This window comes from Mustela nigripes, chromosome 16 (assembly GCF_022355385.1).
Source record: "Mustela nigripes isolate SB6536 chromosome 16, MUSNIG.SB6536, whole genome shotgun sequence".
NCBI lineage: Eukaryota > Metazoa > Chordata > Mammalia > Carnivora > Mustelidae > Mustela > Mustela nigripes.
This window is the reverse complement of record NC_081572.1, coordinates 16,829,373-17,075,403: the sequence shown is the minus strand read 5'-3', so window position 1 is coordinate 17,075,403 and position 246,031 is coordinate 16,829,373. Positions and strand designations below refer to the sequence as shown.

Below are 246,031 nucleotides of genomic sequence, written 5' to 3'. Positions count from 1 at the left end.
TTCAGGGAGGAGGGCAGGGGGGAGCCACCTCAGCCACCCGGGCTGGTCTTGGAGCGAATTTAACCCTTTCTCCCATCGACTGCAATCCACCCTTGAGTTTCGGGGTGCCTGTTAGAGAGAGTGTTTCCGCTGGCGACACGTGGCGCGGGGGCGGCCTCCCCCTCCCGGGTAGGGACCATTTCTGTGTTCTACTGGCAGCACTGGGCCGGTGGGAGGAAGGAAATTAAGCTTGTGTTGAAGGAAGGACACCTGGCAGGGGAGGGGCAAGGGCTCAGGAATCCCCTCCTCTGGGGAGCTTTCAAGTGGGGGGAAATCCCCACGCCAGCTTCCATTCTCCCGGTCCCCCGTGCAGGCCACGAGTGGGTTCTCACACCTCCCTGCTGGGCCTCCCTCCTCCCTAACTTCCCCAGGCTGTGCCTCCAGCAAAAGTTCATGATTCTCTCCTCCCACCCGTTTCCCCGGCTTCTCTTCCCTTCCCTGCTTCAAGCTCCTGACCTGAGACTTGGGTGCTCCCAGGCTGCCTGGAGGAGGCATTGGATACGAGTGGCCCTTCAGAGAATGACCAGTCTTGCCTAGGCTGCCCAGGGCTCCTGGCTGGGCATGTCTCCGCCAACCCTCAGCCCACCCACAGCCCCCCCCCCCATCTTTTGCCGCCCAGGCATGGTACTTATGGTCCCTGAGGGCCCAGAAATGACCCCAAGAGGCCATCTAGCCCAGCTCCTGCCTCCCGGCCAGGCTGAATCCACCATCTCTTGGTGGCAAGGGAAGGGAGCCCTGCTCGGATCTCGGAATGACAGGTATGGGCTCCGGAGCCTCCGAAACTGCCAGGCAGAAGGTGAGATCCGGCAGGCTCCTCTGATCAGAAAACTACAAGAGAGTCCTTGCTGGGCAGGACAGAAAGGGAGTAAGACCTAGCAGGCCATGTGGGGTGTATGGAGGGCTTTCTACTCCTAGAACTGGGACCCAGGGCTCACAGTCAGTGATTATGGCAAACCCACCATGACCCTCTTTCCAGGTCAATCAGAAACAAGGCACCCCAGAATTAGCCCATCACACGGGCATCTCTAAAGGATCCCCATCTCTCTCTCTAGCCTCCGTCCCACTAGCCGGAGGTTCTGGGGCAGGTTGGGGCTTATTTTCCATCTTGGTCATCCTGCCCCTCTCAGCCTCCCTCCTTCCCCCTGCCCCTTCTCTCTCCTCCAGCTCCCCCTGCTAATCTCCCGCCCTCTTCTCTCAGTATCGCTGTCTCTCAGTTTCTCTCTCTCTTTCTCCTTTCTTCACTCTGTTTCTCCCTGTTCCCCCCTTCCCTCCTCTCTTTCATCTCTCCCCCCCACCCCACCCCACCCTACCCTTCCAGCCGAGCACCCGGCTAGGAACGCGGCAGGAGCCATGACAAGCCCAGGCGGCGCTCCCGACCCTTGGTGCCCCAGGGCCAGTTCCCCGAGCTCCCCGCGCCCGCAGCAGCCATGTGGGGAGAGGGCTCTCAGGATGGGCAGGGGCAGCAGGTTCGAGCTGTGGGCACCGGTGGCGCAGATCAAAGGCCCGGAATGTCTGGCCTCTGGCCTGGACTTCCTTGGGCGGTGCCCCCCACCTGGTGGAGAGATAGCCCACCACTCCAGGCCTCTGAGGGTCTTGGGGGCAGCTCCTTTGCTGCCCCTTCTGCCCCCATCCCCTGAGCAGTGGCCCTTGTCCCCCATCACTGGCCTTGCTTTCTTCACCCCAGGCCCAGGGCTGCTCCAAGGTCCCGAATGCCTCTGGGGCTGTGGGTGGCCCTAGAGAGGGGCTTGGGAAGCAGGTCGCCCAGGTGACAGAGGGCAAGTCCCCCAAGAGTGGCCTCTCTCTCAGCACCACTCAGGACTGAGACCTAATTCTTGGACGCTGGAGAGGGAGAGGACAGAAAGACCCCAGGAGCCTGTTATGGGACTTTTTTTCTATGGTGGGGGCTGGGGGCGTTGGATACATTTGACTTCCACACAGGCAAAGGACCGGTTATCACCGAACCCCAGGTGGAAGATCAGGCAGAGACTTGGGGGGAGGGTTCCCCGGGCAGGCAGAAATGTCTTCGGAGGACCCCCAGCTGCTCCCTGCTGGGGCTACTGCATTTCACTGGCCCCAAACGGTTCATCCCTGAGATCCAAATGGGACTGCGGGCGCTGCTTCTGACCGAGCTGGAGGCCGGGCCTGAACCCCTCGAGGAGGAGAAAGTGACCTGGCTCCGCGAGCAGGAAATGCAACTGGCCGCTGGTGTCAGTTGCAGGAAATGCAAAGGCAGCAGGAGGTCCCGATACCGATCTGATCCCTGACAAAAGACTCAAATGACACTCAGCTCCGTCCCCCGGCGCCGCCCGCAGCCAGACCTTCGAGCCTCCGCGGACCCTTCCGCGCGCCTCTCGGACACCCGGGAAGCGACCTCCCGCGGCCGGGGTCGGGTGGCCGGCAGGCTCGCCGGCCCCGAAGGCTGAAGGCTGGGAGGGGTTGTATTTCCCAACCCTCTCCGAGACCCTCGGATCCTGTCTTGCCCGAGCGAGGCTTCTGGAAACATCCGTGTGCTTTCTACTCTCGATTTCTCACGTGCCCAAGTCCAAAGGGGTCACGGTCCCCCGAGAGAAAAGGAGCCACCCATCAATGCCCACGCCAACCCGGCACCACGTGAACGCCCCCGTCAAAGCCCCAGCTTCTTCAACCTGGCTGGCGGGGGGCGGCGGGGGGTGGGGCGCCGCGGCGGTCCCGGGCCATCAGAGGGTCCAAAGTGCTGTCCCCCCCAACCCCAAGTTCCCACTGTGTCCGGGGCGCGGCTTTGCCCAAGTTTGCTGGGCGATGCCCTTCCCCGAGCCCGACTTGTGGGCCGGGCGGGAGGGGCGCGTGATTGACAGGCTGAACTACAGACTCATCTCTTACCTTAGGCCGCGGGCGCTGATTGGCTGCTCGCTGACATCCTCAAACCCGGCTGCTCCGCGCTGGGCTCGGGAGGGGGGCGGCTGCGGGTGGAGGTGCGCTTCTGACAAGCCCGAAAGTCATTTCCAATCTCAAGTGGACTTTGTTCCAACTATTGGGGGCGTCGCTCCCCCTCTTCATGGTCGCGGGCAAACTTCCTCCTCGGCGCCGCTTCTAATGGAGCCCCACCTGCTCGGGCTGCTCCTCGGCCTCCTGCTCTGTGGCACCAGGGTCCTCGCCGGCTACCCAATTTGGTGGTAAGACTCGCCTCTTGTCTGCCCGCGGCCCGATTTCTCCGCCGAGTCCCGGGGAGGTGGGGGGCGCCGGTCGGGGTGGGCTGCGGCTCCTTTCTCCTTGCCTCCCTCCAGCCCCCCACTCGCCCACCCCTCCTGGATTTTCTGCTGGTGTCGCCTTCAGAATCCAACTCCTGGCTTTTCTGATAATCACCATTTTCCCTGCTACTCGCTGCAGAGGCTGGAGGACTTTTCCCGGCTCCGATGGTCTCTGATTCCTAAATCCTCACCCTCCACCCGTCCTCATCTGGGGGCCCCCCGAAGACCCTCCATTTGCTTGCAGTTGGGTTTCTGGAAATCCAGCGTTGTCCCTGGGGCCCAGCCACTCCTCTTCTCCATTTTGGGGTCTTCATGGGCAAAATCATCCTGTTCCTTCATTGCCACCCCCATCTCCGCCGGCGCCTCCATCAAGAAATTTCCCCCACAATAACCCCCTTTTGCCTTCATATTTCAGACCCCGATGGCTTCAGGGAACCCTGGGGCAGGGGAGCAGGCCGGGGGGGTGGATTTCATCAGATTCTCCCCACTCTGCTCCAGATTAATCTTGAGCCTCAGAAGTGAATATGGTATTTGCTGATCCGAGATGCCATTGAATTCGGATTTTATTCATTTCTTGTTTGTCCATCCTGGCAAAAGGGGGGGGCTCTTTGAAAATGTAGTTGTCTGGGAGGGGGTGGGTTTGTTCTTTGACCAAAAACCCAATTCTCCATGTCAAATTCGTTCCTTTTGGAAAACCGAGGACCGAGGAGAAAGGGAGAGAGGCAAAGCAGAATTCTATCCCCGAGAAATGCGGATACAAAAGACATTTTTAGTAAATAAGGCTGGGAAATCAGGCGCGGTGTTTTGGGGGGGTGCGTCTATGGAGGGGGAGGCTGACCGAGGAATAAACAGCCCTTTGGGAGCCCCAGTTCCAGGGAGTCCCCTTGTTTTCCAAGCAGCCCCACCGCCCCCCAGCAGGTCCCAGAGGCCAGAGGGGAAAGAGACACTGAAACCAGTTCTCTAAATTATACCCCGCCTGTCCTCAGTCTCCAGCCCCCTGCATTCCGGAAAACTTTAATTAAAGAATCTTACCCTCCTGGACGGAGAGCCTCGGCCCGGGGGGTGGGGGGGTGGGAGGGTGGGAGGTGAAGAGGAAGAATTTGGGATCCGTGAGTAAGAAGAGGGCCTGTGGCCCCTGAGGTTTAAGTCAGAGGGGAAGGCCACCAGGGTGCGGTGCCCCCCTGCGCATCCCCCTCTCTCCGACCTGCCACCCCCTCTCCAGCCCCAGCTAGGGGGAGCAGAACCAGCATGATTCCGGGGCCACACCCTGAGTCTGCCTCCAATTGCTGGGGTGGGGGGCCCAGGATGGGGGCAGGAGCAGGGCATGACCAAGGGTCTGTGTGTAGAGGGTTCTGAGAGTTGCTCCCAGGACACACACCCGAGGGAAAGTCTTTCTTCTGTCCAGCCCTTCCTTCCCGCGGCTTTGGGCTGGCCTGGGGCCTCCTGTACATAAAGAAGTCTGAGGGGTGGCGGGGGCAGCCAGGGATTCCAGGTCGGGGGCTCTGCCTGTTGGGGGAAGACTGCTGCCTAAACCCATCCCGCCTTTGCAACCCTTTCTGACCCTCTTTGCATCCCTGGGCCAAGGCCATGCTGTTCTTTGCCTTCATGGGGACTGGTGGGGGGAGGGTATGGGAGAGAAGGCTTGGAGCCCCAGGGGCTGCAGGGGTGAGGCAGGAGTAGGGGTGAGGAAGAGGCCGGTTCCCCTACCCTATTTACTGGAGGAGGGCACTTCCTGGGGCAGTGCCTGTGAGGAAGGGTTGTGGGGAGGGGGCAGTCTGGTGTGCAGTCGTGTGTTGGGGAACACCTAGATAGCAAGATGTTGGAAAAACCTGGAAAGCCAGAACATCTTCCCTAACATAATGCTGGACACATGGCTTGTTTGGGGGCTGGTGTTGGGGGGGGGGTGCAGGGGGAGGCCAGGATGCTGCTTTGTCTGAGCAGAGGAGAGGGATGTGTGTGTGTGTGTGTGTGTGTGTGTGTGTGTGTGTGTGTGTGTATTCTAGGGCTATGATCATAAGAGGTGTCAACCAAATACGAGTGTGTCTCTGTGTGGAGGAGTCCATGCCCACACCTGGACCACCATGGATGTGAACTCAAGTGAGAGGGGGATCCGTGGCCGTGAAAGAGTGTGCTGCACCTCTATACACAAGTGGCTGATTCTAGAATGTGTGGGTGTGTGTGAGTGAGAGAGAGAGAGAGAGAGAGGAAGCCTAGAAGTGTCTATGCCCACATAAAGGTCAGCCCTTGTGTCTGCTTGTGACACTAGGCATGACTGTGTTCATGACTGGGCATGTGAGCGCTGTGTGTGTGTGTGTGTGCATACGCGTGTGTACGTGCATGTGCGCGCATGCCTTCACGACAGTGTCAGGGGAAAGCCCCACAGCTGTCTTTGTGCATGGGTATCAGTGCTCCTGGCCATGACCTGATTGTGCTTGGAAGGAGGAGTGGGAGGCTGTGTCTGGGTCTGCCTGGGACCCTGTCCTCAAGTCCCCGTGGCTGGCAGGGCCCTGGCCTCATGGATATGTTTGCAGACCCATGAGTTACGGGTGTGAGTGACCTCCTGAGCTTGGGTGCTTGGTGGGCAGCTGTGGTCCTGGAGGGGCAGTCCAGCAGGAGACAAAGGTCTAACCAAGAAGCTGTGAGGGGCCCTGCTGACCAAGGATCCCGGACTGGGCAGTGTCTATGCAGGGTACAGAGCCCTTCTTGGCATGAGCTTATCCTGTCTGTCTGAGGACGGTGGTCACAGCCCTCCCCTCTTTGGCTGTTTGTCTTTGGGCTTGGAACTGGCATGGAGGGGAAGTCACCTTCTTAGAGCTGGGACCGGGCCTGGGACAGGGAAGGCAGAGTGGACAGGCCTCAGATTCCTGTTCTCGCTCTGCCTCCAGGGCAGTCCGTCAGATTCCAGATCTTTCAGCGTCTGAGCCCAGCAGAGGCTGCCCTCTTAAGCCCACCCAGCTCATACATTCCCCAGGAGGGGTTTACAGGAGAAACGGTTTAGCTGGGATGTCTGTCCCTGCCACCCCTCAAGAAAGGCCCCTGGAACCCCCAGGGGCCTGTGCTGCTCGCGCCCCAGCCCCAAGAGAAGGCATACCAGAAAGCAGAGCCATCAGGATGTCAGAGAGAGGCTCGTGGAAGGAAGAGATGTGCTCCAGGCCTTCCCAGCCAGGTAGGGGTAGAGCAGGGACAGGAAGCGGTGACAGCAGCACTGATTTCTGTAATTCTTCTTGTCAGTCCCAGTTAGTGCCTGCTGGAGGAACTTGTCTTTCTTCTCCTTCTTGGGGGAAAAATGAACTCCCTTATTAGGGCCCATCCTAGGGCCTGCTACATTCCAGAGACAGAGGCCCTGATGGAAGGGGCCTCCGCTGGGGGTCGGGAGCCCACCCTGCCTCTGAGTGACCCACCCGCCTGGGGCGCTGTTTCCTCTCCTGCTCCAGCTTCACCAGCCCGTCCTGCCCCGCAGCTTGGGTGAAGGTGTTCTGCAGAAGTCAAGGGCAGTGAGCTGGGAAATAAGACACCTGAGTTCTCTTTCCACCATCCTGAGACCCATTCCTCCACTCCGACGGCTGTCCCAAGCCCTGCCTCAGTTTCCCTATCTGTCAGATGTCGTGCTGTTTCCCCCACCCGCTCCCACCTCCACCCGCCTTTCAGAGGCTTGTGAACATGTTCAGTCAAACCCCGTGGGGGTCAGTGGGCTGGGCCCAAGGAGGCACCTGGAGACTGCGGGGGAGGAAGGCCCCAGGCCAGGTGTTAACACTTGTAACAGGCAGGAATTACAGCTGGCTGGGGCTGGGGCTGGGGCTGGCGAGGAGCTGAGCTGGCTGGAGGCTGTTGATCCCACAGACAGACAGACAGACAGATGGGCAGATTGGATGGCCAGGCTTGAACCGGGTGGTCTCCCTTCCAGGGCAGGCCTTTCCCTGGGGGGATCTGGGGGGGTGGTGGTAGAAATTAATCCAGGTCTCTTGGAAGTGAGTTAACAACCCTCCTGCTCACCCCACCCCCACTGTGGGCGGGGCTTGCTGTCCAAGGGGAGGAAAATTGGTGGGGCATCTGTTTGTATTCTTAAGATGGGACCACATTTGGTTTAAAACAAAAACAAAAACAGGTCAAATGTTATAATAATACCAGGATCCTGGAGGTGAATTATGTTCTTGGAAGAACCTGCTTTAGCATAGGGGAAAAGGCAGAGAGGACCAGGCAGCAGTCAGGGAAAGTTCTCCCAGAATCTCTCAGAGCATTTTTTCAACAGCTCTGGGGCCAAGAGGTGAGCGATGGGTGGAGTCTGGGCTGGTGGAGTCTGAGCGTCACCCCCATCCCAGGGATCTTGAGGGTCCCGGGTCTGCGACAGCTGCCTGGTGAGAAGACCTTTTAGGGGTGGGGATGGGTCGAAGAGTCAGGAGCTGGACTGTGGTGCCAAGTTCTTTGGTGGACATGCTCCCTCTCTGCAGCTTTCCCAGTGACAAACCCAGCCAGTCACCACACTCTGGCCTCTCGGTGCATGCTCAGTAACTTATGAAGGTGGAGAAACTGAGGCACACATGGTTGGCGGGGCCCTAGATGGAAATCTCCAAAGAGTAGACTCAGCCAAGCCAGCGTCTCTAATCCGCCTCTCTACAGGATGGAATGTTAAAAAGACCTGAGTGGTACTTGGACAGATGAAGGATTAAGAAGACCGTGTGGGCCCCTGAGAAGGTGGTCTGGACACAAGATAGGGGAAGGGAGCTCTGAACTTAGGGTTTTCTCTAGACTTGGAATAGGTCAGGGCAGGAGAGGTGAGTTTTCTCAGAGGAGGATGGAGCTAACAGACTCTTCCACCGGGAGAGGGGAAAAAGGAAGACCTTCCTGGCCTGAGAATGTGGTGAGCCCAGGAGTGGAGGAGGACCTGGTCTTCTAGACTTTTCTACCCACCCTGCTGGGAGGCTTAGAATCCTTCTAAAGCCCACAGGGAGGGAAAGAAGTTCTCTACCTCTGTCCCTCCAAGGTTAGGGTCAAGGATGTTCCATGTGTACATTATGTTCTCATGAGTGCCAGGAAGTGGTTAGAGCAGAGTGGGGAGATGGGTCTGAGATCGGGGTTCACTGCTGGGTGACCTAGGATGAATTTCTTTTCTTCTCTCTGCTTCAAGTCCCTGCCTTCCTCTGGGTCTCCCTTTCCTTGACTCCCCTGAGGGATCCCTTCTGCGTCTTGGAGTTCCCCAGAGCTATGACAGGGACTGATATACAGTGCTGTGAAGGGGAGGCCCCAGTGTCCCTCTCCCCACTGCCTTCCCCATGCCCAACTCTCCCCCCACCCACCAACCCAACCCATTCAGCCATTCAGAGCCTGCCTCCGGCAGCCTAGCTCCTGATTTCTGCAGCCCAACCCGCGCTCAGTCCCAGAGCTGGCTGCACCCGTTACCACACTGCCCCCAAATCCAGCAGCCGGGCTCACACTCACATCTGGCTCTTTCACGTTCTACCTGGGTGGCCTAGGGCAAGTTAACCTCTCTGAGCCTCAGTTTCCACGTTTCTAAAATGAGGATAGTGATTGCTTCTGCCTCATAGGGTTGTAGAGAAGGTTCAATGAGCGAACGCATATAAAGCTCTTAGAACAATGCCTGGCTTACAGAAAGTACTAGGTGAATATTAGTCACTCACACCTCCCTTTTGCAAGCTATTTTGACCCCTTTAAGTCCTTGATCCAAACTTGCCTCTTCCAAGAAGCCCTCCTGGATTGGCCCCACCTGGCCCTGCTTTCTTATCTTCAGAATTCAGCTTGCCTCATTATCTTTGGCACTGGGGACCATGAGCCTGTAGCTTTCTTTTTCTTTTTTTTTATTCATTTATTTATTTATTTAGTACTTGCTATACCCAACACAGGGCTTGAACTCACAACCCTGAGATCAAGAGTCCAACGCATATTCTTCCTACCGAGCCAGCCAGGTGCCCTGACTGTAGCTTTATTTTATTTTATTTTAAGATTTTATTTATTTATTTGACAGAGATCACAAGCAGGCAGAGAGGCAGACGGGTTGGGGGTGGGAAGCAGGTTCCCTGCTGAGCAGAGAGCCCAATGCAGGGCTCGATCCCAGGACCCTGAGATCATGACCCAGGCCAAAGGCAGAGGCTTAACCCCCTGAGCCACGTAGGTGCCCCTGTAGCTTTATTCTTAACTTAATGGAGTTAGGCCAGGAGAACCTACCCTCAGCTCTTTGCTTGCCCAGGAAGGGTGGGGACTAAGGTACCGGAGCCTCCCCTTACCTTCCTCCCACTCCACAGTTTGCGGGGCTCTTGTGGCCACTGCCATTTCCAGCTGGGACCCGGAGCCTCCTGGGGCCGGGCCTGGGAGGGGTAGAGAAGCAGACGCAGAGGGGGAGTGGCCCCGGGGCCGCCGGGACCAGCCCGAGCACAGAAGTTGCTCCTCCAGGAGCCGAGAGATGATTCAGAAGGTGATTTATAGACGGAAGGCAGAAAGCTTGGCTCCTGGCAGAGGCCTGCTGGTTAATTACATTCTTGGAGGGGGAGGTATGAGTGGTGCGGCAGGAGGGATCGACTTTTACCCCTCTCCCCCTCCAGGCCTGTCCCCATGGCTGCCCACGCTCCAAGCAGGGTCCCTCTTTCTCCTGCTGCCAAAGAAGGAATTCCCTCTTCTCAATGAGAGACTAGGCCAGGGGAGCAGGAAGAGCTTCTGGGGCTGGAGGAGGTGGAGAAAAAGGGAAGAGATCAGAGTTCCATCTCCTGGAAGGACTCAGGGGAGTCTGGCGTACAGAGGGAGCGCGGGCACAGGCCGGTCTGGGAAAGAGGATCCGTTCCTTTCTTCCCTGCTTCTGGGCAGGTGAATCAATAACCCACCTGTGGGAAAAGGGTTTCTAGAATCTTCCTGAAGGTGCCAACTCCACACTTTCCCTCCAGTGCCCTATCCTACTGCTGCTTCGGGGTCCTTCCTTCAAGTATGTTCCTTTTATGTTCGGTTCCTCGGTGGACCACGGGCGGGCTGGGGACTAGGGACCAGGTACTGGGCTGGGAGGTTGAAACCTGGTTCTTCAGTGCCAGACAACCTGTGTCCTGTGGGCACAAGGGCTGTCTTAGATCCAGAGGGTTCTCCAGGGACAGGGGTAGGCTTGTATCGGAACTTTCCTAGCCTCACATTAAACTGTCTCCGAGTGTCCCACAGTTCACCTGCTAAAGCTACAAAGTCCCTTCGGCACCGTTGATAAGCAACCCCCGCTCGGTTCGGTTACTCGCTGTGAAGACATCTGGATCCCCAATGGGAACACTGCCCCATGGGACACCCTGACATCTCCCGTCTGCTGCTCGGTTCCCATGTAGTCTCATCACGGCTTTGAAACCCAAAACCCCGCCACTAGTTCTGGAGGCTAGAAAGGTGGGGGGGGGCGCGTAGAGGGGGAGGGCAGCCTCGGCCAACAGAGTGTATTTAGCTGCAGCTTGGCGTGCACAGCCGGGAGGGGTTGGCAGGGGTCAGGTTGGGGGCACTAGACAGCTCTCTGGTTCCCCCCGAGGCGGGCCTTCTCAAAATGGCCTCATTATGTGTGTGGAGTGAATTCCAGAAATGTCAGGCACACCCATACATCCACGGGAAGGATGGAGACGCAGAGGTGTGCTGGGAGACGAGAGGGGGCAGTGTGGGGTATCGGGAGGTTTCTGGCCGGTGAGTTAGGGGTCCCGAGTCCTGGCTCTGCCCCTAGTTGGGGTGTGACTTGAGACAAGTCCCTTCACTGTTCTGGACCGCAAGAAAAGGGGAGTCGGGCAAGCAGCTGGCCCTGGACTTCCATCTCCGAGATTTCAATCCCGGATTCTGGTCACCCAGGGATTTGGACCGGCTGTCTGGTAGAGGAGGGCAGGTCACGGAGAGCTGCCCTTGGGGCAGGGTGGGAAGTGCTGAGCACAAATCTTTGTCCTCAAACAGCTGTGCGGTCAGGGATGAGTCTCCCCACTTCCCAGGCCTCGGTTTTGTCATCTGCACCAGGGATGGTGGTAATAAGGCCGTCCTAGGCCCTGCCCACCCGCAGGGCTGTCTGGAGCTTCGGAAGCAGTCGTCCTGATAAGGCCCGTTGAGAAGTGTCGCGCTCTTTCCAGAGAAGTTGGCGTCATTGCTGGTCCTACCAGAAAAGACGAGTGAGAGCTGGCCCCTGGTCAGACAGTGCTGAACATGGACCCCGCAGGACCCGCTGGGCCCCTTAGCTGAAGGAGTTGGTATTTTCACCAGAGGAGGAAGGAATGGGATGTTGGGGCGTCATGCGGCTCCATGGGGAGCACCCAAGGGAGGGGCAGAGGCTGAGACCAAGTGGCCACAGGACATGTGCACGTCCTCGGCACACAACATGCGGCCTGGGAGCCCTCCCGAACTAATGTAGAGACCAGGGGCCTGACCAGCACTCATCCAGGCACAGAGCAGGATTTCTAAGGAGGGACACACAAGGGTGGCGTTGTGGTGGGAGGTGAGTTGGAGTGAGGGTCTAGAGATGGAAGGAGCTTTTCTGAGGCCTGCGGTCATTGCCTATACAAGGACTTGCAAACTGGCAGACCATTTACTCAAGCTAGGCTGGAAAACCAGGGAGGACTCTGTGTGTGTGTGTGTGTGTGTGTGTGTGTGTGTGTGTATGCGCGCATGCACACTCCCATGTGTTGGGGGCAGTAAGGAGAATGGGAGCACCAGGACCAAGCACCCAGTCTGCTGGGAGGGCCCTTGTGTGTAACCCGCCCCTGGGCACAGGGTCCCATTTATCGGCCAGAGCCAGCCGGACAGCGAGAAAAACCAGTCTCTCCTTGCAGGGACACTGGGAATGCAAATACGGATGGTGGCAGTGCCCAGCCAAGCTTCCTGCCTCCTGTCCAGCTCCTCCCCACTTATCTTCCTCACTGGGATTTCTGAGGGCCTCTCCCCTGCTCTGAAACCTCCCGTGACTCCCCACGTCTTGACTGGCACTGATGCTCCCTAGGATTTGGCCTTTACCCACCTGTTTAGTAGTACTTTCTTAAACCCCCAAGGACCTCCCAGTTCCTCTGTGCCTGTTCATGGAAGACCTCACCACCTTCCCCACACTCAACTGTTGAAATTCCACTTTGCCTTGAACCCAGATCCAAACTCTCTTCCTCTGGGAAGCCCACCTTGATTTCCAAACTCATGCCTCACTTCCTCTCCCCCTCAGGCAGACATGCCATACGTTCCCACTGCTTTCTGCCAAAGACTTCGGGAGTCTTCTTTTCCTCCTAGACTATAGATGCCCCCCAAGGGAGAACCAGAGTTTTAGTTCCTGTAACTCCTCTCTGCACCGCTCCCTCCCACCCCACCCCACCCCAGTGCCCAGCATAGAGCAGGGGCCAGTAAACAAACACACACCTCTGTGCTGTATGTAACACGCTTTGTAAAGGCACAGGGACAAAAGATGTTTCTAAGAGTGCCAGTTGCATGTGTGCATTGATGTGGGGTCGTGGGCAGACGGAATGGGCAGAATGGATACAACCTCCCTGCCCACCCCCCCAGCGTAACCTAAAGCTCCCAGCACATTGCTTCTGCTGACTTTGAAAGGAGGGGGACCTGGTTCCCTGGCCCAGCGGTCAGCCTGCCCTGCTTGGCTCGGGTCTGCTGGGCTCAGACCACAAGGCTGACAGCCCTGAACCGTGGAGGGCTCTCAGGAGGATGCGAGCCCAAGCCTGAGCAGGCTGCTGTCTGAGCCCTGTGCCTAGAGTCTTGGTTCCCCTGGGATTGGATTTTCCACCCCAGCTCCGTTTGCAAACCTTTCCCGTCTGTATTCTACCTGCTCACCAGCTCACGCTATACTTGGGAGCCTCAGTCCTGCAGACAAAGCCTCGGGGCACACAGCCGGTACTCGGAATCCCCATCCTGTTGGGCCCAAAGCTTTTTCTTCCTACCACCACTCAGGCTCAAAAGTCGACTTCTTATTTGGGGCAAGAATTTACTTATTCACGTGCTACCTTATTCCCCAAAGGATGGCTTTGAGGCAAGATTACATGTGACCTTCAACTCGCAAGTCCCTGGTGAACTTCCTACGCGTCCTCACGCTGGGCTCGTTGGAGCCTGGCAGTGGAGACCACGTGGCCATTTTGCTGCCTCCTTGGACAGGTGCAGGGTGCTTGGGCAAATCAGTGTGTTCTCACCCGTGAAACAGGAAGGAGGTGTGCTAAGTGGCCTCTCGCATTACTTCCAGTTCTAAGTTTGATCCTTCTATTGAGTTCCTGCTGCTCCTTCATACCTGATCTCTACCGTCCACATACCAGAAAGCAACCAGACAGGATCTTTCTCACCCACACCAATTCTTGAGTTAGTGCATCTGAGACAGCTGATTTTTTTTTTTTTCCCGGTTCTTTACAATTCCATATTCAGCTTTATTCCTCCCAGAGGACGATTATCTTTCCTCTTCAGATGAAGTATGTTTCCCTTTGTGTCCTGGTTGTTAGAAAACCCAGAGTCAAACTTGAAGTTCTATCCCGGCACCTCTATTGACCTTGACTCAATATATTTTGTCTTCTCCTTCGCCTTGATCCTGATTTTCATTTTCATGTTATTATTTAATCCCAGGTGTTTTGTATTACAAGCTCCTTGAGAGCAGGCACTGACTTACTTACTGCTATGTTCTCGGTGGCAAGTACAGAGTCGATACTCGCTACATATTTGTTGTCCTTGGAATAAATGTTGGTGGTCAAATCCTTTCTGGAAAGAGACAAGGCACACATCGTTCTTGCTCTATCAGGCACACAAGGCACACATAAATCTTGCTCTATCAGGGAGTTGGGTTGTAAGAATTCCGATCAGTTTCTCTTTATCATCAGCTCCCCCTCCATCCCAAGTCTACTAAAGCCTTGTCTTTGGGTAAGCCACCATCTTTTCTTTTGTCCATGATCGGCTTCATTCGAAACTTGACGTTGGTACACAATCTTTCTCTTGGAAAGCTCTCCTGTTTCCTGCCAACGACTGTGCTTTACTCTTTCCCTGGCTCCCTTCATAGCTGGTTCCTCCCACCTTCCCTTGAGCTGGAAGCCAGCTGGGTCTCTTTGCTGCTATTCTGCAGCATGCCCAGAGAGCGCCTATCCTGTCTCTGCCCCTGGGAGGCTCCCAGTCCCCAGCACTGGAAGGGAGAGCAGCTGGAGGCCAGACCCAAGGTCCTGTGGGGGTGGGATAAGCACCAGGGTCCTTCAGGGCCAGCAAGGACTTTCCCATTTGCAACACCCTGGAAGGGGGGGCACTGGCTTCGCCTGGAAGGCGCCAATCCCCCATCCATCAATAGAACTCCAAGGAGGGACAGAGAAGGGCAGCCAGCAAGGGAGGCTGGCCGGGCCCCACCCATGTGCCAGCAAGGTGTCCTCAGCTCTGAGTACATCCCCGCCTCCTCTGTTTCTGCCCTGCAGCAGCACCTCTGGGGATCACCCCACTCAGCCCCTTGACTTTAGCAAAGAGAACGCCTAACCCCAGGCTGGGTGGCCCTCCGTCTTGACTAAAGCTTCTGCAGGGACATTCGGCAGTCGACCTGAGCTGTCTGGAATGGGGGAGTCTGGCACGTCGGCAATGTCCTTATAGCGGAAGCAGCCCATGAGACCAGCACCTTCATGCCTGTTTTGTCTCTGAGACAATCGAGGCTGCGGGAGCCTAAGGAACCAGAAAGCGAGTGGGGGAGACAGGTCACAACCGGCCAATACTCCGTCGTGTGCGGTGTGTGCTGGGGAGACAGCAGCACTTTAACTCCTGCCCCCCCAACAACCTCGGGACGAAGCTACTCCCGTGATGCCCATTCTACAGGTGTGGAAACTGAGGCCCCGAGAGAGCCACTCCCTTGCTCCGAGCCCCACAACTGACCAGCCCAGGAGTGGCCACCATGGCACAAAGTGCCCACAGCCAGGCCTGTCAGGCCTTCCAGTGACACCAGTCACCGGAGCACACTCTCCAGTCGGGAAGTTCCTCCTTAGGTCTGACTGTAGTCTTTCCTGACTCGGTCAAGGAAAACCCAGGAACTGGGGCGTGCCACTTCCCACAGGGCCTGGGGTCTGGGGTTCCAGGGGTCGTACCCACCCAGAGCCCACATCCCCCAACCCCCAGCTTATGCTCTGGTTCCTCAAGCCCCTGGAGTGTCTTGCCCAAATGGCCATGAGCCTGCCTCTGGGCTCTGTCTGTGCGGACCTCTGTCTGGGTTTTCTCCCATCAGGGCGGCCACTCTGCTGGTGTGGGTGCCCCTGAGCCCAAGCGGTAATGAGGGGAGGCCCTTTGCAGGGGCTATGGAAGGAGCCTGGCAATGCTGTTGGGGTGTCCAGTGTGGGAAGAAACAGGGATGGGCAGACGGCAGGCTGGATGGAGGCTGGCTCTCCCCGTGTCACTGTTTTGTTTTGTTTTTTAATTTTTTACTTATTTAAGTAATCGCTACACCCAGCGTGGAGCTCAAACTCACAACCTTGAGATCAAGAGTTGTATGCTGTTCTGCTGAGCCAGCAGGCATCCCCCCCCCCCCACCTCGATATTACCTTTCTAGCATAACGCTCTGTGGTGAACAAAGATGAGAGAATGACTTTTTAGCTTATTACCGAAGCACACGTATAAGGAAGTAGGTCCGGTCAAAGTGTCTGGCTCCCTGAGTGGGATGAGACAAACCATGTCTAATAGTTTCTTAACCTGATGTCTTTACGCATCGGGCCGCGGGAGGTAGGCCTCTGTCTGTCCTCTCACCCAGGCCACGTGAACACCCCAGCCAGGCCCCGGGGCACTTGGGCAGGAAACAGGGCTCCCCCCAGGCTAGGCCGGCACCGGATCTGGAAGAAGGCTTGCTTTCCCCAACTTTGCTGCGTCTTCCGTTTCTCCCTTAGCAGGTTACCTGCCTTCCGCGCGGGCCTCACTTCCAGCTCCTTCCGGGGCGGGGTCACCTCGCACCTCCACATCCTTGCCTGCTAAGCTGGACCGTTGTCTTCCCCACCCTCAGACTCAAGGGCTTCCTTTCTGTGTGGCGGGATTCCTCGTTTTTCAGCGGCCCCATCAGAAGAGCACGCAGTGGGGCGGCCCTGCTGTTCCCTGCTCCCTGGTAGGGCCCGGGGTGCCCTCCGTGGGCTGGCCCTGCCCCAGCTCCCCGCTGGAGCTCATGGCCCACTCCCACCTCCTCCCCAGGACCTACTTGTCCCTGCTTGGGGAAGAGCGTGGGCTTGGGGAACAGCAATCCTGGGCCTAGACGGTTCTGCCGTTGTACCTGGATGGCCAAAAACTCTCCGAGGCTCCGTTTGCTCTGTAAGACAAGGGCCCCTCTAAGGAGTTAAGGACATAATGTGTGTGTGACTTCGAAGACGCTGTGGTGTCCACACGTGTGGCTGTCCTTCATCCTGTTTTATTGTCTGTGTTCTTCTTCCACTACCTCCTATCTCCAGGCCTCTGTGCCTTCCCTTTGCCCTCCCTTGGGATGACCTGTACAAACTTGCGTGTGGTCTTCAAGGTCCAGTTCGAGCATTTTCTCTGTGTAGCCTTCCCTGGGCACTGGCTCCAGGTCAGCCCCTTCCGGTGGGAGCGCTTTCGGGGACGAGACCGGGAGTCCCCTGTGGGCAGGACCAGCCCCCTGGTCAGCTTTGTACCCACATCACCAAGCATAGTGCGAGGGCACACAGAAGGTCCTCTAAGACGATGGTGGGATGAAGGGACACTGCTGAGAGTCACCTGCCGGTCGCAGGCTCTGTCTTCTATCTGCGGACGTATGCTCGTGGCCTCTGTGAGGTCCTCCCGGGAAGAGCTTCTGGCACTTGTCCCGTATCTTCTCAGATCCTTCGTTAGCGCTTCCTGTGCGTCTGTCCAGCCTTCCCAACTAGAGAGTCAATCCTTGGAGAGCAAGACTCCACTTATATGTCCTTATCTCTCCAGTGAGCCTTACCCATGGCCCTGAGTAACACAGGAGCGCAGCTGGTAATTGCACGGATGGTTTGGCTGATGAACCAGGGAACCTCCCATCCAGGCTCAGCTGGGTCCCATTCTCTGGGATGGTGTTTTCCCTCACTGTGGGATGCCACAGAGGGCCCTGCTCTGAGCTCCTAAGTCTCTGTGCTGACAGGCAGCCTTGTGTTCCAGAAAGAGGGGTCAAATCTGCTGTGGTGTGACTCTCAGATGTGGTTCTTAAGAGCTAGGGACTTGGGGTAGTTTCTTAAAAAAAAAAAAAAACAAAAAACACAACTCTGAATCTCAGTTTATTCATCTGTAAAATGGGGATAAAAATTCTGATCTCAGGACAGTTTTTTTTTTTCTTTAGAGATTTTGTTTATTTATTTGAGAGAGAGAGTTCACACAGGAGGAGGGCCATGGGGGAAGGGAGTAAGAGATGCTCCCCTGAGTTGGGAGCCCAGAGTGGGGCTGGAGGTCCTGGGGGACCCCGGTTATCGTGACCTGAGCGGAAGCTTAACCAACTGAGCCATCCACGCGTTAACCAACTGAGCCACCCACGCGTTCCTTGAGGATGAAATGAAACAATACACAAAAACTGAATTCAAGGTGAATACAGAATAAATCAAGGATGTCCTGAAGGTCATTCCAATGTAGCAAGGCTTTGTACAAATATCTCAGGCCAGGATTTGTACAACAAAAAGATCTGAATTCCTTCCAAAACTGAAAAGGCCACACTCAGGGAAAACCATCTGCTTTATGGTGTTTGATCCCAACTAATTAACCTGTTTGAAGAAAGAAGTGGGGGTGATGGGCATGTGGTAGAAGTCTGTGACTCAGTGGACCCAACGCAATGTGGGCTCTGGCCTGACCTGGTGTCCGGTTCAGCCAAAAGAGTCACAAAAGCCTCCAGCTCCTGGGAAGGGAAGGATAAATCAAACGTGGAAGCTGTCTGTTTTTAGTGTGGTTCCAAGGACTAGTCTGTGTGGGTTTAATAGGGCCCCAGTTAATGGCTTAGATGCTCGCCTTTTCAATGTCTCTCTCTCTGTGTCACGTAATCTAAATAAAATAATAGTTTTCCCAGTAAAGAAGGCCTAGACGATATATATTTCCTTCTGCTTATTCTTTAACCATTGTAAAAATGGTGTTGTGCTGAATGCTGTCTTTGCTCCATCTACCTTCTATTTCTATATTTCAAACTATGTGGCTGGATGTTACTGGAGCTCTTCTATTTCCACAGCTGTGTAATGGCCCATGGTGTGAATGCACACTTGCCGACTCCAGACCCTGCCAATGGATGAGTGTTTCGGGGTGCACACAGGGCATAGGAGCTCATGGGGCTTTCTGTAGCAGGACGTGCGAATGTCCCCCTTTGCTAGATGACACCAAGCTTTTCGAAGTTAGGCTGTGCCCATTCTACTCTTGTCTTGACGTTTTCACTGATGCTTGGAATCAACGGACTTCATCGTTGTTGCTCTGGCAGCTGCAAAATGGGATCTGTGTTTTTCACTGGCAGAGATGGGGCCCGTTTAAGGTTCATGGGCAAAGAGGAGGCGGTGTGGGGACCCAGGTGTTCATGTCAACACGTAAGACATGCATTTGGAAGGACATATGGCCCATGCCTGGTGTGTCTGGTGGAAATCCCTGACTTTGGCTTCTCGTCCTTCATGCTCCTCATATTTTCTGCCTAAGGCCCGGGGGCATCACTGGCATTTGGTGACGGGGGCAAAGTGGCTGATGGAGCCTTCTCTTCTCTGCCTCACCTCTGCATCTGCACCACATCTCCTCCTTTCTGCTCCTCAAAAGCACCCTCCTGGGCTATGAAAGCCCTGCCCACCTTCCAGAAACAATGCCACTCCTGCCAGGGAGTCCCACCCCAGCAGCGCCCACCAGCCCAAGGGGACTGCCTGAGTGACAGCAGGAACATCTCCCAGGTGCCACTTCAGGAAAGACCCGAAGGTGACCCTTTCCCCTAAGTTTTGATCCAAATGCTAGGGTTCCTTCCTTCTGAAAGAAAAGCCATGAGCTCCTCAACACACTTCAAAAACCAGGTGGGGTAGCCCTGTCCTGCTCGAATCCTTGTCCTCACACGCTTGGCCTTGCCCGGTCTTCTCTCCCCCACCCCGATAGGACAACACCCCACTTCCTCAGGCCTTTACTATAAAGATAAAGGGGTCTTAGGATCCCTTTCCCGACTGGAAAACTCTTTCCCATCACTCTTGCCCCTGACCATAAGATTCCCAGGACTTTTCAAAATCCAGCTCAAAGCTGTCACCTTCCTGGGCATCTTCCCAGCCTACCTGCCACCTTGTTCCCAGCTCCCCTGCGCACAGAGCGGGACTTGGTCTGTGCATGGATGCATTTCTTCCGCCACTCCCAAATAACCCTGCTGAGTAGGGATTCTGGGGGTCATCAAGTTGGAGAAGTGCCCCCTGCTACTTCCAGCCTCTTGGTGGTTATGGTACTCATTAGCATACCTTTTCTCCCCCAGTAACCACCATTACCGATTTGGGAAATGTGTTCTAGAAGATTCTCCTGCTCCTTTCACAGATCAGTGTGTCCTTTGAATCTTATTCTCAGCAGTCAGGCTGGGATTCCTTGGACTTCTTATTTTTAATTTTATTTCATTTTTAAGTTTTCTATTTATTTATTTTAGTTATCTCTACACCCAACGTGGGGCTCGAACTCCCAACCCCAAGATGAAGTGTCCCATGTTCTTCCGACTGAGCCGGCCAGGCTCCCTGTCCTCTGACTTTTTAAAAATCATCTTTTGCGAAATAGTCCAGCCCTGAGTATCTGTTCCAGAGGGGATTGAATTGAATGAATGTATGCTTTCATGAACGAATGAATGAGTAAGGAATCAGTCATTCGGTTGGTCACCCAGCTAGATCCCCTCTCCTGGGGAGCAGTTGAAACCAGCCTGGCCATCGTACGCTAGGGGCACGTCAGACCTTCTCCACAATGGAATGAATCACTGTCCCACATTAGGTGCCAGTGATTTTCTTCTTAGGCGTCTGTCTCGCAGGGACCGCATCCCACTCGCCTCTCCGTATTCCCGTAAGTGGGTACACAGTCTCTGGTTGCTGAATGGCATCTCTCCTGATTCTTTCCAGAGGGATCTAGAACACTATGGCCTTTCATTCTCCCTATCTAAGTGGCGGTGATGATCACAGTACCTTCCTTACAAGCTTGCTGGGGGACTAAATGAGTTGATAATATGTGGGAAGCGCATGAGACATGCCTGGCACAGAGAATGGGTTGGCCGCTGCTGGCACTCGTAACCACAGCGACCACCACCGTCCCTTGTGCCAGGGACGGTCACGACAGCTTTTCCTACATTGTCTCAACGACTCCTTCCCTCCAGTTTCCTTGAAGGAAGGGGTAGTGACTGTTTTCTAATCAGGAAGTGGAGTCCTCCCAAATGGACCCAGAGACTGGGCAGCTCCTTTCCCTCCTTTGCAGTGACCCCACGGAGCACCTGACCAACTTGTTTATGCTCTGTCCTTCCCCCAAAGATCATGGCACTGCACGGGGGGATTCTAAGCACACTGTGTACGTAAGACAGAGCTTAAGTGGGTGGGAATGAGTTCTTGGAGAGGCCTGGGGGTTGCCATCGCCTTCGTGGTAGACCCAGGAACACAAAACTCTTGAGGAAGGACTTTGAGAATGCACAGGAGGAGAATTGCCTGTGAATCAGCAAGAATCCAGACCTGGCAGAGAGATCTTGGAAGTCAGCTTGGTATCGTCACCCATGGCTCTGGGCCCGAGGTCCTGTGTGTGCCCAGGAAATGTTTGCAGGGGGAACATCTGTGGTCACTTTTATCTGGGCAGCTTATCCAGGTGAAAGACAGATGTTCTAAGAGGGCAACAGGCGGGGTGCCTGGGTGGCTCCATGGGTTAAAACCTCTGCCTTCGGCTCGGGTCATGATCTCAGGGTCCTGGAATCAAACCCCACATTGGGCTCTCTGCTAGGCGGGGAGCCTGCTCTAAAAAAAAAAAAAAAAAAAAAAAAAAGGTAACAGGCTGAGGGAACCATCCCGGACTTCTGAGGTGAACTTGCTGGAATCCCTTTCCCCGTGAGCCAGCTGGCCCTCTCAGACCCTGTAGGCTGGCTCCATTCTTCTCCACTTAAGAGGAGGACCCCAGGAGTCATGGGGTTGGCATAGTAGCCAGGGCTTTATTCTAGCACCGTCGCTGGTCTGGTCATACAGCAGAAGTGAGGTGTGGGGGTCTCAGGGGAAGGGCTCATCCGGTGACGTGACTGTAGGAGGTTTGAGAGGCACATGCCACAGACTGTTTGGCTTGGAGCAGAGAATGTTGGGGGCTGCATTCCAGGCAGGGGAGCAGTTACTCTGTCAGCACCTGAGGAAAGGCCGTGGGGCCCAAAATGGCGGCTTGGAGGGACAGGAGCTGAGGTAAACAGATGAGATTTCCCATCAAATATCCTGAGGCAAAGGCGCCCATGAATGGGAGCAGCTGGCAAGGCTCACAGAGAGACTGAGGAAAGTGGACCTGTGAACTTTCCAGTCTGGAAAGATGAGGGAATTCCCAGGTATCTCTGGACTGATAAGTCTATCAAAACCTTGACTAGTGTGAGAATTGGGTAAGGTGTTAAATTTGGATTTTTTCTCTTCTCTATGGTGGTACAGTGTGTTCTGTGAACAGAGGAGAACCAGAATTCTGTGAAGACGTGGAAGAGCCCCTTAGCATGGTTGGCTGAGTCCTTTGGCTCCTCAGCCACAAGGGATCCCAACAGAACTCCCAAACTATGGCTACAGAGCCAAAGGTTGTGAACACTGGGTCCTCTTGCCTCTGGGTTGTCATTTTGTGCCAGATGCCCTCCCCTCCCCCCACAACCTTCCTTCCAGCTCTGACAGGCTTCTTTTAATGGGGAAGAGCCCTGGTCCCCACTTCACTGTCTATAGGATCTAAACTCATCAGCTGGGACTTCAGGTCCTGCCTTCTTCCCTCTTTGCTTCTTGGGTTTTGGGTGTTTTGAGTCACACCAATGTCTCAGAAGCGCCTTTTCTCTTCCTTCTCTCTCAGGGCATAAAAATCCACCTCAGAGCACAGCCTTCTGAAGTCCTGTAGATTATCTGTCCCCCCCATAACCCCCCCATGTCCTCTCCTTCACTTGGTGCCCCCATCTCCTCCAGAACGATTTGTAAGCTGGCTGGTCTCCTGTTCACGTCTTCTGTTCTGGCGCATGTGACCTACTCACTAGATCGTATTACCCTCCTCCAGTTTAGGGGCCATGATGGTGTCCCGTGCCCAGCTGAGTGCAGAGCACACAGTGGGTCCCGAATAAATGCATTCTGCTCAAATGAACTGGTTGTCCCCAGACAGTGGGGTCTAGAGAAGAGCAGCAGAATAGTGATAGCAGAGACTTTGGTCACCACCCCCCCCTTCACTTACTGGTCCCCTGTTGGGGCTCAGCTTCCTTATTTGTCACGTGGAGACAGTGTGTTTCTCTCGGGACTCTTGAGAGAATTAACCAAGATGCCGTGTGGGGGAAGAGGCTTTGCAAACTGGAAGGTGCTGGAACATGTGTCATCTACCTGAGGCCTGTTGGATGCCTCCTGGGGGAGGTCCCGAATTCACACATCCCGTCTCACACACACATCCCTCTAGCCCCCAGACAGAGGTCTCCTTCTCACAGCGGGGGGATGCTTTGAGTGTGAGCCTAGCCCTTTCTGGGATACAGACAGACAGACCTCGAGTATGGGAGGGCCATGCCAACATTCAAAAGAGAAAAGATCAATGGACAGGGGCCCCCTGTAAATCCCAAGAGAGCCCGAGTGGCAGGATCACCTTGAATTTTCCTTCTCCCCCATTTTCAGCTCCCTACAGACTCTGTCCCAAGAAAAGTCTCCCCCACTGCCTTATTAGGCATCTTGGTGGCACTGTTTCCTTGTGGTACAACCCCAGACAAGCGTGGTCAGCCTCTCTGATCCCATGTTGTCACTTGTCGAAGAGGGATCATTATAACCTCAGAAGGTTCTTCGGCAAATATAAAGACATATTCTACATGGCGTGTTTTCCGTGGCTCCTGGCGCTAGCCGGGTTCCATAAATGTTAGCTGTCGTTATTCAGCACAACCTCCACTCTGAGTGGGTTCCCTCACTACCTCACTTACAGAATTCAGCAAATTCTTTCTTCATGACCTCATTAGGCACTCTCTACCCCAGCAAACGCCCTCCGCGTTCTCTTTCCACCATTGGGTTTACACCGGGATAAGGCATTTCCCTTTACTGCATTTCTGAGTGTCCCCATCAGTTCAGTTTCCCTTGAGTGGTCCCCACGAACCAAGTGTCCCCATGAGCTCAGTTTCCTGGCACTTCTCGGGCTCCTCCTCCTGTCTGTGGTGATTTAGGTCTTCTCAGGCTGAGGTGATCCCCGTGGGAAGCTTGACTGGACCAAATACGCTTTGACATTTTCCCCTCAGGCTGAAGGCGCATTATACACACACACATCCTATTCGTAGAGACATTTCTTTTCTCTTTCTTTCTTTCTTTCTTTTTTTTACTTTACGTGTTTGCTATTTGTGTGTGTATGTGTGTGATTTTATTTTTTCTGCCTTACGTGTGTTTCTTGCTGGAAGAAAGTTCTACTTTTGTCACGGATATGACTAGAGCACTGGACTGAGAATACCGAAATTTCCTGTGGCACCGGCACTTCTGTGGGGATGGGTCTGGTGCTGTGGGATGGCAGGACAGGACATAGGTCGTGAGCAGAGGTGACGCAGCAGGAAGTGAGGACAGACCCAGAGAAGGCGATTGAGACCTCTACCCATGAACTTGAGGAGACAAAGCATTTCCAGTGAGTGATGAGTGCGGAACTCAAAGTCCGCATATATATATATATATATATATATATGGCTGTGGGCATTGAAGCAAGGAAAGCCTGGACCCCTGCTGGGAGAAGGCTTTGGGACCTTGAACCCCAAGAGTGTCTGTTGGTGTCCTGCACCTGAGCAAAGAACATTTGGCTGCCTCACACCATTCACACAACGGCAAAGCTAAGAAAACCAAGTTGAGAATCAGGAAGAAGGGGAAATGAGAGCCGGAAAAACCAGAGGACTGGGGGACAGAAAGCTTGGAAGATCAAGCGTTAGGCTGTAGGGGGAAGAGATTTCTCTTGAAATAGACTTCTTGTCTTGTCTTTTTGCGTCCGTCCGTTAGCCTGTGTTTTGTAAGGCAGATAAAATCTGAGCATGGTGCTGGCTGGCCAGTAGTTTAGATGTGTGTGTGTGTGTGCGTGTGTGTGTGTGTGTGAATGGAGGGGCACGCCCACACACTTTTGACTGATGTGCTGCTGCTGGGTCAAAAATGGTTTGTCTCCCTTGCTGTGAAGAAGAGATTTGTTGCAAGCCCGGGAAGGGGAGACCGAGGGAGGGCTCCTTTCACCAGAGGAAAGTGGACAACACCAGCGGCTGGAAAGCATGGCTTAATTGTGGGAGCAACAGAGGTGGGGCCCCTGTGGGTGACGATCAGGGATTGGGGGGGCACCCTCTCCCACCACCATCCTGGGCGGGTTCTGAGCCTCGTCTGTGACCTCGGACAGTCTCCACCCTGCCTCTTCCCCTTAGCATGGAATAACACAGAGAAATGGGGGCACCCGGACCTGCTCAATCTGTTTCTCTGGGGGTGGGGCCCAGGCACCAGCAGCTGTCAGTTCCCCCTGGGGCTGTCTGACTCGCAGCCAGGGCTGAGAAGCAGTGATCCGCCCCTCCGAGTGCTGGAACACTTAACAAGGTCCTGCAGAGGTCTGCGGTGGGCCTGGAATACAGCTCTTAACAGGTGCTGAGTAGATGTTTGCAAAACCCGGGCTGGCACCTGTGGCAATGAGCCCCTGGAGCAGACAGCGCAGAGGGAGTGAAGGGAAGGGCCCTGCGGAGGAGCTGGCGGGGGCACTCAGGACCCGTGAATTTAGTGGATTTAGCACAGGGGAAGATGTTAAGGCTCTGCTCAGGCTGCTCTGCCTGCAGATGGGGGACTGGGACGAGAGGGAGGGGCAGCCGTGGCTTTGAACTTGCGTGGAGCCTCCCTAAACAGTGTGGGGAAGTGCCGGTACCATGCAGAGCTGTTTCACTGAGCCCTCCATGGCTGTGGGGGTTCCCTAGGAGGACCTGGTGCGCTCCTGGGAATGCGCTCCTGGGAATGCGCATCCTTGAACTCCAGGGAGCAAGAGGTGCTCCCCACCCCAGAGCCCGGTGGCTGTGAGGACCTCCCCCGCACTGCCCTTGTCCCAGGCTCTGTGCACCTGGGGAGCTCAGCCGGCCTGGTCCAGAGTTTCAGGCTCGAGCCCTGTGAGGCTGTGACCAGAAGTCCCTAGTTGGTGGGAGTTTTTATAGTTATCGTTCTTTTGAAGTGTTATGATGAAAATTGTGAATCTGAAAAACAGAATAAATAGTACAAGGAGCCCACATATGCGCACCTATTAGCTCAACAGTTTCACATTTTGCCCTAGTTGCCCTCCCCCTGCCCCTCACAAACTACCTCCGCCCCCAGTTTGGCCCGGTTTGCTTGGGCTGCACCCTTTCAAAGTAAAGAGAGTCATCATGACTCTTTTTCACCCTTGTATTTCAAAGTAGAAGGTTAACCCCTCTAACCATATATCATTTCCCCACTTAACAAAATTAATCATGATTCCTAATGATTCAGATTTCCCCAGTTATCCTCACAATGCCTTCCCAGATAGGATTTTCAAGCTAGGCTCCAATTATTTGATTGTTACATTTCCTACGTTTATTTTAACCTTAGGCATCCCCCCTTCTCCCCCCCCCCCCCCCCCCCCTTTTTTAAAGTGACAGGAGCTTCTGGGAAGTTCAGTCCTGTAGCTCTGTGTACTGCCCCACATTCTTAATTTGTCTGGTTGCTTCCCCTTCGTGTCATTTGGTTGGTTCGTCTATCCTTGGTGCTTCCTGACAGCTGACAGTTACTTCTCAAAGCCTGAGGACACTGAGGTTAAACATCTTTGGCCAGAGAACTTCCTGCGGGAGGCTAGGAGCCTCACGCTGCATCATTTCATGCTGCCATCTTGTCGCACTCTGGGGGAGGTTTTTAACGATCTAGTTTTCTGGACTCCTCCCCAGAAAGTCTGATTCAGCAGGGCTGGCCGTGGATCCCAGGTGTCTGTAGTTTTCAAAACCACCCCCAGAGATCTAAGTGCCATAGAGCCTCGGCCCATATCCCTGACTAGTAGCCACCAGCTGGTAAATGCTCTTCCCCCGTCCTCCGAAAGCGGGTGTAAGGGAGGGTAAGTGGGTGATCGAGGTACGTGAGGTCCTTGGGACCTGGCCTTCCCCAGTGTGTGAGCCGTGCTGTCTTGGGGGGAGGCAGGGTGGGCTGGAGTCCTCCCCAGCAGGGGAGGAATGTGGGGTTTCCAGGGGCAGCTCCTAGGCTTAGCTGGGAGTTGCAAGACGAGGGGTGCCCCTCCTCCCATTCTGTTCCCAGCGCCCAGCACAGGGCTTGGCCCAGCATATGTGTTTGTTGAGTGAAGATACACACCAAGCCCGTGGCTTGCAGAGGAGCCCAGGGGAGCTGCTGTAAAAAGGAATTCCCAGCCAAGTGGTTCTCCCTTCCGTGGTCTCTCCTGGGCTTCTTCTTAGGAGTCAAACAAAGGATTTCTAGGTGGAAGAGTCAGCAGCTGCTTAATAAGGCCCAGAGAGCCAGGAAGGCCATCCCTTGCCCTCAGCTGGGCCTGCCAGTGGCCTGTGGGACCCGAGAAGGCGAGGAGACTGTCTGTGCTAGTCAGGTAGGGGGCTCCGTGTGCCTGGGGGGAGCCAGACACTCTGACCACCATACAAAACTGAGCAAAGTAATTCATCCTCTGAAAAAACTCCATTTTAGCAGAAAAACAGAGTCAACGGACAATTCAGTGGGATGTGTTTAAGGCTCCCCTTGGGCATGTATAAGAACTGGGGACTATCCAGAGGGAGCAGTTCAAACTGGACCATTAAAAGGGGAATTTAAAATCAAACCTTGATGGATGAATAGGAGTTCCAAGCGAACAAGAGGGCTAGGCAGGCTCTGTCTTGTCTTTTACTGGAACTGGCCTGAAGGGTAAAGGAGTGTGCGAACCCAGAAAAATCCTGGCCTGGGGAACCAGCAGACGCGGCTTCTCCAAACAAGCAACCTAACTGTATAGGGCCTTTCCCCACCTGGAAAATGGGAGACTGACCTCTGCCTTATGCAACTTGGGGGCTGGAGGATCAGAGAAGGACAGAAGTGTCCCCAGTTGAAAGGCGCTAACGATGCACATGCTTTAGGAAAAGTTTAAATCAGAATTCTGGTTGGTGGAAGGGGAGGCGGAAGAAACAAGTGGCCAAGATCTGGGAGTCACAGGTGTCCAAGTTGAACTCGTCTGCAAGGCCCAGCTCAAAGGTGGCCCCTTTGAAGACGGACTCCTGGCTGTCAGCCTCTCTCCCTTAGCGTTCCCATCCCCTGTGGTTTCCATGCTCACGCTGTGCCATTCCCGTGGTCACCTGCAGGGATGTCTGTCCTGCTCCAGGGTGGGGGCCTCTGAGGAGGGTGGAGGTTACATCTTACGCACGCCAGGCACGTGATGCATGCGTACTGAATCAGGTCCCTCCCACCCCAGGACTTCGAGAAGGAACAGCACGGCGTAAGGGAGACAGAGATCTGGCTGGGGTCACAGGGCCTGGGCTCTGACCCCTACACAGCCTCCAACCAGTGGAGGAACCTTAGACAAATCACCCTGCCTCTCTGGGCCTCAGTTTCCCCTGAGGGAGGGGACTAATGAATTAGCCCAAGATCCCACTCATCTTTGACATTCTATGGCCCAGTAGCGTGATTGAATAATGGACACGGGCGGCTGTTTACAGAATGCTTCTGAAGCCTTCCTCGGGCATCTTGTGCCCCTCCCCGCCCCCTTCCAACTAGCCAGAGACCAGTAGGGGAAACTCCTTGGGCAGAAACTTTTATTCAGCAGGACTTTATCAAGCATCTGTCTTGTACCAGGGAGCACTTCCAGAGACAACCTGGTCCCACCACGGTTTCTAGAACGCTTTGCATCTCTCCGGTGGGAGACAGGACCCACTGAGGGAACGTTCAGAGGGTCGCCCAAAACCGGTAGGCAGGAGTGTTGTGACCCTAGGTTAGTCATTTGATGTCTTTGGGCCTCCGTCGCCTCATCTGTGGAGAGCGCGGCAACCCCTTGCGTGTCTGAGAGGAGAGGCTGGGCTGCAGCTCCCAGCTGTGGAGGCACAGGACCCCACTGAACAAGGGTGAGGTCATTTGGGCTCAGCCGTGGGCCCTAAATTGCTCAGCAAAGCCTGTGGACCTGGAAGCGGGGGACCAGTCTCCCCTCTGCAGTCCCCTGTGAGCATTCGTCTACCTGTGGCCTTGGCGCCTCTCGGGAGACCCTTGGGGAGTCTGAGGGGTGAGGCCCTGGGCCTAGACCCCCTTTCACTTCTCTCCGGACACCCACCTGGGCTCAGGCATTTCCATGTCCCACAGTGAGTCTTCCTGGGCCAACACCCGCACTGAAGGAGGGGACCCTCAGCTCACTGTCCTTTCGGGGTGCTGAGGGAGGACACAGCCCCCAGGAGACCCAGGCTGGAGCTGCCGGCGGGTCAGAGCCACAGCAGCTCCTTCCCTCCCTTGTCCTCACCTTCTCCCCTGCCAACCCCCAACTTCTGTCAGGCTCTTCCCCCTTCATGTTCCCACTTCTCACTCTCCTTTCCTCCTCCCCAGGGCTCACCATCCTGCTCTGAGCCCTGCCTCCCAATTTAGCTGACGGGGACGATCTCTCTCTCCTGCCCGCCTCCCCTTCTCCACTCCGATCAACTCCACTTTCCTATGAAATTGAGGAGGGGAGAAAAAAATAAATAAATAAATAAATAAACCTCTCAGGCTCACAACACAACAAAAAACAGGTTTCAACATTTTACAGGTTTCAACATTTTTCAGGCCGTCTTGTCACATCTTATCAGATCAGCCGGGAGCCGCAGGCCAGGGGCTCTGGGAGCTGCTTTGGAGAACAGAAGCTGTAACATTCCAGCCGAGGCCGCCCGCCTTTTCCTCCCTCCCTCTCCTCCCCAGAGAAACACCCCACAGGGCTCTGGGACAGGATGGCAGATGGAGCTCAGGGCCAGCACCTCCACCTCCTCCCTCTGACTGGGACTCAGTCTTTGATCCCTTGGCTTGGAGCGTCCACCACCCACCCCTTCTCCTCCTCCCACACTTGCCCAGAGCCGTGGCCCCTCTGGGCTCTCAGGTTGTCTCAGTGTGTGTGCTCGGAAGGCCCCACTTGGCCCTGCAAGGGGACCTCGAGAAGGCGGCAGGCAGTGGTTCAAGTCACTTGCTGAATATAGACATGACCACTTGGCCAGTAGGGCCAGCGAGTTGTGTTGGAGAGTTTAGGGAGAGAGAGGAAGGTAGAAAGACCCTTCTTGGGCTCTCACGGTGAATCTGAAGTGCTGCCCAATGGGGGAGGAAATGGTTCTTTACTTTGGCTTTATGTTTGGGGGATGTGTGGGTTTCCTGTTCGTGGTGGTATAGACAGTTGGCCTGGAACACCCCCTTTCCCTCACGCCCATACCCAGTCTCCCATCTTCCTGTTCCCGCCATGCTCATGGCGACGTTGGGCACACACTACAGGGTGATAGGTCTAGAAAAGGCTGACCGATGTCCAAAAGCCCAGATTTCAGCTGAGCCAACCCGAGGAAAAGGCCTAGGAGCCGTGTCCCCGGGTGAGAGGAAAGCGCTACCCTTGTGGGTCCCAGGTAGCAGGAGAAGGGTCGGACTGGGAGGTGCCACCCATGGGCCCAGAGAGGGACCCTGTAAGGGTTGATGGCTTAGTGCATGTTCAGAGCTTTCACCCAGGGAGGCGGGTGGGGACAAGAGTAGAAGAGGGAAAGACCAGAGCAAAGGAAGGGTGTGGTGACTCACTCTGTCCAAGTATGTTGGCCGCGCCTCCGTGGGGACCTCAGCAGAAATACCGGGAAACAGAAGCCAGACGTGGGCGCTTGGTGCCAGTGTTGGCTTGAGTGAAGCCCAACCGACCTGCCTCCCGCACGGTTTTGGGAGAGCCCTCTCCATTCCCTGGCCTGAAGTGTGAGGTCCATCTGATAGGATGTCCCCACCCCCTGCTGATGCCCTCCCTTCCCAGGAGTGCCCCACATTCCTGGGGCTCCTCCCTTGGCACATGGCATCCTGTGCCCACACCATGAGGCTTCCTGGCTGTCTCTCCCTCTACCATGTGCCCACCAGGGAGGGACAAGGCCTCCAGTGTCATTCAACTCTCAGCTCCAACAGATTCCCAAATCTGAACTTCTAAGCTCTATCTTTTCCCAGCACCATCTGAACTCAGGTGCCTGGAGGTCTCCTCGGCCCCACAAACTATCTTTGTCTTTGTTCCCAAACCTGCTTCATCTCTTAAGGTCCCTTTCTCTGTTGACATCATATCCATCTTCCTGGTCACCCTGGCTTAGAACTTTGGTCATGCTCTCCTCCTTCCTCTCGTGTCCCTGTGACCATCCTTACTTCCTCTCTGCACCTAAGGCCTCTGTCCCAAGACCCTCAGCCTCAGGCCCCTCGAGACCAGATGGGTGGTGCTGCGCCCCAGCTGCATAGGGGATGCACCCCAGACCCACGAACGTGCCCCCCAGGGGTTGTAAGGTGCAGCCAAGCCTGACACCCTCCTTAGCATCAGCTGTCACACTAGCCTCCCTTTCCCAGCTGTGGGTCACTAGTGCCCACTCCCCCCGGGCCCATTTTGCAGTTAGATATTGTCTAATAGATTGATATCTCCAAAGTCTAGTTCCGGAGCCTCCAATGGCTGCTCAGGTTGCCAGGATGAAGCTTGGCAGTGAGGGCCCCTTTCCCCTCCTTGCTCCTGATACAGCTTCTGGGCTCCAGCCGGGTAGGAACAGCTGCGGTTCCCTCTCTCACCTCATGCCTGTGGCTTCCCTGCCACCCCAGCGCCTCCCGAGGAGCCCCAGCCATGCCTTCGTGATCACCACTGGCTGAGACCCTCTCGCCTCCGCCTTCCTGGATGTCTCGGCCCTGACGGCACGCTCTCTGGCGTGGGGGTGACTTGGGTTGTGAGTTACGAGGGCCTCGGGATGCTCCGTCACTTGTTCACGGCACTCCCGGCACCGTGACTTCGTAGGTGCTGGAAGAATGCTGTGAGTCTGTAACTGACAGATGCGTCCTGATCTGGACTGTTTGTGGGTGTGGCTTAAGGCCTCTCGAGGTCCCCGGCCCCTGGCACTCTGCCGGATTCTTCATCACTTAAATGCGTGTTGAGTGACTCGGCGGGGGATGACTCTGTTTACCTGCTTTCCCCAGTATGGACACCTCCATCCACTCCTCATGCTTATTGCCCTCCCGGGGCCCTAGGCTGGCTGGCTGGCTGGGACTAAGTTGAGATGCGGAGCCCGCAGGCGGCCTGGGCCTCCCTGGGCTCAGAAGCTCTTAGAGTTGTTTCTTTATTGATTCCTTTCTGGTCTCAGGGTCCCAACTCAGTGCACGGACCCTTTCTACCCTCCTCATGCTCTTCCCTTCCAATACATAAGCGAGGGTGCTCCCTGACGAAGGGCGTCTGTTGGGGTGTCTCTAGGCCTGCTCTGTGGATGGAGGGAGCACAGGAGCCCCTTTGGACTGAAAAGCGACTCCCGAGCCTTGGCCTGCACTGACCTGGGGGCGGGGTTGAATCCGTGCTCAGCACCGGGGGCGGGGGGGGGGGGGCCCACACGAGATCCCGAAGGATGAGCAGCTGGGCCAGGAGAGCTGTAACTTGTGCACCTTGACTTGGGTCTGTCTTGCCCTGTCGCAAGCTCCTGGCCAGGGCACCAGGGTGACCCAGAGCGTCCTGACCGGGGTGGCCCTAGTCGGGAGCAGGAATGGCCTTGCTATTCTGGGCTATAACTGTGTCATTCCAGGAGTTAGATGTGTCGGGGCGCCAGGCCCTTCCCCTGGCCTCCCCCAGTCCGTATGTGCCCCTGAACTTGTTAGGCTCCTCCGCCAGCCCTGAAGGGCCTCTTGACCTCAATGGAAAGGGAGTAACCTTGTGTTGCCAAACCAACACTGGGTTCTTGGACGTCCTGTCCATTTTCAAGCCTTTCCTTCTCCTTTTGGAAGTTTTTGTCTTGTCCCAGGCTGGGGGGGCGGGGTGGGGGGTTGTGGAAGACCCACTGGACCCAGGAACAGGGAGGGCACCTGCCTAGTACTGCCCAGGAGCCAGCAGGTGGAGTACCAAGCCCTGGATTACTGTAGGACTTCCAGAAACATGGGGCCACTCTGGAGGAGAGAGAGGCACAGAAGACCGCAGAGGAAGTGGTTTCTGTCTCCTTCCTCCCTCTCAGCACCCATGACAGGAGCCCTGTCTGGGGCGGGCAGAGACACGGAGCCATGCCCTGGAGAAAGGTGAGGACCTTCCTGACTCCAAGAAAGGCACAACTCGGGGAGGCTTGGCCATGGAGCTCGCCCAAGACCGGAAGGAGGAGAAGGGGAGACTTTCCTTGGGCTGTGTCCCCACCCATCTTCTATACGTGACTGTGACTTGGGACCCTCTCCGGGCCTCAGTCTTCCCAACTAGAGAAGGAAGGGTTTAGACTAGACCCATGCTTCTCAGGTTTCATCCTGCAGAGGGGCGGGGGTGAGGGCAGACCCTACACTCAGTCAGCACCTACTTCTCTCCCACTCCCCAGGCCCTGGTAACCGCTACTCTGCTTTCTGTGGTGAGGAAATCGCCTCTTCCAGGGTACCTCGCCTCAGTGGGATCCTACAATATCTGCCCTTTTCTGACTGGCCTTTGTCACTCGGCATCACGTTGTCAGGGTTCATCCGTGTGGTAGCAGGTGTCTAAACTTCATTCCTCTTTGGGGCTGGGTAACATTCCATGGAATGGATAGGTCATCTTCTGTTGTGTCCCCCTGTTGGTTCTCTCGAATGGCGCAGCCCTGACACTGATGGACATGACCGCTTTCACTTCTCTCGGGCACTCGAGAATTCCTGGATCCTGCGCTAATTCTATGTGTATCTTTATAAGAGGAACAGGTCCTTCTTCTTATTGGTTTTGTGTATTGGTCGGGGAGGGGTTAGGGAAGGTTGTGTATGATTCCATCTGGGAAAAAAATAGCTACCAAATACAAACCACCCCAAACCAGATGCCTCCCCCCCGCCCCGCATCTCTAAAATCCTACTATGCTGGGGGAATGGCAGGATCCCGGGGCCGACAGTGCCAGCGTCCCTGGCCAGGCCACCCGGTGCAGGACACGCGTTAGTGTCTGGCCATGTGATAGATGTGGAAGTTGAGTCAGCATCTAGGCTGACCTGCATCCGTGGTTAGAAGTTTTATCTGTGCCCTGGCTAGCAGCGCGGGCCCTCATTGGTCCTCGGGAGACAGATAAAGGGATGTTGTCGCGGTGGGGAGGTAAGGACCCAGGTGGCTACGGGAGTTCTGCAAGGCCGTTGTGTGTTGGAGTCTGGCCTCCCGGGAGAGGGAATCTCACTCTGAGCGGTCAACACCGAGGAGTCCACGAGCAGACTGCTCTCCCCCTGCCCGGCTGTCCCTGTCTGTCCTCAGCCCAGCTGGGCGGTGGGTGGCTGGGGTGGAGGGTGAGCTGTCCTCGGGGGAGGGTGGCAGAGCCCTGGGGCAGGGCCGGGCCAGGAGCTGGCTATGAATAGCCCCTGGCCAGCTGGGCAGGCCTGGCGGTGCCCTCTGCTCTCCCCCTCACCAGCTGCCGGTGCCAGGCGGGGTCCCTGCCTCCCTGGGGAGCCTCGCTGTTGCCCGAGGTCCTCACCGTAGGGACTTCCTCAGCGGAACCGAGGAGTCTTGTCCTGTGTGGAGGCGAGAGCTCCGGATGCCAGCATTCCTGGGGAGTGAGGCGAAGGAGCTGTGAGACAGGGGACATCGGGCTGGCCTTCTGGGAAAGGAGTGGTTCCTTCCTTCCTACCTGTCACGTGCCTGGCCTTTTCGTAGACCAAGTGTGCCTGTGCGCGCGCGTGTGTTTGAGTGTGCGCACACGTGTGGGGGGTGTCAAAGTGTTGGGGAAACCGGAGGAGATGCCCCCTCGGTCCCCAAGGAGCTCCCACTCTCACAGCCAGATCGAACTGGAAACAAATGAATCCAGCACTTGGCGATAGGAGGTGTGAATAGGGTGCAGGAAAGAAACAGAGACAGGAGACCTCAGTTCTGTCTGGGAGCCCATGAGAGTCTTTAGAAAAGAGGTGACCCAGGAGTCCTATCTTCTTTTTTTAAGATTTTTTTTTTTTTAATTTGTTTGAGAGAGAGAGAGAATGAGCCGAGGGAGAGGGTGGGGCAGAGGGAGAAAGAGGGAGAAGCAGGGTCCCCATTGGGCAGGGAGCCTGATGCGGGGCTTGATCCCAGGACCCTGAGATCATGACCCGAGTCAAAGGCAAATGTTTAACCATCTGAGCCATCCAGGTGCCCTCTAGGAGTCCTGTTCTGAGGATGGATAAGATGTTTGCCAAGGGGGCGCCTGGGTGGCTCAATGGGTTAAAGATGTTTGCCAGGGGCTGGCCGGGGACAGGCACTCGGCGGGGAGAGGGCTCACTGCGCACAGAGGCGGGGAGGGGTGAGAGGCGGTGGGTGGGCAGAGCAGCCGGAGCTGGCACTAGGGGAGGAAGAACGAAGAACGAGGCCCACTGTGTGACTTCCCCCGGGGGAGCACACATGTCATAATGGGGACAAGGCGCTGTGCGTGACATTGATGCATCTGTGGTGATGGAGTTTCAGACCTGAAACTGCTCCTGCGGGGAGCAGGCTCAGGGTCAGGGGTGCCAGGCCATGTGTGGCGGAGGGCAGCTATCTTGCAGAAATCAGTCCCACGGCCGAGGCCTCCTCAGTCCCTTCCCCAGGGGGCCTTGCTCCTGACCAGCAGGATGTTCAGAGCCGAGCTGAAACCCTCGAATGGAGCATTCTGGGAATATCCCCATGCCCTGGTCCTTTGGGTTACCTCTAACACTGAGCCAGGTCACAAATATCCATGTCCAACCACCCCAGTTAGGACTGAGCTGCCGAGGAAAGGGCCAGCTTGGTATCCTTCCCAATAACAGATGGGAAGGGGCTCTAGAAATTCTGGTGTGTTCTGTCACGTCAGGAATGGGAGGACAGGAAGCAGGAGGTTACTGACGGGACAAGGGGACAAAGTGCTGGGGACAGCCTCTAAACACGGCTTCCTCTGTGCTCGACGCTTTTTCTCATTCCTTCCTCTTATTATGTCTCTTATAGGTGAGACATAATAGTTTCAGGTGAAACTGAGGCAGGGGAAGGTTGAGTGAATTGTTTGAGATCAGTAGTAAGGGAACAGCAGAGCCGGGTCTGTGCTGGGCAGCCCAGCCTCTAGGCTACACACTGCGTTGGCCCCCGGGCAGCAGGGTAGAGCCCGGATTTGGTGGGAGGGGAAAGAACTCATCATCTCTGGGGCGCCTGGGTGGCTCAGTTGGTGAAGCATCTGCCTTTGGCTCAGGCCATGATCCCAGGGTCCTGGGATCGAGCCTCGTGTTGTACTCCCTGCTCAGCGGGGAATCTGCTTCTCCTTATGCTCCCGTTCCTGTTCTCTCTCTCAAATACATACATAAATAAATGTTTAAAAGCAAAACAAACAAACAAACAAAAAAACAAGAGATCATCTCTCATGCCCAGAGTTGTTTTCAGAGGGTATCATACTCAGAGTCCGACAAACCCAGGGTTGAATCCTGGCTCAGCCACTGCCCTGTGTAAGGTGCCTCGCTTCTCTGTGCCTTGGTTTGCTCCTCTGAAATGGAGGCGGCAATGCCCCCAGTGGGAGCTGTTGTGAAAATCTGTTGAGATAGTAGATGCGACGTGTGAAGGAGACGGTTGCTGTTATGATTGCTGGCGTTGCATGTGACCTTGGAGGGCAAGAGGGAATCTGCCTGTGTTGGAGGAGAGGCCATAGTCATCCAGTAGGACCAGTAGGAAGGACTTGGTGTCCTTCAGAGGAGGGGCAGGGAACGAGGTATCTCCCTGTTGGGAGAAGTTTGGGGAGTAACTGTGGCCTTTGTGGCCAGCCAGTGCCCAGGGCTCGGGCTTCTGCTGGGCTGGGGAGGCCCACCTTGGACCCTGTGGGAGGGGACTGGTGAAAGCAGGAGCCAGAGCCCCTTGGAGGGCTGGGATGAGAAGCAGCCTCGCCAGGTGGAAATAAAGAGCCAGCAAGGACATCCCCACTCCTCAGTCTCCCTTCTCTGCGGTGGCCAGCCACAGGCAAGCTACCTCTCTCTGTGGGCCTTTCGCTTTTTCACCTGTATAAATGGGCTTCGTGCTGTCATAGGGCTCCTATTGTAGGTTCTCATTCTAGTCCAGGACTCAGCTTAGCTTGAGGGGGCCAGGCCTGCCAAGGGGCTAGGAGAGAGCTAGGAAGGAGGAGAGTCTTGGAGGATGCGCATCTCTGGGCAAAAGGAGGCTGGAGCCTCGGGGCACTCGGAGCCTTGGCTGGTGGGCAGACCAATAATGGGGGATGACATGGGACAGGGACCCTGGTGCCAGAAGTGACTGTGGGACAGACTGGTCCAGATCAGAGTGTGTTATGGGGGCCGGAGGTCAAGCTGATGGCAAGCGTGGCCACCATAGGGGCGGTCCACACCTCCAGACCCGGACATGGACTGAGTTCGCTATGGTGGGGACACTGGGGAGACTGGCTCTGGCCAAAGGGACGGACACTGAGGCTGGGAAGTGGGTGCCAGGTCTTCCCATGCTGCTCTGGGACAGGGAGGGGCCAGACCAGGAGACGGGGAGGGGGCTGAGAATCACCACCCCATTCAGGACCAAACACAGGTGCGGTGACAGGGGTGGCAGAATCCCTTATCGGGTCTCAGCTCCCCTCTCTAACTGTCCTCCTCTGGGGCATCAGGTGCTAAATGTCAGAGGAGGGAGTGGGGAGAGCCCGGACTTCTTCCCAAGGGAGCCTTGCCCCCACGCCGCCCGCTCTGCACTGTGTTGACTCTCCACCCTGAACCCTGGGCGGATTCCTGCGGGGGTGACCTCAGAGCTGCTGGGACAGCTGGGGGGTGGGGCTCGAGGCCCGTGTTAAGAGCACGTGGGGAAGGGGTGCCCAGGTGTCTCAGGCGGCTGAGCGTCTGCCTTCAGCTCAGGTCATGATCTCAGGGTCTTGGGATCGAGCCCCACGTCAGGCTCCCTGCTCAGTGGGGAGTCTGCTTCTTTCTCTCCTCCCCACCTGTGCTCTCTGTCCCCCTCTCTCAAATAAATAATTAAAGTCTTAAAAAAAAAAGAAAAGAAAAGAAAAAGGAGTACATGAGGAGACAGCCTGAATGGGGAGGGAGGTTCAATTCTGACACTGTGCAGTCCTGCAGACTGGGGCAGGGTACTTAGCTTCCTGGCCTCAGTCTCCTCATCTAGGAAATGGGATAATAATGATGATAATGAGGTTCGGGGAGGATTACCTAAGACGATAGACATTAGTGCTTAGAACAGGCCCATCGTGTAATCAGTGATGGCTATTTGAACCTCACCGTTCTTGTGATAAGCTGTTTATGAGCGTAAACAGAGTTGGGACAGGAGAGAATGGTCCCTGGGCCCCCTCGGGGGCTGTGTGCCGTGTGCTCATGGGGGCTCTGGGCTGACCCACTCATGCTTCGTGAGGCAAGAGATCCATGGGTGAGTCAGAGGGAATGGGGTCCAATGAGCCACTTCTTAGCCCCTCTGTAGTCTGGGTTGGTTCCTCAGAACGCGAGGCCACGCCGCCCAAAAGCAGGGCTGCCGTAACACCCCCTTCCACATCCTACAGTTGTTCTAAGGATCGAGGGAAGCAAACCCAAGGAAAAGGCTCAGCCCAGCGAGCATGCTGTGTTCGGCCACAGGCCTGGCATTGGAAAGCTTGAGCAACTAGCTTCCTCCCTAAACCCCAGCATCCTGGTCTTCCTGGTCTGGGGTGGGGGGTAGTGATGTTCTCCGCCTTGGAGAAGTGATCGGGAATCTACAGGCAAAGCCACGTAAGAGCTGATAAACAGCAGGCGTTGAGTTCAAGCCCTGTGTCTAGTCCAGGAAGCTTGTGCAGATGTGTCTGTGTTTTCCTGATCTGCATTTGGGGTCTTCTGATCCCTCTTCCCAAGGCTTCTGTCATCTCTTTGTGTGGGGGACTTGACTGAGGTCACTGCCGGACTGGAGCCTGGTTATGGGTGTGAAGGGGGAGGAGGTGGGGCTCATGCAACCCTTCTTCCAGCTCGCACTGTCCCTGATCACAGGGCTGATGGCAACTGACCTTCAAGTCCACTGAGACCCTCGGATCATTTTCTCAGTTTCTCCTGCAAAATGTCATTCCTGCTGTTCCAGGGCTGAGGGAGAGAGTGGGAAGAGCAGCACCTTGGTTTTCTAGTATTTTAAACTCTTATTCCGGCTCCCCACAAGACCTTCCCTTCTGCTAAAAAAGCTGAGAGGTGGTTCATCAGCCTTTGGCTCAGGTCATGATCCCAGAGTCCTGGGATCCAGTCCCATGTCAGGCTCCCTGCTCAGCGGGGAGCCTGCTTCTCCCTCTGTCTGCCACGCCCCCCCCCCCACCTGTGCTTGCTCTCTCTCTCTTTGACAAATAAATAAATAAAAATAAAACCTTTAAAAAAAATTAAAGTCCTGATGTCCAAGCAGTCTGTTAAAAAAAAATAATGCTGAGAGGTTTACAGGATATTGATTGAGAAATGAGGGTTAGGAGAGTAAGGTGACTTGGCCGGCAGAGTGTGATCTGGGATCTTCTCCCTCCTGACACTGAGCTCCACTTGTCTGGAAACAAAGCCAAGCTCCAGTCTCTGGTAAGAGGTAAGATGGTACTCTAGAAACTTCTAGGAAGCTGCCAAGATGGTCATGGAGGCCCCAGGGGACAGAGGTCAGAGGACTTACTAGAAGCTACTGATTCCCTAGGGAGGCACTGGGGGCTTTTGGCTGGGCAGGCAGCATCCGGAGGAGGCGGCTAAGAGACACTGCCATGGCAGTGTGTGTGCGTGTGCACGCACGTGTGCATGTGCAAACCTAAGGCACACACGTATATAATGAATTCCCTGCTGGGACTGGAGCCTCTCTGTTTCTTTGCTTCAGCTGGGGTCAGGCCTGCCACCTCCCTCACTTTAGGTTTGGTTTACTTCCCATGGGTCACTGGAGTCTGTGTGGCCCCAGAAACTCGGACTCTGTGGAAGATTGTCCAGGCCAACCGCGTCAAGGCCCATCAGGGCAACTGGCCCACAGCCTAGGAGGGATTTAACCTGGAGCCCCAAATCCATCTTTCCAGTCCAGAGTTCTTTTCACGATGTGCCCCTGAGAGTCCCTGCGCTCACATCAGATATGCCCCCGTCAGAGGGCTGCTGGCTGGGCTGGAGATCTGCCCCACAGGGGCAGGGAGCACACTGAGGCACCAGCTTGCTGGAGGGTCTGGGTTCGGGCTGACCCAGGGGCCCTCCATGGCTCCACCCACCCCAGAGGGCTCACGAGGAAGAAAAAGGGCCCCTGATGGGCCATGTGCCACCACCCTGTGTCTGCCCGCAGGTCCCTGGCCCTGGGCCAGCAATACACATCCCTGGGTTCGCAGCCCCTGCTCTGCGGCTCCATCCCGGGCCTGGTCCCCAAGCAGCTGCGCTTCTGCCGGAATTACATCGAGATCATGCCCAGTGTGGCCGAGGGCGTGAAACTGGGCATCCAGGAGTGCCAGCACCAGTTCCGGGGCCGCCGCTGGAACTGCACCACCATAGACGACAGCCTGGCCATCTTTGGGCCCGTCCTGGACAAAGGTACTGTCTCTGGGCTGGCTAGCAGGTGGGGGCGGGGCTGCCGGGGGTGGGGGAGGAGGACCTGGTGACCCTTCCCCCTCAGGATGCCTCAGCTCCCAGCCCAGGGTCCCCAGGGGAGGGCCACAAAGCTGGGCAGGACCAGCAGCCACCCCAGAAGCGGGTCAACTCCCTCTCTGGACTGACCCAGACTGTCCCCCTGCCTGCCACACCTTCCCGGGTGCTGCTGGGGGCTGAGCAGCTTTGAGGTGCTCCATATCCTGAGATCCTAGGGCGGCAGAGGAGGCCATGGCCTTCCTCCCCACCCCACACCTGGCTGGCACAGTGGAGTGGGGCAGGCTTTGTTGTGGACATTTGTGACATTTTCCCAACACTGTGTTAAGTGCTATGTAAATCTAGCTTTTGGGTGACCACCACCTCTAGGTCCCACCCATATAGAAAATTCTGGAACTGAGGAAACTGGTGTTTGTGGCATTGCATTGCCCCCAAGCGTTTCAGTGCAAAGATTCTGCCGGCCCCCATGCCCCTGCATGGGGGATCTGCCCACCAACTCTGGAGGGGCTCGAGGGCCCGCTGGCCTCTGGGGAACTTTCCTGCCCTCCTGCAAACCAGGAGTCTAACTGGCTGGTGCCTGAAATGAATGGCATTCACACAACTTGACCTCAAGCATGACCGGGAGAGATGGTGGAGGAGGGCGACTGCTCCCAAGAAGGGGACTTTGGGGCTGGAGAGTTCTGGGTTGAAGATGGGCAACTCTAAGGAATGGCTGCATCCCGGGATTTGATGACCCCAGCAGGCCTCCTGGGACCACTGCTCCCTTTCAGCAGAAACTTGAACCCTCCCGCCCCAGGGGCTTTGCCACCCAAACTGGTGAGCCTGGCCCTCCCTTCTCTTACAAGAACTATATTTATAGCCGGAAGGAAAAGGTATCTGAGAGCCAGGTGGATCTGATGGGGGGAGTGGGGGATGGGGGCACTGAACCCTACCTTTTAGTAGGCAGTCCCCCTTTACCTGGGCTTCAGGTATGCTGGGTCTGTCTGACCTACAGGCCATTGTCAAGGGACAGAAGACCAATTAGCGAATCAATGGATGATGATTCTGTTTACGCTTCTATTACCAAAGCTAATTATTCCTTGTTTACATAAAAGGTTTGGCCTCTAATTGGGGCCAAGTGGCGGCGGTTTGCATTTCAAACCTGATCTTGCCCGGTGTGTCAGTCTCACCGCCTTCCGGTGCCCCACCTCGGGCCAGGTAGCGCTTAATCAAACAGCCTGGCGTCTAGACGCGCTCCCCAAAAGCAAGACTCGCCTTCTGATCGCTCTTACCCTCTTGGGACATTTGGCAATGAAAATCGGGCCTTTGAGCTTATTACCCATCCACGCCTGTGTTAAATGTTTTCCATCACGTTGTAGGTTCTGGTACCTGCCTTCATCTCTGAATTGCAAGAGGGCAGTTCTGTGTTGGGCGGGGGCTGGGAGCTGGGTAGTAAGTCAGAACCTCTAGGAATTTGAAGCCGAGGAAGGTCCGGAAGAAGTCCCTCACCCGCGTCGCGCGGGCCGCCACGCGTTCATCTCTGCACCCCCGGACCCCACCCCACTCCACCCCACTCCACCCCAACCCCCACACACACGCTTTGAGAGCCGGGGGCGCGGGGATGGGGTGCGCCCTGCCCGGGGCGCGCACCGCCGGCCGAGCCCGGGACCGGCTCCCCACGGTCTGACGGGCCTGGAGGCGGGGCCGCGGCCGGCCGGGGACTCGCGCGGCACCCGTGGGGTGGAGGCCGCGGGGGTCGGCGGCCGGAAGGCGACGGGCCGCGACGGCGGGGCGCAGGGGAGTCCGGGATCGCGTTCCGCGGGCGGGGCGGCGCGGGCGGCCCGGAGGGGCTTAGGCGGCTTGAAAGGGGCCCGAGCGCCGCCCCCCACCGCGCGGCCCGGCCCCGCGCCCGCTGCGGCCGCCGCGCCATTCACACGCCCTCTGGCCATTCGGCGCGGCGCGGGGGCGGGGGGCGCCGCTTCAATGGGGATTTCGCGGGCCGGCGCCGGGGCCGGGGGCGCGGCCCGGCCGCGGGAGACGCCCGTTGCTACGCGGTGGCGGCCGGCCCGGCGGCCCGGGCCCGGCGGCCGCATTATGCGGGTAATGCGGTGTGACACCGCGCGAACAAAGGCGGATTGAGCGGCCCAGCGGGCCCCGCCGGACGGGGACCGGCACAGCGGGGCTGTCAGCGCCGCTCCCAGGCTAATCCCCGCCCCGCCCCCGCCGCCCCCGCGTCCCCGGGGCTGGGAACCGAGCGCGGCCCGGGGTCCGGGCGCCGCCGCCGCCCCGAGAGACCGCGCGCCCGGCCGGAAGCGAGACGCTGGCCCTCGGCGCCGCCGCCGCTCCCGGGCTCCTCGGGGAGGGCGGGAGCCGGAACGGGGGCGAGGAGAGCGGGGCGGCGTTGGGGAGGTATTGGGGTGAGGGGAGGGACCGGAGCCTTGGGCTTCGGCCACCCCCGGTCTCAGTCCGCCTGGGCGGCGCGGGCTCGGTGCGGCGGCGGGGCGTCCGTGGAAGCGGGTCGGGCGGCTCCTCCGCAGGTGGCCCGCGAGGCTACCCGGCTTCCCGGCTGTGTGCAGAGCGGCGATCCCCCTCAGCATCTGGCATGGGAGCTCTGGCTTCCAGCCGGCCTGCGTGGCCTCAGGCGGGTCACCGCCCAACCTGGGTTCCTCGCCTGTCCGGAGAGTTGGGCTGCAGGTCTCCCAGGCCTTGGCCCTCTAATCCTCAATGTTTGCATCTGTAGAATGGGCCTGTGTTAAGACTTTCTGCTCTTAGTTAAGAGGATTAAATAAGATCAAGAACCTGAAGGGCAGAATATGGTGCATACTGAGCGTCCAAAGGTGGTGATCAGGATCCTGAAGTTGGGGGACACCCCTGAGAAGTTCTCCTCTTCCTTCAAAGAATTCTCCCCTCATGGCAGGGAGTGGGCATGGGACTGGGTCCACTCTCCTCCTGGTCAGGAGCTCTGGTGGCAAAGGGAAGTTTTACCCGTTTTACAAAGAGGGTAACTGAAGCTCAGAAAAGGAAAGGGTCTGCCCAAGTGCATCTAGGTGGGGGATGGGGTGGACTTGGGTAGTTTAGGCAGTAGGTTCCCAGGCTTCCCTCCTGCAGGCCCCAGGCCCTCTCAGGATGGGGAGGGCTCAGGCCTGTGCTGCAGTCTCTGGAGTTGGGGCAGGTAGAGGGTAGGGGGCCTGGGGCCAGGATGAAGCAGGACCACCTCACCTCTAAAGCAACCGGCCAGAGCTACAGTTTCTGCCCCTGCTTCTGACAGGCTTGGCTCTGACCAGTACCTGGTATTGGGGCCCTGGGTTAAGCAGTTAGCTGCCCTCTGCCTCAGTTTGCTCATCTGTAAAGTGGGGATACCTCAGAGACTGGGCCAGCCAAAGGGGGTGGGAAGAGTACCTCGACTCCTCCCTCTTTCCTCGGGGCTGGCGAGCCCTTCTTCCCGGCTGGGGAGGTCGAGGCAGGACCCCGCCTGAGCCTTGCCCTCTCCGCAGCCACCCGCGAGTCGGCCTTCGTGCACGCCATCGCCTCTGCCGGTGTGGCCTTCGCCGTCACGCGCTCCTGTGCTGAGGGCACCTCCACCATCTGCGGCTGCGACTCGCACCACAAAGGGCCGCCTGGCGAGGGCTGGAAGTGGGGCGGCTGCAGCGAGGACGCCGACTTCGGGGTGCTCGTGTCCCGGGAGTTCGCAGACGCGCGCGAGAACAGGCCAGACGCGCGCTCGGCCATGAACAAGCACAACAACGAGGCGGGCCGCACGGTGAGCTGCGGCTGCCCTCGCCCGACCCTGCCTGGTACCCCTTTGCAGACCGTGTCCCTGCCTTTCCTGCCTGGCCTCGCCCCCGCCCCACCTTGCCCTTCCAGTGGCCCTCGTGCATCCCGGGCTCCCTACTCTCCTCTTTCCCCTTGGCAGAACTTTGGCCCCCACCCCACCCCCACAATCACCCGTCCTGTTCACCCTTTCTCTCTGGGCTGTTCCTCATCTGCGCCTGCCAGGGGATGTGTCAGCTCAGGAGTGAGGCAGACCCCATGGAGCAGGTCCCCGCCAGCCCATCTGGTGCACTTGGGCTGCCCAGGCAGGACCATGAAGACGGGAGGGCCTGACTTTGAATTCAGCCTCCACAGCTTCCTCTGGTTGTTTGACCTAGGGCAAGTCACTTAAGCTCCCGGCCTCAGTTTCCCCATCTATTAAATGGGGTTCACAATCCCTATCTCCTACAGCTTTGAGAAATGGCTGCGATTTCTGCCAATGCTTGGGCTATGAAGGGGGAGGGAAACAATGGTCATCATTCTTTAGGTCCGTACCTCAGCTCCAATCTGTTTTCTTCCTGACCCCCAAGTAGAAATAGAGAAGGTTCCAGGGATGGGATGGGCGGGGGCAGAGCGGGAGGGCCTAGATGTGCTCCCGGGTGAGGTTGTGCTGGGGGCCAGCAGCTACTCCTCTTCCCCAGACCATCCTGGACCACATGCACCTCAAGTGCAAGTGCCACGGGCTGTCCGGCAGCTGCGAGGTCAAGACCTGCTGGTGGGCCCAACCCGACTTCCGCGCAATCGGCGACTTCCTCAAGGACAAGTACGACAGTGCCTCGGAGATGGTGGTGGAGAAGCACCGTGAATCCCGCGGCTGGGTGGAGACCCTCCGTGCCAAGTATGCGCTGTTCAAGCCGCCCACCGAGAGGGACCTGGTCTACTACGAGAACTCCCCCAACTTCTGCGAGCCCAACCCTGAGACGGGCTCCTTTGGCACCAGGGACCGGACTTGCAATGTCACCTCCCACGGCATCGATGGCTGCGACCTGCTGTGCTGTGGCCGCGGCCACAACACGAGGACGGAGAAGCGGAAGGAGAAATGCCACTGCATCTTCCACTGGTGCTGCTACGTGAGCTGCCAGGAGTGCGTCCGCATCTACGATGTGCACACCTGCAAGTAGGGAGCCAGGTAGGGCTGCGGGCGGGGCGGCTGCAGGGCCTTGGGACAGGGACCCTTTTCTCCCAGCTCCTCTTCCTGACTAATCCACTTCTCTTTCTGAGCTGTCCCAAGACACCCAAGTTTCCACGGCCGAAGCAGGAAGCCAGGATTTCCTTGAGCATCTGTGGGGATGGTCCCTGGGCAGCTTTGGGTGGATTACGCAAAGTACGGATACCAGCTGAGCATGTGCACGCAAGACTGCATGAAATTGACTAATGTTTGTATACAAGTTACTAAATTATGAGCCAGGTCTGGTGTTTGCATGGCCACTGGCCATCATTACTGAGCATCTGGAGGCTGAGCCAGAGGAGGGATATTGGGGGGCTGGAAGCCAGGACACCTGACTTCTGGTCTCAACTCTGCCCTGTTCCAGAAAGTCCCTAAGTTCCTGTTATTTCATTTCCATGGGCCTCAGTTTTCTTACCCTAAAACGAGGGGGTTGAAATAGTTGAAATAATAGGCCAAAGATCCTCTCTCTTTCACCCCGGGGCAGAGTCATTTTGCATCCACCCTGAACTTTGAGGGCAAGTTTTTGCACAAGCATAAATCCTACTGACCTTGAGGAGGTGGGTGGGGGAAGCGGTGTATCAGCCCATATCCTGACAGATCTAAAGCTTGGGTGGAGCGGGGGTGCTCTCACCGAGTTTATGGAAGGGGATGGGGAGGAGGAGGAGGGATTCAAGTTCAGAGTGGTGGTGGTGAGTAATCAAGGGATCAAAGGCCAGTGGGTTATGTTCCCAAGCTTCCAAGAGGTGGCCTGCGTGGGAGACACGGTGCCTGGCCCTTGGAGCCATCGGTCCCCAGCATAGGTCAGGACTGATGTAAGGTGGTCCTGGAGTCTGGGAGCTGGAAGGTCCGAGGCCACTGTGCCCTCTCTCCCTTTTCTCTACCTGAGAAGGAGCCTAGTATATAAAGGCGTGAGCCCTGGTCCAACAGCCACCACCTGCCAGCTGGGGGACCCCAACAAGAGAGTTTTTATAGATCTGCCTCCTTATCTATCTTCCTCCCTGGAGGAGCCATGGGGACCGTGCTTGGTTCATTGTGAAGAACATACCTTGCTTGGTTCATTGTGAAGAATAAACCTGCCTGGGTTATCCCCCTGGAGCAGGGCAGGAGCGAGCACCCCACCGGGTCACACAGCTCCACGGAGGGCACCTCGGAGCTGGTGGCTCCGGTCCACACTGTGTGGGCCTGGGGATGGGGTTGGGCCTCTCTGCGGTGTGGAGGCCCCCACATCCTGGGGACAGCTCTGGGTGAGTCCCTCTGGGAGGCCCCTCAGTGGAGCTCGAGTTAGGACCTGGCAGGGACAGGGTCCAGAAAGGCAGCCGGAGGCATGGCTTTGTTCGTGTCTGAGTGGGCGCCGTGTGGCCGGTGGAGAGGGGACGCAGGTGGCCCAGCTCTGCCAGGTACTGGCCCCGGAAGCCCGAAGTCTAGTTTCCTCACCCGTTCCGGGGCGTCGGGAGCCTAACGGAAGTTTCATGAGGCCCCAGGGAGCTACCAGAAGTGAATGCTTGTCCGAATCTGATACTAATTGGGAGTGATAACTGCCGTCAAGAGAGCTGAGACGTGAGGGTGACATCGCCTGGGCGAGTTTCATTTCCTGCTTCTCACAGAGAAAAAAATCCACGAATATGAATGCATTCATGGGCTCAGTGTAGCGTGGCCACTGTGGCCGGAGCCCGTGTGGGGTCCCCAAGCAGGACTGGGGGGCAGCTGAAGGGGAATTAGGATGCCAGAGCACTAATGGCGGACCCATTGCTAGGATAGGGACCTTGAACTTCCCGTGTGGGTCTTGCTGGGGCTGTAGAAGCAGTAGGTGTTCTGGCGCCTCCTCTCTCAGGGCAGGGTTGGGGGAGGCCGCCAAGAGAAGCCATCTGCCAACCAGTGGAGGGAGTCTCTGGAAAACTCTCCTGCCTGCCACCCGTGTAATTAGTGCTGATCCTAGGAGGAATTAATACATCCTCAGCTCTCTTTGCTCCCATTTCTGAAGGACAGTGCTATTTTCTCCAGTCTTAGACACATGGTCTCAGATGCCTTATTTAGGCAGATCAGGGCCCCGAGCCCTTCTGCTCTGGGCACTCTGGAGCCCTTGCTCTGGGACAAGTGGAGGACTCTCCCCACATGGTGCCCTTTGAACACATTTTCAACTTGTTGAGTGATGTGGGGCAGGCTGGGGAGCCTCTCTGTGCCCCAGTTCCCTCATCTGAGAACAGAGGGGTGGTTGTGTGGACCAGAGGCTGGATAGCCCCGGGGCTGGGCCTGGTTCATGGTCCAAGGAGGCAGCAAAGATTCCCGGGACCAGGCAGAGCTGACCTCCCTGATTGACGTTCTCCAGGCATGGTGCTTGGTCTTGAACCACAGGCCCCAGACTGGCTGAGACCCGGTTACCTCTCTCCTCCCTTCATCCACAAAGACACTGCAGGCAACATGGGAGCCTTGGAGACAGGCTGACAGGGACATATGCCTTCCACACACTCAGTGGGGAGCCCCAGTCAAAACGGCTTTATGCCACGGGGAGATTCCCAGTCCTTCCCTGGTGGGGAAAACACCTTTTCCATTGCCTGTGGCTTCTGTCTAGTGTCTCATGCTAATGGCCGATTGCCTACCTTGCAAGGACCAGGCATCTTCCTTGTTATTCAGATGTTGCGAAGGGGCTCTCTCTGGACAAAGGCAGGGGGTCTGGCTGGCCCCAAGTGCTGGATCTGTCACTAACTTGCCACAAAACCTTGGGACGTGTCCGCTTAGTCTTGCTGAGGCTCCAGTTCTGCCCCAGTGTAATACTCTTCCACTGGCCCTGTCCACAGCCCGGGAATGGGAGGTTGGTTGGGAATGCCCATTCAAGTGCTTTGGGCCTCTAGTCCTTGGTGAGATGTAAATACATAAATGAGTAAGAGGTACACACTGGTGCTCCCCTGGGAAGGAATTATTCATAGTTAATTAAATAGCCGTGCTCCTGTGTAGACGGCTCATTATTAAGCCACTGGTGGGACAGAAAAGCACAGTGCCCATATCAACTCTAGCGGGGAATGGGGCCCTGGACCGGAGAGGCCTTCAGTCGCTCTACAAGGTGGACTCCTGCCTGGGGGTCTCTGTCCGAGCTCCTGGCCAGAAGGTGGGGCAGGTAGGGTTTGGGTCCCAGTCAGTGGTGGCCCAAGCCCTCCTGATCCTGTTTAAATCCCGCACTCTCCCTCAGCAGCAGGCCCCCAGAGCCGAGGAGGGGGCGCAGGAAAGCCCCTTGAGTTCCCCCTTGCCCCCGAGTACAGGAGAAACGAGCTCTCCCCTCCGCAGCCTCTAATCTCGGCACCCCAATGGGCGGTTCCTCCGAGAAAGGGATTACGGGTCTGATTCTCCCTCTTTGTTTTCCAAAGGGCACTGGGAACGGGTGAAGTGTGTGGCTGGGCAGATTCACCGAAGTCCCATGGGAAAGCAGGACCTGGAGCCGGACGCAGCCCTCAGCACCAGGCAGCCAGGAACCCGGACTGTTGCCAGACGCCCGTGCGGTAAATGACCTGGACCCGAGCTGCCCGCTGCCGGGGAGGCCTCCCTCCCCCTCTCTCTTAAGTTTCTCACCCTGCTGTGGATGGTGTGTGGTTTTTAACGAAGGGGCTTTCTTTTTAGTTCTCCAGGGTCTGATAGGAACAGACCCCAGGCTTATCTTTGCACATGTTAAAGAAAATAAAAATGGAAAAAAAAATTCTACTCCGACAGAACAGGCTGGGCTGCCGTGAGCTCTCTGCCTGGTGGTGAAGACCTCGGCTGGGGCAAGATTCTGTTTCCAGACGGCGTCTCCTGGTGCCATGCAAGATGCCTGTGCGGTGGGCGTTATGAAGTAGGACAGAGCCCAGCAGTCTCCTTTTCTCTGTCTCCTCCTGCTCAGATCTGATAGACCTCCACATTCTCACGAAAGCCATAGGGTTAGCTAGGATCCAGTGGGAGGGAGGCCCAAAGCAATTGTCGGGTTGGAGGTTGGGCTTGGGAGTCCTGAAGCACCAGGAGCGCTGGGTGGCCTGGCAGGCTGTTGGAAGAGCAGCTGTGTCTTGTTCTCAGTCTCGCTTCCTCGGCAGCGCTGTTCCGCACACGAGGCCCTTGTGAACCGCAGTCCCAGCTCCCGGTCTCCTGCTCCCCTTCCGCGCTGTCTACCAGGAATGCAGGGCAGGGCTTGGGGGCTTTTTTTTTTTTTTTTTTTTTTTTTTTGATGAACCGATGTAAATAGGTTATGTTTAGGGGGTGGTGAGCCTTCTGCAGCTCCAATGGGCTTCCTAAAGAAAGAAGCGGTATCTTTAGAAGGGGCCATTCACTCCCTCCCGGCCCTGCTCACTGGCAGATTCCCCACCCAAACAACGCCCGGGAGAGCAGCTGGGGAGTCTAGGGTGCCTGGGTAGAAATCAGACAAAGGGTCAGAGTCAGAGCAGCAGCCGATTCCTGATGTTCCAACTTGGTGACTTGTAGCTAGGGAGAATAACACGGCTCCTTAGTTCCCTCTCTGATAAAGACCTGTCTTCCGGCCTCCTTTCCCTCCTTTGGCCCGTGCGGGTAAAAGAGAAGCGCAGAGTTCTTTAACACACACCTGCCGGCCTCACCTGTGCGCAGAGAGCCCGCCAGTCCACGCAGTTCCCCAGGATCTGGAGGGGGTGTTCGAAGGCGGGCAAGCAGTCACTTGCTCCCTCCGGTAAAACCTCTCTCTCCGCTGAGCTCCCCGTGCTCCACCAGGTCCTCTCAAGAGTCCTGAACGGAGAGGCCAGCGGATCGGACAGCACGAACCCAGGCCACAGCTCTGTCTTAGGGAGAATCAGGAAGAAGAGAGGCGGCAGGGGTAGGGACGGGAAAAGAGATGTTTCTTCCTTTCTTTACTCTCTTCTCTCTTTGGTCTAACACTGACCTCAGCTGCTGGGTCAAGTGATCTTCCTGCTCCACTCAGGCAGGCTTGCCAAGACCGTCTAGAAGCCATGCCCGCACTCTGGAATCTGCGGGCAACGAGCCCGGCTACAGATACACGTCCCCATCCCCAGTCCGGAGAGTCCGAAATGCCCCTCCCCATCTCACTTTAGACTGAAAAGTTTTCAATCATGTCAACCGGATAATGCTTGCTTTATGTGAGAATTATTTCAGCAGAACGGATACAAATGTTCAGAACAGTCTTTTCATATCTATGTATTCTATATTAAAAGTGATAAAGTCATGTTTCTGGGGCGTATTCAAGTAGCTGACAAGTAATTATTTAATAATAGTACACTGAGCACATTGTAGTAGTCAGGTAATAGTATCCAACCGAAACTTCCTACCGACCTGCTGTATCCAAAGTTTTGTAAAAAGTTGTAGAAGTTGTTGATCTTTTTGATTTTATATTCAAAAAGTCTCTTTTTATAAATATTATTTATTATACAATGTATATACCTTTGAGTTAACTAAGATTATATATTATATAAATATATATATATTTGGAGAAAATCTATTTCATCATGCAGTTTTTTTCTGTTAAGTCATTAAAGAGAAGGTAAACTTGAAATGGATACATTGTACAATGTGTGGGGTTTCCAGATTAACGCTCAGGAGGTTGCGAATATCCGATTTCTGGATGTGGTGGCCTCAACTTGCACCCTGAAGTGAGTGGTCCAGAATAAAGCCATTTCCTCTGTTCTCTAAGCAGGATCATCTCAGACATCATGGATAGTGGGTCTCATCTACTATAGGACTTTCGTACAGGCTTACCTTGTTCTAAGTCAACATCTGACAAGTAATTCCTAGGTTTGGAAGTAAGCGGTTTGGGCAGTAATTCCTTTCATAGACTAGCATTTCCACTGCACAAATGAATGTCACAGACACTCAAAAGATGTGGCACAAGGCCAGCAGCCCACGGGGTTGGTTAATCCTTTCCTCACCGATGTTTTCAACTCCATTTATTGGGAAAATAGGATTTGCTCTATTGAAAATGAAACCTGACTGGAAATGCCCTCCCCTCCTGCTAGCTTGGCTATAGAAAGGGTAGGTCGGTCTGGAAGAAGAAATGGTCTGCCGTGGCCTCCGGGTGGCCTGGGACAGGTGTTACTGTTGGAGGTTGGGCAGAAAGGACCCAGCAGTGGGCACGCTGTGGGAGGGGCGTTCTCTTCTCGGACTGCTGCTTCAAAAGGACTCACCTGAAGCTCGCAAGCGATGCTCTCTCGATGATGAGGGGCAATAACTCGGTTTTATGACAATAGACCGCCCTTTGGTCTTCACACCGACCCATAAAATGTCACCTTCGGTTGATGTGGCACAGCTAAAACGCTTTCCTTTTCTTTCTCTTTCTCCTGATTTACCTTTATCAGGAGCAAATCTTACTCATCTCACTGCAGAGACAAAAACAACATAAAAATAAAGCAGCCTGCCCTGGGTGCTGGCGCTGGGCTGCCTTGTGCTCCATTCAGACCTCGAACCTTAATTAGGAACGGCGACTAGAAGTTCATGAACTTTATTGTGCCCCTGATGTGTCTGTGTTTAGTCCCTGAAAAGTTTAAACCACAAAAAATGGTTGTGCTGGCTGCATAAGTTATTGGACATGGAGCGTAGACAGAAATCTCCGTATCTCACAGCCTGGCTCACCTTGTACTTTGCTCTGGCATAAAACTAATACTTGTCTCTCCCAATATCCTGAGTACTTTTCTTTTCTTTCTTTCTTTTTTTTTACCTATAAGATTGCCAAACATTTAAATGGTCCCTGTTCATACTTACCAAGGCCATTTGCAATCCTTTCTATGATTAATCATATTCTATGATTAAAGAGAACAGTTGATTACAGTGCTTGAACATTCAATTTCTCCGTAAGTATGAATACTAATAAACATCGAAAAATAAGAGGAAGCTTTAAAAAAAAAAAAAAAGACCCAAAAGAAAGAAACAATATCGTGGGAAGATCTCTTTTCAAGCAGTAGCTTGGAAAGAATGTGAAAAAATCAGGAGAGAACGTTCGTGAGTTCAAGGCTCGGGAGTCGGGGTACAAATAAAGGCAAAGGAAAGGTGGAGGAAAGCAGGGGGAGGGATGATGGGTAGGTGATTCTAGACGGATCCAGTGGTACATCCACGCCAGCCCTGGGTATATAGATGGACATGGAAGCTGTGGCTGATCGACACACAGATGAGGAAAGTCAATGCAGCAAAATGATGATGGCTATACCGTCGCTTCTCTTAGCTTGACAGAGAACTCTTAAGGAGGCAAAGAATGACCTTACCATTAATCTGATACTCCCGAGAGAGTGTGACTAAGTTGGTTGTGTGGAGAGACTGTATGTTCCCTCATGTACATTATGGAGGGGAAATTTCAAACTTGAGTCCCCCTTGCAAATGCTGCCTTCACGGCTTGGGATTCCTGCCCATCACAGGCACCCTGTGGAGTGTCGTCCTGCCCCGGTGTCCGCACAGCACACGCCCTCCGTGGCTCGGCTCCACGGCCCGGTCCTGGCACTGCTTGCCGGTGGAGGAGAAACTCTAGATCATTTTGCAATAACTTCTGAAACTGACCTGCTTTTTTGAACTTTTATCCACACCTTCCCCGGCGTCATCTTTGAAAAGGTTTATGAATCAGGTGGCCAGGCAAGGGATGGGGAAGTCTCGCTTCTGTCTTCTGTGCTTGGCCTGGCTTGGTTGTTTTATGCTGACTCAGTGCGTCAACAGGTCTGTTGACCAGGATTGGATTATTACACACTCAAATCTACTCCGTGACTTGCTGTTGAAACTTAAACCAGAGGCTATTCACCGTAATTTTTAGGACATGGAAAGACAGCTTTAAAGCAAACCGTGTTCAGATTCTAGCCACCATTATAGTTTTTCTGCTATATATTTATTTTTAAAGATTTTATTTACTTGAGGGAGAGAGAGAACAAGCAGGGGGAGGAACAGAAGGGGAGAAACAGGCTCCCCGCCGAGCAGGGAGCCCCGATATGGGACTCCATCCCAGGACCCTGAGATCATGACCTGAGCCGAAGGCAGATGCTCAACCGACAGCCACCCAGGGTCTGCTCGGTTATATAGTTTTGAAGGTATTTCAGTGAAGATGTACAAATACGGAAAGGATGAGATAACCTCCTTTTCTGAGGTTTTAATTATATCTTCTGACAAAAACTAGCCTGTTCACAGTGCATCCATATAGGAAGAAATCTAAAGCAGCAGCTGCCGGTCTCCTTTGCTTTGTGGCTAGGCCTGTGACGTCGTACACTCTCTCACCCTCTGCCCAGGGCAGCTTTGAAGTGCACTGGGACAGCTTCAAGACCCTACCTTCCCAAGGTTATGCAGGACCCAGGGTGGCCCCGGGGTCCTCCTAGGAGGTGTGGACAACTCCTGGGGAGATGACCTCTTTGCACTGAGCCTTGCTGATTCTCTGAGCTGCCTTTCGTCCTACCCTCATCCAACTCTAAGCATCGGGCTTTTAGGCTGAGATCCGACAGCTCAGAAAAATGCAAAAAGGATTCCAAAAATGAACCATGTGAAGAAATCCCACTGAGAGTGTTTAAATCCCTCGGTTTGCACATTTCAAAGGAGGAACTCTAATTGAGAAACAATTTTTCTTTCTGGATTATTACTAACCCATTTACGGCTTTGGTCTGCTTCAGTGTTTTAATAAGGCGAAAATAAGCAAAATAAGTATGAAGGTTCTTGTTGTGCATTAACTCCTGAAAATACGTTATTGATATGTTTCTCTTTTCAACGGAGTATGCTTCCTAAATAATGAAACCCAGAGATTTTTAAATAAAAATCCTCCATCTCCTTAGGCTCGTTAAGACAAGGAGGGGCTTTCCGGAGCCCCCGCTCTTCTTCACACGTTCCTATCAGTTACGTGTCATTTTGTACAAAACATGGTCTACAGGATGTTGTCGAGGATAGGTACTCTTTATTGCATTCCTTCATTTGCATGAAACAATATATATCTTTCAATATAGTTTTGGACAAAACACAAAGACATAAAGATCATTTAACGAGAGCCATCAGTTAATACAATGTGTGTGGCTTTCCTGGGAGGAGAAGAGAGGCAAGCACAACAGATCAGGGGACCCGGGGTACTGGCCATCAGGGATCACAGAATTACACAATACAAAATCTACTTTTTAAAAAGCCACAAAATAAGCTAGGGGTGAAAACCCAAAACGAAGTAGCTAGGACACGGAAGTCAACCAAAAATATACAGATGGCAGGATCTGGAGATAATTCGCCTTCTACCATGGGCACAAATGACAGCTACACCCAAGTGCCACTGTGGCCACAAGCCGCACGGGCGGCATGAGGCACCTTCAGGTGGCTGCTGACTGCTCGTCCCTGCATTCGAAGCCGCGGTGGGGAGACAGTGGTGCGCTTCCTAAGTCTCCTCACCGATATGATGACCTGACCTGTTCCTTCGAACTCAGTTATCAGACAAACCACTGGTGCTCCTTCGCCTTGTAAGGAGCGTGTGGAAGGGTAAGGAATTGTGTTAAACGCACTGGAATGGATGTTAAAAAGTCTCAGGGTGAGGGCTAGAAAATGGTTTCTTCTGGAGAATAGTGTTTTATTTCGATGCTGGATAGCACAGAGGGTTTAAAATAAAGGAAGAATAAATTCTAAGTCATTAAGCTGAGGAAAAAGAAAAATGGTGATACTAGTAATATGCCTCTAATATATGCCTCTAATATTGTGTTTTCCCATTTAGACCTGGACACTAATTAGTGATGAGGTTTATAAGAGGACTTTATTTTAATGACTCCTTTCTGTTCAGGGGTGTAGGCTTTTTCCATACAGGTTTTTCCCAAGTCGTTAACAACAGCTACCACGTGGTCACGGCCGCCACATCTCTTGCCACGGAGCACACGAGTAACACTGAGGGAATGCCACGGCCAACACAGTGGTATTCGGACTTTCTATTAAGAAAGATCTCCTGGCTACAACTTGGGAACATCTCTGAAAATGACTGCAAACCACATCTTAGAAATCCAAAGCCCTGTTTCTTCAGGCGAAAATAACCAACCAGTCTTCTGGGAGAACTTTTAACCAAACACCCAAGTAGCTTTAGTGTTATTACAGGCGAGCTGTAAGATAATCCCTCTGAACCCATACCTCTAAGTCACTGCTCCTGGTTTACATCTAGAAAGTCTTCCTTCTAACAGGCCCGGTGCTGTCCTACGACACCATTACATTTACTGAGAGGTTTGGGGTAGCGAGGGTGGTACTGAGCTTGAAATGTGTAGCGCCCCCAAGTGCAGCGACTCCTGCACTTCAGGACCAAGGAAGAAGAAATCATCCTAGCTTGCACAGAGAGGTAAGCAGAGCGTTCTAGAGCAAATGTGTACCTTCCACAAAACGGACCGAGTAAGCACAAGGAAGGGAGTTTTATTGCACTAATCATGCAGAGTGAGCACGTGTCGAAGGCAGGGAACATTTCACTTCGTCTAGGATCTTGAGCAAGCTGAGTGAAGGTCCCAGGCCGTCTTCACTCTTCACCGTGGTCACGTCCCTTGGTCACTGTGCGTGTTCAAAGAGTCCATTTTCAAAGTCCAGGGGGCTACTGAAAAAGAAACACCCGAAACAGAAAAAGCAGATGAGGGTGTGCAGAAAAACCATTTATCACAAAATCACTAAAAGCTTCTTAATGGGTTTTCTACATTTTTTTTACTATGCATTTGCTATTAAAATAGCATTTCACAAAAGAAAACGGTGGTAGCCCCATGCATTTAAAAGCAGGTTCCAATAAATATGTACCATCGAGTTTTTTCCTGCATTGCGACAAGGAAGTTTTGCGAAGCAGGACAAGGAGAGCAAACCAACAGTACAACCAACTTCCTTGCTTGGTCTCTCAGACCTACAACACAGTGAAGAAGGCTAATAAATGGAAACAAAGTTGTCCAAGAGAGGTTGAGAATTCAAATGTTTATGTACTGGAGAGCAACGCTTAGAACAGGCACCGGGATTGAGCAGAGGGCTAAGTCTGGTGGACGGCCCTAACGTTGTGTGTACTTACGCGCCTTCTTCTCTTAAGAGGGCCAAGAATTTTCTCACACGGTATTCAGGATCCATCTAAATACATCAGCAGAAATAAAGAACACGGGTTAATGGTACCATCTAATAACTATGCACTTCATGCCAAGGAAATGCTCGGTTTCATACACCCACCAGTGCCCTGCTGAGTCACAGAAATACGTTACCTGCTCCCTGACCAATATTCTGATACACAGCGAAGCAGATTACATCATTCAGGAGTGAACGGGGTTTCCCGGCACAGAGAATCACTGTGCACGAGGCTCCAAGCGACCCAGCCGGTCATTCCCAGGCACCTCAGCAGAGTGCCCCCTTAGCTGGCGCTGTGTGAGGACGCAGCAAGTCGGAGAGGACACGTGTGAGGCCAGATGGCGGCTGCTCACATGGGGCTGAAGGGCATCCAAGTCCCAGGATTCATCCAACACATGAAAGTGAGACCAAACTTAAACCAACTGAGGTTGAGTAAATGACTAACAAGTAGCTTATTAACTTTTCATGATCGACACATTAGCTTTTCTTAGGCTTGGTCTTCCATGCAGTTTCTTCTTTGCAATTAATGAAAAAATGGTTCTGAAAGTAAAAATAATGAAGAGTGGAGTGACTCCCCTAACATGGCTGCTGGATAATCTGGGTCTCCTGTGGCAGAAAAGCATCGTGATAGCAGAGCCTGGTTGGCTCAGGCTGGGGAGCATGTGACTCTTGATCTTGCGGGTTTGAGCCCCAAGTTGGGTGTAGACATGACTTAAAAATAAAATCTTCAAAAAAGAAGAAAAAAAAACCCATCATTCTGAATCTGGGAGAAGATAGGGGAATTTTGGTTCAGGGAGCCAAGTTTAGGATATTACTGATTTTCTCTATTCATTTTCCTTTTTATTCATGTTTATACTAATTTATTTAATTATATTTTGTTCTCACTGGTCCTCCAGAGATGTGAAGTTATCTAAAAAATGATCACGAAACACATCTTTAATTCCTCAAGATGAATTTTTATTGAAAGAAACATACCTAACTTTTAAAAAATGTTCCAGGGCAGGAGTCTGTTTCCCAAGAGGGAACTCCCTGCCCTCCAGGGAGAGCTTTCAAATGTCGGTGCAGCTGTGGGGAAATGTGCAACTAGATTCCCCCCCGACCACATTTTTTTTTTTTTAAGATTTCTTCTCTTCTATCCCAGAAAAACATAGAACAGAAGTTTCAAATGTAGCAAAGTTAAGAGGTCAGACTACAAAGGACTAAGAAAAAGTGTGAACAGCTAACAAAAGAAACATTTTCCTTCTTTGGGAATAGAATTACATATGAATCAATTGTCAAGTTCTTTAAAAAAAAAAAAAAAATGGAACTGGCTGGAACTCAGCTGTAGTCAGTGCTTGCAGGTCTTTGCCCATTAAATATATTTAATATGTGTGAGCAACGACTTACTGACTTGCCTGTAGCTATGGAATTAAAAGTCAAGAGAAAGGGAGGAAAAAAGTAATCTAGATAAATGACTTTATTCCCTCAGGTGACATCCAGTCAGAGCAGATCCTCAGCACTGTGCAAGTTTTAACAGAATCGTGTATCGTGAACAGAGAGGTAACATGACTTATATTCTGCTCAACTACATGCCTCTCCACTTAGGCTTGGTCTCTCTCAGGCAGATCTGAAGAGAATTCACTCAGCTGCACGAAATCCATTTGACAAGAAGGGGTTCAAACTCAGAGGCCTATGAAGTGTCCGTCGCTGAAGATGAGGCCAGAGTGCCCCACTCACACGAGAGGCAATGAGGTGATCGCTGACCCGCGGGCATCAAAGGAAGAAGGGGTAGGGACTGGAGTGAAAAGCCCACATAGTTTCTCCTATGCAATTATTGAAAAAAAAAAATTATGCTGAAACCAAAAAAATGAAGAGTAGAGTTGACGATCTTGACAGATTTATCTTTTCCCAAGCAAAGAGCTAATACATCTGTATATGCACCTTTACCAAGGATAATCCTAAGCCAAGGGATTAGTCTGTAACTTCAATTTACCACTCGTTGTGGAAAATAAGTAAATTTCAATCCGGCTGAATGTTCCATACATTCAACTATAGGTTTCTGAAAGCCACAATTCTGTTTTAAAATAAAGGTACCAGGAAAGATTAAAAAGCATTCACTTTGCGTTCTCCATTCGTTATTGGTCCAAGAGCCTGTTTCTGGTGTAACCGTGGAAGTGAAACTTCACTTCTGCCACCCGCTGCTCACAGGGCCAAGAGGGCAGGCCTGAGCAGTGACACAAAATGCCAAGAGCGCGGCCAGTCTGTCCAGCAGTGAACTGGGATGGACCCAGGTGACCACAGTTCACGGAGTACCCGGCTGTGTGTCCGGCTCTGTTCCAGGGACCATGGATTCAAACAGTGAGTAAAAGCCAAGGTTCCTGAAGTCACGAAACTTGGCAGGAATACATTTATTATCTAGATAAGGACAGGAAGACCCAGGATGGACACGTGGAGGGGTGGAGTTCCCAAAAGGGGAAACGTAAGTTGCCAGGAGATGTAAAAAAGTTCCAGAGAAATTTCATCTGTCTTTGCCCAGGGGCTGGCCTAGGGCTCGGTCTTCTATGTGATCCTGGATGCTTTAACCCTATAGTAGCTTGTTTGAAATTTCGAGGAGCCCGGCCAGAGGGAAAGACAGACACCCTAAGTCTACTCTGTACAATTCAATTAGTTTGTCCCTTAGAACAGTTTCCCAGGCCCCATTTCGTTAAAGGCACAGTAGCTTCTAGTCTCTGATCAACGATGCCATCTTCCTTCCATCGATAATTGGCTGTGATCGTGGATAACCCACTGGCCACTGGTGGGACACTCAGTACCCTCATCTCTAAAATGGGGATAGGCAGTGATGACAGGAGAGCAATTGCCACTTTGAAGCCCTTTCTAGTTCTAAGATCTAATGATTCCCTAATTAAAATGGAAAGTAACTTTATAATCTTTTCTTCCATTTGTGAATTTTAAGAAGTTAGAAAAGTAATTGTTTGGTCTTAGAAGCAGGCCACTAATAGCAACTTGAATACAGAAATAAGAGAATTATAACAAACTAATTAAAGCCTTAGCAAAAGGAGCACCTTGGTGGCTCAGTCATTAAGCATCTGCCTTCGGCTCAGGTCATGATCCCAGGGTCCTGGGATCCAGCCCCATATTAAGCTCCACATTGGGCTCCCTATGCGGAGGGAAGCCGGCTTCTCTCTCTCCCACTCCCCCTGCTCGTGTTCCCTCTCTTGCTGTGTCTTTCTCTGTCAAACAAATAAATAAAATCTTAAAAAAGCAAAAACAAAAAGCAACACCTTAGCAAAGGAGGGGTGCCTGGCTGGCTTGGTCAGTGAAGCAGGTGACTCTTGATCTTGGGGTTATGGGTTTGAGCCCCACGTTGGGTAAGGAGATTACTTAAAATACAATCTTTAAAACAAAACAAAACAAAACCTTGGCAAAGGACATATAAAAACCTCTTGGTACGTCGCAAAGCACCTGTGTCTGCATCCTGGGGAGAACGCAGCATCTTACCTGGAGCGACATCTCGATCAACATCAGCAGCTTCTTGATGCCTATCCAGACCTTCTTCCCTTTGACTTGCTGCGAGATTGTGGTGCGTTCCTTATCTTTGAAGTTGCCCAAAAGCTATGAAAACAATAAAAAGGACAAAAGCACTTTTGTAGTGAGTGCATCAACAACATTAGTTAATGCTCACATTTATCCTTGAAAGAACAGTGCAGTAAGAACTACCTGACTGGTTCACATGGACAGGGTTTTCTCCTATTTTAAAATCCAACCTGACCTTCTTCACCCCATTAGGTACAATTAACGAACGTGAAAGCGGGTATGCTAAATCCTGTTTTCCTAGAGACCTCCATTATAATTCAGAGATATGTTTGCTGGGGGCAGGGAGAAAAAAAAAAACTTCAAACCATAGTAAGCATCAGTTAAAAATTTTAACATGTGTCAAAGCAGAGACTAAATTTAAACCTTACTCAACCTCTGCCCAAGAGCTGCTCACATAGGTAATCTGGAGATATCTATCATAGAGATGATTTCTATTTTGTTGGAGTATGCTCCAACTGCATGGGTCTTGAGAATTTTAAGAAGCCTTTACCACTGCTGAATGAATCACTACACACGACATCTTTTCCAGATCTCACCAAGTCACCTGTGTACATTGATATTAATCAAGAGTTTAATGAAGGTTATATTTTTTAATAATTTACACTCTGTCATCCTCAAAAAATTTAAGGAAACATTTCCATACTATGAACTTGTTAATAAAGCAGTCCCTTTCAACTTCTATAGTTTTGAAGTCTCTAAGGTTTTAATCACTGTGCCAATTTATGAAATGCAAGTAAATGAGTGGAAAGCTATTTGCAAATGACCAAGTTTTCCACATATTGATTACTCTACCACTCTACCCTCCCCTCCCCCCATTCTGAGTTTCTGGCCCATGTAATCTGCATGCCTCTCTCCTCGTGGGCACAGAGTAATTCATTCTTGGCAGGCTGGGTGCTGCCTACACCAAGGAATGGGAGATTCATTCATTTTCACTAACATTCATCTCTTCCTCGAAGTCCTGAAATGACTGAAGGTATATCCCAGGTGCCCTATTTCAGGTTAGCACAGAAACCAGGCACCGGGGGCAATGTCTGCCATGCCTCCTTAGCATTAGTCCCAACCCCGACTCCTTTCTAACAGACACTTTGCAATCCGTTGACTCATTTTCACCTCCAGAGCCTCCAACAGCTGTTCTCCTGTGGCAATGTTGGGCACATGGATGGTGGTGCTGAAAGCATTGAGCATCTCCATCTCCTGAAGGACATCTTTGCGGCTAGTGGTGCCGATGATAAGAAGCTTGCGGCCCTGATCACAGGGAGAAAATGTGTTAAAATGCAGGATAAGACTGGTTAGGAAACTGCAATTATTTAACTGCAGAAATGCAGGTGGTTAGGCCAAAAAAAAAAAAAAAAAAAGAAAGAAAGAAAGAAAGAAATTCAGAATTTTCCTTGTGAAAATCTAAAGGAAAGTAGCAAGCACAGGATTCAGAAAGGCAACAGCTTCTTCTTGTCATTAATGGCAATAAAATAATGGATAAGTAAGTCAGGGAGACATACAAGCCAAATAAAAAGATACTGACTTATATGCTATAATCCATTTCTGACAGCCAACATGGTATACGTATGGTGGGGACTGGAAAAAGGGAAATGAATGAACTGGAAGTCTGTATCACCCACTTAGCAAAGATTTATAATGCTTTTAAGAAGGAGCAGGATGGGGGCTCCTGGTGGGGGCATAGTCAGTTAAGCATCTGACTCTTGGTTTGGGCTCAGGTTCTGATCTCAGAGTCAAGAGAGCCCCTGCATCAGGCTCTGCACTCAGCATGGAGTCTGCTTGAGCTTTTCTCTCCGTCTGCCTGCCCTTCCCGCTCACACCCTCTCTCTCTAAAATAAAAAAAAAAATTTAAAGGAGTAGGTTAACAATAATTGTTTACATTTATGCAATACTTACCTGTAAAAGGTAGGGTGCCAAGTGCTTTACATAACGGTGTCACTTAATATTTTAAAATTTCAGTTTTTAACCCCAAAACATACAAAAAATGTTTAAAACCTATAGCAGTCCTATGCCACCATTCCTGATTCCCTCTCTCCAAAGGCAATCATTTTAAACTCTTACTTAAGCTTTTCTTCTTGTATTTACCTCCTTTTCTTTAAATAACAAGGTTATACCACTATTTTTAGATCTTTGTTTTAAGCTTTAAATTTTATTGACCACCTATTATTGAAGATGGGGATTTAATATTATTTTTTCACAACCCCCCACCCTGTGCCCCTTTTCTTGTCCTTCTCTTCCAATGTGGTTATTTCATAGTCTTTGAATTAAGCTACATTCAGTATTTATCATGATTATATAAATATGATTGACAGCTAAGCTATGTAATACACTATTACATTTCCTTTCCTAGGAAACATTTTGTATTTATTAGACTTAGTAACTGCCATTTTCACCCTCAGCTTAGTTGACCAAGTACCAATTATAAGTTCATCCCCAAACAAACACAACCATGAATATCCTTTCAATACATTCAAACATGTCAGGGAATTTTAAAGTTTGTTTGTTTAAGACATCCCCCTCCTGGAGCCCTCTATTCTCAGAGAGTCTGGATGGATTGCTGCTGCATAGCTGCCGTTCTAGAACTTTCTTCTCTTCTGTTAGATCCCCTGCATCTTGGTCTGTCTGCATTCATTCCCTTTTCCACGGTGCATCTACTTCAATAACTTCCTGAGAGAGGGTGCACAGGAGGTAAAAATACAAAGATTTTGAATGTCTGGAAATGCTTTTATTCCACCATTTATACTGTCCACTCAATACCTGAGAGTTCAGCTAGGCACAGAGAACAAGGTTAAAAATAATTTTCCCTCCAGAATTTTGAAGGCATTATTCTATTGTCTTTTCATTTTCAGTGATGCTGGCTAGAAGACTGATACTATTCTGATATTGTCTCTCTCTCTCTCTCTTTTTTTGATTTTAAAGTACCTTCTCCTTACCTTTATATTCTATAATTTTAAAATCACACACCTTGAGGTAAGTCTTTGCTCATTCTGCTGGTGCTAGATGGGTCCTTTCTAACCTGAAAAGTGATTCAGTTTTAGGAAATAATCTTAGATTATTTCTTTGATATTTCTTTTCATTCATTTTCTGTGTTTTTCTGTTTTGTTTTTGGTTTTTTTTTGGGGGGGGTTATACCCCTCTACCCCTTGCCCCCAAACCTCCTTTAGTTGCATACTGGTCTACTACGACTAAGTTTCTTTCTTTTTTTTTTTGGCTCCTGGTTTTTACCTTTCTCTTTCAAATACTTTTTGGGTTAGTATCAACATTATCTTCCAATCTTTATATTAAGTTCTTTCTATAATATTTTTTCATTTCTAAGAGCTCTTTCTTGTTTCTTGAACTTTTTTTTTTTTTTTTTTTTACTATGTCTTATTGTATTTAATGGGTGTGATACCTTATTTTAGATTTGTGTGAATATTACAGATTTTGTAATGTTTTCTTCGGTTCTCTGCTTTGTCCTGTCTCCCTGGAGTTCCTTTATTTCCTATTTGTTCACTGGAGCTTTCCCTCGAGGATCTGGTGATTGCTGGATGACTATTCAGATTTAAGAGCTAACCTAGTGACTAGAAGCTCTTAGTCTGAGGGCTTCACTACAGGATGATCAGATAAGACTTGGCTGATGATTGGGGGTCCTTCAAAGGTCAGAATGTGTACATTTTTCCCAGGAAAGAATCTTCCAGTCTTCTTCCTGAAGGCTATAAAGCCTAGTTTCCGGCATACTGGGAGTCGATGGGGAAAGGGATCTGGGTCTCCCACCATTCAATATAGAGACTCCCATTTGCTATTTGCAGAATGGCATCTCTTGAGAGAGACGTCTCATTTCATGTTCGTATAATCCTGAGAATTAAGTGCTTGTATTCTCTCTACTTTACTGATGGAGCTATTGAATCTCACAGATACAAGTAATTTGTTGAAGGTCGAATAACTAATATATGATGGATCCAGGAATGGAAACCATATCCAGAATCCAAAACTGTATACTGCTGTTCTTGATGAAGAAAAACACATTTTAAAAAACGTTTACTTGGGGGATGCCTGGGTGGCTTAGTTGGTTAGACGACTGCCTTCGGCTCAGGTCATGATCCCGGAGTCCCGGGATCGAGTCCCGCATCAGGCTCCCAGCTCCATGGAGAGTCTGCTTCGCTCTCTGACCTTCTACTCGTTCATGCTCTCTCTCACTGTCTCTCTCTCAAATAAACAAATAAAATCTTTAAAAAACATTTACTTGGAAAATAGGAAAGGAGTGCATTCTAAACTATGTCATAAAATTTATCGTACACGCTAACTTCAAAGATAAGCCTTTAATACAATCATTAAACCTATTCATGGATCTTAGAAACTCAGGATATTAAAATGAGAAACAGGGGTGCCTGAGTGGCTCAGTCAGTTAAGCATCTGCCTTCACCTCAGGTCATGATCCCAGGGTCCTGGGATCAAGTCCCACGTGAGCAGGGAGCCTGCTTCTCCTTCTCCCCACATTCGTGCTCTCTTACCACCTCTCTTCCAAATAAATGAACAAATAAAATCTTTAAAATAAAAAAAAAGAGGGGCGCTTGGGTGGCTCAGTGGGTTAAAGCCTCTGCCTTCGGCTCAGGTCATGATCCCAGAGTCCTGGGATCGAGCCCCACATCGGGCTCTCTGCTCCGCAGGGAGCCTGCTTTCCCCTCTCTCTGCCTGCCTCTCTGCCTACGTGTGATCTCTTTCTGTCAAATAAATAAATAAAATCTTTAAAAAAAAAAAAAAGAAAATCAATGAATCACATAATAAATTATTATGTGAAAATTAAAATAAACACAGGAAAAGATGTTAAGAAATTGACGATCGGATGCCAAAACAGTTTCAGTTTGGGTTTTGTAAACATTACACCACTACTATCAATAAGGCAGATCATGCATCCTCAGTCTTATCCACTGTTTTTGTCCATCTACTGTGCCAATAATGGAAAATGAACCAACAAAAACAAAGGCATATCAGAGAAGCAAAGTCAAGACCTTCTGGCACAGTTAGAGGCTGGCATACAGATGACTCTGCAAAGACCATGGGACAATATTCCTGTGAAGTATACAGACTGAAGGATAATCATTATTATCATTCAAGAACTCAACTAGCTAAAAATCAAACACATTATCAACAGACCTTTATCAAGCTCCTAGATGAATCTGGAACAGACCCTGTATATATAGAGAGAGACAGCTACAAAAGAGGTAATGAGGATGCATTATGGGCAGGTGGGGGGTATTATGCACAGGTCATCACGGTAGAGGGAGGGAACATGTGGCAGAGAAACATCTGTTCTTCTTCTGGAAGCGGGTCTTAAGGAATGAGTGGGTTGACTAGAAAGATGAAGGGGAAGGATATTCCAAGCCAGAAGGAGCGGAAATACATAAGTCTGAGGGCAGAATAATAAAAACAAAAACTGGGGAGTCGGGGTAATTACAAACACACAAAGATATACACATTTCTACTATCACAGAAGAGTAGTACTTTAACATTCCACGCTAAATTCCATCTCTAAACTTAGAACACAACCCTGAAGGCTACCAGATGCTAAGGGCCACCACACAGGCTAGTACATCCTCATTACAATGAAAGGCAACTGTCATCTAGTCCTTTTCCCGAGGTTTTTAGTGTTCTATAGCTCAACACTCAAACTCCCTCATCTTGTCTCCTCTCCAGGAGGGCCACACATTGGCCCTAGAAGAAAGGCCTTAAGGAAGAAGCTTCTTACTCACTCCAGAAAGCAGGAATTGCCATTTTCCAAGTGAAACTTTCTCTTACGTTTAACCATGACTATGCTCTTTGGAGTGTTGAAAGACTGGGAAACATACAGCAACTTATAATGGAAACACTAATTTATGTTTTGCTCTACTCCTTGTTTAACAAGACTGCAAACATTGCAGAGAGGTCACGACCCAGGCAAGTTCAGGCCTTGACTTGTAAAGCTCATCTTTACGAAAACACCGAAAATCATTACCAAATAATTAAATTGTGCTGGGTCATTTTGTCTATTAATTAGTGGTAATGCTCATGAGGAAGCTTTATCATGAAAAAACAACTCTGAGTGTGTTAATGTGGTAAATCATACCGGAGAACATTCTGGATGAAAAGCTGCCAGCAGCACGTAATAGGAAAGCTGACTTTAAAAAATAAAAGTACAGTTCAACCCAAGAGGGGAAATCCAACTCGTTAATGTGTAGCTACTAGTCTTAAGTCTACAGCATGGAAACACGCCCCTTGATGGAAAGAAAAATAATAGAATGATAACTTATTTGAAGGAGAAAAAAAGAAATTGTTCCCAGCATACTCTTTACTGAGATTTGCTAGTTGCTGATATAATAAAGAAACGAGCCTAAATAAAATGATTATCTGCCAATCGGATTATGATAAACATTGTTCCAAGGTTAAATAAGTATTAGTTAACTAATTCTCAGTGCCATAAGAAGCAACTCAGGTGAAAACATTTCCATGAAAAAGGCAGGGCTCAGTCAGGTGTTGATCCTTCAAAAAAACACTTCTTTACATGATGAAGAATGAACAAAGTACTAAGCAGTATCTAAGCCTTTTGCCACACAAAGGACTAACCAGATAATCCACACCCTTTCATAGGTCCTGCCCATTGATTGGCCCCAATAAACTGATTTGTAACAAAAGTTCATGTGGAAGAAAGCTTTTTTTTTTTTTTCTTAAATAAAAATGCCACCAATATAATACTGCAGTGGAATGGAAGGGCTGATTTTAACCTGTGAACAAAAGTAAAGTCAGTTATGCAGTAAAAGAAAGGCCATTCTTTCCATATCATTCAATTCTGGGCAAGTGTAATACACCCTCAGTAAGAAGAATTAACCGGGAACAATCGGGAACCCTGAAATGGATTAAGAAGTGAGTTTAAAAGTGCAACTCAAAACTGCTGAGTGCCGGGGCCTTAAACTTTATTTTCTGATTGTTAAGAGTCTGAGGGTTTTTTTGAAAGAGAAGATTTTCAGAGTGTTAAGAATTTATAAACCCAGTAAGTAGAAGACTAGTCAGATCATTACCAAGAATTTATTCTGTTCAGGTATTTATGGAATTATGAGATTTGGTTTGTGCCCTCAAAGTGATTACAATTTAGCTGGGAAGAGCAAATGCACATTCAGGGACCAGTACCAAGTAACACATCAGCAAACACAGATTTATAATGGCATAAGGGGACAGTTTCCTTGGAGTCGGGGCATCTAGGAAGACTGCCGCAGTACCGGGGGCTCACGGACACAGAGGAGGTCCTGGAGAAGGGAAGGGTCTCCTAATGCTACTAAATCCTATGTGGGTGGTGGAGGCAGCTGAACCAGAGAGTTCAAGGCTGAAAACGAAGGCTTTTTAGAGAGGGGAGTGGGCAGCCACTGAAAGGAAGACTCGAAATGCTTAATTAAGGAAGGAGATTTGATATAAAAAGCAACAGGAAACTAAAGAAGGTTCTTGAGGAGGCAGAAGAGTGAGGAAGAGAAAGAGGATCCTGGCAGCTCCGGGCAGGACAGTCTAGGGGCCGGTGGACAGCGACATGCCAGCTCTCCAAGTCAGCACGCCCAGGAAGGATCTGCACCTCCCTCGCACCCCCCTACCCTGTCCCCAGAGACCTCACACACACGATGATGTCCTTTTTAAGGCAAGCGCAGGGCTGGCAGACAGCAAAGGAGGAGCGACAAGTCTCCGGATGGATTGGTGGCTTGGTACAGGAGCAAAAGGACTGGCTCTGTCCCTCACAGCGGTGTGGTTTGGGGTAGATTATTTCACTTCTGAGTACCTGTCTCCACTTCGATCATAAAAATGGGATACAAATCCTACCCACCTGTCAGAGTACAGTGCTGTTGGGGGCGAGGGGGCGGAGAAGGCTGGCGAAGGGGAGTCATTCAGAGGAGGCGAGAATGAAAGGAGGTGCAAGCTTGAATGAAGGGTCTTGAAGGGAACCCGACAGAGCATCCTGTGTAGGAGGTCAGGACTCCCTAACGCGAGGTGAGGTCAGGGTTAGTTAGGTTGGGTGGGCAAGCAGTGGGGTGTCTGCAAATCTCTCTCCTCCCGGCCCAGGGTCCTGACAGCCTAACCCTAATGATGCACAGGGAGCGCCTTCTCCCAAGATTCACTTTCAGGGGAGAGCAGAGCCCCAGTCTTCAGTTGACTAGGGTTCCAGTAAGGCCCACGGGAGGTCTGAACTAAAGACCCACCATCGCCTTTCAGAGTCGGGGCGGGGCGGGGGTATAGCTCAGTGGTAGAGCATTTGACTGCAGAGTCGGGGCGGGGGGTGAGAGTGAGTGGCCTCAGCAAGAGGCTTCTGAGGGAGAGGCCAGTTCTGGGCAGGGGTGTGAAGAAGCATTCCCAGGAAGTCGTGCTTTACTCCCCTGCTTACCTAGCCTCAGTCACATAACGGGAAGAATTTCACATATGTTGACTTTGTTTGTATTATTCAACACAGAGATGTTGGAAAAACAAAACAAAACAAAACAAAACATTCTACCCACCACAGTTCTTACACAGCTTTATGGCTGCCCTTAACTGCAAGTCTGAATCTTGTTCCTAGCCTGTCGGCTCCCTGTGTGTACAGAGCCCTGTTTTATTCATCTTGGCCCTGGTGGCTGTTAGCGCAGCATCCCAGGCCACAGAAGTCACTCCTGCACTGCCTCCACCTAGAAAGCTCCTCCCTTATATGACCGACCGCGTGATTCTCCCCCTGACGTCATGGCATAGCTTGACCGTCACCCCTTCAGTGAGGCTCACACAGCCCCCACCTTGTAGAACTGCAGACCTCTCCTCTTCCGTTCCCTTCATCCTGCTCTCTTCCTCCCAGGATGGATCACCTTTTAACATGGGAAATACTTCACTCACTTACTGTCTTCACTTAGTATTGTATTTATTGCTGGTCTTCCTTCAGGAGGACAGAATTTTTGTCTGTTTGGATCTATTGATATGTCGGGGGTTAGAGTACATTTGCGTTGAATGAATGAATCGTGAAACAGTAATCTCACTGTAGACTTTGGGGGTGCAGATCACTCCTTCCTCATTACATTCCCTGTTCCCGCCCTGGGAAAAGGCACGTGATACCAAGTGTTCAACAGGAAAATAACGACTATTTCAGAGTCTATACCTTGGAGCTCCCAATGGGGAATGCGGTAACAGGTTTTCAAGAAAATAATCTAGAATGAATGGCATGTACACCTCATTTACAATGTCGGCAGATGCCAGGAAGGCTGTCATCTCTTTGTTTCAATTAATCAACTCATCAGATGCATAGTTAAGCTACGGACCAGATAGTACAGATTTCACTGATGGGGAAGAGCGGAGATTCATTAGAAGGCATTCATTCAAGCTAGTGGAACAACAAGTGTTATTAAGTATCTCCTATAACTCTTGGTTTCCCCAAAACAAGGGAGAAAAGGAACGACCATTCAAAACAACCAGTAGTCGGGACAGTAAAAGGAGAGGTTGGGGCCTCTGTGCATATTCTGCATGCATTTCTGATTTCTCATGCTCAAATGTCTGGTAACTTCTTTTTTTTTCTTTCTTTCTTTTTTTTTTTTTTTTGTGGTTAAATATTTAAGTTGAATACCAAAGGAAGGATGTTTCACATAAATCATGCTACAGCCAGGCAGACAACTACACTTAAACTCTCCATTAGGTTCTCCCCTGGAGCAAATTCTTAGTCTACGGTCTTTGTCGGTCTTTGTAACCATCCTCGTGGTGCTGTGAGCGAGGCAGAGGACAATAAGGAGGGGAATTCACAATGCAGACTGAGTATGAAATGAGAAAGTTCACCCCAAATCATTTAAAATAATTACTATAGGCAAGAGCAGATCACTTCATCATATTACATAATATTTTAGTATCAGTTTGTGAGAAAGACAGTGAATCATGACGTTTTATACCTGAGTAGCTCTTGAAGATGACTTCATATTGAAGATGACCTAGTCTCCCCTGGTTATTTTGTAGATGAGAAATCTGGGATGAGAGGTGAAGGGACCTGTCTGCGGCTTCTACATCTAGGCAGGGAGCTGAAGCTACAGTTCAGGCGTCTTAGACATTTCCATTATGCGTTGCTGCCCATTGTTCTCATCTGTGCAATTTTTAACTCCTATCAGCAATGGCTGATCTCTTAATTATGAGGCAGGGAGATACATCACCTAGGAATTATGATCTCCGAGCTCTTAGGAGAAAGTTTAAATTAAGAAAATAAATACTGTGACTATGCCACAGTATTCTTAGTGCCGAAAAGAATAGTTCTCATTAGAAACTGAACTAAGATGACCACTGATTCATTAGCAGATCCAAACTCCTTAGTCTGGCACACACAGGAAGTTTCCTTCCCTTTCTCGTCATTTAGTTTGATGTGCCCTACAATGACCTCTGTGCTCTAATCAGGTCAATTTTCTTCTTCCTTCTCATTTAATTTCTACCTCTGTGACTTTTATCCATAGCCTTCCTCTTTACTGAAATGCTTTCCAGAGTTTTCTACCGGTTCACAATGATGTCTTATGTCCAAGATATTTCAGAACTTGCCTTCTCTCCACACTCTGCCCTCACTTAACCCAACACAAGTCCATGGAATCCTGCAGGCCCCAACCTTTTCGAACACGGATCAACATGCCCCCACTTAAATGGAAGCCAGTCGGCTGAATAATTCCAGCTATCCAGAACACAGAGCCAAGAAATAAGCAAAAATCCTCTAACTTCTAGCACCAAAACAAAGTGAGATTCAAGTGATTTTACTCACTGCTACTGTCATCTTATCCATTAGGCACAGCAGGCACAGTGGCCAGGGCCCATAAAACTTGGAAGGGCCCACAAAAATATTAATTTTTTTTTTTTAAAGTAGGCTCCATTCCCAGTGTGGAGCCCAGTGTTGGACTTGAACTCACAACCATGAGATCAAGACCTGAGCCATGATTAAGAATTGGATGCTTAACCGACTGAGCCAACAAGGTACCCCTCTATTTTCTTTTAAAATCAGAAGAAAACAAAGAACTTTCAGGTCAAAGAAAATGTCTTGTTGTTATTGTTATTTTTAAAGATTTTATTTTATTTCATTTTTATTTATTTTTTTAGGTGGGGGAGAACCAGAGGGAGAGGTAGAATCTTAAGCAGGTTCTACACCCAGCACAGAGCCTGACTTGGGGCTCGATCTCATGACCCTGAGATCACTACCTGAGCTGAAATTAAGTCGTATGCTCAACTGAGCCACCCCTAAAGATTTTAAGTAAACTCTACACCTCAACATGAGGCTCAAACTTACAACCCTAAGGTCAAGAGTCACGTGCTCTACTGACTGAGCCATTCAGGCACCTCAAGAAGATGTCTGAAATACCAACAGCTGGAAAATAAAAATTCTGAATGTTTTTAATGGAGGAAAGGGCCCATGTAAGTCGTAATGTGGCCCTGCTCACGGGAAAACTCCTCCAACTCTTGTGGCCTGGTTATTCCTACTTTACAAACAACTCATGAGTCCCAACCTTTTTTAGTTCACAGTTGACCAGAGGCAGCAAATTAGAAAAGCGGAACCGTCAGAGGTAGGCAGGCTAACACAATTCAATGGGATTTTGCAAGTCACAGCTAATGGTAAAACCACTAAGAACAAGAAAAGGTACCAAAGAACTAGAACAAAACAAAACGGGGCACCCTGGACATATTTCATGACCGCCTGGATGGAGCTGTACACATCCCAACAGTTCCTGCTGTCCCCCGTGATATTTCTGACCCGTGTGATTATGATTTATAATGATGATCCTTATTCTTTAACACAGTGCAAACACCACAAATGTATGTAGCAATCTTTCCTCTTAAAAAAGGCTAAAGTGTAACAATACATATTTTAAAGAGGTTATGCTTTCATCATTTGAAAAAAATAAAGCTTTTGATTTGTTACGAATTCCTATTCTTGTCTCCAGGGAAAACGAATACGCCGTAGGAAGCCTGAGGTAAGTAACTGTACACAAAACATATCCGTACATTTCCAAGTACCAGGTAGTGTGTAAGTAATAAAAATGTGCTAATTCTGGCGTAGATGCATCTTTTACCGTCTCTCCTCTTTGCATCTGAGCTGGAATTCCTTAGCGTGGCACAACGGCCCTGATAAGTCCCGTTCTAGTCACCTTTCAAGACCAAGATCAAGAACGCTTTGTGGAACATTTGCAGATTTTCTCAGTAAGATGGGCTGTGCTTTCCTTTGTATTCCACTGGAACCGACACAGCTTATAAAACTTCATCAGATACATCAAGTTCACACACGTCTCTCCATCACTGGATTGTGACAGGGGCACTAGACTCAGTTAATTAAAAAAAAAAACCAAAAAAACCCACAAAACCTTTCCTCGGTAGACGAACTAGAAAGAAGCTTGCAGCTCTCCTTGCCCCACGCAGCAAAGCCCCAGCACCATCTAGAAGTCACTCTCAGGGCTGAGGCTGCCAGATAAAGCCCCAAACACGGCATGCGATAGACCAAAAATTATCTGGTATCTTTCTGGAATTCAGATTTAATTGAGTGCCCTTTATTCTGATCAACCAAATGCAGCGACCCCACTCCAAGCAGATACAGCCCCGCACCACTGGGGTGGATGGCTTGGTGAGCCAAGGGTGGGCTGGATGCTAAATCTCAACTGTTACTCTACTTCGCTCGCCAATTGCACAAATGACTAGGTGGGTCTAGATCATAAGCTCTTTGAGGGCAGGTATAAGAGTCTCATTCACCCTTTATTTTACAGTGTGGAAGAGATGCTTATTAAGTGCACATCCTAGGGAAAGCATATATTCTGTAAAGTCAGATTTCAAGCTTGTATGTCGAAAGAAATATTTCTGGATGGGGGTCAGAAACCTTCCCATTGGCCTTCCATGGAACTTAATACAATTGTCACCATCTATCTTCGTCAACCTTGGTCACACTGGCATTCCAGCTTCATAAGAGCCCACTGGAGGCACAACACTGAGCTGAATGCCAAGGTGGGTCTCCACGGACAACTGTGAGAGGCATGAGACATTTTCACAGTTTTCCTCTCAGGACTGCAGGGCGTCTTACAGACCAGACCTTAAATTAAATCAGCCTTACAAGAAAAAACAAGGTTCAAAAAAGAAATTATACATAGACAAGCTGAGAGACAAAGGTGCATTCATTTAACCCTGTTAGGTGAAGAGCAAATCAGCTGGAAGGATTGGAATTAAAGAATTTTGACAGTTACATGCTGCTGGTAAAAAATGAAAACAATCGTATACACATTAAGTTTTTCTTTTTTCCTGATTATAACGTAACAAATGCTTACTGTTGAAAATTTATAAACTGTAAGAAGCAATAAAGCAGAAAAAAAATTACCTATAATCCTACCATCTAGGGTACAGCAGGTGCCTTTAAGATGGGGAAATAATAGAACTTCCTTTGGTTTTTATTTTTGACCACATTCTTCAAAAAATTTCCTTTTTTGTGTATGTTCTAAAATGAACATCATCTGATAGAATAAGAGATGTAGTATTAAAAGGTTGGGAGGGAAAAAAAAAGGTTAAGAGGATAAGCTCATATGCTTTCTTTACTGGTAGGGGTATGCATTCAAAAACCTGGAGGGCCACTGACATAAAGACGACCATGAGGAACAATTTCGGCATTACACCCCCTCACCCTCGGTCCTTTTTTCTTTGAAATCACACTCGGAGGGTAACTCAGGATTAAGTGAAAGGTGACTTGAGAGTTATTCCGGCAGTTTCTGACACAGGCCCAGTTTATAGAGACAATGGATCACGAGCTGGGTGGCCAGAATTTTCTATCTGACTGTGGTCACCTGGTTATTTCTCCCCGTCCTTCCTTCCCGTTATTGTCCCTCTTATTCTGGAAACTGGCTCCCATCTTCCACTTGCTCCGAGGCTGGCTAAGGCAGGCAGGAGCTGCAAGGAACAGGATGACTGGCAGAGAAAGGTGCTATGCACTTTCTTCCCAGTTTCTAGGGCTGGTTTCTTCGGCAGCAGCCACCTGGCGCCGAGCTCCTTTAATAAGGGTTGGTTGCTTTGTTGGTTTTATATATTTTTGTGTGGGGAAAGACAGAGTCAAAGTTTTCATGGAAGTGAATAATAAAGTAATGGCCGAGTTGTGCTTTGCAGGTTACAGAGAACTGCAATAAACACTTATTAAACTCTCACATTCTTAACCTCAGTCATACTATTGTTTCTATTCTAGAAAAGTAGAAAATTGAGGCTCAGATGTGACTGGATTCAAATTCCAGTCTTTGGATTCTAACTCTCGTGCATTATTTACATTGCCAATGCCAGTTCTATGTGTAGTTAAGACCCACCATTTTTAAAACACCCATTTGTAGTAAGCACTATCATCCACGTAGCCTAAATGGTTTAATTTAAAAAAGGGGGGGGGCGCCTGGGTAGCTCAGTGGGTTACAGCCTCTGCCTTTGGCTCAGGTCATGATTCCAGGGTTCTGGGATCGAGTCCCGCATCGGGCTCTCTGCTCAGCAGGGAGCCTGCTTCCCTTCCCCTCTCTCTGCCTGCCTCTCTGCCTACTTGTGATCTCTTTCTGTCAAACAAAAAATAAAATCTTTAAAAAAAAAAAAAAAAGGAAGGTGAGGGCAGGGCCGCGCAGATTGTCTGGCACCTGCTTTTGGAAGCCCTCTTTCCATTCCCCAGTGTGAGGGGTACGGAAGGTCTCAAGATTAACATGTGGCTTCAGACCACATAGTGACTTAATAAGATCAAGACTTCATTCCATCTACTTCCCAATAGCTATCAGGAATCTTGACGGACTGTTCTGGACCTTCTGTAAGATTCCTCTTACTGGCTCTTCTTCTTTTTTATTTTTTAAACAACTTTTTTTTTTTTTTTAAGACTTTATTTATTTGACAGAGAGAGATCACAAGTAGGCAGAGAGGCAGGCAGAGAGAGGAAGAAGCAGGCTCCTTGCTGGGCAGAGAGCCCGATGCGGGGCTCGATCCTAGGACCCTGGGATCATGACCTGAGCCAAAGGCAGAGGCTTTAACCCGCTGAGCCACCCAGGTGCCCCTTACTGGCTCCTCTTACCCAACAGTTGTTATGCCACACAGTATAGAGTCCTAGGAAATCTCCAAAGATCTGTGCTCTTGTTTCAGGGACAAAAAGTCAGGAGGGAAGCTGTGAGACACTAACCTGGTCCACCCTAAGTTAGGAGAACAGGGGAGCTTTAGTCACAAGCAACAGGTGGCTGTAGGGGAAAAGCAAGTAGGTGGGCCAGTCCTTGGAGGCTGAGGATAAATGTAACAGGCAGTGTCCTCAGAGATCTGACAATGGCCAGAAGCCCTGTTCCTCCCTTGGCTCCTTACCCTGCTCAGCCCTGAACTTCCGGTCTCTATTTCATTCTTCGTTTATCACAGGGATCTCTAATCCTCAGACCAGAGTACTTAGGAAGCTTCTAAATTCCAGCACATGGGAGAGAGGGAAGCAGGGCGTACTTATGTTTTCCCAGTACTGTGAATGAAGGAGTCTGTGCCTGGGCATTCCAGGTTGCATCTCCTGCTCACTTTCTGCCAATCTGCTCTATTCAGCAGTTGCATTCTTTAGTTTTCCTATCTTACAGGCTAAAAAGATACTGTGGACCATTCAAAGGCACCTCCTTTCTTTAAACAAACAAACAAACAAACTGGAAAATCTAGTTCCAAACAACGGTCTTAATGAAATACCAGACCCTTTAAGAATGTTGGAACAGCCACAGAACAGGAGCAGAATTGGAGATGGTCAACCCTTGGCACCAAGCAATGGGAATATTCCAGTCAAGAGAACATCCATTCTCTTTTCGAAGATGCTGGGTTAAGACTCTATCAATCAATCCTTTACAGACGCCATGCTCTGTGGACAATGGCAGATTCCTACTTTTTAGTAACTCCATGCTCTGCACGAGAAAGCATCAGTACCTTCATCTACGCAGCCCACAGGGTTACAGAGGACCTCCTGATACATGATCTTTATTGGCCCTCAGTGGGGTAGGTACGGAGGGAGAATTACCTCCATTTTACAGATGAGGAAACTGACAAAGATTTTAAGGGACTGGTTCAAAGTTGACTGAGCTAAGACTCAAACTCAGGTTTTCTGGCTCCGATACAAAGAGCAAGGTCTGCAGACGGGGCTCCGCACAAGACCCACGCCACTGCAGAATTCTATGTTACTAAAATCAATACTTCTCTAACCCTGAGGTCATGTCACAGTAAGATATTTATCGCAGCAGGGCTCGGTGAAGACACTCTGGCAGGGAGAGAATATTGTGCCTCAGCTCCATTAGCAGTTTCCCAATGATTAAACTTCACATATGTAATTCTGAGTTAGCTGAAAATGGTGCCTACATGTCTTACAGTTTTTTATATCCATTAATACCTATTATAGGTGTGCTCTCCCACACCCAACAAAAACCCTATTTTGAAAACATGTTTTTTTAATGTGTGTCTCTTTTGATTTATTTACTTTATTTTTTATTATTTTTATTTTTTTTTAAGAAGATTATTTTTTTGACAGAGAGAGAGATCACAAGTAGGCAGAGAGGCAGGCAGAGGAAGAGGGGGAAGCAGGCTCCCCGCTGAGCAGAGAGCCCGATGCAGGGCTCGATCCCAGGACCCTGAGCCATCGGGTTAAGGCAGAGGCTTAACCCACTGAGCCACCCAGGCACCCCTGTTTACTTTATTTTTTAAGTAGGTTCCACACGCAACGTGGGGCTTGTGACCCTGAGATCAAGACTCACGCGCTCTACTGACCGAACCAGCCAGGTGCCCCTGAAAACATGGTTTATTCAGCAGGTATCTGTAGCATTGTTGTATAAATGAACGCATCACATTTCTTTCACTAGTTTTTATGTAACTGAAATCATTCTCTCTCTCTCTCTCTCTCTATATATATATAATATATATTCAATTTACATAGAACTTTGAGACAACCTACTATACTAAGCAAAGTATAGAGAATTTTATAAAATATAGTAGCCATCTAATGTCACTAACTTAATAAATGGAAAAACTGGACCACTGAACTGTCAACCATCGTACAACTTTTCTTCAACAAAGCAGTCCAATGCACAAGTCATCACATCAATGATTACGATTAATATGTCTGGCAAAATGACTACACCTCTTTCCTAAAGCGGTTCTACATCTTATTGAGTCATATTGTAGTCATTAGCCAGAGTTAATTTTGAACAGATAGATGGGGAGATACTCATGTTTAGGCCTGCACGATCTGGAGTCTCTTCCATCATCTGCTTATTTCACTGAAGCAACCCAAAGGCTGAAGAGTTGCTTAATAGCACCAAGACTTCCTAATAACATCTCTGAAGATTGGACTTGGATGTCCTGTCAGGAATACGTGAAGAGCAGTCTTGTCGAGAGACTGGTGAGGTTAAAACACAGTCTATGTCTATGGGACAGACAGAGCCACCTGCCCGAGTTCCCACCAGCAGCTCACTTCAGTGTTTTTCTGGTACCTGATGCCAATCCTGGCTCTAAACCCTAGGGGCCAGGGCAGTGAGGTAGCTGTTTTTTTTCCAACACCTCTGACTTTACCTAAAACTCTAACTACTAGGTCTGAATTCTACTTCAGTGACACTGCTATGAATTCAGAGTGATCTTCTCTTGTAAGAGTGTACAGTTTTCAAAGAGTTTTCCAGCTGGTATGGGGCAAAGAAGCTCTATGCGGACAAAGCCCCCAGCTCTGGTCAGCCCTGGGGAAGGCTGGATGGCAGCTGGTGGGGGCTGCGCTGAGAGTTGCCACTAGCTGGGTCCCCTCACGGATGCTACCGATTTCTATATACCATCTCATGGAGCTCAGAGAGGACCGGTTATCCATTCCGACAGACAACTGTAGGACAGACTACAGACGCAGTCTTCCGATCTGATTCCCCATCATGTCGAGGACACGGAGCGCTAAAGCAGTCAGGTTAATGGGTTTAACTAACTACATGCGTGCTTGGGGACACTGGGGAAGTCATGTCATTTTACAGCCTAGGAGTTCCTTTGCGGGTGCTTTATCCTGTCTCCCCAGAAAGAAAAAAAAACACGTGCCTTGGGTGCCGCAGGTTGCGGGAAGATTCACCTGGCCTTACGGCTGTCCTACTGCATCTTCCTTGCCGATGAGACCAAGGCTTTCATCCTCCTGATGCTGAAAAGCCCATTCCCCTTAACTTCCATAAATCTGCAAAACCTGAAAAGGGCCCCAGTGTCACTGAGTAAAAGAGGCGGCTTTCGGAATCTCACTGGAAGGAGGGGTGTCTTCAAGCCTCTCACTGCTAAGCCGGACATTTCCTAACACTGGACAAATTGTACATCCAGCCCGGGGAGGGTGAACTGCAGTGGTCTTTTACCCTCCGAGCCAATTGTTAGCTTTTCACAGGAATCAGCAGGGAAGCACATGTGAAACCTCTGTGGTGCGGGGGAGCACCCCCACCCCTTGTGTGACTCTGCATGTAGATGAAGCCGGCCGGGGGCTTTCTGAGCCGCGGCCGGGAGTTCTCAGAGCAGCCCTTTTCTCCGGCGTGGCTCCCTGCTGGGACAGCCCTTTTCAGTGTTCTACCCCCCCTCGATCTCTTCTCCTGCACAACACAGGGCAACTTGATTGAAATAAAGACCTAGGGAACATGTTTTATTTTCTCCTGTTCAATCCATTTTAGAAAAGCTTTTAATTGGTTTTAAAAAGATGCTAAACAAAATGTGATGATGTTTTTCAGTCTTCATGAACTACGGATACCACTTTTTATACTTTCAAAGGGCTAATAAATCAATCATGAAATTAACTCTCCAGCTAAATTTAAAGCAAACCCACTGAATGCCGGGTTCATTAAAAATCTATGCATTTACTTAGAAAAATTTAAAATTCAAAGAAAATTATCCTAGTAACTGAAATCTGACTTGAATTTTTAGTCCTACGCTGAAAATCCAAGACCAAGGCAATCACAAAGGGGAAAAAAAGAAGGCTTGTGAACCAGTTTTAATAAGCCAATTTACAACGAGGGAGGGGTGTGGGGGAGGGGAGGATATCTGGATACATAACAACATGGTGCCCCTGAAGGGATTCTTTTATTTGAGCATGTGCACACATGCACACATAATTTTTCTGTGTGAAAGCTGGAATTACAACGAATGCAATATTAAGGATTCTGAGGCTGATATGATTACTATATTGTATACATGTACGGTTCCTCGTTTCGAAGAAAAAGGCCTTCAACTTCTCGGTTTTCTTGGCAGTGATAAAAATAATAGTTTCCTACCACCCTACGTGGCTCTACAACACTCAGGTTCATACGCTTTTAATATTTAATTGAAGACATCTGAAAAACCTACATGGATAATGGTTTGGTGAAGTCAGTGCTTCCACATTTTAGAAAGACAACATTCCCCACACTGGATCAGACTGAAAATTCTCCCTTGCTCTCCTGAGAGAATACATACTAATTTAAAAAGCAAGGTGGTACAGGAAAAGCGTATTTTTATTTCGTCAAATGTAGGCCAACTCGAGATATTTGAAACGTGAACTTCTCTGGCCGCTGATGGACTTTCCACCAGACATTGTCCTGCAGGCCAGGTCAGAGTCACCAAATTCTGATCCATGACAGGCTAGTAATCCTTAAAAGGGGATCCCTGCCATTTCTAATCACTAAGGCAACCAGATCTTTGACTTCTTACATATTCCTATACCCTTCCTTTTCAGTCCTTGCAGAAATTCATTCCACATCCCTTTTTAAGGATCCAGTCCCTGTTCCTAAGACTTCTCCCAAGCTGGGCCATGGACCTGGGATGCTCACTCCTGGCTTCTAGCTCTCCCTACAACCCTCCTTTCCTCAATTAGGCAGCTTTCGCAATCACTTTCTTCTTTAAAGTATCTGCTTTATTGAGGTACAAATCATAGAACACACAGGTCACTGATTTAAAAGTGTACAATTCAATGGTTTTTAGTACATTCACAGAATGTGCAAGTATCACCATGATCAATTTCTGAACATGTGGCACACCCCCAAAAAGAAACCCCACACCCACTAGTCACCTCTCATTCTCCCTATCCACCTCTCCCAGTCCTAGGCAACCATGAATCTACTAGATTCTGTCTCTGCAGATTTGCCAGTTCTGGACATTTCATACAAATGGAATCAATCTGTGGTCTTTTGTGGGTCTTCTGCACCTGGCTTCTTTCACTTAGCAGGTTTTCATGGTTCATCTATGCTGTAGCATGTGATAGGACTTTATTTCTTTTTATTGTGGAACGATACTCCATTGTATGGAGTATACCATTGTTTATTTGTGAACATCTAGGCAGTGTCCACTTTTTGGCTATTACGAATAATGCTGCTTTGAATGTATCTACAAGCTCCTGTGTGGACATATATCTTCATTTTTTTCGGGTATATACCTAAATTGTTGGGTCATATTATAACTTTATCTCAAACCTTTTGAGGAGCTGCTAGACTATCTCCCAAAGGCTGCAAAATTTTTATATTCCCACCAGCAGTGTATAAGGTTCCCAATTTCTTCATATGCACAGCAACACTTATTATTATCTGATTTTTGGGTTATAGCCATCCTGGTGGGTATGAAGTGGTGTCTCACTGTGGCTTCGATTTGCATTTCCCTGATGCCTAATGATGTTTAGCATCTTTTCATGTGCTCATTGGCCATTTGAAATTTATTAATTTTTGAATGTTTTCACTTTAATCATACCTTGCCAAATGTAAATTACAACAATGCAAATAAGTAAGCCCACCAAAATAAGTGAACACTCAAAAAATGACTTTGGAAGGAAGTTATCTATATTTTTTATTGAATAAGTTATTCATGAAGTACATGTGTATAAACTTGTGCCAGACACTGTGAGATTTAAAAAATTAGGTAATGTTCCTTTCCTCAAGAATTTTACATTTTTATAAAACGGAAAGTTATTCCTAAATCTTTAATCAAAATGCTGCAAGTCTTTTTAAAATATGCTCTATTTATTTCTATCAGTATCTATTTTGGATTACAAATAATTTTCAACCAAGGTACACCTCTCTGTTTAAATGAATGTATTTAACAATGTAAAGGACAAGCAGTTTAAAAAATATCGTTGAAAAATGATTCTTCTTTCTCCCAAATAATTTTTAGCATAAATTCTTTTTAAGCTAAAGACTTAGTGAGATATAATTTTTTTAAAGATTTAATTTATTTATTTGACAGAGAGAGAGCATGAGCAGGGGGGAGCAGTAGAGGGAGAAGCAGGCTCCCTGCTGAGCAAGAAGCCCAACGTGGGACTTGATCCCAGGACCCTGGGATCATGACCTGCTTAACCAACTAAGCCACCCAGGTATCCCTGAACAAGATATAAATTTAAATACCTGGAGAAAGTCCCCCAACCTAATTATTTTTAAAGTGCTACTTCCTAAGAAAGGATTCTTTTTGTATGTGATACATATGGATATTGGGGTTATTTACTTTTTCCAGCAACTTTATCTAATCATTTATTTATTGACAAGATTTTATTTATTTATTTACATGGCAGAGAGAGAGCACAAGCACAAGCAGGAGGAGGGTAGGCAGAGGAGAGGGAGAAGCAGGCTCCCTGCTGAGCAAGAAGCCCCGATGTGGGGCTCGATCCCAGGACCCTGGGATCATGATCCGAACCTAAGGCAGACACTTAACTAAATGAGCCACCCAGGTGCCCAAATTATTTATTTATTTTTAAAGATTTTAGTTATTGGGGCACCTGGGTGGCTCAGTCATTAAGCGTCTGCCTTCAGCTCAGGTTATGATCCCAGGGTCCTGGGATCAAGCCCTGCATCGGGCTCCCTGCTCAGCAGGAAGCCTGCTTCCCCCCCCACTATCCCTGTTTGTATTCCCTTTCTCACTGTCTCTTTCTCTGTCAAGTAAATATATGTGCTGCCGAAGCGAGCACTCTCTGTCAAGTAAATAAATAAAATCTTAAAAAAAAAAAATTATTTATTTATTTGAGAGAGAAGGAGAGACACACAGAGAGAGAGTGTGTGTGTGTGAGCAGAGGGAGAGGAAGACAAGCAGATTCCCCCCTGAGTGGGAAGTCCAGCACAGGGCTCGATCCCAGAGATCCTGAGATCCCTGAGATTATGACCTAAGTCAAAAATCAAGAATCCAATGCTTAACTGACTAAGCCAACTGGCTGTCCCTTTTTTAGCAACTTTAGATTTATCTATTTACATATTTATTGAAGGAATCATAGAAAGGAAAAATAAACTCACTTCTCTAAATTCAGCCTTAGAATGAGCTAAAACTCCAATTACTGGGAATGATAGTTTATGGACAAATAATTACAAAATCCTTACAATGCATATAATACAGTAAATTTTCAAAGTTCCATCACTTTTAGTTCTAGCACACACGTGCACGCACGCGCGCACACACATACACAATTTTAACTGTTAAAAAGCACATTCACCAACTTAACATGAAATATATTCCATACAGTCTACTTAAAATCTCTAACTTCCAATACAAGATTCCCATACAAACATTAAGATGTTTTTCAAGATGGTACTTAACCCCTTTGTATCTGTCTTTGGCATTTCTCAAAGGTTACAGCATACAAAATCAGTCAAGAGAATTTGTGCCTTGTATCATAGCCAAACATGCTCCGGCAGCCTCTACATAATTAACATATTTAACCAACCCTCATAGATGATTTTTAAATGTGTTAAGTTATCAAAATCACCAGTCTCCAGTAGCCACATCAATAAAAATGCAACTACATGAATGGAGATCCTGGCTATGAACTCCTTCCTCAAAAGTGCCACAAGACCCAAGAGACATAATTCAAGCTTAACTGTAAATACTTTTTAAAAAAAAAAAGAAAAAAGAAAAATCTGCCTACAGGAAGTAATTACCCCCAAATACAATTTCTTGGGAAAAGCTATCAAATGACAAATGAAACAAATGGGAATGTATATTCAATCCGTTCTACGTGAATATCCTGATCTCTCATGGGAGATGGAGGTGGCCAGGGATGTATAAAACCCTGGGGAATTTAGAGAACAACAAAAACGGAACTAATCAAAACTAGGATTTTGAGATCTTCAGGAAGGAAACTTCTCTGTTAAGAAAATCATTTACCTTAAAACAGAAGTCCAGGCCAGATGACTTACCCCAAGGCCCTCAGCAACAGAATTTTAGGTTTATGGCCGCTTGCTTACTTAGCAGCTTGTTTGCCCCATTATATGCAATCTACTGGTAAAATTCTGTGAAAATGTTTCTTATGTTATTTTTACCTGAGGAGGTGCCTTTTTGAGTAGCACGAGAAGAGCCTGTAATACCAGATTAGAAAATCGAGGGCCAATCGGAACATAATCTGGAAGAGAAACATTATTATGTTTTAGGGATTCAATACACACATGCACATATTCCAAACATTCAAATTACCTGCATCAAGAGGAAACATCGTCCTTACTTAGGCAACTAATAATAAAAAATAGTATCTCCAATAACTGGAATGCTTAAAACATTATAATAAGAACTCTCATCTGTAAATTTTTTGAAAAAGCTTCGAAATATCCATTTTGAATTCAGGTAGACATTGTTGTCTAATACTCAGAGATAGTTTTTTTGTTTGTTTTTTTGTTTGTTTTTTGTCTTTTTAAAGGAAGAAAACAACCCAGGTGTACTTGCTAACCATTTCCAAGAAATTACTGCAGAGCCTGGTAATACAGTAAGCTCACAAGCAACAAAACATATTAGAAAACGAGTAAGGGGGAAATGGTAATTAATAATGAAAGTACGGTACTTCAGTATAACCGGTATGGTGGTAGAGTCACTAAGACTGGTCCTCAGATGGTCCAGAACAGAGAACGTTCTAAAACTTTCTGTCAAACTTCTACTAAACCTTCAAGACTCCGCATAAACGGCCCCTCGTCAACTTTCTCTGCATACTGCATATATACGCACCCTGGCCTGTGCCTAGAACTACCTTCAGGCACCAGCCCTCTGAAGTCCAAAATCATCTTTCCCTTTTTTGAACATCCAGAACACACAGCACATTCTACTTAGCAGTAATTTTCACCGATGGCGGCTACAACAGCAGCATGTCACTTATTTTTTCCAAGACCCTAATAATTCCAGCACAGCAGAAAGGGCTCAGCTTACTTGTGGAATCGATAAACAAACAAGTACAGACAGTAACGATTCATACAAGTGAAAATATACTCAGAGGGCACACATTCCTGACACAGTAGTGTTGCTATGACCACACATCTCAATTGTGTTTAGATCAAGGAATTTACACAGAGCTATGAGTTTGTGCTTAAAAGCTTTTAAAGAAATAATCCTATAAACTGGGTTGAAATGTATCAAAAATAGCATACCAAAAACCCCAGGTCACTAGATGAAACTATCACATAGCTTCTAAGACCTCAGATTCACCTTATTATACATAGGGACATCTTTGCCCTGTAACAAACATTGCCTTAAGAAACAAGAGAATAAATAACAGAGGACCTAAAGCAAGTCTGAAAATCGTGAGGAAAATGTGGTAAGAACAGTTAACTTGAAATCATTCCTACACCACTTTGGACAGCTTAAGAACAGATCACTCAGGTGTTGGGTAGTATTTTCAGAAGTTGATGAAGTCACCATGTGTGTTCAATTTCAATACAGCATCCTGAGTCACTATTATAAATGCGTTTATCCCAGATTTATCTAATTTTTGCAATGAAATGGCATTTACTGGGAGATGATACCTCGTGAGCTGCATGCAGGGACAGTCTTATTATTCATCTTTGTATCGGGTAGCAGTGCATTTCAGGACAAGAGATGGTTAATCGATATTTAAAAAAAAATTTTTTTAAATCACTGTAGAGCACTTGTAACTTTCAGAATGTCTTCAACACTGTTATCATGTTTGTCTGCGCAGTTCATCTAAGGGATAAGTAAGGAAGGGAATCTAGTTTCTGTTCTTATAAAACAGGTACACTTGATTTCACTGCAAAAATTAGATAAATCTGGAATGAATGCATCGTAACAGGGGCTTGTTCTTATAAAACAGAGACTGAGGTCCCAGGGAACTTGCCACTTCTCCCAAGTGTTATTTCATTCCATTCATAAGCCCTTCTTCCCTTAGTTCTGTCAAAGTTCTTAAGCAGAAACTCTGGGGTACAGGCAGCTCAGAGGTACTAAATAGCAAATACATCCATCAGTGGAAATTATTAATCATTTATTACATGGCAGAGAGCTCTGTGGAAAAAAGAAAATAATACGAGGTGTGGGTCCTGATGTTAGAGCAGTTGATGATGGAGTTAGAGTCACACATATTTAACATGAATTCCGTCCCTGACTCCAGATAGAACCGATAACACAATTCCTTATAAGACAAAGAAAAGTGTTTCTGTTGCTCTCTACTTTATAAATACCTGTTATTTTTCTCTTGCAATTGCTGAGACATTAGTGTAATGAAGCCAAGATAGTACAATGGTGAAAGTTAAGTACAATGGTGAAAGTTAAGACTCACCGAGCAGCCTCTCAATGTCGTCCACAACCACACAACTAAGCTGGGATTTATACGCATCATCAAAGATCTGGAAGAAAGTAAAAACCATTTATTATCTCACGGCTCTCCATGATTATGAAAGTTCCAAGAAGATAAAATTTAGTTAATTCTTGAGCAATGCCTAAACAAAGCCCAGTGTAATACCAGTATTTCAGACTCTACGATACTAGAATTTAGCAGCTAATAGAATTTGAGAGCTAAGAGTTCTTACAACCTAAAAGTGAGGAAATTGAGGACCAAAGCAGTTAAATGACTTGGTCAAGAGGATACAACTGGACCTTGGCTGAGCCAGAAGAAGGGTGATGCTGTTTTCAGCCCTGTGAGCTGGATGTGTCACACACACCTGGGCGGGGGAGGGGCAGGTGGTCATTAACCAATGGACAAATCCCATCAAGTGTATCACAGTGATCTCTCTGATGTCTGGAGTGTGACTTCAGTGTTGTGACTCAAGAGCTAGATGGAGCCACAAGGGATGGGTAGAATAAAACTGTATGTTGTTTTATTATCGGTAAGAATTGTGGCCCTGGGGCGCCTCGGTGGCTCAGTGGGTTAAAGCCTCTGCCTTTGGCTCAGGTCATGATCCCGGCGTCCTGGGATGGAGCCCCGCATCGGGCTCCCTGCTCGGCGGGGAGCCTGCTTCCCCCTGTCTCTGCCTGCCTCTCTGCCTATTTGTGATCTCTGTCAAATAAATAAAATCTTAAAAAGAAAAAAAAAAAAAAGAATTGTGGCCCAGTTATAGTTTCAGAGCACCCCATGGATATCAATGGTAAGAATTAATTTCCGCATTCCAGCCCAGTCCCTCTGGTTGATAAATAATCTCAGTGCACCAAGATGGGAACCACCCTTCCACCCATCTGGCTCGGGGTGGCATAATATTCCTTAGTGGTTATCTTTTCTTTTTTTTTAATTTTTATTTTATTTTTTCAGTCTTCCAAGATTCATTGCTTATGTACCACACCCAGCTGCGGTTATATTTGAACCATAGATAATTAAGCACTAGGCACAGAAATAAAGTAAATCAAGTTTTCACTATTAATATTTTTCACATTATTTTTTTTTAAGATTTTACTTATTTGACAGACAGAGATCACAAGTAGGCAGAGAGGCAGGCAGAGAGGGGGGAAGCAGGTTCCCCACTGAGCAGAGCCTGATGCGGGGGACTCGATCCCAGGACCCTGAGATCATGACCTGAGCAGAAGGCAGAGGCTTAACCCACTGAGCCACCCAGGCGCCCCTCATATTAAATTTAAAGACAACTTGTGTATACTTGGTCTTGAAAGTATTTGTAACAATTAAGGAAATGTACCGCATCAAGATTAATACATTAGCCTTACTAGTTCAACTTAAAATGGGCCATGGAATAATTCATTTTGATAAACTTTTATGTTGGAAGGTAAAAGATAAATAGCCTTACAAACAGTAGAGATAATCTAAGATTCACCATATTTATATTATTGGTTGTATTTTAATTTATTACTAAACAAATATTACTTTGAAACTCAATTTTTTGTTAGACAACTGAAGTACTTCACAGAGAAAATTAAACATTTTAAATGTGTAAATATAGTTTAACATATTTAAAGAAATTTAATTAAGTTGTAAAAGTCCCCCTTTAAGGAACTTCTAAATTTCACTAGACCTACAAATAGAATGAGAGATGTTGGGGTGCCCAGGTGGCCCTGTTAAGTGTCTGCCTTCGGCTCAGGTCAGGATCCCAGAGTCCTGGGGCTCCTCCCTCTCTCACTCCCCCTGCTAGTATCTCCTCTCTCGCTCTCTCTCAAATAAATAAAATCTTCAGAAAAAGAGAAAGAGATGTAATTGGACTTTATAGAAGTTTGTTTACTTCTGTGTTAAAAAACTAGGTCTCGTTACAAAATCTTAATATGTTGACTTTTCATTTTCTAAGCCTTAAATTAGCTATGTGTGGTCTTTTTTATGCTCAAAAGTCACCCTCAAAGATGCAAAATAAAAACATGGAAAAACGAATCAACTCATGTTGGCAATCCAGATAGTAAGTTCCTCCCAACACCCTATCGGCTCTGTAAGGCAGGCATTGTCTTCCTCAGTGCTACGTATTCAATGTCTGACACCGCACTGGTGTTAATACATGTTCCCGAGATGCTGGAATGCAAGAAAGCTTCTGGTGCTTTCCTTTGCACCATCACCTTTACCCTCAGTCACTACCCCATACTACGTTAAAATCCCACTTACCCTTTCATCTTCGGCTACCTGTCTCCCCCACTGGATTGTGAGGTGGATAAAAACTTGATTCATGTCATCTCAGGGACCCAGCACAGAACAGTATTTATACTTGCCCAGTGAATTCAGTGGTTGAAACAACACAAGTTCTGATTCCATCTGGCCATAAACCACTGTCTCTGTTCTGCTACGGTATAGCATTTTGTATACTGCGTACATATTAAGGATTCATTACATTCTTCCTTGTATTATACTAGAATATAAGCAGTCTGAAGGCAAGTACTATCTTAATTATCTCTGTATCCTCCTATCACTTAATAGAATACCTTACCAGAAAGTAATCAATAAATATTGACTGTAAGAATACATATGCATTTTATTTTGTTTTTTAAAGATTTTATTTATTTGAGAGCTAGAGAGAGAGTGCACAAGTAGCAGGAGGGGAAGAGGGAGAGGGAGAGGCAGACTCCCCACTGAACAGAGGGCCCACCAGCAGGGCTTGATCCCAGGACCCTGAGATCATGAATGACCTAAGCCCAAGGCAGATACTTAGCCGATGAAGCCACGCAGGCGTCCCATAAATATGCATTTTACCATCAAGCAGAAATATTGAGTGAGTAGTTGGAGACATATGACTGAAGTCAGGGTATGGAGCTCACCCTCAGGGCAGTAACTATTGAAACCAGGTAAGAGGATGAGACATTGAGGAGAAATAGCAGAGGTAAAAGAGTAACAGGCTAAGTACCAAATCTTAGAGTGTTACTCTATGAGTTCATTTGACGAACATTTTCAAATTCCTATTGTATATCAAGCATCAATGAGGGCAATGGAGAGAGTAATGAATGAGGCAGATATGATCATACTTCCATAAAGCTTGGAGTGGGGGAAGCAGGTCATAGGAAACCATAATAAAGCATGACATTACTGCACTGGAGGAAACTTGAAATGTGTTGGTAGTGTACACAACAGAGCTGTGGTAGTCCCTAGGGATACCCACGCATGTGCTGGTTCTCTCTCTCTCTCTCGCATGTGGTAGGATTATCATTCCCCACCCCCTCTCAAGACAGGGGTGACTATGGGGCTTGCTTCAGCTAATGAACTATGACTGAATATATACCATTTTCTAAAAGGAGCTTTAGAGCTACTGCATGATTCACCATATTCCCCTCATCCTGCCTTGGCTGTCACGATCTCACATGTGAGAGGGAGCTTCTGTTATGTGTTAGGGTGAGTCTGAGAAGCTATAAGGAGCAGAGCTCCTCCTCTGGGCTACGACGGACATGTAGGATGAGCAAGAAATTAACTTGTTAAACCACTGAGATTTGGGAGTTGCTCGTTACTGCAGCATAACTTAGCCTATCCTAACTGACATGGAGGATTACCTAGTCAACGACAGTATCCTAAATTTAGGAAGTGGCATTTAAGCTGAGATCTGAAGGATAAACTATCAGTAGAAAATGGGGAAGAAAATGTTCTAAGCAGAGCGAGAATATTAGGAGGCTTGGAGTGAGAAAATTCAGGAACTGACATATAGTTAAGAAGAATTAAAATGAAGAGGAGTGTGGTATGTGTGGGGAATGGTAGATGGGAGAAGAGGTGACAGAAGAACCTGGAACTGGAGGGTCTTACAAATTTCACACCAGTTGAAATTTTATTATAAAGGCAATAAAAAGCCACTAATTTTAAACAATGGATCACCATATCAGCTTTATTATTTAGAAACATTTTTGTGGCTGATATATAGAAAAGCATCAGAGGGGAGCAATCATTTTTTAATACTGTAGAACTCCAGGTGAAAGACAATGGTGGTCTGGAAGTGGGAAGGGAGTGGGTGTTCTGATAAATGGATGGATTCTAGAGATATTCAGGAGGCAGAACTGAAGAACCAAGAACTACATGAATGGGTTTGGTCATGAGGAGGAAACTGGAGTTGAGGGTTCCTTCTGGTTTGACTACTGACATAGAGGGCAGGAGAGATGCTGGTTTGGGAATGGATCATGAGTACATGGAAAGAGCGAGGAAAGAGGAGCTCTTTACCTCTCTCTATACCACTACCAACTCCCCCCGCCTCCAAAATAGGGAAGAAAAACAGGAAATTTATTTCAGCTTCTTGATACATAATGACCAAGCTTTGAGTTGGTGAATCCAAGACAGGAGAAAAGTTTAGAAACAATTTCACTGTAGTTCTTGGTTCTGTTTTTTGTTTTGTAAGACTAGACCAAGATAGCAATCAACATGGTATCGTATAAACTCTGGTGATGTCAAGGAGTCACTTTTCAGAACGCTCCCTCTTTAAATCATTTTTCGGAATTCTGCTAAAGGCTCTGATGCAAGCATATGATTCTGTGTGTCGGGCTGTACTAGTGTGGATTAGAGCCACAGGGGCCGGGACACAGAGGCCTGGCTATCCGCAGTACTCCATTTTTCCCGAGTCAACCCTCTCCCTTCTCGAGAACAGTACAGAGTTTCTACCACTCCAGGAACTCAGGACGTTACTGGGGTCAAAACTGATGCTAAACTGTCCGCTGTCTCACCAGTTTACGTCAGACACTGAGTTCACCAAGCATTACAAATCACTTCATAGCTGACTGCATGATTTACCTATAAGATTTGAGAAGAAAAGTACCTATGGCAGTCATTTAATGTAGGGTTGGTTTTTTTTTTTTTTTTTTTAACAGCTCTTAATGTACTAATTACTATCATGAGGAGAGGAGCACTCAGGGCTCCCTTAACAACCTACTAACCATGACAAAGGCTGTGCGATTCCAGTTGTAACTTGACCAGTTTCAGTTGACAGGTCAACTGAAACTCCTTTGGGTAGCGACTTGACTCTAATTTAAATACACACACCCCTTTTTCTTACACACGTAATTCTTTACCTCACCGAGTCACTAGTGTAATGTAAGGTCACCACTCTTCCTCTGGATCCTTGTTTTCAGCCCACTCCTCAGCCCCTTCTGCTCCTCACTCCCGGGGCCCGGCCCTAGTCCGATGTTCACTGAGGGGACACTCAGACTTGATGGCCAAGTACATGTGATTAGCTGCCAGGTGAATCTCTAAGTGAGAGATTTACACAGTGACCTGGGAAGTTCTACCGCACCTCTAGATAGCTAAACGCAAAAAGGAGGAGAGGTACCAGAAAGAAAGATGCAGAAAAAATACAATTGTACAAACTGCCCGCTCTGATGTGCCAAACCTGCCCCTCCTAAGAGCGCCCGGCACAGAGAGAGCCAGCTCTTGATCGAATGACGCCGAAGGACAGTTAGGCAGACTGGCTGCAGCTGGAGCTGGGGGCTGTACGTCGAAGACTCTTTAAAAATTAAATTTAAATTTTACGTCGAAGACTCTTTAAAAATTAAATTTTTAAATTTAAATTTAAATTTAAATTTTTAAATTTAATTTTTACAAAATTTATTTAAAAATTAATTTAGATCCTCTCATTTAGTAAGATAAATGTATGCCACTTAGGACTTTCTTGTTGAGGAGGTTATCCGTTGGGGATCAGGTAAGTAGTTATCATGCAAACCCAGACACCTGAAAGGGGGCCGCTGTTAATAATCATTCTGGAACAACAGGTAAAAACCAGGACTGCTCAGACAAATTGGAATGTCTGGTCACCTAAGTTCTATTGGGCTGCTTCCTGTAGGGCAGGTAAAATGATCAGTATAGATAGTCTCAGAGCCTGGGGAGAAGTCTGAAAGAGAAGGCTAAAGAAAAAGAATCCGAAGAACTAAAGGAAGAAAAAGTGGGTGAAAGAGTGGCCCCAGTGAACATGGACATAATGAGAGGTCTATTCTAGAAGATGAATAGTATCTCTACAACACACAGAATCCCACAGTCTATTTCTGCTCTCTGGTACCACGTCTCCTGTGCAAAGGTAGGTACTAGGTCACAGGAGACAAACTGAAACACGAGGAGCCTGAGCTGAAGGCGAGAACATGCCGGCTGCACTATGCACACTCTGTGCAAAGGGAGGTGCGGGGCTCCTGCCACACAGGGGCTGGGGCAGGTCTGAGTATGGCCCTCAAGGACACTGCAAGCGCTGCAGGCACCAAGCCCACTCCTGGAATCTACAGACAAGCCGGGAGCCACCTGTGTGCACGGGAGGGGCAGCAGCTGCCGGTTCTGGAGTCTACGTGAATACAAATGGGAACGCGCCAGCATTCGCTCCATGTTAATCCCAGCCTTTCAGAATCACAAACCACAGCAAAGCGTGTTCTAAGTGGATTCCATCCTCCATTTTCTATAACCTCATTAGTGCTCTGAGGTAGGTGAAGCCAAATTCTCCGGTTCTTCTGGGGCTGAAAGAGTTCATCTCAGTTCTGAAGTGGTTGGCGTGAAGTACTTAGTAGGAATCTGATGACAGTACGAATCTGATGACTTAGAAAATCCCTAATGCAGTAAATCTGTCAGCAATTAGTTGAAAGCATACCCTAATCATATTTGGTAGCATATAAAAACGTAAATGAGCAAATTCAAATCGGTGCTATCAGTAATAATCTCTAGTTTCTAAAAATAACTTGGGAGTAGACCAAGCAAACATTAGCTGTCTTCTAATGAAACTGCCTCAGGAAGTGGACCTAAACTTTTGGCAAAGTACTAAAGCTTCCTGGAATGACCTTAAAAATCCTTCATTTGTTCTTCCTGCTTTTCAGGAAAAATTCCTTCATTTTTCACATAACACAAACCCCAAAGTAGGATATTCTTAATAATATAAAAAGTCACAAAGTCTGAAAGTTCTCCTAAAGGTTGCACCATCCTCCTTTGTGTGCCAAAGAGATATAAACGCCAGAAGACAAAGTGTATTAAACAAAACAACACGCGCCCCCCCCCCCCCCCCCCCCAGTCATACGGGGACCAGTAGTCACTTCCGGAGTGTCCACTTGTCTCAGTTAATACATGCACAAACTTCGACAAATCAGCTACATGATATATTAGGATGTTAACCAAAAACATCCAAATTCTGTTGCTTAGTAACTGCTGTCAAAAGATCCAATTTCCAGCTCTGCTCTTTGTATGGACTAAACCATGAAAAGAGGAGGATTAGGCACCATGATTCTGTTCTGTACAGACTACAATTTGCAGTGGGATTTACAGGAGGATATTCAAAGAAGATTATTTCCTTCTTGCAAAGCTAGTGGAAAGGAAAATTTCTTCCATTAATTTTCAGTCCTTTAAAAACAAGACTATATTATGTTATTAATGGGTATAGTTTTATAGATCACAGATATTCCTACTTAATTTTGTTCAAACAGTTCAGACACATCGGACTGTTCTATTTCATCTCTGTACTGATTGTGTACTCAGGAAGCATCAAGATTTGGTCATTAGTTAAAATCAAACTCTACTGTTTTGTTCATGTAATGCCACTAATAGAACTAGTAAAATAGATTTTTTAAAAATGCCACTAAAGAACTAGTAAAATAGATTTTTAAAAAATACACTTGTGAATATGGATAAAGGAACTAAAATTTAAAAATAGAATGGAGCTGGGAAACAAACATAAAATGGGAGAGAAGAAGATCTGTAAACACTTCAAACATCTTAATGGAACATATGGTATCTCCACCCTGCCCACCCCACAATGTGAGGATAATGGCAGTGTTGAGGAGTTCATCCAAGGAGAAAGGATTTATTAAGCAAATTAAGAGAAGTACAAGGTAAAATTTAAATTAATTGAAAATAAACTACTTTCATGTATTTTAGCATCACCCATATGTGAACAAGAAGCAATAGCTTAATTACAATTAAATCTAAGATACTCATTAATGCAAGCTGAACGACCCTCTCTACTAACAAAAACTCTTCCCTCTTGGTTTAAGTAATAAAATGGTACATAAAGATGCTCGTTCTATGAGGCAACAAATCAGACCACCTCTCTTTAACAAAAATTAATGTGCTAAAGTTATATGAAACTATCATATTTCTGAGTATCACGAACTATTGCCACTACAAAACACTTAAAAAATCTTTTAACTCGAGCACTTAGTCATTAAAATGTAGCTGAAGAAATAATTTTAAATGCTAATCTATTGCCTCTCGAATTGGCAAGAAATATTTTAATAAATTATTAAAAGATTTTATTTTTAAGGCATCTCTACACCCAACACGGAGTTTGAACCCACAACCCTGAGACCAAGAGGTACATGCTCCACTGACTGAGCCAGCCAGGTGCCCTTGCAAAAAAAATATTTTAATAACATCAAGTGTCAGTGAGAGTCCAAGGCAATGGACACTCACATGATGGGATTGTGAGTGTAAACTGGTATAACTTTTCGAAGATGTAGACTGTAGAAATCAGCAGTATTTTTACATAAGAGTTTTGATACCAATATTTATCAAAAATCTTCAAAATGTTAATGTTTTTAACTTTAGCAAACCTAATTCTGTAGGAAATGTATATACAGTAATAATGATATGTAAAAATAACCACTACACTTTATTGAGCTCATATGATATCCCAAGGCACTGCATGATACTTTACATAGATTGTCATCTCACTTAATTCTAAATATTATCTTCATTTCATAAGAGACATAACAGAGGCTTATAGGTTAAGTGACTGCAAGACCTGGTAAGTGTGGTAGAGCTGGGAAACAAAGACAGATCTATTTGAGACTTAAGCCCAAGTTCTCAGCCCTTAAAATATGATGCTACTCTTAGAAAGAAAAACCTAGTAAGGGGGCACAACTGGGTGACTCAGTGGGTTAAAGCTTCTGCCTTCGGCTCAGGTCATGATGCCAGGGTCCTGGGATTGAGCCCTGCATCGGGCTCTCTGCTCAGCGGGGAGCCTGCTTCCTCTTCTCTCTCTCTCTACCTATTTGTGATCTCTGTCTGTCAAATGAAATAAATAAATAAATCCTTAAAAAAAGAAAGAAAAATCTATTAAGAAAATGGGGAGTAGTGATTTCCCAAGTTTGGTGGTTCTACAGAATATTATATTTAATCGTGAAAAAACCTGGAAACAAACTGAATGCAAAGGGGGAATGTTTAAACAAATATTATACAGCTATTAATATAATACTGAGATACATTTTAATGACACCAAAAAAAAAAAAAACCCATAATATATTAAGTGAAAAAAGCAGGTTTAAAACGGTATATCCGGGTGCCTGGGTGGCTCAGTGGGTTAAGCCGCTGCCTTCGGCTCAGGTCATGATCTCGGAGTCCTAGGATCGAGTCCCGCATCGGGCTCTCTGCTCAGCGGGGGGCCTGCTTCCCTCTCTCTCTCTCTCTCTCTCTGCCTGCCTCTCCATCTACTTGTGATTTCTCTCTGTCAAATAAATAAATAAAATCTTTATAAATAAATAAATAAATAAAACGGTATATCCAATGTGATCCCCAATGTATGTGTGAGTGTGTGTGTGTGTGTGTATGTGTATGTGTGTGTGAGTGTGTGTGTGTATCTGAGTACAGAAGAAAACTGAAGGACAAATATAGACTCCTTTTTTTTTTTTCCTTCTGTGTGTTCTTTTTGTGTGTGTGTGATTAGAAAAGCTGCATCTTTGGGGAAGAGCAGCATTTAAAAGGGAAAAAATGTCTTTCCAGAATTGATTAAAAAAAAAAAAGTACAAATTATTTGTGCTCTGAAAAAAAAAAAAGAAAAAATATCTTCCCATCCTAACACTAAAAATGAAGGGAAGAGAACAGCAGTGGGAGGTAGACTAGAAGTACTGAGGAATGGCATTTATATTTCATTTTCAAAAGCAGCTTGGAAGACTTAGCACCTTTAGACTGGTTTGAGCCCGCAGGCTTTGTCAACCTATCATTAGGCAACAATGTGAAAACTATTTGCAGGGAAAGATTTTGCAATATTTCTAATATATTTCTAAGACACCTATGCTTCATTCTTTTCTCTGCTCCTGTATGTACTTTAGTTTCAGGGGATAACATTTTTTTTTTCCAGAGAAAATAAAAAAGTCTAATACAAATTTATTATACCGGTGACATGGAAATAATTTTTGTAACTTTAAGGGTGCATGGATGATGCAGACAGTGAATCATGAATCAGAACAATTTTGAATAAGCTTGTATAGACACTTATTTTTCTATTCCTTAGCCTTCCACTCATCTAAAACTCTACCTTGAAAGGCTTTAACAATTTAAAGATTAAATCATAAGTTATTAAGCCATTAATTTAACCATTTAAGCCTCTAAACCCAGCACATATTACCTTCCCCCCTCAAGTCAATTTGCAAGAGATTAAAATAATAAAAATGATAATATCTCACACTTGCAAAGCAGCTTTGATCTGGAGGAGCCTAAAGTGCTTTTTTAAAACTTTATAGAAAAACTAGGACCATTCCACCCACATCTCCGAGTACATCTGAGGTAGCAGCTGGCAGCTGGGGAAAAGCAATGGAGTAATTTACCATCTGCAAAGGAGACGACTACTTCAGAACCCGTACGAGGAATGGATGGGGTTATGGAAATACGAACAGAATTAGCTGTTCAATTAAATGCTACATTCGATGGCTACAGATTCCAAGGGCTATTATTTAAAGTTTCACCATAAGAAGTTGTTTAGGTTCCCTTTAGAGGGGGAGAAAAAAAACCCCAAAAAACAAAGAAAAGCCACCCCCACCTACATTAGGGAAGTTACTGGTTCTAGTGATTCTGTCTAGATATTCCCCAGGAGAGCTACTACTGGTTTCACCTCGGACACAGAATAAACGGACTGTGATATTTAAGTTCTTTTTCTGTCTGGCAACATTTCCCTCTCTTTCACACTAACTTCAAAGACTTTCACACAGAATATTTACCTTTTTTCAAAGGTTTTATTTTCTTTTGAGCGGGAGCAAGTAAGAGAGAGAGCACAAGCAGGAGGCGGCGCAGAGGGGGAGAGAGAGGGATGAGCGGACTCCCCACTGGCCGGGGAGCCTGGGATCATGACCTGAGCCAAAGGCAGACGCTTAACCAACTGAGCCATCAGGCGCCCCACAGAATATTTACCTTGATGCTACAGTGCACAGGACACGAATCCTGGTTCAAGCTCGGGCCCCCTCCATCCATTTCAAGCATGCTACTTGAACAATCTTCTGCCATCTCACCAAACAAGAAGCTAGCCTCTCAAACTTACATTTTTTGGGAAACTACTTCTTTTAAAATATCATCTTTCCTCTGCAGTCTCTTCCCTTAAAAAAAAAAAAAAACACAACAACAAACTAAAGACACTGTACCCTCCATCTTTATAAAGTGGGGGCCCAAGAGCAAGTTTAAAGAACTCTGGAGTTGTCTTTATAGGCAGCACCTCAATCCTCAAAGTTCTTTTCTTGGATTCTGATTCTCATAGCTAAGAAAGATCAAGCATGAAAAAATCAGATTTAAGTAAAAGAAATACTTCAACTAGATAAAAAAAAAAAAAATTTCTTCACTGCCTGGGAGTATACCAAATCAGAGTATCACTGGGAACACAAGCTACCAAGGGACATGAAACGGTCACTACATTTTCATCAGTGACTTTGGTTGTTTTTAAAGAGCAGCCACTTACTATCCTAGAAGCCATACACGGCATTTGTTTGAATGTAGGAGAGATGGACCAGAGGGTCTTAGAGTCCTTTCAGCTCTAAGATTCTATTCTCTGTTGCTCTTTCACTGATGGTTCAAAGCAGCTGCATTAAGAAGGTGACACACGGCATTCAGAGAAAGGAAGAAGGATGAGGACTGCACTAACTTGCCAAGCAGACTCTGACTGTCCTAATAGACCACCATCCCTTTGTAGGGGTTTTGAGACTATCTTTCCAATGATGTACCTCTGTTCTTTCCCAAACTATGTAGTCAACCTAATTGACCCCAAACACTGTGATTCTGTACACTGATTAAAAAAAAAATCCTAGGGGCACCTGGGTGGCTCAGTGGGTTAAAGCCTCTGCCTTCGGCTCAGGTCATGATCCCAGGGTCCTGGGATCGAGCCCGGCATCAGGCTCTCAGAGAACCTTCTTCCCCCTCTCTCTCTGCCTGCCTCTCTGCCTACTTGTGATCTGTCTGTCAAATAAATAAAATCTTAAAAAAAAAAAATCCTAAATGAATTTGTTCCACTCAAATACTTTTATTTTTAAAGATTTTATTTATTTATTTGACAGAGAGAGAGAGAATGTGAACAAGGGGAGGAGCAAAGGGAGAGGTCCAAGAAGACTCTGCACTGAGAGCAGAGCCCAACGCAGGGTTCAATCCCAGGACCCTGAGATCGTGGCCTGAGCAGAAATCAAGAATGGGATGCTCAATTGACTGAGCCACCCAAGGGCCCCTCTATTCAAATACTTTTAACTTTATCTTTCTTTCAGTTGAGTCAATACAAACCTAAGAAATAAAAATTAACTGTAATATGTATTAAACAAAACAAAATTTGGGGGCGGCTGGGTGGCTCAGTTAGTTATGCGTCTGCCTTCGGCTCAGGTCATGATCTTATGATCCCAGGATCGAGCCCCAAACCAGGCTTCCTATTGTGCAGGGAGTCTGATTCTCCCTTTCTGTCTGCCCCTCCCCACACTCATGCTCTCTCAGGCTCTCTCTCTCAAATAAATAAAATCTTTTAAAAAATCCATAATTTGGAAGATAAAGAAATGTTAATAAGAATGCATTACAGACTGATGAATCACAGACCTGTACCTCTGAAACAAATAATACATTATATGTTCATTTAAAAAAAAAAAAAAAAAGGAACGTATTACAAAGTTAAATGTACCTAAAACACAGTCACTGTTTCCCCCCCAATTCTGCTGATAATCTAACTCCACTTGAGAACATAGTTGCTATGGCTTTTACATATATACATGTACAAAGATCGATACAGAGGTACATGTGTACACACCCGTATCTAAGAGATTGGAGATTAAAATGAAAGTAAAAATCTTGATACCTTCTTCATGGCCTGACACTTGGCTGTCTCAGAAAAGCCAATCATCTTATCAGGAGAACAGATCTTGATGAAGGGGAAGTTGGATTCCTCTGCAATCTTCGCGGCCAGAGCAGTCTTCCCACTATGAGGAGGGCCTGTGCAAAGATAGGAGCAAGTCAGGGGAAAAAAGCCAACCTAAGCAAAAGGGAATAAAACAAGTTTAAACGTTTATCCACAATGTACTGAGGTCTCAACTAGTAGCTCATTAACATTTCCTGACACAATTTTATAGCAGACATGTTTTCTCTTATTTATTAGCAACTAAACTTAATGAACTGATTAGCATTTCTCAAAGGTATGATGAAATACATTCCTTCCTTCTTTCTCACAGTCATAATCTTTCAAACTTCAGGCTAAATACATAAAATGCAAGGGTTTTGTTTCTTAAAAAGAAACAGAATGCGTTCAAATGCATATCCATACTCACGTTATGAGTTCCAACAAATCATAGGTCTAACAAAAAAATATGATCTTTTTATGAGATGACATTGCGGGCAGGGAAAAGCTGCCTTATAGAAGCAAATGTGCCTTAAAACGCTAAAATTTTAAAGATTTAGTCAGGCCTTCTCACAAAGGCAACCAAATCTGTAAACTTAACTGTCTCTGGACATTTCCTCTCTCCCTTCTGTGAAATGGAAGATGAGTCCCTGTTCCATCCATGAACCAACCAATTATTCCTGTCCATCTTCTCAGGAACTTGACACTCTCTACATCCTCTTCCCCATTTGTTCCATCTCTTCCTCTTCCCTACAGTCTGTCCAACAGCATTTCAGCATGCTCTAGTCTACCTAACAGTTGAATAAACAAAGCAAAAAACTCTTTCTGGACTCACACCCCTCAACATCACTCCTTCTTCTCCCTTCAAAATGGAACTACTCAAACAATTTTCTGCACTGGCCCCCTTCACTTTTCATTTTCCCTCCATCCTCAAACAAACCCTCTGGCTTCCCCTGCCATTACACGGAACCAGGCTCCCATCTGGGTCACCAATGATCTCTAGGTCACCAAATTCAACAGATATTTTACCTGTTGGCTTCTTAGGAATATTTGATACAATGGATAACTCCTCTTTTTAAAAATACTTCTCTTGACTTCTGCAAGAGCTCCTTCTCTTTCTCTCCCTCTTACCTCTTGCTCAGTCTCCTTTGTCTACTCTTCCTGCTCTACTTGGTTTTTAAATGTTGACATATCTCAGAGATCAGTTCTAGGCCCCCTCTTCTTCTCAACTTACACCCCTCCTGTAAGCCACCTTACCCAACTCCCATGGATTCAACAACAGTCTATATATACAGACAACTCATGAATGTTACTGCCAGCCAGGCCTCTCTTCTGAGCCCACATATCCAATGGGCTGTTAATATTCCCAATTGAATTATCTTATAGGAACCTCAAACTCAACATATCCAAAACTGAACTCATAGTTTTTCTTCCTGAAATCTGCTTCTTCACCAGTATTCCCAATCTTAGCAAATAGCACCATTTACCAGGTGATGTATACGAGAAACCTGGCGGTTATACTTAATAACACTTCCCCATATTCAATCTAGTTACTTAATATTTCTAAGTTTAGCTTCCCTATTTACCAAATAGGCCAAACGGAAGCATATGCCCTCAGAGGATTAAAGTGGGGTTTAAATAAGATAAGTGTAAAGTGCCAGAAGAGTGATCAGCAAATAACAGTTCAAAGAATGTTTCCTTAATTGTGATTAATAACTAATAATAATAATGAAGTCTCATTTATTTGAGAGAGAAAGAGATAAGAGAGAGCACAAGTAGGGTGAGGGGCTGGGGAGCCTGGATGGCTCAGTGGGTTAAAGCCTCCGCCTTCAGCTCAGGTCATGATCTCAGGGTCTTGGGATCGAGCCCCGCATCGGGCTCTCTGCTCAGCGGGGAGCCTGCTTCCTCCCTTCTCTCTCTCTGCCTGCCTCTCTGCCTACTTGTGATCTGTCAAATAAATAAAATCGTAAAAAAAAAAAAAAGTAGGGTGAGGGGCAGAGGGAGAAGCAGGCTCCCTGCTGAGCAGGGATTTCCCAACACGGGGCTCCATCCCCAGGACTCTGGGACATGACCAGAACCAAAGGCAGACACTTAACCGACTGAACCACCCGGGAGCCCCTACCCTATGTAACTTTAAACCACAATCAGCTTTCATTAAGTTGCGTTAATGCAACTGCTTCTAACCATTGGTTTCTCCTGTATCTTTTCTCACCCTCCAATCTATTCTCTACCATGAAGCACTCATAATGTTTTGAAAATACAAATCTTACCATGTCACTTCACTGCGTAAAGCCCTACAAATGGCTTCTATTGTCCCTCAGAGACTGAATCTTCAATATGGTCTACAAGACTGTGTACCAACTGGCTCCTGTCTACTCCTTTAGTTTCATGTCTAGCCAATGCCCCTATCTGTTTCAATCCCCTTCCTCCCCAGGCCTCTTTCACCTGCTGCTCCCTCTACCCAGAACACCTTCCCCAATTACTCTGCTGGGCCAGCTTCTCCTCATCCTTCAGGTCTTGGCTTAATGGGTTTTAGGAGGCCCTCACTCCCAGACTTTGGAAGGAGTTAGATCCCTCTGTCATGTGGACTCAACAAACCTTTCTGTTGTACTAATCATAACTGTAAACAAGTAACTAGTGAATAGAATGTCCCTGCTTTTCTGTCTACTTGGTAAAATCCTAACTAATCCTTCAAAGTTTAAATTAAACACTATCCTTCACTTTCTTTGATCATCCCTGGGCAAAGTGACTTGCATTCACACACCCATTTACACACATATACTGTAGTTAAGAATTTGTTTACATGTCTTTTCTTTGTGATCAGACCGAGTTCTGTGTCCTTGTATCTCCAGCAACCAGTTCAATGCCTAAAGCATTTTACTCAATGAATACTGATTTAATTGAATTGAGTACTATGTGCTATCATATAGTCTATTACATAACATAGCACTCAGTGGACAGTTATTTAATTGACTCAAGTACTCTGTGGTAGCATACAGTCTAGTAAGTAACAGAAATTTAGATATTATCCCACAAGAAAACTAGTTGCTATCATTCATCAGTGACATTCTACCCCAAGAAAATTTTCATTTACACACAATATTGTTACATAGACTAGATCACTATTTTTAGATCATGAATAGATTTAGAATAGAAAATATTTCATTTTTCTGGAATGTGCTAAATAACTTTCTAAAAGTGGGGTTTTAGTTTTTGGGGGGTTTTGTTTTGTTTTGTTTTGTTTTTTGCTTTTAATGCCATCTGCTCATTCTTTCTCACCTTCCAAAAGGACGCTAACCAGTGGTGTGCGGTCACTATTTTTAGTCTGCTGAACCAGCAGCTCCCCATCTTCTAGAACTCGTGTAACTGGATCACCCCATTTGATAATACCATTCATAATGTAACTTGCATAATCCTCTTGGTTTGTGCCAAATGCCTATGGAGGAAAAGGATAATTTAAAGCATTTTGGGTGTTAGTATAAAAACGAAAATACTTAAAGATGAGTAGGAATTCCTACACACTAAAAGAGCTGAGCAATATCCCATATTAATGTAAAAAGCTTAAAAAGCAAATAAAAGCAAAAACAAAGAAACCATTATTTTATAATTTCTCATTTATCCTTTTACCTAGTGGTTAGGGGAGTTACCTTGGGTGACTTAATGGAATAAAACATAGATTCTATGGTCAGATTCTATAAGAGCCCACACCCTCATAAATCTCTGAGAAAGGGTAGTTTCAATGTACTTGTTTCTGTAAGGAGTATGTTGGATGTAGCCTTCTGTTAAGAACAAAGAGAAAAAGAGGTCACGGACTTAGAAATTAGAAGCAATTGGCTCAGCAGACGGAGATACTATCCTCACACTGACTGTAGGTGTCTTGGATTCAAATGGGAAATGAATGGTAATGAGAAGATCTTGTCCACATCAGCTAGGTAGCAGGGGACATAAGTTCAATGGCACCAAAGTTAGCCTAGGTTTCTAAATAAAAGATTTACAAGGAGGTAGAAATGGGCAGCTATACTGAAAGACTAAAGTATGAGAAAACAGAAATAAAAGCAATTACTATATATAATCATCTTAAGTGTGCTCGCTACGTTTTAGAGCTTCAATCACATCCCTCTTCATTTTCAACTTCTACTTTCACATTGTAACTCCCATCAAACCAGCTACCAAGAGGAGTCAGTAATGTTAGTACTTAGTGACTTAAATGAATTTTGTTTTCATAAGGTTAACAAGTGAAGACAAGAGTAGGAAAACCCAACATAATCTAAGGGTCACATGTCTTGAGATTTTCAAATCTTAAAAAATTATCACATCCCTCAAAAAGTCAGTTTTTCATTACCCAACATATGGAATGATGTTAACATTAGAATTTATACCTCACAGAAAGTCATTCTCTGTAATACTGTCTCTTAACAATACACTGTGGTTTCATTACTCTGTTACTTTGCCACCAAATCACTCTGCAGACCACCCTCTTGTCCGTGCACACACTAGTCTTTTGATTCCTGAATACAGAGGAAAGTTATCATTCCCTGTTCTGGATATGGGAAACTGAATGGCCCTATATAAAGTTATAAAGGAGGAGCCTAGGAAGTACTGGTTGAATGGCTACTGTAGGAAATAGGTAGACAATCCAAGTACAAGTACATAGTCCAAGCCTCACAAGAGCAGCAGCAAGATACCTGAACCAGGAAACAGTGACCCCCCCCAGCCCAACCATATGTAGGAGTCTTCCCTACTTATCCTGTCATTTTATTTTCTGTTTTATCCCCCAGATCCGTGCAATAAATAAAAGTAAGTTATTAATTACTTAAGTAAGTTATCTTAGTTTTTCCCCTTCCTGGTAGCCAAAATATTTTCATTAAAAAAAATCTTGGGATAAATCAGTCAGGCTGGGCTCTAAAATTTTCGCTATTGCAAATGACAGCAGCAAAAGATTAAGTCATTTCCATTGTTCAGTAACTTTTGAAAGTAATTATTTTATATTTAAAAGACAACAATCATAAAGTAGACAGGGCTAAAACAAATTGATTTTTGTCTTTAAAGGAGATACTCGCAACAAATAATTATTGTTAAGACTACATAAGGAACTTATGCAGACCAAATAAAAGTAAAGAATAAGCAATACGGCAGAAACATGGGCAAAAGACACAAACAGCATTTCACAGAAGACATTCGTATGGCCAATAAACACACGGAAAGATGCTTAAATTCATAAGTAATCAGTGAGGTACAAATCAAGACCAAAATGAGATCTCATTTGACATCCAATTGAATGGCAAAAGTTAAGTTTGACAAGACCCAGTGCTACGAGACGGCGCTGTCCCAATCATGAGAAATAATTTCAATTAAGAACCGATTAATTACCCAGTCACCAGCATTGATGTGCAAATGGTTCTCATGTAGGACACTTCCAATATTGAGATTTCTGGTTGTTAAAAAGTATGTATGATATAACCTTACAGAATATTGTGCAAAATGGCGTTTCCTTTTCTCTTGAATAATGATTATTTTTTGGCTTGTCCATCACTCAGTGTCCATACTCACTGGTTTGATATCATTCTCCAAAGAAGCAAGGAAGTCTCCTCTTGTCACCTGCAGGCTCTCTGCTTTCTCCATGTCCACTTCCACCTTAGTACTAGCCTAATTAGAAATGGAAACAAAAATGTAAGGACTTCCAAGACGTAAGAATATTTTCGGTCTAAGAGTGTAATGCCTGAAGACTTAAAAGGTGTCTCTTCACAGGCAAAAAAAAAAAAAAAAATCTCTCTCAAATTCACAAACGTACATAACCTTTGCCTGAACAAATCCGCTTCTAGGAATTTATCCCATGAATATATCCACAAATGTATGCAAAGTTATATATATCAGGATATCTATTAGAGTGATTTATAATAACAGAAGATTAGAAGCAAATTAAATGTCTAGCAGGAGGGCACCAGTTAAGTAAATTATGACACATTTGACCAAAGAATGCTGGATAGCTTCCCTCTTCCCCCCGACAAATAAGGCAAAGGAGGAGAAAATATATACTGAGGGTCTCTAAGAACAGTGGTTCTCATCCTTGGCTGCATACCAGCATCATCTCCAGAGCCTTTAAAGATATACAGAAGCCCAGACCCACTCCCTTCAGGATTTTGATCTAACAGGTGCAACAGAGGGTCCATACATTTATATTTTCATAAAGTGCCACAGGTGATTCTGATGCTTAAGTAGGTTTGTGAACCCTTATTCTAGAAGACCAAGGTCCTACAACTTGATTTGTAGTCATACCTTGTGGTTGAGAAACCATATGCCAGCTCCAAATATTCTGCTTACTGCACCTGGAGCTAACACTTAGACATCTGGAGAAGCATCAAGGCCTTTATCAGCACTTGGAGCTGCCTGAACCTGATGAGTGACTGAGATACCAACACGCTTTTTAATGTGACTGGGCTCACTCCCAATAGCACAAGGCAAGTGAGTCTAATTTTTAAACGGCACTGCGTTTTTTAAAGAAGGTATCTTCCCCAAAAAATCTGACTGTAAAACAAAAGTATATTAAGCAATACCAACCTTTCATGGATTTCTATAAAATATGACTCATGTTCCTTTAGGAACAGATTGTTGAGACAAATGAAATGACAGACATTTTGTAAAAAATCAGCCTCATGGGATAAAAGGAACTATGTCAGGAAACTGGATCAAGATGGCAAACAGAACGTATTTATTTATCTCCCTCCCTGCCCCAAATCCCATGAAATGACAGAGTGAAAGAGAGAGGTTAAGAAGCATGGAAGATCTATCTAGAAATTTAACACTGACCCGAGAGGAGTCTCAGAAGGAGAGAAGAGAGAGGCTGATAGAGAAAAAAACAGTAAGACAGAAGGAAAAACGTTTTCTGCAGCTAAAAAAAGTTGTGTCTTTGCAGTTTAAAAGATTCAATGAGTGCTGGTCAGGATGAGTGGAAAAAAACCCCACATCTGTCTAATGAAGACTTAAATATGCTGATATGGAAAGCTAATCAAGATACATTGTCAAGTGAAAAACACAACTGTAGTATAATTCCATTTAAAAAAAAATTTTATTTATTCATTTGACACAGAGAGAGAGAGAGAGAGCACAAGCAGGCAGAGAGGCAGGCAGAGACAGAGGGGGAAGCAGGTTCCCCACCGAGCAGAGAGCCCGATGTGGGGCTCGATCCCAGGACCCTGGGATCATGACCCGAGTTGAAGGCAGAGGCTTTAACCCACTGAGCCACCCAGTTGCCCCCCATTAATTTTTTAAAGCATATAAATATATGAATGCAAATGTAAGGAAAACAGACTATACAGATATAACTCAAACGCTGGCTACCTCTGCAGACAGGAAGAGAAAGGGTATTGGAGAAAGCCTTTCTCACTTTTCCCTCATTTGGCATCCTTGAATCTTCTACAAAGAAAATGTACTCATACATGACTTCTATATTTTTAAAAAAATAACAAATAATATTTGAATAGATATAATAAAAGATCCTACTTAAATACAGAAAACAATTAGCATTTAAATTATTAATAGGGTTTTCATTGACACTTGTTAGGCATTTGACAAGTATTAACCATATTTGAGGCACTTGGGTGGCTCAGTCTGTTGAGCATCTAACTGTCGGTTTCGGCTTGGGTCATGAACTTGGGATCCCGGGATCGAGCCCCATGTCAGGCTCCACGCTTGGTGTGGGTTCTCCTTGAGAGATTCTTTCTCTCTCTGCCTCCCTTTCTGCTCCTTCCCCTACTCGTGCTCTCACAAATAAATAAAACCTTAAAAAGATATTAACCACGGGGTGCCTGGGTGGCTCAGTGGGTTAAAGCCTCTGGCTTTGGCTCAGGTCATGGTCCCGGGGTCCTGGGATTGAGCCCCGCATCGGGCTCTCTGCTTGGCGGGGAGCCTGCTTCCTCCTCTTTCTCTGCCTACTTGTGATCTCTGTCTGTCAAATAGATAAATAAAAAATCTTAAAAAAAAAAAATATTAACAGGGGCGCCTGGGTGGCTCAGTGGGTTAAAGCCTCTGCCTTTGGCTCAGGTCATGATCCCAGGGTCCTGGGATCGAGCCCCACATCGGGCTCTCTGCTCGGCATGGAGCCTGCATCCTCGCTCTCTCTCTACCTGCCTTTCTGCCTACTTATGATCTCTGTCAAATAAATAAATAAAATCTTTTAAAAAAAATATTAACCACATTTATTTGACATTTCTAAGTTAAAGAAAGGAAACAGTGTTACAGGAAACATGCACCTCTATGAAAAAAATTACAGTGCTCAGTTCATAATATATAAATCTCTACAGTGCTTTATAGTTTATTTTTATTTAAAATACTTTATTTATCTTATTTGAGCACAAGAGAGAGCAAGCACAAGCTAGGTGGGGGTTGGTGGAGAGACAGAGGGAGAGGGAGAAGCAGGCTGCCCGCTGAGCAGGGAGCCCAATGTGGGGCTCAATCCCAGGACCCTGGGATCATGACCTGGGCTAAAGGCAGATGCTTAACTGACTGAGCCACCCAAGTACTCCAGTGATTTACAGTTTATAAAGTATGTTCATATACATTATCATATACATTCATCATACTCATTATCTATTTTATCCTTATACAAGCCTCAAAGTTTTCTTAAATTAAGGGTAGGATAATTTAACTAAGGGTAGATATTAAGACTTCCTTCCAAGGTAATCTTATATAAAGGTTTTAACTCTGATTAAAACTTTCCGACACATCTTAAAAAGGATTCTACAATGTGTCAACTCTCAGGTCAAAGTGAAAAAGGAGCTCTGATAGAATCTTGTTAAAACCCCAATGAAGCCTCCAGTCTCCAGCCTCATTCCCAATGTCCCCTTCCGTATAGAGCCCTGAGTTTCTACTATAACGTTTCGTGTTTTGATTTCCTCTGCTGGTGAAAGTGAACTCAAATGATGAAACATATAGCCATATGAGGGGAAAATCTTAAACTTTTGACATTTGCCCAAAAATATGATAGATTTCAGGACTGAAGCTGTGTGAAACTTGTCTTTTTATTATTAAGAAAGGACTCACCTGATTAATTAAAAGTGAATTAAGATGGCTAGGGGAGAGTTATTTTAGAGCAAGTTTTTAAGCATGCCAGGAATTTTAGAAGTTACCCAACTGTAAATAACCAATATTATAATTATAAATTATTCCTGCCCATTCATTAAGTTTTCTAGGGACTTCTCTTAGCTAACTTTTACTATTTTATCAAAATTAGTAAAATCTAATTTTAAAATATTCTACAATTCTGAATTTTTACTCATTCAGAAAACCTTTTCTCTTTTGTCTGAATTACTGTGATTTTTTCCTGAATTTTATTTATAACGGCTAATCAATATAGAAGAGGCAACATCTTTCAGCTTATACCTGCAAAGACTAATAAACTTGTATTTCAACACTAGCAAATATCAAGTGGTCACCCTTAAATTTCATAACCTTTTAAATCTGACCTTTCAAAGTTCTTATCATTCCTCTTAATTAAGGGTAGAATGACCTTAATCAATCAAAATTCTACAGAAAACAAGAAATAATTTTATTGAAATTCTGCAAGTATAAATCAGGGCTTTGATTCAAGTAGAGTGTTGTGTGCTGTGTGTGAGTACATGTCCTCAATTTACCTCCTTACAACCCATTAGAGCACAAGAAATTTGGGTTATGAATCTTTTCTACCTGAAGCAGAAATTCCTTTCAAGAAAAACCAACCAAATGTCACATGAATTTCAGTTGCCCACAAACATGGGTTCAAGTACAAATGACATGAACATCAGGTGTTTATGACTGGATTTTCTCCATGTTTCAGAAAACTTGGGGAAAAAAAAAACCCAAACAGTTTAACAGGGAAGACTTGAGTGTACCTGACTTTATTCAAGCCTAAATCTTTTGAAAAGGATGCAAAATAAAACCGATCATGGCTTTTTATAATACAAAGACAGGAAAGTAGAACAAACAAGTAAATGCTGTGGATGTTTTAAAATTGTATAACAATTTCAGGGCATAAGCTTCAAATTAAATACTTACTCATCAATCACTACTAGTGAAGCTATGAACATCTCCAACAATGGAAGCATTACAACTGTATGTCTTTTGATCAGCTGAGGAGTCTTGTTGGGAAAAGAGTGTTTCAAGATGTTTGACAACAGAGATTTTTAAAAACATAGAAAAGAAGATAAATGTTCACATTATTTCTTCTTGGGAGCTAAGGTTAGTGTTCTTTAAATCCTTCTCTTTCCTGAAGTGCCTGAACAGCCTGAAGTGCCCTTGTATTAGATATTCTATTGATACTGAAAAAAAATCAAAAGCTCTTTGGTATAAAAGATATTGATCACAAGTCAATATACATTACCTTAAGTTTAAAAGTAACCATATGAGAAAAGTGAAGGCAAGCATATCAACTATTTGCACTACTTTTTACTTGCAAATCTTTTTTTTTTTTTTAAAGATTTTATTTATTTATTTGACAGAGATCACAAGCAGGCAGAGAGGCAGGCAAAGAGAGGGGGGGAAGCAGGCTCTCTGCTGAGCAGAGAGCCGGATGTGGGGCTTGATCTCAGGATCCCGGGACCATGACCTGAGCTGAAGGCAGAGGCTTTAACCCACTGAGCCACCCAGGCACCCCTTTACTTGCAAATCTTAAGGATATATATTCTGTACGGTCGTTACTAATATTTACAATGGAAAAAATTGTAACTGAACAGTCAACAAATTCAGAAACTCAGGCATTGGAAAGGATATATATGGTTCTCAAATTAGTCAATAATAACAAAAATGGAAATAATTAACTTTCATATGGTTTGTAAGGCACTTTCATATATAGTATTTGATTTTCACAAAAACCTGATGAGGTAAGTAGTTATTTCCCCTTGACAAAAATAAAAAAGTCAGGGGTGCTGGGTGGCTCAGTTGGCTAAGCATCTACCTTCAGCTCAGGTCATGAACCCAGGGTTCTGGGATCGAACCCGCTTGCAAGGGGCCTGCTTCTCCCCCTGATCCCCCGGCACGTGCTCTCTAAGAAATAAATTTTTAAAATCTTTAAAAAGGTTAGAAAGAAATGTAAAAGTGAAAGAAGTATAATCCGTAGCCACACCTTCTGACTATAAAACCTGTGATCTTTCCACCACTACTCAGTGCTTTGTGTGTAGATAAATCCAATATATACTTGAAGAAAGGCATGTTTCTTAGTGAGAGAATGGTTTAGAATGACATTTTGAGATAGGAATATTGTGGCAAAAATGACAAGTGACTAAGAGAAAAATCCAGTGGCCATTGGTTATGAAAGCTTTGATAATACACCAGTCACTGTGGATTACACCAAGATGCACTGAAGTGGCCTAAGATGAAAGATCAGTATGGTGGGGAACACTCCTCATATCATTTACACAATTCTTCTTGAGTCCCCATCACTTTTAAGATATTTCTTATGGCAAGAAGAAAGGATGGAAGAATGAATAGATGATGGATGGCCCCATTCTATAAAGGACCCAACACTGGATTTCCACACTATCCTGACCTCTGGCAGTCCTGAGCTAGAACAAAGTCACTTCTATTATGTAGGGAAATTGTGACTCATGGGTAGAGCTTGGTTCAGAATATATACATCAGTTTCCTAATTTTAGAAACACTTACCAAACACCTGCTATGTTCTCGGTATTTAGACCTATTTGGGGCACTGTGGGATACTCAGACACGAATAAGATATGGACTTAAAGTCTAGAACAGGGATTGGCGAACTTTTTCTGTAAAGAATGAGACAGTAAATATTTTAGGCTTGGGGGGCCATGCAATCCTTGTTGCAAATACTCAAACTCTACCACTGTAGCATGAAAGCAGCCACTGACAACGTACACTAAATGGGTGTGTTCCCCAAAAACTTTATTTATAAAAGTTGGTGGTAAGCTGGATATGGCTCATGGGTCACAGTCTTTGGGTTAGAACCAGTGACAAGGTGTTCCCAACCCAACTCCACTCCCATCAATACTCCACTCGACACAGCTGCCAGAGTGAGCTTATGTTTTAACACTATGTCGCTGCTTTTCTTAAAACTCTTCAATGGCTTAGCACTACTCACAGGAAAAAAGTCCATACTTCTTAGCACAATACAAAAGGCTCTTTGTGCTCCATTCCCTGCTTTAGTCTCCTAGACTTATTCCCCACAATGTCTCCTTCTACCTCCCCTCCCCTACCTTTTATGCTGAAGGGATACTGAATTACCCTAAAGCACCATGCTATTTTGTGCCTCTGTTCCTTTGCCTTCTACCTAAATGTCCTACCCCTCCGAGAGATGCGTTCACCCAGAAATGTGTCTGCAGAGCACACTCTCACACCACGAGCTGACCACATCTAATACCCTTTCACTTCCTTACATCTCCTGTCCTTGCTGTTACTGAGGAAACCACAGGCTGCACAGGGTAGGCGGTTTACCTCTTCCAGGTGTAGTAGCATTCACTGCCAGCCCAGAGTCTGGCATAGGGAAGGTGCTGGATAAAGCTACTGTGAACCAAAGTGAACCGCAAGTACCTTAAGTGATACATTACTATTTCAAGAAGGAAGACAAGACATCCGTCTTAAAGGACACAATCAGAAAAGGTTTGATCAAAGTGGTGGCATCTGAACTAGGTATTAAAGAGAAGTAAACAAAAAGGGTAAAGACTCCCACTAAAGCAGAGAGGTGAAAAAATAAATTAATGTCTGAAGACCAATGAGGATTTCAGTTTGGCTAAAGTATGGAGAATAACTGGGAACCTTAAGGATCAGGCTAAGAAGTCTGTACTTTGTTCTAAAAGGTTCTGTAGGGTGCTCGCTTCGGCAGCACATATACTGAAAGGTTCTGTAGGGTAGAACAGTATGAAACAGGAAAGCTAATCAAACAGAAGGTGGGTACAAACTGGAGGATACTGCCAAGATAGAAGCGACAAAATTTGACAAGCGACTTGATGTAGGACACAGGAGAGTGGCAGGAATTAAAGATATTCCTGAAGTTTTATGCCTGGGAAATTGGGATAAACAGGAAAAAAGGAACAGGAAGGAAAGCAGTAAAAAAAAAAAAAAGAGTGAATTTGGTTTTGGAGTATTAAATTTGAAACCTGATAGAACATCGATGTAGAGGTCCTTTGTGTAAATCTGAAAGTGGGAGAAAGCAGCTTTCAAGAGATGAAGACATACATTTGGGAGTCATCCATCTATCCCTGAAGAGAAGTGTTAGTAAAGACTCAAAAGCACTTTTTCAACATAGAAGTATCCTGGCCTACCATGGCATCAATAACATTATTGTACTCATTTAGAAACATGTCTATCCACCTGACTCGCAATTCCTCAAGGGGAGAGGTCATGGTTCATCATCTTTGTGTCTCCAGTTTAATACTCAGAAAACAGGTATTTCAGTGTATGGGCTGAACAGAAGCAGCCCCCACAACTCAAGCATTGCAGAAAAACCCAACTTCGTATGACGTGTTACAACTCAACACAGCACAAAGATTAAAAATCAAACTCTTCCAACTCTTCATCGTCACATATTTGTATCAGATGGCGGCAACCCAAGGCAGAAGTGTTCGTGTTACCCTGGGGCAGAGGCCACCAACCTCTACTTCCTGCCACTCCGAACTTGGGCAGCGGACAATTCCTATTCCTTTTACCATGTCTCTTCTCTGCCAAAGCCAGCACTACCACAGCCCTTGGCAGGTTTGAAAGGCAAGAGAAAAGACTGACACTGACACAGCACTGAGAGAGCTGCAGATCCCGAACGTGCTAGCGGACGTTCCTGACCTTGATGTGTCGGTTCATAGCGGTGGACTGTGCGGCCCGCACCAGCCCCTCCAGTTCAGCACCGCTGAAATTCTTGGTCTCCACAGCCAGTTCTTTAATGTCTACGTCGGCAGAGAGTAGCTGATGCCCTCTCATCCTTGCAGTGTGGATGTGAAGGATCTGTAGTCGACCTTTCTCATCTGGTAAGCCTGGTAAAATTGAAAATAAAATAGAAGTTATTATAACCCTAATGTTTTTCTTATAGGTACTTAAGCAGGTAAACATTGTGCTCCTCGCGATACACAACTTTTCTAACCAACATTAGGCCACAGCACTCTGCCTACCTATCTCCATTTTAACTTCCAGTCTTCCAGGTCGAAGGAGAGCCTCATCTATCAGGTCTGGTCTGTTGGTCATTCCTGAGCACAGATTTCAAAAAAAAAACAACAAAAGTTCAAAAGTAAGATAAAATGTCCCTTCAGTATATGTAAGAATAATTTCTCAAACAAGCTAAGATATTTTATAAAGGTCAAGTGGAAAACCAATTATTCTCAAATAAAAATATTTGTTCTTGATCTGTTCTAATGGAAATACCTGAAGACTCCGCTTTAGTATTTCACTATCCTGCCAATGGAATGTAAATGTAATGAAAACTTCAAGGTTCAGGGAGTTCAGAGGTTTAGAGAGGCTAAGTAACCTGTCAAAGTGAGGAGGGACAACGTGAACATGATTTGCCCTCTCCTTTTCGGTAGGCCAAAGGTTTTCAATCTCCATAAATATCAGAAGTTTTGTCTTGTTTTTTTAAAGTCATCTTGGGAGAACCTCTGTACAGGGAACAGTTAAAAGAAGTTATAATTGGGAGACATGATCTGAAGCTCACTCACAGACTATGAGGTACCTCTGAGGGCCCCTGGAGGCCTATAGGGCGCAGTGTGAAAACCACTGCATTATTCTGTGCTGCCTTTTTCATCTGTGAGCTATGAGCATCTACCTATGAGTCACTGACCCCCATCTTTTATTTGTCCTATTAAGGCCATACATTAAAATAGGCACTTAAGATACTTCAGTATACCTGATTCTAATTTGGAAACACGGGCAACACAGTATTAACCATCACCTACACAGACCTTAATTCAGAACCTTTGTGTCTAATGTTTTTGAAATCATTTTTTTTTTTTTTTAAAGCAAACATACCAATGACTAAGATGTTGTTCAGCTGCTCTACCCCATCAATTTTGGACAGCAACTGGTTGACGACAGTGTCGTGAACTCCTGTGCTGCCGGCCATGCTTCCTCTCTGCTTGCAGATGGCATCAATTTCATCAAAGATGATGATGTGCAAACCACTGTTTGCACCAAGCTAGTGAGGGAAGGAATTAGAGTGAAGGTCATAATTTGAATATATCACTAAACAAACTAGTCAAAGAAAGCCGTCACAGATGGCTTTTGCTCCATTTTGACTAATAAATACAGCAGTTATACTCATGGCTTCTACCCTGCTGGAGGTACTGGAAGTGCCTTCTCAGAATTCTACAAACTGAAAAGCCATTCCAGAACCTCACATTTAATAGTCATTAAACAAAAATACACATTATATACTAATGAATGTGAAAAGTCCATCAAATAACAACCTGTTCATTGACACGCATTTCTTTTCTCACTATTGGAAAGGAGAACTCATAAGTATCAGGGGCCTATCTTAAGTCAGTGACTGGCAACTCCCTCCCCATTTTCCTTGAGTTTTGGTGAGAACACTGTCCCGGCTGCAGCAGGCTTAACGTTTGTCATATTATATAACTAAGCAGTGACTCTATCTGGAAGTCAACTGGGAAGTGGGCAGATGACAGAAGGAGGTGACCATGATTCACATTTGGTTATATCACATGAAAACAAAGGACTTCTTCCTAACAGTAAAGTGAGAACAGAGACATAGTTTATAGAAAGAGCAGTCAAGGGGGTGCTATTTCTTTTGCATAGTGATTTGTTTGACTTTACTGAAGACAGAGGCATCGTTCCAAGAAAATAGTGTATATATTATAAACTTCTAATAGATGCAAATACTTTCAAATGCTGATAATTCATTAGGTTAACATGGACCCTCTAACAATTTATATTCAAGTACTTAAGTCTCTTATAGGAACCAAAAAAGGAAGTATACTCCATAAATTCTCTTTTCTTTTATTTTTTTTAAAGATTTTATTTATTTATTTGACAGAGAGATATCACAGTAGACAAAGAGGCAGGCAGAGAGAGAGGGAAGCAGGCTCCCTGCTGAGCAGAGAGCCTGATGCGGACCTTGATCCCAGGACCCCGAGATCATGACCTGAGCCGAAGGCAGCGGCTTAATCCAGGAGCCACCCAGGCGCCCTCTTTTCTTTTTTTTGTTTTTAAACAAACAAACAAAATATCAGGGATTAACAAAACAGGTGAAAATGAATATAACTTATATGGATAATATAAGTGATGAGCATAATGAAATTCAGGATTAGATATGGCTGGTATTCATTAAACCTCTGGTAAGGATAGAATCTTTTTTTTTCCCCCCCAAGAGTTGGGGCTTTTTTACTTCATTGTAAAAGCATTAGATGTTAACTGAGCAAAAGTTGTAAAACAAATGGAAGTAAGTTAAAAATAAGTTTTGTCATATCCTACCTATGATATATACTATATAATACCTAAAGATAAATGCTGTTAACATTATGTGGATTTATTTCTATATTTTAAATTTATCTTAATTAAAAAATTGGGAACTCGCTGCATCTTTATTCTCCTGAACATTAACTATTCTTTGAAAACTGTTTAAAATTGTTAGTTTTGTTTCTATTTGCAAAATACATGATCATGATAAAAATGGAGAAAAATACTAAAAAGTGTAAAGAAATCAGAATCATCCAACATCCAACCAGCTACAAGTAACTCATATTATTTATTAGGTGCTGTGTAGACTCCTGCCCAGCAGGGAGCAGGATGTGGGGCTTGATCCCAAAAGCTCAAGATCATGACCTGAGCGGAAGGCAGATGCTTACCCGATGCAGACACCTGAGAGTCTACATTATTTCATAAGATGCTTTTACTCAAGGCTGTCTGCCAATTTAGCATGAAACAAAAAGCTGCTAAAATGTATGAATTTTGCCATTCAATGTGCCTTATGTTGCCACTGGAATTATTACTTCCTTCTCAGTCTGACCTTAAAAATCGTCTGTGTGGGTGGGAAGCCAAAGACAATAGGAACACCGTAGGCCCACAGGAACATTCTGTCTTAAACATAATTCAGTACCATTCTGACCTTTTCGGAACCTTGCCAATCTTGTGACCTGTCATCAGGTGCCTTCCCCCAACCTAGTCAGTACAACCACACTGATTTTTACAGGTGCGTTACTTAAATAAAGGCAAGTTCTTGCAATAAATTAGAAGTCATGTAGGGAAGATGTTAAGATTAATGTTCACAGATTAATATAGCTGACTCATCAATAAACCTTTACCCAAGAGTTTAAATTTCCACAATGCAATCCTCTTTAATTCACTGGCCTCTAGCTCTGTTCCTACCCTCTGCAACGTCTTCCCCCACAGAAACAGAGCTGATGCTGTCGAGCCCCTGGCAACTGCCTAGGATAACGGCTGTTCTATATTTAACTAGTTTGACCTATATGCCAGTGTTCATCTCTCAGCCTGGACTGTCCAGAATCACAGAGGTGATGCTTTCCTCTATTATGTAACACACATCTACCCTCCATGGGGTCATTAGCTGAGAATACCAAGCCATTCCTGGTTGTAAGAATTGAGAAAAGCTGTAACTGAAAAGGCTGGCTTGATTAACATCTACCTAGAAATTCTTTGTCAACTCAGTTGTACCATTAACCGTGTCTTATTTAAACTGTCCGCAAGTTTAAAACCAGTACCAAAAACACCTATGTGGCCATGTGGAAACTATCACAACAGATTTTTTAAAAATGTTTCTTTAAAGAAGGGACATTTTGACACACCTGCACCTAGAGTTTAAACCTCAATATGCCATCAGGGTCCCTTAGACACAATTTCAGTTTTGTTTTCAGTTTTTCAGTTTTCAGTTTTTTGGTTGAACAATTCTAACTATTTGTAAATATTAATATTTCATGACTTTTTAAATTAGAAGTCTTCCACAGAAGAAAATGGAAAATATATTTTAAAAAATAGAATAAATAGAATAAAACTCATTCTATCTTGCAAGCACCATATGAGTCCACTGAAACTTTTCATAAATCTAAGATATATTATGCTCTTCTAACATTCTAGAAATGACATCATTATTACTCATCAGTGATTCTTAATTAACCTAAAAAGATTAAGATGATAAGGAAAATGAAAGAATGACGGAATTGCTCAGAGGGATAATGCAATAGTGAAATCACGACTGCTATGACATCACTCTTCAGTTTTCTAACTGTGTTGTCCAAAAAATTACAAACATCTTTCAAGAAGGTATAAAAGAAGTCTGGAGACACCATCCACCATCTTTGTGTTCCCTGGTCTTAGCTTTAACTGAACACAGTAGAGAATTCAGATTTCCCCGCTCTGACCATAATGGCAAAGAAAAGAAAACCAATAGAGCAAAATAATTCACACTTGTTATATCTAATCCAAAGACTAATGCGGAGTGATATAGCAGCACTTGAGACTCTAATGAAGATGGAGAAATTGATGATTATAAGTAAAATATCAGACTACGTGCCCTCAGATGATGTTATCCTGCATAAGTTTTCTCAAGCTCAAGAATGAGTGAGGGGTGCCTGGGTGGCAGTTGGTTGAGCGCTGACTGTTGATTTCAGCTCAGGTGTAATCTCAGGGGGAGAGTGAGCCTTGTGCTGGGTTCTGAGCTCAGTGGGGAGCCCACTTGAGTTTCTCTCTCCCTCTCCCTCCACCCCTACCTCACCCCTGTGCACACGCTCTCTCTCTCTCAAGTTAAAAATAAAGAATGAGTGAATAATATATTTCTAAGGACAAAAAAAGGCATTTTCATCTAGTTACTTATTTAACAAAAATCTTCATTGTGCAAGATTCTGTGACAAGAAACTAGACCATCTCATTTTTCTGTTAAGGACACATGACAGTAGGGGTGCCTGGGTGGCTCAGTGGGTTAAAGCCTCTGCCTTTGGCTCAGGTCATGATCCCAGGGTCCTGGGACCAAGCCCCACATCAGGCTCTCTGCTCAGCAGTGAGCCTAATTCCCCCCCTCTCTCTGCCTGCCTCTCTGCCTACTTGTGATCTCTGTCAAATAAATAAAATCTTAAAAAAAAAAAAAAGGACACATGACAGTATTCTTTCATCTTTTCTTTTATGTACACATCAAAATTTCCTTGATATGGTTTCTAAGTAGAAGGATGCTGAAGGCAGGTACTATAGAGAGATGATGAGAAGAAACAGGTGATATAGATATTAAAAAATGTGACCATTCTAAAGGGTGTAAACAAATCTAAAAGTGAAAATGTCTTGCAATTATGGAGTATCTGGTGGCCATCCTCTCTTCAAGAAAATAATGATTAAAAAAAAAATTCTTCAAGTATTATGTCTTGACAATGCAAGTACAAAAAGAACCAGAAATAATGACAATCTAGACTCCATTAGAGGCGTATTTAAAACTTAGAATCAGGGACATCTTGGTGGCTCAGTCAGTTAAGCATCTGCCTTCAGGTCAGATCATGATCCCAGGGTTCTGGGACAGAGTCCTTGTTGAGCAAGAGGCCTGCCTCGCTCTGCCTGCTGCACTCCCTGCTTGTGCACGCACTCTTTCTCTGTTTCTGACAAATAAAAAATAAAATCTTAAAAAAAAAGACAAAACTTAGAATCAGTATGTAGAAGTTCATGCATGATAACTGATGAACCATTAGTTACCTTCAGAAGCTCCTGACCATTTGGATGGAGATAGATATATAGATATCTACATAGATATAGAAAGCTATGTCCCTATCTTCAAGACCAAGAAAATAAGGAATAAAAATTTAGTTTGCTATATTTAAGTTCTTATTAAATATATAATAGTCTTTCACTCCCTTTTATTCTTATATTTGTAAATTATTTGTAAAATAACTTAAAATTTTAAAAAAGGAGTTCTTTCAACCCACATAGTAAATGGTGGTGACAATTTTTCTTGGTACACTGAGTGTTGATAAGATTTTTGAAACAGAAAACAGAAAATATTGTAGTATTAGGGATGAACGGTAAAACTGAATTGGTTCTGGGACTGTCTGAAGAGTTACTGAACTTGTGAATTACTGGACTTGTACCAATCCACTAGGACCCATGCCTTCGAGAACCAATGTAGCTGAGGCCAGAGACCTGAGATCATTACCTGAGCCAAAACCGAGCCAGACACTCAACTAACTGAGCCACCCGGGTGTCCCTGTTAGTTGGTTTTATTTTTTAAATTGTGGTATTTGTCTTTTTCATACTTTTTATAAAGGAGTTATTACAGACAATTTATAAAACACCAGCTCTTTGTAGATTATATACACTGCAAATATCCTCTCCAGTCTGTTACATCTCTATTCAGTGTAATTTGTCAGAGGAAATTTTCTTCATATTATATTAATGTAACCAAATTTACATTCTTTCTTTTATGGATTTGATTTCCAAATCTTAATAAAGAAATTCTTCTTGGGGTACCTGGGAGGCAATAAACAAATAAATAAATAAATAAATACCCTTCTTTCTTCTTCTTTTTTTTTTTTTAAAGAAATTCTTCTCTAGCCTCAATTCTTTTTTTTTTTTTTTAAGACAAGAGTATTTTTTTTTTTTAAGATTTTATTTATTTATTTGACAGAGAGAGATCACAAGTAGGCAGAGAGGCAGGCAGAGAGAGAGGAGGAAGCAGGCTCCCTGCTGAGCAGAGAGCCCGATGTGGGACTCGATCCCAGGACCCTGAGATCATGACCTGAGCCGAAGGCAGTGGCTTAACACACTGAGCCACCCAGGCGCCCCTCTAGCCTCAATTCTTAAAGCTTTTTGCCTAGATTTCTTCTAAAAATGTTTCCTCTGGTAAGTTTCATTTATTTTTTGCAAATCCATTTTGCAGTTCTGTATGATATGATAAGGACTGTATTTTACCTTAATTGAAACAGAAAGCTGATGATCTCATCCAGATTCATGGAATATTCCTTCCCCTTTCATTTGTACTGTCACTTTTCATATAATAAGTACTTCCCGTGTTCTATTCTGTTTCCTTGGTCTATTTATGCAAGAATATATAACTGTCTCAATTACTACAGCTTTCCAGTATAATGTGAAATAAGTTCTTCATAATTTTTGAAAATTTTCATGGCTCTTCAAGTATCCAAAAAAAAAAAAAAAAAAAAAATCAAGTTGTCAAATTCCAAAAAATTCCCATCAGACTTGATTGGAAAAGCATAAATTTATAAATTAATACGGGAAGATGTTATTTTATGATATTGTCAGATTCCCACACATAAACATCACATCATTTAGTAGCTCTTGAAAAAAAGATACTCAAAAATGTTTATAATTTTCTCCTTTAATTTTCCTGTTAAGACTTAGTTCTAGTACTCATCATTTTGACTGTTGATGTAAATGAAATTTTTTTTGAAGTTACATTTTCAATATCTTTACACTTTCTTTGAGTCATGGCTTCTAAAGAATTTGAGTTTTTGTTATTCCTCTCCCAGTTCCTCCTCACGCTTTGGAAAAGGGTGAAGTTATACACAATTTTCACATATCCATCTAACTTAAAGCTTAATGTTATTAACAGTACTATCTTCTTCCCAAATAATACAAAGATCTTAGACTTAATCCACTTCCCATATGTTTTGTTCCATACTTTAGTTCTAACCTTAAAAAATACCACCTGTATTGATGACTAATTTGTTGTCTCATGCACTGATTATTAAGTTTACCTCTTAGAAACTTTTTCATGGTGAACTATGGTATACAGACAAAGTTCACAAAATACGAATGCATGTTTCAAGAAACTGTCACAAAATGAATATCCATATAACGTAACAAGAAATAGAACAGCGCCAGCATCGTGAGCGAATGTCCTCACAACTCTTCCTCAGTATCCCTCCCCATTACTTCCTATATGCAACCCCAAACTGATTTTTTATGGAAATTACTTCTCACTCTTCTTTATAGTTTACCACCTAGGCCTGTATCATTAAATATTATATTTTAGTTGAACCTTATATAAATGGAATCATACAGAATGTATTCTTTCTTGTCTGATTTCTTTTGCTCAATATTTATTTGTGAGACTCACAACTATGTATGACCATATTCTGTTTATTTATTACTGTGTAATACTTCATGGGATATTACATGACAATTTATCCATTTACTGGATACAAAGTTCTAAGTTAACAGTTCTTCTCTCTCAACTTCTTTGAAAAAACATTCAACTGATTTCCGGTTTCCATCATTTGTGTTGGTATTTTCTGACACTTTTCATTGCTTTCATCCTTTCTCTGGTTATTTTTGTCTAACAACTTTCAGTGCACCAATCCTCTCTTCAGCAGCATCTAATCTGCTATTTATACCCATCTATTTGAGTTAATTTCAGTTGTTGAATTTCTCATTCCCAGAATTTCCATTTGATTTTTTTTTTTTTAAACAAATCACTGCCCGACCAAAATCCTCAATCTTATTTCCCTTGGAACATGGTAAGTGAAGTTACTTTAAAAGCCTGTATCTGAGAATTCCGGTATCTGGAGGCCCAATCTCTATCACCTTTTGTTTCTCTTTCTTCAAGTTGTCTATGTGTTTGTGTACCTGACTGCTTTTGATTTATAACCAGGCATCTCATTTGTAAACTAATAATCTGTGGCCTTGCATGATATTACCTTCCTCCAGGAAGGATCTACAATTTTGCTGGATGCCAAGAGGCACCAGTGATTTAGGAGCCTTCAATTTAATTTTAGAGAAATGAGATGCAATTCAAAGCTGGCCTCTGTGAGAGCATGTCTACTTCGGGTTAACCCCTGCTTCTATTGTGCAGCCTTCCAGGGTCCCAGCTCAAACTGAGACATGTTCATCAGGTGTCCTTTCTTTGTGAGCCGTTCATTTTTAACCTCTGGCCCACTGTTCCCACTGGCCTGTCAAAAGGGCTGCACAGCGGTTTAGCAGCTCCCTCCAGAAATGGCTAATATCTCCAAAGGGATGATGACCTTACACACCAGGATCTTTTTTTCTGAGCCTCCATTCTCCTCCTCCCCAGAGGTTTGTTAATATCTATCAACCCCATGCTATTATTAGTTCATGATTCATCTTTAAATCAATTTCTCAGCACGGGGGCCCCAGACCACATAAGTTCAGGGGTGGGGGTGGGGGTGGTGATGGTGGTGGTGGTGGTGAGGGGTGTGTGTGTGTGTGTGTGTGTTTTCAAATCCTAAGCATGAGGTAAGAAACCACAGTTCAGAATTCCCATGAAAGATTCTTTAGATCCCACTGAAGAACTCAGACAGATGGTTAAATGTCTTTGTTATTTCTTTGTGCTAGTGAGCAATTTCTAGTCCATTCTTTTCATTGAGGACACAACCCCTTTGAAGGTTCCAGTTCCTAGTCCACATCTGAAGTGAGTTCAAGGACTCATTTTCTGCCAGCTAGCAGGTACTAAAACCCAAACTCATAGATTACCAAAACAAAAAGCTGCAACTCTTATCTCTACCACTCTAATTTTCAGAGTTTTCTTTTCATTTCTGGAGATCTCCTTTTCTTTCTTGAGAACTAAATTATGCATTTAAAATGATTTTAGTTATATTCTACCCTGCATTTGAAGGTATTTACAGAAGGCAGGTTTTTAGGTTACCTACTCTACTGCATTGCTAGAAGCAGAAATCTGACGGCATTGTTTTTGAACTTCTGCCAATGAAATAAATATGTTAGTATTAGTGTATGAGGGTTTTCTAGAGAAATCTAATCAGTAAGATGGATCTATAGATCCATCCCTATTGGTCATCTGAAAATATACACACATAGAGAGAGAGATCTACATAGATCTAAATATAGATCTATATCGATCTACAGAAAGATGAATTATAAGGAATTGGGTAACCCAATTATGGGGCTTGACAAGTCCCATGTCTGCACTTGGCAAGCTGCAGACACAAGAGAGCCAATGGTAGGGCCTACAAGCTGGAGACTGAGCTTCCAAGGGAGGCAGTTTCAGTCTAAGTATAAAGGCAGGGAAGAACTGATGGCCCAGATAAAAGCAGTCAGGCAGTAGGAAATTCCCTTAGTCAGAGGAGGAGCAGCCCTTTGTTCTAGCCAGGCTTTCCACTGATTGAATGGGGCCCACCCATATTAGGGAGGGCAATTGTTTTACTCAGTCTACCAATGCAAATGGTAATCTCATCCAGAAATATCCTCACAAACACACCCAGAATAATGTTTAACCAAATGTGTGGTCACCCTGAGGCCCAATCAGACTGACACATAAAATTAACCATAACAATTAGTAAACCCTGCTTTGACTTTTAATTAATTTTTTTCTAAGAGCCACATCAAACTTTCCTTTGAGACCTAACAATTCATACCTGTCACTCTACAGCTGAGGAGACTCAGTGGTAAGCAAACTCGCTTTCAGCAGCTGCTCCTTACATACAGATAATTCTACTAGTCATTTTATGAATTTAGTTTCCCCCTTTGCCAAAGGATAAATGAGTTTAACTCTCTGAAAGTAATGTGGAATAAAAGTGACACCTGAAAATAAATTCATGTGCTGTTTTTGCAAAATCTTTGGCTTATATAATCATTTATCTTGGTATTATGTCCATGTGGGTATTGGCATGTGTTCACATCATGTAAATGCCCCATAATCCCTGGTTCCGTGATATAGTTCAGTACTAAATAAATTCTACCTGCATGTTTTTCAAAACATGGATCACGGTAACAAGATTTCCATCTTAGCTTTGGTTTCATTCATCATAAAAGCGATAACAAACTTTCACTAAATTATACTTTATTAACATTACCCTCCTTTGTTCCTCTTCAGCATCAGCGAAGAGTTTGCGGATGTTAGCTTCTGATTCTCCCACATACTTGTTAAGGATTTCTGGGCCGTTGACCACTTTGGGCTCCCTTGCATTTAACATCTTGCCAATCTGTCGAGCCAAGAGAGTCTTACCACAACCTGGGGGCCCGTATAACAGGATGCCTTTAACATGTTTGCAACCTAAAGAGGAAAAGAAAACAGACTTATATCAATTACCTAAAATCCAAGTAAGACATCGAAAGGAAAATCTTCTTTCTTCTTCATATGCGTGTTAGGAAAACTATAGTCATGTCATTAACATATAATATCCAAGTGCCTGAACAGAACAAGAATGAACAACTAAAGCTCTTTTTTTTTTTAAAGTAGGCTCCACACCCAACATGGAGTTTGAACGTATGACCTGGAGATCAAGGGTTGCACGCTCTACTGACTGAGCCAGCCAGGTGTCCCTAAAACTCTTTTTCAAAATAGAAAAAAATCCAGAAAAAATTCTTATACAAGTACCAGTATTTGAGTGTGAAAATTGCCAATTAAAGGTCTTTAGAAAAGTATATTTGAACTATCATTTAGAACAAATACTTTTAACTCTGAAAATGTTTTTTGACCTAAATACCTAATTAGGAAGTATTACTTATTTTTCATTATCTTTTGCTTTAAAGTCAAAGAATAAAAGAGATCTGCTTTTAGGCAAATTTAACCCAACACAAATCTATTATGATACGGTAGGCTATGGAAACCATATCTTAGTCATAGAAATTACAGGTCTACCTGTCAACACAAGCCCTTGAAGAATGGGCAAACGTGTTTTGAGTTGGCTGGTATAGAGCAATCCGAAAGATCCAGATGGATGTTACAACTTAGTGGATAAAGCTGAATGTCCTACTTCATGTGACTAATGCCAAGGGAGGCACAGGCTTTTCTCAACACCACCCAGATGAAGATGAAATTTCAAGAGAACAGTATTCAATTCTTTTCTAGGCAAGCATTGCTAAATGCCTTAAAAGGTATCCGTAACAATAGGGAAAGAGCAAGACTGGTGATTTAGACTCCCCAGGATTTCTTCATGAGCATTTACTCCATTTCTAAGATTCTGATGACCTGTGGTTTCACTTTACTAACTCTAGGAATTCTCACCTTTCCTGCAGTTTCACACTTAGGATGCAGGACTCTTTTCTTATGAGTTTTTCCCTTGTACTACAGCAAAAAAGCGTTCTGTGAAATAACGATTTATTAGATTTTGGTGTTACACTCAAAAGTACAGGTGAAAAAGAAAATTTCTGGAAATGAAATATAGTATGTTTCCATGTATGATAGTTTGTCCTCATTTGGAATGAAAGCCTTAAAAACGGTTTCTTTATAAAAAAAAATTATGACAATACATTTAATAACTCACATAAAAGAAATCACAAGGTACAACCAACTCTACTAGGTATTTTAGATTCTGAGTAGGAATACCCTTTGGGGGGCCTTTGGGTAGCTCAGTGGGTTGAGCCTCTGCCTTCAGCTCAGGTTGTGATCTCAGGGTCCTGGGATCGAGCCTCACATCCAGCTCTCTGCTCAGCAGGGAGCCTGCTTCCCTCTCTCTCACTCTGCCTGCCTCTCTGCCTACTTATGATTACTGCCAAATAAATACATAAAATCTTAAAAAAAAAAAAAAAAAAAAAGAATACCCTTTGGGTTGCCAGTATGGTCATTACTTCTGTATGTCAAAAAAAGACTCGTTTTTAAATCTTTGAAAGTAATGAGATGTGCACTTATGGTTAGATTTGTAGAGACAAGGGGAACTTAGTGGAAACCTTTGAAGGCTTAGGGTCTTAACTTTTCTCATCACCAAATAAATTCCTGGTCTGAGAACCATGGCCAATGAAATGTCTTTGGCCTCGATCCACTCTTGGAGCACAAGAAGTAGTGGGATGAGGTGTAAGGTGTGAGCTTCTCCTAGAGGCCAAGGCCAGCCTCATCAGGCACTGCAAGCATCCAAACCACTGGGGTACTTCTGATGAAGACTTCGGAACCTGGCTGCTCATCTGACCCTCCGAGCCAACTGCTACCATCATGACTTGAAACTGTTCATATAAACCATAGCAGAGGCAGCTGGTCATGGTGCTGGTAAAACAAGGCACAGGAAAGGGGAGCCAGAAAGAAGAAAACGAATAATTGCTGAGGACCGACAAAGTACCAGGCCTTATCCTCCTCCTCTAATTTCTTAACTTTCTCCAAGTTTATCCACTTCCGCATAATGCTACATCCTTCCCCATTAAGCTATACTTTCTTTCAACTTCTTGGCCTTCTTATACTTCTCTTCTACTCATCCCGCAGTCCTGAACACAATATGACTTTACTGCAGCTACATGTTGGCCACAGAGCACAGTCAGAGAAAATTACACCACTGTCCTGACTGATATTCTCACGATTTCCTTTTAACCACTTTCGGTTCCATGCTCACTGCTTCTCAATACTGCACACCACCCTTTAATGTTTTCTATTAGTCCACTTCCCATTCTCTACATTAATCATCTAGATCTTCACCGTTCTTCTCAAGTGCTACCCTATGTGTTTAATTCATAGAAAAGACCTAGATTCCAACTTCATATTAAAAAAAAAAAAAAAAAAACAGACTACCAGGTATGAATTCCCTTCAGCTCATTGATTCTCTAACCACAAATTCATCTGCAGATACATCCAGTCTTAATCTCATCATGGTTTCTCAAGCAGTTTCCTTCCTCTTCTCCAAGGCTTAAGTTGCAATTATTTGTTTATATACCTTCTCCGTAGGTCATGAACTATTCAAGGGCAGGTGCTAGCTCATCAATCCGGAATTGCAAACATGCACCATAATGTCTAACATATAATAATATGTACTCAGTAAATGGCTGAATAAGTAAATTGTTGTTGACTCCTTTCCTACAAAACTCAAAGAAATGAAGGAGAGACGACGATTTAAAAAAAAAATTTGAGGGAAGCCTGGGGTGGCTCAGTTAGTTAAGCATCTGCCTTCGGCTCAGGTCATGATCCCAGGGTCCTGGGATCGAGCCCCACATTGGGCGCCTTGCTCAGCGGGGAGCCTGCTTTTCCCTCTGCCTCTGTCTGCCACTCTCCCTGCTTGTGCTCCCTCTGACAAATAAATAAAATCCTAAAAAAAAAAAAAGATTAAAAAATTATTTGAAACTCTTCATTTATGGAAGTGTTTACTTTCATAAATGAACTAATGCCTAAAAAACATACTTATAGTGACTGGGACTTTGCAAATTTAGCAGAACTATATAATATATAACACAGATCGGCCTTAACTTATCATCATAAGTTATCATCAACTCACTGCTAGTTGAAGACAACCCTTGTGATGGCACAGGCAACTGGGAGATGTGGGTGCCGCAGCCCAGAATTGTGAGAGAATATTGTGCTGCTTATCTCTAGCCCAGGAAGACCAAAATTCAAAATTTGAAATATGGTTTCTACTGAATGCATATTGCTTTCACACCATCATAAAGTCAAAAACTCATTACGTCAAGCCATCATAGGTTGGGGACTGTCTGTACTAGAATCTTAACTCCGTAACTCTGTTTTCATATATGGAAAATGCTCAATTTAATGTGGTTTGAATTAAATGGACTTATAAATGATTCACAAAATATCACCATGAAGTCTGAAAGAGATAAAACGCATATCCATCCATGGAACTTACTGTAGCTCATACAGATCTCTGAAATGACCAAATCTATTCAATATGACCAAAATAGAGAATAGAAGCTCTAGTCTGCATTAGAACTAGAATTCTTTCAGGATCGCAAGCACATCAAAAATATACATCGACGCGGCGCCTGGGTGGCTCAGTGGGTTAAAGCCTCTGCCTTCGGCTCAGGTCATGATCCCAGGGTCCTGGGATTGAGTCCCGCATCGGGCTCTCTGCTCAGCAGGGAGCCTGCTTCCCCACGGCCCTGCCTGCCTCTCTGCCTACTTGTGATCTCTGTCTGTCAAATAAATAATAAATAAAATCTTTAAAAAATATATACATTGACAAGTGAAGATTTTCAAAATCTACTTCCACAAAGGAAGCAGTTACTTGAATAAGCAGTGGAAATGGGGCTTTGTTATTACTACTATTATTATAGCCTCTTCTGACTTATTAAATAAGCATTGGTCTCTAATTTTAAATGAGTCATAAAAACTCTTCGTAAGTAATTCCATTCAACAAAAGTGTATTAAGCTCCTGTTTGGACTAGGCATGAAACTAGGTGTTAGGGATACAAACATGAAAAAGGCAGTCCCTACCTGCAGGGCATTTCTGGTTTAGTAGGAAAGACAGAAATAAAAATAGGTTATCTACAATATAATATGACATTATCAGAGATATGTATGAAGTGTTTTTGGAACCTGGCCAAAAGAGACTGACTTCGCCAGGGTGATGGCAGAAAATGAGGGATGGACACGGGAAGAAATAATATTTAGTGCAGGCCTTGAAGGACAGCAGGAGGTTCATGACTGAGCACGGGAGAGGAAATGGTACCTAACAAGGGAAACTGGCATGATCAAACAAAAGCATAGAGGGACGGACATAGAAGCTGTCCTTTCAAAACAGCCAGTAGTAGCCTGTTGTGACTACAGCCTTGGAGGGGGTTGGGGAGTGTCTGGAGATGAGGCTGACAGGTTCCCAACTATGGAAGGCCTTGACACCATGCCCAGTAGTTTTTAATTTGTCTTGAAAAACCCCGAGGTTTTTAATCAGGGAGCGTACACAATGAGATATATGTTTAAAAACTATGGGCGCCTGGGTGGCTCAGTGGGTTAAAGCTTCTGCCTTCAGCTCAGGTCATGATCCCAGGATCGAGCCCCACATCAGGCTCTCTGCTCGGCAGGGAGCCTGCTTCCTCCTTTCTCTCTGCCTGCCTCTCTGCCTACTTGTGATCTCTGCCTGTCAAATAAATAAATTAAATCTTTAAAAAAATAAATAAATAAAAACTAACTCTGTTGGTAGATAGAGTGAAGGGAGGACTGAAGAACAAAGATGAGAGGGTAAAAGTCGAGTTGGAGGAATATTTTTAACTTTTTTCTGGGGACACTGCCTCACTGGCCGGCTCTGGATTTTTGCCAATTAAACTTTCATTTTCCTCCAAGTCCTTTGGAACCATTTGAACAAATGGGTCCAGAGGCCTTAGGAGGACAGCTCCCTACAGATGCCCCAGCTTTCTCTGGAGCTTCTGGAGTACATTAAGACATGGCTCTGATGCTGGAAAGCCTCTGACCTGTGGCTGCTGGACTGTCCTGACTGCCAAGCTGAACTGACTGCTGTCACTTGTTCTTTCTCGATGTCTTCACGTGCCTCGCTACTCAGAGATCAATGCCCTGAGCTGGTGAACTAAATAGCAAAGAGCAGACATGGAAAGAACAGAAATCAGTGGAACTGACTCATTTAAATTGTCCTAGTCTCTCATTCTCTTACTTTCTTTCCCATGGAATAGTCTAATGGACCTGTGCTGAAAAATGCACATGTACAAAAAATGTGCAAGCAATTTTGATGATATTCTTAGATCCTCTGAGGTCTATTCATGAAATCCAAATTTAAACCCCTGAATGTACTACTGAAATAATCCAGACAAGAGACCAGAAATGGAAAGAGGCAATAGTCATAAGAAATTATAGTAGGAAAGGAAAGGAAGATTTGGAAGATATTCATCAGAGCTCAGAAGCCAAAGGAAAATAAAAGAAAGAGCAGTAGTCAAGGTTGACCCAAGGGTATGTAGCCTGGGCACATGGTAAAATGATGAAACCCTAGAACATAACCAAGAAGTTAGCAAGAGGAGAGAGGAAATCATAACTTTGTTTTTAGCTATAAGGCATTTAAGATTCACATAGTAACATCCCTTAAAAAATACAGGTTGAGAGGCCTCTGGGTGGCTCAGCCAGTTAAGCGTCTATCTTCAGCTCAGGTCATGATCTAAGGTCCTGGGATCGAGTCCCGAGTCAGGCTCCTTGTGCAGTGGGGAGTCTGCTTCTCCCTTCCCCAGCTTGTGCTCTGTCTCTCTCAAACAAATACATTAAATATTTTTTAAAAAGTACAGGTTGAAAGCTCAAAAAAGATATCAGAACTACTGGTTCCATGTTTTTGAATGCCTGCTCTGAGCACATGAAAAGCCACAAGAAGTTTTAAGCAGAGGAGTGTGACAATGGGAACACATGGCGCAGAGACAGAGGCTGGGGCTTGAATAGAGAACACCAGATGTAAAAACCAGGAAATTCATGCTGATCTGGACCATAAGGTCTTGGGTCAGGGTCAGATCATTTCGGGTTGAGGTGGGAGAAGGAAACTAAGTAATATAAGCAGGAACAGAGATCACAATTTGGGGAACTCTGGCGACACAAAGGAGGGATTTTGAGAGATACCTTGCAAGGAAACCTCTTCTGTCGGGATTAGAGATTAGTTAAGTAAAGGAGCATGAGGTTATGCCTGCTGGGCTCTATTTACTATGTGAAGCAGGAGCCAGGTCATCTACAAAAGGAGGGATGAGGAGATGATCCTGGGAAGCATGGTAAAGGTTTGGAAAGAACATGGGAAACTGGGAAAATGTGTGGGAACGCACACCTGAACACACAGGTGTCATTAAGTGAACTCAGAATATGGAACTCAGGTCACTGAGGGACTCTCCTCTTTGCTGTGATTATCTAAGCTACTTAAGGTGTTTGGTGAGGTGTAGGCTTTTTTTTTTTTTAAAGGACTTTATTTATATATTTGAGAGAGAGAGAGAGACAACAAGCAGGGGAAGGGGCAGAGGGAGAGGAGAGGGACAGGGAGCCCAATGTGGGGTTCGATCCCAGGACCCTGAAATCATGACCCAAGCCGAAGACAGATGTTTAACCAACTGAGCCACCCAGGTGCCCCCATAAGGTGCAGACTCTTACTCAACTCCATAAATAGAAATTTCATTAAAGCTGGCATAAGGATCTTGATTTTTTTTTTTTGTTTTAACCCCTTTATTTTTTTTTCAAAACTAAATCTTTAAGTTGAGCGACATGAGGTAAAGAGCAGCACAAATTTAAAGCCAACATATTTATAACTAAGTAAATTCTATTATCTAATTTTCCTAACGTGGGAGGGTGAAACTCCCACACGACTTGTTCTCATTCACAAAGTTTGAGGCTTTACCTTCTTTTTCTACATCATTCGAATCTTTTCTCCTTCTTCTGTCACTTCTACAAGTTAGAGCTATCATGGGCTAATAGCATAATCAAACATAGCCCCAAAGGATTTCTTCTCTTAATTTCCCATATTCAGGGGCACCTGGGTGGCTCAGTGCGTTAAGGCCTCTGCCTTTGCCTCAGGTCATGATCCAAGAGTCCTGGGATCAAGCCCCTCATAGGGCTCTCTGCTCAGCAGGGAGCCTGCTTCTTCCTTTCTCTCTGCCTCTTTGCCTACTTGTGATCTCTGTCTTTCAAATAAATAAATAAAAAATCTTTAATTTCCCATATTCAATTACTTAAGTGCTTATTTTACTAATTGCTCCTGTTAATAATCAACTTTTTAAAAATACCTAGTTTTTACTTGGTTAAGGCACAAACATATTAATAACTCTTGGTTACAGTAGCATAATGGTGGTTGTGAAAAGCATAATCTAAAATGGCAAAACCAAATTTATATACGGTTTTGGAATGTAAGTTGCTGATTACCTTTGAATATAGGAATAAGTAAAGTTCTGGGACAGCACATTCTTTCACTCATTCAACAAATGCTACGTTTGGTGGTAGGGAAGAGGAGGCCAATCTCTTCTGACTACTTCAATTTTCTCAATGAAATCATGATTCCAGGGCACCAGCGGCTGGTGAGGGACTGGAAGACATGATGCTGGAGGTCTGAAGAGAACGGAAAAGAGGAACTGGTCCCCTTGGAGAGAAGGAGAGTAAAGCGGCTAGACTAGGGAAATACAGAAGGAACAGCAGGAAATACCGATGCCAAGAAACACTGAGGGCCCACTTGAGATGTGCTTCTTAAATTTAAGTTGAGATCGGACATCCTGCCTTGGGCTCTTCTAAAGCCACAGTCAGTAGTCTGGGTCCCGATCCAGAGCCAGCAGGCAGCCGAGACATATCCAGGGCTTTGACATACACAGAAGATAAGGAACAAGGCCATTAAGGTTGTACGGGAGGAGGATAAACACGGTAGACCACAGAATCGAAGTTGGGTCAAGAGGGAAGAGAGAATAAAAAGGTTGCAAAGTGAGAGCATAAATTAACTGGGGGGTTCCTGTGGGGCCCAAGCTGCTGGAGCCGGGGTGAGGACAGTGCTAGCACAGGACAAATGGGGGGGCGGCTGAAGAGCAGGATGCGTAACACGGGGATCCCCGAAGCGGTCGTTACTGCTAACAGTGAAGCTTGGGGTATGAGCAAAGGATGGGGGGGCTCTGATGGAAGGAAGGGAAGTTTACTGGAAATGAGGAAGCCAAAGGACTGTGAAGAAAAGTTGTTGAACAAATCACCAGCAAGGACACCGAAGTCCAGAATAACAGAGAGAGAAAGAAAACACAGTGAAAATTCTACTCGGGAGGACCAAGTAAGTCAGGCAGCATCTTACCCGGCTCCCCTGGTTTTCATGTGCCCAGAGCAAGCATTCAAAAACATGGAACCAGTAGTTCTGTTATCTTTTTTGAGCTTTCCACCTGTATTTTTTAAAAATATTTAATTTATTTGTTTGAGAGAGACAGAGCACTTCCGAGCTGGCTACTCTTGTTCTCTCATTTTGTTCTCCAAATGTTACTGACACGGAAAAGCGTTCCTGTGTATTAGCCCTATTATTTTTATGCAGTAGCTACTACTAAAGGCAGGAACAATACAAAATGCCCAAGAAATAAACATAGTCAATGATAGCTGTTGTTTACTAAGGATTTAAGTTAATGAGACACTGGAACCTCACGTAAGACTACATTCAGTATTTAGTATAAGGCTTGCTGGTACCTCATTCTAGATCACCTGTCATAAAGAGTTGTTTTTTTTTTTTTTTTTAAGATTTTATTTATTTATTTGACGGAGAGACGGAGAGCACAAGTAAGCTGAGCAGCAGGCAGAGGGAGAGAGAGAAGCAGGCTCTCTGCTGAGCAGGGAGCCCGATGTGGGGCTCGATCCTAGGCCCCTGGAATCATGACCTGAGCCGAAAGCAGCCGCTTAACCAACTGAGCCGCCCAGGTGCCCCTGTCATAAAACGTTTTTAATGATTCCCTCGAATATGAACCACAAACTGCATTTTAATTACGTCTCACAATAGGTATCTGTCCACCAGACGAACATATGATTTGTGGTCAGGTGCCAGATGGACTGGATGAGATTTATCAGATTAAATGCATTAGGAAATAATGTGAGTGAAAAATCTCTAGAGAACATTAAAAATTACTAACAGTCCCACCTTTTTGAGCAGTGGTTTTCAGACTTTGATTTCACAAACTAGGAAAAGAACTTTTTTTTTTTAAACAGGGGAGAAATGCTGTCATAGGGTTGCTTAGTTTTTATTTTTCAGGGTAAAGTTTTCTTAAACAATAACAAAAAAATCAAACCTGACATCTCCTAACACCACATTTCATAAAAAGAGATATACTTTCATATCAAAAGGTAGGATGAATGAATCTCAGAATAAAAGACAGTCTTTATGTTAAACAAATTCCATTTTATTTTTTAAAATATTTTATTTATTTATGTATTGAGAGACAGGAGGAGAGGGAACACAAGCAGGGGGAGCAGTAGGCAGAGGCAGAGGGAGAAGCACGCTCCTTGCTGAACTAGGAGCCCAACACAGGGCTCGATCCCAGGACCCTGGGATCAGGACCTGAGCCAAAGGCAGAGGCTTAACCACCGAGCCACCCTGGTGCCCCACGAATTCCATATTATATACACTGTCATAAGTGTGAGCTCTGCTGGGTGATGGACTTTGGGGAGGGTATGTGCTATGGTGAGTGCTATGAATTGTTTAAGACTAATGCTTCACAGATCTGTACCCCTGAAACAAATAATACATTCTATGTTTAAAAAAAAAAAAAAAAAAGTGTGAGCTCTGGACTCAGCTTGCCTGGTTTCAATCCTGGTTCTTCAGTTTCCTAGCCATAGATAATAACAGCAGCTACCTTAGAAGGTTAGTATGAGGATTCAATACAAGGCATCCAAAGCACTTAGCATACTTGTCGGCATATAGTAAGAGTTCATAAATATTGGCTATTAATTAGTATTAGCTTACACTTTACCATCTTGTTGGAGAGGACCAGTGAAATGCAACCAGACTCCTAACTGTTCTGTGAGAATTACATTACTGCTAGGTGACAGTAAAGCTTGAAAATAAGTGACTATTTTGCTTACGAAATTCCTTCTAAGACTAATAACTGTGGCCCCTTCACGTTTCAGACACTACTGTCACTTGAAGATTTCAAGTGCTAGTACACATCCTGAGGATGGACCTCAAGCTGTAAATGGGCACAGCAGTAAATGAGGAGGACCACAGCAGTTCCCCAAAGATTTCACGGGAGTTTCAGTAAGTCCGGATTCTCCCTGGCTGCAGCCGCTGTCTTCCAGGTAGACCAGATTACTATCAGAGTCAATCACATCTGCTCTGCCTCAGGCAGAGGCCGTTCATCCCTATGCCTCAAGTTTTCCAAGCTCACTTAGGGTCAACACAGAGCTCATTACCATAAACCCTGGCTACTCTGATTATCAGTTCCATGTGCACACGTCCTGCTGTCTCCGCCACCCCTGGTTCTACCGTATGTTTCCTCTGGGAAATCCCCTGTGTCTCCCCAGTGCAACCACTGTCATAGCCCCCAGCTGTCACTTCCCTAGCAGGGAGCACACACCCAGCTCTGCCGGCACTCCCCTGGAATGACCTGCTGTTGCTGGGAGGACTGAGGCTGTTCCTGGGGACTTCATCCACAGCGCACCCGCCAGGCTAGACAACCACGGCCTACCCTTTGCCTCTTTATTTGAGGCAATGACTATAATAGGCCTTCCCACCTCACTTCTACCTCTCTCTGTTGAATTAGCAATTAATTCTCCAGCAATGTATAAAACCTGGAATATTGTTTGAGCCCCAGGTACGGACACCCAGTGATTACAATCGTACAAATTCTGGTGGGGACAACTTGAAGAGGCTTTAAGGTGTGCGCTACGAATAACCTGAAATTATTTCTGATCTGAAAGTCTAAACCGAAGAGGACCTTATCCACTATAATAACGCTTATCCAGCCCTCTGATGAAAATGATACATGAAAATATAAGATATCTACTATGCTAATTATAATCTCTCTTCTTAAAATAGCTCAATGAAAAATATACAGCCTTATCACTGCACCTACATGAATAAAGAGTGATGTTTGCTGTTTATAATCCTACAAAACATTATCCCCAAACAGTGACAAGTATGTTTGCTAGGCTCTTTGATTTTAAAATGCAGTGAATTTTCATTGTTTTCCTAAGAGGATACAGAGGCAAGCTGTGCTGAGAAGAAACTGTCAGTCAACTTTTAGGTATCCGAAAGAGGAAAAATTATATATATTAAATGCAACAACAACAACCCATTGATTTTACACAAGAGTGAAAAGAATGATAATATATTAGACGTGATCTTTGTCAAATTAGTGTCAAGGTATGGAGTGTTTCATTCATTTTGTGGGCAACATGATCTGTAAAGAGAGAAAGTGTAGAGTGGGTTTTGAACAACAGCTGATGTTTAAAGGGGAAGTCCAAGGAGCTTCCAGTGCAAATGCAGACAGATCTGCCATGTTTGCCTAAGAGGGAGACTATCAACAGACTAGTGGCAAGTCAGGACACATTCCCAAGTCTTGCAAGCTTCTCTCTGCAGTTGTGCAAACCAGATCTGAACGCTTATTTTTAAACAGTGCATGCACTTGCAGAAACACAATCACAAGCTGATATGAATATATGATCTTTTGTGTTAAAGTCTGCGCGCTTCCAACTTCTCCTAGAATTGTATGTTCTTACTGTTGCCCAACTCATCTTTTCAGCAGTATGATATGATTAACATACTTGAAGAAATAGTTCTGAATTTTCCAGCCACGAAGAGAGGATCTGGAGCATCAGTTCTATCAACACATCATAACACAGGGGGCCCTTTTTGTTTGTTTGTTAATTTCAAAGACTGCCAATCAGCATCTAGCATGGACTATCATCTGCATTTGCTGACCTGAGCACTTATCAAATATTTAAGGAAAGGATACATTCAAGGCTACAAATTCACTCCTGACCCCAGCTGGGCAGTCAGGTCTCTGATCCTCCACAGGTGTCACTCTGTCTAGCAGAAACTTGCTGTGCCCTGCCAACTTTCAGATATTCTCAAGAACACTCTGAGTGAGTTCCGTTACGATAAAGTGAAAAAGGCCTCCGCCCTGAGCACTGTGTGATGTCTGCCACCTGACTGGTCTATATCCAAATTAGTCAACTGAGATTTCATATAGATCTTCTCATTAGATAGCCTAGAACTAAAGATGGGATATGTGTAGCAACTCTCCGAACTAATCTCTGCTGACACCCCCACCCTTTTACACTCCCTTGTAGGGCGTGGCCGGTATTTCATGAATTCTTGATGACAAAGATCATGCTTCTACTCTGGCAGGTCCTGCCTTGCTGCCATCTGGCAGCGTGCATTCTTACTGGCTTCAGAATTTTACAGCCTTCCCTTTCTTCTTTTTCCCTCTGTCCCTTAGCTTTCTACTTATTTTATTTGCTGCTCTACAGGCGTCTACTGCAGAGTAGCAAATATCTTCTCTTTCCTGGCAGATAACGTATTCTTTCTTTTCCTACACCTGGAACTTCTACTCACTCTGTCAAGTTCATGTTCTTCTGCTCCTCAGAAATCACCTCCTTAAGTAATGTCACCTAACCCTGTCACATCTGACTGTGTCAATGCCTCCTCTCTCGCATCACATCTTTGGCTCTATTCTCACGTACAGTAGCAGTAGTCAAATTTCAACATGCTCTGATGTTCACTGGAGCCTGTTAAAATGCAGATTTTCAGGCATCACTCCTAGAAATCTGAACTCATTAAGTCGGAAGCAGAGCTGAGGAAGGAGACCAGTTACTAAGCTCCCTGCCCAACCCCTGCTCCACTCCACGAGGGTAATGCAGACCACAGGACACAGAACCATTCACACTTAAAACTGACACTATGTTAAGTCACTTTCTAAGAGTTCTGAGGTTTTTATTTTATTTAGTGTATATGTTCTACGGCTTTAATTAAATCGTAAGCTGAGAAGGAAACATTTTTTTATTCCTTGAAAAGCTGTACCTGTAGAATAGCAAAGAACTATTCTAAGAAGATAAGTTATCAAGAATAAATGTAAGATTTTTGTAGTTAAGTACAGCTAGGGGGGTGTGGTTTTGTGAGAGATGATTTTGGGGTTTTACCCAATAGTAATTCAATGTGCTATAGAATCCAAGATAGAATGCAGATGTCAAAAATGTTAATGCAATTCCAACATGCATTAAAAGAAGACTGAGATTTTGAACAAAGGATGGAGAGTTCTGGTCTATTTTAGAACAGGGGAGACACTTGAGGACATCACTGATTTCTGGGTTTCACAACTTAAGGAGAATATAAACAAATGCTAAAGTACAGAGAACAGTGAATAGGATGGTAACAGGCTGAAAATAAATTATAAAAATATTGGCTGGAGGAGCCCACCAAGCTGGGGGATTTAACTTAGGAAAAAGATGAATCCTGCAGGACTTCAGGATAGAACAGCTCTCTTCATATGCCTTAAGCACTTGCACAATGAAGGAGAAGCATCCTTGTTCTATGTGGTCTTAGTAGGGAGAACTAGAGCTTGTAGGAGCTCAAGGATATACATCTCACCTTAACATAAGGAAGACTAACATGAATGGGTGTCCAAAAACTGGCACGCAACATTCAAAGAGAATGATTCCCCTGTCACTGCAGGAATCTAAGCTTAGACTAAAGAACTCGACATTTAGCAAAAATAGGAGAGAAAAACTCAAACAAAAGTGTACAAACTAAATGACATTTAAGATCCCTTGCAATGCTGAGATCCTGTAACTCCCACAATATTCTCTGACAGAACCAGCTAGTTTTGCAAAGACAATGAGCTTTGAAATAAATATTCCAGGAAAGAAAAAAGAGACTAAAGGCTGGGAAGATAATAAGGGGCTACTGCTTATGTTCACATATAATTTACTGAAGCTATTAAAAAAATAAAAATAAAAAAGGAATGATCCAAAAAATGAAGCAGAAAAAAATTAGGAGTATTCAATAGTGGATTTGAAAAATGCATGCACACACATACAGCTAAGTGATTTTTGACAAAAGAACAAAGGAGATACAGTGAAGCAAAGATTGTCTTTTCAAAAAATGGTGCTGGAACAACTAGACATCCACATGCAAAAAAAAAAAAAAAAAAGGAATCCAGACATGGACCTCACACCCTTCACAAAAAACTAAAGCAGGGGCACCTGGGTGGCTCAGTGGGTTAAGTCTCTGCCTTTGGCTCAGGTCATGATCTCAGGGTCCTGGGATGGAGCCCCACATCCAGCTCTCTGCTCAGCAGTGAGCTTGCTTTCTCCCCTCCCCCCCCTACTTGTGATCTCTGTCAAATAAATAAATAAAAATTTAAAAAAAAGGATGCAAAATGGATCCCAGAGTTACATGTAAAACTCCAAAACAGTACAACTCCTAAAAGACAACATAGGGGAAAAAAATGGGGAAAAAACCTAGATGATACTGGGTATGGCGCTGGTTTTTTAGATACAACACCAAAGGCATGATCCGTGGGAAAAATATCTGGTAAGCTGGAATTTGTTAAAATTGAAAACTGCTCTGTGAAAGACTACGTCAGGAGAATGGGAAGACAAGCCCCGGACTGGGAGAAAATACTTGCAAGAGACACACGTGATGAAGCACCGAAATATACCAAGAACTCTTAAAATTCAAAAATAAGAAAACAACCCAAATTAATAATGGGCCAAAGATGTTAATAGACACTTCACCAAACAGGATATACAGACAGCAAATAAGCATATGAAAAGATGCCCTACATCATATGTCATCAGGGAAATGCAAATTAAAGCAACAAAATACCACTACACACCTATTAAAATGGCCCAAATCCATGAGATTGACAACACCAAATGCTGATGAGGATATGGAACACAGGAACTCTCATTTGTTGCTAGTGGACATACAACATGGCACAGCCATTCTGGAAGACAGCTTCTTACAATACTAAACCTACTCCTCTATGACCCAGCAATTACACTCCTTGGTGCTCAACAAAATGGTTGAAAACTTACTGTCCACACCAAAACCTGTACACAGATGTTTACGGGAGCTTTATTCATAATTATTAATAAATACCCAAACTTGGAAGCAAATGTTCCAGAAACATTTCTGTATCTAGTCGATTTGCGCCCTTTTTACTAATGAGGAAACTACACTAATGAGTCACACAGTCAGTCAATGACAAATCTAAGACCAGGCTCCCAAACTCTTGACCTTGCCCATTAGTTTCCTGGTAAACCATTAGAGTTCTGACATTTCTCTCTCTCTTCCAGAGAACCTATTTAGTGATTGATTTCATCTATAACATTTTGACTTTTCAAGAAGGAACTCTAAATTTAGTAGTGCATGAGAAAAGTTTACATTTGGGAATGCTCTTTGATTCCGCAATTCTACTTGCAGGAATTTATCCCAAATAAATACGGACATGTAAAAAAACATTTAGCTTCAGGGGTTACTATCACAACACAGTGTATAATAGTGAAAAAGTAAATATAATTGATACGTCTAACTGTAGTGGGCTGATGACATTTTCATTCTATAAAATAAAAAAAGTATAGAATATTTAAGAAAAACTTCACTGAGTGGAGGAAAAGAGGTTACAAAACAGTAAAATACATTTTTCCCCCTCCATGCATACATATATACACATGGGTATATATATATCCAAAGCAAAAACTAACAATATACTCCAGATATTAATAACAGTTTTCAAGTTTTTTTTTCTTTTACACTAATTATCTTTTTATTCATGTGTATTTTTGAAATAATAAACACGTATTTCTATAATTAAAAGAACTAATAAAAGTATTTTTATAAACAGAAATCTTAGATCTGAGAGATCTAGAAGACCCTATCAAAGCTGGGAAGATGATGAGCAGATTTAAAAAAAATAAATAAAAGTACTATCTCTGGAATCTCCAGGCCCACCAGAAAACCTGAAGTGATCTAAAGGCAGGATGGAATTTTCTGAATCAAATTCAGACTTCAAAAAATACTGAAGTTTATTCTAGAGAATAGGAAGTATAGTTTCACATCCAAGTTGTGAAATCTGGACTTAAAAAGCTCAGTAATAAATCAAGTTATTTTCAATGGCTGAATCAAGAAGCCGAAAGGGTACCAGGCTGGGAGCAAGGCAAATTGGATTCTAGCCCCCCTTCCTGTGACTGTAGCTTAAATAAGCTGCTTACTCTTCTGGGGCCCCAATGTCCTCTACAAATCTACAAGCCAAGAATGACATGAACAAAAATCAGTGTTTCTCAAAACTGATGTTTCCTTGCAACCTTATCTTCATGTATGCCTAAATAAGTTTAAGTAAATTTGGAAAATTTGGGACTAGATAATTTCTAAGGTCTCCTACTCTAACCTGGTCTAATTCTGATTTAGATATATAGCTATCTTAATGTACTTAAATCTACTATATTTACAGATACACGGTCTACTTGTGGTTATCTCAGAGAGAGGAGTATTAGATAATCCAAAGCGGGTGACAATCCTTTTGAGCAAATGTCATACCTTGACAGCAGCAATAGAGAACAGAAAGCAAAGAGGCTACAAGCGAAAGGGGGCAAAATACTGTCTGAGAAAGGACTGGAAAATTAAGGTAATAAAAGTAAATAAGGTCTTTTATTCTGTTTCTAGCTATCCTTCTAGATGATCTTTTCCTTCAAATTCTTACATGAGTTGTCAAAAACAGAATTATTCAACTTACAAGTTCAACCCATTCAACTTAATAAAAATTCGCTTTTAGATAAAATGAAGACAAGGATTTAATCTTTTGTCTACAGTGAAAAACTATCATCCTTCTCTCCTCGTGAGGACACAGTATCCCACCTGGAACCATTCCACTTATAAGACAAATCTGAATTTTGGACATGTGAGTTCTGTCATTTATTAGCACATCTTGGCAACCTTTTCCACCCAGAGAAAGAAGAGCTTACAGAGAATCTGTAACTCAAGCAAAGGGCATCTTCTCTATCTCCCTTGGTCTAAGCTCATCACAGCCACAACTGTTGCCTAAATAAGGAGTTACAGAAGAAGCCAAGTAATCATGTGGCCAACAGAAAAGCAAAAAAGAATCAATCAATAGAAGTCTTGTAGAAAAAGTTCAGCAACACAGGAAAAGTGTCAGGCAAAAAAGTAGCTGTGGATCAGCATAGAGATGTCCCTGGAATGCACTAATAAGCAGCAGTCTAGATAATTCTGCGTATATCTGAGATTTGACTGAATGTATCTGTGTGGCTTGCCAGCATTCTAATTATAGGTTTATCCTGTAGTAACCATTCATTATCAAAAGGCTCTTAAGTCTTGCTAAGTTTTCTCCCTCATGACAGGATTCTAGGTCGATTTTTTAAAAATCAAAGCACTTCCAAAAAAAATTACATCATTGTGGATAAGTTCGAGTAAATACATGTATAAACGGTAGAGAAGTTCAAGCTACAGATGTATGTATATTTATATATCAATTTTCAGTCACTCTGGAATAGGAACAGAACTCAAACTATCACCTGCCCAGAGAAAAGATACTATGTGAGAGCCTGAGGTGTTAATGAAGAAGTCAAAGCCACATGTACGGGAAATCTTTTGAGTGCTGAATACATTACCTACAGTAACTTTCAATGTCAAATTTTACACCATTAAGAAAATGGTATATGGCAGGGATTTACTGCCGTCTACTCTAACTTCTTTGAAAAACCTGAAAGAACATTGTGTTATTTAAAAAACAAAGCAAAACCCACATTTCTTGCAGGTTCTTTAAAAAAATTATAAACATATAATCAAAGGTATATTGGTCCAAGTAACAAGTCATATGGAACTCTAAGAAAAGTCTCGTTAGAATCACGGTAGAAGTACTCTCACGGTAGAAATACTCTTAGAAATAATCCTGTGTTAAGTTCTGGGCAGCTTTTTGCTAACATTATCCCTAATTCTTTCTTCCACCTCCCTTCCTCCAGTATCCTATCAAGATAGTCTTTTTTCTAAGTCAGTATTCACATGTAAGAAACTGACAAGATTTATACAAGTCGTAGAGCATTTACCAACTCCTCTATGATGGAATGTGATAAAAAGTAAATATAAATCAGCCAAAGTATGAGTTCACAAATAAAGAAAAAATATTTCTAAGTGTCCCCTTGACTACCTTATCAACAAACACTATTCAAAATAGGCAATTACCAAACATTATAAGAGGATAATCTAAGGCGTTAACTACCTTCAACAGCAACAAAAGTTTAAGATAAGGAAACAGATCTATAAACATTTGACTAAAGGCAATGATTAAAGATTTTTGCCTCTTACAGAGCTGTAAGAGTACCTTAGGCAACGGAATCATCACACCAACCAGCCACCTCTATGGAGTGTTTGATAGTGAGGATGAACAGGAGTGGGATAAAAAGATGGTGAAAGGCACCCAGGGGTACAGAGGAAAGGGACAGTAGCGTGACCCATCAGAGGAACTGGAATAGGACAGGCTGGCTGGAACCCAGGGCATGGGGGAGCGACAAAGGCTGCAGGAAGAGGGGAAGTTAGGCAGGGGCCAGGACACATAGGGTTTATAAACCAAGCAGAGAGCTAAGGAGAGTTTTAACCAGTGGAGTGACAGGATCAGACTTGACTTTTCATAAAAACCGCTCCAGCTACACTGTGAAGAATGGACTGGAGAACAGCAAGGCTGAAGGCCTGCGGAGCCATGCAGGCAAGGGGTCCTGATGAAGGGAATGGCAGGGTGGTGCGGGGACGGACAGACTGGACAGGTCTGAGATCGTGAGAAACTGTAGCACTGACTGGGAAGAGGAAGGGAGGAAGAGAGGAGTTCAAGAAGGGGCCCACTTTTTTGGCTAGAGCACTGCCTGAGACAGAAAACGGGAGCAGAAGCACGTTTAGAGAGGATGGCGCGGGCAGCTGAATACATTCAATTTTGAACTTATTTGTGTGATCATGAGATAGACAACAGGTTATACTGATAAAAATCCGGAGCTTTAAACAGACGGAGATAAAATATGCATATTTGAGAGTCGATGGCATAAAGATACTAACTGCAGCTATGGAAATGGATGTGATAAATTCTACACAGAACAATCTCAGAGTGAGGAAAGAGATCTAAGACAGACTCCTGAAGAACGCCAGCATTTTTAAAGGACACACACACAACCCCCCAATACAGACAGCCAGAGGTAGACGGAAAATCAGAAACCCTTGGAGTGAGAGAAACCAAGTAAAAAGGATATTTCAAGAAAGAGTGGTCTAAATAAATAAAATCTTAAAAAAAAAAAAAAAAAAAAAAAAGGTGGCACCTGGGTGGCTCAGTAGGTTAAGCCTCTGCCTTCAGCTCAGGTCCTGATCTCAGGGTCCTGGGATCGAGTCCCCATTGGGCTCTCTGCTTGGCCAGGAGCCTGCTTCCTCCTCTCTCTCTCCGCCTGCCTCTCTGCCTATTTGTGATCTCTCTCTGTCAAATAAATAAATAAAATCTTTAAAAAAATAAAAGAAAAGAAAGAGTGGTCAACGGAGATTGAACTAGCCTTCCTAAATACAAGTATCAGTAAATCTTTCTGTCTTCAATTCAGGTTCTAGCTTCTCCTCATGGTAATGAAAAGATATGCAATGATATTCTCCAATCCCCCCAAACTAGGTCCTCCTGGTTTTCTCATTTCTAACATTTGCTCAGTGAGACCTGACTCCTCCCCTCCAACTCTTGTCACCCACAATCAGTTATCACCAAATTCTGCCAATCTCATCTCTGTAACACGTTTTGTGTTTTTTCTTCCTGTTCCATCTCTACTGCCACCACCCCAATCCAGGTTTTGAGGACCACACAAATGGAGAATCTACTGGTCTCCCAAGCTACGCAGTCTTCCACCTCTTCTCTAGAGTAATCCATTCACACAGAATAACCAATTAACTATTCTAAAACATTCACTTCATCTTATTCCACTGCTAAAAATTCTCCAATGATTCCTCATTATAATCATTTGTTCAGAAATTTCATTCATTTAGGGGCGCATGGCTGGCTCATTGGTAGATCATGCAACTCTTGACTTGGGGTTGTGAGTTCGAGTCCCACATTGCATGCAGAGTTACTTAAAAATAAAATCTTTTTTAAAAAGTTTCATTCAGGGACGCCTGGGTGGCTCAGTGGGTTAAAGCCTCTGCCTTTGGCTCAGGTCATGATCCCAGGGTCCTGGGATCGAGCCCCGCATCGGGCTCTCTGCTCAGCAGGGAGCCTGCTTCCTCCTCTCTCTCTGCCTGTCTCTCTGCCTCCTTGTGATTTCTGTCTGTCAAATAAATAAATAAATCTTTAAAAAATAAAAAAATAAAAAGTTTCATTCATTTAGCAGATATTTACGTAGGGCAATACTTCTCAAACTATCTTAAGGCCCAGTTTTTTTCCTTCAAAGTTTCTAATCAATATTTTTGCAAAATACAATAAAAACATTGTGCTAATATAAAATTGTTTTAAAAAAAAAAAGTTTCTAAAGCCTTATTCTCAGTTTCAATATTTATCTCATCTTGGACTGGTAACAATGGTTCACAGTCCAGCAATGGTCTGTAGGCCACATTCCAAACAGCCCTGATATTGATAACACATTGCTAAAAAGACGCTATGACTGTGCCTCCAAAGGTCTTAGAGCAGTGGTTCTCAATGCAGGGCAATTCTGACATTCAGGTGAAATACTTTCGATCACTACACAGAGGGAAGGAAGCAGGGAACTACTGGCATTGAGTGGATAAAGGCCAGAGACAGTGCTAAACAGCCTACAACAAACAGGACCAGGCCTTTCTCCCAACAAAGAATTATCCAAAATGTCAAAAATGCTGAGGTTGAGAAACTCCCCCTTATGAGTGTAATACAAATGAAAAAGTATAGGGTATTAAGAAGAGAGCTACACTTTAAGTATATACAAGGTACGGAGGAAGCATAGAAGAAGCACCTGAGTCTGTCCTGAAGGTCAAAGAGGTTTAGTATTTACAAAAAAAAGAGAACGAGAGAGAGAGAAGTCCTCATCTCCCAATTCATCACTTTCCACATACAACCCCAATCTAACTTCTAAATCTAATTTCCTGCTTCTTCCAACAACAGCTCTGCTAGACTGGTCTAAGCTGTGAATTCTACACCTTGCTGAGTCTGTCGCTCTTCCCAGCACATGGACAACCGTCCTTTTTTCCTCCTATCCAAATTCATTCAGCATTCAGGGCCTCATTCAAGCTCCACATCCTCCATGAAGTCTTCAGGGATTCTCTCTCCTAAAATTGCTATAGGACTTTTCACTATACCGCTCGTTTGGCACTTTACCATATACTAACTTCTGATATCACTTGTTAGGTTATGGTGCTTAACTTCTAAGTGATTATTTAATTTTAGCATTAATGTTTCATCTCTGAGTTCACTTAAGACAAAGCTTCCAGATACACCCATAGCAATCACTTCATTCCCGTATTAATGATACCATAGGTACCGAAAAACACACGAAGAAAGTGGACTAGACTTATTAGTAAGTATTAGATAGACACTACAGTCCTACAACCAATGCTTTATGTCGTTGAGCTCATGATAATTCGAATGGATCTGGTTACTAGAAACATAGTTTATTTATAAAACCTTAGTGTTGGGACGCCTGGGTGGCTTAGTTGATTGGATGACTGCCTATGGCTCAGGTCATGATCCTGGAGCCCTGGGATCGAGTCCCACATCGGGCTCCCAGCTCCATGGGGAGTCTGCTTCTCTCTCTGACCTTCTCCTCGCTCATGCTCTCTCTCACTGTCTCTCTCTCAAGTAAATAAATAAAATCTTTAAAAAAAATAAAATAAAACCTTAGTGTTACAGAAACTTCCTTCCCTCTCATACACTGAGCACTTATACTTCTTCTCCAGGCCAAGAGAAGTCCACCGATTTTTGTCATATGTAAGTCCCAGAAAATCTGCCAGAAATAAGAAAATTTAAAAATCTCAATTGGGACAGTTTCTCTGTTCAAATTTTAAAACCCAAACAGATGAAGAGATCTTTACATTTTTCGTCAATACTCTCCTGCCGTATTTGGAAATACTCTCAGATTTCCAAAATCTGAGATTTTGGAAAAGGCCACTAATCTCAAAAAGAACAAGGGTAAGAGGAAAGGGGGTGAGCAGGAGACAGAAGAGAAGGAGGAGGAACAGGGAGAAAGAGGAAGATGAAGAGAGGCTGGAAAAGTTTAAACAGTTAGAAAGTTGTCTTATCTGATACCTAAATGCAGAAGTCTGACATCCGCAGTGTATTTTCTGAATGCTTAATTATACTGGTGTGTGGGCAATGGCGGGGGGCATGAGGCCAGACCTACAGACCTTCAGGGTTTCGGTTAACTCCTCTCTTCTGTCCCACCCTCCTAGGCTGTCATGTCTAAGTTCCCAGAACCTTTCTATATGGAAAACTTGGCAAATTTCTTTGAGAATTAATTAAGGGAGAAAGGAAAAAGTGGCACTTATTTACTCATTATAAAACCTTCTTTGACCTAAACTTCAGGACTTCCTTGACTCCCTGATTCTTTCCATCTCTCCAGTACCCGGAGAGACAGCTGAGAAATCAGAATTTGGAACCAGACGTCCTACTTCCAACCACAGCTCAGCCACTTACTTGCTGGACAAACTTAGTAAGTCACTTCCTTCTCCTCCTTCAAGGGTTCCTGAATCAAGAGAACCAAGTTCTAGTCCTAGTTCTGCCTGTGACTTGCCTAGTGATCTTGGGCCATAGTTTCTGCATCTGCAAAGGGAAGCCAAGGGCTTACACTAGATCACCAAGGGCGATTTTGCCCCCCAAGGGCCATGTTGGCAGTCTTTGGAGATATTTGTGATTCTCACCACTAGGAGTAGGGAGAGAGCCACTGGCATCTAGTAGGCAGAGGCCAGAGATGCCGCTAAACATCCTACAATGCACAGGACAGTCAGTGCCTCACACCCAATAATGATCAGGCCCCAAAATGTCTATGATGCCACAGCTGAAAAACCCTCACCTCTAACTCCCTCAAAAACCACCTCAGAAGCCCCAAGAAGTGGGGTTGAGAAGGCCCATTTTAGCAGCTTTATAGGACAGGCTTTCATGACAAAAGAACAATGTAAGTGTTAAGTGTACAGCCGCTGAGGCCAGACTGCCTGGGTTCAAATCTGACTCCCTAGTTATACGTCTTGGACTAGTCACTCAACCTTTTGAGATTCAGTTCCCTTCTCCATATGGGGGTGATCCAGTACCTATCCGATAAGGTTGTTGTGAGAATTAAATAAGTCAACCTATGTAAAGCAGTTAGATCAGCACCTGGCACTACAGGAGCATTAGCCACCGTTGTCATCGACGTCATCACCGCCAATCTCAACACGGGAGTAACAAGGGAAGAAATACCTACCACTTTACGTCAGGAGTTGCAGGAGCTGGATTCCTTGGCAGAAAGGTGTAAGGACCGAGCAAACTCAAGCACAGGTCCTCACACATCACAATGTCTGCTCTCCCTCAAGTCCCTGTGTCCCACGCTCTCCCCTCTTAGGCTTCCACAGCTGAGTAAAGGCCCAGATGCAAATGCAGGGAGTACAGACTACTTATACCCATTAATATAAGGCAGAAAAGTAACAGGAGGAAGTAGTTTGTTACATATCAGGAAACCGGTTTTCTCTTTTCAGTGGAAAAGGACAGGTGCTTCTGACTCCCCTCTGTCAAGGGCTTCCACCAAAGTCCGGGGCGGGGGGGGATCCCCTTACCCCTGTGCTCTTCTCCACGGAAACCTCATGAAGGACATGGGACACACCTGTTCTCACGTTCCCTTGCTTTGCTGACAGTGAAGCCACCACAAAAAAGAGCCTGTGAAACAAGGCTTTTGGTTGTTTTCTTAACTGCACAAGTAGAAATCTAAGATCACAGTAAAACATTCAGATGCAGAAGTACAGAGAGTAAAAGAACAAAAATCTCCCTGTATTTTCCAACCTAACTTCCCTTCCACATAAGTAAACAATTTTTTTTCAATTTAATGCATTTTACTTTCAGTTTTATATATATATATATATTATATCTTATTAAGACATCTCTATATAGTAGCAGCTGTAGCATTTTAAGACCCATTTCGCTGTGTTCAATAGCAAGGCTAAGAGCATGCAGCGTAGTTTAATTACTTCCTTACTGCTGGCCATTTAGGTTCAAACTTAGACTAGTGACTCAATTATGGACACGTAACTGACCTGGAGTTTCCAACAAACCTAATCCATTAGCTTCAACTCAACAGACAGCTCTGCCTCCTCGAAAGATTTATTTCTAGGAGTTTATCTATTAATAAAAAATGCTGACTGAATTTACATATGGTTTGACTCTGAGATATGAGACAGCTACATTTTTTCTGCTCCAATATAAGTAAATTTCACGTACAAAATTAAAACCAATAAAAGAATTAATTCAAGGTTAAAAATTCCAACTTATTTTTTAAAAAGCACCTATAATATTTTCTTAGGGTGTTTGCTTTAGCTCTAAATCCTGTTCTAGAGATTTTTGGAAATCACATGGTCATAAGCCATTTCTTCTTCTAGTTTAAAAAAAAAAAAAAACTTGACAAATTTCCCAACATAAAGTTGGAATTAGTAAATTAGTAAGTTATTACTGCTTCATATTCAAGCATCATCTATAAGTACTTGGTGGTAAAGCAGAAGAGGGAAGTTTTGCATCTCTAACTAGTGAGCCACTGCTTTCTTTTCCTTTCTTAATAAATTACAGGCAGACTTGAACAGATGTCAGGTTGGCATTCAAAACCTAAAATATAGCTGAAAAGCAAGTTATGACTAATACAAGGAAAAAAAGATGAATGTCAGAAAGCTTCATTTTTTTTTTCTTTTTTTTCAATTTTCAGATAAGCTCTTTAGCCTTAGGGCTCCTTTTACAGAGCCCTGGAGTTCGGCTAGATGTCTTAACCCCCATTTAAATTGCAATCTCCCCTCATGAGTGGGGGTGTGAAAATGCATCTTAAGAGTGTCAGTGTTTATGTTAATCTGAGCAAGAACTCTCGCTCTCCCCAATATGGCGCATACAAAACCTCAGTGCCCTTTCTTCCACGTATTTTATTTGCACTGTTCTTGGCGTGTGAAAGATGTCTGCCTGCCACTGAGAGGCTCCTTATCTTCTCGGCGCTCTACGCCTTAGAGTAACTGCAGTTCCCCTTACGGTATCAGAAAAGAGTTGCTTTCCTCTAGAATTTCAAAAGAAATCTTAAAATACAGATTGAACATGGGCTTAGAGAGGGAGGCCTGGAGAAAGGGGACCAAAAGGAGTCTGCTTCCAAGAAAGGAGGGGGCACAAAAGCTCACAGAGGCTCTCTTCCCCACTAGGTGGCCTGGATCTCGGCAAGGTATAGCGCCCCCGAAAGGCAGTGTGAGGCTGGAGGCCTTCAGTCTGCACACCAGTTCCTTCCAGCTGTAAGATGGGTAACTTCTGCCAAAGCCCCTTTCCTTGGCTACATGTAAACCCAGTCCCAAAACGACATCAAGAGGTGCTAATTCTTTAACAATCATTCCACTGTCCTTTGAAGAGGATTTTTTGGTGGGTCTTTTTGTCTTGGCATTTACAGCTTACAGGTAATTGGAGAGATGCTGAAAAATGAAGTTTCTTTACAGAATGTCTAGCTTTGCCAACAAAAGAGCCACGACAAGAACTGAGGTACTTGATCAATTAATGACCCACAACACTCTCCATAAAACCGCCTGCCAGGGAGAAAAGCACAGTGACTGAACACAAGTACACACGCTGCCACCTGACTGAGCTCGAGGACCGCCATCGGCTGCTGAGGTCATTCACTGTGACTTAGAGACACAGGTTTGTGACGCCCACGCCTCTACCCTGGGACTCGGACGGAGCTCCTAGGACACTGACTGCATGTGCGTGACCTTACCTGACCTCGAACGTTCCTGTGACACTGTGCGCCTCTGGTCAGCCCTTTGGTCTTCATACCCCTCACCAGCAACAGTTTGCACATTTCTAAACTACATCCTCAATGGTGAAAAGGAACATGAAGTTTTATGGGCAAAAGGAAAGAACTCTTACCTAGAAGCAAAATTGTCACTCATGAACACAATGAGAGAAAAGAATTATAAACTGATCACTCTGTGAACTTGCAACTTTGATATACGGGTAAAGAGATCCATTTAGTTAAGATTCCTACTAACAAAGCAGACATAACTCTAGACTCCATGGTAAACACCACCATTTGGTCTCAAGCCAAAGGAAAAAAGTTCTCTGCTTAACACAAAACAAAACAGCTCCATAAATTATTCTTTTCTAATCACTATTTTTTCAATTTTAACTGATTTAAACAATCATACCCAGTGTCTAATCAGATCCCCAAACCACAGATGTTTAGCTATTTAGTTAATAAAGAGTGAGGAAAAAATTAGACAATTTTGTTCCCACCTGGCAGAGTAAAAGAACATAAGTATATATAAAAGGAACTTGCACAGGGGCATTTTATATTCTATCCAAATGTAGCAATCTGTAGTTTTATATACCTTTACCAAAGCCTAATGGGAATTTTATAACTATACTGTTCTTAGACTGTAATGAGGTATTCTACTATGTAATTCTCCCAAAATTCAAAGGAAAAAAGAAGACTCTAATGGAAAACAGGGAAAGACACATGTATAGCAAGAGATTTATTTCCCAGCCATTTTACTATAAAAATGAGCTTTAGGACACTGACAATCTTCATTCAGAATAAAGAAAATAATGCCTTTCAATTTAGCCCAAAAGCAAAAGTAGTTTTATACTTTTTGTCTTTTAAATCAAATTGGTAGCATGTATCTTGACAGCAAAAAGCCATAAAGATAAAAAAAAATTATTTAAAGAACAGAATTCATTTTTTGTCCAATTAGTGTAAAAGTATTAGAAAAATAAGTCCACAAAAAAGGTTCTAGATAGTAGCCCTCACAAACAAAATTCAAATCCATGGTTCTTAGTCAAAAAACATGATGACAAAAAAACAAAACAAAACATGATGACAATAACAAAAAGCCAACTACTATAATTTAACTAATTTCAATATGACTGCAGAAACACAGATTAAATTCACTCAAAAATTCCAAATCTGTTTTGATTGAATTCCAAGCTCTCCAACAGCTGGCAAAGTCACAAGTTGACCAATATGAGTTTTGCTCCTTTTTGTATCATCTACCCAACTGCAGACAGAGACCCTAATGAGCAGGGTTTGCATAATGCACAAACAGAAAATGCATATCTAAATAAGTGAATCCTTGATCGCTTCCAAAAACTGTGAGAAAATATTTATAATGCAGCTTATAGCAGAAGCCATTATTTTTCTACTTGTTGGCTGGATAATATAAATGTTCGAAGAAACAGAATCATTAGACTCTGCACAGAGCTCAGTCGTGAAAACCAGTGAAAAATGTGCCATAAGAATAACAGAACATTTAAAATCAACCTTTTATCTCTCCTGATACCCAAAATATATGCAAACAATATTTCCATGTCTTGATCAAAAAGCTTTATGGACTTACGGTGCTTCAAAATACACAGTACCAAGATAGTGAATTACCACATTTTTTACTGTGTTCCAAATTAAAATTCTGTTTTTTATGGACTTGGCCTTTGTTATCTTTCAGATAAAAAAAGTCTGTTATTGCCATCTCAAGGTGTATAAAACTCAGGTGATGAGGGTCTCTGTCATTTTCTCTTAATCCAACTCCAAACTCGACCTTTACCCAGAGAACAGGTGTGTGCTGTGCCTGTAATTTATCAGAGTGAAGGGCCAGGCAGAAAGGCTACCAACAATAGGTGGCTAATAGAACCAAGCACTTAGTGCCTAGAAAGCAGTTCTTTTCCCGACCATACTTTTATCTGCCAGTAGCAATGGAAAGATAAAGAATGATGGAGGTGAAGGGAGAAATATATTCATATTCCTTCAGGTTTTTTTAAGATACTGTTTTTATACTAACAGTCTGCCAGAAGCGATTATGTTATAAATTCCTTTCTCAGAAATTCTGTTGCACACATTCCAATTCAACCTATGATATGGATATGAAAACAGTCATGACAGCATTTCCACTATGGCAAATCAAGCCACTTCACACAACGATAAATTAAATAAACCTTCAAGAAGGAAATGATAAATGAAAATAGCACATTTCGTTATATGCCAACTATATGGAAACTCCCATGTATATCCTGCATTTGTCTTCTTGGATCAAACTTATCTAATTGAAAAACGTGCCAAGAATCCATTTACTAGGTATGAAGATGTACTAATCGGGTAATACAACAGCACAATAAAAAGAGGCCGTAGCTAACATAAGAACAATGCCCACAGTCTAACAGATAATGACGATGCAGCAGCGTAAATCTTAGACCCACAGTGGCTCTTTAGAGTCCAGTGAAATTCCTAAATGTGTCTTATAGAAAAACATTCATAAATAAATAAATAAAATGAAATTCCTAAATATGTCCATACACATATTTAAATTAATAAATAAATTAATAAGATAAAGTAGCCACAAATATTTCTAGTTCCCCCAACACTAAAATGTAATTTTAAATATTCTAAGACTTCAAAAAATTTTTTGAACATTTTTTTAAAAGAAAAAATTAGAACACAAAAATACACTAGCATGTCTGAAAAATAATTTCAAAATGTTATTTAAAAAAAACACTTCATGGTATTCTTTTCTTTTTTTTTAAACAATACAAGATTTTATCAAATTTTCCTTTTTAAACTCACCCATCTGCTCCACAATCTCTGGAGGAAATACTCGGGACGCAAACGCTCGTCGAAAAATATCTGAAAACTCCTTGTCCAGACCTCCTATTCCCATTTTTTCAAAGTTCCAGTCAGGATTGATGATAGATTGGCGATTTTCCTTGGTTTTCGCTTTGCCTATGTCAAACAAAGGTAATCAAATGTGAAACAAGAATTTCATGACTAGGTGAAAAAAGACAGAAATCGCTGGGCGCTCTTAATGCATAAAGAGAAGCTATCCTATACAAAGATGAACATGCTTTTAGCTGGTTTTCTAATTAGAAGAATGAGTTTTGCTATGTTAACTAGTTGTGTGGACCCACTCAGGGCCAGTAAAACATTTCTAAAATGTCTAAACTCATGCAGTAGTCCATCTGTAATCAATCCGTGGAGACTGGTCTTATTAACCTCTAATCCTAACCAAGTTAACTAACTCGGCTGATGAAAGCAAACACCATGTGTACATCTGATGAAGACAACACTAGTTGCTAGAAATGCAACTGAAATCTAGCAATCCCTCAAGGTTCCTGAAGCAAGTAGATTTCAAAATACATGTATTTATCTAGATTAAGTTTATAAACCCCTAGCCTGAAAAGATGCACTGAGTAAGTCTGATGTCATTTGTTTTTTCCCCCACTTGCACACAGAAGTCTAAAATTATCCTAAGGTCTTAATGATTTCAAAATTAACATTTCCTAATTTTCAAAGATAAAAACGATCTAACTTAAATGTCATAGTGCCACCTAAAGTAACTCAAGAGAACCACATTAGCCATCTCAAAAACAATAAAAGTGCCTTAATACACTCTACGATAAACAAAAAATAAAGTGATACAGTTTTTTTTTAATTAGGGAAGAAAACGTCACATTAGAAAAAGTTTACCTAGTTGGTGATTTTATGGTTAGGGTTTTGTGGACTCATTTCCTTTATGAAGCTATGAAAAATATATTTCTTACACTCTACTGCCCTCTTGTGGGCATGTTAAATCAATACACAATTTTATTTATCAATGGAAAAAAGCCCATCAATCTCACCTTTGCAAAACTTAGAAATACCCACATTGTATGAAAGTCATGCAACTCCCTTAAGATAAGATACCTTAACAAATGGTGTATGAAAGGTGTGTGAAATACAAAGAAATCATTTCAGAAATGTACTGGATCAATAATAGGAGATTCTGAAAAATCTGATCTCCATAAGACAACATACATAATCATTAAAAATTATATTGTTGAGGTGTATTAAGAGGCTTGAAATATGTTAAGCAACAAAATGAATTATAAAACATTATGAAAATAAAATAAAATTTTAAGATTTTAGAGTGTGTGAGTTGTTCTTGAGTGAATATCAGTAATTTATAAAACAAATATTTTATTGCAAAATTAAGAAAAAAACAGTAAAGAGGGAATGATAATTTATGGATCAATAAAAAAGGTCACATATTTGAAAGTGAATAACCTTGGAAATAATGGTATGCAACCAGTGAAAATCCTCTGCTTTGTACTTGGGAAGACATCAGCATAGTGAAAATCACCCTGAATCGGAATTACCATACAGGCATCATCATTCTGGTTGAGTTACTTTTCTTAGAGTCCAGTCTGCGTTACCTAACAGACAAGAGTAGGACTGAGCTATGAATCTGTGGAAAGACTTTCCTTACCTGCACATTCACCATTTAACTCAGTCACTAATAGAAATGATGCTAATGTCATATTTAACACACCACCAAGTGAGGGGCAGTCTACAAATAACTAACCAGTTCCCAATGTGCATACAGACACGTTATGCACCAAGGTGTATGAAGACAGTGGAAGCCTAAGGAACTGTCAGGGACCAGAGAAGACTATGGAAACTAAACAACTAAATGCAATGTGAGATTCTGAATCAGATCCTAGAACAGAAAGGACATACTAAAAAAACTAGTGAAACCCAAATAAAATCTGTAGTTTAGTTAGTAGCGACATAGCCATGTTAACTTAGTTTGGGTAACTGTACTATGATTATTTGAGATGTTAACACCAAAGAAGCTGGCGAAACATACAGGACCTCTCTGAACTATTTCTGCAAATCTTCCGTAAGCCTGAACTGATCTCAAAAATAGAAGTTTAGAAATTAGGGGCAACTGGGTGGCTAACTGTCAGTTGGCTAACTGCCTTCAGCTCAGGTCATGATCCCTGGGTCCTGGGATCGAGGCCCACACCCGGCTTCCTGCTCAGTAGGGGAGTCTGCTTCTCTCCCTCTCCGTCTGCTCCTTCTTGTGTGCTCTCCCAAATAAATAAATAAAATCTTAAAAAAAAAAGTTTAAAATTAATTTTATTCTGTATTTTCTTCCAGATTTTTAGTGTGATTACTAGGAATTTAAAAATTACACATAGAGCCCACATTCTGTTTTTAATGGACAATGATGACCTAGTGAAGGTTTAAACTTTATTTTTTTAAAGATTTATTTATTTAATTATTTGAGAGAAAGAGAGAGAGCGAGCCCAAGCAGGGGAAGCAGGAAACAGAGGCGGAGAGAGAAGCAGGCTCCCTGTGGAGCAGAGAGCCTGGTGCAGGGCTCGATCCCAGGGCCCAGGGATCATGACCTGAGCTGAAGGCAGATGAGTAACTAACTGAGCCACCAGGTGCCCCAAACTTTTTATCTGTATTGGCACATCAGACAGTGATGAAATACTGCGTGATTTCGTGATAACCCTTCTCAACAGAGGTGCCCTGATTCTCCTCCCAGACTTGAAAATCACAGTAGCTGAGTCACATATGATAACAGAGATCGTCCCACTTTATTCAGACTTTTCTAAAAATTGCAAATCTTACCAATAAGATTAAGTGATGAATTTTCTGCTTTTTCAAATGCAACTTGACTGTTTCCAACAACCAGTCCTACTTCAATCTATATAGAAAGACAATAATTAGTAGTTAGCCTAAGAATGAACTTCTGGACTTCTCATAGCAAGGCCAAAAATGAAGGGAAAGTAAGATCTCTTTGAGCAAAGCAAGTCTTCCAAACTATCATCTAAATTCCCTTCATTTTTGTCCTAACCACCTTCTACTATTTCTACTTAATTTCAATGCATGTATCTTTTGAAAATGCCTGACTTACAGTTATTATTTACGTACAATAATTATCTGCATTCAACCAGATTACAAGTACACATACAAACTTCAAATTACTATTAAGTCTGCAATTAAGTGTAATTCACACTATATTTTGATAAGTGTTAGCTATAAAAGCAATGTTTTCTCCCTACTACCTAAAAAGAAAGAGTACATACAATGAAAGAAAACACTGAGCATGAGAATGGCTAGAAATGTTAAATTAATCTTCGCAATTCACATCACAGTGATTATTAGAAATAAAACATACCTTCTGTCTTTTACCTGTCGCAGGCTCTCCCTTCAAGATGCTAGGATCCATGGCTTCAATGTCCTTTACCAGCAAACCAAAAAGCTTTTCGTTGAAGCTAAACACAAGCTATGTCGAAAAGAGATAAGGGGAGAAAAATCACTTCGTGATATAATGGCGGGATTCTCACATCATCACCAGTGTTTTCCAAATGCAGGGAAGGCAGCTTTCTTCTGTATATCCCTCTCGAATCTGCTCCACAGGCAAACGACTCACACAGGCAATGAGAGGAAAAGGGAACTAACACTGGCTATCTTCATGTGCCAAACAAACACTACAGGATGTCCTATACTTAACAGTTACGAACTCTCTTGGAAACAGGTAGTCTTCCTCAGTCTTACTAGCAGGGGAGCTGAGATCCAGAGATGGCCTAAGCAACAGAAGCCAGAGTCCTAGTCAATGACAGTGCCAGGATTCAAGCGTGGGTCCTGGGTCCATAACTCGAAGATTCATGCCTTTCTACCACCAATACAAATCCCTGCCATACCAGTTCACAGACAGCTTCTCAATGCTCATTCATTCACCGAGTATTTACTGAGCGCCTTCTACAACCTAGGCCCTCTCTGCTGGGATGTACGATAACGACAGCAGGCAAAGCTGACCGCCAATCCTGCCACTACTCATCACTACAAATGGGAATCGATACAAGAACAGTGATTTGGAGTGAGATATTTATTTCTTCTCTGCATTATGGAGGATTTTTCTCTCATGGGTTTATAGACATCTGCATGTTACTGGGTTTTAAATGATTACAAATACCAAAGCATCTTATATTAAAGTAGTAATGTTAAAGGAAAAGGTAAAAAAAAATGACGTTTAGGTAAGCAATTTCAGCATCATTATTCATCAAAAAGTATAGGGGTCCAGAAGGAGTACAGCACAGCTCAAAAAGCAATGGACAGGTGGTCACCAAATGATCAGCGGACTGTCACCTGGGGGAACCTCCCCGGACCATCTAATCTCAAGCAGCAACCATGCTGGTTCTCCAGCACATTGTCTCATTTTACTTACATGAAAATACTTAACAGTGCATGGCAGTTCTTGCTTTTTTTTTTTTTTTTTGTCTTTCCCAACTAGAAAGTAAGCTCTGTAAGAATAGGAAATAAAGTGTATTTTGTTCTGAGCTGCTAAGACTAAAATAGTAGCTGAAACATACTAGGTTATCCAGTAAGTATTTGTTCAATTAATTAACTGTTTGGTTAACTAATGGGTTCTTGTCTCAGCTATGGCTGTGGCTGTGTAGCCATGGGCAAATCATTTACCTTCTCTGAATTTAAAAATTACTCATTTGCAAAATGAGGAGGTTAGACAAGATAACCTCTGAGTGGGGGAAAAAAAAGATAAACTCTGAGGTTCATCCCAATTCTAATACTCTTAAAAATAATAATAAATGCAGGGACACCTGGGTGGCTCAGTGGGTTAAAGCCTCTGCCTTTGGCTCAGGTCATGATCTCAGGGTCCTGGGATTGAGCCCTGCATTGGGCTCTCTGCTCAGCAGGGAGCCTGCTTCCCTCCCTCTCTCTGCCTGCCTCTGCCTACTTGTGATCTCTGTCTGTCAAATAAATAAATAAAATCTTTAAAAAAATAAAAAAAATATAAATGCACTATAACCCTTTTCTATCACTGGCTCAGTTTCACTTGTGAAAGTTTGATTATAATAACATAGGGATTATCCAGATGCCTGGTCTTGTTCTTCCAGATTTATGCCATTACACTTAGATGAGAGAATCCAAAGAAGTGACACTCCTTTCATCCAAAAGCTAGTTCTTTCTACCACTTCTCTCACTGCCTGTTCTGCATACTCCCCCAGAGGACAGCCTGCAAGGACAGTCCAGGTAAGTCACTAGAGATCAGAATGCCATAAGCAGCGATTCACAAACTTTTTGGTTTCAGGGTCTCTTTACATTCCTGAAAACTTTTGAGAATCCCCAAAGAGCCTTTGTTTAAATGGATTACATCCACTGGTGTTCACTAAAGTAAAAATTAGAACAAGAAACTTAAAATGTATTTGTTAATATAAAAATGACAATAAATTTATTATGTGTGAACATAAATGACATATTTTTAACTTATTAAAAAAGAACACCAATTTCCAAAATAAAAAACGTAAGTGGAAACAGAGGCACTGTCGCATTTTTACAAATCTCTTTAATGTCTTGGTTAAAGGAAGACAGCTGGACCCTCTCATCTGCTTTAACACTCAGTGTGCCAATGAGCTAGCACACATCACACAGTTTGCAAATCTCCATCGTACATTCATGAAGGAATAAGAGGAAAAAGAGACATGACATCTTGGCATTTTTATGAAAATAATTTTGACTTTGCAAACCCCCTGAAAGAGTTTCAGGGATTCCCCCGGAGGCCTCTGGACCACACTTTGAGAACTACTGGTATGGAGCTATGAATGAAAGGAGGAAGGAGTTAGAAACAATTAAGAAAAGTCACAAAGCTGGAGAAAAAGTCATGATGAGGTCAAAAGAGAAATGATTGTTTACACATTCAAACAAGCAGCAAATAATGAACTCACACAGCTTTTTAAGTAAAATTACAAAAGAACAGAATTTCTTCCTAGGATGTTAACAATATATTAACTGAAGTCCAGAAAAAAAGGCAAGATCAGCATATCAGTTTTAAGGATAAAAAAATCTAGGCTTCAGATGTTCCATGAAAAACCTGAAAATATATATACCTAATTGTCTTAAGATTCTCAAGTTAGTTCACAATCAAAGAATTAAGAATGACTTTTCTAAAGAAATATCAGTAAAAGAGAAAGCCATCTGAGACAAATGTATGTCCCACATGAATGTCCCACAAAAAGAAAAGTAAGAAATCTGAGACATATAAGTTTGCGGTGTTTCCAAATCCACAGAGGAAAGAGTTGCTATAATTAAATATGACACTGTAACCCTAAAAGCTACTATAGAATTTTTCTGACTGGACTCAGAGGTTCAGTAAACAAATCTCCATCACTTTTTATCACTCAACTGGATATATCTGTCCATATATGAAGCTCCTCCCAATTTCTAAAAAGCAGAATTATTATTTTAGGCAACTACAGGGGTTGGAACGCCTATTAAGTGGGAGGAATGAAAGAAAATTCAAAACCACCTGCTGTCCCACTGAGAACGCCTGGTTGTTGAACTGCTGAATGAATTCTGCTGCCATCTTGTCAGTATCATAAGGGTTGGAGTCAATGCTCTTTTTCTGCAGGAAATCAATCTCGATGGTCATTGTGCCAATGCATTGTTTCGCCTTGTCAAATGTATATAAGGACACTGGGGGAAAAAAGAAGAAGCATTTTTAAAACCTCAAGGACACCAAATACTTGCTGTGCTGTGGTAATTACAAGTTTCACATAAATGAAGCTTAAAAGAATTCGAGCAAAAGGGGGTTTTCCATGGCCGTCACTAGAGGGAGACACAGGCAGAGATTGAAGAAAATAATAGAACCACTGAAGTCTTGCTCCCCTCTGAATTAGGACATACTGAACAGCACTCTCCCTCTACTTTTATCCCTCACCGGACTCTCACAGGAAATCACAGCTCTTCCCACACGGTCTCTGCATCTTCCTCCTTCTCATTTAACAGAGGACAAAATGACAGCATGGGAAGTACCAGCGGAGTTGACATAGCATGCTGCTTTCAAACAAGATTTTTGTTTGACATAAGCAAGAGCTACTGTGAGAAGTGTGTGGACTCTATTGCCCTACCAAGTAGGTGTGTAGGACCCCTCCCACCCAAAAAAGGCTTGAGAAACAATATTTACTAGGCAGATTTGCTCCAGAGCAACTTAGAGTTTGACATTTCTTTTTTAATACTACAAGAATATTTACTGAGCACCTACTATAGTCAGCAAACTACAGTAAGTACTCCATGCACAACATGCAAAAGAAGGCAAGAACCATGTTTTTAACTCATCTTTGTATGAACAGCACATAACAGCAAAAAACCTAATCTCCATGCTATTAATAAAGTAGGCAAGACAAAGGAATTTTGGAGTTGAAGTCTTTGTTTCAAAAGATTCTGTTAGGAGTCACCTAGGTGGCTCAGTCAGTTAAACATCTGCCTTCAGCTCAGGTCATGATCCCAGGGTCCTGGGATCGAGCACTGCATTGGGCTCCCTTCTCAGTGTGGGGGAGGGGGTAGCTAGCTTCTCCCTCTCCTCCTGGCTTGTGTTCGCTCATGCTCACTGTCACTATCTTTGTCTCTCTCAAATAAGTAAATGAAATCTCAAAAAAAAAAAAAAATTCTAAGTAAATCATCTAGCTTTCTGCGTCTTGATTTGTCACATCTGTAAAACAAGAAGATGGAACTATATAAACCTTTGCTTCTTCCACACCCTAAATTCTGTTCTAAACTTATTTCTTTTTTTTTTTAAAGATTTTATTTATTTATTTGACAGAGAGAGATCACAAGTAGGCAGAGAGGCAGGCAGAGAGAGAGAGAGGAGGAAACAGGCTCCCTGCTGAGCAGAGAGCCCGATGCGGGACTCGATCCCAGGACCCTGAGATCATGACCTGAGCCGAAGGCAGCGGCTTAACCCACTGAGCCACCCAGGCGCCCTAAACTTATTTCTTATAATCTAGTCACAGTTGAGTCATATGTAAAGATTTTCTACAAATTCTCTGAATGAAATTGCCTGTATAATCATATTTTAATTATTTTGGCTTGCCATTGTAAAGGGGGATACACATAAAGATAAACATTTTCAAAAGCAAGTTAACTAAGAAAGCCAGGGTAAAGAATAGAAAATTCACTGAAGATCAAAGAGTAAGTTCAAATCTCAACTGAAAGTTTCAATAGACTTTCTTGCCTCCACTTCTGGGTGCTTTGTTCTGTCTTAACATTTTCTAGAAAGTAAAGGTTACACATTAAGTAACTGTCATAAGCAAGAGAGCCTATTTCCTCATATAGTGAAGATAAGTACAGAATGAAATATTTATGTAAAAATGAGCAACTTGGTGCAGCAATTCCATTTCCAGGTGTCTGTACCAAAAAGATTCCTGAACAATTATCTAAAAAGAGATCTATAGAGAGGTTCCTTGCAGCATTATTTGTAACCAACACTGAAAAACACTGATCAAATAGGGGAATGAGGAATAAAATGTGGCCTATTCAGAATGTGTAATACTGCACAGCAATTAAAATTAAAACTTCATATATATTTAATTGTATAATTATAAATTATATTGTATGTATATGTATAATTTAAATGTTAAAATATGTATAATTTAAATGTATAAAAGACGGATAGACTATTAAAATATAATATTGAGTAAAAAACCATACTGCAGATTCATACAGCATGATACCATTCTGTGCAATAAAGACTGAAAAACAATTCTATAATGTCATGATGTGTACTTATGTATGTGTGTATTTACATATACACATACACCTTTATGTGTATATACATGTGTGTATCATTTGTGTATCAAGAAACTTGAGGGGCGCCTGGGTGGCTCCGTGGGTTAAAGTCTCTGCCTTCAGCGCAGGTCATGGTCCCAGGGTCCTGGGATCGAGCCCCGCATCGGGCTCTCTGCTCAGCAGGGAACCTGCTTCCTCCTCTCTCTCTGCCTGCTTCTCTGCCTGCTTTTTCTTTTTTAAAAAAAAGAAAAAGAAAAAGAAATTTGAATAAGTGTATTAAAATATTATTGCTGACTACAGTTTTCTTTTTTTTTTTTAAGATTTTATTTATTTATTTGACACACAGAGAGAGATTATGAGTAGCCAGAGCAGCAGGTAGAGAGAGGGGGAAGAGGGCTCCCTACTGAGCAGAGAGCCAGATGCAGAGCTTGATCTCAGGACCCTGAGATCATGACCTAAGCCAAAGCCAGAGGCTTAACCCACTGAGCTACCCAGGCCCCCCCAGATTACAGTTTTCAAATGTGCTTTAATTTAAGGTCAGTTTTCCTAAATAGAAAAGACCAAGCTGTTACAATTTCAAATTCAGCGGGCAGTACCATGGACAGTACCACGGACAGCAACACAGGCAGCACCATGGTCAGCACCACTGTCAGCCCCAAAGGGACAAATGCCCTAAAGGTTTCATACAGGAGCAAAGGAGGGCTATAAGGTTGAGAATGTTTTCTTATTTTATGATTAATAGAAATCTAATGCCAAAGACTAATAAAAATTATTTTTATAAGCAAAGAATGATATACACAGTCCCTTGAATAAACAGGCATTACAATGAAAGGTATATACTCTAATGGTCAAAAACGTGTTAACTGGACATCAGTCTGTAATACCATTTTTTTTTTTATTTGACAGACAGAGATCACAAGTAGGCAGAGAGGCAGGGGGAAGCAGGCTCCCTGCTGAGCAAAGAGCCCAATGCAGGGCTCGATCCCAGGACCCTAAGATCATGACCTGAGCCGAAGGCAGAGGCTTAACCCACTGAGCCGTCCAGGCACCCCCAGTCTGTAATACTTAAATATGAAAATGATTCTTCTATAAGAGTCCTTCACACTAAGATTACTGACTTGACTAAAAAAAATTCTTACCTTACAGACAGAACTCCTTTTCAGAATCTTTGAATTAGCACTCCCCTTCATACCACATATCCTATCCTATCTGTGCCCACATTGCTACTTACACTGAAACTGCTTTCTTCCTTTATGGCCATAGCATCCACAACACTCAGGCCCCCAGACTCTTCACTGTCTCAAGCTACCTCTACCTTAGTCCCACCTAAGCACTTAGTTTTATAATTTTGCTCCTTGTCTGTCTGATTCACTTAAAAAAAATTATTTTTTAAGGTATTTTTTTAAAGTAATCTCTACACCCAACATGGGGCTCAAAACCACAATGTCATGATTAAGAGTCACGTGCTCTAATAACTGACCCAGCAGGGGCCCTGTTTGATTTGCCTTTTAAAGAACTGACTTTACAATCAAGACAACCATTTCTGGTAGCAGATGAATGCTTTAAACACAATTTAAGTAACAAAACACATTTCTCAGCTCATCAAGACTTATAATCTTGAATTTTCATACCTTTTCATAACAGAATTTATCTATATTAAAGGTTAAATTTAGGCACTCTTTTAACTATATTTAGAAAAATAAGTTTTGGGCTCCTGGGTGGGTCAGTGGGTTAAGCCTCTGCCTTTGGCTCGGGTCATGATCTCAGGGTTCTGGGATCGAGTCCCACATCGGGCTCTTTACTTAGCAGGGAGTCTATTCCTCCTCTCTCTCTCTCTGCCTGCCTCTGTGCCTACTTTTGATCTCTCTCTCCGTCAAATAAATAAATAGAAAAAAGAAAAAAAAGTTTGAAGAAGAAACCTATGCTACATATAGACTTATTTTCCCACTAGATTTAATAAGCATACATTTTTATTTCTGCCAATGTCTATAAACAAGGAACCCTGGTTTCATGCACTGACCTACTTCACTCTAGTGCTGAACTCCTTTGCTGTCTCAGCTTCTCACCAGGCTTCAGGTGAGGGAATTAGAGTTAACAGAATCAGTTATGTCATTGTTTCTCAAAATGTGGCTAAGGAATCACTTAACAGTGAGTGTTAAAAACACAGATTCATGAATCAGACTTCTCAAGGAGAGGGCCTGATAATTTTTTTTTTTTTTTAACAAACTCTCCAGGTGTTTCTCCCAGGCAAGTGTGGAAAGCACTAATTATGCAAATCTCTCCACCAACTACCCATATCTAAAGTAATTTCCTTTACTTCCACCCCCAATCAAAAAATTCTAGCCCTCATTTTATTTCCACAAAGGAAACAAAAAGTCACCTAAAGATAACCCCAATATGCAATTCCCTCTAACTAAAAAAAAGTTCCCACAAAAATTGAAAAAAACAAATCCACAAATTTATTATAAAAAGAAAAAAATATATAACAAAATACTGCATTATTTCAGCTAATAAAGTTTCTTCCCCCTAAAAATTAACCATGAACTAGAAAAAAATATATATGTATATAATATCAATTTAAACTGAACTAAATACCCTCATACAACTATGTAGACATATAACAAAACATCTACTATCAGAAGATCAAAATGTAAAAACACAAGTAGACAAAAGAATGCAATTAGAGTTTATGAAGCTCCAGAAGAAAACTGAAGAAAAAGATAAAACTATTTCAGAGTGAATAATAAATTACAAAGTGCCATGAGGAGAGGAGATTCAAATTAATATTTAGTAAAAGGCAGCAAAAGAAGAAGAAAACAACCAGATAACAAAATAAGATTTAAAACATTTTTTAAAGAACAAAGGGTCCTGGGATGGAGCCCTTCATTAGACTCCCTGCTCAGCAGGAAGCCTGCTTCTCTCTCTCCAACTCCCCCTGCTTGTGTTCCCTCTCTCACTGTCTCTTTGGTTCAGGTCATGATCTCAGGGTCATGAGATCGAACATGGGTCGGGCTCCACACTTAGTGCAAAATCTGCTTGCGATTCTCTCTCCTCTCCGCCCCTACCCCTGGCGCTCTCTCTCTCTAATAAATAAATAAAATCTTTTTTTAAAAAATCTTAACGACTGAGCCACCCAGGCACCCCCATAACTGTTATATTTTTCATGTGGATTGTGGCTGCTAGCATCATGAAGTGTCCTTCTTTGTATTGTTTAATGTGTTGTAAATTATACTTTGATGTCAGGATCACAAACCTTGCTTTCTTACTGTTTTTAATTTTCTCAGTATATCTTTGCCCATTTCTTTCCATTTAGCCTTTTTTAATCTCTGTGTTTTAGATGTGTCTGCGGTATACAGTGTAGAGATGGGATTTGCTTTATGAGCTAACCTGAAATGTAATAGGTTTATTAAGCCCATTCACAGATCTCAGTTCTGTTATTTTCTACAAATCTTTACATATAACTCAACTGTGACTAGATTATAAGAAATAAGTTTAGAACAGAATTTAGGGTATGGAAGAAACAAAGGTTTATATAGTTCCATCTTCTTGTTTTACAGATGTGACAAATCAAGACGCAGAAAGCTAGATGATTTACTTAGAATCTTTTTTTTTTTTTTTGAGATTTTATTTACTTATTTGAGAGAGACAAAGATAGTGACAGTGAGCATGAGCAAACACAAGCCAGGAGGAGAGGGAGAAGCTAGCTACCCCCTCCCCCACACTGAGCAGGGAGCCCAATGCAGTGCTCCTTAAGCCTGGGTGGCTCAGTGGGTTAAAGCCTCTGCCTTTGGCTCAGGTCATGATCCCAGGGTCCTGGGATCGAGCCCTGCATCAGGCTCTCTGCTTAGCAGAGAGCTTCCCCTCCTTCTCTCTCTGCCTGCCTCTCTGCCTGCTTGTGATCGCTGTCTGTCAAATAAATAAATAAATAAACCTTAAGAAAGAAAGAAAAAGAAATTTTAAAATCTTTTTTAAAAAAGAACAAAGAGGGGCGCCTGGGTGGCTCAGTGGGTTAAAGCCTCTGCCTTCGGCTCAGGTCAGGAGCCCCGCATCGCATCGGGCTCTCTGCTCAGCGGGGAGCCTGCTTCCCCTTCTCTCTCTGCCTGCCTCTCTGCCTACTTGTGATCTCTATCTGTCAAATAAATAAATAAAATCTTTCCAAAAAAAAAGAACAAAGAAAAAAACAGAAGGCAAAAGGGCGAGGTAGAAAATAATCATGAACTGTCATATAAGCAACAGATGAGAGTCAAAGGATGTCACTTAGAATAGTTTTTGAAAAGGTCAAAAAAAAAAAAGAGGGAACTAAGGGACTATGAGACATATAAATGCAAAAGTAATCACTAAAACAAAAATATAAAGACTCCTAAATACCAAAATAAAAATTTTTAAATAGCAAAGATGACATACCGAATAGAGAAACACAACTAAAATGCAAAATAACAGAACTGAGATCTGTGAATGGGCTTAATAAACCTATTACATTTCAGGTTAGCTCATAAAGCAAATCCCATCTCTACACTGTATACTGCAGACACATCTAAAACACAGAGATTAAAAAAGGCTAAATGGAAAGAAATGGGCAAAGATACACTGAGCAAATTAAAAACAGTAAGAAAGCAAGGTTTGTGATCCTGACATCAAAGTATAATTTACAACACATTAAACAATACAAAGAAGGACACTTCATGATGCTAGCAGCCACAATCCACATGAAAAATATAACAGTTATGGGGGTGCCTGGGTGGCTCAGTCGTTAAGCAGCTGCCTTTGACTCAGGTCATGATCCCAGGGTCCTGGGATCAAACCACCCATCAGGCTCCCTGCTCAGTGGGAAGCCCGCTTCTCCCTCTCCCACTCCCCGTGCTTGTGTTCCCTCTCTCACTGTGTCTCTCTCTGTCAAATAAATAAATAAAATATTTTTAAAAAATAAGTTATGAATATCTACATACCAAATAACACAGAAACTACTATGTAAAATAGAAACTACAGGAGATGCAAGGAAAAATAGAAAAACACTAAGATTTTAACACACCACTCTCAGTGCAAAACAGGGCGAATGACCACCAATAATAAAAATATAGAAGATCTGAATGGTACAATCAGTAAAGCAGAGCTTTCGATTATACAGCAAACACTACACCCTGATAACAGAGAATATACCTCCTTCTCAGTGCACATTCTTTCTCTGCATGTGGGTGTGTGTGTGTATGCACATGTGAGATGAAAATGCCTGAGATCTAGGGGCACCTGGGTGGCTCAGTGGGTTAAGCCTCTGCCTTCAGCTCAGATCATGATCTCGGGGTGCTGGGATCAAGCCCCACATCAGCCTCTCTGCTCAGGAGGGAGCCTGCTTCCCCCCTCTCTCTCTGCCTGTCTCTCTGCCTGCTTGTGATCTCTCTCTCTGTCAAATAAATAAATAAAATCTTTAAAAAATAATAAAAATTTAAAAAATAAATCTACCCTCTTCTCAAAGTTTAGGTATACAATGTAATATTGTTAAATAGTCACTATGCTGTACATTGCTCTCCAGAACTTATAACTGAAACTTTGTACCCTTTGTACCCTTTGACCAAACAATTCCCCATCTTATAAGTGTTTTCTTCAAAAATATCATCATCATGAAAGGAAAACAAAAAAGCTGAGGATCTGAGAAATGACAGCTAAGGACAACACACGGTCCTGAACTGGATCCTACACTGAGAGGGGGGAAAGGCTGTAAAGGAAATAACTGGGACAATTACCAAAACTGAATTACGGACTACAGAAGAAAGCTTCAATGTTTAATTATATTAATGTTTCATTTCCTGAATTCAGTTACTGTAAGACCGCATCTTGGTTCTCAGGAAATACACAATAAAGTATTAGCTGTAAAGAGGAATGATTTCTGCTATGTAAGCTCAAATGGTTCAAAATGTGTGTATGAAGGAATGTGTGTAGAGAGAGAAAATGCATTTTTAAAAATATGATAATTGGTGAATCTGGGTAAAAGTAGTATATAGGGATTCTCTTATTTTGGCAAACTTTTCTTAAATATGAAATTTTTTAGGCTTTAAAAGCAGGCAGAAAGGGGCGTCTGGGAGGCTTTGAGTTGAGCGTCAGACTCTTGATTTCAGCTCAGGTCATGATCTCAGGGTCATGGCACTGAGCCCCAGGTCCAGCTCTGAGCTCATACGGGAGTCTGCTTGAAGATTCTCTCCCTCTGCCCCTCCCCCCATTCATGCACACCCTCTCTCTCTAAAATAAATCTTTAAAATATTTAAAAAAAAAAGAAAAGCAAGCATAAAAAAATTTGAGTCAATTATACTTGCTCCTTCTTTCCTTCTCCTGCTGTACCCATGAAGTTGACATGAAACTATCTGACAAGAAGATTCATACCCCATTTTCTAAATTTGCCACAGTGCCTAACAGACAATGCCAGTTTTTGCTTATTAGCTTCTTGGCTTAGAATCCACAAGCAGCTTAGTCTTTTTTTATACCTGAAGTCATAAGCTGCTTTCCATGCCCTTCCCCAGTGAACTATGATGACTTGATACACACTTCATTTAAAAAAAAGCGCACCATTTGGGGTGACCGGTGGCTCAGCTGGTTAAGTGCTGGACACTTGGTTTTGGCTCAGGTCATGATCTCAGGATCATGAGATCGAGCCTGCATCAGGCTCCCCACTCAGTGGGGAGAATGCTTGAGGATTTTCTCTCTCCCTCTCTCTCTGCCTCTTCCCTGCTTGCATGCACACATGTGCCTTCTCTCTAAAATAAATAAATAAATCTTTAAAATAAAATTACCATTTGCTTAAATACTGCTACCCTTTTCTTAACTTAAATCTGATTTATCTTTCCAAACAAACACAGAAGAAAACATACCTCAGTATATAATAAAATGGAATCACCAAGTAATACCAAATTATTCCTCTTCCACATAACTTAGACTTTTTAAAAAAGTTTATTTATTTGAGGGGTGCCTGTAGCTCAGTGGGTTAAGCCTCTGCCTTGGGCTCAGGTCACGGTCTCAGAGTCCTGGGACGAGCCCCGCATCTGGCTCTCTGCTCGGCAGGGAGCCTACTTCCCTTCTCTCTCTATCTCTCTGCCTACTTGGGATCTCTCTCTGTCAAATAAATAAATAAAATCTTTTAAAAAAAGATTTATTTATTTGAGAGAGAGAGAGAGCCCGAGTGGGATGAGCAGAGGGAGAGAGAGAGAATCTCAAGCAAACTTCACGCTGACAGCAGAACCAAGGTAGGGCTCAATCCCATGACCCAGAGATCACGACCGGAACTCAAACCAAGAGCTGGACGCTTAGCCAACGGGGCCACCAAGGCACCCCCAATGTAACGTAGACTTTAAAAAAGTGTATCCCATAGCCATCATTTCACAAAGCTCTATTCAACTTAATTCTAGGCAAGCCAAACTCTCTCCAAGCTATTTTTCTTGACTCCTGAATTCTCCCCTTTCCCCATCTTCCGCAGTGACATCAGAATCTTTTTCAAAGTAAGGATTTTGACAGGCTCGTTCAGAAATCCTCAAGAGCTCTCAACTGTCTTTGAATAAAATCCAAAGTTTCCAGTTGTACTTTTAGGCCCTCCACTAACTGCATGCCTCCATCACTTAATAGAACTCACTCAGGTAAATCCTTTCAATCAGGCAAACATACTTCCTAAGCACTGCCTATGATTTGCTTGCTCCCATATGAATGCCTTTGATTGATCTTATTTCTCATCTTAAGAGCCTTTCTTCCTTATCTCTCCTATGTAATGCTTTCCCCCTACTTCATAATTATGCTCAAAACTCCAGTGCCTAAGAAGATTTCTCTGGCTGATTTTCCAGTCTCCAATCAATTTAGCCACTCCTGTTCTACCTTAGCACTTTCACACAGAGTTCCCAATGCTAATACTTGTACACTTATTTACCCTGTACACATTCTGTGAGCTATGAATAAATGGATATTCTTCCCCCCCTTAGATGGCAATTTTCAGGCAGAATAGCAAGTCGAGAGGTAAGTACCATAACTATTAACTTTTCCATTCTCATATATCTAACCAGTAACTTAAATAGGATCAATGTTTAATGGCCTGACAACCAGTAATAGAAAATTTTAGAGATATCCACAATCATGAGAAACTCATAAAGAAAATCTACATTAGGTAGCTAAAAAATATACCTACCTTCTATTTCTTGCCCAATAGAAAGTCCAGCCCATTTTCGCTGTAAAATAAAAGAAAGACACTTAAAAATAAAATCAATCAAAATTAGAGAAATGAGAAAAAGAAGGATCTCTATGAACCTCAGTAACAGGAACACATTCAAAGACCAAAATGTGGTTTAGTGTTGTGTGTTGAACTGTGTTCCACAAAAACACATGCTGCAGTCTTAGCCCCTGGCACATATGAGTACAACCATATCTGGAAATAAGGTCTTTGCAGATGCAATCAAGGTAAGATAAGGTCATTATCAAATTAGGGTGGATGCAAGCCAATATGGCCCAGTGTCCTTGCAAGAGGAAAAGAGACAGACAGACATATGGGGAGAAAAGTCATGTGATGATGTTGGCAGAGACTAAAGTGACACATCTACCAGTCAAGGAACATCAAAGATTGTTTTTGAGAAGCTAAGCACGGAACAGATTTTTCTTTAAGGCCTTTAAACAGAGCATGGCCCTGCTGGCACCTTGATTTCAGACCTCTAGACTCCCAAACTGCAAGAGAATAAATTTAAGCCACCCCACTCTGTGATGCTTTGTACAGTGGCCCTACAAAACGTATTACTTATTTATTTAAAGGTTTTATTTATTTATTTGACAGAAAAAGAGAGAAAGCACAAGCAGGGGGAGTGGCAGGGAGAGGGAGAAGCAGGCTTCCGCTGACCAGGAAGCCCAATGTAGGGCTCGATCCCAGGAACCTGGGATCATAACCTGTGGTGAAGGCAGACGCTTAACCAATTAAGCCACCCAGGCACCCCTAGGAAACATATTTATATGCTGTAGTTTACATCTGAACATCCATCAGAAAACATACAAAGCTTGCCTTTGTACAATAAAACTAGTATCACTGAGGATGTTCCTTTGTCCACTATACTGTGCCGAAGGCCTTCGTAGTATCAGGTAACATTTCGGTGTTCTAAATGTACCATGGTTACTTACACTGTTTGTTACAGTATCTCAAAAAGAAAAGCCATTCGGGGCACCTGGGTGGCTCAGTGGGTTAAAGCCTCTGCCTTCAGCTCAGGTCATGATCCCAGGGTCCTGGGATCAAGCCCCACATCGGGCTCTCTGCTCAGTGGGTAGCCTGCTTCCTTCTCTCTGTCTCTGTCTGCCTCTCTGCCTACTTGTGATCTCTGTCTGTCAAATAAATAAATAAAATCTTAGAGGAAAAAAGAAAAAAGAAAAGACTTTCAATTCATGAAAACTAAACTGAAGCTGGTCAGCTAATCTAGTCTGAAACCCAAATAGGGATCTCAATCATTAGATGGTTCTGATTACTCTCTGTACTAGCCAAAGGATTTTCAGGCATTTGCAACTAGTCTTTAGCTTCTCCCAGGTCCAGAATGGTTACAATGGCAAGAATATGCGGAGGCAGGCCAGATTGTGTTTAGGCAGGAATTTAGGACTGGCTTGGTATGGATTCAAAATTAGTCACTACTGATAACACTTCAAAGAACAGTGAGAAAAATATTTTTTGGCTGAAAAGCCACTTTCTGTCTACTCATCAAGCAGAGCGGATTTGGGGGTGGATGGTGAAAAGGCTGCATGGTGAGTGTATGCAACACCTGCTTTCCCCTCTAGCTCTCTCCTCATAGGTTGCTTCTCCCTCCTCTCTGCCCTTTGTGCCTTCTTCCATAATATCCCTTCTCATTTCTGGCCAGTGAGAAATTGAGCAGCATGCTGAGCAAGTCCAGACTTTGGATCAAAGAGCGGCCACAATTAGGTTCAGTACTTCAATCCCAAAGACAGACTCAAAGGATAAAAGTAATAGTATCTATCATATGGGGTTGTTTTGAGAACTAAATGAGCTAATATATGCAAGAGTATCTAGAATAGTACTTGGCCTATTGTATATATTAGGGATTTTTTTTTTTTTTAAGCAGAGACAAGAAGAAATAATTAGAAACCCCTTTTCTGACCACCAGAATTCCAGCTCTGCAAAAGTTGACAAACTCTAAAATATTCCAAACATCTAATGTGTAGAAACAAATGTGAAAACTAGTCCTGATAATCAGAGGCATCCAACAGAGAAAAGGAAATTGCCAGTAAAGATGTCCCATAATTTTTGAGGGCTTCAAGAGATCTTTAATAGATCCCTAAAGAGTGTTTGATATCTTTCCTTCAACCTCCAGGGGAATAAATCAATGTTTATTAGCATACTAGAAGGTAGGGGTTGCATTATATTGCCAAGGACTGTGGGATTAGCTGCACAAGTAAGATGATAAGGCAGAAAAGAATACAGACTACTACTTGCAATGCTCCTCAGTTATGTATTGGTGCCTGCAACAGTGCAAGGCAGTCTTCCCACCACAGAATCCTCCAACAATTATAAATGTAAGCATAATCCTTCCACTCTTTAGGAAGACCAGCAAGTTACATTGTACTCTGAGATAGCAGCTACTCATATCATACTCATTAGCGTGACATCATTGCATTTTATTTTTTTTTCTTTTTTCTTTTTTTTAAGATTTTTTATGTATTTATTTGACAGAGAGAAACCACAAGTAGATGGAGAGGCAGGCAGAGAGAGAGAGAGGGAAGCAGGCTCCCTGCTGAGCAGAGAGCCCGATGCGGGACTCAATCCCAGGACCCTGAGATCATGACCTGAGCTGAAGGCAGTGGCTTAACCCACTGAGCCACCCAGGCACCCCCATCATTGCATTTTAAAAAGCACTATTATTAGATGTCAGTTTTATAATTTTTTTTCTAGGATTTTTTTTTTTTTATTTGACAGAGAGAGAAAGTACAAGCAGGGAAAGCAGCAGGTAGAGGGAGAGGGAGAAGTAGGCTTCCTGCTGAGCAGGGAGCCTGATGCGGGGCCCTGGGATCATGACCTGAGCTGAAGGCAGATGCTCAACTGACTGAGACACCAGGAGCCCCTATAAATGTTATTTTTATATATTTTTTGTTACCCTATGAGCTAACATTAAAATAACTTGAGACTATCTGATACCTAACTGCTACTACAGCAGAATTTTCTGAAAATTAGAAAAAAAAACTCAAGGAAATAAAAGGTAAACATAGTAAAACTCACAATTAAGAATGTATCGTTACGGGTGCCTGGATGGCTTAGTCGGTTAAGCATCTACCTTCAGCTCAGGTCTCTTGGGATCAAGCCCCACGTTGGGAGCCTGCTTCTCCCTCTTCCTCTGCCCCTTCCCCCTGCTCGTGTGTGCAAGTGGGTGCACGCTCTCTCTCTGCCTCTGTCTCTTTCTCAAAAAAATGAATAAAATCTTAAAAAAAAAATGTATCTTTAGGGGCACCTTGTGGTTGTCAGTTAAGCATCCATCTCTTGATCTTGGCTCAGGTCGGGATCTGAGGGTTATAAGATTAAACCCCATGTCAGGCTCCACACTGGGTGCAGAGCCTACTTCAGATTCTCTCTCCCCGTCTCCCTCTGCCCCACCTCCCTTTAAAAAAAAAAGGAAATATTTTTAAATTCCTTATATAAATACCTAGATGTTTCTCTTCCATATGAATCAATACAGTTCCAGGATGAGACTTGCTTTAAATGAACTGATTTTCTAGGACTTTCAAGAATGGAAGAGAATAAATTAGCCTCTGAGTTACCTGAGGTAAGCTGAATGCGATGGTCCCTGGAACCACTGACGGATGGGTCCTCAGGGTAAATGTGTACCTGTGGTTGGGAGAGGTCCTCACAATCACATGCCTAAAAGACAGAAGCATAGTTGGTGATCCGTGTCATAGGATCCATCACTTCCACTGCATGTGCTCATTTCCAACAACTGATGCTTGATGAGTACCAGGTGGAAACATGGCAGGGTGTTCAAAAGTTCTGAAGGAACAGAACCACAGATTTCATTTCTCAAAAACTGTCAGCAATTCAAAATGTTTTACAGGCATAATCTTGGGCCAAGTACAAAACAAGGAGAATCAGGATCAAGTTCGAGAGAGGACATACCAATCAAAGTATCAACACCATTATATTTCCAGGGTATATAAAAGTGAAGACAATGATTTAGAGTCTTAGATATTAAGTAAAAATTAGATGAATTTCCTCTCCTGGGAATTATTTTACACCTTAAAGAGAACAAATGGAGGAGAACCAGAGATAGAAGAACCAGGATATAACAGTCCAAAAAAAGTTAAGTTTTAGGACAATTCATTAAATCTCTGTAGGCTCTCATAATAGTTCAAACAGAATAAAAAATTGTCACAAAATACATCCGCTTTCATACAGATGTCAAATATTTATTATTTTAAGGCATTTTGTGCTAATTCATTCTGCTCAGAAGTTACCCGTAAATAGATAAAATATACTCATCTCATAATAACCTCCTACAACAAGAAATTGCCAAGGACTGTGTGTGTGATAAAAGCTTCAAACTCTATTTTGCAACAGCACTATCTGTTTTGAAATCAGCTTTTAGAGAGCAGCCTGGGTGACTCAGTCAGTTAAGTATCTACCTTCGGCTCAAGTCATGATCCTGGGGTCATGGGATCAAGCCCTGAGTTGGGCTCCTTGCTCAGCAGGGAGGTGTAGGGGGGAGTCTGCTTCTCCCTCTGCCTCTGCTCCCCCCGCTCATGTTCTCTCTCTCACTAGCTTGCTCACTCTTTCAAATAAATAAAATCTTTTAAGAAAATCACCTTTTAAAATGCTATGACTTTTAAAATATTAATGGTTAATGTTTCCATACATGTGATTTTGCCACTACAAGTTCCTTATATCTGCTACATTTCAACTAACTTCATCAAGAGTATGGTGAACATTTGACGAATATAAGAGAATTCCATAAACAGGGGAGCCTGGGTGGCTCAGTGGGTTAAAGCCTCTGCCTTCAGCTCAGGTCACGATCCCAGGGTCCCGGGATCAAGCCCCTCATCGGGCTCTCTGCTCAGCAGGGAGCCTGCTTCCCCCTCTCTCTCTGCCTGCCTCTCTGCCTACTTGTGATCTCTGTCAAATAAATAAACTATTTTTTAAAAATTTAAAAAAGAGAATTCCATAAACAAATTCTCATACTGATTATCTACACCCCAGTTTATACATAGAAAGTTCTGTGTTCAACTTAGCATCAAAGAATTTTTAGGACAAGGAACAATATTACTGCAATCATGTAGTGTAGCCCCTTACTCTAAAGCTGAAAACTAGAGATAATTGGCAATTCTAACTTTGTAAAACTCCTATACTCTGGTTTCTCTTCAGATCGCATAAATCTAACTTTGTAAAACTCCTGGATTTTACAGATAGCTTTTTTTTTTTTTTTTTTTTTTTTTTTAATAAGGCTCAGTTAAAATTCTGCCTTACTGTTCCTTATTACCCTAGTCTGCCATCTGGTGGGGCTCCTTTATCTCCTACCTCTACCAGTCTCAGACGCATATATGGGCGGCACTGAACTTGGTAATAGGGTTTTTAGAAGTTCTGGCAGTGTGTGATGATAATAAATAAATGACAACAAAAAAATATGTATAAGTAAATACTTCTAAATACTTCGTTGTGCATCTTGTAATTTTCATGTCTCTTAGGTTATCATAGTAATAATTATCAAAATAGCTAATATTAATTGTGCTTATTAATGTACAAAGCACTGTTCCAAATGCTTTATTTATATAAAAGTCAATCTGCCCAACCACCCTGAGAAAGATATTATCACCATCCCCATTCCACAGATTAGGACACAGAGGCACAGAGATGGTAGATGAAACTTACCCATGGTCACCCAGTTCATAACTGACAGAGCCAGAATCCAAACTCAGACAATTTGACTGAAGACCCCAAATCCTAATGACTATGCTATATATGATTTATATAACAAGTATGCTTAGTTCTGCTAAGAAAATTGATAAAAATGAAAGTTATAGATTAAAAGGTATGTATGATTTTTAAAACATATTAATCAATGTTTAACATAGTAAAGATTGAAATACAGTAACTCTCAATTCTTCCATTTTCCCACTCAGCAAGAGGAATTAAAATATTATTCTCAAGTTTCCTAAAAAATAAGGGCTCTCTAGAAGTTTCTAAAATACCACTTGGCTGGTTAGGAGAAAACAAAATTAGATAGATACTCACTGGCCAGGCTGGAAATCCTTTTCATTCACAACTGCACAGTTAGTTAAAGATAATTCATCTGTAGGACATCTTGCAGCTTGCATACTCTGTAAAAATCAATGATTAAGAAAAAAAAAAATAAGTCGTCTTTTAAAAATTTTTTTTTTTAATTTATTTATCTTAGAAAGAGCAAACACAACCAGGGAATGACACGTGGAGGGAGAGGGAGAAGCAGACTCCCTGCTGAGCAGAGAGCCTTGACATGGGGCTTGATTCCAGGATCCTGAGATCATGACCTGAGCCGACGACAGACACCCAACCAACTGAGCCACCCAGATGCCCCTAAGTCATCTTTTACAGTCTCAGAGAATAGTTTATGCCTTCTGTCCTCGATTCCTCTTCACCAATCATTTTTGACTCCTTGCACTCCAGCCTCTGTGGTAACAGCAAGCCCTTCCTTTAGGAAACTGTTCCTTCTCCATCCATTGCTCATGCTTTCGTGGGCCTGCCAATCACAGCACACATGCAACCTACAGACTCCAGTTCATCCGTGGGATTTTATATAGACGTGTGCCAGGAGAAGGCCTTTCCCTTGCCTCACCACCTCATGGAGGATGACCTTCTGCTCTAAAAAAGAGTGAAACTGGGGCACCTGGGTGGCTCAGTGGGTTAAAGCCTCTGCCTTCGGCTCAGGTCATGATCCCAGGGTCTTGGGATCAAGCCCCGAATCGGGCTCTCTGCTCAGCGGGGAGCCTGCTTTCCTCTTTCTCTCTCTGCCTGCCTTTCTGCCTACTTGTGATCTCTGTCTGTCAAGTAAATAAATGAAGTCTTTTAAAAAATAAATAAATAAAAATAAAAAGGAGTGAAACGATCACAGAGAAAGCAAAGGTAACAGAGACACAAATAGACACCTTGAGATACAGATCTGACAACCAAGTTAAAGCTCTTGAGATGAGTACTGAATATTGGTTATGAACCAATAAATTCTTTTTGTCACTTAACCTTATTTGGCTCGGTTTTCCGTCTTTTCTGAAGACAAGAATTTTGACTGATTCGAATGCAGTGAAGTAAATTCAAGAAATTCAATAAAGTGTATCATGAAAAAATATTTTTAGAAGAGATCCCAAGTGTCATGAGCCACATCTCCTAAGGATTAAGAAAGACTGTCTTCTGGGGCACCTGCGTGGCTCAGTGGGTTAAAGCCTCTGCCTTGGGCTCAGGTCATGATCCCAGGGTCCTGGGATCAAGCCCCACATGGGGCTCTCTGCTCAGCAGGGAGCCTGCTTTCTCTTCTCTCTCTACCTGCCTCTGCCTACTTATGATCTCTGTCTGTCGAATAAATAAATAAAACCTTAAAAAAGAAAGAAAGAAAGAAAGACCGTCTTCCAAGTATCTCCCAACAAAGATAACTGGAAGGTTTATTTTTCTCAAAGCAGCAATGCATCTTTTTGATCAACAACTACTTAGCAAAACATTCCTTTATATAACGTACTTAACTAATAACCCTTCAGCCATTCTCTAGAGTTTCCTAGTTAGTGAAATATGACCCCTGTTGTCATCACATGTAGTTTGTGACTAAAGTGCTCATTCTTTAAATCTCAAGCCAAAGCTGATTCTTCTTAAATTTGCCCTCCAAATACAAATGAATAAAGTAAACTAAATTACCTTTTTGCTTTGCTTTTATTTTCACTAAAAGGCTAGTTTCAACAGTTATTCCAGTTGTTTAGAGTAGTGGTCCCTAAATTAGGCTGTGTTCACCAGAAGGATTTGCTGACTGATACCAAATATCAAAATTAACTGCATTTAGAAAACAGACCTCTAAGTAGGTATATTATAAAATATTAAACCAATATTTTAAAGAATAATGAAGTAGCACTTTGGTCTTTGTATATGTTCTACTGTGTATATAAATTATTAGTATGTCACTTATAAATAAATATGCATACATATTGGAGGTACATGACGAAAACATGTTTTACTTATGGAATTCCTAAAATGTTTAGAAATCACTAATTTAGAACATGAGGTGAATAAAGTCTGGGTCAAAAGTTTGCTTTATGAATGAGACAGTATTTTGTCCATGGTTAGTCTGAGTAGCCATCTGACAAGTATACCAAACTTTTTTAGTTTCCTACCCATCCTGGGATTTCTCTCATCTATAAGCTTCTTCTTCCTTGTATATTTTTCTTTCTTCACTAATACTGAGCCTCTTCCCTAGCTAACTCCTCTCATTTCAACAATTCTCAGCTCAGACATTACCTTTTCTAGAACTTTCTAGACCTTTCCCTCCTCACTAAACTGATACAATAAAGTTCAAATGAAAGCAGCTATTTTTATTGTCTGTTTACATATGTGCATGGCATAAAAGTAAGCTTCTCCAGGTCTCAGACTACATCTTGCTTACATGTGTGGTTTCCCAGTACTAGCACAGAGCTTGGAATGCAGTGAGTGCTTATCAAATATCTGCTGAATAAATGAACTTATGGATCAGTACAAATCTAGCTGCAGAATAAACAGTTCAAAGGACAGGTACACAAAGGACATTTCAAGGTTCCTTAGGAAGTGATATAAAATGACATAATGTAAATTATCTAACAGTTCAAAATTGCACAGAATTGATAAAGCCAAAGTAATAAAAAATTTACAAAATGCTCAATCATTTTTTAAAAGATTTTATTTGCTCATTTGAGATATATATAGAGAGAGAGCATGAGCAGGGGAAGAGGCAGAGGGAGAGGGAGAAGCAGACTCCCTGATGAGCTAGAAGCCTGACACATGGCTTAATCACAAGACCCGGAGATCATGACCTGAGCTGAATGAAGGTAGACGCTTAACCATGTGAGCCACCCAGGCGCGCCTAAGTTAACTTTTTCATTTATAAACTTGTTTAGTTCTCAAAGAGTTAGTGTCCTCACATTTATTATCTTACAGTTCTATGGCTCAGGAGCCTAGGCATAGCCCATCTGGGTTGTCTAAAGTCTCATAAGGCTATAATCAAGAAGTCATCTGGAGGCTTGCTTCACTGATCACTGGGACTCTTGGCAGAATTTATTTCATTGCTATGGTGAGACTGATTGCCCAGGCTTCTTGCTGTAAAATATCTACAGTTCCTGGAGAATACTCTCAATTCTTTGCTACATGCCATTCTCAGTATAGCCACTTAGTTCATCAAGCCGTCAAGGAGAGTCAATAGGTTGAGTCCACTAGCAAACTGGAATGTTATGTAACATGATGTAACTATGGAAATGACATTGCATTGCCTTTGCCATAATCCAGTTGTTAGAAGCAAGCTGCATGTCCCATATACCCAAGTTGAGGGGATGACACAGAGGCAAGAATAAGAGTCAGTGATGATGGGAGGGGGTCACCTTCTAGTCTGTCTGATTCATGACATTATTTGTAATACTTTTCTACATCCATCAAAAAAGATTGCCAAGGAGGTAGTGCCCTTCAAAAAAAAGTGAAAAACTCTGTAGAAGTCATCTGGCTAGCCAACCAAAACAGATGCTGTGAGCAAAAGGCCTCCCTACTGGAATCTAGAAGCATCTGTGTTTTTATGATATGCCAAGCGGGGTATCTCATTTTCTCATCAAAATATAAATCCCTATAAATAGTAGCTGTTTACTTACCACAGTAATGCCAAGGGAAAATTCCACAATTTTTCTAACACTGAACTTGCCTCTAGGAAACAATAATAAAACCTCAGCCACTGAAGCCACACAGCTATTACGAAATAAAAATGTGACACTGATAGGCATTTTTATATAAGGTCAGTTGAGTTACTAGAACATTAACCATCTAAAGGCTGTAAAGTGTTTTCACTAATAAGCTGAAATGTAAAAAATTATTAACTCACTGCTGCTTGAAGGAACAAAAATCTCAACCATTCTTTACTGGAAACTTTGATAGAAGTAATTATATCATTACTTGAATGCCTTTAAAGTGCAGAAAGGGAATTTGCTTCTCTTCATTAAAAAAAAAAAGGGCGCCTGGGTGGCTCAGTGGGTTAGGCCGCTGCCTTCGGCTCGGGTCATGATCTCAGGGTCCTGGGATCAAGTCCCGCATCGGGCTCTCTGCTCAGCGGAGAGCCTGCTTCCTCCTCTCTCTCTCTCTGCCTACTTGTGATTTCTCTCTGTCAAATAAATAAATAAAATCTTTAAAAATAAAAAAAAAAAAAAGATAGAAGAATTTAACCAGTTCTCGTCTGGGCAACATTATACAGTTTCCGAATTTAAATAGCATACTTCTATCCAAAGGTCCATTGAATTAATGAAATATATGCTTTATCATTTACCAAAGAGTTCAGTAGGGAAAATTAAGTAGACAAAAACAGAGTGTAGCAGTTCACTAGAAGAACTTATTACCAAATAACTGTCCCTGCCCTCACTGTAACACTCAAGAATCACTGGCTCTTCCTCTGTGGTGCTTGAGGCCTTGCTTACATCTCTCTAGAGACACACAGATCCCCCACAGGAAAGGGAAGTAGGACGAATAACATGAACTTGCCCAGAGCCAGCTCCACTGACAAGTCTCAATCAATTATTTCTTGTCAGATGATCTTTGCTGAAAAATAACATTTTAGAAATGCACTGTTCAATAAAGGAACCACTAGACAGATATGGCTACTAAAATCAAAATTTAAAATTCCATTCAGTTGCACTAGCCACCTTTCAAGTGCCACATGTGGCCAGTAGCTATCACTGTGGAAAGTTTCACTGGACAGGGCTAGTCTAGGATTATGTGAGAAAGGCCATCAGTGATACCTGTCTTCAGGCCTATGGAATTTCTCTGTGCATAAACCCTGTAATAATTTCTGTTGAAATTTTGAAGTCACATGAGCCTAAAAGTGAGTGATACAGTAGAAATAAGTTAAACATCCTGAAGTTATCTCTCAAAGAGCCTGCAGGGATACTTTTATCTTATCCATTTCCGACCAATAATTATTCACATATAAACCTCCTAACATTCCTTAAGACCTTAAAATTCCTTTACAGATTTATAATGAAAAAGAAAAAAAACATGTTCCCATTTTGTTCTTTTTTTGGGAAGCGGGACCCCTCCCCCAAAATGTAAAAGGCTGGCAACCTTAAGTACAGGCAAAAACACAAGACAGTTTCTTATAAAGTTAATGTGACCCAGCAAGTCTATCCTTAACTTTTTATTCAAGAGGAATGAAAACATGTAGCCACACTTGTACACAGAAGCTTTATTCATAACAACCAAAAACTGGAAAGACACACTAGTGCCTACCAACACATGAGCAGATCAATAAATTGTGGTTCAGCCATACAATGGAACACTATCCAGCAATTAAAAAGAAACTACGGATACATGCCACAACATAAGTAAACTTCAAAAACATAACAATGAGTAAAAGAAGCCAAATGCAAAATAAGAGTTCACTGGAAATTATGTAAAATTCATCTCATATTCAGATGAAATTCTAGAAGAGGCAAAAGTAATCTAGAGCAACAACAACAAATGATCCGTCAGTGCTTGCCTGAGTGAAAAGGACAGCAAAGAAGTATGAAGTAATTTATTGAGATGACAGAGTTGATTTTTTAAAAATATTTTATTTACTTATTTGACAGAGATAGAAACAGCGAGAGAAGGAACACAAGCAGGGAGAGTGGGAGAGGAAGTAGCAGGCTTCCCGATGAGCAGGGAGCCTGATGTGGGGCTCAATCCCAGGACCCTGGCATCATGACCCGACCCAAAGGCAGAAACTTAACCACTGAGCCACCCAGGTGCCCCAACAGAGTGTTTTATAGGGTTTTTATTTATTTATTTTTTTTTAAGATTTTATTTACTTGGGGTGCATGGGTAGCTCAGTCAGTTAAGCGTCTTCCTTCCACTCAGGTCATGATCCCAGGGTTCTGGGATCAAGTCCCGCATGGGGCTTCCTGCTTGGTGGGGAACCTGCCTCTCCCTCTTCCACTCCTCCTGCTCCTGCTTGTGTGCATTCATTCTCTCTCTCTCAAATGAACTTATTTAATTGAGAGAGAGAGAGAGTAAGAGTATGACTGGGCACAGGGGAGGGACAAAGGGAGAGGGAGAAGCAGACTACCCACTTGGCAGGGAGCCTGATGTAGGGCTCAATCCCAGGACCCTGCAATCATGCCCCGAGCTAAAGGCAGACACTTAACCAACTGAGCCACCCAGATGCCCTATGAGTGTTTTACATCTTGATTGCATTTTACTGTATATAGGTTATACTTCAACAAAGTTGAGAGATTACACTCTGATTTTTCAATGGCAGTACAATTTAATAATTTCCATTGCAAAGACAGGATAAATGTTAAAACTAGAAAATGGACTTTAGGTGCAAGTTCAAAATGGGGCCCTTATTCCTATATAACAAAGACCTAGACCTTGATACATTCATACTCTTACCTGGCAGAGAGAGATAATTAGGCCTGAAGAACAGACTCCATTCATTACCCAACCAGTCCTCATCCCAGATGTAGGAAACCTACACAACTAAGAGAATGGTCAGATCCACCTCTAAAAGGCCAGTCCAAGGGTGCTGCCCATACTGGCCTTCCAGCCTGGGCACAGGAAGTGAAAGATGAAGGATAAAACCTACAACTCCAGGGCACCTGGGTGGCTCAGTGGGTTAAGACTCTGCCTTTGGCTCAGGTCATGATCTCAGGGTCCTGGGATCGAGCCCTGCATTGGGCTCTCTGCTTGGCAGTGAGCCTGCTTCTCCCTCCCCCTCTGCCTGGCTCTCTGCCTACTTGTGATCTCTCTCTCTCTCTGTCAAATAAATAAATAAAGCCTTTAAAAAAACAAAACCTACAACTCCTTCTGGCACAAACATCCCATACTAACTGTCAGATTGGTAATTCTCCCTCCTGAGAAGAATAAGTAAGGATTTTTTTTTCTCTGTAATAATTCTTCCCTTAAGAGGCAAGGTGAGCTAAAGTTGCACCCTCCCTCTGGGCAGGCATGGAAAAGTGAGGAAATAGGAAGAAATGTGTACCTACCCACTCGTACACAATGATAATTAAATGATAATTAATCCTCATTTACTGATGCAGAGTAAATACTCAATGAATCTTAGCTATTCTATAACTACGCTAAAGATATTCAGTAATAGTGGGGCGCCTGGGTGGCTCAGTGGATTAAAGCCTCTGCCTTCGGCTCAGGTCATGATTCCAGGGTTCTGGGATCGAGCCCCACATCCAGCTCTCTGCTCAGTGGGGAGCCTGCTTCCTGTTCTCTCTGCCTGCCTCTCTGCCTACTTGTGATCTCGGTCTGTCAAATAAACAAATAAAATCTTAAAAAAAAAAAAAAAGATATTCAGTAATAGCAAAAAAAAAAAAAAAATCACAGATACCTAAACCTATATTAAATGCCAGAAATAGGGGTGTGGCTAAAAGAATCTCAACTATGCAGCCATTTCAAAGGTCAAGGTACCTCTATGTGTTATTGACAAGGGAAATGTCCAAATTACAGTGCTAATTTTTTTTAAGATATGAAATGTGTAGGGTAATTTGTTTTGTTTTTGTTTTTTTTTAAACAAATAAGATATGCACTAAATTAACAGTAGTTATCACTGAGGAGAAACAAGAAGGCATTAGGGAAACACTTTAGACAATTCTAAAATTATTTTTACAATAAATAACACTTGTCTTATGGAATAATTTTTCTTTAATTTTTTTTTTAAAGATTTTATTTATTTGTCAGAGAGAGAGCGAGCGAAAGCGAGTACAGGCAGACAGAGTGGAAGGCAGAGTCAGAGGGAGAAGCAGGCTCCCCGTGGAGCAAGGAGCCCGATGTGGGACTCGATCCCAGGACGCTGGGATCATGACCTGAGCCGAAGGCAGCTGCTTAACCAACTGAGCCACCCAGGCGTCCCTCTTTAATTTTTTTTAAGTCTATTTAGTTATTTTAAGTTCTCTCCACCAAACGGGGGGGCTCAGACTCACAACCCCGAAATCAAGAGCTGCTCCCTCTTCTGACTAAGCCAACCAAGCACTCAGGGAAATAATTTTAAAGATGGGAAACTTTTATGTACAAAATTGTTTTCTACAGCATTATTTTAACAGTGATGAACTAGAAGCAACCTAAAAATACTATTTCTAAGTAAAGGCTATGTAAACTACAACATAACCACTTAATTAAATATTATATAATCATCAAACTGCTCATAATATACTGATGGGTTTATATCACGGGAACATGAAAAAAATGTATGTAAGTTTTACTCTACTTTGCAGCTTGGTTTTTTAAAGAATAGCAAATCAACTAAATGGAAACACACCAAAACGTAAAAAACAATTGTGACTGGATAGTGGAACTACAAATGATTTCTTTTTTTTTCATCTTTTTTCCTGCATTTTCTAATTTAACCAAATTAAAATTTTTATCTTAAAGTTAATTGACAGTGGGGCACCTAGGTGGCTCAGTCAGTTAAACATCCAACTCCTGATTTCGGCCTAGGTCATGGTCTCAGCATCAGGAGATCAAGCCCCACGTTAGGCTCCAAGCTCAGTGGTGAGTCTACTTGAGATTCTCTCTCTCCCTCTCCTTTCTGCCCCTCCCCTGCCCTCTCTCTCAAATAAATAAATCTTGAAAGTTAATTGATGACATTTCATTTTAGACCTCTGTCTGCTTCTGTATAGACAGTTATGACCACACACATTAGGAAAATAACTCAAAGCATGTTTAATAAAGGTCGTTGTCATTATTCACTACATACAAGACACCGCCTCATCCTTTGTGTGGGTTTTTTCTTCATAATTAAATCATGTTGGCTAAACCTAATTTTGATCATGGTATGACAAGGATTTTTGTAAATAAAGAAAAAGCACTTCTAGCAAACTTAGTAAGAAGCTATAAAATATGGTCTGAAACATAGAACCATTTGATAATTATACAAAGAGTTAAAGATTTATTTATATTGGGCAGGTTATATTGGGTAGCATCAGAATGAGCACTAAATCAGAGTCAGTTGACAGAGTCCTTGGCACTGTGAATAATTTCCTCTCCAAGGCTGCATTAATCTGAAAAAGTTCATCAATGCCTTAAAATAAATTACTTAAAAATGTGGAGAAGAACCTGGAACAATATCTAGCACATGAGAGAGACTCAGTAAGTTTTGTTGAATTTTATTTATGTTCTAATTATTTTTTTAAAGATTTTATTTATTTGACAGAGAGAAAGGGAGAGAGAAACAGAGAGCCAGCACAATCAGGGGGAGCTGTAGTCAGTGGGAAAAGCAGGCTCCCTGTGCAGCAAGGAGCCCAGGGTGGGGCTAGATCACAGGACCCTAGGATGACGACCTGAACCGAAGGTAGCTGCTTGACCTACGGAGCCACCCAGGCCTCCCAAGTATTTGTTGAATTTTTAAATTTTTGGAGAAATACACCTACAAAGTTGAAGAAAATTAATGCCTATCTAAGCAGACAAATACATAAAATCAGAAACTGCTATAAATAGGAAATACACAACGGGTGCCAACTACAACAGAAAAAAATGTTTAAAGTACTAGAAAAAAGCTTAGCAAAAATGCCGAAGACTCTCATAAAGAAAACCCATGGAAATATATAAGAGAATATCCATATAAACTTAGAGAAATATGATGTTACTGTATGCAATGACTCAATACTGTAAGGGTATCATGAACTCCAAATTAACCTATAAATGTAATGTAATTATAAGCAGAATCCCAATGGATCCTTCGTAAATTCAATCTAAACTGCAACTGCCAAGTAAAATACAGTAGAGGAAATGGGAGGGAATTTTTTTTAATTTGTTAAAGTAGCCAAGTAGACTTTCAGGAAGAACGAGGGAAACTGGCCCTACTGGACATCAAAACATGCTATATGCAGTAATTCAAACTAGATGGTAGCAGTCCAAAACCAAACAGTTCATGGAGTAGAACCACCAACCCAGAAACAGGATTAGATGTACATGAGAATTTAATATACAAGACTGAGAATGGGGGAGTGGGGAGAAACTATTCAATACCGGTGTTGAGACAACCGACTAGCCATTTGGTGGTGGTGTGGGAAGAGTGTTAATAACAATAGATAACATGTTTGGGGAACTTTATTATGAGTCAGGCACTGTTTTAAGAGCTTTACATACCTGCAAGCATTCCAGCCCACAATTCTTTCTTATTACCAAAATCTAACATTACAGTTGACCCCTTGAACTACATGGGTTTGAACTCTACTTCTATGAGGCTTTTGATAAATACATTACACTATTATAAAAGTATTTTCTCTTCCTTATGATTTTTCTTTTCCTTATGATTTTTTAAAGATTTTTATTTATTTATTTGACAGAGATTACAAGTAGGCAGAGAGGCAGTCAGAGAGAGAGGAGGAAGCAGGCTCCCCGCTGAGCAGAGAGCCCAATGTGGGGCTTGATCCCAGGACCCTGAGGCAGAGGCTTTAACCCACTGAGCCACCAGGTGCCCCTATATATATATTTCTTATAATCAAGTAAACTCTATGCCCAACATAGGGCTCAAATTCACAACCCCAAGATCTAGAGTCACATGTTCTACCAACTGAGCCAGCCAGGTGCCCCCCTTATGATTTTCTTAACATTTCTTTTTCCAGCATAATTAAGAATACAGTATATAATACACAGAGCATACAAAATAAGTGTTATTCAACCATTTATCAGTAAGGCTTCTGGTAACAGACTATTAGAAGTTAAGACTTTGGGGAGTCAAAAATTTTAAGTGGAATTTCAACTCTCAATGTCCCTAACCCCTGTGTTCTTCAAAGGTCAACTCTATCTGCCTCACTCTAGTTACTGCTTTTGTTTCTCACAAGAAAAATTACTTTTCTCTAAATGATCTTTTAATAGGATTCATTCGGAATACTGCATACTTAGAAGAGAAAAAAGTTCTAATTTTACGGTGAATTACCTGGAGATTGCATATTTTCAATTTATAGGCACCTCCAATATAATTCAAGCACATAATATAGTTCCATTTCATCACCTGCTGACACCCTGATCTTGGACTTCCATCCTCCACAACTGTGAGAAATAAATGTTACTTAAAGTACCCCAGTCTCTGGCATTTTATTATAGCAGCCCAAAGAGACTAAGATAATTTCATATAACATACAATTCATCATTTTGAAGTATACACGTCAGTGGTTTTTACTATATTTACTATGTTGTACAATCATCGCCACTAACATTTCCAGAACATTTCCAGCACACTCCAAAAAGAAATCCTGTACTTATTAGTAGTTAGTCCCAATTCTCCTATTCCTTCACCCTCTGATAACCACTAGTTTAACTCTCTCTATGGATCTGCCTATTCTGGACATTTCATATTAACAAAATCATAAAATCTGTCATCTTCATATGACTGTCTTCTTTCACTTAGTATAATGTCTTCAAGATTTTCTATGTTGCAGCAAGTGACCAGATCATTCACTGTATGAATAGACCACATTTGTTCATCACCTGATAGACACTGAGTTATTTCCACTTCTTGGCTACTATGAACCATGCTATGAACATCCATCTAACAAGTTTATGTATAAATGTACTTTCAACTCACTTGGTCATATACCTAGGAGTAAAATTGCTGAGTCATTCTGTTTAACTTTTTGAAGAACTGCCAACTATTCTACATAATAACTGTAATAGTTTACATTTCCACCAGCAGAGGATAAGGGTTCCAATTTCCCTACATGTGCACCCACACTTTTTCTTAACTCACAAAGCCTAATGGATGTGAAGTGGTACCTCATTGTAGTTTGTTTTGTTTTTCTGAATGCTGGGCGTAGAGCTAACGCAGGGCTTAAAGGCACCACCCTGAGATCAACATCTGAGCTGAGATGGAGTCAGGCACTTAACCCACTGAGTCACCCAGGGGCCCCTCATTGTGGTTTTAATTTGCATTTCCCTAATGACCATGATGTTGAGCATCTCTTCACATGCTTCTGGTCATTTGCACATCTGTTTAGTAAAGATGTCTATTCAAATGCTTTGCTGATTTTTATTTTTCCACTGGCTGTTTATAAATTGAGTTGTCTTTTAACGTTGAGTTGCAAGAGTTCTTTATATATTCTGGATACTAGACCCTTATCAGATATATGATTTGCAAATATTCTCTCCCATTCTGTGGATTGTCTTTTCACTTTTTTGATAGTTGTCTTCGATGCATAAGTTTTAAATTTTGATGAAGTCCAACTTAGCTAATTTTTTTACACTTTTGTCATGGCTAAAAGAAAATTACTGTTTAACCCAAAGTCATGCAGATTTTTACCAATGTTTCCTCCTAAGAATTTTATATAGATCTTTGATTGATTCTGAGTTAATTTTTTTGTATGTGGTGTGAGGTAGGGGTCCAAATTTATTCTTTTGCATGAAGATATCCAGTTGTCCCAGAATCATTTGCTAAAAAGACTATTATTTCCCCCATTGAATGGTCTTGGCATGCTTGTTAAAATTAACTGACCACAAATTTAGTCCCCTGGTTTTAAAACACTATCCTTATGCCATCATCACATCATCTTCATTATTATTGCTTTGGAGTAAGGTGTTTTTTTTTTAAGATTTTATTTATTTATTTGACAGAGAGAGATCACAAGTAGGCAGAGAGGCAGGCAGAGAGAGGGGGAAGCAGGTTCCCTGTTGAGCAGAGAGCCCAATGTGGGGCTTGATCCCAGGATTCTGGGATCATGACCTGAGCCGAAAGCAGAGGTTTTAACCCACTGAGCCACCCAGGCTAACTTTTGAAGTCAAGTGTGTATCCTTCAGCTTTGTTCTACTTTATCCAGTTGTTGTGGATTCAATGACTTTGCAACTCCATGTGAATTTTAGGAGCAGCTTATCCATTTCCAGAAAAAAGGCATTGGGATTTTGACAGGGATCACAATGAATTTATAGATCAATTTGGGGAGTATTGCTATATTAATAATATTAAGTCTTTCAATCCATGAACACAAGATGTCTTTCCATTTATTTAGGTCTTCCATCTGTTTCAATATGTTTTATAGATTTTAGTGTATAAGTCTTATACTTGGTTGAATTTATTCATAAGTATTATATTCTTTTTGATGTTATTGTGAATGGATTTTTTTCCCTCAATTTCATTTTCAGATTGTTCATTGCTAGTGTATAGAAATGCAATTAATTTTTGTATATTGATCTTGTATCCAGCAACTTTGCTGGATTCATTTTTTGTAAATTCTTTAGGGTTTTCTATATACGAGACCATTCTGCAAATTGAATTCTTTCTCTGCAGACTTTTTTTTTCTTTATCTTACTTAACTGCCTACCTAGAACCTCCAATATCACATTGAATATAAGTAGCAAGAGCAGGCATCCTTATCTTGTTCCTGATCCTAAAAGGGAAAGCTTTCAGTTTTTACCAGTAAGTATAATGTGAGCTGTGGATTATTCTGTTGAATTTTGCTTGCTGAACTGAATTTACAGAGTGCTAACTCAAGGTTGCTCTGAGGATCTATCAAGAAAAGATCTGTGAAGGTGTTTTCAAAACTGTAAAATACCATTTAGTTTAAGATATTCTTATTCAGTAACTTAGTGCTCTTACTCTAAAAAGTTATCTCCAAATGTTAAAGAAATGAAAACAATGTTTGTGAAGCTCTCTTTTTATTTCCCAATATCTTGATGAAAGTTTAGCACCTATGTTCTTTTGAAGGGTGAAGAGGAAGAGAAGAATCTTTGGAGAGGTAATCAGAACAAAAATAGAAGGCCTAGAGCCTCACCCCAGTTTAAGAAAAAGAACTACCGTTTCTTTAAATCAACTTTTATTGAAGAAAAACATTCCTACAGAAGAGTACGTACGTTAAAGTATTTGGCTTAATCAATTTCTAAAAAGTGAACACATTGAGTTCAAGAAAGAGAATGTGACCAGCCTCCCATACTTCCCCCTCCTAGTTACTAGCCCTTCACCCCCAACTACAGATAACCAGTATCTTTTTCAAAAATATTTTATTTATTTATTTGACAGAGAGAGAGCACAAGCAGGCAGAGCAGCAGGCAGGGAAAGAGGGGGAAGCAGGCTCCCTGCTGAGCAGAGAGCCCTATGTGGGGCTCAATCCCAGGACCCTAAGATCATGACCTGAGCCGAAGGCAGAGGCTTTACCCACTGAGCTACCCAGGCGCCCCAGATAACCAGTATCTTGTTTCTATCACAAGAAACATAGTTTTGTGTATTTTTGAAACTTTATATAAACAGAACTGTGCAGTAGTACAATTTTGTGTCTGACATCTATCCCTCAATTTTTTAAAAAAATATTTTATTTATTTATTTGAGAGAGAGAATGAGACAGCATGAAAGGGGAGAGGTCAGAGGGAGAAGCAGTCTCCCGGCTGAGCAGGGAACCTGACATGGGACTCAATCCCAGGACTCCAGAATTATGACCTGAGACAAAGGCAGTTGCTTGAACAACTGAGCCATCCAGGCGCCCTATCCCCCAATGTTTTGATTGTGAAACTCATCCACTGTTGCATGCAACACTAGTTCATTCATTTTCATTGCTTTTTATAGTATATAATTATATGAATATGCCACCATTATTTATCTGAGTAGTCTCTAGTTTTTAATTATAAATATTGCAGCTATTAGCATGTTTGTACATGTCTTTTGAATAATATATGTATGCATGTCTATTGGATATACACGCCCATACACACATAGCCTCCAGGAAAATTGCTGGGTCATAGCATATACATATATGTTCAGCTTTAGGGAATTTTGCCTAATTTGTACAATGTAGTGTTCTGATATACATATACTCTGTATAATGATAACTACAATCAAGCTAATTAATATATCCAGCAGCTCACAAAGTTACAGTTTTCTCTGTGTGTGGCAAAGAACATTTAAGATCTACTCTCAGCAAATTTCAAGTATACAATATATTATTTTTAACTATAGTTGCAGTGCCATCTAGCATTTTAAATTGTTTCTATAGGAAGATCACTTAGAATACCAAATTCACTATACTGTAGGAAATAACTATGCTTTCTTAAATGTTTGAAAATCAGATACAGTTTAAGGTATTAAAGGGAAGAAAAGAAAACAATCCTGAAATCTCAAATGACAAGGCTGAATATACATTTGGAGAGAAATATGGGAAAAATATCTTCAGCAATTTGTTAAGAACTAAATTGGAGAGCAAAATATACCAAGTCATTGGTTCTTAACTTTAGGGTATATCGGAATCACTTGGAGAATATGTTAAAGGAGATTGCAGGGGGCCCCAGGAGAGTTTCTAATTTAATCAGCCTGGGGTGGAGCCTGAAAATTTGCATTTCTAATAAGTTCTCCAGAGATACTGTATTAGCTGGTCTGCAGATTCCCCTTTTAGAATCACTGTATAAAAAAAAGAAAGAAAAGAATCACTGTACTCAGTAAGGAGAAATAAACTTCATAAAAACAGAAATACCCATAGGTTCCTTTCTTTCTACAACAGAAATGTGGGAAAGAGGCTTCAATAATGCCCTTAGGCCATTTCATCACTTAACATGATAAATACAGTTAAGTTTATTTTGTGCTTGATAAGTAGTAAATTGATTAGAAGGTTTTAGTGCTCGCTTCAGCAGCACATATACTAAAATTGATTAGAAGGTTTTATATATAAAAACAATAATCAGACTCAATATCATGACATGGAGAAAAAAGGCTAGCATGAAATCCAGCAGCTGTTTAAAGTTAGATCTATGCCATATTATTGATCTGAATAACAGAATAAATCAGAACAGTAGCCAATAGCTTGGCAGAGAATGTAACATTTAAAATTCAAACTACACTAAAATGATGATTTATTAAGGTATTTAGAAATAAATGTTCATCCATTCACTTAACAATCATTCACCAAGTAATACTTCATGGAAGAGGTGCTATTCCATACATGAGAACCACATCCTCTATTATCTCACAAAATGTTGTCAGTATTATTCTGCAGGAGAAAAGTAACTAGGATAACTAAATGTTTTTAATTCCTCCGCACTGATATTTTTTGGAAGACCCAGAATTAGTGTTAATTGCTATTTTCATTGCTTGTCAATCAAGTAAGAAAATGTTCATATGCACATAACACTAAAAACATTTTACAGTATTTAGATATTCCACCAGCAGAACCCTAAAATATTCTTTTATTATTTAGGGATTTTAAAAATAAGTGAATGTTGGATTTCAAAAATGACAACTTATTTCTTACTTTAATAACTTTCCCATTTTCTCCATTAGTAAAGATCTATATGGCTAGTGCAAAACACGTGAGAACTTTAGCACTTCATTCTGAATTTATCAAAGGACCAAAATACCCTGCATTACTCACAAACAGCTGATGCTAATTCATTTGATTTCAAATCCATACAGCACAAAGTCCTGATAAATTATTAGTACATTCTGGCTTAACATCAAAAAAAAAAAGAAAGAAAGAAAAGAAAATCAGCTTTGTAGAGTAATCTTTTATCTGCTCTTGTAAAACATACAGAAAAATGTAGGTCAAAATCAATAGCAATAAAGATAATATTTTTCCCCCAGATTTTTTAAGTAATCTCAACACCCAACACAGGGCTTGAACTCATGACCCTGAGACTGAGTTAGATGCTCTACTGACCAAGCCAGCCAGGCACCCCAATAAAGATTAATTTAAATTTAAAGATATTTTTTAATAGAGGAAAGATTACTTTCATATGGAAAAGGGTCAAGAAATGCCAAATAAAGAAAAATGAGGGGCTAAGAATAATTTTAGCATATAGCAAGAATAATTTTAAAGCTATCATACAATATATATAACATCAAATAATACAATTATTATAAAATATATAACATGATATACATTTAATAGAATATTAAAGCTACTTTAATTAAAACAGTGGCATTGGGGGCGCCTAGGTGGCTCAGTGGTTAAGTGTCTGCCTTCGGCTTAGGTCATGATCTCAGGATCCTGGGATCAAGCCCCACATCCGGCTCTCTGCACCGTGGGAAGCCTGCTTCTCTCTCTCCCACTCCCCCTGCTGTGTTCCCTCTCTCGCTGTGTCTGTCAAATAAATAAATGAAATCTTAAAAACAAAAAACAAAAAACAGTGGCATTGGTGCACATATAGGCAAACAGAATATAAACCACAATTGAGTCAGACTTAAGGTGGTTATAAAACAGAGATAGCATCAAAAATCAATGGAAAAGGAGGACCTGGGTGGCTCAGTGGTTAAAGCCTCTGCCTTCAGCTCAGGTCATGATCCCAGGGTCCTGGGATCGAGCCCTGCATCAGGCTCTCTGCTCAGCCGGAAGCCTGCTTCCTCCCTCTCTCTCTGCCTGCCTCTCTGCCTACTTGTGATCTCTATCTGTCAAATAAACAAATAAAATCTTTTTTAAAAAATCAGTGGAAAATGGCGCCTGGGTGGCTCAGTGGGTTAAGCCGCTGCCTTCGGCTCAGGTCATGATCTCAGAGTCCTGGGATCGAGTCCCACATCGGGCTCTCTGCTCAGCGGAGAGCCTGCTTCCCTCTCTCTCTCTCTGCCTGCCTCTCCATCTACTTGTGATTTCTCTCTGTCAAATAAATAAAAAAAATCTTTAAAAAAAAAAAAAAAAAAAAAAAAAATCAGTGGAAAAAAAAGATGGACTCAATAAATGATATTGGGACAACTGGCTATACATAAGGAAAAGATAAAATTAGCTTCCCAATTCACACCAAACACAAAAATAAATTCCAGATGAATTAAACACCAAATTGTAAAAACAAAAATTGTAAACCTTTAAGATGAAAATCTTTTTAACTTGAAGGTAGGTAAAGATTTCTTTTGGGGAAGGAGGGGGGCACCTGGGTAGGTAGCTCAGCCATTAAGAATCTGAGGTCCTGGGGTGCCTGGGTGGCTCAGTGGGTTAAAGCCTCTGCCTTCAGCTCAGGTCGTGATCCCGGGGTTCTGGGCTCAAGCCCCGCATGCAGCCCTGTATGCAGCCCCACAATGGGCTCCTGCTTTGGGGAGGGGGAGCCTGCTTCTCCCTCTCCCATGCCCCCGCCTGTGTTCCCTCTCTCGCTGTGTGTGTCTCTGTCAAATAAATTTTTAAAACAAAAGATTTCTTTTGGGGTACATGGGTGGCTCAGTTGGTTGGGCAGCTGACTCTTGTTTTCAGCTCAGGTCATGATCTCAGGGTCCTGGGATCAAGCACTGCATTAGGCTCCACACTCAGTGGGAGATCTGCTTCAGGATTCTTTCTCTCCCTCTCCCTCTGGCCCTCCCATGCTCTCTCTCTCTCTCTCTCTCTCAAATAAATAAATAAATCTTAAAAAAAAAAAAGATTTGTCTTAAAGCATGCAAACACAATAATCATAAAGGTAAAAAAAATGCACAATTATAAGCTATAATGAAATTTAAGTCTAAAACTCTATAAACACGAAAAGATCACCACTGTCTGGGAGAAGCTATTTACGACTACATAAGAGTTAAGATTCCAAAGCATACCTTACCCCTCCCAAAAGGAAAACTCTAAAAATCAATTTTTTAAAAAATACTAAAAGCCAAAAGGTAAAAATAGGTAAAGGCTATACAAAGGGGATTCAAAGAAGAGAATATCCCAAAGACCAATAAGAAAATAACTCAATCTCACTAGTAATTAGGAAAAAAACACAAATTTATTTTTTTAATGATTTTATTTATTTTTTTATTAGAGAGAGAGGGAAAAAGCACAAGGGGGAGGAGGGGCAGAGGGAGAGAGAGAGAAGCAGGCTCCCCGCTGAGCCAGGAGCCGGATGTACGGCTCAATCCCAGGACCCTGAGATCATGACCTCAGTGGAAGGCAAACACTTAACTGCCTGAGCCACCCAGTGCCCCCATAAAAACGCAAATTTAAACAATAAGATTGTTTATACCTATCATATTGTAAAAACTAAAATATCTGCAATGTTAAGTACTCAAAAGGACGTGAGTAACACACACTCAAATACTGCTGGCAAGAGTGCAAACTGGTGTAACTAGGTAATGACAAAGGTAACTCATCACCCACCAATTCTATGTAGTGATTCTACACAGGATACATGCTACGTTTCTAGATATACATCCTTAAGAAACTCTTACATGTGTATGTTAGGAGACATATAGACAAATATGTATACCATAAAAAGTAAAATTGGAAGCCACTTAAATTATCCTCAGATAAGAGAACAGATAATTGTGGTATAGGCACAAAATAGGATACTATACAGTAGTTAAACAGAATTAACTGGCTCTCTATCAACATGACTAAATTTCAAATGTCATTTTAAATTTTAAAAATGCAGTTTGCGGGATGCCTGGGTGGCTCAGTGGGCTAAGCCGCTGCCTTCAGCTCAGGTCACAATCCCCCATGGGGCTCCTTGCTCGGCAGGGAGCCTGCTTCTCTCTACCCCTCTGCCTCCCACTCTGCCTGGTTGTGCTCGCACTCTCTCTCTCTCTTTCTGACAAATAAATAAATAAATAAAATCTTTTTTAAAAAATGCAGTTTGCAGATGGAAATATACAATATGACACCACTATATGTATTTTTATGTTTGGGTTTTTTTTTTAAGATTTTGTTTATTTGGTAGGGAGAGAGAGATCACAAGTAGGCAGAGAGCAGGGCATGAGGTGGGGGGTGGGGGAGCAGGCTCCCTGCTGAGCAGAGATTCCTATGCGGGGCTCAATCCCAGGACCCTGGGATCATGACCTGACCTGAGCTGAAGGCAGAGGCTTAACCCACTGAGCCATCCAGGCGCCCCTATATATATTTTTAAAACACACAAAACAATATATTATGGGCACAAACATATGTAAATGTGAACAGAAAGGATCTATACCAACTTTAGAATAGTGGTTATTTCTGGGAAAGGTTAGTGAAATCAAAAAGAGATACAAAAGAGATTGAATTGGATCTGTAATGTTTTATTTCTAAAAATTAAAGTTCTGAAACAAATTTCACAATATGTTAACATTTAAATCTGGGTGGTGAACATATGGATATATGTTATGCTATTTGCTGTACTTTTCAGCATGCTCTAAATCTTTAAAGATTTTTTCTTCTTCTTTTTTTTAAGTAATTTCTATACCCAACGTGGAGCTTGAATTTAAAACCCCAAGATCAAAAGTTGCATGCTCCTCTGAGTGAACCAGCCAGGTGTCCCATGTTTGAAACCTCTTGAAGTGTTTATAATTTATACTTGCTTAAATGCACAGAGCTTCTAGATACACAGTCAAGCAAGGAATAGTTTCCATCATAAAATATAAGTTGGAAATTATGAAATTAAATCACTAAGAAACTGGGGCGCCTGGGTGGCTCAGTGGGTTAAGCCTCTGCCTTCGGGTCAGGTCATGATCTCAGGTTCCTGGGATCGAGCCCCACATGGGGCTCTCTGCTCAGTGGAAAGCCTGCTTCCCCCTCTCTCTCTGTCTGCCTCTCTGCCTGCTTGTGATCTCTGTCCATCAAATAAATAAACAGAATCTTTTATTTTTTTAAAGATTTTATTTTTACTTATTTGACAGGCAGAGATCACAAGTAGGCAGAGAGGCAGGCAGAGAGAGAGAGAGTGGGGGAAGCAAGCTCGCTGCTGAGCAGAGAGGCCGATGTGGGGCTCAATCCCAGGACCCTGGGATCATGACCTGAGCCAAAGGCAGAGGCTTTAACCCACTGAGCCACCCAGGTGCCCCAAATAAACAAAATCTTTCTTAAAAATCACTAAGAAACTGAAAACAACCCAATGTAGGCCTAGGAGCCCATTCAGGGGTATTAATATTGAATTGTGAGAAAGGATCTCATTGCAAGATTCTTACCAAAGATGACACACCCAGAGTATGGACCCTTAAGAACTGCACTGGAGCAAGTGTCTAGTATATTGCCAATGCAGGTGTTCCCAAGGGTTCACGGTTCTGCCAATTCAAGAATTTTCAAGAATAAAATTGTATACTTTCCTTTTTTTTTTCAAGATTTTATTTATTTGTCAGAGAGAAAGCACAGCAGGGGGAGGAGAAGGCAGAAGGAGAAGCAGGCTCCCTGCTGAGCAAGGAGCCCGAAGTGGAACTTGATCCCAGGACCCTGGGATCATGACCTGAGCCAGAGGCAGACACTTAACTGACTGAGCCACCCATGCATCCCCAACAGTATACTTTCACCTTATACCTTTGTACCTTGTTTTAAATACTTATAGAAAGGAATACATCCATTTTAAGCATAAATTCCTTTTGTTTCAAAAAGAAGCTATTTAGTAGTATTATAAAGAGTTCAAGTTTAGTTCCTAAAACATACTGCATTTCAAGATACTTTTTAAAAACTCCACTAAAGTAACATGCACAAACACGGCAGAAGGCTGATATGCTTTGGACAGCAGAACTCTGACCTCAGGAAACGAGACTACAAAACATTCTGAATTGTTTGTTTGGACTCGTGGTATTGCACATAAACCATCCCCATCCAGAACTTGTCTTCCAAAACTACCTGAAGGTCAATTATTTGGTAAAGATGCCATTCACCCACAAAATATTACAAAAGGCTCGGCTTATTGGGGTACGTGGATGGCTCGGTCATTTGAGTGTCAGACTTGGTTTCAGCTCAGGTCATGATGTCCAGGTCATGGCTAGAGCCCCACGTCAGGCTCCACACTCAGCAGGAGTGTGCTTCAGATTCTCTCTCTCCCTCTTCTTCTCTCTCCCCCTCGGTCCCTCCCCACTCACACTCTCTCTAAAATAAATAAAATCTTCAAAAATACATACATACATACATACATACATACATAAATGGCTAGATTTCTACATTAGGCTATAAAAGTTTCATCAATATACTAACTGATACGAAATTTACTAGCCTGCCCTCCTCAAAATGTGAGATTAGGTCAATTTTACCTCTAGCATCTTTCTTTTTTTTAATTTTTTAAGAGATTTTATTTATTTGAGAGAGACAGAGAGAATGACCATTGGGGAAAGGCAGAGGAAGAGAGAGAGAGAGAGAGAAGCAGACTCCCCACTGAGCAGGAAAGCCAATGCAGGGTTTGATCCCAGGACTCTAGGATCACCTGACATCTTTCTACACCGCATTCAACTCCTAAGAGTTCTCTCCCTTAGATTTCTATTTAACATCAAATTACTTCTATTCCTTCACAAGAGATTACCTCAAGGAGGTATAAGAATTTATGAAGAAAGTGTTCCATTGGCTTTATTGGCATTACTGTATGTGTATTTGCAGAAAGGCACTGCTGAATCTCCAGCAAGTCAGATCTCTGGGCAATTTTGTTTCTTTTTTTGTTTTATTTTGTTTTTATTTGACAGAACGAAATCACAAGTGGGCAGAGAGGCAGGGCAGAGAGAGAGGGGGAAGCAGGGTCCCCACTGAGGAGAGAGCCCGATGCAGGGCTCCATCCCAGGACCCCGAGATCATGACCCGAGCCGAAGCCAGAGGCTTAACCCACTGCGCCACCCAGGCGCAGCGTCTTTGGGCAATTTTAAAAGATACAGTACAGGGACGCCTGGGTGGCTCAGTTGGTTGGACAACTGCCTTCGGCTCAGGTCATGATCCCGGAGTCCCAGGATTGAGTCCCGCATCGGGCTCCCAGCTCCATGGGAAGTCTGCTTCTCCCTCTGACCTTCTCCTCGCTCATGCTCTCTCTCACTGTCTCTCCCTCTCAAATAAATAAATAAAATCTTTAAAAAAATAAAAAAATAAAAGATACAGTACAAAAAAGTTCAGGCAATGTGGAAAGTCTCTCTTCTTTCCTTCTCAGTAACCAGGTGGTGGTGGTGGTGGTGGTGGTAGAAGGGGCCAAGAAGCAACACCAAACAGAGCAGCTTTACTAAGGAGCCTCTCCATACTTAGAATCAGCTCTCCTAAATATTTAAGGCTGTATTTCAAATTCTTTCTTTCCTCTACTTCTGATTCTATGATTTCAGAGAAGCTGTAGCGTAAGAGTTCTGATAGTGTGGAGGCCTGGGGCAAAGGCAGCCATTTGTATGGGGAGTTCATATATAACTAAGAGTCTGTATTTATATAAATAATAAGAATTAGAATGAGAGAATCTGTTTTATTACCAGCAAAAATTTAAAACAGCCAAGAGCACTTATTACCTAATTCAATCTTTTTGAAAGGTCAAAGGGAATCAAATACCTTTAAATCAATTCATCATTTACTATAAAATGTATCCAACTTATAATCCCATATTTTTTTTCTCATATAGTATATACACTAAAGAAGATAATGACAAAAATTATTTTATTTCATGTTCTTTGCTTTTTCAGATTATAAGCTTCAAGAAATTTTAAGGATTAATCAAGTTCTAATGACCTAGATGTTATTTACTGAATAATATCACACATTTTATTCTTCAGCCAATTTCCCAGATGAACTAAACATGATGCCCTCTTTTGCCCAGAAAAAGCAAAGGACAAGATATACAGGTTACTAATGCTACCAGTGATACATGTGATATAATGATACAGGGGGAAAAAAAAACTCTTCAATTACATACTGAATATAAATACCATTTACAAGGTGTCAGAATGCCAAAATTAAAGTAACCAAAAGCAATAATAATTCAAAATAGCTTTTCTTCCAAAAAAGGAAACTCAGAATTTATTTTAAAAGCGTCACAAGGCTAGCTCCATTTGTTAAACAATAAGCAGTTACTAGGAAATTATGGTTATCAGAAGAAGATAATCAAGGATGGGCCAAAGGTGCTCAGATTTTCCAAAAGATAGAAGGTAGTTTTTGAAAATTAAACTTTGACATCAACCTCCAAAAGCTCTAAGTAAGGTAAATCTACTCTTTTCTAGACCCTTGCAATTAAGTTCGTGAAGCAGGAAATAAGTAGCAAACTGAGCTGAATTCATATCCTGCCCCTGCTTCTTGTTAGTTGTAAACCTGGCAAATTAATGAGCCCCTATCTCTGAGAAAAACAATATTAATACTACCTAGCTTGCAGGATGGTTTTGTCAGGATTAGATGAGGTATGTTTGTATTTAAGTAATGGTACCCAAAGTATATTGATGTGTATCAGTCTAGAGAAAGGTCTCTAACAGCATGCTCAAGGGCTATTTCTGACCCATCTTATCTCCTTTTTAATAATGACTTGAATGTAGACACAGAAGTCATGATTTTAAACCTATAGGTGAAAACAAAATTGGCAGAAAAAGCCACTATATTGCATAACATGAAAGAATCAAGAATCAAAAAGACCTTGAACAAGTAGTAGATGGGCCCTGACCTTAAAAAAACGAGGACTGTAAAGGGGATAAATGTAAGGCTTTGTACTTAGGTTCAGTAAAACAATTGCACAATACATAGAACGGGTAGGGGAGCCAGTTTTAAAAGAATATGAGAAAAAAAAAGAATATGAGAGTTTTAATTGACTGCAAGCTCATTATGACCCAAGAGTGTGATTTACTGCAGAAAAAAAGCAAATATGATTTTACCCTGTATTAATAATGGTAGTGTCTGGCTCAAGAGAATAGGAGTTCAGCATGTTCGCCACTAATCACTGTGTTCCACTTGGGGCACATTTTAGAAGAAACACTGGCAAAACAGCGTTTCCAAAGGAAGGTAACCTAAATGATGAAGAGTTTGGAATACAGAATATTTCAGGAATTGGGGATGTTTAACTTGCAAAGAGAAAATCTGAGCGAATATGTAACCTGTCTTCAAATATATGAGAACCTATCATACGGAAAAGGAATTGTGTTTAGTTCTTTGTAACTCTAAACAGCTAAAAATTACATGGAATTCCATATAAAAAAAGACATTGCTAACATGACACTAAAATGGGCTAGCTTTAATGGTGATGCACTCTCTACTGCTAGAGTATTCAGAAATTAGATCAGTTTCGTTTTAAACAAAAAGGTATTGAGCACCTACGCCCCAGACAGTGTGCAAAGCACTCAGTGATGACAATGAATGAAAAACTAACATGGTCTCTTCTTTGAAGGAAGATAAACAGTAAAGGCAAATAACCAAACCAATAAATTTAAAATGACAAACAGATAAATCTCTAAGGAAAGGAATGGAGCTCTTCAAGAGCATCTAACAAAGGATCATGACTTGTGTGGGATCAGAACAGGCTTCCCTTGAGTAGATGAGTGATCCATGAGTAGGAGGTAAATGGTTGGGAACAGAACATCACAAAGAAAGGAAACAGTACGTGCAAAGACCTTGTGGTAAGAGAAACTACTAAAGTTCAAGGAACTGAATGGTTTATATAACCTGAGCATAGGGAGTAAGGCAGTGTGAGTAGAGAGAAGCAGGAATAGAACCACAAAGGGCCTTAAAGGCCCAGTTTGGACTGATCTCCCAAAAGTAACCTGACACTATTGAAGTAGGGGTTTAAACAGCAACAGGCATGAGAGGAAACAACCAATGTGGAAAATGCTGTAAAGAGACTTCTAGTGAGATTCCCAAAGTAGTCCAAACCACAGATGATGGTAGTTTGGGGAAATGAGGTAGAAATGAGGATGAAGAGAGGTGGACAGATTGAAGATTTTTAGGATATTAAAATGACAGAACCCATGTGACCAGTAGTCCAGTGGGTTATTTGGGTATAATTTTTTTTTTTTTAGATTTTATTTATTTGACAGACAGATATCACAAGTAGGCAGAGGGCAGGCAGAGAGAGAGGAAGGGAAGCAGGCTCCCTGCTGAGCAGAGAGCCCAATGTGGGGCTTGATCCCAGGACCCTGGGATCATGACCTGAGCCAAAGGCAGAGGCTTTAACCCACTGAGCCACCCAGGTGCCCCTATTTGGGTATAATTTAAAGCAGCAATGCCCACTCCACATTCTTTGGCCCTAATCATACCCTTTTAGAGAAGGGGTGGGGGTGGGTGGAACAGAATTCAGTGATGAATTTCACTGGGGGGCAGAGGATGTGGTGAGAGAGAAGTATGAAGGATGACCATGAACACCACCACCCCACCTTCCCATCCCCCACTGGTTTCTAGCCTATGGACGGTGACGCCATTCACAGGAAAAGTACTAACTAGGTGGGCTAAGATCATGGGTTTAGATGTGAACAGTAGAGTTTGAGGTGCCTTGATTTTAAATTGGCATTCTGACATATTGATCTGGAACTTAAAGGACAGATCTGGACTGGGAGTAAAATACTGAGAATCATTGGCATAGAGATGGTAGTTGAAGCTATAGGCTTAGAAGAGACTGCCTGAAGAGAGATGGAGAAGAGAGCCTTGAGGAATATCTGCATTGAATAACAGCGTAGAGGAGGGTGAGTCTGCAAAAGAGAGGTATGAGTAAAAACAGGAGCAAGGCTGCACAGAAGCCATGGAAAGAGCGTTTACCATGAAGGAGGCTATGATCAACAAGGCCAAACGCTGTGGAGACCTCACGTCAGACAAAGAATGAAAAATGTCAATTAAGTTTAGAAGCAGGTTTCAGTGGACTGATAGCACCAGAAATCAGACCACAATGGGCTGGGGGGTGAGTAGGTGGTAAGCAAATATAAAAGACAATAAATGTATACAACTCTATGGAAATACCTGGCTGAAAAACGGGAAAAGAAAGGAGATAGCTGTGAGGGTGGAGGGAAGGTTTGTCTTAAGATGGGAGAAGCTTAAGTATGTTAAGTGGGAACAGGTGAACGCACAGGAGTGGGGTTCCTTGGATGGGGAAAAAGAGAATCTGAAGCATGGGTAGAGGGAGAAGCCATTGATAAAAGGAGAGCCTAAGGAGAATAGAAAGAAAAAGAGGTCAAATTAAATGACCTTTAAGGTCTTTTCTTACTCCATCATCTCATGACTTTCTTTTAGATGGGCCATTTAGATAGGACATCTGCATGCAAGCATAAATCCACGCAAACTTGTTTAAATATTCCAGTATAAATAAATCAGTCAAGCACATCCTTATCCCCTAGTGACGCAGTTAATGTCCCCAGGTTTATGACTAGTGTAATCTCTGGGCAGGATCCATCCCTCAGAGAGCTTTTAGCTCAAGGCACACTGCAGTACGGCACAGAACCAGCACTATCTCCTCTTGCCAAACCCATACTACACCGCGATCTTAAGAGGTAAAGGAGGAAGTAAAATTTAAAACCATGGAACTACAACATAGACTGCTGCATTCAAAGCGACTGTCATTCATAAAAACAAAACGCGACACCCCCAAAGCATCCCCATTCCCAGCTGAAGACATTCCTGCCTGTTCCGACAGTGACAGGTCCCCCAGATGGCTGGGGTTTAACACTAAAAGTCATTTGCACCTCCTCCTCCCTTTCCCAAGACCTTTCACTTTAAAAGAAACAGAAATGAGTTCCTAATGATCCTTCCCACAGGCCTAGCCCCAACGCAGGAGACTGATCCCCCGCAGTCATTCCAGCGGCTGCACCTAATAAGCCCTAGCAAGGGGGTGCGGAGAAACCCCCCGAGCCCGTCCGACGGGGCTGGGACCGCCACAATCCTGTGGCTGGTGTGGGGGACGCGGTAACAAGCCCCAAGGGATAGAGAGGGAGAATTAAAGGAGACCCAGGAGACCCAGTGTAGTGAGGGGGTCGCCTCCCCTCGAGCTTCCTTAGGGGGATGGAGTTTCTGCGGAAGGCTAATCCCCCGTCACCGCTCCTACTCTCACCCTCAAGCCCTTGTCTGGCTTGCCGCCCCCTCCGACCCCCCATCTGCTCGCACTCACGCCCCCTCCCCTGGGGCCGTCAGGATCTCGGAGTGCCCGCAAGCCCGGCGCCCCCGCCTCGAGCCGCAGGTTCTGGGCCGGCACTCACCCGGCCCGCCATCTTCGCGGACACGTCCGGCTCCGCGGCTGCAGCTGGGCGCTTAGTAGAGCCCGCCCCCGCGCGCGCTCGCCGCCCTCCCTCGCGCAGGCGCGCAGCCGCCGTGAGACCGCGCGCGCGCCCGGACGCGTCCCCGGCGTCCCCCGCCCCGCAGGGCGCGCGCGGGTCCGCGGCCGCAGAGGGGCGGGCGGGGCGACGGCGCCATTTTGAGCAGGAGCTGCGGGTGCCTGTGTTCTATATTTCTGCAGAGCACCTGTCCGCTGGCGACTTTCTTAAGGGTTTCTTTTGCGAGTCTTGTCACAGCTGGCCGTTTGCGTCTGGCTGTGTAGCAAGGCCTCAGATGTTTTAATTCCTTAGCCTTGCTTCTCTTTGCCCACTGCTGCTTGCCCAGTTTCTGCCTCTGAGACTTTTTACCTTTCTGCTTCCAGACCTACTGAAATGTGCAAATGTGCCTAAAAGCACCCGGCGAGGGTACTGGCCTGCCCGAAGCTGGTTCTGAATTCAAGTTCTGCGTGGATTCAAGCTTTTCCCTGTAGGCAAGCTTGTTTACCTAGGTCCTGGAAATTATCAATGTTGGTGTTTATATTTAACTTTTGTGTAGCCTGGAAAACTCTATTTTCAGATTTAAGAGTGAATCGTAATTGTTGCTTTACCTTTATTTTCTATATTTTAATTCATTATTGTTTATAAAGATAATGTTTTTAACAATCTTTATGATTCCCCGGTATTGTTTCATTTTAGACAATAGGGCGGAATTTGAATAAAATATGCCCCAAATTTGCTCTTACTTCTTTTACCTCTATATTTCTACTATACCATTGCCTCGCTGGAGTCTTCAGAATAGAGGATAATAAAAATTAGAATTAATAATAGTAACAGCAGGGGTGCCTGGGTAGCTCAGTGGGTTAAGCCTCTGCCTTCAGCTCAGGTCATGGTCTCAGGGTCCTGGAATTGAGCCCAGCATTGGGCTCTCTGCTCAGCGGGGAACCTGCTTCCCTCCCCCGGCCCCCCCCTGCTGCCTCTCTACCTACTTGGGATCTCTGTCAAATAAATAAATAAAATCTTTAAAAATAATAATAATAATAGTAACAGCAGCAGCCTGCTGCAAGAAGATTCTGCTTAACAGATTCCCTGATGCTTTTATTGGCCCTGCCCCTGATAGCTTATATTTCTCTCTGTATTTACACAAGACAAGAAACAACAGGATTTGTTACCTTTCATTTCTCACAGTTGATTAGGAAAAAATAGTGGTTCCAATATGAGCAAAGGAAAACATTAGAAGAGGTGGGCACGCTTAGCGGTTTAAGATTGAGAATAAAAATCAGCAAGTGACCTGATGGCGGGCCAGGTACAGAAGAAACAAAACCAGGCCAGTTTTATAAACTCTCAGGCTATGCCTGAGAACCACATTGCTTTATTGGGCAAATCCGATTTTAACTAAATCAGTGGAGTTTATCAGGAAAGAGAACTAGTTGAATTCTGATCTATTAACTTGCAAAAGCTACAAAAACACTGAGAATGAATTGGGGAGCCTGGAGGTACAGGTTCTTGTCCCTTTTCATGCTCTGCCAACTCATTTGCCATATCTCTTCTCTGAGCCCCAGTTTCCTTATTTGCAAAGTGAGAGGTATAATTAGATGAGCTTAATGGCTGCCTCTTACATTTTTTGATACTCTGAATCTGTAAATCAAAGAGAGTTACCAAACAGATCCAGAAGATGATACTGGTTCTCAGTCCAATGACCTGACGTTATTTTCAAGGCCAGAGAATAATGCAAATATGTCTACACCACTGGTTTGTTACTAGGTAAAATAGATTGCAAGGAAAAATGTCTTTAATCTCTTCAACAGGGAGGAATACTTAACCACCTAGGAAAGATAAGCTTGCTGGAGAGGTTCCAGTGTGTCTGTTTAGAGCACATATTTCCATGATAAGCCAACCTTTGTAGCATCTCACAAATGATATAAGTTCAGTAGCATTGTGTATACAGTTCTACAGGTCCGTCTACCAAAGAAACTAAAATAGACATGAGCTCTTGCCCTTGAGGTACTTTACTTAGTGTCCAGCTGGAGCAGAAGGATTCTGAGACATTATTCCAGGCTGTTACAGTGTCTGTGCCTCCCAACTGTGCCTTGCTCTGATATTCAAGGTTATCTTAGTGGAGCTGATTCTGCATCACCTTTGAGCAATTCTTATAGTGGTAGTCAATAGAGAATAAATATTTTGCTGCTGAAATCTACACCCCCTTTTACTGGCCACAGTTCCTCTAGCTCATGCAACTTGGATACTGTCAGACAAGGTGCCCTGCCATTCCCCGGCCCAGGAAGGAGCACAGAACCCAAGCTCAGTCAGATGCTTCTCTCCCAGGCAGCTGCAACCTTGACTATCCTGAGGAAGATAGAAAACAGTGAGAGCTGATTTACTGCAATGGTGACACCTTGGAAAGATCATTCATGAATTATCTAGACCCCTGGAGTTTATCTGGTTTCCATCTTCTCCAAAATCTGGCTTTTTCTCTTTGCCTTCATTTGTTTGTCACTTTCTTTTTTTCTTTCCCTTCCTCAAAAGAAATACTTCCCTCAGCTCTTTATTGATCTTGAAATCCTCTTAATATGCTTTTCTTTTACAATGATAAAGTAGGTAAGACAGTTAACAATGATTTAGATTTACTTTATTTTATTTAAAGTAATCTCAGTGTCCAACATGGGGCTTGAACTCACACCTTCAGGATCAAGAGTCACATGCCCTACTGAATGAGCCAGCCAGGTGCCCCTAAATTTATCCTGAAGTATAAATGACCAGGATAATTTTCTAAGGGTTGCAGGGCTTTTTAGGGAAGCAGGAGGTAGATGAGGGGAGACTAGGGAGAGTCAGAGAAAAAAGGGGTATTAGGGACATTGAATGAAAGGACAAAAGATAATGGCATAATGATGAATTAGACATAGCAGTGTCTAGGATTAATAACAGTGAGGAATGGAGGTGGTGGTAGTAGAGGTTTGATCGATATCTGTTCTTGTTGAATATGGCCACCACTGTGTGACCCAGTGTGACGGTTAATGTTATGTATCAATTTGCCTGGGTCACAGTGCCCAGATCCCTGGTCAAACATTATACTGGATGTTTCCATGAAGATATTTTTAGACAAGATTTACATTTAAATGCATGGATTTTGAGTACAGTAGATGCTCTCCATAATGTGGGTGGGCCTCATCTAATCACTTGAAGGCCCACATTAAATAAAATGCTGTTCTCTTGGAAGCAAAGGAAATTTTCTAGCAGACTGCCTTCTGACTTCATCTGCAACATCACATCTTCCTGGTTTCCTAGCACTCTGCCATTGGACTTGAATTGCAAATATTTCCTGAATCTCTAGCTTGCCAGCCGGCCGCATCAAATTTTTGGACTCCCCAAGCCTCCACAATTGCATGAGCCAATTTCTTAAATAAATCTTTTTATTTTATACAGATATTTATACAATACACCCTATTGGTTCTGTTTCTCTATAGAGAACAGACTAAAACACTGACTAATACACTCTATTTCCTATTAGTAACAATAACGTGATTCCAGGCTTCTACATAGTGAAACTTAATATCAGCTGTTCCTCCCCGATGGGTAACCAACATTTCTAGGTGGAGGCCTGACTCAAAGACTAAATGACTGCATGGATATAATTCTATGTTCAAATTATGGCCCATTAAACATCACTTAGTAATAGCTCCATTGGAATGGGGCTTAGTAACTTTCTGGTATTTTGGTTGTAACAGTTGTAAGAATTTAACTGCGGGAAAAATTTCTTCTGTGTTTTGAAGAGTGAAGGCAATAGTAACCTAAGTAGAAATAAGCTGAATTCATGTCATCTGGTTTATTTAACAAAGCAATGAAGCTTTTTGGTGCTTGTCACATTGCTCAGAGGAAAACTACCTTTTGTCTGCGGAAACTCTAGGGTTAAATAAATGGTGCTGGGAACAGAGATGTGTTTTAGTCACTTCACGGTGTGGGTTTCAAACATCTTCCAGCAAGACTGCATGCAGGTGTTTCAGGGAACAGTGCTATGTAGGGAATTCGCCACTGCATTGTAAACGTCGAGAACATCCTCCAGTGGCTCTGTGTTGTAAGTGACAAGGACCTGCACCGCCCCTCTTGTAGAAGATGCCATTGTGAAGCAGATAAAAGTGGTCCCTAGAGCCCCTTTTACACCCTTCTTTTTGCACTGCTTCCTATTTTTCCCAAGTCCTTTACTTATTAGCAACCTCATATATTACTCTTCCCAGAGGTATATGCAATTTAAGAGAATATTGCTGGGGACGGCAATGCTTATCCTAAACAAACAAATTGTTATTGGTGGAATTTCAGAGGTTGTGACCTCTTTCTAGGGAGCTTTATGTGGATAATGACCCTTACTCTTGCACCTCTAACCATAACCCACAGGTCAGCCACCCATGCCCTAAGCTCAGGCTTAAGGGAGACTCGCTGAAAACTTCATTTCATAGCCCCCATGGTAACCAGTTTTAGGAAAATGGAGTCACCATCTGTTTGTTTTCTGTTGGAGAAACCTATTTCCCAACACGATGAATAAGGCTAGGGAAGAGAGCAAAATGGAGAAAGGGTTTGGAATTTTTAAAGAAAGGAAGGCAGGCTGGTGCAATGCGGTATTTCAGCTGCAGTCGGGTTTTTGGGGTTTTGTTTTGTTTTGTCTTGTTTTGGTGGTGTTTTGTGTTTTTTGTTTTGATGAATATGTCTTTCATCTTTGGAATATCAAGGACAAACACCTATAGTCACAAAAACCAATTCATTCTGGAAAGTCTGAGTGGGCAGGAGAGATGATAGAATCCTCCATGGAAAGGAATGAATGTTGCTATGGAAACCAGATCATCCTCTAGTGAGAGCCCCAAAGTGTTTGCCAGGCTGCCTAACCCTGGATATTAACATTGTAGAGCCAGAGAGCTGCTTGCCAGTCTTTGGAAAGGGATTATTCAGATAATTGGTCTGATGAGCTTTTATGCATCTTGCGAAAAGGAAGTCAGAGTCTCCTGGGAAGTGTCGAGTTGCCTGGATTCTTAAGACACTAGAGGTCAGTAAACCACAGCTCACAGGTCATAACAATACTGGCTATCTGTGATGGCTCTCAGGAGGGCTTTTGAGAAAAAGTGAAGGTTTGTATATGGTTTCTGCAGGGTGGTTTCTAGAGCAAGGAACATATGAAGTAGGGCTTTCCAAGAGAAGAAGATATCTCTTGAGCAGAAGTGTGACCAGAATAGAGGGATAAACCGGTACCTGGCTGGCTCAGTCAGTAGGGCATGCAAGTCCTGATCTTGGGGTCATCAGGGGATGACCACCTTGGGGAGGGTGGTGTGGGTATACTGTGTGACATTTGGACACTCTAAACTTAAATGTTTTCATATAAGAATTAGATGAGATAATTATCATGGAGTACCTAACACATTCACTACCTGATGCAGCAGTTCCACGGATACTAACTACTACTACCAACAGTACTATAATACTAGTAACACTATTAGCTGATCTTAAAGTCTAACTCAGAGAAGGAAAGCTATCTCCAAATAAGATATTTCTCAGGGTGAAATGATCCTCTTTCTCCCGGGAGCAATTTCTACTTGTCATGCTATACAAATAACATTATATCAACAAGAGATGTTTCCTTATTTCTTTTAAGATTTATTTATTTATTTGAGAGAGAGAGCATGTATGCATGCATGGGGGTGGGGAGGGGCAGAAGGAGAGGGAGAGAATCCTCAGCAGACTCCCTGCTGAGTGAGAAGCCCGAGACACAGGATTCCAACTCATGACCCTGAGATCATGACCTAAGCTAAAACCAAGAGTCGAACGCCTAGCCGACAGCCCCGCAGGCACCCCAAGAGGTGTTTTCTATTAAGAAAAAAACTACTGCAACATCACCACAAGCAATTCATTTATTGAGTCACCACAATTGAGCTTAATAAACCTTCCCTGAACAGTTACCATGATTTCAATTAAAACTTCTTCCTAATTGTGGGTTTTGTATTAAAAAAAAAAAAGGTCGAGTTTTGTATTATGAAATTAGTATTTTCTCTCAATCACTTAAAGAAAAAAATCACAGCTCTGTCTCCTGAATACAATCATTAGTAAGTTAGACCTGTTTTCTTCTAGCCCCTCTCCCATACATTCCCTTGCATATTATTATAAAAAATATATGATGGGTGCCTGGCTGGCTCAGTTGGAAGAACATGGGACTCTTGATCTTGGGGTCATGAGTTTGAGCCCCTTGTTCAGTGTGGGAAATACTTAAAAAAATAATATCTTAATAAACATATACATAGGAAACATATGTATATAAAACATACATATAAACATATAAAACATAAATTTGTGTGTATACATATAAACATCTCTCTGTGTGAATATGTGTATCTATACATGGTTGTAATCCTTGAACAATTGAGTGCCATGTTATCAGGGACTTTATTTTATTCATAGGCATCATGATGGAGATCTTGGGAAAATAATGCATATTCTCAGGTCATTGAGGTGGAGGGATAAAGTCTCGTTATTATCAGCTCCAACATTCTTTTTGTAGGGTACAAACAGTGGTAGGAAAAACCTTTTCTTTGCTATTTTACCCTTTTCTCAGGTTATGATGAATCCATTTAAGCAGTCTTCATAATTACTGGCAAAACAGTTTTGCATCTTTGACTTGGGAGTCAGCAGAAGGACATGAATAGATCATTTGTAGTAGATGAAATAAAAATACTAGTAATCATTTGGGGAAAAACAAGTAATCAAAGAGATGAAAATGAATCTAACATGAGATACTTTTTTTTTCCTTTTGGTTATCAAATTAGCAAACAAAACACATTAAAAAGAGTTCATCAAATGATGAAGTAAGCACTGTTTTTACTTGGCAATGGGAAATGTACAAATGTACATTGCCAAGTGAATGGGAAAATGTACATTTTAGGGTGGGAATGTACATTCGCAAAGTCAGAAAATGATTTGGAGGCTTAATATGTTATCAAGAGCCTTAAATATCTTCATGTTTTAACCTAGTGATTCACTTTTGGGGGTTTTCTTAAGAAAAAAGCAGACAGGAATGCTGGGGGAAAAAGTTCACTGCAACATTATTCATGTAGAAAAACTTAAAAACAATCTAAATGTTGAATTCCATGAAAATGATGAAATAAATCAGGGTATATCCATATGGGAATATTACACAGCTTTCAAAAATGTTTAAATATTAAGTAATGTGGAAAATGCTCAAATTAAAATGTTAACTGGAAAAAACCCCAAATTTTATGTATTCACAATCTGAACTATGTAGAAAAGTTTCAAGGAAAAATGATGGAAAAGAAATAATCCAAAATGTAACAGTGATTGCCCCTAGATGATAGAATGATGGGTAATTTTTTTTCTCTCTTCCCCCCTCCTTTGCGTCCATTCTGGTGAGGAATGTCATTTTTCATGTATTTTAAAAAGTGGCTTTGTAGGGGCACCTGGGTGGCTCAGTACCTTGGGTGGTTGCCTTCAGCTCAGGTCATGATTCTGGGGTCCTGGGATAGAGTCCCAAGTCTGACTCCCTGCTCAGCGGGGAGCCTGCTTCTCCCTTTCCCTCTGCAGCTCCCCCTGCTTGTTCTCCTTCTCTCTCAAGTAAATAAAATCTTTTTATAAAAAGTGACTTTGTATAATTTTTTGTAGTCAGAAAAAATTTTTTTAAGGAGTCACATAGAAAAACCCCTCATATATTTACTGTCATATACACAATTAGTGCGGCCAGGACAGAAAGTATCCTGTAAAGGGATCAAAACCTAAGCTTTTCTCTCTTTTCGGCTACTTAATTTTCCTCTTTGTAAAATGGAAATGACAGTTTCTAACTCACAAGGCATTATGGTCATGCAGGTAAAGTCCTTGACATAGTTCATGGCACATTGTATGTGTTTAACAGGTGTTCGTTTTCTGATTATCTCAGATACCATTTACAGAGTTGGTTACCTTTTAAGGTAACCAAGTTGACGTTTAAGGGATCTGAGTCATCGAGAGGGCTAGCTGGGATACTGTGACATCCGAACAGCGCAGGTGGCTAGTATCTTACTCAACTATTGACAATCTGTTTAGAGGCAGGGCTGCAATCTAGCTTCAGACTAAGTTGGAAACTTTCCTTAAGCCTAACTTCTGTGTTAATATCTGGGTATTTCCCATACAGGACACCGCCCCAAACTGGTTTCTACTTTTAGCTCCAAAGCGGCAAATTTCCTTAAATATCACTAGGAACTCGGCCCCGCCCACATGCCCCCACCCGGTTGGTTCAAAAGCTCCCCGGGTTAGTTCAATCCTAGGGATCTTTCCAAGTTGATTGGCGGAGCAAATCGGAACTCCTTTGACTTTTTTGATTGGTCATGTGAGGCATTGGGGCGGGGCGTGTGGGAGTGTCTCGCCCGGACGCCGGGAGCTGTCATTGGAAGATGAACCCGGCATTTTCAGAGCTTCGTGCCGTCGCCTAGGCCGCGAGGGGCGGGCCTCCTCCCGCCTAGGCTCTTATTGTCCTTTGCATTGGTCAGACATGTCGTCACTCACGGAACTTCGAGCTCATTGGTACGAAAGTTCCAAGAGGCGGAGGGTGATTGGTTGGTTGAGGTTCCCGCCCCCGCGCCAGTCGCCATTTTGAAGAGGGAGCCGAAATCCGAAAGGCAGTGGTGTGGGTAATCGTGCTCAGTGCGGTGGCAGGTGAGTAGCGGGCTACGGAGAAGAAGCGGTAGCACTTAAGGTCTGCTTGGATTTCCGCACCATCAGCGGGCGGGAAACCAGAGAGTAGCGGTTGGCCTGCGGAGGGGGTTGGGTTCCCTGGCGCTTCTCCACCTTCTGTAGGGCCGGCGTTGTGGGGACCCGAGGGAAGCTTGGCGCGTCCACCCGTGGTCCTCCGCTCTCCCGAGGACCGGCATCTCGAGGCGGAGCGGCTTGGCGGGTGGGCAGAAAAGGCATTCGAGTCTCTTCCCGAGGACCCGGTGCGCGTGCCTGTCCGCCGCGCACGTCCACTTGGCCACCCGCTCTCGTTAGTGCCCTGGGGGTCTCGCCGCCGTTCCTCCCTGATGGATAGTTGGTGCGGGTCGAAGAGGCGCCGGGGTCTGGGACGTTTTTCCCCAGAGGGTCTCCAGAGGCTCAGCGGGATTTGGGCGCCTCTGGCAGATGAGTGGAAAGAAGAGGAAAAGAGAAGCAGGAGGGGAAAACCTAGGTGGTGTACCGTGTGTATTTGGGAGGGGGAATCGAGCGCGGGTGAGCCTCAAAGGACATCTAATTAGGGAGTACCTCCCCCCTTGACCCTTGACATCCTTTTAGTTTTTCCTCATCTATGCGATTTGCCCCCCCCCCTTTTTTTTTTTTTTTGGGGAACCAAAGACAAGGCATCTCTCTTTTTGTCGCCCAACAAGATTTTGATTGGTGCAGTGCCCAGACCTCCTATGAATGGTTAGAGCACTCGTCATTCTTTGGTTATAGCAGTTCACTTTTACTTCATTTTTAGACGGGATAAGTGCCCTGCTTTTTTTTTTTTTTTTTTTTTTAATTAATTTATTTATTTGACAGAGAGAGACGGAGTGGGAGAGGGAACACAAGCAGAGGGAGTAGGAGAGGGAGAAGCAGGCTTCCCGCCAAGCAGGGAGCCCGGTGTGGGCCTCCATCCCAGGACCCTGGGATCATGACAGAAGCGGAAGGCAGACACCCCACGGCTGAGCCACCCAGACGGCCCAGTGCCCTGCTTCTCTTCTCTGGTCGTAGAATGGAATGGTGTATGCTCGGACGTCATCCATGTTAAGCTACCGTGGGAAAGCGTTGAGTTTCAGACGTGGGCGCTCTGGAATTTGGTGACTTCCCCCTTGAGATCACTAGGGTCCAGACGAACCGGAGACTGGCTGTCCTTGTTGCATTTTTGCCTCTGTTCTGCCAGAGAGTAAAGTTTTTCTTTGGTTAGCAATTTATTTTATTTATTTATTTGGGGAGGGGGTGTTGGTGGATACAGAGGGAGAGAGAGAGAGTCTTAAGCAGGTTCCGCTCCCAGCCGGCATCCCTGTGACAGGCTGGATCTCACCACCCTGAGATCATGACCTGAGCGGAAATCAAGAGTCTGGCACCTAACGGAGTGAGCTACCCAGGCGCCCCTGGTTAGCAGTTTAAAGGGAAAATCATAGTCTTTGAAGCAAGGACTTTCTTCTTATTTTTGAAGAATCTTTGTAGACTTTCAGGAGCTTAGTTAGAGATGCAGACACAGGACTACTTTTAAGTCTTTAAAATGTCAGGCTCACACTTCAAATAGGCTGTTGTGTTAAAAGACTGTAGAATAAATTTCTGCAAAGCTAGTCTGTCTTTACTATTGCCTTTATAGAATCTAACATGCGCTCTTCTAAAAAATAAAATATTGAACGCTTATGCTGTTGGAAGTCAATACAGTGATTACCTTTTGGGAGGTAATGACTGGGATGGGAGACCCGGAGATCCAGGTCGCTGGTAATCATATTTTGATTGGTTTATGACATTTCATTGAACTGTTTGGTTATCAAGTGTGTTTTTGTCTTATGTAAATTACATTTCAATAAAAAGTTAAACTGGTTGAGAGTCAGGTGATGGTCAACAGGGGATGTTTGCCAGTCAGTTTCTCTGTTAGCCGGTGTGGTGTCCCAGTGCTATATTTCTCCCCTCTGAAATTGTCTTAGGTTCTTTTCTGGGTGTTGATACTGTTTGTTAGCCAAAGGCAACTACTACATTTCAAAAAGATACTGATATTTAACCTACCTTAAGGACTTAGCTTTACATCCTGTAAAATAAACTGGTTCTCTGCGTCATTAGTTCTCATTTCAAGAGAGTTCAGATGTATTTGTTTTGGCATTGCTATAGGCTGACCAAAGCCTGCTGCCATAGAGGTAGCATTGAGACTGTGTTTCCACTTACCCCACTTGGATGCTGCAGTGGAAAAGAGAATTTTCTGGCAAGGCATCAAAAGACTTAGTTGAATTTCCCTTTGAAAACAAAACACACTACTCTTTCTTGGCCAAATTATACTTAAAATTGTTTAAATTTTTACTGGAAGTCACCTCTAATAGAGACTTGTATTTTATGTATGGTGTTTTTATATCTCTGCAAAGAACAATTTCTTGACTTGCCTTTCTTTTCATTTAGGTAACAGAATTCAGTCACAATGGGGAATGTTTTTGAAAAACTGTTTAAAAGTTTATTCGGGAAAAAAGAGATGCGGATTCTTATGGTGGGTTTGGATGCAGCCGGAAAAACTACCATCTTGTATAAATTGAAACTGGGAGAGATTGTGACTACCATCCCTACAATAGGTATGTTCATGACCTGTGATGAGACCAGTTTACAGTTAGTATGTTACACTTTTACATGCCTTTTATGTTGTTGAATATATCTTTTAAAAAATCTTTTCTGCCCCAAGAGCATAAACTTTTTGAGGCCCAAACTAGGTAATATAGAATTTCCTACTTGCTCCCTGGCATCTCTAGGACCATTGCTAGGTTTACAGGGCAATCAAATGGACAGACACATTTAGGATAAGCACCCTTAACCTTTTCTGCCTGGCAAAAAAGAAAAAGATAATGATTAAAACAGGGCAGAGGTGCCTAGCTGGCTCAGTCGGTATAGGTTGTTTTTTTTTTTTTAAGATTTATTTATTTTAGAGAGAGGGAGTAAGCCTTGTGGGGGAGGAGCAACGGGAAAGGGAGAGAAATCCAAGCAGACTTAACACAGCACAGAGTCCAACGCGGGTCTTGATCTTGGGACCCTAAGATCACAACGTGATCTGAAACCAATATTTCAGTGCTTAACCAGCTGAGCCACCAGGTGCTCCAGAGCTTGCAACTTTTTTTTTTTAAAGATTTTTATTTATTCATTTGACAGACAGAGATCACAAGTAGGCGGAGAGGCAGGCAGAGAGAGAGGAAGGGAAGCAGGCTCTCACTGAGCAGAGAGCCTGATGCAGGGCTCAATCCCAAGACCCTGGGATCATGGCCTGAGCTGAAGACAGAGGCTTTAACCCACTGAGCCATCCAGGCGCCCCAGAGCTTGCGACTCTTGATCTCAGAGTTGTGAGTTTGAGCCCCACGTTGGATGTAGAGATTATTTAAAAGTAAAATCTTAGACAAATGACCAGGGAGGGCAGTTATGCCCTCTGTTCCAGTCAATTAGTGTGTGTCCCAGCCCAAGCTTGAGATGGGAGCTGGGAATCTCTTGTTGCCCCTTCAGTCCATCTTCCTTCCAGCTGGCCTTTCTAAGTGGAAGTATGTCCCCAGGAAGTATGTTCCTAGGGTGTAAAGATGCAGTGTGATGTTCTTTACTCTGGTTCAAGCCAGTTCCTTGAGTTGGTGTCCAGCTGAAGAAACTGATTTGTTCCAGTGCTGGAGGAGAACCTGGCAGTAGAGTTATTCCTGCAAACTAGCACTGTGTTTTGTGGGCCATTTTTTTGCAAAGGCAGATCTGATAGGACTAAATCTTTGCCTCTGAACTGCCTCTAGATCCAATCTCCTGAGTTAGAATAGGCCGCGCAAGATGACATGTGAAGTTAGTCGTGTTCTGAATGTTGGATTAGTCACAGGAAGCCAAATGATCAAGTTTGAACTTGGGCAGTGGTTTCAGAGATTGCAACATTTGGAGAAGGAGGAAACCAGATGGAGGAAATGTTCACATCCACAATTTAAAAAAATGCTATTAGTCCAAAATGAAAATAGCGTAATTGCTTGGTTTTCTCCAATTATAAAAATAATTTGTGCTCCCATAATGTTAGACAAAACATAAACAAGTATTAAAAAAAAATCTACGGTTAAGATTTTGGTGAATACCTTTGTAAAATCATATGCATGCTATTTTCAAACTGCATTAAACAGTATGTTTGGGTCTCCTTCTATATTATTTCCTCCCTGTGGAATGCTTTCCTGCCTTCTTCCTCAGTCTCCTTCCCCTTTATGTAGCTAATGCCAGCTCATTCTTTTGGTCTTAGTTTCAACGTTATGTCTTGGGGGCACCTTTCCTGATGGCCTGGACTGGTTTTCCCCTGTTAAAAATTTCCATAGTAACCAGACCTTCTTAGAAATTCTCAACATATTTGGCATTGCTTTCCCGCTTCCCTTCCTTCCAGCAGTGTGTAGAGAAGGGCAGGAGCCATGTCTGTCGTTTTCACCATTGTTCCCAGGCCTCTGGCAAAGTGCCTGGCACATAGTAGCTGTCTGGTAAATATGTGGTGAGTGAATGGGATATCCATCTTATAGATTGTGAAACAGATGGCCCCCAGGGAATCATTCCCTTCTCCGATGATGCTGAGCTTGGCCACATGGCTTGCTTTGACCAAGAGGACATCAACAAATGTAATTCAAACAAAGATTGAAGAAGTGCTTGTGTCTTGAGGCTTGTACTTTTGGAACACTGCCCTCACCGTAAGAGGATGCTCAGTGTTATGAAAAGACCACCTGGAGAGAGAGGGGCCCAGTTCAGCCCTCAGGGGACTCCGTAGCTGAAGCCCAGGCAACCCCCAGAATTGTTGGAGGGGCAGAATCATTATTCTAAGTCACTAAGTTTTGGCGATTAAATAACAATTTATACAGATTGACATGAAATTTTAATAATGGGGGATAGTATTCCATTATGTGGCTGTATTTTTAATGAATTTCCACTGATGTTTGGTTCAGTTATTTGTGGTGATTCTTTGTAAATGACACTGAAGTAAGCATCTTTAACATTTTTGCAGACATGTTCTCTACTCCTTGCAGTAATTTCTGGAGGAAGGATTGCTATGTTAAAACTAATGTACGTTTAGAGGCACCTGGCTGACTCAGTCCATAGAGCATGGACTCTTGCTCTTGGGATCGAGTCATGAGTTCAAGCCCCACACTGGCATAGCGTTTACTTAAAAAACAAAACAAAAAACAAGCAAAATAAAACTTAAGTACATTTAAAATGTGGATACACATTGCCAAACTTCTCTCCAAAAAGGCTGTGTCACCGACTATTAAAAAATGTTTATTTTTCCCAAATGGATGGAGAAAGAACACTGATTTTTATTGGGATTTCTTTTATTGTAAGTGGATATATTCAAACATCCGTTGGCTGTTTGTATTTGTTCTATGACTCAATCTTATTTCTTTATTGAGTTTCTAAGCTTTTTAAAATTTATTTGCAAGAGAGTGAGAGAGAGCAAGCGTGCCTGTGCTGCAGGAGGGACAGCGAGAGGGGGAGAGAGAATCTTAAGCAGACTCCCAGCTGAGCATAGAGCCAGATTGGAGACTCAGTCCCACAACCCTGAGACCATGGCCTGAGCCAAAAATCAAGTTAATGAACTGAGCCACCCTTGTGCCTCTTATTCGTTTATTTTTTAAGTAGTCTCTGTCCAGTGTGGGGCTTGAACTCGCAACCTGAGATTAAGAGTCCTGTGCTCTACCAGCTGAGCCAGTCAGGCACTCCAGTCCACACCCTGATTTTAATTTGGTTCTACTGTCTTTTCTTTTTGTTAGCATGTTTATTTGTCTCTTAGCCATTTGAAGAGGTATATCACGGGTCTGGAACAACTCTTTTCATGTGTTAGCTTTCCAGTCAATTGTCTTTCAACCTCATTTTTTCTGTGTTTTGCCATATAGAATTTGAGGGGCTCAAATTTACCAATTTTTTTCATTTTTAAGATTTTATTTATTTATTTGAGATAGAGAGTGTATGAGTGCGGGGAGGAGGAATAGAGGGACAAGCAGTCTTCCTGATGAGTGTGGACCCTCGTGGGGAGCTCAGTCCCACAACCCTGACATCACAACCTGAGCCAAAGGCAGACACTTAACTGACTGAGTCACCCAGGCATCCTACCAATTTCTTTTTCTTTCTTTCTTTTTTTTTTTTTTTTTATGCTTTGATATCATTTTTAGAAAGGTCTTCCTTACTCCAGGGTCATAAAAGTATTTACCAGTATTTTCTGCTGCTAACTTTCTGTGTTATTTTTATTTTGTTTTTAAAAACATTGAAATATTATATCTATTTGAAGTTTACTTTTCTGTTATGAGTAAGGTAGGGATTTATATTTTTCAAATGAGTAGGCCAATGTTGTCCAGTAGAACATTCTGCAGTGATGGAAGTGTTCTTTGTCCATGCTGTCCATGGTGGTAACTTTAGCCACGAGTGGCTGTTGAACACTTGAAGTGTGGCTGGTGTGATCGAGGAGCTGACTTTTTAATTGTACTTAATTTTATTTTAAAATATTTTTTGAAGTGTTTTATTTAAGTAATCTTTATACCCAAGGTGGGGCTCGAACTCACAACTCTGAGATAAAGTGTCTCATGCTCTTCTGACTGAGCCAGCCAGGTGCCCCTAATTGTACGTAATTTTAATTAAATCCAAATGGCCACATATATGTTGGACATGTGCAGGGGTAGACAGTTGTCCATACACACTTACCGGGTAATTTTTCCATGCTGATTTGGTTTATTATTTTTTTATTATAATTTATTCTTAGATTTTATTTATTTATTTGAGAGAGAGAATGAGCAGGGAAAGAAGAGGGAAAGGCACAAGCAGACTCTTTGCTAAGCATGGAGCCTGACATGAGGCTCGATCTTATGACCCCAATCTCATGACTCTAGTTGAAATCAGCAGTTGGAAGCTCAACCAGCTGAGCCACCCAGGTGCCCCGTCCTTGCTGATTTTTTAAAAAAAAAATTTTATTTATTTGACAGAGAAAGATCACAAGTAGTTAGAGAGAGAGAGAGAGAGGAGGAAGCAGGCTCCCAGCCAAGCAGAGAGCCCGATGTGGGACTCGATCCCAGGACTCTGAGATCAGGACCTGAGCCCAAGGCAGAGGCTTATTAACCCACTGAGCCACCTACGCACCCCTCCTTGCTGATTTTAAATGCTTTCTTTATCATATTCTAAATTTTCTTGGGTATATGTGTCTTCTTTTAGACAACTCCCTATTGTAGTCATTTGAACTTAATTATTTCATGCATTCCTAAGGTTTGATAATATCTTCACAAATAATTTGTTAACTGTTTTCAGAGAGTTCCTGGTTACGCTTACTCGCTTATTTCTCCAGATTACATTTAAGATGATTTTGCTAAGTTTCACGCCTCACCTCCCTTCCCTCATCACTTTAGGATTAGAATGGAACTGAGTTAACACATTTATTTAGCAAGAATTGAGACTGCTGCAATGTAGTGAGTGCCTCTTGCTAAAACAAGGCATGACTCAAAGTGAGCAGGCCCCGGTTGTGGTCGACCTCGACGGTCAGGTTCGGGATTTGAGTGTGGGAAGCCAAGGAGAGATTATTTTTTCCCCTCTTACTTTAAATATCTTAGACAAGCGTAAATGTGTAGCGAAGTGATACGACCTTATTGTATATTTTGAAAGTTTTGATTGGAAAATGGTGAATGGATGGAGAAGAGGAAGAGTAGGTATAGATAGTTAGGTTACTTCAGTAATTGAGGCTAGAAATGACTGTCTCTTGGGTTAGGATGGCTATTAGATATTTAGGAGGTTTTATGGGTAAGATTTGATAATGAGATTTTTAGGAGTGAGAAAGTTGGAAGTGTCAGGGATGCCTCCCAGATTTCCAGCTTGTAGGATGAAGTCAGTACGAGGGGTAACTAGGAAAGGAGCAACTTAGAGGGGCAGCGATCTTTTTTTTTAATGCCCAGCATGGAGCAAAAACAGGGCGCTTGAACTCAACAACCCTGAGATCACGACCTGAGCTGATGAAATCAAAATTCAAACGCTCAGCCAGCTACCCAGGCATCCCTCGAGTCGTGGGGATCTTATGTTCAGTTTTGACATAATGTCTTTTTTTTTTTTTTTAAGATTTTATTTATTTATTTGACAGAGAGATATCACAAGTAGGCAGAGAGGCAGAGAGAGAGGAAGGGAAGCAGGCTCCCTGCTGAGCAGATAGCCTGATGCGAGGGGCTTGATCCCTGGACCCTGGAATCATGACCTGAGCTGAAGGCAGAGGCTTTAACCCACTGAGCCACCCAGGTGCCCCTTGACATCATGTCTTATCGGAGCCTTTGAGAGAGCTAATCTAAGATGTCGATGGAAGGCTGGATTACGAGCCTGAAGCTCAGGAGATCTGGGATGAGATAATGTAAATTTGAAGGTTGTTAGCACAAACGTGGTAATGAAGCCCTACAACTGAGTGAGATTACCTCTTGGGGCAGTGGAAAGAGGAGAATGGATGGAGCAGGACAGAGTCCTAGAAACTCCATCATTTAAGGATCAGTTAAATGTGGTTGAGCTCACTAAGTAGACCAAGGAGATTCAGCCATAGAAATATAAGGAAAATGGGAAACCAGGGAAGAGTTTCAAGAAGTGAGTGAGCAGTAGTGTCAGATATAAAATCGAATTACGCAGGAATGGGGGAGCATTTGTTGGGTTTATTGACATGGTGCTCGTGCCTCACGTTGGCCAGACCAGCTTTGTAACACAGTGAAGCAGAAGGTGCTGTTGGGTTACAGGTGATGCAGTGGGTGCAGTGAATGTGACTCAGCTTCTTTGAGAAGTTGGGCTTTGATAGGGAAAATCGAGAGTGAGAGCAGTTGAAGATGGGGAGTCAAGGAAGGGCTTTTTTTTTTTTTTTTTTTAAAGATATTTATTTATTTGACAGAGAGAGAGACAGTGAGAGAGAGAGCACAGGCAGGGCTGGAGAGAGAGAAGCAGGCCTCCTGCTGAGCAGGGAACCTGACTCGGGGGCTCAATCCCAGGACTCCAGGATCATGATCTGAGCCGAAGGCAGATGCTTAACGACTGAGCCACCCAGGCGCTCCAAGGAAGGGCTCTTTTGAAAGATGTAAAGACTTAAGCATGCTGAGAAGAATGGGTTGGAGACTTAGGAGAAGTCCAGACTCTATGTTTAGATGGAATGGGCATTGGATAGTTGCTCCCTTCTCTTCTAATAGGGAGAGAAAGAGGTATGGGTGCAGAGGTAGGTAGGTTTCTACGCTGTTTGGTGGAAGGTGGAGGTCAGTCTCATTAATGGTTTCTGTTTGCCCTGAAGTACGCTATAAGATCGGAGAGGATGTGTGAGGTTGGAGAGTAGATAAGGTTTGAGACTCCTGTCACGGTGCATGGAAGACTAATACACCCTGTTTTGTAAGCTGTGTATCTTTTTTGTTTGTTTTGTTTTGAATTAAGAGTAATGTGGGGCTTGAACTCAAGACCCCAAGGTCAAGAGTTGTATGCTCTACTGGCTAAGCCAGCCAGGCTCCCCCTGTGAGCTAAAGATTTTGACTAGTAAGTTGCTTTGTAAATTAAAAATACTGTCCAAATGTCAGCTGAAATTCATTAGAATTCTTTAAAAGTCTTCATTAAAAATTTTCTCCTTCTTCCCAATTTAGGTTTCAATGTGGAAACAGTAGAATATAAAAATATCAGCTTCACAGTCTGGGATGTTGGTGGCCAGGACAAAATCAGACCTTTGTGGCGACATTATTTCCAGAACACCCAAGGTAAAGATTGTCCAGTCTGTGGCCTTGGACCCATTTGGATTAAATGTGTCTAAGGATGGATGCTTGAAGCAAAACCTTGTGCTCCACTTTATACAAACCATCAGTTGTTCTTTCTCCTCTGATGGCCCACTTAAACTTACTGGGGAGGTTTCTTTTTGGAAAATGGTCCCTGCCTTCCTAGAAAAAGTACTTGGGCATTAATGCCCTACATAGAAAACTGCTCTTAATGCAGACTAGTTAAAAAATGGCTCTCCTGATGAAGTTGTCTTTTGCTTAACTATAAGTTGTATGTGCCTCAGATGAAGTACCAGGTTTTAGAGAATTTGAGTTCAGTAAACTCTTTTAAACTCGTTGAGAATATCTAAAAGTCATGCCGCTGGTGAGAAAGAGATGAACAGGCAAGGCTGGAACCCCAGATGCCAGCATCTTGTGCGGCCGGGTCCCTCCTGGTTGCCCCGCTATTCTGAAAGTGCGTGACTTGACACATGCATCCCAGATCATTGCCTTATTTCCTTACCACTGGTTTCGGGGCTTTTAAAAAAATTTTTTAAAAAGATTCTATTTGTCAGAGCCAGCACAAGCAACTTCCGTAATGACTCCCTGATTTCTCTGTCTTTGTGTTTCAGTCCCCTGCACACAGTACTGTTGATACCCGGAGTGTTCATGTAACTTGGCTTGGCACGTGCCATTTTGGCCAGACTATTGCGATTCCTTATTAGTTAATAAAATGAGAAAGTGTGGGTTTGAACCCCAGCTCTACTATGAAACCTTGGGAAAGTTCATCTTTTTTTGTCTCTGTTTCCTTATCTATAAAATGGAGGTAGTACCTGCCGTGTTGGATCATTTGGCTTAAATGAGATGGATTTTGTAAAATGCTTCGTTCTGTGGTTGGAAGGTAGTAGGCACTCAGATAGGAGCCTTTATTAGACTGGGTTCTCCAGAGGAAACAGAGCCAAGAGGATGGATGGAGTTACATGTGTGTGTGTGTGTGTGTGTGTCTGTCTGTCTGTCTGTCTCAGATTTATTATGAGGAATTGGCCCACATGGTTACTAGAGCCTGAGCAGGCCCAGTATCTGCATTTGGCAAGCAGGGGAACCGGGAGAGCCAAAGGTGGAAAGTCCAGTCCGAGGGCAGAAGACCAGCTCCAGGATGGTCAGGCAGGGACTTCTCTCCACTGCTTTCGTGTTCTCTTCAGGCCTGCAGTGGATTGGAGAGCACCTCCGCCCTCTACTGGCCCCAACCCTGGGAAGGGAAGTTTGCTTTACTCAGTCTCCTGATTCAAACGTTACTCACCTCAGCCAGGAACACCCTCAGACACACCAGAATAATTTTTGACCAAACGTCTGGGCACCCCGTGGCCTGGTCATGTTGACACATAAAATTAACCGTCACTGAGCCCAAATGGTGAGAGACTTTACATCCTCATTCTCTGGCAGGAGTCCTTTTGCCACATGTAGTGTCACATTTCGGTCACCAAAAGTTGGAATGCCTTTTTGTTTTCAATCTTCTATTCATGACAAGCCCGATTTTATGGAACTTCAGTAATTTGCGGTGATGGCAGGCACCCGGCTTGATCTAGGACCCTGGGGTGGGTCAGTTAGACTCTTCGTGAAACCAGCAAATGGGGACGGTTTGAAGAATGGATTTGCTGTCTGTGGTGGGTCCGGACATCTCAGCCAGGAGGAGCCTTGGAGGCTGCCCCTGTCTCTCCTGCCGGCTCCTCAAAGGTCATGCTGCCCTTTTTTATTTGAAAATTTTTCATCAGTATGTTGAGTATGACAGACTTAATGATAGCATTTAGCTCTCCAATAAGACACTTAACTGTGTGTTCACTTAGGCTTTACTTCTAGAGATTGAAATTTGAGTTGTTTGTGTGATTTCTTAGTTAATTATGTTATTTTACAGTGTGCATAAAATGGTCCATTAGTTCCCATGTGGAAGGATTTTTCTCCTTGATTGTAGGTTCAGTTATTTTAATTCGTTAAATGGGAATACATTTATATGCTGCAAAATTCCAAAAGATAGAAAAGAATATAAAGAAAAGTCATTGTCTCATTCCTGTTCCTTAACCACCCAGTTCCCCACTCCCATAGACAAGCACTTGTATTCCTTGTATATTGGTCCAAAGATACTTTATGCATGTGCAAGCAGCCGGAAATATATTACCCCCTCCCATTTAAAACAAATTTGATCACACTATTCATGCGTAAATTTACCTTTTCTAGGTTCTTCCAGTTCAAAAGTGAAGTCAATCTGATGCTAGGTTCTTTTGTTTCTCGGATAAGGATTTACATTAAAAACAGTATGAAATGGGCTCTAATATTTATAAACCTTTATTTTTATTAGGATCAGCAAAGGGATTATATATCTGCTCCCACCCTGTCAGTTTTGCCAGGATCTCCCTGAATTTCTGGATAACCTTGTTTGCTTAGTTAAGATCAGAGTCCTGGTTATACTACAGGTAGACTATCACATTTTGGGGGAAGTTTTGAATGTTCTGCACTTTTGAAATCTGTTGTGATATAACAGATGTGACTTTGTCTCACATGCAGTCACCAAACCCGGGGACTGTCCCCACACCCGGAAGCTGTCCGCCGCACTTGGCCTCTCCAGAGCTGGGAAGGCCGGAGGGAAGGCTGGGAGGGTAGGCACTGATTTTCCCTCCCAGACACAGCTGTGAAATCCCAGTGTCCGAAGGAGCCAAGAGGTCATTTTGTCCCACTACACTTATCCTACCAGGGAGGTCCCTCTGGCAGTGTCCCCACAGGCAGTGGCTGAAGCTGGGCACGTGTGTCTCCAGTGGTGGGGTTGCCTCCCGAGGGAGCCCATTGCCTCTTCAGTTCTGTTGACTCTGTCCGACGACTTCCTGTAGTTTGCGCCCACTGATCGTCAGCGTACGAAGTGAGCTGTATATAAAACAAGTTGAACCTCTCTTTATGGCATAGCTCTTCAGATACGTAAAGACAGCTGGCAGTCCTTCCAGTGAGTCTTTTCTCGCGATAAAATACCCTCGGTGTATCCGTTCTTTTTCGTCTGGCGTGGCATCTCATTCCTTTGCCATCCTAGGCATTTTTTTTTTTTTTTAAGAATTTATTTATTTATTTATTTGACAGAGCACAAGTAGGCAGAGAGCCAGGCAGAGAGAGAGAGAGGAGGAAGCAGGCTCCCTGCCGAGCATAGAGCCCAATGCGTGGCTCCATCCCAGGACCCTGGGATCATGACCTGAGCTGAAGGCAGAGGCTTTAACCCACTGAGCCACCCAGGCACCCCTCCTAGGCATTTTTTGAGTCCTTTCAGTTTGCCTGTGTTTTAGAATGTGGGGTCCAGCAGTGACCAGGTAATAATATTTGCAGGATGTTCTGACTGACGGACGATGGAGAAGGCTTTTTCTCCCCCGTATCCTCGTGGTCCGGCTTAGGAGCAAACTCGTTCTGGCAGCTGCTTCACGTATTTGTCTCCCAGAGGACTCACCTCAGCTAACCACCCAGTTCTTGTTATCATTATTGCCACAGAAACTACTGCTGAGAGGGGTCTTCCCCGTTCTGTATTTGGGTGTATATTGGCTTTCCCCCTAGGGAATCCTCTGGAACTCATGTTGGCCCAGCCAGTGATGACCTGGTCTGTGCAGGGTTCAGCCAGCTTGGCATAGACTCAGTGTGATGGTATCTTGCTTCGACCATCTTGTGCTTCCTGGGATTTCTCTGATGCTGTCTGGAATGGGATCCTGCGAAGATTTCTCGGCACCAACTTCCTGGAGTTGGGCCAGACTTCCCAAGTTAGGGGTACAAGACTCCCTCCATTCGGACACCTGCTGAAAATGCGGGTGTCCCCAGAACATTGTCCTTTCCGTCAGGACGCCCGACCTCCAGCTACCTCTGATGTGTGATGTGTGTCTGCCGAGTGTTGCCGACCAGGGGTGCTTATGCGAACTTTGATGTCCCTGGGTTTTATGGGGACTTTGTTATGTAAACAGGATGTAGAAGTGAAGTGATTAAGCATGAACCTAATCTTTTCTCTATATTCTTTCTTCTGTTAACCTGGGGGAAAGCCTGTTTGCTTCCAAAAAGATGGGCTAGTGCGGTGCGACAGGCTCTCTAACTTGGCAGCCTCTCTAACTCCGCAGAGTAGATGTCTCTCCCTGAATGCTTTCAGTGAAACCATATGCATAGGTAGGGAGAAGCTGTAAGGGCACGTAAACGTTCTCACTTTCTAGGTTCAGATCACCAACATGCTTGTGATTTCTTTCCAGGTCTGATTTTTGTGGTCGACAGTAATGACAGAGAGCGAGTCAATGAGGCCCGCGAGGAACTAACCAGAATGTTAGCAGAAGATGAGCTCAGAGATGCCGTCTTACTGGTGTTTGTAAATAAACAGGTATGTTGTTGGCTTTCTGAGTACTGGGACCAAAATTGCTGCCAGATGTTCACTTAAAAATACAGATATTTAAATTAGATGTGTGCCTCCCTCTCTCTAGTCCCTACCATAACTTTTCCCTCCACCTCCTTTTTTTCTTTTTTTCTTTTTTAAGTAGCTCTAGGCCCAGTGTCCAGTGTGGGGCTTGAACTCCCAACCCCAAGATCAAGACTCGTCACATGTTCTACCAACTAAGCCAGCCAGGCCTGCCCCCCACTTCCTTTTTAGCTTATGTCTTCTGTTCATTGATTGAACAGATATGAATTGAGCATCTACTAAGATATAGACATTGTTTTGGTGACATAGCCTTGAGCAGCAAGACAGATAAAAGTCCCTGTGTTCGTGGAGTTTACGTTCTAGTGGTAGGAGAGTCAGTCAGTAACACGTGGTGTGTCTGCTGGAAGTATGGTAGAGGAAGGTGAGCAGAGGAGGCGGGCAGGCTGGCTGTGGGAAAGGGCCAGAATGCCTCCACGAGAAGACGACATCTGAGCAGATTGGAAGGCCAGCGGGAAGGGAGCTGCGTGGGGCTAGGAACAGCAAGGCAGCCAGTGCAGCTGGAACGGAGGGGACAGGGACAGCGAGGGGGGAGATGGTTGTGTCAAATGGGGTCTGTCAAGAAGGAAGAAGGGGCTTCGCGTAAATGTAGCGGAAAGTAGTAAAGGAAGAGTGGGAGGAGGGCCAAGTGTTGAGCTGTCCCGCCCTGGGATTCAAAGTGGAGCGAAGCTTGGAAGGAAGGGAACATCGTGGCATGAGGTAGAGTCATGGAATTTACCAGCCTGAGATGACCTCAGTCAGGTCGTGATGTGTTTCCTTCTGCTTTCTCTATCACGAATACATTCGTTCTGCGATTGAGCTCATGCTCATCTGACGGGGCTGAGTCCTTCGTGTTTTGTCACTTCGGATTTATCCAAGGCATTTCTCTTGCCCTTCGGGTCTTTGTAACATGATTTTGTTTTATATTGTATTGTGTTTTATTATGTTGTTGTTGTTGTTTTTTTTTTTTTTTTTTTTTTTTTAAGTTTTTTTTTGTTTAGTTTTGACAGAGAGAGAGAGAGGGTAGAAGGGGCAGAGGGAGAAGCAGACTCCCCGCCGAGCAGGGAGCCCGATGCGGGGCTTGATCCCAGGCCCTTGGGATCATGACTTGACCCGAAAGCAGACGCTTAACCGACTGAGCCACCCAGGCGCCCCTTAGATTTTTTGTTTTTATTTTTATTTAAGATTTTGTTTATTTATTTGACACAGAGAGAGAAAGAGTTCACAAGCAGGCAGAGCAGCAGGCAGAGTGAAGGGGGAAGCAGGCTCCCTGCTGAGCAGAGAGCCTGACTCGGGGCTCGATCCCAAGACCCCAAGATCATGACTGGAGCTGAAGGCAGAGGCTTAACCCATTGAGCCACCCAGGCGCCCCTAGATTTTTTTTTGAAGTAGCTCCACACCCGGCATGAGCTCAGTGCAGGGCTTGAGCTCATGATGCTGAGCTGATCAGGACCAACTGAACCACCCAGGTGCCCTGTAAACATGATTTTAAACAGTGGCTGGACCGTCATTCGCTTAGGCTTTACCCTACTGTTTGGGTCTATGCCAGTCCTGAATTTCACTTGTGAAGTTAATGGACTTTCAAAAAGAGAATGACGCTTGTTCTTTTTAATTATAAAAGCAGAACATGCTTGTAGTAAAAATCTGCCAGCAGTTTAGAGTACCAAGTGACATATTCTTGCCTCAGTCTTCAGGGTAAAATAATGTTAAATTTCTTCCATCTTCCTTCAGAGATACAGCTTTCCATGCCTGTATAAGCAGCTGCGTGATTGCATTCATACTTACATGCTGGGAATCTGCCTGCTTTCTCACGTAGCGTGTTGTGATGTCATTCCATAGCAGTATTGCTAGATCTGCCTTAACACGCACGTGCCAGGCACAGTTCTAGAACTTGGAATAATCAGAGGACAAGACAGAAATTCCTGCCCTTGTAAAACTTGTGTTCTAGTTAGGGACAGGTAATCTAAGTCATCAACATAGCAAATACGTCAGTTTTATAGTACAGTCACACGTGGATAGTGCTGTGTTGGATAAGATGAAGCAGGCAAATTAGGGAGGGGTCCTGGGGACTCGGGTCCTGAAGGCCTTGCGGACCACGGTGAGGACTCCGGCTCCTCCCCCTGAGAGATGGATCCGCTTCAGGGCTTGGAAAGAGTAACTTGCTCTGACTTTACTGACCACTGGGTTGAGAATAGACTCAAGGGGAACAAGCACAGAAGCAAGGAGACCAATTCGGAAGTTATGTCAGTACCCGGAGGTAGAAGTGGCCATGGTAGGCGTGGGTGGGTAGCTGTGGGCGTGGTGAGAAGTGGTCAGATCCTTCATGTTTTGATGGGGTTTCCTGAAGTGGAGTTGAGAGGTTCAGAGAGAGCGAGAGAAATTGGGGATCTGCTGAGCTGAGACTGTGACTGAGGTGTTGCTTTTTTTTTTTTAAGATTTTTATTTACTTATTTATTTGACAGAGAGAGAGAGATCACAAGTTGGCAGAGAGGCAGGCAGAGAGAGGGGGAAGCAGGCTCCCAGCTGAGCAGAGAGCCGGATGTGGGCCTTGATCCCCAGGACCCTGGGATCATGACCTGAGCCAAAGGCAGACGCTTAACTCATTGAGCCACCCAGGCGCCCTATGACTGAGAATTTGGGAGAAGAGCGTCTTTCATTATAAAAAGGCATCATTATAAACTGATTCCTGAATTTTCTTTCTCAAGGATCTTCCCAACGCGATGAATGCAGCAGAAATAACAGACAAGCTCGGCCTACATTCCCTCCGCCAGAGAAACTGGTACATTCAGGCCACTTGTGCGACCAGTGGAGATGGGCTTTACGAAGGCCTGGACTGGCTCTCCAACCAGCTCAAAACGCAGAAGTGATCGGAAGCGCCCCATTCGCCGTGCATCGTGGCACACTCAGCTGGCCTCTTCTGTGTGCGTGTGTGCGTGTGAGGAGCCGAGGATGGGTGTGTGGCTGGGAATGGGAGCAGCTTTCTCACACTGTGCCTTAGCCATGCTACAAGAAAACCAGGCTTACATTTGAAGAAAAATCAGTGTTTCATTTTAAACGCTACCTTCCATTTCAGGAGTTTCGAGGGTCAACTTAGCAGGTGATGGAGGGGTCCGGAGAGCTTTCCTGGCACATAACAGCCTGAGAGGCCCTTGTGGTGGGCAGGAGGAGGAGAGCTGGCATAGGGCCCAGGTGGAGCTGTGCCGTCCTGGGTCCGGTGGCTATGCCTGCCCAGAGTCATGTTAGACTTCGGTGGCCTTTTGTAAACGAGGAATGGCCTGTCATTCTTCTCCATCACTGCCAGAGCTCGCAGCTCACTTTTCAGTGCTTTCAAAGCAAACAGTCCTCAAGAAAAAAGACACCTGCTTGCTGCAGGGTTGAAATTCAGCTCCGAAATTTTCCCGTAAGTTATGTTCTTCCTGGTTTAATGTACTTTATTGAAAGAAACTTGAGATCTTCTTCATTAGAGTATCCAGAGTCCGTAACACTAGAACGTCATTCCCTCATGCTAGTTCCTTCTCCTTGTTGCCTCTTATTTGCCAAATGGAGACCATTTTGAGTAAGTAACCCAGTGTGAGGCCGAGGCTCTTTACAGGGCCCCCAAAGTCAAGCGAAGGGCCGGGTTACAGAAGGGAGGTGAGGGTCGTGTTTGTGTCCTTGTATCACCATCTCAGGTTTCAGGCTCCTGAGACAGCTGCTCCCACTTCTCTGCTCTGTGCTGAATGTTCTGTGCTCAAAGCAGGAGGTTTCACTCCTGAGATGGAATCGTCACCAAGTTCAGTTGTCTCCATTCGGCTTGCGGTGTTACTTAGTTTCTGTTCCCAGAACCACACACCTGTGAGTTCTGAGAGTGAAAGAGGATTGAGAGGTTCATTTTGGAGACGAAATTCCCGGCAACCCCTGTTACTGCCCCTGAGTTGGTGCTAAATTTTGCTACGAAAAATGTCTAATCCTAACCGCTGTCCGCGGTGCTGACTCCGTCTTCTGGATGCAGTGATGTCCTGTGTGGAGACGTGCTTTATGTTGTCTTCAAAACATTCATAGAAACGGCCTGGTGATGAGCTGGGTCTCATGCGATAGTCTAGAGCTCGTTTGCGCAGACGGCTCTTGGCCAAATGTGTACCTATGCACTTCCCCTACTTCACCTTTGAAAATTCCTTTTTGAGAAAAATGTTTATTCAAATTAACAGATCTAGGAGGGGAATGTAAGGTGAATTTTAACAAAAGTAAACCCTGTTTGTTGATGATAATGAAGTTGATATTACTAGGAAGAAGTTTCATAACATGATACATGTGGGGTGTGATGTTTTTCTTTGAAATATTGACTTGAAAGAATGTTCCTTGCAATACTGGCATCCAAGTCCAGATTTTGTTTTAACCCTGGAGTAATTCCTGAGAAATAGTAAGGTTGTACGCCTCATATTGGCAGGGACTGTGTCTTACATTTTTGTATTTATGCTTAGTATGGTGCTGGGCCTCATTAAATCATTGTTGATTGGCTGGACAATAAAGAACTTTCTTTGGAAGGAGGAGAGGACAGCCGTGTGCTTCTGAATATTTTGAAAGACTTAAAAATCCCTTTTCCCCTCCGTCTTGGCAGACTTACTCTGTTCCTTTAACAATAATCCTCACTGACAGTTTTCCTGGTGCTTTCAGCTGTGGTTGTCTTCTATGATTTGGAGCTGCTGGGTTGAGGGTAAGTGGGACCACCTCAGTGTAGTAACTTTGAACTTTGGATTTGGGTCCCCGAATGCCATGTTGACATCCCAGCTATGTCCCTTATTAGCTGCTGGCCTCAGGCCATTCACTCTTGGCTTCTGTATCTCTGAGCCTCAGTTCACTCCACTGTTAAATGGGGATAATAATACCTGCCTAATGGTGTTGTGCGGGTTCAGTGTCTTTGACCTTTGCACATCTTACTCTTTCCCTGGGAGTATCTTGGTGTCTTAAGTGTGAATGGCAGCATGGCTGCAAACTGATAAACATTCTTTATAGGAGAAGGGAAGTGGGATGGTGGGGGGTTGTATTTAATCTCTCTTGCTCTAGTCACCTTCTAATCCTGCTGAATGCTCTGTCCTTTTCTAACCATGGGGAATGCTAATGAGATCACCCCAGATGCTTGTCCAACAAGCACACTGCTGTGTCCTAGCCTCACCTATTCCTCTTCCTTTTTTCTTTCTTTTTTTTTTTTTTTTTTTTTTGGTTCTGTGGTTTTAGCATATGCAACCACAACTACCAATTTTCGACAACCCCAGAAGAAATTCTGGATCCGTTAGCATCCATTCTCCATTCCTCCCTTTTCCCAGGCACCCCCAGCAACCACTAATCTACTTTCAGTTTCTTTTTGGTGAGGGGCCTGGGGAGCCAGTGGGAACTTCAGGAAGCCCCTGAGGTGCTCTTGGCCTGACCACAGCTCTGTCCTGAGGCATCAGTTTGAGGTACAGATGAGGCAGAACCCAAGGGGAAAGACTGCCCCCTAGAGGGCACAATGTTTACTATCGAGAGGGAATGGGGTGCTACTAACAATTACTTGGGACACGACAGAAAGTGGGTTGTGTGGTCTCCCTATGGAATGGCAAGAGCTCTGAACCTGGAATCAAAGTCTGAAGCTGAATTGAAAGCTCCGCCCATTCACTAGCTGGATTCTGTTGGACTAGTCAAACTCTGACCCTCCATTTCCTCCCCTGCAAATGGAAGTTCCCAGGCTGACCTGGGAGATAGCTCCGTGCAAATACCAACAATGGGGGGTGATTTGGGGGTTCTATGAGTTCTCTTGACTGTGGGTCCTGTAGTTAGATCTATTTTAAATAACGTCTTAACAGAGCTGGGGATATTTCCATGTGAGTGGCTCAGCACAGAAGGGGTGAAGTAGTTTCAAGGGAAGTGAGGTAGGACACCTAGAAGTGACCTGAGTCCATTGCCCACAGGTGTGATGGAGGTTGTCAAACAGTACACAGAAAATCTGATGATGTGAAGATGAAAAAAAATCTTGATACCACCTCACCTTTTTTGGTAGCTTTATTGAGATCTAATTCAGATACTACACAGTTCACCCATTTAAAAGGTTACAATCATGGTTTTTAGTATACTCAGATCTGTGTGACTGTTATCGCAATTTTAGAACATTTTTGTTGTCCTGAAAAGAAACCGTACCATTCAGCATTCACCCCCCACCTCTCTCAGACCTCCCCAGTCCTAGGTAACCATTAGTCGCTGGTCTTCCTGTCTCTAGGCAGAGATGCTTTTTATTTATTTATTTATTTTTAAAAGATTTTATTTATTTTACAGACAGAGATCATAAGTAGGCAGAGAGGCAGGCAGAGAGAGAGAGGAGGAAGCAGGCCCCCCACCAAGCAGAGAGCCCGATGCGGGGCTCGATCCCAGGACCCTGGGATCATGACCTGAGTCGAAGGCAGAGGCTTTAACCCACTGAGCCACCCAGGCGCCCCCAGAGATGCTTTTTAAACCACTTCGTCACACCCTGTGGTCTCTCCCTAACTCTAACGCATGGCATGGGAAGGAGGGTGCTGTGCACACACAAGCCTCACACGTGAGCAGTGGATGGACCACTGAACTTCAAGGCTCCAAAATTGTGCAGTCAGATCAGCTACTCATCTGGCCCATAAATAACTCGCTGCGGCCCATCGCCACTAGGTGGTGCTGCTGCTTCGTCCCACTGACCTACCCGCAGCGCCAGCAGGGGTGGGCCTTGGGGGTGCTGAGTGCCGCGGAATCCATCTTCTTGCCTGGACGCCCGGAGTAACCTAGAAAACAGGGACTGCGGCCAGAGATATGCCTGGAAGAGAAAAGCAAATGGCCACCCAGTGCAGAGGACTCCAGAGTGCCAATGATAAAGGTGGCAGCAGTATCAGCAGTGATGGTAATTGTAAAGCAGTGGTCACCGCCATCTACCGAGCATGCTGGTTACCGTTCTAGGCTTCTAGGCACTTTACATATGTCATCTCTGCTCTTCCCTCTCCCGCGGAACACCCCCCAACCCCCACCCCGCGCCCCCGGCGCCTCGCAAGGCACACTTATTGCATCTACTTTGCAAACAGGAAGATAAAGTGACTTTCTGGAGGCCACATGGCCATGATTCAAATGTCATCCAGGGCACCGAGGTCCATATCCTTCCAGAATACGCCACCACCTCAGACTCTGCTGAAGACTACACACCGGCCTCCAGAGCTTGGCATGCGGGGAGAGAAGGGGACAAACTGGGTACGGCCCAGAGCCTGGGGACAGAGCAGCAGGTGCAGAACTGTGTCAGCTGACAGGAAGGGGAATGGGTGCTGGATGGAGGGGAAGAGCCAGGGCATGGGGGTGTGAGATGCAATATTGGGCCAATAGAGACAGCTGCCAAGGAGACCTGGACCTAACTTGGATGCTTACAATGTTCTTTGGGAAGCAAAAACTATAATCGATGCTCTAAAACAGGATTGCATTGATGGCTGCACAACTGTACACGTTTACTAAGAATCTTTAAATTGCTTTCTTATAATGGGTGAATTGTATGGTAGGTAAATTACACCGCCAAAAAGCAGTGTGAAATTTATGAACATGAAACCAATAGCAACGAGGGTGTCGAGTTAGTCAGTCTCAGCGGTGCTGTACGTACTTTGAGAAGAGGGGGAGAGCTTTCTCAGAGTAGAAAGCCTGGCTGCTGGCTGTCCGGCCTCTGCTTGAATGCTTTCAGTGCGAGGGGGCTCAGTCCTCATAAAGCAGCGCATTCTAGTTTGGGATAAATCCCTCATCCTCAGAAAGCTGAAATCTTAACACTTGCTCTTATGCCTTTTTTAAAAGATTTTATTTATTCAAGAGCGAGCACAAGTAGGGGGGTGAGAGGGGCAGAGGAAGAGGGGAGGCAGGCTCTCCGCTCATCAGGAGCCCAGGATTTGATCCCAGGACCCTGGGATCATGACCTGAACCAAAGACAGACAACCCACGGAGGCACCCAGGCGCCCCTCTTGCTGTTATCCTTCTGTGCAGAATAAACCTCATTGCTTTGTCACGTAACATTTCTTCACGTGCTTTAGGGCAGTCATGGCATTCCCCCCAAGTAATTTTTCTCCCCTATGAGACCCCCAAAGACTTTTTGTATGTAAGGTTTCTAGCCTCTCACATTCTCCTGGTAGCTCTCTGCCACACTTGCTTTGATCTGTCAGCATCCTTCTTAAAATGTGGGGGCCAGTGGTAAGCCTGACAATCGGTAGATGCCAGCCCAGTGATGTGGCTAACAGTTTGAATCCTGGAGTTAAGTTCTCTCGAGTTCAAATCCTCGCTTTGCTAAAGGTCAGCTGTGTGACATGGATAAAAATACCAACCTCTCTGAGCTTTGCATTTTAAATCTAGCCTTATTTCTTCATCTTGTTCACCAGGAATCCTCAAAGATTCTGTCAGGTACTTGGCCAAAAATCAGTATATAGGATGCATAGCAGTGTCTCCCTATACCAACTGATCAACATGGGAAGTGAGGTTAATTTGCCCAGTGAGTACTTTGGCAGTTAGTAACATCTGCCATGTTCTATAAGGGCTCAAGACCTAGCTGAGCACAGGTCAACATCAGACATGCCAATCTAATTTCTGGAATTCACTTTCTCAAATCGGGGCAATATGTCCTGCCTCCAGTTTCCCCCCACTCCTTGTAGCTTCCTGATTTCTCAGTATTTACCAGTAGGGGTTCTGCAATCACACCAGAAAGTTCTTGGATATATTTAGCTGGAATCAGGAGAGCTGAGACCAAGTACAGCAGCAGGGCTGTCCTTGAGCACTACATCATCTGTCGTGGGTCCCAATTACCCTATAATCATGTTTGTTCACCTTTCCAGCTTGACAATTATTCTCTTTAACACAGGAAATGGAAGGAACTAGGGAGAAAGGAGGCTTTAGCTTTCCCCCAGTCTTTTATTAATGTCTTTTATTAATATCATGTCATCTGCCTTGAACATCTCTTCCTTGTTATTCTTGCCTGGAAACAAATTTAGCTTTTAAAGGCTGCCTTTGTTACATGTACATTTTTATCCCAAGCCCTCCTTCTTCTGGTGTTCAATAATAATAATACCACCACCTAATGTTTCTTAGATACTTAACCGTGTTCTAGTCTCCGTGCTGTCTTACACGTATTTGTTTCATTAGTAGACATTTCCAAAACCATCCATTTGTCCTTCAGTTTTTCTCATTCATGTCCTCTTAAAATCTGAGTTTAGCCCTGGGCTCCCAGAGAAGCCACTTGGATTTCTTTAAAAGCTGCTACTCGGGTGCCTGGGTGGCTCAGTGGGTTAAGCCTCTGCCTTCGGCTCAGGTCATGATCTCAGGGTCCTGGGATCGAGCCCTGCATCAGGCTCTCTGTTCAGCAGGGAACCTGCTTCCCTTCCTCTCTCTCTGCCTGCCTCTCTGCCTACTTGTCATCTCAGTCTGTCAAATAAATAAATAAAATCTAAAAAAAAAAGCTGCGGCTCTTCCCTTCCTCCTAATTGGGTGCGTCCTGCCTCTTGGGAAGTCCCTGTCCTCCGAGACCTGCAGGAGGGGCAGCGTCCCTGGGGATGGGGGGATGATGCGAGGTCCTGACCCAGTGTAATTGATGGCTCCTTACAGAAGGGAGAAGCTCCCATTTAACTAGGGAAGGATGAGGAATGGGGAGAGGTGGGCTGGCCTTAGCAGTAGCCATGGGAAGGAGTCCAAAGGTTAAAGTCTAGAAAGCTTAGCATGGCAGGAAGTGGAGAGAAGAAAGTCATTCCAGAGGGAGGCTGTGACAGTGTGACCTCATCTGTGAGGGCTCATTGTGTGTTGACTTCACTGGGCTAAGGGGTGCCCAGGTAGTGTGAAAACAGCATTTCTGGGCCTATCTATGAGGGTGTTTCCAGAAGAAGTTAGCATTTGACTCAGCAGACTGAGGAAAAGTTCATCCCTACCGGTGTGGGCCGGCATCATCCAATCCACTGAGGGCCCGAAGAGGAAGGGCAAATTCTCTCTTTTCCTTTTTTCCCCTAATTATTCTTTTTGTTGTTGTTTTTTAAGATTTTATTTATTTATTCGACAGAGAGAGAGCACAAGCAGGGGGAGGGGCAGGCAGAGGGAGAGGGAAAAGCAGGCTCCTCGCTAAAGCAAGGAGCCCAGTGCGGGGCTCAATCCCAGGACCCCAGGACCACAACCTGAGGCAAAGGCAGATGCTTAACTGACTGAGCCACCCAGGCGCCCCTCTCTTTCCCATGTTGAGCTTTAACATCCATCTCTCCTGTCCTTGGACACGGGAATCAGAGCTCCTGGTTCTTGGTCCTTGGACACTGGGACTTGCATCAGGCTGACCTCCTTAAAGGCCACTGACTGACGCTGGCCACCAGCTTTCCTGTTTTTCATCTTACAACAGCATATAAGAGCATACTCAGCTTCCGTGTAAGCCAGTCCCCATAGTAAATCTCCTCTTATGTGTCACTATATGTTCTACTGGTTCTGTTTCTCCGGAGAGCCCCAATACACTATCATTTCTCTCCCTTTCTCTTTTTTAAAGATTTTATTTATTTTTGAGAGAGAGAGAGAACACGTGAGCAGGAGGAGGAGCAGAGGGAAAGGAACAAGCCAACTCTGTGTGAAGCTTGGAGCCTGACACAGGGCTTGATCCCACAACCCTGAGATCAATGCCCTGAGCCAAAACCAAGAGTCTGGGCTTAACCGACTGAGCCACCAAGGTGCCCCTGTCATTTCTCTTTTTAACCATGAGAGTCAGAAATGAGTCCAGAGGAGTGGTTGTCTCCCCTACTTCCTCATCCTGCTGAGGACAAAGGCTGGCAACAATCAGGTAAGACGTTCCAAGATGCTCTACTTTTAAGCGGAATGAGACTTTCCACTTATTTCCCCGAGAGCCAAATTTCCTCCCCACTCCTAGATTTTGCCGCTGTTCCATTCTGTGATTTGCATTAAAAAAAAAAAAAAAAAAAAAAAAGATACAGCCTTCCCACCGTGCTGTCAGTTTTGAGATAAAGGACTGAATTTTTGCAAAATCCTCCTAGGGGCTAGCACTGGGTGGGTCTTCCACAAATATTTGGTGAGTTAATGCATGCTCTCAAGGTGCTATCCTTATGCTCTTCTGGCCGGGTAGCGTGCAGAAGAATCCCAGAACACTGTCATTTGCATTTCTTTCTCCCTTAACTGGCCCTAGAAATTCTCCACCATGCATCCATTCTCAGATGTGTGGATTTCCACACAAGCGTTTTGCACACAAAATTGTAAAATATATATTTCTTGTCCATTTGGCTAAAGACCCCAGAAGAGACTAGCACCCAAAACAAGCAAATGTTTCTCTTCTAAGGTTCCCCAACCCAAAGCAAACATCTTAGATTAAGAATGCAGTAGGCTGGGTGCCTGGATGGCTCAGTGGGTTAAAGCCTCTGCCTTTGGCCCAGGTCATGATCCCAGGGTCCTGGGATTGAGCCCCACATCAGGCTCTCTGCTCAGCAGGGAGCCTGCTTCCTCCTCTCTTTCTGCCTGCCTCTCTGCCTACTTGTGATCTCTGTCAACTAAATAAATAAAATCTTTTTTTTTTTAAAAGATTTTATTTATTTGCCAGAGAGAGCAAGCGAGTTCACACAGGCAGAAAGGCAGGCAGAGGCAGCAAAAGAAGCAGGTTCCCTGTCGAGCAAGGACCCTGATGCGGGACTTGATCCCATGACCCTGGGATCGAGCCCCACATCTGGCTCTCTACGAAGCAGAGAGCCTGCTTCCCTTCCTCTCTCTGCCTGCCTCTCTGCCTACTTATGATCTCTGTCTGTCAAATAAATAAATAAAATCTTTAAAAAAATGAGCTATGTTATAGATAATCAACAAGTTCTCTAGAAAGCTGAATCTACCGTGCTCTGCATATAGAGAGAGGAAGCCTCCATCCGCTAGAGAGATCTCACCTCTAATCAGGCTTCCAGGGGATAATATTGCAAGTAGCTCAGGATAAGGTTGCACTTATCTGCTACTCTTGGAACAAACCCGCGAGGGATTTCAATTGGGCGGCAGAAGAAGGCTGTCCCAGGAATAAATAAACACACCGTGAACCACTCCTGAGCGAATCCTCCACACACGGCTAATGAAAAGTTCGCCATCAATGAAAACCCGATTGGGTTGCCGTGTTTTGCATCAATGATGCTTAAACACAAGCTCCAGAATTTAGATGGCCGGGAGCATCTCTGCTGGCTAGGTGGGGTGTTGCCCAATTCACAAATCATTTAATAAAGCTACTTAGATTTTTTTTTTTTTTAAAGAATTTGGATGGCCAATTAACAAGGCATGGCTCCGGAAACTATAGATTTCAAATTTCAGAAAAATTGGTGAATTTCGACGACTTGAGTATCTTCTCATTAGGGCAGACAGCCTCAGCCTCCGAACCCTGGCTTACCAGGCTTGCTGTCGAGATGGGCACTGAAAGGAGTACAATATAATGTTCTCCGTGATCTTGCCAGTTATTGAGACGTGAAACAAATCCACCTCAGCCCCTCCACAATCCTCTTTAATGAAACAGCTCAATTCTCTGTGTATTAATCTTCTGACGGGCCCTGGGGGGATGAGCTGTCTGGGGGTGCTCACTCTTGCCCAGCTGGGTTGGGTGGGTTTTGGCTGACAGAAGGTCCTCTCCGAAGGCTGGTGAGACAGAACCAAGTCACACGTCTGGCTTCTCTGACCCCTCCAGCTGGCAGATGTGGCTTTCTCTCCAACCCCACTCCCTCTATGCATCTTCTGAGACAGAAGAGGCCATTGTGGGTCACAGAGATTTTTATTTTCATTTTACTTTTAATTTTTTAAAAATTAAAAAAATTTTACTTATTTATTTGACAGAGATCACAAGCAGGCAGAGAGGCAGGCAGAGAGAAGGAGAAAGCAGGCTCCCCACCGAGCAGAGAGCCCAATGTGGGACTCAATTCCAGGACCCCGAGATCATGACCTGAGCCAAAGGCAGAGGCTCAACCCTCTGAGCCACCCAGGAGCCCCGGCACAGAGATTTTTAAAGTCAAAGGTCCTGAGCTGGAATCCTGCCTGGCTCCACACCCAACCAGCTAGGTGATGCTAGTTTTCCGAGGCTCAGCCTTTCCATCTATAAAATGGGTACAATAGTATCTACCAGAATCATTTGGAAGGATGATGGATGAGGGGGTGATTCCTCTTTTGCTTCCCTAAGCTTTCCAGAACTGTATGTGTGGGCGCTGGCTTTGTCAGGGGCGCACAATTAGGACTGGACCACGATGACCAACAGCTCTCAGGACCAGCCTTGGCAGCCTCTGCTTTGACGCAGGGCCGTCCTGCAGATGGCGCTGTGACCCGGCGAACGCTCCTAAGAGGAACCTGGCCGGAGAGACTACACCTGGGATGGAGGGTGTGGGGGAGAGGGGATCCAGCCTGGGTTTCTCCTTCCTGTAAGTCCTGGGTGCATGCCCCAGCAACAGGTACCCCAGGGTCACATGTAGCTTCTCATAGGGTCAGTTCCCTGTTTAGCCAGGGACCCTCTATTTCTGCTTCTCTGCCTTCCCTGGAGGATGGAGCGGCCAATCTTTCCCTTGTGGTCCTGCCCTTTGACTCCTGTGAACCACTGCAGCAGGTGGTGTGTCTGCAGCCCCTTTCAACCCCTTCGGAGCATCTTAGCACGTAAGAGGACTCCCCTGGGTCCCATCCATCTTGGGGCGCCGGCCACCAGCTCTGTTTCTGGAAACAGCCTCGTTCTGACTTTGTTTCCCCTCAGAGATGGAGTGAGGATCTGACAAAGGATCTAAGCCAGTAAAGGGGAGAGGATGCCAGGACCCCCGAGTGATGCTGAGAAGACGGAGGTCCAGGCTAAAGGGCGGGCTTGGCTCCAGCAGGGGTGGGATTCTCCTCTTACCACCCAGCATTTCTGTGACGGGGGGCTCCCTATAGGGGAATGCCCAGAGCCTTCTTCCCTGCCTGCACAGAGAAGGGGATGAGACTTGCCCTCAGTGAGATGAGTCATTCCATAGGCTTGGCAGAGTGCCCAGCACTCAGCGATATTCAAATTATGGTGATTAGTATTCAGAGAGGAGCAGAGGTGATGGGGTGCGGTATCCAACCAGAGAGAGGACACGGACCGCTAGTGAGGGAGGCCCGACTGGGGGAGGAAAGTGACAGTGGAGGGGAAGGTTTCCTGGTGACCCTGGAGAGCTATGGTGGGGACCACCCTCCCTCTGCTGACCCCTGGGGCAGCCCCACTGGCAGGGAGCTGGGCACAGGCAGGGAGCTGGGCACCGGGCAAAGTGAGCCAACCATCTGGCCACCTGTTTTTGCACCAAAAATAGATGGTGGCTGAGGTTTGGAGAGCCGGACTCCTTTGACCACAACTGGCAGTGGAGGCCAAGGTCTCCGGGAGAATGCCCAGGCCTGATCAGCAACGTTCAGACCTGCACACTGCAGCAGCCAGTGAGCGCAGGATCCAGCCTCCTGGAAGCCAGCACAGAGGCCCGATGCCCAGGGTGTGCACTGAGCCAACTGCAAATCGTGAGAGGACTGAGACCATCCCTGATCTCCTGGTCAGGGATCCCGTCCCCCAGGGACACAAACTCCTCTGTGTCCCATGAAGACACCTCCCCACCATGACCGTGATCTTTATCACACTGAGCTGTAGGAAGCGCGGGCTCTGAGGCCAGACTGCCTGGGTCCGCACCCTGCTCCCACACGCGTGAGCTGTGTGAGTCTGGCAAGTTGCTTAACCCCGCTGTGCCTCAGTTTCCTCAATGGCAAAATGAGTCGGGAGCATTCATAGAGTTAATGTGTGTCAGGTTGCAGCAGGGCTCAGGAGTGAGCGCCCCGCCGGTGTGAGGTGCTCTGACACTCAGAGAAAGGGTTCTCCCCTTTTACACCCTATCTGTCTCTGTCTCCCTGTCTCCTTGCTGATGGTCTCTCTCCCTCTCTCCCTTTGCTCTTCCCTTGCTCATGCAAAGAGCAGACATGGCAGGCTGTGGGGAGGGCAGTGTGGAGCGCACAGTGTGAGTCCCGCACCTGCCCACAGGGTCTCCAGGGCGCTGAAGACTGAGCCAGCCCAACCCCCACAGACCACAAGGCTGCCATCATCTTAGGCCTCCAGGGAGAGCTGGTAACCCTGAGGGAGGGGACATTCCTTCCTGAGAGAGGGGGCAGCAGAGCTCAGAGTCGGGCTGGACTGAGTAGGGCTGCTGAGTAACAGCACAGCTGTCAAATCCAGGAGCTCCTCTTCTGAGAACAGCGTGCTGCTGCCCTGCTAATGACAGAGCCGTCACTCACAGGACACCACGTGCTGGACCAGACACCGCCGTCTCTCCTCAGACAGGGGGACAAGTGTCATGGGGGCCTGGGAGGTTCTGAGAGGAAAGTTGGGATCTTCCCTCTCCAGTCCTGTCACGTCTCCCAGAGTCACACAGAAATGTCCTCACACACCTCAGTGCCTTTGCACGGGCCATTCTCGCTGCCCAACCTGCTCTCCCCTACTTCAGGCCTCCTCCATCTGACAATGTCACATATATCCCCCAGGCTCAGTTCCCGAGGCATGTCCTCTGGGAAGCCTCCTTCAGTACAACAGGAACGAAGGAACCCCATCCTCCGCCGCGCTGCTCTGATGCTTCGCATGTAATTCCCCCGCCACAGTGTCAGGGTGAATGGTGGTTATGTGTTAAGGTGCTCGTTCCCTCTGCCACAGACAGTGAGGTCTTGAGATGGAAGGCCTCAGCTTTCCCTACATCCCAGGGCTGAGCACACAGTTGGCGTCTAATGAAGGCATGCTGAGGAGCAGATCGTCATTGTTGTCCTCATCCACCTCTACACACAAGTCTTAATGCTGAGCAGGATTCAATCCCTGCTTGATGTCTGGCCTGCAGCAACAGGTTTAGAAAGCCAACTGGATAGAAGGATCTAGAATGAGGAGGCCTTTTTTTATTGAGGACCAAATCTAAGCTCCTTTTTCCTAATGAACTAGGCGATACCAGTTTGGAATTGTCTTTAAATGTACATGAGGAGTCTGAGCTCAAAACTAGTTGAGCCTCTTAGTTCCATCTGAGGTGACCCACAAACCTTGAACAGGACCCACTGGAGGCAGAAGTGAGGCAGGACTCCCCAGGGAAGACAGCCAGGCAGATGCCTCACCGACCTCAAGGGGCAACATCAAAAGAGCAATTTCATTTCAATTTTGTAGTGCAGAAACGCAAAGTGTTCTGCGTGTCGGCTTTTTAGGCAGAGGAGAGAGAAGGTAAAATGACTTTAACAAATGAAGTTAATTAGAAAAGAAAAGTTCCTTCCATCCTATGTGGTGGCCAGTGGAGAAAGAGAGACAGCAGGGCAGAAAGAAGAGGAAGGGGAAGACAAAGGAAGGTCGGAGGATGTGAAGGAGAGAGAGAGAGAGAGAGAGACAGACTTGGTGGAGGGGCAGAGAGAAACATCAAGAAAGCCCAGAGAGTTGGTGGAAACACACACACACACCCTCTTCCAAGACTTGCTTTTTAATTATTCTAGTGTTTTTTTTAATTGCTTCTACCCATTTAAGGGGGGCAATTTTGAAAGCATTTCTCTTGTTTTCTGACTTCTAGAATGAGAAGCTCCTAATGCGCTATCTCGTGCCATTCTTAGTATTGATCTTTTTTTTAAACCTGTTTTTTTTTTTCCTTCCGAAAACTTCTACAATCTTCTTTTCTCTTCATATACACCACCGCAAAATTAGTGTGGGTCTTCATTCATTCATTCATTCATTCACTGGTGTCCACAGTAGGTTTTATTTTTATTCTTATTTATTTTCAATGGGCTTTAAAAAAAAAAGATTTCATTTATCTATTTACCTATTTATTTGGAGCATGAGTGGGAGGGAGCAGAGGGAGAGAGAATCTCCCGCAGACTCTCCGCTGAGCCTGGAGCCCAACGTGGGGCTTGATCTCATGACCCTGAGGTCAAGACCTGAGCAGGAGTCAGTTGCTTAACCAACGGAGCCACCCAGGAGCTCCTTGGTGGGTTTTTAAAAACCTGGAAATGTAAGTCCTTCAGGTCTGGAAAATATTTTTGTATTACTCCTTTGTCCATGGACTCCTTTTCATTTCCTCAATCCTGTATTTCTCTGTTGGGCCTCCTAGGTGGATCTTTTACTTTCCCTGTTTTTTTTTTCTCTCTTCTTTTCCATTAATTATTTTTTCCAACTTTCTAAAAAATTTCCTTGACCCTACCTTTCAAACTCTCCTATTGGCTTCTCTCTCTCTTTTTTCCTCTTCCTTTCTTTCTTTTTCTTTTTCTTTCTTTCTTTCTTTCCTTCTTTCTTAAAGATTTTATTTATCTATTTGACAGCGAGAGACACAGCAAGAGAGGGAACACAAGCAGGGGGAGAGAGAGAGGGAGAAGCAGGCTTCCCACTGAGCAGGGAGCCCAATGTGGGGCTCGATGCCAGGACCCTGGGATCATGACCCAAGCCGAAGGCAGATGCTTAATGACTGAGCTACCCAGGTACCCCTTGACTACTTTATTTCTGCTATCATATTTTCTTTCTTTCTTTTTTTTTTTTTAAAGGAAGATCTATACCTAACCTGGGCCTTGAACTCAGGACCTGAGATCAAGAGTGGCTTATTCTACTGACTGAGCCAGACAGGTACCCTTCTGCTATCAGATTTTCAATATTCAAGGGTTTGCTCCTTTTTACCTCCTGATCATTCCCTTTTAAAAACTTTTTTTGTGGGGATATAATTTATATACCGTAACATTTTAAGTGTGATTCAATGATTTTTATTAAATCTACAGAGATGTGCAACTATTACCACAATCCAATTTGGATTCTTGCTTTTAGTATGGTCTTTTATTCTAGTTTCAGAGGTGAAATATCTTCTGCTGTCTCCCTGAAGGCATAGATGCCTGTTTCTTTGATGCTCTCCCTTTGGCTGTTGGTCAACTGGTCTCAGTTTCTGCCTTTCATGTTGGAGACTTTCCTCAAGTTCTTGGTCATCCTTTTCAGTCCACTAATATTTAAGAGTAAGATATTAAAAAGCCATCTGGACACTCTGTGTGCACGGATGTCATTTGTCAATTGAAGAGTTTCACCATAAGAGTTCTACGAGGGCCATTTTTTTGAGATTCTCCAAACGTCAGTAACAGTGAGTCTTTTTTTAGGGGCCATTCAGTTTCTCTAGAAAAGCATCTACCAACCTCTCCAGGGCTGGGATGGATGAGTAGGGTGGGCTAGTGATTATCTGGTTGCCAATGTCCTTGGAGAACATGGCGCCGGGGACTGGGAGCACAACCATTTGAAGATCCACTTTTATGCCACTTTCCTGTCCTCCCTCTGGTGCTTCCCTCTTCTACCATTCTTGCTGATCGGGGCACAAACCCTCAATTTCTCCTCCTGCTATGGGGAGGGGAAAGGTGGTCACTTGGCTCTACTGAATGAGGCGGGAACTTGGGGTGTCTTTCTACTGACCCCTTGGTCTTCAGTGGGGCAGAACCTGCCAAGTTTCCAGTTCTACAACTCATCCTGGTCTTTTCAGTCCCCAGTCCTTGCCATACTTGTGTCTTGCCAAGAACCCGCAGCTTGAATTGGCTCTGCTTTCCATAGCATCCCCCTGTGTAAATACGTGGTATTCAAATTTCTCAGCTCTGATAATTCTTCCACCTGCTTTCCATCTTCCAAAAATCTGTTGACATCTTTTGTCTTCTGCAAGTTTTTTTTTTCTCTCTCTTTCTTTTCTTTCTTGTGGGCTCAGACATTTTTAAAATTCCTTAACTCACATTTCAGTGGTGGTTCAGAAAGAAACAATGATAAATCCATGTGCTTAATTTGTCAGCCTTTACCTGAAATGTGGGATTAAAAGCCTTTCAAGCTTTGTTTTATTTTTTTCAATGTTTTTGCAACCAGAGACATAAGGAGAAACAAGAGGAGGTCTCCTGTATTCTATACTAAATATGTTATGGATTCTTGTCTTATCACAGCAATCTTTCTAATCTGGGTCACTGGTTCTTTGAAAAAAAAAAAAAAAGGTGGAAAACTGAAGGCACTCTTGAGAAAGGATATCAAATGGAAGGATCTTGGATCCAGGGAAACTGTGAAGATGTTGATGTTGTTTAACTGGGCAGAGAGTTAGTTATTCAGTGGAATTCATTTTCTTTCAAAGTGATTTTTTTCCTGATACATCATGTTGGCATGAACTTCTGTGTTGACGTAGAAGAGTCAACTTGAGAGGGAGGAGAAGTGGGGGAGAGACTAAGCCTGTGTGAATCAGGGTATGCTAGGCAATGCTACCTTAACGGATACACCCTGAAATGTCTTAACACAGTAACGGTTTGTTCCTCTCTCACTTCACCATCTTATTGCTGCTTGGTGGCTCCCTCCAAGACATAGCCTTGGGACCCACACTACATTTATCGGTTTGTTATACTGTCTGGAACACATGGCCTTCCAAGGTTCTGTAGAAAGGGATGGAGAATTAGAAGACTGTGCTTTTAAGGGCCAAGACCAGAAGTGATGTATATCTTCTACCCACATCCAGTGGCCAGAACTCTGCTAGGGAGGATGAGAAACATGGGCTTCCCGGGCACTCTCAAAGCATTGTCTCCTCCATCTGTTTACCAGGTTTCCTGAGGTGGGTTGCCAATATTCTTGGAGGGAGGGGAAATATGGTCTCCATGTCCATAGTGCCTGGCCAAGAGGTAATAGTGTTCAGTTAAAATAGGAGACCACTGTCAGTCATAAAGAGGAATTCCTTGACTTTCAGGGAGTCTAACATTAGAATGGGCAAGTGGGAGGTGGCATCTACACTTACGGATTTTTAAGAAAAATTATCCTGGGAATTGATGGATCTGCCCACGTAAGAGATGAACTGGATAATCTTTTAAGATTGCGCCTAATTCTGGGATTCTATTCTCAAATACTCAGGCCTTAGAGTTTGTAAATCAGGACCGCCAGGACTGGGGGTTTTGTGAAGCCTGAAACTTATATTACTTTAGGTAACTTCTATAAGAAAAATAAGTACCTTCTATAATTCAAAAATGGGTACAGAGTTTGGAAACGGCCTTTGCCGGCAGAAGGCCTCAAGGGTAAACTTACTAGTTTCCCAGTAGACCCTCCTCCAGCCGGGACAAACCAATTGTTCCTTTGGAACTAATAGATCCCAAGCATCTTCCCCGATAGGCTCACTCTTCCAGATTCAGGATCGGCCTCAGGATTTTCTCCAGCTTTTTTAACTCAGCAAAAATTGTTGACTGCCCGCCACGTGCCAGGCTCCGGGCTGGGCCCTTCATCACCCACTTTGTTGCAGGGCTGAGCAGGGGACCAGTTCAGGGGACATTGGTCCTGACCCCAGGAGCTCCTGAGTCCATGCCGGCAGCCTCAGGGCAAAAGAGGAGGAGGAGAATGGGCACAGAAAGCCTGATGGGAGAGTAGGGCCATGTGTGACTTGAGGACGCGGGGAGTCATCTGTGGACGTCAGCCCCCTGTGCTCAGAGGAGAAATCTGTGCTGCTCTCTGTCTTGCTTTGAGAAGGAAATGTTCCTGCAGAAACTGCAGAGACCTCAGACCAGCTGTGTCCTCAGCCGTGTCCCGCGGCCCCTTCGACAGACACATCACTCCTCTCGAGGGGCTGGAGCCTGGAGTCCAGTGCCACCATGAAGAGTCAGCCGTCTGGGCTACGACACTTGGTCCTGAGCCCAGCTGTCAGCCCTGTCCCCGCGATTGTCCCTGGCACTGTCTGGGCCTTCTCGAGCTGATCGAACCACAGTGTCTGGAAAACTCCAGACCAACCCTAGGTTGCTGCATACACCCTGTCTTCTCTT

General features: G+C 44.2%; 3 protein-coding genes across 4 annotated transcripts; 2 read left to right on the top strand and 1 right to left on the bottom strand.

The window, feature by feature from the left end:
* Positions 1-2,967: 2,967 nt before the first annotated feature.
* Positions 2,968-50,211, top strand: WNT3 (Wnt family member 3). The gene is made up of 5 exons (XM_059379496.1): positions 2,968-3,191; positions 39,618-39,859; positions 43,384-43,649; positions 44,341-44,828; positions 48,227-50,211. The coding sequence occupies exons 1-4, from the start codon at positions 3,112-3,114 to the stop codon at positions 44,818-44,820; spliced, it is 1,068 nt and encodes a 355-aa protein (XP_059235479.1). The 5' UTR covers positions 2,968-3,111; the 3' UTR covers positions 44,821-44,828; positions 48,227-50,211.
* Positions 50,212-53,696: 3,485 nt separating this feature from the next.
* NSF (N-ethylmaleimide sensitive factor, vesicle fusing ATPase) lies at positions 53,697-202,479 on the bottom strand. Of its 2 annotated transcripts, none has more exons than XM_059378751.1 (21): positions 202,370-202,479; positions 174,727-174,812; positions 172,266-172,365; positions 168,661-168,700; positions 158,248-158,414; positions 155,101-155,208; positions 154,551-154,626; positions 151,719-151,874; positions 122,710-122,909; positions 112,949-113,114; positions 112,099-112,173; positions 111,776-111,963; positions 103,556-103,651; positions 101,285-101,441; positions 97,970-98,103; positions 84,874-84,940; positions 82,643-82,722; positions 60,549-60,683; positions 59,343-59,456; positions 55,816-55,871; positions 53,697-55,362 (listed from the first exon to the last, which is right to left on the bottom strand). In XM_059378751.1, the coding sequence occupies exons 1-21, from the start codon at positions 202,379-202,381 to the stop codon at positions 55,317-55,319; spliced, it is 2,259 nt and encodes a 752-aa protein (XP_059234734.1). In that variant the 5' UTR covers positions 202,382-202,479; the 3' UTR covers positions 53,697-55,316. The 2 variants fall into 2 exon arrangements, with proteins under 2 accessions (XP_059234734.1, XP_059234733.1); XM_059378750.1 differs by lacking the exon at positions 53,697-55,362 and adding an exon at positions 55,482-55,656.
* Positions 202,480-210,995: 8,516 nt separating this feature from the next.
* On the top strand, positions 210,996-229,815 carry LOC132003631 (ADP-ribosylation factor 2). Its single transcript, XM_059379237.1, has 5 exons — positions 210,996-211,096; positions 213,539-213,705; positions 220,729-220,839; positions 225,090-225,214; positions 227,992-229,815. The coding sequence occupies exons 2-5, from the start codon at positions 213,558-213,560 to the stop codon at positions 228,151-228,153; spliced, it is 546 nt and encodes a 181-aa protein (XP_059235220.1). The 5' UTR covers positions 210,996-211,096; positions 213,539-213,557; the 3' UTR covers positions 228,154-229,815.
* The last annotated feature ends 16,216 nt before the right edge of the window (positions 229,816-246,031 follow it).

Excerpts from the sequence above, each read along its gene's own strand:
- LOC132003631 (XM_059379237.1), top strand. The coding sequence starts at position 213,558 with ATGGGGAATGTTTTTGAAAAACTGTTTAAAAGTTTATTCGGGAAAAAA. Across the intron at positions 213,706-220,728 it reads GACTACCATCCCTACAATAG|GTTTCAATGTGGAAACAGTA; the intron begins GTATGTTCATGA and ends TTCCCAATTTAG. Across the intron at positions 225,215-227,991 it reads TGGTGTTTGTAAATAAACAG|GATCTTCCCAACGCGATGAA; the intron begins GTATGTTGTTGG and ends TTCTTTCTCAAG.
- NSF (XM_059378750.1), bottom strand. Across the intron at positions 168,701-172,265 it reads TCGCATTCAGCTTACCTCAG|CGAAAATGGGCTGGACTTTC; the intron begins GTAACTCAGAGG and ends TTTATTTTACAG. Across the intron at positions 112,174-112,948 it reads GAACAACATCTTAGTCATTG|GAATGACCAACAGACCAGAC; the intron begins GTATGTTTGCTT and ends ATCTGTGCTCAG.
- WNT3 (XM_059379496.1), top strand. The coding sequence starts at position 3,112 with ATGGAGCCCCACCTGCTCGGGCTGCTCCTCGGCCTCCTGCTCTGTGGC. Across the intron at positions 3,192-39,617 it reads GCCGGCTACCCAATTTGGTG|GTCCCTGGCCCTGGGCCAGC; the intron begins GTAAGACTCGCC and ends GTCTGCCCGCAG. Across the intron at positions 43,650-44,340 it reads ACAACGAGGCGGGCCGCACG|ACCATCCTGGACCACATGCA; the intron begins GTGAGCTGCGGC and ends CCTCTTCCCCAG.